The following is a 255,223-nucleotide window of genomic DNA, read 5'->3' as shown; positions in this document are numbered from 1 at the left end:
ACTGTAGCGTAATTGTCAGTTCAGTTTCTACACCAAAGTTAAAAAAAATTTCCAGCAGAATAATACACAAATTAATAAATGAACAAATTCCCAAGACAATACCTTACGTCCTTCCTCTCCAGCAGCTCAGCATAGTCTGCGTCTTTTCCTGACAGTTCACAAATGAGGGGAAGGTTGAAATAGGGAATGGGACATGAAATGGGGGGTGGGGTGAAGAGTAGGGTCGGTGACATCATCAATACTACATCGCCACATCTACCATCCACGGAGAGGAGGTGGGGGGACCACATCTACATCTACATTAATACTATGCAAGCCACCCAACGGTGTGTGGCGGAGGGCACTTGACGTGCCACTGTCACTACCTCCCTTTTCTGTTCCAGTTGCGCATGGTTCACGGGAAGAACGACTGTCTGAAAGCCTCCGTGCGCGCTCGAATCTCTCTAATTTTACATTCGTGATCTCCTCGCGAGGTATAAGTAGGGGGAAGCAATATATTCGATACCTCATCCAGAAACGCAACCTCTCGAAACCTGGACAGCAAGCTACACCGCGATGCAGAGCGCCTCTCTTGCAGAGTCTGCCACTTGAGTTTGCTAAACATCTCCGTAACGCTATCACGGTTACCAAATAACCCTGTGACGAAACGCGCCGCTCTTCTTCGGATCTTCTCTATCTACTCCGTCAACCCGATCTGGTACGGATCCCACACTGATGAGCAATACTCAAGTATAGGTCGAACGAATGTTTTGTAAGCCGCCTCCTTTGTTGATGGACTACATTTTCTAAGGACTCTCCCAAAGAATCTCAACCTGGTACCCGCCTTACCAACAATTAATTTTATATGATCATTCCACTTCAAATCGTTCCGCACGCATACTCCCAGATATTTTAAAGAAGTAACTGCTACCAGTGTTTGTTCCGCTATCATATAATCATACAATAAAGGGTCCTTTTTTCTATGTATTCCCAATACATTACATTTGTCTATGTTAAGGGTCAGTTGCCACTCCCTGCACCAAGTGCCTATCCGCTGCAGATCTTCCTACATTTCGCTACAATTTTCTAATGCTGCAACTTCTCTGTATACTACAGCATCATCCGCGAAAAGCCACACCCCATGAAAGCCTCCATCTTGAATAAATTTGATAACAATGCAGACTGACTGCACTTCGGCTTTATTCTCCAAGTTGCACAGACACAGGATACCAGTCGCCCTGAAGAGCTGTACTGAAATAAGCAATAGAAAAAATGTTGAACGTATCGAGAATGAATAGACCTTAGTATTTCCGGGATTGTGTGAATGATATTTCTGCGAAAGTTGGCTGGTATGTCTCCAGTCTCATAAATTCTGTGTGAAAACTTGAATAGTTTTTGGTTTTTCTTTCACTATGATTTTAGAATTACCGAAGGAATTTTATCAACGCCTTATTTGACTGCATGTCTTCAAAATCTCTGGATTCCCTACATCTTTCAAACATATTCCAATTTCTTCTTCTGTACGTCAGCAGATAGTTCCTCCCCGCGTTTAATAGTCGCTATCATTATCCCAGTAGCCAGGACGTTCAGATATTGTAGTCAAAACACTACTCATAGACTCCAAAAGCATACAGATAATCATTTCTCCTTCGTTAAATGTGTGAATGGAATCTGGCAACATTGTTCTCCGCCATGTAGTGTCCGGTGAGTTGCAAATTAAATTTGTAGATGTAGATGCATAATAATTTATTGATGCAAAAAGTGGTTCAGAAAGGCGAAGATGCCGCGAAATTATGAGAAGTGTAACTGGAAATTAATCGTTTATACCAGAAATAATGGTACACAGAAAGAAAGTGAAGGAAGACAGAACAGTGAACTTCACTGACAGCATGCAGATAAATGAAATGTTAGGTTAAAGGGAGACTTAGAATTCGGCGAAAATCGTCAGCGTAAACCAAAATTATCCTGAATGTCGTTACAACTGAAACATGTTCGGATGGTTTGCTCTTCAAACAAAGGAAAATAATAAGCGATAAATTAGCCTAACAATAAGAAACGTACGTTCTGAGGGAACAACAAAAGGTCTCAAACAGCTGTCAGCACCAATCATACAATGAAGGCTTTCACGACCGGATGTTTCAGCTGCCGAGAATTTGTCCGGGTTGTATGGCCGTGGTCCATGGAACTCTTCTATCAGTCAGTACGGCGTTCTCATGAACCAGTCTCTTCATGTCATTCTGACAGCTTTTGAGAGCCTCCCATTAGCAGCGGACAGCACGTCTCGTACATATTCAATCACAATACATTAGCTTGGTAGTTCTGCTCGTGTCTGTGCTGACTGTCGACAATGAAAGCGTATATTGCGTGAGCACACGCCTTTTGTCGTTTATTCGCTCAGGCGTTGTGCTTCCTACACTCTCAGCTAATATCGAGCATCGTGAAGGTTTTCGCCTGATGCTAAACAACATTACGCCAATTCATTCAGATCGTTGTGTTAGACTACGTTTCCTTGAGAATGCTTTATCAAGTACTCAACAAGTAGGTCCTAACGTGGCAAAACTGTTGGAGATAAAAGTAATGTCAAGAGTACCTCAAAGGAATATTGTGCGCAGTTTGTGTTCACGATATATATAAATGAGCTGAAGGATAATGTTGGAAGATCTTGGACTCGCAGCTTCGTAGATGTCATAGACATTGTAGTAACAGTATTGAACCAGAAAACTGTTACAACTGATGTTTTATTGCTGTAGATTGTACAGAAGCAATAGCACTAATTTAGCTGTATGGCCATCTTTACGCTCTCTGCAGGCATATAGCTTTTGTTAACAGTTCTAAAATTAAAACTAATAACAATTTTATTTGATTCTTTGTTGGTAGTTACATCTATAGTGGATCGTGGCGCTGTTCCTGTCTTACAATCTTATTTCTGCCTAACGGTCTTCAATTGTAGCCTAATTTTTTAACAAAGCGTATTTGCCTGCAGATAGCACGAAGAGGGTCATGTAGTTGAAATAGGCCTATTGGAGTTGTATATCCAAATCAATAAAACGTGAATTATAGCAGCATTCTGGTTCAATACTGTCATTGTAATGTTGGAAATTCCGGTAGACTGTCAGTAGATGATACTTTTGTATTTATATATAAGAAACTCACGAAGCCAGAAAATTGCGAATAAACACAGGAAAACCTGCATAGAATACGCACTTGGGACAAGGACTACGGTTGTTCATTAAATAGAAAAATCTGAAGTACTGCGGGTAAATAGGTGAAGAAACATTATTTTCCCTAGTATAGTTTTCGCAGTATATTATTGGAAACAGAAACAACCATAAAACATAGTCCATTAACCGCCTGGAGCAATAGACTCTGTGATGACTATGCCAAACTATCTGTAGGAAACTGCAGACTTATTTGCATCAGGCAAATGTCCGCCCCCGGTAGCTGAGTGGTCAACGCGAGAGAATGTCGATCCTAAGGGCCCGGGTTCGCTTCCCTGCTGGGTCGGAGATTTTCTCTGCTCAGTGATGTTGTGTTGTCCTAACCATCATAATTTCATCCCCATCGACGCGCAAGTCGCCGATGTGGCGTCAGATCGAAAGACTTGCACCCGGTGAAAGGTCTACCCAACGGGAGGCCCATTTCACACGACATTTAGTAGACGAATGTCACCGAAATGTAACGTACCTTCGAAACAAGTAGTACTGGGAGTCCTTAATCGACAGATTCGACGATACTGTTCTTTAGTCTGCCACCCTTAACAGTTACTGTTCATAGGGGAGATGAAAGGTCCCAACATGACATCCAAGTTTCGTCAGGGGTTCATTTAGTAATAGCGAGAAAGCCACGGACAATTTCAGTGGCAGACACAACAAGAGCAGCGTTACACATCACATTATTTTTAAAATTCCGAGAAGGCATGTTCCAAGAATAGTCAACAACATCATTACATTCATCTCGCCAAACGACAGCGACGAGAAAAATGAGCTCTCTCTGCGCACCAGGCAAGGGAGTAAATCATACAAGTTTGAGTAGGCTGTTTGGGTTTTCTTATTGGTAACGCCACGTAGCGCTCTGTATGAAAATCACTGGCTGTGCTGTGTGCAGTCTGAAGCTAGTTTGCTTTGTTGTCTGCCATTGTATTGTTGGGCAGCTGGATGTTAACAGCGCGTAGCGTTGCGCAGTTGGAGGTGAGCCTCCGGCAGTGGTGGATGTGGGGAGAGAGATGGCGGAGTTTTGAAATTTGTAAGACTGGATGTCATGAACTGCTATATATATTATCACTTTTGAACACTTTTAAGGTAAATACATTGTTTGTTCTCTATTAAAATCTTTCATTTGTTAACTATACCTATCAGTAGTTAGTGCCTTCAGTAGTTTGAATCTTTTATTTAGTTGGCAGTAGTGGTGCTCGCTGTATTGCAGTAGTTCGAGTAAACAAGATTTTTGTGAGGTAAGTGATTTGTGAAACGTATAGGTTAATGTTAGTCAGGGCCATTCTTTTGAATGGATTTTTGAAAGTCAGATTGCGTTGCGCTAAAAATATTGTGTGTCAGTTTAAGCACAGTCATGTATAATTTTTCTAAGGGGACGATTCACAAGTAGCTGATTATTTTTTTAACAACAATATCGGCTGAAACGGCTATGTTCTATTATGGGTTAGGATTACTCTACAAACGTCGTTTTCCGTCAGGCTTATGTCTTACGACTAATTTGATGCGGTCCACCACGATTTGCTCTCCTGTGTGAAGCGCTTAATTCAGCGTAGCAGTTGAAAAGCCTCCTCACGTTTTGGGAAAGTATGCTGAATGTCCAAACAAAATTTTTAACCAAATATTATCCTAACTTTCAGTCAGTTCTCAAGAATGATTCCCTGGTAACGCAGTCTCACTCGGAAATTTTAATGACGACGTCAGTATTTTCTCTAGCGCAGTGGGGAAAGTTGTTGAAATGTTTCAGAATTAAGCAGAGTAATAAATTTTAATCAGGAACACTACCGCTTAATTGAAAAGATGTGTAATGATTATCTTCTAGACGAAACTCGTGCAAGACAATGTATTTGGCACCTGTGCGATCTGAAATTAAGCAGCCGGCCGAAATGGTCGTGTGGTTCTAGGCGCTGCAGTGTGGAACCGCGAGGCCGCTACGGTCACAGGTTCGAATCCTGCCTCGGGCATGGACGTGTGTGCTGTCCTTAGGTTAGTTAGGTTTAACTAGTTCTAAGTTCTAGGGGACGAATGACCTCAGATGTTAAGTCCCATAGTGCTCAGAGCCATTTGAACCATTTTTTGAATTTAAGCATCCAGGACAAGATCTTTCAGTTACTAACAATGACGAAGAGACGTCGCTACCCTAAATTGCGCGGATCGACGAAATACACCACGTCGACTTCCCTGGCAGCTCTAAATGTTACAGCAGACAACAGGAGAAAACTTGTCGAAGCACCACCCAAGTACATGAAACAGCTTGTTGAAATCGAAGATCTCTATGATCCATCGACGAGCTAGTACTCGGGTATAGCCACAACAACAAAGCCGACCAGAGTGTCCTTCTGTTGCCACCACGTTCATTCAAACTGTAATTTTCGCGGTGGGCAGCTGATGGTCCCCGCAGTCCAAAGTCCCTGGATTCCGCGAGACATCCCATGCGTGGCTACGCACACAATAAAAGCTGCACAAGCCATGCTGTTCAGCCTGTCAAAGTCACAATATTTTGAAAGGAAACAGAAACCTAGCAGATAGGCGCGCTTGTGAAAGACGTAGCCCAGGCGTTTCAGCCTACACCTAACATCTTCGATTATTTGTTAGATATATTTCAACCTCTGTCTTCCTCTACAGGGTTTGCCTTTTACAGCTCTCTCCAGTAGGCTACCACGGAAATTATACTATGATGTCTTAACGTGTGGCCTATGAGATATGGCTCTAAGCACTATGCGACTTAACATCTGAGGTCATCAGTCCCGTAGACTTAGGACTACTTAAACCTACCTAAGGACATCACACACATCCACGCCTGAGGCAGGATTCGAACCTGCGACCGTAGCAGGAGCGCGGTCCTGGACTGAAGCACCTAGAACCGCTTGGTATGAGATATGATCATACCTGTTCATCTAGTCTATCCGTCTCTAATGGCCTCACTGCCGACGGTACGTTGAACATTTTGAAACGTTCCCTTAGAAAAATTAATGTATTACTGTGCTGATAAACCTCTTACATTATTTGATTTTCAAACAGCTGAGCAGAACTGAACGTACTCAGACATTTCGCTCTTTACCTATTCTGATCAACACTAAACTGACAGCCAATATTTTTAGCGCAACGAAATCTGACTTTCCATAATACCTACAAGAGAATGGCCCTGACTAACATTAACCTATATGCTTCACAAATCACTTACTTCACAAAAATCTTTGTTACTCGAACTACTGCAATACAGCGACCGCCACTACTGCCAGCTGAGTAAAAGATTCAAACTACTGAAGGCACTAAGTACTGATAGGCATAGTTAGCGAATGAAAGATTTTGATAGAGAACAAACAATGTATTTAACTTAATAGTGTTCAAAAGTCATTATATATATATATATATCAGTCCATGATACCCAATATTACAAATTTACTCTTTCTGATGGACACACGTCCAGATTGTCCGCTCTCAAAATTCCGCCATCTCTCTCCCCACATCCACCACTGCTGGCGTCTCACCTCCAACTGCGGAACGCTAAGCGCTGTTAACATTCAACTGCCCAACACTACAAGAGCGAATATTACAACAACGCTAACCAGCCACAGACTGCACACAGCACATCCAGCGATTTTCACACAGATCGCTACGTGGCGTTACCAATATAAAAACCTAAACAGCCTACTTGCCACTTATCTTCTATCCTTCCTTTTCTTCTAGTTTAGGCCGACGCGATTCAGCCCACGACCAACGTCCTCGATTATTTGCTAGATATATTTCAAATTCTCTCTTCCCCTATCGCCCTTGCACTCTACGGCTCCCTCTAGTACCATGCAAATTATTCCATGATGTCTTAACGTTTGGCCTGTTAGATATGATCAAAGCCGTTCTTCCAGTCTATCCGTCTGTAATAACCTTGCTGCCGACGCAACGTTAAATACTAATTTTCCTTCCGTCGTTTTCTTCTGGTTTAGTATAGTCTTACACATATTTCTTAGCCCACCGATTCTGAGGAGAGCATCTACTACCAGTCTATTTAATTTTCAGTATCCTGCAAGCTTCATCTACACTGAAGAGACAAAGAAACCTGCCTAATAACGTGTACAGCCTCCGCAAGCACGCAGAAGTGACGCAAAACGACGTGGCATGGACTCGACTAGTATCTGAAGTAGTGCTGGAGGAAACTGACACCATGAATCCTGCAGGGTTGTCGTTGGAGATCTTTTCAAAACAGCACGTTGCATTCATGTCTGCGGCGTTTGGTGGCCAGCGGAAGTGTTTAAACTCAGAAGAGTGTTCCTGGAGCTACTCTGTAAAAATTGTGGACGTGTGGGTTGTCGCATTGTCCTGCTGGACTTGCCCAAATCCGTTGAAATGCACAATGAACGTTAATGGATGCAGGTAATCAAACAGGATGCATACGTTCGTGCCACCTATCAAAGTCGTATCTAGGTGTGTCAGGGGTCCCATATTACTTCAACTGCACATGCTCCACACCATTACAGAGACTCCACCAGCTTTAACAGTTCCCTGCCGCCATGCAGGGTCAATGGATTCATGAGGTTGTGTCCATACCCGCACACGTCCATCCAATCGATACAATCTGAAACGAGATTCGTCCTACCAGGCAACATGTTTCCATTCATCAACAGTCCAACGTCGCTGTTGACGATCTCGGGCGAGGCGTAAAGATATCTGTCGTATAGTCATCAAGGGTATATGAGTGGTCCTTCGGTTCCGAAGCTCAGATTGATGATGTTTCTTTGAATGGTTCGCGCGCTGACACTTGTTGATGGCCCAGAATTGACACCTGAAGCAATTTACGAGAGGGTTGCAGCTCTGTCACGCTGAACGATTCTCTTCAGTCGTCGTTGGTCCTGTTCTTGCAGGATCTTTTCCGGCCGCAGCGGTGTCAGAGATCTGATGTTTTACTGCATTCCTGATATCACGATACTCTCGTGAAATGTTCGTATGGAAAAATTCACACTTGATCGCTACCTCGGAGATGCAGTACCCCATCGCTCGTGTGCCGACTATAACATCAAGTTCAAACTCACTTAAATCTTGATAACCTGCCATTAGAGCAGCATTAACCAAACTAACAACTGCACCAGACACTTGTTGGCTTATATAGGCGTTGCCGACCGCAGCGCTGTATTCTGCAGTTTACATATCTCAATATTTGATACGCATGCCTATACCAGGTTCTTTGGCGCTTCAGTGTAAAAAACAACAAGTGGAGGGTAGTCAGGGCGGGTTTTAAGGCCCAAGCAACGCAAGCAGCCGCTTGAGGCGCCAAGCTGCTAGAGGCGCCAGAAGTGGCCAAGTGCAACGCTTATATTTGGGGCATATCTAAATAAGTAGTGAAGAAGGGAAAGTATACGATAACAGAAGCAAGAAGTTGCAAACATTTTCATCTGATGCCATTTCAACGAGCGGCGTGTTATTCGAAATGGTTGCTGTCACCAGTAATCACACTCATGTCATATTACAAGTGATAACGCTACCGTTGAGTTACGACAGAGGATTATTACACACCGACGGAAAAAATCGCATCATCGAAAAATAATAAATGAAGAGTAATGAAAGTTCAGGAATACATTCGTCTAGGTAACACATTATGTAAGTGATTAATATTGTATGGTCACAGGTTAATGTAAGCGCGAAATAAGCCATTTCAAACGCGGAATGCTGGAACATTAAAAACAAATGTAACAGCCACAATTTTGCTTGAAAGCATGCAATCGGGCAGGTGTCGGGTGTTAGTTTGTGGGACTGAGTTCCACGCCTGTTGCACTTGATCGGTCAATACGGAGACGGTTAATGCTGATTGTGGATGACGCTGGAGATGTCGTCCGATGATGTCCCATATGTGCTCGACTGGAGACAGATCTGGTGATCTACTAGGCTAAGATATGTTGACACGCGGTAGGACGTTATCCTTTCGGAAAACGCCACCTGGAATGCTGTTCATGAACGGCAGTACAACGTGTCAAATCACCCAACGGACGTATAAATTTGCAGCGTGGAATAACCACGAGAATGCTCCTACTTTCATAAGACGTGCACCCCAGACCGTGACTGCTGGTGAAGGTCCAGTTTGTCCAGCACGCAGACAGGTGAGTTACAGGCCCTCAACTGACCTACTTCTAAACAACACGCAGCCATCACTGACACCAAGGAAGAGTGAGCTTCCATAGCAAAAGGCAACAGACATCCACCGTGCCCTCCGGTGAGCTCACACTTGACGCCACTGAAGTCGCAAAAGGCTACGGTTTATGGACAATGGAATGCATGCCACAGGGTGTCTGGCTCGGAGCTGACCTTCAAGTAACCGATTTGTAACAGTGATGCGAACTGCTGCTCAAGTTGCTGACGCAGATGCAGTACAATGTGCCAGAGCTGTACGCTGAACACTTTGGTCTCCGCTCTCGGCAGTGCTACGAGGACGTCGGGAACCTTGTCATTTTGCGGCCGTACATTCTTGCTACTATCGGCGCCAGCACTAATGTGCAGCGGCTACATTCCAGCCTAGTTTCTCTGCAGTACTACAGAAACAATATCCAGCTTCCATTAGTCCTATTATGCGAGCTCTTTCAAACCCACTGAGGCTTTGACAATGACGTTTTTGTCACCTTAAAGGCATTCTTGATTAACATCAACTCACCACTTCCAGTCTCAAAGGTAACTAACGCTCACGGCTCTTACGGGGTGCATTTAAGCTAAATCTGCTCCAGAGCCGACAAGGACAGCCAGAAAATGTCGTAGTAACACTTCATTCCGGACAGCAGTGTTCATTTGCTCTCCTAGAGAGCTTTTGTTCCACGCCTACACAATGTTTTCTATCCCACTGACCAACGCTACTGTGAAATTCCTCTGTATTTTCACTGGCTTCATATAGATGAACCAACTGACGATAACAAATCTCAAAAAACCATGTTAATGCTACAACGTTTTTTTAAGTCGCCTTCTACAAGTAGTAAAAAATCTTGTAATGTTGCTATATAGGTAATGACCTCACTACAGTTACAACTGTCTGTAAAAACCCTAAACATTGCCGGCACAGGGAAGAATTTACACACATCAAAAAAAAAAAATTGCATCATCTCGGTTCTGAGAGTTCCGGGACCTGTACAGAAAATTGGAATAGAGATCAACATAAACATCATCCCCGCCCATTTTATTGCACAAAAAACCACACATTGCATGCTGCACCACCATACAGCGAGACCTTCAGATGTAGCCACCCAGATTGCTGTACACACCGATACCTCTAATACCCAGTAGCACGTCCTCTTGTATTGATGCATGCCTGTGTTTGTCATGGCATACTATCTACAAGTTCATCAAGTCACTGCTGGTATAGATTGTCCCACTCCTCAACGGCGGTTCGGCGTAGATCCCTCAGAGTGATTGGTGGGTCACGACGTCCATAAACAGCCTTTTCAATCTATTCCGGGATGTTCGATAGGATTCATGTCTGGAGAACATGCTAGAACATGCTGGCCTCTCAAGTCGAGCGATGTCGTTATCTTGAAGGAAGACATTCGCAAGATGTGCACAATGAGGCGCGATTTGTCGTCCATGAAGACGAATTCCTCGCCAATATGCTGCCGATATGGTTGCACTATCGGTGGTAGGATGGGATTCACGTATCGTACAGCCTTCAGGCGCCTTCCATGACCACCTGCGGCCTACGTCGGCCACCCAAAACAGCAGGGAACCTGTACCTAGCTGCACTCGCTGGACAATTTGTCTAAGGCGTTCTGCCTGACCGCCTTGCCTCCAAACACGTCTACGATGATTGTCTGGCTGAAGGCACATGCGACACTAATCCAGGAAAAGAAGGTGATGCCAGTCCTGAACGGTGCATTCGGCATGTCGTTTGGCCCATCTGTATCGCGCTGCATGGCGTCGTGGTTGCAAAGATGGACCTCGCCATGGACGTCGGGAGTGAAGCTGCGCATCGTGGAGCCTATTGCGCACAGTTTAAGTCGCAACAACGTCCTGTGGCTGCACGAAAAGCATTATTCAACGTGGTGGCGTTGCTGTCAGGGTTCCTTCGAGCCACAATCCGTAGGCAGCGGTCATCCATTGCAGTAGTAGCCCTTGGGTGTCCTGATCGAAGCATGTCATCGACAGTTCCTGCTTCTCTGTATCTCCTCCATGTCCGAACAACATCGATTTGGTTCACTCCGAGACGCCTGGACAAGTCCCTTGTAGAGAGCCCTTCGTCGCAAAAGTAACAATGCGGACGCGATCTAACCACAGTATTGACCGTAGTGGAATGACTGGAACTGATCGGCTGTCGGACCCCCTCCGTCTAATAGGCGCTGCTCATGCATGATTGTTTACGTCTTTGGGCGGGTTTAGTGACATCTATGAACAGTCAAAAGGACTGTGTCTGTGATACAATTTTCACAGTCAACGTCAGTGTTTAGGAGTTCTGGGAACCGGGGTGATGCAAAACTTTTTTTATGTATGTGTTTTATTTACTTCTTAGCAAACTTAGTTTCTTGTTTCTAAATAACTAAATTTTAATTTTTAGATTAATTATTTATCATTAGAATCAGCTGATGGGTCTGTAATCAAAGAAGCAATGATCTTAAAAAAATAACGAGTTCAGTAAACTCTCTACTACTATTTGCTCACATCATCGTGAACCTGGGGCTTTCTAGCTCTGGATCGGCAGAAATAGGTCAGCTTCGGTCTCCTAATATCTTGTGTCTGCATGCTGCCATCATTGGTTTTCGAACAGTACAGTAGTTGTGAGTATAATAGATATTACGATGTGATTATCGTGTCGCGCCGTGCCTAGCCGGTAAGCACATCATTAATGCGTGACGAAAGCACGCTTGTTTCCCTCGTGCCTCCTGTCTCACCGCGGCTGGCCATGTACTGGCAATATGTGGGTATGGATGATTCCTCCGCTCCCTGCACCACCACCGTCAGAATCTGTTCAGGGCATCGTGGGCAAAGTGTATCTGAAAAAACGAGGGCGTGGTCGTGGACCTCTAATGATACGCACTTGTGTGGAAAAATGTTATCGATTCGGTACTGTTTGCAATAAAACTACTTCGTCACACAAGTGAATGAAATAAAAATCGCACTGTTGGCAAAGAGATCCCGAGGGGGTTGGTTCAGCCGCCTAGTCGGAAAGGCTTTCTGTCAGAGTCTGCAGTCAGCCATTTCCTCGTGGTTTGCGATAGTTGTGAATGTATCTAAGTGTATGTGCTGTAGTTTTTTACCCGTGTGGCCAATATACACCGCCGAAAAAAAATTTAACACTCCCTAGGACAAGATCTTTCTTCTGACAAGTGATGTGACGCGTAGTTCATCACCGTAGAAGCATGGCAGTAGCGCGGTGATAACATGCACTTTACCCTGCAGAAGCATCAAATGTGGCAGCGAGTTAGAACTGATAGCACTCCACAGCATGAAATGTGGCGTGGCACCTGTGGATCGTAGTCAAATGCACTCCGGAAAGGTCCGTTCAAAAGTTCTACTCAGTACACATGTACGCCCAACACTCGCATACTGATAGAATCTACTCTTATCACTGACGATGACAGAAGCCCATTCGGTTTTCCACTAGAGTTTTTCACGACAGCAGAGTAGCCGTGGTTGGCGGTGTCACGGTGCTTGCGGTAGCCAGAGGCATACGTAATCTTAAGCTTGCTGTTCCCAATGCTCCCTGGTGATACAGCTGGTACAACATGTACCCGGAATTGTTCTCTGGATTATGTTCGATCTACCACCGCTGCTCGGACGATGCGTCGATCTTGCATTGCGTGTATACTACGCTGACGTCCAGAACCTTGTGTACGGCTGTGAGAATGTTAAACAGATCATTGCGGAAAGCAGCGACACGACACCGATACACTGCGTCCATAATGAGCAACAATCCGACGATACGTCAATCCAGCTTCCTGCAAGCCAGTAATGCGACCTCTTTCGAATGACTGAAGCTATTCAAAAGGAGCACGTACTCGTCGGCGCGGCACGGTTGTGCTATAGAATAGCTGTTGCAAAGACTCTTCACCTCTAAACAACACAGTTACTGGTTGGAGAGAGGGTGCCCAGGCAGGCTGATCACCTATACCAGTGACAAAGAAATCACTAACGCTACAACACCTCCATATGCACATATGGTGCCATTGAACACAGTCCTTGAGGGAGTTTCATATTTCTTCGGCGGCGTAAAATTTGCTATGGTCGACAACAGTGATTTTGTGTACTCCGTTCTTAGTCTACTTACTTTTGGCTAACTTTTTGTATCACTTTCCTAAACATAGGTTAATACACAAGTTGATGGAATAAACTGAGGGAATAATTTATAATATTACTTGAAAATACAGCTCTTCGGTTGCACAGGTAAAAATTTCCAACTTTACCTAGGTTTCAACTGCTCTAAGGCAGCCTTCATCAGAATTTTAAAAAAAATTTACGTGTTGATTTGTGCATTTATTCGTTGAGCTGTTCTGATTCTTGTCATTTTATGCGTTACTTCTGATGAAGGCTGCCTTAGAGCAGTTGAAACCTAGGTACAGTTGGAAATTTTTACCTGTGCAACCGAAGAGCTGTATTTTCAAGTAATATTATAAATTTCGTCTACGGTTGCTGCATTATCGGCCATGTTCAAAATTGCTGATGGAATAAAATTAAAAATCAATTTATGAAACATAATAAAATTTTCAGACTATGCTCCTTTCGAAACTTCCTGACAGATTAAAACTGTGTGCCGGACCGAGACTCGAACTCGGAACCTTTGCCTTTCGCGGACATGTGCTCTACCAACTGAGCTACCCATGCAACGAGTCACGACCCATCATCACAGCTTCAGTTCTGCCAGTACCTCGTCTCCTACCTTCCAAACTTCACAGAAGCTCTTCTGCGAACCTTTCCTTTCTTCCAGGAGCGCTAGTTCTGCAGGTTCGCAGAAGACCTTCTGTGAAGTTTGGAATGTAGGAGACGAGGTACTGGCAGAATTGAAGCTCTGAGGAGGAGACGTCAGTCGTGCTTGGGTAGCTCAGTTGGTAGAGCACTTCCCCGCGAAAGACAAAGATATCGAGTTCGAGTCTCGGTCCGGCACACAGTTTTAATCAGTCAGGATGTTTTATATCAGCACACACTCCGCTGCAGAGTGAAAATCTCATTCTGTAAATATGCTCCTTTCGTTTACTTCCTTTCGGAAAAACAAGCTTTCATATCCAGGCACATATCACCGCAATAATGAAAAGATGGCAAGGAATAAAAGCGCAAATAAGTTCGTAAACGCTCGTAAAAATTGAGACTAAATTGGTTTGATTTACTTCCTTTGGGAAAATAACGTTTTTCAGAAGGAGAAGATTTGTCTTCAGATCCACACCATCACATGTATCAGAATATCTCTACGATTACAAGTAAAAATCAAGTAGTAAGAACTTTTATAAGGTTAGTAGACGCGGACAAGTGAGTGTGACAGTTTTACTACTTTTTACATTTGATGAAGGTTTCTCGGGTCTCCAGCCGGGCGGTAGCGTTGATGTCTCGCGACGTTTCGGGAAGTAACATACTACCCATCTTCACCAGAAGATTGGTAGTATGAAACTTCCCGAAACTTTGCGAGATATCACGCTACCACCCAGCTGGAGACCCGAGAAACCTTCATCAATAGTTTGCACCGGGAAAACGTACAGTCACATATACTTTTTACATGTTGATTTGTGCATTTATTCTTTGAGCTGTTCTGATACTTGTCATTTTACGTGTTGAAGACGCAAGCTCATCATGTTGACACGCGCCAGTTATAATGTCGCCAGATATTACCGTGATTGAGGGTATAAAATAGCTTGACTTGAATTCTTCTCTTACAACATTTCTTTTTATTAAAATGGGACAACTACTCTTCGAGGGTGCTGTCACGAAACGGGGAGAAATAACTTTCACAGGTCATTGAATTAGGATCGGACTAGAAGTGCCTAGCTGGTCACTGCCGGTGGTGCTAAAAGGAAAACTGACGACAGAAGAATGAACGTAAATTGCCTCGGGAACGGAAAGCTGATGCCTGAGCCCGCAGTACGCCGTAACTACACGCCAAACAACTCACGGAAATTAGCTCGTGTGCTACACTAGACCTCTAATAACGCCCCGCATAAAGCTGAGGTGGCTCAGGCTCACACAATAAACCCGACGCTTGCTACCTGCGGTCCTGTCCGGTAATAACGCAACTCGGTCGGCAGTTTATAGAGGGAGGACCGGACGCGGTCCTGTGACGGGTTACGCAAGTGCAATCAAAGACGAGCGGCCGCCGTGCGCCGCGCGTCCGCGTATTACGTTTCGCGGGCAGCGGCCGACCGGCTGGCGGGCCCCGGGCGAAACCTCCCCACCGCCGCGTCCAGCGCGCGGGAGCAGAGACGGCGGCAGCGGCCAACGCCCACCGTGCTACCTGGAGAGAGCCGCCACCGCCGGCCACCGGGCACCGCTCGCCAGACTCCGCCGGCCGCAGTATCGCCGCACGCTCCACGCCGAACACCAGCCGCGCCATGCCTCCGGACTCCAAGGTGAGTCACCACGTGTTTACCAGCTCCCTGAGCTCCCGCGGACCCTCCAAGGCCAGCCGCTGCGGAGCGCACGGCAGAGGGCACTCACCATCGGACCACGTATTATTCTTACATGCCATTCAATTCGCTTATGCAGTGCCGAAATAATGTTTAAATGACTCTCTCATTCTGTAATTAGCCTACACCTGTCTTCCTTGTCCGTACGGAAGGCATACTTGAGAGGAGCTGGTATATTCATTCACTTCATACTGGCCCTTGAAGCTATGAAACTAGGCTCAAACCGTCTACCAGTTCATCATTTGCATAACGCTCTGCAGTGGCTCAAACAAAATTTTGCTGGTTCGTGCCATTCTTCTTTCTATTTCTTCAAAACACTTTGTCGGACTTACTTAAAATTGCCACGAAAACGGGATGTCGTCCTACTTACTTGTCTTCGCATAGGCCACAGCCATCTGATACATGGCTTCTTGCTCCGGCGATAGGATTGGTTCAAATGGCTCTGAGCACTATGGGACTTAATTTCTGAGGTCATCAGTCCACTAGCACTTAGAACTACTTAAAACTAACTAAGCTAACGACATCACACACATCCATGCAGGATTCGAACCTGCGACCGTAGCGGTAGCGCGGTTCTAGACTGAAGCGCCTAGAACCGCTCGGCCACTCCGGCCGGCTCCAGCGATAGGACCCTCCAATGTATGGTGCTTGCACAGTACAGATAGCTCTGCGCGCATTTTACTAGACTGCGTTTTATTTTCGGACCAGAGTTTAGCGGCAGGTTTGTTCGGATCTTCATGATTTTGAGATCGGTACAACTTGTTTCCAAAAAATTTAGGCAGACGTTCTTAAATTAGTGACAAAGTGACCGGTTCGCCAATGTTTTTCGTTTATTTTCTTTTTTTGAAAATATTCAGCCAGTACATATCCTTAGGAGTTTGTTTCAGTTGCTCAATCCCTGCCGTAGCATGTTTCACTATTTCCTCTTTGTTTTAAGGCGTGTGATACTGAGTGATTTTGTGGGTCATCGCGAAATTGAGGTGGGGGCGAGGTTTGTTGGTTGACTCGGGAGAGAGGACCAAAAAGCTAGGTCATCGGTCCCTTCGGATTAGGAAAGGATGGGGAAGGAGATCGGCTGTGTCCTTTCAAGGGAACAAGCGGAGCATTTTCCTGAAGCGATCAAGGGAAACCCAAATCAGGATGGTCGGACTCGGATCTGAAACGTCGTCCTCCCGAATGTGAGTCCAGTGTGTTAACCACTATGCCAAGTAGGAGTGCGTGACTCACTGAGTCGGTATGACAACGTCTTTAGCCTTTTCACCCGCATTCGTTTCCTTTAATATTTGTAAGGACGGTGATAACCTCGACGTTGAGCGCCCAAAAAATAATAACAGAAACATATTTGGTACGGGTCCCAAACACTTGAACAGTCTTTTCCGATGGAAAGCTCAAGTGTTTTGTATGTTGCCTGATTTGCAGACTGCCTGCACTTTTCCAACGTCATGAGTAGAGACTTCAGAAAGTACGTTACACATTCCGTTCTAAGCTAAGACTACTGCGCAACAAAGTCTATGCGTTGTCACAAGAGAGTACCTGTTCCGGTTTTTTCCTGGAAAGACTGTTCTGTTGCGTTACGCCGGCCGGTTCTAGGCGCTACAATCTAGAACCGCGCGACCGCTGCGGTTGCAGGTTCGACTCCTGCCTCGCGCATAGATGTGTGTGATATCCTTAGGTTAGTTAGGTTTAAGTAGTTCTAAGTTCTAGGGGACTGATGACCGCAGCAGTTAAGTCCCATAGTGCTCAGAGCCATTTTTTTGTTGCGGTACGAATAACAGGAGCATCAAAAAAAAAATGGCTCTGAGCACTATGGGACTCAACTGCTGTGGTCATCAGTCCCCTAGAACTTAGAACTACTTAAACCTAACTAACCTAAGGACATCACGCACATCCATGCCCGAGGCAGGATTCGAACCTGCGACCGTAGCAGTCCCACGGTTCCGGACTGCGCGCCTAGAACCGCGAGACCACCGCGGCCGGCAACAGGAGCATCACACTGAGGGAGTGTGACGGGGCGAGAACTGGAAATGTACTCCGTAGTCGAAGTATGCGATTATTGAGGGCGGAACCTCTAAAATTCATAAAGATTCGCCTTGATATTCTGGCGGTATGCAGACCAAACGCTGTATCACGTGAAACGGGACCGACAATTTGAACGAGGGCACAAAGACATGTGTGAACGTGATCAACAAGGAAGGATGAACTTGCACTACGCCGATTTCCTTCTTAACCCCATCATTCCTTCGTGACCAAGAAGTGCATTCCTGACATCGAAGAACTAAACAGTTGGGGGAACAGTCTGAGTGATGTTTACAGATATTTGATGACTGTCTTGAAAAATAGAGTCGTATATTTGTCTCGCTTTAAAATGAAGTGAAACATACAATAATGTTACTTGGCCTGTCGCAATAATAAGTAACTTGCTTTCTGAAGTCTCCTCGTGTCAATGAACGGACTAGTTACCTTTTCAGTGTGTGATTTCGTATTCTCACGAGTTGTTACACCTAGGTTTATTTATAAGTTGACTGATTCCAGTTTTGATTGACGGATATTATGCTCATAGGATACTACGTATCTACGTTTTCCGAAGTCCACTAGTTTACATGGCTCAATATTTAAAGAAGTTGACATGTTTTCGACCACTTCGAAATATTATGAAAATCTGAATGGGTATTTGTGCAGCTTTTTCAGACTGTGAATGTACTGCTGACCTCCGCAACAGACGCTACGATGTCTGTACTTCCATAGTCACTCCTGTAAGTACGTGCACCTCTATGGTCCACTAGTTGCCATGCAGTGTTGCGCTTCGTACTTATTAGCGGATTTCACACCTAATATGAAGTATCGTGATCCTTGTCTATAACCCAGAACTAATTTTGTTGTAACAGTCATTATGTGAGACGTATCTCGGAGAAAGTGATGTTTCGTGAGACGTGAAACAAACTGATACGTATTAGGAACGTTTAATTCCACCACAATGACGGAAATGAGATGTGTGCTCCTAAATATTGCGAATCACTAAGGTCAGGTAAAAAAAAAAGGCACTTGTATGTGAATTTTGGTTGTCGAATCGTGACGTGCTAATATTATCAGTAACCACTGATGACACAAGAAGTATATAGGTATACCAGTTTAAATACATCTATCCACTTGGAGGGAGAGGGAAAAAAAGTGGGAGACGTGCTGCTCTAACTATAATCTAGCGACGCAGTCCACACAAAGGTGATAAACACTAGTGAAGGTAGGCTTTCTCGGTAAATTTCACTTGCGAATTTTTCTCCAGATATCAGCCGAGTAAGCTGGTCAATGTGCAGCGACGCTTCACTATGTTTCTTACTTGCTATCTTCTGGCGACGATAGAAAAACCCTGCAAGATAATGTCAAGTAAGAAACATGCCTAAAGGTCACAGCACATCGGCCAATATACTCGACTGATATCTCGAGAAGAATTCATCGCTAATAAAGTGATTGCCATCAAATATAAATTGTAAATCTTTCTAAGAACTGTTCACTTCCTTTCAAAAAAATAATATTGGGTATACTTCAAGCGACAGTACTTCATCTTATCATCTGGACCTCAAGTTCCTCATAAGAAACTCACGACTAAATGAAGAGAGGTTATGGAATGAAAGCAACTATGGAGCTATCTCCTTGTCCCTTCGGGCACGAAAGAGAGCAACTATCAATGTCGGTATGAAGCCTTCACGCAGCGAATAATACATTGCCGAGTATATGTGTGGATGATTGTATAAATACACTCGCTGTAATTTGTACAGAAACTTATATTAACGAGGGAGGATACCAGAGTTTTGGATTTACGTACTTCGGACAATTCGTAAATCAGGTGACTAGTTCCCAATGAAGCAATCAACAGCTACAGCTGTTGATTACTCATTATCAGTAAGAAACTTTAGTACAGTAGTTCCCAGTTTCTTCAGGCACCATATTAGTGACATGGATAATCTAACAAGTGTTGGCGGTCGCTCCGGTCGGTGCCGTCGCTCCATATGATCTTTGTCTTGTTTTGACCGCTACGCGATTTTTCCATACGACCGACTGTAAACGTGATCTGGAAAATAATAGTAAATTACTGATCAGAATGTTGATACCAGTAGACTGTTATCTTTAACAGACAAAACTTTGCAATCCACTAAGATAGTTAACCACTGTCGGGCTTGGCTAGCATTTGGATGGGTGACCATCCGCGTCTGTCCAACGCTGTTAGCAAGTGGAGTTTACTCAGCCACGTGAGGAACTACTTGACTGAGAAGTAGCGAGCGCCTCCGGTCAAGAAAACTGACAACTGTCGGGAGAGCTGTGTGCTGATCACGTTCGCCTCCATATCCGCATACATCGATGCCTATCGGCGGAGAATGACACGGTGGTCGGTCGGTCCCGATGGGCATTTCGAGGCCTGTTCAGACGGAGTTCAGTTTTTAGTTTAATATCGATCAGGAACACTGTGGAACAACCAGCCTGAGCTTCACACGTTTTGGCCGACCGCTACTGACTTCCAGTTCCGACATGGGAACGAGTCGAAGATCCCAGGTGGATGCTGGAATGACTTTCTCAATTGCATCACGATTATTTCAACATTGACCACCTTCCTCTGAAAGAGTCTTGCGTGCACCTGCAGATGTAAGAAGACTGAGCTGTGAAAGTAATTATCCTACCATACTGTCAATACATAGAACCGCACGAATTTTCTCACACGAAATTCCATATCACAACCGTGGCGTGGAAGATTACAGGAATGAACGTGGAGCCGATCTATCTCGATATTAACCAAGCAAAGAGCTTAAAATAAGAGAGAAACAGTGTCGTAACAAAATCCCTGTTCTCTGTTACGTCTGCAAAGAAGCTTCCGTTAATTTACCATTGAAATAATCCTTCCAGCATTTCGTGAAAGCCAACAGAGGTAGTTCGTTTCTACTTCACCGTTTTTAGGCTTTGAACTATTACTTCAGTTTTATAGCTGGATAGAAACAATACTCCGAAAGCACTTTAGTCGGAACGGTACAGTATCCTGAACTACCTAAACTTAGCAAACAAAGGAGCTATACTGCATCAGTGAGGTCACACCATGGCTAAAGCATACTTGTAGCTCTTTGTTCATGTTTAATAATTATAAGTGAGGACACTACGGTCTCCCTGCTTCGGAGTGGAAGTGATAACGACATCGAAATCGAAGAATATTGGAAATGGAGGTACTCTGCACCTAACATTTATTCAGTGTACGTCTCTGGCGCTAAACGGTTGTTACGACTACTGATATTGGAAACTCTGATATGGAATTTTTATTGTTCGCTTTTCCAGACAACTGAACATCGTTCAGACTGCTAATGTCAGGGGAGAATTTCTGACACTAAAAAGACCATCTACTTAAACAGTGTGCTGTTTATGGCTACATAGCTGCAGGGGATTAGCCGAGCGTTCTAAACCGTTGCAGTCATGGACTGTGCTGCTGGTCCCGGCGGAGTTTCGAGTCCTCCCTCAGGCATGGGTGTGTGTGTTTGTCCTTAGGATAATTTAGGTTACGTGGTGTGTACGCTTAGGGACTGATGACCTTAGCAGTTAAGTCCTATAACATTTCACACACATTATAAATTTTTTTATGGCTACATAATTTATTTACTCATTTGGTGTACCATCTTTGTAACAGATGCTAACTGTATATGTACATAGAATTCTCATTAAAATGAAAGAAAGGCTGTCGGAGAAACTTTACCTGTTGAGGCACTAGCATTACCTAAGTTTTAGAAATGTTATTGGTTGCTGTTGTAAATTAATATCATTTTTATTCGTACTTTTGATTTTAACGGGTAACATAAAGAATATTTTCAATACAATATCACCTGTCTGCGTAGTAGTTGCAGAGAAGACTTGTTAAACAGACTGTGATTACTACTGACTAACCCTTTTAAGACCCATGTCTCCGTAATGAGACATTTCTATTAATGCAGCAAGAGGCACTTAAATCAGATCAAAAGAAAGTAAGAACATGCAGTTACGCCAAGAATTACAAATTAAATTTCACTCTTTTGTCGCATGTCTTTCGGCTATTGTGAATCCAGAAATATTCTTATACTGTTCTCGTACTTTTATCTCGTAGTATGTACAACAACGGTGCTACTCAGTAACCTGGTTCAGATGTTCCGGTATCACACTATTCTTTTTTTTCTACCTTTTTCCTGCAGCGCTCCTTTTCAGCGCCAGTCCAATATGATACGGTCATTTTGAAAGGGCATACTTCCAAAACCTAAATTTTTCAGGAACGAAGGGAAACTATCTGCGGGTGAGTGTGTAATATAGAAAGACGGGATATCGAATTATTAAACAACAGAATGAAATTAATTTTTTGCCATTACTGCAGTTGCTAAATTTTGCAGTCTCTATGAAAAAAAAAGAAGCCCAAATTATTGAAAGAGGTCCTTTTCATGAATAAATAATGATATGTATGGTCAAGTTGGGTTCTCATTGTTGTTCTAAGTTTTTTTCTTCTTTTTAAAAAAACATACTTTCAGTATTGCAGCGGTAGTCAAAGCTCATACAGGGAGGTTTCATTGATGACGATGGTAATCATGTAATGTCTTGCAATTTGATCCTCTTAATAGCCACTGGTCCAGTTAAAGTCTCTTCTAAATTAAAGACAACAGAAATTTCCGGAAATAAAAGATAGTATGTATGCTAGTGTAGGCCTCCCATGTACTCAGAGGCCACAAGATCTGACTGCAGCTTCCTTAAAAATGCATGAAGGAACATAACTAAACCCTGACTTCCTAGTTCTTTGGAACGTGTCTATCTTGTGATTCGCTCGACAGATCCCCCTTTCCTGTAGTAAGTTTTCCATCAATAAGAGAAGTTATAGATAACTTCAATTTTATTAGCTTAATGGAGGATTTTGGATTTTTCAACCGTATATACTCATCTGGTATATGAGCTCGTCTGGTTAGTCGTTTCACCTTGGAAAATTTTCTGTTACATTCGTTATGCGAATGGCCACGAACGGAAAAAAACTGTTCCATTTTATAACATTTGTTACACGCCTAAGATACACACATCCGAATGATACAATGATTCTTAGCTTCCCCAACGCAACAGTCGGAAAACAAACGTAGCTCTTTGGAATTTTCTGGCACATATTATTTTTTTATAACCAAAGAAGCATACTTCATTTGCTCCTTTTTTAAGAATCCCTTCATGGTATTTATGCATTACAGACTTTTTATTTGTCACATTATGGGTACAAAATACATTTACCCATAGCTGTCGAAGCTAAATACATTGTGTAGACAGTTTTGCTAGCCGTATGTTTTGCATGAAGTCGAAACAAATACCAAGCGGTGAATCACTATGTTTGCATTCTTCCCCAGTAATTTCCGTACTCTTGGAGGACATGCTGCTCGACGTATATATACAACAAACTCCGCAGCAGCTACTCCTCTAGCAGTATCGTTCTACACAGGGTTTTTCAGTTTTAATTCGACTTTTTCGCATTTCATGCAAGTGTCAGCTAGTGGTGGATGGAATGACAAACTGAAATGTACCCTGAAATATTTTGTATAGTATTTGTCTGGAATGCCAGTACTGGAATGTTTTGTTTAAAACAAGTCGTACAATGCCTGAGATGTGAACCTGGTATCCAAATATCTAAATACACATGAGGAGTGAATTGCACAAGAAATTAGGTGATCATCTGTGAGTTTCCTACTTGCAGGTGCCGGAGCACGGTTCTTATTAACAATCCCCCCCCATATCTTGTTGATTCGCCTTCTGAATCATTAATGACTGAAGTGTACTCTTTTCACTGCTAAACCAAAGAGAGAAACGGAAACTGTACGGCACACTTTACGTCGTTCAGTGTTTCATCGCACAAAATCTCACAGGAATACATCTGTGAGTATTTCATAGTAGGCTGATCACTCGTGGATGTTCCTCTTCCACAATACTGGTTTTGCAACAAGAAAATCAATTAAAAATAGGTCTTTTCATTTTTTCTGTTAAATTCTTGGAGCTTTTCAAAACAGTTGTGACAGGCACTAGAAGGAAGCAAAACGAATAAAACATTGCTTTGTCACCATATTTTTCACGTACAATATCACCAATAAAAGTAACACTATATTTTGATATAGCTATGAATGTAATATACTGACCTGCATTGCTCACCGGTTGTTATTTATGCAACATGTTTTCCTTTACGGTTCAAAATAAAAATAAAAATGGTTCAAATGATTCTGAGCACTATGGGACTTAACATCGGAGGTCATCAGTCCCCTAGAACCTAGAACTACTTAAACCTAACTAACCTAAGGACATCAGACACATCCATGTCCGAGGCAGAATTCGAACCTGCGACCGTAGCAGTCGCGCGTTTCCGGACTGAAGCGCCTACAATCGATCGGCTACCGCGGCCGGCTTCCTTTACGGGTAGCACACACATCACCTTTCACTCTTGCTTTTTTTATAGCATTCTATTACTAATTTCCTACTTTACATTGTCCTTCCTCTCTTTTCTTGGCACTTTCACTGCGCGCCAACTCAGTATCTGACGCCATTTCACATCTCACAACACACTTCCAAAAGTAACAACAGTTGAACTAGGAAAAGCGAACCTAACGCTTAGGTGCATTAAGTATTCGATAAATGGCATGCGAAGATGATCACCGTTGAAATCACTAAAGCCCTTTCAAAAATAACAGAGCTAGAACAAAGTCACAAAACCATGTTTACTATTTGTGGAATAAAACCCTTTTCACGCAGAAAGAAATATCTACATGTATAGAAACTGTTACTGTTCTTAACTCATTCTGTAACAATTTGGAGCAATAATAATAATAATAATAATAATAATAACGGCCATGTGTACCAACTTAACTGTGCATATAGACTTTTATCCATTCTGGGAATCGAGGATCACGACTATTTCTGTCTGTTATCGACATTGACATCGATACTGGCAGGATGTCGATCCTAGGGATTGCAAGACAATCGAAATGTTGTAACTTCGAGTTTGAAGTCGGACAACAAACGACAAAGGAAACATTTTTTTCGTATGATATAATAACAAATCAATAATTTTCTGACTCTTTTCATCTCTTTGTACTGTTAAAGCTTTCTACCTGCCAAATTTCTTGATTCTACGTCAAAGGGAAGTACCACACATGTTACGAGTGTCAAAATATGTTACATAAATTGCCGTATCTCCAGAATGCACTGACTTCAAAGCTTCACATTTTTACATCGTCTAGGGACCGTAGACCTTAATACGTGACATAAAAACGGTTTTTTACAGTCGTACAGACAGACGGATGGTCAAGAAAGCGGATCATATTAGGGTTCCGTCTACATCCATTTAGGAAGGGAATCCTAAGGAGTTTATTATTGCGGAATATACCACTAATCCGTCCACACTTCTGATAAGGATTTCCAATAGGCGTTCTTCTACTAGGTATTGCTCAAGTACTTCATTGATCCACTTCTTTTAAAAGCCCTGTAATTAACGTGTTGTCTGTATTTCATAGCGCGATGTGGTGGAGCGGTGAGAAATTTCATTGGTATTCGGCGGTTGGGCGCTTCAAATTCTCGTCCGTCCATGCGAATTTAGCTTGCCCGAAATTTCCCTAAACCCAGTTCCGTTGCTTTGAAAGGGCACTGCCGATTCCTTTTCCATCCTACCCTAATCCGAGCTTGTGATCCATTTCTAATGATCTAGTAGTCAACGAGACGTTAAACGACAATCTTCTTTCATCTCTCAATTTACCGCGGTAACCGCTCCACTTCTGTACAAAGGAAGACGAAAGCTACCTGGAACGTACTTTTTAATATGGAGTAAATATTTGACGGTAGATCGGGGGCACTTTCTTTTCTCGTTTCCCCGAGCCATTCCACTTCTGATATGGGCAATCAGTGGAGGATTTATTATTGAATTTAATTAGGACAGCAAATTGAGTAGAGGGAGGCTTCAGGCGACTCGAAAGTGAGATTCCCAGGACGGCCTAAGTGGATTCCCGGTTCGTGGAAGCGAGGCGCGTCCACGGCCGTGGTGAGCGCGCGGCCAAGGACAAGTCGGCTGCTGGAGCCAGCTGCTGCACGCTGCCATCGCCGCTGCCAGTGCCAGCCGGCTGGTCCGCGCGCAGACCAGTGCAGTAGGTCAGGCACGCTCGCCAAATACAGCGCGCGGCCGCTGCGCCGATCGCCGGCGCACAGCACGACGACCTCTGGGGCAGTTTAAAACCGTCTCTTCTAATTCTAACTGCAGTAAATGTCACTGTAAGGCCAGAATCTAGTTACGCAGTAACGTGGAACACTGACTCACAAATTTAGAAATTAGTATTCAGTGTTGCTCTGTCAGCCGCACCAAGCGGAATATACACACGGCAAAACGAGCTTTGCATCACCCCGGTTCCCAGAAATCATGAAGATAGACGTTGACTGGGGATATTGTATCACAGACACAGCCCCTTTGACTGTTCAGAGATGTCACTAAATCCGCTCCAAAATGTAAACAACCATAATTGAGCAGTGCGTATTAGACGGAGCTGCTCTGGCAACTAATCAGTTCCAGTTATTCCACCAGGAAGGAGGTACACGGCTCGTGTTGTCTGTAGTTTAACCATGCCTAGACGGTCAATACCGTGGTTCGATCGCGTCCGCATTGTTTCTTTGTGCCAGGAAGGGCTCTCAACAAGAGAAGTGTCTAGGCGTCTCCGAGTGAACCAAAGCGATGTTGTTCGGACGTGGAGGAGGTACAGAGAGACAGGAACTGTCGATGACATGCCTCGCACAGGGCACCCAAGGGCTTCTACTACAGGGGATGACCGCTAGGCTGGCCTCATTGCTTACAGAACCTTCCTTTCCGGTGATCTCTGCTCTGCCTGTAGCTGGGTCCATTATTCGTGGGCAGTCAGACAGCTACGATTGTAATTTAATTCTTAGTCGTTTCTATCTTCCTTCTCCAAGAAAGAAACGTCGTGTGCTCTATCTGTCTTTGAATGACTTTCTTCTCTCTCTCTCTCTCTCTCTCTCTCTCTCTCTCTCTCTCTCTCTGTGTGTGTGTGTGTGTGTGTGTGTGTATGTGTGTGTGTAAGTCCGTTCTTATTAGAATGAAAACAGTAGGGTATTGGTCAAGAAGGAAGCGAAAAAGCACGTAAAATAACTGTCAGTTTGGCTAGTGCGGCACACGGGCAACTGTCTTTCAGCGCGTGTATTCGATGCGAGTTTCACATTCCAATCTTAAAAGTTCTTGTTGTATTGAAAAGCTGCAAAAACAGATGTACTATTTCTATAAACGTTAACAGCACCAGGAACGAAACGATGAGAACTCCGTTACTATCGCAGTAAATTTATCGTCGTATTTGGACTGCCCCTTCAATTATTGAAACCCGCACTTTTTTCGTCGTTCAGTACTTTTATTTTCCACTTTCCTACACATGAAACCAGTATGCCTCAGAAACAGAAATTCATCTGCCAGCAACTCGCCACGACAGAAGATTTAAAATGTTAAAGAAATAGATCGTACAAAGAAACGGCAAAGAACTTAAATGGACTACACAGTAATTTATATTGAGTATTGTTGATATCGAAGACACGTCCTACATCGAGTGGAGGGATGTTTTTTCTCAGTCACTGTTTCTACACAGTTTCAACTTGTATATTACATGAGTTACCTGACACAATTAGGGTGCACCATCTTCATAGCTTCAGTTTTTATTGCTGGTACCACGAAGTCAGATGTTCGATTAGAAGCGTGAAACCACAACGTGCGGATACGCCAAACGAGATGCGAGCCACGGTGTAAGTAGTGCTATATAAACTCACTCGTACTCGCTGGTGCTACAGACGGTGTCAGGGGAGACAAAAATCTTAAGCAGTCGTATTATTTTAGCTCGTAGTCTTCTCGGAAAATTCTCACTCATTACACCTAGATAGTGAGAAATTCTTCAGTTACAGTTTCATGATGCCAACCACCGACAGTTCAGGGCTTATATTATTATAACTAACGAATAAATTTTAAATAAATATGTTTCTTAGCAAAGCCATACCTGTTCATATTGCACTGCAGCATGCGACTTCAGTATCCAGTTGTATTTACGACTCTTTGGTTCGCACTATGGAAACAACATTTCGAGATGTATCACTTCAAAAGATTGTAACAAGAAAACCAGCCCTCTCCCTACCCTCTTAAACAATTATTGATGGTCGCAACGAATGAACCACAGTAAATACAGCGCTTAAAAACACTTTATGCAGTTTTCCTAAATAGACTGAGAAGGAAGACAGGCCATTATGGTACCAAATTCCCCGCGCTACACACCGTGAACTGGGTTTCATAGTGAACTGGGTTTCATAGTCTAAATATGGATGCTAATGCACATGTGCGCGCTATGCTGACTATACGAAATTAAGGCAACGGTACCAGATTTACATACATGTACATCATTTATTGCAGAAAACCAACCAGAAGAGCAATGCAGTAACTAAGAAAGAAGTGTTGTTTCCTAACTTTCATATGTTGCTACTGTTCTTTTGTTACAGAAGAATAAATATTTCGTTCTAGCGAGGTAGGTTAGGTCTGTTACAGAAATTTAAGTCCGGAAATCTAGGAAAGTTCGTCAGTTGGCAAACATTTCAAGAGGGGTTGCATGCGAAATAATTCTGAAAGTGATCTCGTCTACTCTAGGTGCAAAACATCTAAAAATGTTGCTACGTATGGTTAAAGTCCGCTCCGCAATTTTTTTTCTTGTGCCGTTTATCGTCTTATTTCAAGTTTTGTCTAAAAAGCAAGCGAACTAAGGAAATCTCTTTAGCTACAGGTGATGTACTCTTCAAAAAAAATCAGCAAGACCGCGACATTCCTCCACATGTAAAAGTTTGTATCACCACGGTTAAATTAATCTCTTCTGCAGTTAAAATTAGAATTTCTATGAAGCACATCACATTTACGAAAATTTCTTATTCTTAAGTCGAAGGTAAGAATATTAGTGCTCACCTCTCGTCGAAGCTAAGGTCATTAGAGATGTAGCATAATCTTTGACTGGAGAAGGATGGGGAAGTGCAGCTGTTCCAAAGAAACCGTGTGAACGTTCGCTTTAATGTCTGTAGGAAACTCATGGACAGCATTAATATTAATGAACGATTGTTAAAACGGGTGTGACTTGTGGTGGAGTGTACACGTTGTTATAGTCCCTCCCCTCTCCTCTACGCCATTTTCCCCCGCTCCTACGAACACAAATATATGCACAGGAAAGAATCCTACTTCAACAGCAATAAATATGATCATATGAAGATAAGAAAATATAGACGTAATTTCCCGCATCACAAATGGAGAAATGTCAAATTTGGCCACAACAATAAAAATGAAATATTCCACACGATCTATTTGGTAACCTGACGTTTCTTTGTTAAAAAAGAAAGATTAGAGTTCAGCTTCTCGTCGACAACGAAGACCTAGTGATGGAACACAAGATCGGTTTAGGGAAGGATGGAGAAGGATATCGGCCGTGCCCTTTCAAAGAAAACATCACTTCATTTGCATGGAGCGATTTAGGGAAATAGAAGAAAACATGAAACAGGATTTTCGGACGAGGATTTGAACCCTCGTTGTTGAAGCAGAAAAATAAATATTTTGGATAACAGGTTAACAGTTACCTGGATGTAGGGTTGACACAACAATTATACCTATTAATTCAAATTTAGCCAGCACAGAAAATAGGATATGAATAACTCACTCTAAAATGTTTCGAAAATACATCCTGCTTCTAGCCTCGAAAAAATAAGAAAACATTGTACAAAGACTACTAAAGACATTAGAGCCAGGATAGAGTAAAATTAGCTAAATAACAGACAAGTAGCATGAAACTGCATTACATCTTCAGTTAACGGTGACCCGTGATCGCTTTCAGATCTGTGTCATCCATGTAAAGACGAACTTACCGACTTGCTGATTTAAGGGGAGTTGGAACGCCCTATCCCGACAATGTTAAAATTAGCAACTTGACTCCCCAGTATTTCAGGAACCACTGTAGCCACTGACATGAAACTTTTACAGGACATTAAACTGCTTGTTCTGAGTCTACTGAACTACACTAACTGTATTTCAGCCTCTGCTTTCGGAAATACAATTTTTTAATTACACGGTTAAAATTTTGTGTACTTTTTTCTACGTTATCATAAATAAGTTTAATTATACATAACATCATGTTCTTTTTTTAGTTCCGTAGACTTAGGATATGTATGTTATTACTCCCTTAAAATCTGAATACTCTACCCGAAGTGATTTCTGCGATTTAGGGAAAATGCAACAGAAAATGCAAAGATTCAAAAGACTGTAATTCACTTAATATATGCTTAATTTTTTTATTTTTAGTCACTCAGAAGCACCCTGCACCATATTCTATATCATTCTCTTGATCTTTTTCCAAGTTTTTTTCTTCTTTTCCTCTTTCTCGATCCCTTAATGGGCAACTGTGATGCATACTGTGCTTTATCAATGCGAACCTTGTCCATCCGTACCCAAGTTCTCTGATGCAATTTGCTCCAGGATTAATTCCCATATGCTGTAGCACTTTCACCCTACCAATGTTTCCATCATTAAAACCAATAACAGCATCGCTGACCCCCCACTTTAATGTCTTCATTCCAACAGAAACATTTTTTGGTAAGCGAATCCATTTAAGATCATTAAATGACTCATTGGAATTTTGAGTCTGAGCATGCAGACATTTCTTCAGTAATTCAGGATCTGCCACGTCTCTGTACATACGTTTTATGATATCCACGACTGCTACTGGGATGGAATATTTATGGCTGTATGATCTGTTTGAGTACTGGGCATTGCGGTAATTGCACCATGAATCAGGTCCAGGAGGATAAAGGTGGTGTACTGGTTTTTCGTCAGTCTGTGGAGGAAGGTAGCCCGTATTGCCTGCTTATTTTTTCAACAAATTCTCAGTATTATTTTTAATGGCCATCCCATAATACTGCTGAGTTCATCAATCATTTTGTCTGTCAGACTGCCTCGTATGGTTTTACCATCACAAAGTTTCTTGCCTCTCAAACTTTGTTTCAACTTCCTAAACCTGGTTTCCATCCTCTTCTGGACATGACCAACACGTTCCAGTTTTGTGATAATCTTCTCACCATAAGGCTGAGCGGATTCTACAATGTTATATTCTTTTGATTCTCCATCACCTAAGAACTTAGTGTAACACAGTCCCCCTTCGTTCACTGATCGACTAAAAATTTGAATAGCTACAGAGGCCTCAATACCACTACTTGTTCCTTCATAATTTCTGTCACAGATATGCCCTTCTTCGTTCCCTGATTTACACTTACAACAATGTTTGCTTAAAATCTGGAAATCTATTAACTTTCCAGTATCTACACTGGTCACCATAGCAACAGAATTCTTAGAACTGCTACCGCGCTTCTGACAAGTGCTATCAAAAGCTACTAGTATGTCAGTCATACCATCATTTACTTCAACAGCTTAGTTTGCAGCACCCCTCATTGACTCACATGCAACTGATTCCATAGCAGCTCCAATAAATTCTGCATACTTGTGCTGCAGTGTGTCCTTTGCCAATAGCTTTCAATCCGTAAAACCACCTAATATTTGCTACAAAATAATTATCTTTACAGTTACCAGAATTTGAAAATGAATGGGTATATTTACAACTGGCACAATTAATGATAAGTTTCCTGGATAGTCCATTTGATACCTCACTGTCTGCATGTAAACTAACTGGCCCTCAACATATTTTACAACACACACATTCACCTAATACCCTGTAAATCTATCAGAATGCAACATAACCTACCATTTAAATCACTTTCGTTTTGAGGAAACTGTGTATCACATTTATTTCAATCTTCGAAGCACTAAGGGATGTTTCTCTAAATACTGACGAGTTTGCCCGTATTTCATTGTCTTGAACTTCAGACGCCACATGTTGAACACAATGTTCCCCTTTATTTGAAAATCCATTACCATGATACTCACATTTCTTAAAAACACTTTGTTTTGCCGTCATACTTTACTTTTTAAGAGATTTACCAATCTATTCACAATTTTTCCTCGGAAAAAACGTTAGTACTACGATAACCAACGGGTGTTTATACTATGACACGATACGATACTGTTTTTAACAGCGGTACTAATACAAACGCGTAATTTAATCTTTATAACAAGCAATCCACAGCCTCATATATAACAAATTACCGATTTTATTAAATCTTGAAGTAATGCACGTAAAAATTTTAACATTTTCAACCCATGTAGATCATATTTTTTAAAAATAAAATAAAATACTCGTGTGAGTTTATAAGTGGTATATATATCATATTATTCGGAAAATTGCAAATTTTATAATGAGATAAAAATACGAAAATGCGCAAAAAAAAACTTTTTCCGTTGTAACTCCCCTTAATCCTAGTTTTACTTACTATCAATGACATGTTGGCATAGCTAAAACAAAAATACATTGCAATGGTGAAAAAACATAACAAAAAGATTATGTCTACTTATGTGTGGCTTCCGTGGTACATATTCCTGAACATTGAAACAGTTGTGTGTGGATCGTGATATCACTGGCGTATAACCCATTCCTTAAAAAAACTTTATCAGCAGTATTATCACTTGCCTGTTTCCACACATCATAAAAACTCACAATATGTCCTCCAATTTCAGAAAAGACAAATACAGCAATTTCAAAAATACTGCTGCGCAGAAACATTGGAACGTAAGTATTGTGCAAATAACGCAAGTATGTTTCCATGAGTTTTTGGATAGGTGATAAACACGGAACGCTGGACGCATGGGAAGATTTACATTCAATACACATAAAATAAACACAGTTAATGCTGGTAAATTATTTAATGAAGAAGTGGACAGTGGCATTAGTGTGTACAATTTGTTATACGATATAGTACTGGCCAAAACTATAAAAAACTCTCATAAACATACTTGCAGATAAAAATTCTTGATGACTTACGTGCACTTTACTTTGGTGGAGAACGGTCAGTATTCACCGGTGTACCTTGTCTGGCTCTTGACGTTCATTGTTCATTTCCTGTTGTTTGAGTAATGAACGTCAAGAGGAAAATAGTCCAGCCACTGAGCACTGACTCTCAACAAAATTAAAATGGCCCATATGTCGAAACGTATTTGTGTCGGAACATTCGTTATGGCATTATTTTTCTAGTTTTGGTCAGCGCTACTTCCTGTAAGAGCACGCGACTTCTTTTAACACTCTGTATAACATTGAGCATTAAGTCAGTAATGTCAATATAAAAGGAAAGGCCATCGAAATTTCGAGATGTTCGCCTTCACTGATTTGACATCAACGACCACGGTGTTCGCAATAAACGCCGAACGCCTCTTGAGTACAAATGTGTCGGTACTTGAAGTTTCACGTTACACAGAGTCGGATAAAAGAAGAGAAAGAAAATAGAGCAGTCGCTTGTGCAGACGAAAGCATTAGACATTTTACTGAGGCTCGCCGACGTGTAACTGCCTGCGCTGTGCGGAATCTGTTTGCAGCTGTTGCCGCGCTATTAGGTCGCAACGCCGTTCCCCTCCGCGAGTGTTTACGTCAGTCAGCTTATCCGGCGCAGTAAAGGGAGTCGTTTACAGCGCAGTTTGGAAGCAAACGCCGACACTAGGCAGTCGCGAGCGGCAATCCTGCAGCCGACAGCCCTTCGCGCTGCGTTCGCACTCGAGCGTGAGCTCTCTTTGCGTTCCCTCGCGTGGCCGACTCTGGGCGTAATGTGTATCCGCCGCGGGAGAAAGGGTGCAGAAGTGTGTCAGGGATAGGGTCGCTCCGGAACTTTCACACCCCGCCTTTCGAACGTCCAGCGATTGCCGTCACGGCTTTAGCTGTGGAGTATGGGTGAATCTGGTTTTCGGTGCCGCTATAATCTCAACAGTCTCTGACATCCAGCAACGGTCTATTTCCTTCCCTAAATTTCTTTAGAGTACTGGGTATCGAGTGTTTAATGTAAAGGATCTTCAGTGCCTGAAAAAAAAAAGACGGACTCAAAAGACACGGACGTATGCCAGCGTAACTTCGTATACGTACGCACCATCGGCTTGTATGGAAAGTATCATAATTACAGTTCTATGCGATGAGTGGTCACGAGACTGCTTTAGTGTTGTTTGTGTTTGGTACTGTTACCAAGCCACTTAACTGAGTCGCCAGCGTGTCTGACTGCCATGCAGTAGGCCCCGGTTCGATTCCCGACTGCGTCAGAGATTTTCTCCGCCGGGTGCTAGGAGTTGTGTTGCCCTCATGATCCCCGCCCTGTGTGACGTCAACTGGACAGACTTGCAACTCGGCGGCCGAACGTCCCCCGGTGCAGCCTCCTGGTCATCAATGCTGTTGTGTACATGGTTCCGCGTAGTCAGCGCGTACACAACTTTCCCACTAGAGTGCGCCCCGCTAAGCACAGCAGGCGCGGCGATCGTCCATCTCCGCACTACGAGATGGCGCTCCCATAAAGACGGACCAAATTATGCTTCCGCAGATCCGCGTATTAATATGTAACGCAGCCAATGAGATTGCTGTGACGTAGAACCTTGTCTCCTCGCGGATCACACTCGCGCAGTGATACCTGAACGCGCGAGGCATTATAACGAGTGTACAGCCCTCCGATTAGGCAGTCTGCATTAGTCTGTAGTCCAGTTTCAGTCTACGCCTAATAAGATTAACATATTCCTGTACATAGCCATGAAGAGAAATGTATAGACACTTTGTCAAGTATCAGAGATATGTGAGAATAAGATTAACGTACCAAGACCAAAGGAACTTCACATTGTCTATTGTAAATAGCATCCGGAACCAAGTTAATTTATTTTTATACTTGTTATTATTTTATTAAATGTGTGTGAAAATTAATCAATTTCTGTTTAAAGTTGGTTACCGTCAATCTGCTACTCTAAGCGTGCAAGTGGCATTTCTATCGTCTGACCTAGCGGCAGAAAATAAGACTACGAGATATATTGCTGACACTCGGCTACTTCGCTAGAGCTATAAGTCAAATAATCTGATGGTGTGTGTACCGAAGGTCTTACAGTACGCACACCACAAATGCCATACGATCATTTCATTTCAGGACGTGAACAGCGCTGTTGAGTGGTCACTGTGAAGGAGGCGGAGATTCCGCGTAATCGTATGAGACAGCTTTATTAGCACCTGTCAGCGAAACGCGGATTTCGGCAAATGTTGAGCGTCGAGAGCACGTATAGGTTTGGTTGATTAATGTTCTTAGCGCTCGTACTAACGGAGATAATGAAGCAAGATTTTTTTACTTTTTTTTTTTTTTTTTTGAACCGCATACTTCCTATTAATGCATTCGATAGCTCTTGAAACACAGTTATAATCATAGAGCGTTTGTTAATGTTGACGCTGAAACCTGTCGTAAAAAATGTCGAGAAATGTCCTAGAATTTGAGAGCACGGTAGCCGGAATCGGTATTAGCGATGCGGACACCGCCAACCAAGCGTCTTGGACCAGGCTGTCTATTTCTATACCGTAAGGTAGGCCTGCGCTGCGAGAATAAAGTTTTATTTCCCACCTTGAGCAAACTAACGATCTAGATGCACGTTTACCCACGAAAGTCGCATATGGAAGTACGACATAGGCTCGAATCTAGCGTATTACAATCGGCTTAGGAAAGCTCTTTATCATTTGTGTATCCTTCCAGATTTATATGAGCTGAAACAGAAAAATCGACTGTTCATTCTCCATAAATAAAGATGACTTATACGCTGCAAAAAGCTAGTACTGTATTAAGTATCTAAATGCGAGAAGGTAGATCTGACCTCTCTTTTTCCCTACGTGGATGTGTGCTTCTTAGAGGTAAAATACATGCTGTCGGGCAACTGTCTCCCTCTACACTGCTCAACATTATACCATATGGGATACATTCGTTAAACTGAAACCACTTGTACATCGCAAAGCAAATGTTCTCCTTAGCGAAACGTTCGTTTCATGCTGAGCGTAAGAACTTAATGACAGTGTTACCAGCGGCGTGTACTGTCGACTTATTTGACATAGCATTTGATGTGGTAACCACCCAAATCACATAAGATAGTTTTTGCATAAAAAACTTTATTCCTATTTAAGCATGTGTTCAAACCTTTGACCATGGATTGAAAGGCACATTTGCAATTGCTGTTCGAAATAACGATGAACAGACTTAATTACAGTGGACGATATGGTAGAGCAAGGCGCCTGGCGTAGTTGAAGCTTCGTCATACATTGCATCTTTGAGTGCCCCCTAAGAAAGAAATCAAGAGGAGTCAAATCGAGGCATATGACAACAGAGTTTCGTCCTCTCAGTCACTATGCGACGAGTGAGCTGGACAGCCGTCACCTTACAGCCACAAACATTGTCGAATATCCAATGGTACCTCTCCTAGAAAAACCGGCAGTGTGTTCATCAGAAAGTGTGCGTACGAACGTCCATTTAGAACACCGGCGATAAAGTAAGGCCCCACATTGTAATTTCCTATGATGCCGCACCATACGTTTACGCTACACGTACGACATTCGAAATTACGGTCGTTGAGTGCGTTATGTAGTAGGAGAGGATAGGGATGGTAATTTCGATTTCGGCCACCTAGGTCTCAAATTCTATGATATTTCTCGGATTTATTTACGTTTTTACGACAGTTTTCAACGTCAGCATTAACAAACGCTGTATCACTGTAATTGTCTTCTCGTGAGCTGTCGAATGCAGTTATAAAAAGTATACTGTTCCATTTAATAAAAGGGTACTTACTTCAATATCTCTGTTGAAACGAGTGCTAAAAACATAAACCAAATAAAGACATACGTGACCCTCGACGCTCTAATATTTGCCGACAACCGCGTTTCGATATTAATATGTAACCGTTCACGAAATAAAAGGGGTTTTACGTCTTACGTGACACACCTATGTAAGGGATTGGGTTTTGTTCATTACCTTGTGATTATTTATCGTGTTACTCTTCATAACTCGTTCTCATAGATACAGATATGACACTTCCATGGCAAGAAATTTCGTCCCTATTGCACTGAATCGCTTCTTAAGCAAGATTTAAAGATTTTTATTTGACAGTAAATTCATGTAAATAAATTGGCAAAAATAACGACTTCTAACTAGAAATAGTAACTTCTAATTTGAATGTGCAACTAACACAGTACAAATGAAAAATATACTTTGGTTCAAAAATGGTTGAAATGGCTCTGAGCACTATGGGACTCAACTTCTCAGGTCATTAGTCCCCTACAACTTAGAACTAGTTAAACCTAACTAACCTAAGGACATCACACACATCCATGCCCGAGGCAGGATTCAAACCTGTGACCGTAGTGGTCACGCGGTTCCAGACTGCAGCGCCTAGAACCGCATGGCCACTTCGGCCGGCTGAAAAGTATCCTTCTTATGAGTTCTAATAAAGGCCGCTGTATCTCGCATATAGTTTGCTCGTGCTAATATCACATACAGCCTCGTACTTTAGTCATTTCTTGTATTTGTCTTACTATACGCGTGCTATTAATATCTTTTAAAATACATATTTATGTAACTTAGAAATCAAATAGAATTATGTGTAAAGCAGAGTGCTTGGAAATAGCAGAATCATGATCAAACGAATTTTATGGTGCGCTAGTAAATCAGTTGATTTTGTAATCCAAATAGATCTAGAAATTATATTTCTTTACAACACTCCTAAAAGATTAATATACTCAAGCCTACCTGATAAAATCGTAAATATTATGCTGCAAGCGGTATGTACTTAATACTGCACAGTTTTAAGTGCTTGCACTAATTTTCGAATAAACTAGAGATTCATCTTGTTGCCACTTCTTAGATGTTGAATAATACAAATCCAGTCCACCTGTTCTACAATGTAATGTTGCACTGTGGATTTTTCGTCAAAAATTTATGAATTTCTTCATTGCGTTGAAGTTGTAATCAATGCAGCTCATATATTTTTTTTTTTTTTGAAAGTTATTGTCGTCTCCTTATTTATACTTTTCCTTCATTCATCACTACTTACCGAAAGGACTATTTTCTCTAGGAAAAACCGCTCTCACAAATAATATACTAGTGGGAGGTAACCTGATAGCAGTATTCTAATATGAAAAAAATTTCAAATACCGCTACAGGACCCAAAATTTCTCTCTCTATCTCTTTCTCTGTCTCTCTCTCTCTCTCTCTCTCTCTCTCTCTCTCTCTCTCTCTCTCACACACACACACACACATGCTCTCCACAGCATGATTATAGCACTCATGTAAAGAAACTTTAATATGTGTATACACATATGTTAAATGTTTTTGCTATGTCTCATAATGAGACATTACCGCGAAATATGCCTCTAAATAAACAATTTTGTAGTAAAAAAAAATGTGACTGATGATTATGTTTGAAAACTTTTCCACCTTTTTGAAACAGTCACGTTCTGTTAATGACCAATAGGTCTGCAAACTATCTGATATGATATCCCAAAGATGCAGAGTAGCATGAAGTGAAATCTCTAACAAAATCATTATTATAAGACGTACATTTTGTCATTCTTTCCATCATCCAAGAGTGTTAACTATATTTTACACTTTCCTTGAAGAGCAAGTATAATATAGTTATGGTCATGATACTGTACCAGTTGCCTACAACGTGTCAAGCGAAGTCTCTTTAATCACCAAACTGTGCACGAGATCACCTCATCTGAAAATGAAAGAAGAAAATGCTCCTTCCATGGGTCAACGAAGATAAAAATAAAACCGCTATAGAAGTTTGACAATGCCTACACGCCACTGCGGCCGTGACTCTCACAAACAGGCTGGGCAAATGCCTGACAGATTTGGGAGACAGCGCCGCGTCCAACACCGAAATCACCTGTCAGCCGTCAGCCAAAAGCGCCCGGAAATGGGCCCAGTTTCAAAGGGGAGTGGCGGCCATTAGCGGTGAATCCTTCTCTTTTAAAGCTCCGGAACGCAGGTAGAGGTCCAAAATATTGACAGGCAAGGGTTCGGCCGACGAACAGCGTCGCTACAAAGAGACTCGAGCCTATCGGAGATCTCCTTTGTCTGACGCTTTGAAGGCTGCCTGGTATGTATTATCACTCGAGAGAGAAAAAAGAAAGCGTTCATTGTGTTTATTGTGTCACGGCTTAATGCGGCTTCTGCATGTAACTCACGTTATCACTGCGCAAGCTACCATGAAATACAAGTTCGGCGTGACGCGAATGCAGCCCAGTTAAAGCTACATAACTGTAAAAGCTCCCCTACGTCCTTTTTCGAGGTTCTTGACCGTCTTGGCCCATATTCGTCTCAAGTAAGTTCTTCAAAGCTACGTCGAATGTAACTAAGTAATCCACTGTCCTCACACAAGTTATTAGTAACAAGAGGCATTATGCCAAGATCCTGTTTACATGGTACATTTACAACTATCTATACCAGATCAGGTAGCACATGACTGTTACCCGTTTCTGAAGATATATCAGATGTTTCTCAGGGCAACGCAGGACTTCACTGACTTGGGGCAATCGTATTCGCGTTGAGTGGGGTCCAAATTTACTAATGTAGGTTTCCCGTGGCATTCCTACGTCACATAAGGCTAGAGCAGGGATGGTTCTTTCCACAATTTTTACCAGCCCAGCCTGTGCTATTTCTCTGATTATGATAAACTCGATGTCGCCGGGAAAATACATCAAGGATTTCCTAACTTTCCTTTCGTTTCTCCACAACTCAAACGATTTTTTGTGTGGTAACACTGTGAACATAGTTTACATATGCGGTAATTCTTTGTGGAGAAAAATGCCACGTTGCATAAGAAGTAGTCTGAAAACTAAAGATCCTGAAAATATGAACGATTGAGTGATTTGCATACTGGCTGGACCACACGTCGCCATACAAACCAGCATGCCTAGTAAATTAATCTTGTGTTAAACGACTTCTTCATTCCAAGGTTACCAACCAGATGTTATTATTTCCACACAGTGAGTCACAACCTATCAATGACCACAATGATTCAAATAAGAGGATCACTTTCTACACAAATGTTGAAGAATACAGAACTTATTTCAGAATGTATCTTTCCATCTCTAGCGGAACTTCCTTGTAGATTAAGCATGTGTGCTGAATCAGGACTAAAACACGGAACCTTGCCTTTTCCGGTAAATGTTCTTACCTACTGAGAAATGCAGGTAAGATACAAGTATCGAGTCTCGGTCCGGCAAACAGTTTCAGTCTTCCGGAAAGACACAGAGTTTTTTAAAATCTGTAGAGGTACGAAAAAACGACACTGTGCACATTTAAAAGTAGTGTGATAGTTGTAAATAGATAAATGCGCTGTACGGCAAAAATAATAGTGAAGAAAAAGAGCCGGCCGGAGTGGCCGTGCGGTTCTAGGCGCTCCAGTCTGGAGCCGAGCGACAGTTACGGTCGCAGGTTCGAATCCTGCCTCGGGCATGGATGTGTGTGATGTCTTTAGGTTAGTTAGGTTTAATTAGTTCTAAGTTCTAGGCGACTGATGTCCTCAGTGCTCAGTCATTTGAACCATTTTTTTGAAGAAAAAGAAAACGGGTTGTTCTATGTTAACTGCATTCTCTGTTTACATTTATGGGTCTAACAGCTCCTAGTCTGATGAGTATTGGAAACACCTTGGTGCGGGAACAGCCCGAGAAGAAGAAGAAAATAAATTTAAAAATAAAATATGGTCGAAAGACTGAGCAGTTTAACAAATCTGAGGTCCCAATTTTTGTTCAAATTTGTAAATGTTTGAGTTATATTCACTTGAGTAAACGAGAAGGCAGAAGATTCTCTGATAACGCAAAAAAATATTCTAAGCAGAGTAGTAATGAGACTCTCTTAACGTCCTGTAGCTGTACAGCAAAAAATCACTTTCCGTGAAACATTTCAGCTGTTTCTAAACGAACGAAAAAAAATCAACATTAATGTGAAGTATATAGCTACTAGATACGATCGGCTATTAATATCTGACGGGGATGAAGAATGCAGCTATGCTGCCTCGTTTGGGCGGATTACGGTTCAGAATTTCCCTTTAGGCACGGGTTTTTGTTTTACATGCGCCTTTCCTGTGGTTCAGTGTGTGTTCAAATAGAGAGAACTGATAATAACGAGACATGCCTAAACAATGACAAAACAAAAAGAAAAGAAAATGAAAATTGATGCATACGTTTTATAACGTGACCTTTTCTTTTTTTAGATTAAACCTAGTTTTATGACAACATTCGTACTGACAGCATAAAACGGCTGAAACTGACGACGATATTCACGCCGATGCGCATTAAGAAAACACAACTGTATTCAAATGTCGTAACACTTCGTAAGCATACATTTCTCAAACAATTTAATAGTTTCGAAGGAGAGCAATGCCGGAGCACACATTTTTTGAACATTCCTACTGGTCGACTTACAGTCAAAAGTGATATAAAAGTTAACGTTTTTCTAACACACCACTGTGATGAAAGCTACTTGGAACAGTGGTTGAATTGTTGTCCCAATCTCTATAACGATGGGACCATAAATACGGATGGACATGAATGAATATAAGAAAATGGTTATAAATTCGCCTTAACGTGACCAAACTACGTAACACAGTAAAACAGCAATGACAACCTACATTTCAAGTTAAGAGTTTATGATTACGCTTTTCAGTGTTCTAAACTCAGTATGAAGCATCTTCTAATTAGACCATCCAGTATATTGTTCGCGCACTGGTTGTTATCGTGATGGTTTGGCATTATACCAGCCAAAGCACGAAACAGTAAAATGGAAGAGTTGTTTGCGTGAGCTAAAATATTTAGTATTGAAATACAAGGTGCTAAATTCTTACGATAAACTGAGACTGATTTCTGTTTATTGCAGTTTTTACAGTATTAGTCTGCAACTTCATGAACCGTAATGATCTATTACACTTTTCAAAGAATGCTCACATAATTCAGTTAGTTTCTGGGTCTTTTGCGATGGAAACCCGCTGTATGAATAAATACTTAGCATGTTATGGATCGTTACTTTATTCAGACCTTCGTGACGCTATGCTGGGAGTTTCTACCAAATACGAGAACACTGTAAACTCCTCTCCTTTCCTCCAAATGTGCCTGTGATCTAATTTCGAAGCAATCGGATTTTTCGAAGGGAGACAGCTTACAAAAAGGTCACGCCGGAAAAATGGCAAAGCAATGTGCATATGTCCACAAAGTGCCTGCAGCTAACTGTTGCACAAAGTTTCCAACCTCTGATGACAAGGATCCACTGTTGTCTCAAAAAAAAAAAAAAAAAAAAAAAAAAAAAAAAAAAAAAAAAAAAAAAAAAAAAAAGTCGGTACAGTACAATCTCTTCATGTTTCTGCAGAATAAATTGAAAGTGGTGTATATGTCTAACAGGAAAAACACAGTCTTCTGCAGTTCACATGTCTATCATAGTTACGAACTACATCTACATGTTCATCTACGTATATACTCCCCAATCCATCGAATGGTATATAGTGGAGCATACTAGCTATCACTGCTGGTCGTTACCTTGTCTACTCCCGGGGCCTTGCATCGACTTAGGTCTTTCAGTGCTCTGTCAATCTCTTCGCACAGTATCATACCTCCTATTTCATCTTCATCTACATCCTCTTCCATTTCCATAATATTGTCCTCAAGAACATCGCCGTTAGATAGACCCTCTATATACTCCTTCCACCTCTCTGCTTTCCCTTCTTTGCTTAGAACTGGGTTTCCATCTGAGCTCTTGATATTCATGCAAGTGGTTCTCTTTTCTCCAAAGGTCTCTTTAATTTTCCTGTAGGCAGTATCTATCTTACCTCTAGTGATATGCCCCTCCACATCCTTATATTTGTCCTCTAGTCATCCCTGCTTAGCCATTTTGCACTTCCTGTAGATCTCATTTTTGAGACATACAATCATTATTCCAAGAAGAATCCAGCTGTATTAGGGGAAAATGGGGGTCCAACCATTCCGAAGTAAGTACAGGTGTTCACATTATCTTACCTATCTCCTGTATATCATCACTACCTCCTCTGGCTTCGACTCTTGAGGATGTATGGACTGCTGCCTTCACACACATTCAGACACCTCATTGAAAGTGCCTCCGTCAGAGTTCAAACCGTCATGAAGGTGAACTTTACACTTTTTTTGTGGTCATCAGTCTACTGACTGGTTTGATGCAGCCCGCCACGAATTCCTTTCCTGTGCTAACCTCTTCCTCTCAGAGTAACACTTGCAACCTATGTCCTCAATTATTTGCTTGACGTATTCCAATCTCTGTCTTCCTCTACAGTTTTTGCCCTCTACAGCTCCCTCTAGTACCATGGAAGTCATTCCCTCATGTCTTAGCAGATGTCCTATCATCCTGTCCCTTCTCCTTATCAGTGTTTTCCACATATTCCTTTCCCCTCCGATTCTGCGTAGAACCTCCTTATTCCTTACCTTATCAGTCCACCTAATTTTCAACATTCGTCTATAGCACCACATCTCAAAAGCTTCGATTCTCTTCTGTTCCGGTTTTCCCACAGTCCATACAATGCTGTACTCCAGACGTACGTCCTCAGAAATTTCTTCCTCAAATTAAGACCGGTATTTGATATTAGTAGACTTCTCTTGGCCAGAAATGCCTTTTTTGCCATAGCGAGTCTGCTTTTGATGTCCTCCTTGCTCCGTCCGCCATTGGTTATTTTACTGCCTAGGTAGCAGAATTCCTTAACTACATTGACTTCGTGACCATCAATCCTGATGTTAAGTTTCTCGCTGTTCTCATTTCTACTACTTCTCATTACCTTCGTCTTTCTCCTATTTACTCTCAAACCATACTGTGTACTCATTAGACTGTTCATTCCGTTCAGCAGATCAATTAATTCTTCTTCACTTTCATTCAAAATAGCAATGTCATCAGCGAATCGTATCATTGATATCCTGAACCTTTCTTTTATTTCCATCATTGCTTCCTCGATGTACAGATTGAAGAATAGGGGCGAAAGGCTACAGCCTTGTCTTACACACTTCTTAATACGAGCACCTTGTTCTTGACCGTCCACTCTTATTATTCCCTCTTGGTTATTGTACATATTGTATATGAACCGTCTCTCCCTATAGCTTACCCCTACTTTTTTCAGAATCTCGAACAGCTTGCACCAATTTATATTGTCGAATGCTTTTTCCAGGTCGACAAATCCTATGAACGTGTCTTGATTTTTCTTTAGCCTTGCTTCCATTATTAGCCGTAACGTCAGAATTGCCTCTCTCGTATCTTTACTTTTCCTAAAGCCAAACTGATCGTCACTTAGCGCATTCTCAATTTTCTTTTCCATTCTTCTGTATATTATTCTTGTAAGCAGCTTCGATGCATGAGCTGTTAAGCTGGTTGTGCGATAATTCTCGCTCTTGTCAGCTCTTGCCGTCTTCGGAATTGTGTGGATGATGCTTTTCCGAAAGTCAGATGATATGTCGCCAGACTCATATATTCTACAAACCATATCCTCATACACTTTCTCTATCTGTTCATCTTCAGCTTGCGACTTCGGCATGTATAACTGAACTATCGTTGTCAGTGTTGGTCTACTGTCGATTCGGATTAGAACAACCCGGTCACTGAACTGTTCACAGTAACACACCCTCTGCCCTACCTTCCTATTCATAACGAATCCTACACCTGTTATACCATTTTAAGCTGCTGCTGATATTACCCGATAATCATCTGACCAGAAATCCTTGTCTTCCTTCCACTTCACTTCACTGACCTCTACTATATCTAGACTGAGCCTTTCCATTTCCCTTTCCAGATTTTCTAGTTTCCCTACCACGTTCAAGCTTCTGACATTCCTCGCCCCGACTTGTAGAACATTATCCTTTCGTTGATTATTCAATCTTTTTCTCATGGTAGCGTCCCCCTTGGCAGTCCCCTCCTGGAGATCCGAATGGGGGCTATTCCGGAATCTTTTGCCAATGGAGAGATCATCATGACACTTCTTCAACTAAAGGCCACATGTCCTGTGGATACACGTTACGTGTCTTTAATGCAATGGTTGCCATTGCCTTCTGCATCCTCATGTCATTGATCATTGCTGATTCTTCCACCTTTAGGGGCAATTTCCAACCCCTAAGAAAAGAGAGTGCCCTGAACCTCTATCCGCTCCTCCGCCCTCCTTGACAAGGCCGTTGGCAGAATGAGGCTGACTTCTTATGCCAGAAGCCTTCGGCCGCCAATGCTGATTATTTCTCAAAATTTAGGCAGTGGCGGGGATCGAACCCGTGACCAAAGTCGTTTTGATTATGAATCAAAGACGCTACCCCTAGACCATGGGTCAACAGGTCCGTACGATCTCTAATTTCTAGTATCGTATCTTCGCCACCCTCAGGCGAAGTGTAAGTTGACAGCAGTAGAATCGTTCTGCAGTCACCTGCAACTTCCTATTCTATAAATTTCCTCAATAGTGCTTCGCGGAAAGAAATTCGCCTTCCTTCCTGGATTCCGAAGCATCTTTGTAACACTCGCGTCTTCACCGAACTTACAGGTAACAAATCAAGCAGCACGCCTCTGAATCGCTTCGATGTCTCCCGTTAATCCGACCTGATGGGGATCCCAAACAATCAAACATTACTCAAGAATGGGTAGCACAAGAGTTCTACACACGGTCTCCTTTGCAGATCAGCTACACTTTGCAAAATTCTCCCAATAAACCGAAGTCGAATCGTCTTCCGTACCACCATCCTTACGTGATCGTTGCGTTTCATATTGCTTTGCAACGTTACGCCCAGCTATATAATCGATGTGAGTGTGCCAATCAACATACCTGTATTACTGTATTCGAATATTAAAGGACTGTTTCTTCCTACTCATCTGCATTATCTTACACGTTCCTACAGTTAGAGGAAGCTGCCGTTCATCTCATGAAATTTCTATCTGTCATCCTCTGTCCTTCTACAGTCACTCAACGACGATTCCTCCCAGTATATTAAAGCGTCATCAGTAAACAGTAGCAACTCACCCTATCCGTCACATCAGTTAAGCATACAGGGTGAATCACTTAAAACGTGCACCGCAAATATTGCGAAAATGGAAAGTACTATTTATGTGTTGTTTTTACAGAATCCATTGGTAGTCTGGGGCTCGTATTGTTAGCCAATCAACAGATTGTAATAATACGTAGAGAGTGCATTTTTGTGCAAACATTCATTGTTAATGGAACAATGCCTACTGGCATTAGCAAACTAAAAGTTGGGAAGTGGCATTTGTTGCATCTAGTGCGAGCCTTTTACGAAATATCGTATTTTGAAAAGTTCCCACATAGACACCATACACTAGTTAGGTGGATTGTGACGAGTGACGAGACAACTGACCATCACAGGCTGAGCTCAAAATGATCACCGACAGCGGCAATAGACGCCTTCAGTCTGGTAGGGAACGAATGCTGCACACTTGCTTGAATTTCGGCGAAGATGTCTCAGCAGGCTTCAGTAATACGTCGTTGCACATCATCGGGTGTATTTGCCATATCCTTGTAGACAGCGACTTTCAGCTCTTCCCACAGGAGAAAGTCTAGAGGCGTCAAATACAGGGAACGAGCCGGCCAAGGTACAGGTCTTTTGCATCTAATCCAGCGACTTGGAAACAATTCGTGAAGACATGCTGCAGTACTTCGTTCACTGTGGACTGGAAAGGCATCATCTTGGTACCACATGTTCCTCCTAGTTTCCAGAGGAAAGCCTTCTAGCATCAGTGGAAGACAGTCTGTTAAGAGTCATCGATACTTGCGCTCGTTCAGTGTTCCGTATATAAAAAAACGGGTGTATGAAACGATGCTTCATTACGCCACACCATAGGTTTACAGTCCAAGGACGCTGATGTCTATCTGACGAAGCCGAAGAGGACTGTCAACTGACCAGTATCGCATGTTTTGGCGGTTTACCTGTCTATGATTGGGTAATGTGGCTTCATCACTAAACAAGGTACCTTATGTATCTGGAGTATCTTCTGTTAATGTCCTTGTGTAGATATTAATACGATTCTCATAATCATATACATGCAGCTCTTGGAGGAGAGGGATGTGGTAGAGATGAAACCTATGTCGATGGAGACTTGCCTGGCTCGTGCTACTTGATCCTGCGATTGTGAGGACTCTAATGTACGGAGGTACTGCAAACAGCAGCAAGGATAATGGTTTCCGCCTTTTCTGTTGTCACTTGTTTCCTTCTGTTACGCTGTGTAGGTGTTACAGAATCACTCTTACGAAACTGGTTGAAGATGTTGTTAAAAATAATTCGCGAGATTGAGATATCATGACGCATCTTGTTCAGGCAGTAATGAAGTGCATTCTTCCTACACCCTCCATACACTGTGAACATGTCAGGCTTTTCTGCACTGGTAAATCCAATCGTCCACTCACGACCTACTGCTTGGACTGTCACGCACTAACTCACTACCAAGTCGCAATGCACACAAGGAAAAAACAAGCACACTGTAAGCAAACATGACATCATCGTAGCTAACAATTACGCAGGCTGAATGGCACAAACAAGGGCCGGTGTGGAAACTTTTCAAGATACGATATCTCGTAAATGACTCGCACTGGAATCCTGCCGCAAACCCCACTGGAATTCTAATTTAGCACACTTTGTGTGTCGTAAACTTGAAAGTTCTGAATCTGTATATTTATGGTGTAAGAGTGGCGGTTCCTTGAGTAATGATTGTAATGTTCAAGGAGATATTATGTTTTATTATTGTAATGTTTGAGACTAATAAATATATTGTGAATAGGCATTGTTCCATTTACAAAAGTGTATTTTTGCAAGAAAAACACTCCCTAAATATTATTACAACCCGTTTATTGGTTAACAATACGAGCCCTTGACTACCACTCTATTCTGCGAAAACCGCGTGTCAAAAGCGCTTTCCATTTCCGCAATATATACGGTAAAAGTGTTATGTGATTCGCCCAGTATGTAGTGAACAAGAGCGGTCAAATCAAGCGTCTGTAGGCACTGTGTCCGATCAACAATTGCCTTCAAGGACAATGCACTTGGTTCTCTTATTTAAGAAATCTTTGAGCCAATCACATATTTGGGAACCTATTCCGTATGCAGCGGGCCAACGTGTGAAACGTGTGCCAAAAATCTATTGATACGGAACTTGCCTTTGCGCTTAATCCACGGCTTGCAGGATACCGCGAGGGAAAAGGGCAAGCTGAGTTTCGCAAGGGGGATGCTTTCTAAATCCGAGGTGATTTGTGGGCAGAAGCTTTCCTGTCACAAGGAAATTTATTATATTCGAATTTAGAACACATTCAAGAATCCTACAGCATACCGATGTTAAAGATATGCGTCTGTAATTTTGCAGGTCCGTTCTTTTACCCTCCTCATACGCGGGTGTCAGTTGCGCTTTCTTCCATTTGCGCTGGTCTTTTCGTTGGGAGAGAGATTCGCGATAAATGCAAGCTACGTAAGAGGTCAATACCGTAGAGTACTCTGTTACAGAGAGTCGAACTGGAATTCCATTGGCGACCTGAGTGGCCGAGCGGTTCTAGGTGCTACAGTCTGGGACCGCGCGACCGCTACGATCGCAGGTTCGAATCCTGCCTCGTCCATGGATGTGTGTGATATCCTTAGTTTAGTTAGGTATAAGTAGTCCTAGGGGACTGATGACATCAGCAGTTAAGTCCCATAGTGCTCAGAGCCATTTGAACAATGTTTTGGAATTCCCTTCAGGCCTGGCTACATATTTGTTTTCAGCTCTCTCAGTTACTTCTCTACACTTGGGATGCTTGTTACTATGTCCATACGGGAATCAGTACGACAGTGTGTTTTTACGATCCTTCTGCGTGAATAATTTCTTAAACGCCAGATTTAAAACTTTGGCTTTCCTTTTACTGTCTTCTACTGCCGCACTGAGCTAGTCAGCGAGTGACTAAAAAGAAGTCTTTGACTCGCTTATCGGTTTAACGTAGTACCGGAATTTTTTTCGTTGGCGGCAAGAGCTTTAGCTAAGTTATGACGGCGGTAGTCGTAGGCTTCGCGCATTCATTTTTTATACACTCATGATTGTCTACTAAAACTTTTACCTGGTGGCAATTCTTTTTATTTTTTATTTATTTATTTTTTTTTGCCTAGAGTGCAGAAGTTATTCGAACAGTGTCATTAGATATTTTCAGCTCTTAATCCACTTACTTGAACATACTCCTCTAGAGCGTGATTATAGTCAGTTCAATCTTTGCCAAAATGGCTCTGAGCTCTATGCGACTTAACATCTGTGGTCATCAGTCGCCTAGAACTTAGAACTAATTAAACCTAACTAACCTAAGGACATCACACACATCCATGCCCGAGGCAGGATTCGAACCTGCGACCGTAGCAGTCTCGCGGTTTCGGACTGAGCGCCTAGAACCGCGAGACCACCGCGGCCGGCAATCTTTGCCCATAATTCTTCTATGTCCATCGTACTGCAAATAAATGATGTCCATTCATCGTCTAAGTAAAATGATAACAACTGCGTATTTGCTCTTTCGAGCACAAATACTATTCTAGTCTTGTTGAGACATTTATTATCTTCAGTAATCATAGTCGTTACGATGAGTTCATGGTCACCAGTCTCTGTCTCTATACTGTTACTGCCGACTACATCAATCCCGTTAGAATCTCCAACATCCACTATGAACTTGTTTTACCTTTGTTTAGGTTTTCGTCTCTTGATATTATCGCCCTGCCAGTTTTGTTCGTCACAGAAAATAGTGTTTTAGTGCCTCTCTAAAGTTTTTTAATATATCGTAGTAGAAATTCTTATCTTTGATGTTCTATCTTGTTACGTCTATGCAGTTCACAAATCAGCTACGTTAACAACATAGAAGAACATATCTGCGTGAGCAAAATTTTTCTTTCCCGCAGATTAAACACGCCGGTCTGTCACAGGGTGACTGGACTGTAAGCAAAATAAATATTCTAGAACCACACAAAATTTTTGTCTCGTTTGTGGTTAATGGAACGATTCGTGAAGCGGCGACAGAATATTTTAGTATCGTATTCGAATTAAAATAATTAAAAGAGGGTAATTTATAAAAACAGAGAAATTAATTCCGCACGTATCAGAGGCACAAATGAAATTCTGTTTCATAGCCCTTGGCGGAACACTGCATTAAGCGATGTTTTTAGACTGGCCCTTTTTTTTGCCCAAACGAGTTCCATTTACATGAAACTTCTGTTGCTTTTTTAGTAATCCACTCAGCAGAAGTTTGTACTTACTGCGTGCTACAGTGGTTGTCAAAACCACATGAGTTTCGCCATTTATTGTTTGTGTTACACATTGATTCCACTGCAGATTTTATAGAGGTGCAAAATGTAATCGACACACTTAGCAGTGTTCATTCTCCGAAAGTGAATTTGCTACGTACTCCTCACGTACCAGTGCCAAGCAGCGTTTACCATCCTGTTTCATCCTCATGATGGAAGCGAGGAGCATGATTAAAATTAAAGATCGGAGGGGACTGTATATCTAACAAGGAGACAGCACGACCGTGGGGTCGGGGATTTGTCCGAAATTTTGTGTGGTGAAAGAGGACCCCTAACACCTCACGTGGTTAAAATATTAGGACGCTCTACCCGAAAATCCAGAGAAAAATCGATCCAAAGTTTCTTAGGTGCTGTATAAGTATAAAATGTTAGTCCATTCCCGAGGCGACGGTTAGCGCTCGGACAGTTACGCCAAAGGTCTCAGGTTCGATTCCTCCTTCTGCACCTTTTTTTTCTTCTGTTGCTTGCAAAACTGCAGCGCATTGTTACAGGAGAATTGTGAAATTAATTCCCGGATAGATTGTATAAAAATTCATTCTATAATTCACCATCAAGTATCGTCACCCATATTCCGAGACATGATTCAATATACCTGGTTTGCCCCAAAATTATCAGAAACCCAAAACATTTTCGTAAATGTTAATGGGGCATGTTTTTGTACAGATGTATTGCAAACGCCCTGTGATTGTAAATAATCCACTTTTATATGTTGCGCAAATTGTCGCAAAAATTATTGCTTTGTTTGTTTTTACGATAATTACCACTGCGGTTCTTGTTTATAATTATTATATGTATAAAAATTGAATGTTTCCCAATCTACTTTATTATTCTGATTAAAAACCCAATGTTTTCTCCTCATATACTTTACAATGAGAAATGGAAAACCCACCGCCATGAATTGTGTTATTCGGCATAAAGAAAATAATTTTTATTCAATAATGTAACTAATTTGTTAAAGATAATGTAGGTTTGGGAAATTTTCTGAATAATTGGTGGAATAGCAAAAGAAAATGAAACAGAAGAAAAAAAAAGTGCCAGAGGAGGAATCGAACCCGAGACATCTGGCGTAACAGTCCGAGCCCTAAATATCTGGGACAGACGGCGGCTCGGCAGTTGACTAACATTTTATACTCATATGGCACCTAAGAAACTTTGGATCGATTTTCCGAGTAGTGCATGCTAATACTTTAACCACGTTACGTGTTAGAGGTCCTCTTTCACCACACAAAATTTCGGACAAAGCCCCGGCCCCACGGTTGTGCCGTCTCCTTATAAGTAAGAGTCGACTACAGATTCAATTCAACAGATACGGAGTATCGCACACTACAACTGCCTAAAGTGTAGGAAAGCCGTCCTTATCCATGACCACTCAACCGCCGTCAACAATTCTCGGTGGGGGCCCAGACGTGTTCGACTGGATAGAGGAAGCGCCACACGAGAAACTTCAAATCCCAGGTGTACTAAAACAATACTGGAGATAATGAACGGCACTATGTCTTCCTGGAAATTTACGTCACCTTAGGACTAAACAAACGCACGCACTTAATCGAACTGTATCGCTTGTCGCTGAGGAATATGTTATGCAAACGTGCCGTGTATCCACTGGCTTGTCTTAAATCGAGCACCTCTACTATCCCAATTCTCTTACCTGACCGTGGCTAAATAATCAGGTTGTGTTCCTGCTGCCTCAGTCTTCATCACAGTGACGACCAACCAAGCATGATTAAGATCGAGGACAGGAGGTGGCCGTGTAACTCTTATCATATAATAGTCGATTAAGACACAAAAACATCTATATATAAACATCTGTCAGAAACTTTCGTTATCCATTCTCGACATCAAAACATTAGGAAAAGTTTATATCACCTGGGTCCAAAAATCATTCGTTTGGAAGGTATGAAAGGATTTAGTAGTCATGGCTCACAAATGAAACTTTCACTAAACACATTAACACATGCGAAAGCATTTATTAATCATGGCACGAAAATGAGAGATTTACATTTACAAAAACTGCTCGAAGTGACCTCCCCCTGCATTCCATTCTTTGCCGTACGTTGTGGAAAACTTCTGTGTTCCAAGGTTGGTCCAGCTCACGCTGGATACAATCCCACAAAACGTCATTGGGTACAGGAGTTAAATACCAAGGACTTTAAATGTACCCAAAGGAAAAAAAAATCCATTGGTTTCAAATCTGGAAATCGAGCGGACAATGCAGTGAATAAGCCACATTCGTTGGATGACGCCTAGATGTACAAAACTAAAGTGAAGCAAGTGACTCGCAAGCCTGAGAAACTGTAGATAATTTTATCACATACAACAGCTCGCTCGAACAAAGATCCATACCCATAGACTGGAAAGTTGCAGAGGTCACACCAATATTCAAGAAAAGCAATAGGAGGAATCCACTAAATTACCGGCCCATATAATTAACGTCGATATGCAGCAGGATTTTGTAACATAGACTGCGTTCGGACATTACGAATTATCTCGAAGAGAACGGTCTGTTGACACACAGTCAACACGAATTTAGAAAACATCATTCTTGTGAACTAGCTCTTTATTGACTCGAAGTGTTGAGTGCTGTTGACAAGACATTTCAAGCTCATTTAGAATTTCTAGATTTCCAGAGGCTCTTGACATCACTGCTCATAATCAGATTGTAATAAAATTGTGCGCTAATGGAAAATCGTCTCGGTTATGTGACTGGGTTTTTGATTTCCTGTCAGGGAGGTCACAGTTCGTAGTAATAGACGAAAAGTCTTTGAATAAAACTGAAGAGATTTCTGATGTTCCCCAGCGTAGCATTATAAGCCGTTACTGTTCCTTACATCAACGATTTAGGAGATAATCTGAGTAGCTGTCTTAGGTTGTTTGCGGATGATGCTGTCCTTTATCGTCTAGTAAAGCCACCAGAAGATGAAAACAAATTGCAAACATATTTAGAAAAGATACCTATATGGTCCGCAAAATTGACAGTCGACCCGAAATAATGAAAAATGTGAGTTCATCCACGTGAGTGCTAAAAGGAATCCGTTGGATTTCGATTACACGACAAATCAATCAAATCCAGGGGCCGTAAATTCAACTAAATACTTAGGAATTACAGTTACGAACAACTTAAATTGGGAAGAACATGTAGAAAATGTTGTGGGAAAGGCGAACCAGAGACTGCGTTTTATTGGCAGAACGCTTAGAAGATGCAACATATCTATTAAAGAGACCGCCTACACTATGCTTGTCCGTCCTCTTCTGGAGTACTGCAGCGCGGTGTGGGATTATTACCAGATAGGATTAACGTAGTACTTCGAGAAAGTGCAAAGAAGAGCAGAACATTTTGTATATCGAGAAATAGGGGAGAGAGTATCACTGACACGATAAAGAATTATGTGGAGTGGACATAATTAAAACAAAAGCGTTTTTCATTGCGGTGGAATCATCTCACGAAATTTCAGTCGCTAACTTTTTCCTCTGGCTGCGGAAATATTTTGTTTCCGCAGACTTACCCAGAGAGAAACGATCATCATAATAAAATAAGGAAAATCAGAGCTCGCTGTTCGAGACTGGATTTTCCCCTGCCAGGCACTCAAGTGTGATTAATAGAGTATCTATGTAGTAGTAGAAGTAGGTGTAGAAGAGTTTGCGAAACAAGTAGGAGTCAGTGAGATGATCATTTATAATCCGGCCCAGACGTTGAAGCTGAACCCCTGTTGATGTCTGTCTTGTCACACTTAATGAGGGACTTCATAAGACCAGACACGACTGTTAAGATAGACCAAGGTCCCACCAATGGTGAAACCAGCCTCATCAGTAAATGAGGTATACGCTAAAACTGCAGAATTATAGCACACTGCTCTAAGAAGCGTTGACGAAAAATTATTCTTGGCTGAAAGTCTGTCTCATTTAATCCTTGCACTTGCTGAGTCCGCATTCCTATATGATAGGCAGTACATTTAACGCATATTCGTCATTTCAGACACTGAATACATCTTTAGTTCTTTGGGGCCCGATGTGCATGTAATATCGCTGACCCACTGTCATCCAAGCTATCAGAAAAGTAGCATATATGGAAAACAAGTAATATGTGACATATATCTTCAGTGTACACCTGGGAGAAAGTAATAATTCTAAAACAGCAGGACATGACAGCAATGATGTTACATGTAACAGCACCTGACAATGGAAATTTGGCGAAAGGAGCTCATTATGAATGACATAAAATATAAAAAATTACATAGCAGTGTAGCTCGCTGTTATTCATAATAAACTGAATATATCGTTGTGATGTTTTGTGATGGAGTTACTGTAAAACAGGAGAAACGTGTCAGACAAAAAAAAACAAATGCAACGACCACCTGTAGGCAAGAAAGTCCGTAAAAATGGACACTGGGAGGAAATTACACGACCAGGAGGCACTTCAGGGAATTCCTTCCGCATCTTCCTAACGAGAGATTTCAGGACCCACGTGTATACGAAATTTTGTAATGTTTCGATGTCAAGATTGAACCCCTAAAGTTCCCGACAGATATTTCACACTCTTAGACACAATTATACACTTACATACAGTTACAAGAACGTCCACACGCTTAACAAATAAAAAATCTCTTAAATCGTTGGGAGAAGTTCTGTTACTGTAGAAAACCACAGGTTCAAAGACCAGCAGACAGCACTGAGCCAATGAGGAAACACCACATGCAAGAAATCATGGATCATAGAAATCAAACGTAAAAAACTGAGAGCGCTCGCGAGAGATTCTGCCTATTTATTTATTTACCAATGCATATAAATAAAAGCGTAAATGTTCATTTGTTCAAAACCTTAAAACTCTGAAAGTTCTTCACCGATTGCTTCGAAATTTTGACACAAAAATAAGCGCGTGTTTTTATATACTTATAAATAGCTAGGTAATATATAAATGGGAAACGTCACTATCAAAAATCCTCGAAAAGTTCTTGATCGATTTGCTTTCTTATTTTATCCATTTTGGTTGGAGAATACCACAACTTTTTTCGTAAATTTCATTGTAGATCATAGTGCAACCAGCCACAAGTTTTCTTGAAATGATTTTATTATACCATTAATAGTTCGGGAATGAGTCCATTGTCATATTATAGGGTAGATTTCTTGCAAGTTTTACATTTGTGTCTTCCTGAAAAGCCCTTCTTTAAACAGGTTTGATTTTCTTTTACAAGCGACACTGATCAATACAGAGTTCAGTTTAGATCATTAGTAATGATCCATTACACAAAAATACATAGGTAACAAGTATAGAACTATAGCTACACAAACACATCGGAACATGCTGGACCATGAGAAGCAGATCTAGGTGGCAAAATGTGGGAACGATGACTTCGATGAATTGTACCGCATGTCTGCTCTGCTGCTGTATGGCGAAATTCTCGTGATCGCGAAGCGAACAAAACGGCAAACGAGAATAAGAGACATTGCTAAGCTCGGTTCTAGGTAATGACCGTTCAGCAGAACGATAGAAGGGCCGGTGAAAGCCTATAGCCAATACTCCGTCGCGCATGACGCGGCAGCTGCTGCTCGTTGCACAAAGATCTCACAGAATGGGGAACTGCGGCGGCTGCCAGGCCTTTTAAAAGCTGACCGACGCCACACTCTGGTATAGCTACGACTTCAATAGATAGTGCCGTTTTCAACTGGATGAGCGTGCGAGCGACTAGAGCTCGTCTGCTGGGACACAGAAACTGGCCACTTCCTTTTTGCCGCAGAGGTTCTCCAGTCCGCTGCAGTCTCATCTGAAACGGCAGGTTTTACTGTATTCCTAGGTGCCTCACGAACAAGAAACTGCTCCTTCCGAACCTGACCGTTTCAAACGGTCGCCGCGAATCTGAACATATTATCAACTACTCTCAAAATAACGGCAGCCGAAATCTATTTCCGAATTTCTGTTCCTCCTCACGCCACGAATTATTACTAGGGGGTGTTCAAAAAGTGTTTGTTAGCCGCGCGTGCCGTAGGCCGCAGTGAATATACCGAAATGAAACTCACTGAAATACAAGTTATTAATTTATTGAATATTCATTTTTTTCTTACAAATTTTTACATTAAATGATGAAAGTGTCCCCTCAGTTGTTGAATACACAATTGAATTCGCCTAATCATGTTTCCAAACACATGCTGTAACATTTCTTCTGTAACAGACGCAGTGAAAGTGGACAGTGCAGTTTTCAATTCAACGTTGGATTTTAGACGGTTTTTATTGACAGTTACTTTCGCTACACCCTAGAAGAAAAAGTGGTCTTAGGTCAGGCGATCGTGGAGGCCAAAGTCCCTGTGAAATTATGCGATCACCAAAAACATCAGCAAGTAGTGACATTGAAACGCGAGCAGTATTCGCGGTTGCACCATTTTGTTGAAAATAACCGTTCAGTATTTCACTTCACACAAGTTCTCCCACTGCAGTATCGTTGGACGTTTGTTGTTTCTTTGAAAAATATGGGACCCAAAATACGACGTCTACAAATTGCAATCTGCAGTCTCGTAACGTTCGTTCTCCTCAGAGCCTACACTGACGGACAATTCCAACCTTGAAGTTGTACGCAGGACTAGGACTCAACTCAAAATGCAAAGTCGTACCAGTCCAGTGTCCAGAGTCGCTGAGTGCAGCGTGGTTGGTGCGACTCTCTGTCTGCTGGCACATCAAGGAGAACAGCAAAAGCGGTTGCTGTACCGATGTTTCGTCGCCGGTGTCCGTGTGGATACTTGTCTTCCTGCAAACAAGTTCACGTAGTGGCTTTAAGATACATGACGTGGCTGTACGATCCTCCACAGATTTGTAAACTACACTCATGTTCAGAAAAAGCACACCACCTTGCACCACTAGAAATAGGACGCCAATATTTACAGCACATGTTTACTACGTTCTGCGGAAGTGATAATCATTTGAATCTTGTCGGACCGTGGATTCAAGGTCGACATCGATATCGTGAAGCAACACCAGCTACCAGAAAAATGTGCCTGTGGATCTCGTTGTCGCAGTAAACCGAAGGTAGAATCATTGTGACTTGAGCAAGCGTGCTTCGCAGACGTGTGCGCGAATCGTACGGTGAAATCAGTGAGACTGAAAGAGGGGGCATTATTGGCAAGAGAGAATGTTATGCATCCATGCGGGAAATTGCTGCTCGTGTGGGACGAAGTGTTTCGGTAGGTGTATGCACCTCTGGTTCCCACGTACATTTGTTGATGATGTATGGATCCGAGACACTATGATCTCCCCATCGTTTCCACCATCGCACAAACAAGTAGACGTAACAAGGTTGGATATTAAAAACACTTTATTGCGTCTCAGTACACAGCACAATATCTCGCCAACTGCGAGTACTACGCTAAACAATCATTAATGAGGTGCCTACGAGCGGTAGCCCTCTGAGACGTCCGACGAATGAGGTGCCTAACAGCGGTAGCCATATGAGACGTCCGACATGTGACATCCGGCAGCGGCGGAATCTCGAACCAGTTTCAATAGCTCCCAGCACTGCGGCTGGGGCAACAGTGGAACAAGAAAAAAAAAAAGAAATGGTTACCTGCCGGCGGAAACTCGGCTCGCACAATGGTGGCCAGGCTACCCTTAGATTTCCAACATTTCACACGGGGGGCAGACCAACTGGACAGCATCACTGTCCAGCTTCAGACTGCCGTCAGATGGCCATTGTGAGCCCAAACACTAGGGCAACGGGTGTATGCAGAATAGTTCACGGAATGCCTTAGAACACGGCAAGATGGGCCAGGTAGCACCACCCAGACAACCCCCCGCGATATTAACGAACGTGCAGAAACATGCTAGACGGCAATGGTGTATGGAACGACGTCAATGGGGACAGGAATGGAATCAGAAAGTGTTTTCGGACGAATTCAGGTTGTGTTTGTTTGAAAATGATGGTCGCATTTTGGTTCGACGCAGACGGGAGAAGCGGCATCACAGTGACTGCATTCAGATGACATGCAGCGCCAGTTCGAGGCCTTATCGTGTGGGGTGCTATTGGGCACAACCACAATTGACAGTTGGTGCGTGTCTAGAACACTATGACTAGTGTGATCTACCTGAATGACGCTCTGCGACCTAGAGCCATACCATTTCTGCACAACACCCAGAAGCTATTTTTCAGCAAGATAATGTGTGACCACATGTTGCTACACGTACACGTGTCTTCTTGGTGTCGCAGGATGTAAGAGTTTTGCCCTGGCCCGCCAGATCACCAGGCTTACCGCCAATGCAAAATATGTGCGATATGATGAAACGACAGATGCAGTGCTGTAACACAATACCAACTAACACAGTTGAACATTGGAACCAGGTGTATCCAGCATGGATGGCTCTACCATAGGACGCCATTCGCGCATCGATGCTGTCACGCATGGAACAAGTTATCAGGGCCCATGGCGAACACTGTGCATACTAGGCAACAGGACACATGCTGAACCGAGGTGACTGAAATGCTAATAATTTATCCAGAACATACTAATGCACATGTCATGTGAATATGAACGTCCTATCTCTAGTCATTCTAGGTGTTCTGCTGTTTTGAACATGAGTGTATAAGCCTGTCCTCTCGAGCGCTAGTCTTGTGGGGCACTGAGATCCTGTACGGCGTTTGAGTGTGTCCCTACTTCACCCATCCACCCCGTACTCACATGACTGTCACTGAATCCCAACCAACACAAGCAGACATGTAGTGGAACGATAAATCGCAACAATAGACTACTATCCTGTCTCTGTCGAACTATAGCGCGGGGTTGCAGATATTTCTCGTCTCCACAAAAGCCATAACATGGCCGTCTCAACAACAACTAGCAAATCAAATTCTGAGCAACAGACCTGCTGTGTACTGTTTCCTTATAAACAAAATGTAGATGGCGTTACATCTATCAACTTCGTGCGGTTGCGCTGAAATACTAATCATTTGAATACCAAAGCATATTGTACTCTTAATGTCAGTTGATGTTTGTTGCATGCTGCGTTCGTGACTTTGCAGCTCTAGTAGCCACGAGTGTGCTTATTTTTAACAAACAGTTTGATGAAACATTTTTAATGTTACCGAGGCTGTGGTTCGAGATGCACAGTCTTGAGTTCCTTTCGCCAATTGTGCAGGAGTCCGTAGGATGTCAGTACACGTTAAATTGTTGCAAACATCATATATTGTTGAACGAGAGGATTTACACGTGGAGGGAAAGTCACGGATTGCCTCGCCAAAGAGGTGACTCTACCTGATGTCCTAGTCATTGGGGTTATGAATACAGGGCTGGCGTTTCGTTTCTGTCTTTAGTACTAGTGGCTGCTGCTCTTGAGAGTTGGCAAACCTTCAATATCTGAGTGATACGTTGAAGAAACTTTATCCGTAAAATACAGACCAACACACACAACGTGAAAATTCAAAAAAGAAAGTAACAAAGCAAGGTTTTTCGAGAAGTGATACTTAGTGCTGGTTCAAAAGTTAATATGGGTAGGTAGAAGTTATATAGTGATATTTAAATAGAAATAACTTATTTCAGTGGAGAGTTGATGTCTGTTACTGTTTTCAACAGAATTCTTAAAAATTGTATTGTGTCAAACACGTAGTGACTAGATACACCCGCAAGTGAGAGTGGAACCGCTTCTATTTCACAACAGTTCCTATCTTGCAAACTACATTCAGGTACAAAAAATCACCACAGTATACACAGGCTTACACTGAAATTTAAAAATCTTTATTATCAAATAAGTGGGACTTTAAAGAACTTTTGACACAGACTGACATGATAAACAAGTTCGTAATCTAAATGTGAGCATTCGTACATTGTGGTGATTTTTATGTGCCTTAAGATGGTCTGAAAGACCCACATTGGTGATCGAAAAAGGCAAAAACCTGCCAACTGTTAATGTATCTATCATAATGAGTTCCGTGCATTACTATCACCTATGGATCGCCACTCAGCAAAATACCCGTAGACGTGAACAGTATTGAAACTGTAAGTGGCGACCTTTCCTGTAGATCCGCTACCACATGAACATCGTACAGAAAAACATAAGGACGAGCTAGATAAAGTAACATACACTGAAGCGCCAAAGTAACTGATATACGCATGCATATTCAAATATAGAATATGCAAACAGGCAGATTATGGCGCTGATGTCGGCAACGCTTATATAAGACAACAAGTATCTGGTCCAGTTGTTATATTGGTTACTGCTGCTACAATAGCAGGTTATCAAGATTTAAGTGAGTCTGGAAGCGGTGTTAAAGTCGGCGCACGAGCGATGGGACACAGCATCTCTGAAGTAGCGTTGAAGTGGGGATTTACCAGTACGACCATTTCACGGGTCTACAGTGAATATCAGGAATCTGGTGAAACATCACATGTGCGACATAGCTGCGGCCGGAAAAAGCTCCTGCAAGAACGGGACCAACGACGACTGAAGAGAATCGTTCAGCGTGATGGAAGTGCAACCCTTCCGCAAACTGCTGCAGATTCCAGCGCTGGGCCATCAACAAGTGTCAGCGTGCGAACCATTCAACGGAACATCATCGATACGAGCTTTCGAAGGCCCACTCGTGTACTCTTGATGGTCGCACGACACAAAGTTTTACGTCTTGATTGGGCCCGTCAACACGACATTGGACTGTTGATAGCTGGAAACACATTGCCCTGTTGGATGAGTCTCGTTTCAAATTGTATAGATCGGATGGACGTGAACGAGTATGCAAACAACATCGTGAATCCACGGACCCTGCATGTCAGCAGGGGACTGCTCAAGCTGCTGGAGACTCTGTATTGCTGTTGGGCTTGTGGTGTTGGAGTGATATGTGACCCGTGATACATCTAGATACGCCTCTCCGACCACATGTATCCATTCGTGTCCATTGTGCATTGCATCGGACTTGGGCAATTCCAGCAGAACAATGCGACACCCCACACGTCCTGAATTGCTACAGTGTGGTTTCAGGCACACTCTTTTGAGTTTACATACTTCCGCTGGCCACCAAACTCCCCATACATGAGCATTATTGAGCATATCTGGGACGCCTTGTAACGTGCTATTCAAAAGAGAGCTCCATCCCCTTGTCCTCTTACGAATTTATGGACAGCCCTGCAGGATTTATGGTGTCAGTTCCCTCCAGCACTACATTAGACATTAATTGAGTCATGTTGCGGCACTTCTGCCTGCTCGCGAGTGCCCTACGCGGTATTAGCCAGGTGTACCAGCTTCTTTGGCTCTTCAGTGTGTTATCTAATCAGTAGAAATGAACAAAAGTGCGAGAACATATCGCCAGAGGTCTCCCAGGTGTGTACAGAAAGTTTGACATCACCGACTTGAGATCAACGGAACTACAGGGTCAAATGGGTCTGGCACCGCAATATTGGGAAAGTGAAGGAACGGGGAAACACTGTGCGTGTCAGTCAGCGAGAACGTACGGTCTCTGCAGTTGTGTTCTTCATTACACAGCCTGGAGACAACATTTGAGGAACAGTCATCACGAAACTGGAAGAAGCACAAAGAGTGACGAGGCTAACGAATGAGTTTGGTATTGCCCTCAGCACTGTTTCACGTACAACGATAGCGCACCGAAGCAAAAGCGCTGCTGCCAGAAGGAGAGAAGGTGGTCGAACACGTTCAATTACAGCAGCAGATCGTCCGCAGCTCGTGGTCGTGCAGTAGCGTTCTCGCTTCCCATGCACGGGTTCCAGGGTTCGATTCCCGGCGGGGTCAGGTATTTTCTGTGCCTCGTGATGACTGGGTGTTGTGTGCTGTCCTTAGGTCAGTTAGGTTTAGGTAGTTCTAAGTTCTAGGGGACTGATGACCATAGATGTTAAGTCCCATAGTGCTCAGAGCCATTTCGACCATTTTTTTACAGCAGCAGATCACCGCTACATTGTGTAATAGGGAAGGAGAAACCTACAGCGGTTGCAATTGCAACCCCTTTTAACAGGACTGCAAAGTAGGCAATCTCAAGCTCGACATCGACACTGCGAATGCAGTGGTATGGTCTGTCTGCCCGGCGGTCAGAGCGTTGTGTTCGGGTCACACCCGCGCATCAGCGGCACTGTCAGCGATGGACTGGTGCAATTAGGAATGGGATCGCGTGCATTTCTCGGATGCTGAGTTACTCAGACATTCTATTCCTTCAGCATGTGTGTCTTTACAGTGTCGCATTCGGCCATGATATCATTTTCATGGGCGACTGACAGAGACTTCTGAGAGTTGAAGACGGTCGTAACGCGTAATAGGCAGACATCCATCCAGACACAGGAATTCCAAACTGCATCAGGATCCACTGTAAGTACTATGACAGTTAGGCGGGAGGTAAGAAAACTTGGATTTCAAGATTGAGCGGTTGTTCATAAGCCACTCATTACGGCGGTAAATGCCAAACGACGACTCTCTTGGTTTAAGGGGCGTAAACATTGGACGATTGAACAGTGGGAAAACGTTGTGTGGAGTGACGAATCATGGTACACAATTTGGCAATCCGATGGCAGGGTGTGGGTTTGGCGAATGCCCGGTGAACGTCATCTGCCAACAGTAAAATTCGGAGGCGGTGGTGTTATGGTGTGTTCGTGTTTTTCATAGAGGAGGGTTACACTCCTTGTTGTTTTGCGTGACACTATCACAGCTAATGTTTTAAGCACCTTCTTGCTTCCCACTGCTGAAGAGCAATTCGGGGAAGGCTATTGCATCTTTCAACATGATCGAACACCTGTTCATAACGCAGGGGCTGCGGCTGATTGGTTAGACGATAATAACTAGCATGTAAAAGACTGGCCCACACAGAGTCCTGGCCAGAATCCTACAGAACTCTTTTGGGATGTTATGGAACCCCGACTTCGTGCCAGGCCTCACCGACCGACATCGATACCTCTCCCCAGTGCAGCACCGTGAATAATGAGCTGCCATTTCCAAAGAAACCTTCCAGCACCTGACTGAACGTATGCCTGTGAGAGTGGAAGCTGTCATCAAGGCTACGGGTATGCCAACACCATATTGAATTCCAGCATTACCGATGGAGGGCGCCACGAACTTGTAAGTCATTTTCAACCAGGTGTCCGGATACCTTTGATCTCATAGTGTATTAACGTGATAGGTGACTGCCTCTTTTCAGGTAGTATCAAAGTAGTCCTATGGCTTAAAGGAACGGTCGCACGCGGAACTATTTTTCGTCATTCACCGATGACGACAGTGAAGCGAAACAGTTTCGCCGTAACCTGGCGCCCCGGCTGCCCGGAGAGAAAGTTGTCCAGTAGGTGTCCGTTCCTCATCCCAGGATCACCTGCCGGAAGCCGGAGTGGCCGACACCTGCACCCAGCTTCACTACACACCCACTTTGCACCACTGCCTACATTATACAGCCACGGTAGTAGTGAAAGAGGTGCAAAACCCGTGAGTGAAATGTGCAAGAGTTTTGCCGAGAGAGTAACAATATAACGAGTTCGAGTCTCGGTCCGGCACACAGTTTTAATCTGCCAGTAAGTTTCAATATCCACAACTGTTACTACAGTTAGACTCATACTGTGCTGGCTGTCGATACAGAACCGTGACAAATCCGCACATTGTATCAATGCCGTTGTTGTGGTACAATGTGCAATCTATGCACATACCAAACTCGTTAGCAACGACCTGTCAGGTACATATACAATTGAGCCATAACATTATCACCAATGCCACGTGCAAGTAGCAGTAGCAGTAGGAGTAGATTAGTGCTTAACGTCCCCTCGTCAGTGAGGTCATTAGCGACGGAGCACAAGCTCAGATTAGGGAAGGATGGGGGAGGAAACCGGCGGTGCCCTTTCGAAGGAACCATCCTGGCATTTGCCTGAAACGATTTAAAAATATAATTAGAGGCATCATTTAATACCGTCTAATTCCGCCCCTGGACTTAATAGCCACCCGGATTCCGTTAGGAAGTAAGTCAAGATGAGTGCAGATACGTCGGCACTCACCGAGGATTTGAACGTTCCATTCCACCAAACAGCGGAGATGCTGATTTCTGCGTTTTACCATCTGTATGTTCAGCAAGCAGTAAAGGAAAGAAAAGAAAAATTTGCAATAGGAATTAAAATCCATGGAGAAGAAATAAAAACTCTGAGGTTTACCGATGACACTGTAATTCTGTTAGAGGCAGCGAAGGACTTGGAAGAGCAGTTGAACGGAATGGATAGTGTCTTGAAAGGAGGATATAAGATGATCAACAAAAGCAATCGACTCAAATCAGGTGATTCTGAGGGAATTAGATTAGGAAACGAAACACTTAAAGCAGTAGATGAGTTTTGCTGTTTGGGGAGCAAAATAACTGATGATGAACAGAGAAGATATAAAATGTAGACCTGCAACGGCAAGGAAAGCGTTTCTGAAGAAGAGAAATTTGTTAACATCAAGTATGGATTTAAGTGTCAGGAAGTCCTTTCTGAAAGTATTAGTTTGGAGAATAGCCATGCATGGAAGTGAAACATAAACGATAAATAGTTTAGACAAGAAGAGAACAGAAGTTTTAGAAATGTGACGCTACAGAAAAATGTTGAAAATTAGATGGGTAGATCACATGACTTATGAGGAGGTACTGAATAGAACTGGGGAGAAGTGGAATTTGTGGCACAACTTGACTCATAATAAGGGATCGGTTGGTAGGACGCATTCTGAGACATCAACGAATAAGCGCACCGCGGAAGGTAAACACCATAGAGGGAGACCAAGAGATGAATACACCGAACAGATTCAGAACGATGCAAGTTTGAGTAGGATAGAGTAGCATGGAGAGCTGAATCAAACCAGTATCCGTACTGAAGACCACAGCAACAACCCGCTGTTCCACCACGTCTCATAGATTATCTATAGCTTCTCAAGTCAGGTTAGTTTGCCGGCGTGTACAGTAAACCGGTAATATATTCTTCCATCCCGATGAACTTTGGTGTTGTCGTCTTGAAGTAAAGCAGTATCAATGGCATTTTGCACCATGACCGGCTCCAAATGTTCACTGCATGCAGTTTCCGTCGCAATGTCCTCTATCTAACAGTTTGCGATGTACCTTCTTCCAGTGCCTGCTAAATTCCTGTCGGGTTTGGAAATGATATTGATCCATAATTTCCGCGCAGTCATTTGGTGCCACGTACCTCCAGAAACGTATGGAAGAATTCTTAAATGTATGTCACGCAAAGCCGTCGCTGGGTTGTCCTCCAAACGTGGACCAAGAGGTGGTCATGTTTCTGCTCATCAGGGTAAATTCAAGGACACATTCAGGGTAAAGTTTACACCATTCACAGCGATGACGCATACGAATACACACGCTGAGGGAAACAACCTCTTTTGGCATTTGTAGAACATATCATGACGAAAATGACATCGTAAAAGAGTAGGGGAGACCGATGTAAGTTAACGAGTGAGGTATAACCACCGATTAATTAGGCAATGTTCATACTTCTAGATAGCACCATCGTACAGATACAACTCACGTTTCTCACGATGAGAAACTAAAAACCCCACATCGAAACTTCTGCCGCCAGTTCAGTTTTTTATTGGTAATTGTTGTATATCTAGTTAACGCGTTATAATCTTCAAGACATTCTTCATAAGACCTTGTGCAATAACTTGTAAGATATTTGGTTATTCTTTGATCGATTCTTATGTTGACCTTGTCTTTAGTGAACATCACTTTTCAACGGCGAAAACTACATATCGCTTTCTTGTTACGGCCAGTGCTTGCCGAAACTGAAAATACTCTTGAACATAAACTCTTGAAGAATCTTCCGATGAACTTCAGCCAGAGTAAAATGAAGGACCAGGACATAAGAAATGTTGCTTCTATTAAGTGAAAACGTTGCTGAAGTATTTCGGATTTTAATCCATAGCCTAAAGAGACGCAGTACAAGTTTTTTAATAATCTCACGTCTATAATCTGTGTTGGAGATTTAGTTTAGATTAGTTTCAGTTTTCGTTCCAGAGCCTCAAAAACTGAGATGATTCTCTTGTGCATGGAACAAGTCAGAAAGTATCACATAAAATATATAAAACATTTGAATATAATACTCAGTCCCCTGATCATTCGTCAGAAGATTGTCAAAGTATGTGAATACGTTACAGTAAACTGGAGCAGCTAATATTTACAGTATTAATACACTGTCAGAATGGAACATAGTTATGCACTTTTAATAAGTTCAGCATACACGAAACACCTGATCAAGTGTTGGCAAAACTGAAATGTAACAGACATTGTTACTTAAGCTGGCCTAATAATACTTGTTAAGATATTCATCTACAGAGTAGAATGTCGCTGAATATCGTCTATCACATACATCTACATCTACATGACTACTCTGCAATTCACATTTAAGTGCTTGGCAGAGGGTTCATCAAACCACAATCATACTATCTCTCTACTATTCCACTCCCGAACAGCGAGCGGGAAAAACGAACACCTAAACCTTTCTGTTGGAGCTCTGATTTCTCTTATTTTATTTTGATGGTCATTCCTACCTATGTAGGTTGGGCTCAACAAAATATTTTCGCATTCGGAAGAGAAAGTTGGTGACTGAAATTTCGTAAAAAGGTCTCGCCGCGACGAAAAACGTCTTTGCTGTAATGACTACCATCCCAATTAGCGTATCATGTCTGCCATACTCTCTCCCCTATTACATGATAATACAAAACGAGCTGCCCTTTTTTGCACCCTTTCGAGGTCCTCCGTCAATCCCACGTGGTAAGAATCCCACACCGCGCAGCAATATTCTAACAGACGACGAACGAATGTAGTGTAAGCTGTATCTTTAGTGGACTTGTTGCTTCTTCTAAGTGTCCTGCCAATGAAATGCAACCTTTCGCTCGCCTTCCCCAAAATATTATCTATGCGGTCTTTCCAACTGAAGTTGTTCGTAATTTTAACACCCAGGTACTTCGTTGAATTGACAGCCTTGAGAATTGTACTATTTATCGAGTAATCGAATTCCAACGGATTTCTTTTGGAACTCATGTGGATCACCTCACACTTTTCGTTATTTAGCGTCAACTGCTACCTGCTACACCATACAGCAATCTTTTCTAAATCGCTTTGCAACTGATACTGGTCTTCGGATGATCTTACTCGACGGTAAATTACAGCATCATCTGCCATCAACCTAAGACAACTGATCACATTGTCACCCAGGTCATTTATATAGATCAGGAACAGCAGAGGTCCCAGGACGCTTCCCCGGGGAACACCTGATATCACTTCAGTTTTACTCGATGATTTGCCGTCTATTACTACGAACTGCGACCTTCCTGACAGGAAATCACGAATCCAGTCGCACAACTGAGACGATACCCCATAGGCCCGCAGCTTGATTAGAAGTCGCTTGTGAGGAACGGCGTCAAAAGCTTGCCGGAAATCTAGAAATACGGAATCAACTTGAGATCCCCTGTCGATAGCGGCCATTACTTCGTGCGAATAAAGAGCTAGCTGCGTTGCACAAGAGCGATGTTTTCTGAAGCCATGCTGATTACATGTCAATAGATCGTTCCCTTCGAGGTGATTCATAATGTTTGAATACAGTACATGCTCCAAAACCCTACTGCAAACCGACGTCAGTGATATAGGTCTGTAGTTAAATGGATTACTCCTACTACCCTTCTTAAACACTGGTGCGACCTGCGCAATTTTCCAATCTGTAGGTACAGATGTATCGGTGAGCGAGCGGTTGTATATGAGTGCTAAGTAGGGAGCTACAGTATCAGCGTAATCTGAAAGGAACCTAATCGGTATACAATCTGGACCTGAAGACTTGCCCGTATCAAGCGATTTGAGTTGCTTCGCAACCCCTAAGGTATCTACTTCTAAGAAACTCATGCTAGCAGATGTTCGTGTTTCAAATTCTGGAATATTCCATTCGTCTTCCCTGGTGAAGGAATTTCGGAAAACTGCGTTCAATAACTCCGCTTTAGCGGCACAGTCGTCGGTAACAGTACCATCGGCACTGCGGAGCGAATCAATTTTTGTGCGGGCAGCAGATTGCAGATGATGATATCCGACGCATACTTTCCATCCTGTTTCTTCTCTCATTTCTTTTCATGCGTTATATGCCTTCACTTTAGGTTCAAGGATATGGTCAAATGTACGAAGTCGAGCATTGGCAGGTGTCCAAGATTTGTGAGGAAGTCCACGAAGCCGTTTATTGGATGCCTTAGTGCAATGTAATCCAATGAAACTTCACTATAGCTATACAGCGTAGCGACTAAATCAGTTTCTGCATTATGTTCAGAAGATGAACGTTGCTGTCCCTCTGCATTACTAGAGCGTTGAGAGTACTTGCATAAAAAATTTATGGTCTCTTAATAAAGCGCACTTCAGTTAAAACGGGAAACTAATTCGCTCTAGAGACATTAAAATGCGCTTGATGTGCCGTAACGAATAATAAGCTGAGTTAACAGTGGCGCTGTTGAAATAAGATGAAGTTCAAAATACATTCAAACACATGACATAAATAAAATCATAACAAAAAACGTTATAAAAATAATTACTTTAATTTAAGAGCATTTATTTGGTAAGCAATTTGTACCTCTGCCTGACTTTTCACTAAACCTCCAGAAGTGAAGTGCCTCGCTTTAGTTAGTGAGTCCGTAGACGGGCGTAGAGGATGGCATAAGACGCGTGCAGTACGACTGGTCGTGCTTTTCCATCCACGACATTCAGAAATGAAGACAAACCATCCTTGGGTTATTTAAGTGGGTCGTCACGTACCACGTACTATTTTCCTCCAAACTGTTCTGCCACAAAGCTCTTGTAGCTGATGTCCCTCTCAAAAGCAGTTTCAGAACAATCGGAATCTCTGCAAAGTGTAATTCTGTATCTTTTATTTCCTGACTGATGAAATCGTGAATAATGTTATTTGATGCCCTTGTGTTTATTTTCGAAAACACCGTTTTCTGACAATGTAACAACGCATCACTTTGAGCTAAAAAAAAAAGAGGGCATGGTGTTACGACAAAACTAGATCGAAAGCCATGCTACTGGCGACTGTGGTGCTCGCTCAAGATCATGTACTTACAATCGTGTAACATCGTATTTGTTCGTACAACTTCGTTTGCTTAAACATTGTTCATCTGTTTATTGAAATGATTGCTTTCTTGCGTCGTAATATTGTTATAAGAAAGTGTTTATTACCAGTAAGCTTCTTCTAATATCTGTAGTGGATAAGTGACTCTCGTTAGTAAATATTTACTACACTAAATTACTTGCTGCGGTATCGTGCGCTGGTGTAACTGTCTCACAGCTAGCCTCCTTCAGCACCACACCCTACCGTCTACTAGCGACGCAGACGGTCCAGCCGTTACTTAAGCTTGCGTGGGAACCGTATCTCACTCCCTGCTATTCGTTCTTCAGAGCTGCCTGAACTTACTGAATGCTGCTGATATCTGCATATTCGATAGGGAACGTAAATCTGGAAAATTATGAAATAAAGTGTGTTTTCAAAATAAAGGGGTACAAGTTGTCTACCTTTTTGCAGTTAATGTCAGCTAAAGTATGCTTAAAGATTTAAAAATACGCTTCTTTTTTTTTGACGATTCAGTGTACAGGTCAACAAAAGGGTATCAAAGCTTCTTTTGTGTGACTCATGTATCAATGAAGGCAGTTATTACTGTTGTCAACATGTGCTTTAAATTCAGTATTGCTCATAATAAATATTGACTTACTGCAACACTGTATTCCATAAGAATATTCTGTTGTAAAGCTTCCCTAGAAGCTTCTGCAGTTTAACTCTCCGGCAGGTCACGTATAGTGGACAGGTCACGTAAATGAACACATTAACGCAAATATTTTTCGAAGCGGTTCCCGTCCTGCTCATTTTAAAACGCTTCTGAAAATTCGTCAAAGCACAGGCTCACATAAATCGTAAGATCCTGAGGCTCCTCTGCTACTAGTAAATAACGTCTAGGAAGTCGAAATCCAAACGCCGACCACAGACGAGGTGGATGCTGTTCACAACTGTTCGTATGTCTATGCTCGCTCCATTTAAGTTCCCCAACAGCTCGCCCTACTTTCACGAGTATGGAAGGTAAAATGAAAACAAAAATTCTCTCTCTCTCCCCCCCCCCCCCCCCCCAACTCTCTCTTTCTCTCTCTCTCTCTCACTCATACACACACACACACACACACACACACACACACACACACACACACACACAAACACACACACATAAAAACACACAATTTTTTTATTAAAATTTAAAACTCGGGATGTTCCCTTTGGTGGTAAAGCAAATGCTAGTACTTTTAAACTGCGAACCTCTCTGCCGCAGTAAGAGTTCGTCTGGTAACTGGATGAAAAGAATCACAACTATATAATAGGTCAGGGACTTACCGCAAGCAATACGTTGGAACAGGTGTTGAACATCATATGGCCTTTGTCAGTTGTGTTCTTACGTAATTGGTCAATAATACATATACACTCCTGGAAATTGAAATAAGAACACCGTGAATTCATTGTCGCAGGAAGGGGAAACTTTATTGACACATTCCTGGGGTCAGATACATCACATGATCACACTGACAGAACCACAGGCACATAGACACAGGCAACAGAGCATGCACAATGTCGGCTCTAGTACAGTGTATATCCACCTTTCGCAGCAATGCAGGCTGCTATTCTCCCATGGAGAGGATCGTAGAGATGCTGGATGTAGTCCTGTGGAACGGCTTGCCATGCCATTTCCACCTGGCGCCTCAGTTGGACCAGAGTTCGTGCTGGACGTGCAGACCGCGTGAGACGACGCTTCATCCAGTCCCAAACATGCTCAATGGGGGACAGATCCGGAGATCTTGCTGGCCAGGATAGTTGACTTACACCTTCTAGAACACGTTGGGTGGCACAGGATACATGCGGACGTGCATTGTCCTGTTGGAACAGCAAGTTCCCTTGCCCGTCTAGGAATGATAGAACGATGGGTTCGATGACGGTTTGGATGTACCGTGCACTATTCAGTGTCCCCTCGACGATCATCAGAGGTGTACGGCCAGTGTAGGAGATCGCTCCCCACACGATGATACCGGGTGTTGGTCCTGTGTGCCCCGGTCGTATGCAGTCCTGATTGTGGCGCTCACCTACACGGCGCCAAACACGCATACGACCATCATTGGCACCAAGGCAGAAGCGACTCTCATTGCTGAAGACGACTCGTCTCCATTCGTCCCTCCATTCACGCCTGTCGCGACACCACTCGAGGCGGGCTACACGATGTTGGGGCGTGAGTGGAAGACGGCCTAACAGTGTGCGGGACCGTAGCCCAGCTTAATGGAGACGGTTGCGAATGGTCCTCGCCGATACCCCAGGAGCAACAGTGTCCCTAATTTGCTGGGAAGTGGCGGTGCGGTCCCCTACGGCACTGCGTAGGATCCTACGGTCTTGGCGTGCATCCGTGCGTCGCTCCGGTCCGATCCCAGGTCGACGGGCACATGCACCTTCCGCCGACCACTGGCGACAACATCGATGTACTGTGGAGACCTCACGCCCCACGTGTTGAGCAATTCGGCGGTACGTCCACCCGGCCTCCCGCATGCCCACTATACGCCCTCGCTCAAAGTCCGTCAACTGCACATACGGTTCACGTCCACGCTGTCGCGGCATGCTACCAGTGTTAAAGACTGCGATGGAGCTCCGTATGCCACGGCAAACTGGCTGACACTGACGGCGGCGGTGCACAAATGCTGCGCAGCTAGCGCCATTCGACGGCCAACACCGCGGTTCCTGTTGTGTCCGCTGTGCCGTGCGTGTGATCATTGCTTGTACAGCCCTCTCGCAGTGTCCGGAGCAAGTATGGTGGGTCTGACACACCGGTGTCAATGTGTTCTTTTTTCCATTTCCAGGAGTGTAATACTTTTAATCATATTGAAGTACATAAATTTACGATGTAAACAATTATATTTCGAACGTAAGAGAAACATTTTTCTTGTAAAAACTATATTATAAGTAAATGTAACAACCGGTGTGTTGCAGCAACAAAACAAGTTACGCAAGTGGATACATGGCACTGTGAGCCACAAGGCAAAACTGTGATTTTTTTATGCTACCTTCGCTATCCTTGTCTTTCTAATATTTTGGCACCATTTTTACCGTAGGATCACGCGATCCTTTCTCCTTCGTCCTGCTGTCAGCCTCGTGACGTTTAATCCATCTGCATTCGTACAAACTGAATAACCGGAAACAAATGGAACTTCGCAAAAGTCATGCGATGCCAGAATTTCTCCAGTTCTCTTCTGAAACACATTACCTGCATTTGTCTGATAAATTTAACAGCTTTCCGCTCTTTGTCCTGGTTCGTTTTTGCGTGAAAGCAGTAGGTAAAACAAATTTCTTTGCTTGCTTTCGTGCACGATAAATCTGTTTCTCTTTAGCGATATGTTACATTGCTATTATATATATATATATAATTATTACTTTTGTAATATTCTAGTATCCACTAATCTCACTTTTACTACGTATTCTGAGAATGATGCGTATTTGCAATGTTTTTCGCCAAATGTAACATACATTTCAGAATTAAATCCAGTCGTCAGTTAATGTCACACCAATCAGAACGGAAGCATGAGATTCATGAGGAAAGGACACAACAAAATAAGTTTATGTACGATGTAGAGGAAGAAAGACGTAAGTATACTAGAGATAACTTAAATATGAGTAGTTACGAAACGAATGAAGAGGAAACAGCGACAATAGTTGGTGCGTGATGGGTGTAGTGAAATTTAATACTACCAATACCGCTGCGCTTTCGAATAATTACAGTGGGAAATGTTGAGGTTGGATGGCCGTAGAATAAGCTTACCTAGAAGTGACCTGTGTACGTATTTATTATATGCCAATTAACCTGCTGGCAACACTTAGGGGAGATGGTCCAAATACGGGGTACCACTGCCTTTAAAGGGTATACTGCCAATGTTGTTGAACATTTCAAACGAGGTATACCTTAAAGGAATTCTAAAACTTGTAAGCTTTCCAACAGTGAGGTTAAGACAAGCAGGGTAGAAGTAAAGGTTGCATGAAATAGCTTAATCAGAAAGTTCTGCAATTTCGTCGTTTAGCTTTGTAGGATCCAAATATGGGCTACTTCGAAACTGCTATGAAACAGCTATAAAAAGAAACCAAATGTGTCAGGAATCAACGTTACTTTTAAGACGGTGTTACCAGCAGTGGTAAAGCTAAATATACACACATAATATAACATGAATTTAGATCAATATAAGTATTTATGGTTCAAAATACAGAAAATCACAAAACAATATTTTATGAGACAAAAGGGTCTATTTGCCACATGACTGTATACTCACATATTATACTCAAAACACTTGACCCAATGATGTCCTATTAAGTCCTCAGGAAAGAGATCGCAAAAATGTAACTTGCATACTCATTATCTGGGTATTCTAATAGAGGTATTTCCAGGTCACTGCCATCAGACACAGCATAATCGTCTTCCGAATCTGAGGATTTTTGTCTCACTTTTAAATGTCTTCCCTTGTGTTTGCCAATGGAGGTTTGGTTTTCTCTTCACAATCCCCACTGCATCCTCTTACCCTCCCTGACAACAGACAGTTCCAAAGAAACAAACAATTCTTGACGCTGTGGTGTTCCGGTAACGACACACAAAAGTGAGGGCTTACGACCACGATTTGTTGCCAATTTTCTGATCTCGAAAGGGCTCACTTGATCTGACATTCCTGAAGGAGCCCAAGAAGTAGCGGGAGTGGAAGTCGAACGGTATGCTAAAACAATTACGTTAGGTTCGATCTCGGCGGTTGTTGTAGGACTGCACGTCTTCTCTGCTTTGGTTTCGGAAACTAAAAAATCAATATCAGAAAAAATGCCTTTGCTCAGAATCTGTTCACTGCAATCTCCTAGTCTGGACTTTGAGATATGCATTTTCAAGCAGCTCCATTGTCATATGGTTCGACAGGACAATGGGAGTATCGAATCTCTGTTTAACTTGCTCTTTACAATAAGCTGTCAGTGGGACCGTGTATATCTTATCTAGAGGCTGAACTTTATGGGTGGATTGACGAAGAAGAAAGATGATCGACGCATGGTTTGTTCTAGAAATGTAATGATACCAATGCTCCATATGTGGGTAGAATATCCATCTAAAATCAATAGAACTGATGACATTTCTTTAGTGCCGACTTCTGCAATGACTTGAGCAAGCTAACTCTAACTTGATTGCTTTGTACGAACTAGATGGCTGAGACCTGCCTATAGAAACCGGGGGAGACCCTTTCATTACGACGTGGGTCACGTTCATTCGTGAAAAAACGACCATAGGAGGAGAAAACTGCCCAGCTCTATTCATACAGGCAATAACTATCACTACAGAACCTCTCTCCGCGAAAGTCAGAGCTGCTCTTTGATTATTACCCTTTCTCCCTATGAGATATGGGATTCTGCTGCCGAAAACTGAAAGCCCTGTTCCGTCCACGTTGAATGGTCTTTCTACAATGAATTTGTGTATTTGGCACGCTTCTTACAAAAGATTAAGGAAGACTTGGTCATTTGCCTTCACGAAGCCTAGTGCCGTTGCAAACCGTGTTCCATAAGGTTTGTGGAATGATAAACAATCTTTGTGTCGAATAAAAAAAAAAAAACTCTGCAGGCTCTTCCAGCGTCATTTGGCTTTGAATGAGTTTGCAGAACATTTCTAACGGGGAGTAAAAATCCAAATAAGGTTTTCTCTTTAGTGTAGTACGAACCACTGCAGCTGGAGTTATTTCATGTTTTTTACTTAAGGTGTGGAGCATCGAGCAAGGTACATTATACGTTTTTGGTGCTTTCAGGGTCCCCACTCTCTCAGCTTTCTCCATCCCTAGCACGTTCTTTTATTCTTTCCAGCATACTCTGGCTTTTCTCTAGTTCTCCTGAAACAACGGATGTCATAACTCCACCGTTTTGCATAATGTGTACGACAATAAGGTGAAAATATGAACTGGCCCATATTTAGACCCGCATGTGTAGAGCATGTTTCGACTACCTGCGTAACAACTCTTAGAGTGGTAGTAGCTCACTATCAAGTGACGCATGGGGTAGCCGTGCGGTCTTAGGCGCGGCTGCCCCCATCGGAGTTTCGAGTTCTCCCTCGGGCATGGCTGCGTGTGTTGTCCTTAGCGTAAATTAGTTTAAGTTACGTTAAGTAATGTGTAAGCTTAGGGACCATTGACCTCAGTAGTTTGGTCCCATAGAACTTAACACAAATTTCCAATTACTGCAAAGTTACGTTATGTAATAAATAACAGATGCCAAACGAACTGCGGAATATGCGTAACAAGACGCTCTTAGCAACAGTCAATAGTAAATAAAATAAAATGAAATGAACATAACCACAAAATGTTTCAAGGCACTGGAAATAGCAAAATGACGCATTCTGTATTACTGCATTCAAATCCTTCGCCTGCAAGCGATCAGCTGCTCATTTCGCTCGTTGCAAACTTCTCTAACAATTTAACACTGTCGCCCACTGCCGCCACTAGGCTGCAGACCTGTATGTCCTTAGACAACAACTACCACAGTCCTCGTTCGGCTCACCTGAAGATGGCTGGCAGTGGTCCAGCCGAAATATAGTGCAGTAAAGTTTACGACGACCGGCTGCAAGCCCGAAATCTTTTTGAACAACTAGCCAATATTTAGACCCTACTTACTATTTGGACCATTTTCTGCAGTAGTTGATGAGTTCGATATCTGTGACAATCAGCAGACAATATCTTTTGAAGAGCCAGAATATTTTAAAGTCCAAAATAATCTCAAGGGCAGATATGAATATAGCCCTTTCCAGAATGAGATTTTCACTCTGCAGCGGAGTGTGCGCTGATATGAAACTTTCTGGCAGATTAAAACTGTGTGCCGGACCGAGACTCGGACTCGGGATCTGTGCCTTTCGCGGGCGAGTACTCTACCAACTGAGCTACCCAATCACGAGTCACGGCCGTCCTCACAGCTTTGCTTCCTCCAGTACCTCGCCTCCTACCTTCCAAACTTTACAGAAGCCCTCCTGCGAACCTTGCAGAACTAACACTCCTGAAGGAAAGGATATTGCGGAGACATGGCTTAGCCACAGCCTGGGGGGTGTTTCCAGAATGAGATTTTCACTCTGTAGCGGAGTTTGGAAGGTAGGAGGCGAGGTACTGGCGGAAGTGAAGCTGTGAGGACGGGGCCTGAGTCGTGCTTGGGTAGCTCAGTTGGATTGTCGGCACGGTAGCTGAGCGTTTTCGGTCAGAGGGTTTAGCTGCCCTCTGTAATAAAAAAAAAATTAAGAGAAACTGAGTTAATCGATCAACAACGAACTTAAACTGATGTCTTACGACGTCCGCCCCGAACAGATGCAACGAACAAAAGCGAAAAACATGAGATTGAAAATAAAAGGTTGGTAGAGCAGTTGCCCGAGAAAGACAAAGGTCCCGAGTTCGAGTCTCGGTCCAGCACACAGTTTTTATCAGCCAGGAAGTTTCATAGCCCTTTCCAACTGGACACTTGTATCTAAATAGCAATGAAATGGAATTAACTGAAAATTTTAGCCTGTTGACTCTGAATTATAATATAAACAAAAGGAACACATTTCGGAGAACCTGCGCTATCATTGTGTGTTGGTTGGAAGCAAGCCTCTGTTCTATGTGAAACATAACCGTAGGTGCACGATCGTGTGGTTTATGGTGGAAATGAATAATGTACATTAACCCTCCACGTGCCCTGTACCCTGATGCGACAGCGTGTCTTACGTGTCTCAGTTATATGGACACCCGAAACATTGATCGGGTCACGTCCATGGACAAGCCAGACCAACGGACGCCTCCTAACGAGGGATAGGAACTTCGTCGGTGGTTGCAAGGTCAACAGCCTCACTGATTGATCTTGCCTTGCAACATTAGCCAACATTGACTTTGTATGTTAGTGCAACGGCTGAAATCAAAGGTAAACTACAGCTCTCCCTATTTGGGAGAGGACAGATCACTGAAAGATCTGAGTAGAAATAAGGCGCCTGGAGTAAATGACATTCATCTAGAATTATTAAGATCACCACAGTGCAGTTGCTAGGGATTTTAGGATATATGAGACAAGCAAAGTACTGCCAGACTTCAAGATGTGCATAATAACTCGATTACCAAAGATGATAGCACCGGACAAGTGTGAATTTTACGAAACACTCCCTTAAATACCTTGTATTAGTAAAATATTGAAAGAGATTGTGTACTGGATGAAGAAACGACTCATACATCCACAATGAAGGGAGATCATTTTAAATTCTGGAGAAATGCAGGAGTTCTCTTCGACTTATCACGTTAGATACGTTGAACAAACAGTTATAGAATTGCTGTGTTCAGAAAAAATTGACTGCAATATGCTCTCTGGAATTCTTAAGTTATCAGGGATGAAATACAGGGAGCGAAAGGTTATCTCATCTTGTAGGACGTGAAAAGGAGGCCACAATTCAGAAGGGAGTGTGACTATTCAGTCCATACATGTAGCAAACAATAAAGAAAACTAAAGCGGAATTTGGAAATGGAGTTAGTGTTCAGGGAGAAGAAATAATAACTTCCAGACGAACAACTTCGAAGACTAATTGAATGGAGTGAAGATTATCTTGAAAGGGATGATAAGACGAACATCAACAATGTAAAACAAGGATAGTACTGTGTAGTCGAATTATTCAGTTTGAGGATACTAGATTAGCAAATGATAAGCAGGTAGATGAGCTCTACGAAGTGAGCAACAAGGTAACTGACAACGGAAGAAGCAAATAGGATATAAAATACAGTCCGCCAATAGTAAGTGAAGCATTCGTGAAAAAACAGAAATGTATTAACACAGAAAACGCACTTGGATGAAGAATATTTTCTGAAGGTATTTGTTTAAACTAAAGTGAGACGTTGTCAATAATCTCTACAAGTAAGAAGGGGATAGAATCTCCTGAAAAGATGTTTTGATGTTTTACACAAGAAAACTGAGGATAAGGCAACTAATGAAGAAGTAATGAAATGAATTTGGATGAAATGAGCTGTATATGACAACTTATTTAAAAGAAGAAAAAGAAGTATAGATTGATCGTACAGATCCTGCGGCATCGAGGAATAATTAATTTGGTAATAAGGTATATTCCGGGGTGGGATGTTAAAATTATAGAGGGGAACGATGGCTTGAGTACAATAAGTAATTTCAAATTCATGTCGTATGCAATAATTACCCAGAGATAAAGAGGCTTTCACAGGGTATATTAGTGTGGAGAGCTGCATCAAACCAGTCTTCGACCTGAAGACGACAAATTAATAACAAATACGGTGTATTGCACTGGAATGAAGAGGATGGACGTAAACTACAGGAATGGAGAACTGCTGATGACGTAACAACTAAAGAAATCAAGTAGTCTTCCAGGGTGTATCGTATCAGATGAACACCGAATCATTTAAGTGATAAGGTTTTTATAAATCACGAAGTATGTTGAACATTTTCTTCCAGCTTGGATCGACAGTAATGATACTTTTGAAAGAACTAATATTTTCTTCATAGGCTGCTGACTGCTTGGAACAACGAGACCACTTGGACCAGTTTGTCATTACCATATGTCTCCACATGTACCAGCATACAAGCACACCACAATGACTGACTACACATCGTGTCAGAGATATAGATGCAGACACGTAAATAGTCACATTTGTAGAGTAAATTATATACAATATTTACGGACAGTGTTTCTGCAATAAATGGGACTGCTGAGTGTGACCCTTTTAATACACGTGAAAACAGAGAAATCCTAATGTACCCATCGAAATACGAATTTCAGTCAGTTTTCGTATTTCTGAACTGCATCAATTCATCGACTTCCAGTAGTCAACTGACTACAAACTTGCTTTAAAAAAAAACATCTTTGAAATCATTGGTGAAATATTCTGAAATTTTCGATAATACTTCTTACTTCGTTACCAGCAGCAATTTCTAGGCCACGGAAAGTAGCACCAAGGCACAAGAAGGGCTTTTTTTTCATTTTAGCGTATCTGGGAATCCTTCATTTTCTCTGTGAACGTTATAATCTCGCTACTTGGGTGCCACTGTCAATATTTCCCTTGCGCCCCTTGATTTCCCTTGCCTTCATGTCTCCAACATCGCTCTGAATACCAGTTCGTGAATACGCTTCTAGCTCTGCATCTGCGCTACAAGAGTGGTCTGAAAGATCCCTGTCATTGAGTTGTACAGAATCGTTCTATTTCCTTGTCACAAAATTTCACGATATCCAAGTGTGCAAAAAATTAAATTTTTTAATGAAATGAGCCATCTGAGATGTACAAAATTCCAGTTGTTGATTAAATACATGAGGAATAACTGACTTACAAAGTCCAAATATGATCAGAAAACAATATTAAACGTATTTTAACTGAAAATCGAAACTTACCTACACAGTACAACAAAACTTCTATCCCATTATCTGTGTGTCCATATATCGATAGCAATGTAAGGAAAAGACGTCCTCCCTATTACCTTGGCTCAATATTTTCATCTTTCAAAATTCAGTTTAAGCTTCTAACTTGCGAATTTCATTAACAAACGGAAATTGCAAGAGAAATTATATAGCAGCACGGCGACGTTTTGCTACACACTGCACAGCACGATACACATTACACTAATGCGCTGCTGCATCATACTAGACAAAGCGCCCCACGTAGCTGGCGGCAACTAGGTTGCTGACGCCTACCACAAACGCGACGAAATGAAATCACTGTGTTTCTACCCCATAATCGATGAAACATGATGGTGTCTGCTACCGAAAGCCACACTGAGGTGTTGATTAGTAAGTCACAGTTCGCGGGAAGTACTTAACATTATTGTAAGACAAACTTACGTTCCGTTGAGAAAGGCGAGTGAGCTGCGCCAATTTCACGCCCAGACAGCGCTAAACTGTTTCCTCTTGTCCTGTAATGTGTTAGCTTTCCTTTACCTCTTATGGCCCAAAGACCTGTCCACTCATTTGATTACTGATATATCTGGAAAATAAAGTTTCTCTTTGTACTCTTTGTCAAATGTAAATTAAAATTTGGGTCATAAGGTGTACATGAAGCTACACACACTGAACGACACCTCTAGAATCTTCGTACATCCATATTTGAACTGGATGAGGGTGGGACACAGCTGGTATAACTTTTATTAAGAATGAAATTCCTCCAGCCGTACTTAAGATTTTATACTTACTACGCTACTAGTTTCGACGTTGCGTCAACGACATCTTCAGGCCCTTGCACTTTGATGAAATCAGTTGTGTGTGGCTCCGTCTAGAAGTCTGCCTTGAGACCAACACGTGCTCCACATGGATAGCGGCTAGTTACTGCCTGAAGATGGCGTTGACCCAACGTCGAAACTAGCAGCGTATTAGATATAAAATCTTTCCAGGCGGGAAAGAGCGCCTGGTCCCCGGCACGGATCCGCCAGGTGGATTTGTGTCGAGGTCCGGTGAACCGGCCAATCTGTGGATGGTATTTAGGCGGTTTTCTATCTCCCTCTGCGAATGCGAGCTGGTTCCGCTTAATCCGCCTCAGTTACACTAAGCCGCGATTGTGCGCAAACAAGTTCTCCACGTACGCGTACATCACCATTACTCTATCACGCAAACATACGAGTTACACTCGTCTGGTGTGAGACGTTCCCTGTGGGGTCCTCCGGGGGCCGAACCCCACAATAACCCTGGGTTCGGTGTGAGGCAGCGGAGGGGTGAAGTGCGCTGCGGGAGTTCAAAAATGGTTCAAATGGCTCTGAGCACTATGGGACTTAACTTCTGAGGTCATCAGTCACCTAGAACTTAGAACCACTTAAACCTAACTAGCCTAAGGACATCACACACATCCATGTCCGAGGCAGGATTCGAACAGCGACGGTAGCGGTCGGGCGGCTCCAGACTGTAGCGCCTAGAACCGCTCGGCCACTTCGCCCGGCGACTGCGGGAGTCGTCGTGGGATTGCAGACCACTGCGTCTGCGGCGGGGACGGAGCCTCTCCGTCGTTTCTAGGTCCCCGGTTCACATACAATACAATACAAATACAAAATCTTAAGTACAGCTGGAGGAATTTCATTTTTAATATAAATATAAAAAAACACCTCTACGAGGAATCTAATCATCACCCAAGAGAGAAAAGAAGTGTCATAAAAATCTTGGTAGACTAGTATAATGAAATTTGCGAGACCACTTACTTACAAGATGTGCTGAATAACATACGGTCAGCTTTCAAAAAAATGTACACTCCAGTAAGGTGGATCGAGCACTCCATCCAAGGGGGGAAAAAGCCAAGGTTAATGTCGAACAATGGCCGCCATCTGAGAAAGTTTTGCTGCAATTTATTAACAGGGTTACGGATCGCACTGGGACATGTTTGGTGAAGTGCTGAAACGATCTCTAAACACCCCCAAAAATAAAATATTGCTTAAGAACGGCAAATGATGAACGGCATCCAGTAGCGACACCTGAGGTCGGCCTATACTAAATTCCCTTTAGGTGTGGACTGCAAAGTAACTGTTAACACCCTTGTAGACGAGTACAAAAGGAACTTACGTCTGGAACATACTGACAAATCGGCCGTAGCTGAACATGTCTTCCGAGATGGAAAAGACGAAATGAACCTCAGTGAGCTGAACGTTTTAGCGTAGATAACATATTATGATGTGGCACTTATAGATGCCGTAGTAATTTAAAGATTGAAACTATTTCAATAGAAAACAAGAATGTGTTAAGTTAGATAAAATATGGATATCGTCCTTACGCCAAGAGACGGACGCTCAAATACTTGTAATTGAGAACTATGGCACCAGTCGCAGATAATCACACAGACGAAAGGTGGTGCCCTCTATACAGCTACATAAATTCTTGGGCTCCTCGACCCTAAGATGCAATTCAGTTGCCTTTTTACGTTAGAAGATATCTCCTAAATTCGGAGCCGAAGTATCGGGGAATAATTTTTAATGGTAGCACAGTTTGTCAGCCTGGAGCCTTTAACTGCAGTAAAGCCGTAAAAGCCTCCTGTGAATGATTCCGAACTGATATATCTGTCTGTTTGGTGAGGAAGAAAGACAGTTTGCAGAGCTCTTTCTTTCTGCGAAAAGCAACAACTCGTTTCTGCCCCTGCTGGGGCATCACGATTCTTATTTTTGGATGTTTACAGCTTTTGTTAACAGAAAGCTCTTTTGTCGTGTAGAATGTTTATTACCACGTCTTCCTTGAATCTTGCTTCTTCACCTGTTATTAACAGCAGATGATTAATTTCCATGAAAAAGTGATTATATGCACTTAACCTAGTGGATTTGTTTCGATATGTTCCTTTCATTACTATAGTACATAGTGCTAATTTTATTCGTAATTGGTAAATTTGGTAAATTTCCCTTAAAATGAACACTGAATTGTAAGTAAATTTTCCAACACAATATGACGCTTTTGAAAAGTGTTAGGGACAGTTATATGTTTTTATGCTCTTTTCCGACCTTTTGACATTTTATTTCATGTCGTATCACATTCGATGAAACATATGATGCGCACGAAAGATAAAGCAACATTTTCATAAGCTTTGGATATGGCTCAGTTTTCGCAGATTGTGGCTTCAGAACCACCTCATCCTGTGCTTTGTTCATGAAAGTCCTCTTCTTCTTTTAATCTCTTTTTTCAGAAGATAATTTGTATGATTTGTTGCAAAAGTGCTGTATCTGAAGGCGCCTTCCTTTCCTAACGCCCCAATGTGTATTGTATTGCTAGCCGTGGGCAGAAATGCGCCATTTCTGTAGGCTGTCTTTGACTGGTTGTCTTCCGCATGTGGTTCAATCATTCACTATTGTCATATTTTCTTCAGAGTTACAGGTGATTGTCCATGCATGTGTACCAGCCCTTCTTCTCGCACTTAAAATTAAGCTGGAAATAATTGTTTCCCAATTTCGCTGTTTTTTTTCTTTATTACCCGTAATTACCTACTGATCATTTTCACATCGGTAGCTGCTTAAATATTTGGTGTACTATAACTTCCATCGAAAACTCCTATCGTTTATATTCGGCCTTGTTTCTTCTGAGTGGTCCCACGGGGCAGCAGGCAGTTCCTATATTTTAATAAGCATGTACTACTTGATTTAACAACGTCCACTATCTCAGAAAATGGATACACCGGTTAACTTGTACTGGAATACCATAAAGGACAATACTTTGTTTCGGGTACATGTATTATGAGGTAACATAATCTTCGTGGTGAAATTACTTTATATGTTGATCTTTTTCAGACATAGCAGTGTAAAAAAAATTTTTTTTGCAGCAATTCCATAATTGGAAAATGTGAGTGATGAATTTTAAATTTATAGTACTGCTTCTTTTTTTATTGCTCATGATAATAGCGTATTTTGTGTCTGTATTTTTGGTCTATATTTCAGGTACGTTTAACATGCAAGTATAGCTTCTCTCGTCCTTTATCTACTCTCTAAACCTACGCTATCGTACTGTATGATTCGACATAACATCCAATACTCGTATTTCAAATAGGTATTCTCTTAAGCTCCATCCTTACACCATAAGCTGCATAGCTTAGTTCATGTGTAATAGGTCATTCACAACAAATGTGACACCATTTGTGTTTCCCGTTCACATTAAACACCGTTCACTAGAAGCACGACAGATGGGGGGCTACTACCGAAACATTCCTTGAGGAACGATTCGTGAACACCAGCTGCAGTTCTCGGTAGCAGCGGAATTCAATACTTGTGTTGAGTTCCGTTTATTTCATTAATTATATCTGCGTCCGTTCCAGCTCCCCATTTAATTACTGTTCCACTAACTTCACAAGAACTTTGCTAATGACCCAGAAGACGATATCGATGCAACTGAAGTTGCCGTTCTCGCCAGCACACACCGGGCACGCAGACGTAAATTCATTTGGAATAAAGGACTGCGCATTAGCGGAGTAGGTTGTCCTCTTTACACAATTTCCTTCCTTCCCGAGGCAAAATGAATTGCTCAGTAAATTATGCTACAATCTTATTTTTAACCAATCTAATATCAGTTAATTCACTTTAAACATGAAACGTTTCTCGGAAATTTGTCTGTGCCTTCGCAGTGATAGTGCACATGGAGATATCAAACATTCTCTGTTGTTCTAGAAACATCATATGTGATACCTGAAACATGTGTCTGACGAAGTGTATGTTGCAGCTAAAGTATTATAGTTAGCGAGATAAGATAGGCATGTACCTTGTGACGGCGGTTTCACTGGCAAGACTTCTAGATGCGATCTTTCTTCTTTAAAAATCATTTTTCCTTGTGCAATTCATTTTTAAATTAAATTATGCCATGAAAACTTAAGACGATAAGCGAGATTTTAATGCAAAAAGGTACACAAACAAACGAACAGCTGTTCACTGGGAAACTTCGGAATTCGTATCACAAATAAAAGATGACATACTTTAACAAAATTTGTTGAGAGCATTTTTTCTCTTAATTTGTCGTTATAGAAGAAATCAAATAATAAATCGACTTAACTACGACCAAATGGCACTACGAGTAGAAATGAGGTTGACTACATTTATCAAACAACAAAGAAATTGTGCAGGACGTGAAGGTTGTGAACCAGTTTCGAGTTGCCAGTGACTGAAGAGAATCGTTCAATGTGACACAAGTGCAACTTTTCCGCAGATTGCTGCAGATTTCAATGCTAGGCTATCAACAAGTGTCAGCGTGCGAACCATTGAACGAAACATCATCGATATTGGCTTTCGGAGCCGAAGGTTCACTCGTGTATCCTTGATGACTGCACGACACAAAACTTTACGCCTCACCTGGGCCCGACAACACCGACATTGGACTGTTGATGACTGAGAAGATGTTGCCTGGTCAGACGAGTTTCGTTTCAAATTGTATCTAGTGGATGGATGTGTACGGGTATGGAGATAACCTCATGAATCCTTGGACCCTGCATTTAAGCAGGGGACTGTTCAAGCTAGTGGAGACTCTGTAATGGTGTGGGGCGTGTGCAGTTGAAATGATATTTGTCCTTGATAAGTCTGGATACGACTCTGACAGGTGACACATACGTAACCATCGTGTATGATCACATGCATCCATTCAAGTCCATTGTGTATTCCGACGGACTGGACAACTCCAGCAGGACAATGCGACAACCCACACGTTCAGAATTGCTACAGAGTGGCTCAAGGAACACTCTTTCGAGTTTAAACACTTCCACAGGCCACCAAACTCCCCAGACATGAACATCATTGAACATATGTGGGATGCCTTGCAACGTGCTGTTCAGAAGGGATCACCACCCCGTCATACTCTTACGGACTTACGGACAGTCCTGCACAATCATGGTGTCAGTTCACTCCAGCACTATTTCAGACATTATTCAAGTCCATGCCACGTCGTGTTGCGGCACTTCTGCGTGCTTGCGGGGGTCCTACAAGATATCAGGCAGGCGTACCAGTTTGTTTGGCTCCTCAGGCTATACGTTTCGACAGACAATCATGGAAAAGCCGTCGAAATATGAACTTTGCAAGTCTGTAACTGCCCACGGTGTGTCTTTAAATGAAGATTTAATATCATATTTAATGTTGTTATATGTTTACTTACCTGTTTTCAAATGACCTCAACATAATCTTACAAGCAGATAAAAGTAAAACGAAACATTGCGGTTGCTAGACTGAAACACTCTATGGTATCGTTCGCTAATCGCGGCGCCACACGAAAGTCAGCAGCGCACATCGATACCACAGACCTTAGTGTGGTCTCGCTGAAATCCGCAACGACGAATTACAGAGGCTAAAAAAGACACCCTTCTCTCTCGGCACTGCAGCGCACTCACACGGAGGTCAGTATAGAGCCGAACATCGAAGCAGTTTGGCCCCAATTCGAGACCTCATCTGAAAAATGGTTCAAAAGGCTCTGAGCACTATGGGACTTAACATCTATGGTCATCAGTCCCCTAGAACTTACAACTACTTAAACCTAACTAACCTAAGGACATCACACAACACCCAGCCATCACGAGGCAGAGAAAATCCCTGACCCCGCCGGGAATCGAACTCGGGAACCTAGACGTGGGAAGCGAGAACGCTACCGCACGACCACGAGATGCAGGCTGACTTCATTTGAAGCAGCCAGTGTTATCGAGTAGGACTCAAGAGTTATTACAATCTTTGATGAAGATGCAAATACTGAACATTGTTCTTTAAGAGAACAATTTGGTAATTAGTGCATCAAGTGTTGCTTTAATTGTCTATTAAAGTTGTAAATTATCAAAACTTCTGTCGCAAAGGACTCTATCAAGCTTTTTATCATTCATATAATGAAGTGAACTAAAATTTCATAGTTGAAATCAGCCATCTCCTAGAACAGTCAAAGAACCCGCAGTTATGGCCGGACGATTGTAGCTTTTGTGTGGTCATAAAACACTGCGTAAGAACCTGTCGAATACAGGCTGGAATGGAACAATGGGGACACATTGCCGTGCTGTGTCGCAGATAACCTAGTCTGCCGCGCAGCGGAGGACAGCTTGCTTTCAGCAAGTGAGCTATGGCGCCTGGAGTGTACTAGGGGAACGCACGACACGGCGAGGGTTGACATAGCGGGCGCGCAGAACAATGGCCGCGCTTACGCCCGTTTGACGATGGGCGGTCTTGTGGCGTGCTGACAAATTAACTCGTCGTGACACGCCAGCCAGCTGGTGCACGGCGTCAATCACTCGTCACTGCCGCCGACAGCGCAGCGCTGACGTCAGAACGTTCTTTAATGCATGCGCTCGGCTACGTGGCGCAAGGAGATCAAGTATCAGAAGCACTGAAGAAAAATTAAATCTGAACGCTTCTCAATGCGTGCCGTAGAAACACTGTAACTGGATTGCGGCGCTCAAAGATTGAAAACATGTCTACTACCTTACTTCCAACAGTTAAGAAATGGGCAGCAGAAATTGAACGTGGCCGTCCTGTGACTGTAAATTGTCAATGCAAAGGATGTACCAAAACTTCAAGCGCGCAAGAAAAATTCGAAAATTGTTCTCTACTCTACGGAATGAGTCACGACTGTTTATGGTTCAAATGGCTCTGAGCACTATGGGACTTAACATCTGTGGTCATCAGTCCCCTAGAACTTAGAACTACTTAAACCTAACTAACCTAAGGAAATCACACACATCCATACCCGAGGCAGGATTCGAATTTGCGACCGTAGCAGTCGCGCGGCTCCGGACTGAGCGCCTAACCGCGAGTCCACCGTGGCCGGCACAACTGTTTATGAATCAAGTAGGTAACCTCAAACAATATAAGTAAAAAAAATAAAACCAAAAAAACGATGCATTTTAGATCAAGAAGATTGCCTTTGTGAATGACGGACGTCGTATTGGTTCAGTGTTGACATACGTAGTTCCGACTTAGGCCATCATCAGTCTATAATAGTCCGCTGATGACCTTGTAAGACTGACATTTCATTTTTAATATGTCGCTTTAGCACGCAGCTAAGTAGAAATCGTTCAACCAATTCGATTCCTTCATCCAAGCTGGCTATGGCCAGTGTTTTCTGAGATAGGAAAGGAATTTGCCTGTGTAATATTTGGGTCAACTGCCGGATGTTTGTGTCGCTCTGGCACAATATTTCGGCAAATGTAGCTCGTTGCCTTCTTCAGATCCTACCTGAGACTGCCGTATTGGAGGATCTTGTCTGCAAATACGAAGTCTACATCTACATCCATACTCCGCAAGCCACCTGACGGTGTATGGCGGAGGGTAGCTTGAGTACCTCTATCGGTTCTCCCTTCTATTCCAGTCTCGTATTGTTCGCGGAAAGAAGGATTGTCGGTATGTTTCCGTGTGGGCTCTAATCTCTCTTATTTTATCCTCATGGTCTCTTCGCGAGATATACGTAGGAGGGAGAAATATACTGCTTGACTCCTCGGTGAAGGTATGTTCTCGAAACTTTAACAAAAGCCCGTACCGAGCTACTGAGCGTCTCTCCTGCAGAGTCTTCCACTGGAGTATATCTAACATCTCCATAACGCTTTCGCGATTACTAAATGATCCTGTAACGAAGCGCGCTGCTGTCCGTTGGATCTTCTCTATCTCTTCTGTCAACCCTATCTGATACGGATCCCACACTGCTGAGCAGTATTCAAGCAGTGGTCGAACAAACGTACTGTAACCTACTTCCTTTGTTTTCGGATTGCATTTCCTTAGGATTCTTCCAATGGATCTCAGTCTGGCACCTGCTTTAACAACGATCAACTTTATATGATCATTCCATTTTAAATCACTCCTAATGCGTACTCCCAGATAATTTATAGAATTAACTGCTTCCAGTTGCTGACCTGTTATTTTGTAGCTAAATGATAAGGAGTCTATCTTTCTATGTATTCGCAGCAAATTACACTTGTCTACATTGAGATTCAATTGCCATTCGCTGCACCATGCGTCTATTCGCTGCAGGTCCTCCTGCATTTAAGTACAATTTTTCATTGTTGCAACCTCTCGATATACCACAGCATCATCTGCAAAAAGCCTCAGTGACCTCCCGATGTCATCCACAAGGTCATTTATGTATACTGTGAATAGCAACGGTCCTATGACACTCTCCTGCGGCACACCTGAAATCACTCTTACTTCGGAAGACTTCTCTCCATTGAGAACTCTTCAATCCAATAACACAACTGGTCTGATAGTCCATATGCACTTACTTTGTTCATTAAACGACTCTGGGGAACTGTATCGAACGCCTTGTGGAAGTCAAGAAACACGGCATCTACCTGTGAACCCGTGTCTATGGCCCTCTGAGTCTCGTTGACGAACAGCGCGAGCTGGGTTTTCACACGACCGTCTTTTTCCGAAACCCATGTTGATTCCTACAGGTAGCACCTGAAGATGGCAATGAGTTCCGTGGCCGAAATATTGTGCCAGAGCGACTCAAACATCCGGCAGGAGACCCGATTATTCCACATGTCAAGATCTCGCCGGGAAAGCCTGAAGAGTTACATCAGGAATTTTCCTGCTCAGTTACCTTCCAATGTGTACAACTGAGAAACACATCTGGTAGGCCAACTAGATCGAAAAATACCAGAAAGAGGACTGGATTGGAAGAGAAACTTCTTTCACTCTTTAAAACTAAACTCCGCCAGAACAGACCACGAAGGCCCAACGGTAACGACCCACAGGCGTCACTGGGTGCGGATATTGAGGGGCATGATGTCAGCACACCGCTCTCCCGGACGTTTGTTAGTTTACGAGACAGGAGCCGCTACTTCTCAATCAAGTAGCTCTTCAGTTTACCTCACCAGGGGTGAGTGAAACCTGCTTGCCAGCAGCGCTCGGCAGACCGGATGGTAACCCATCCAAGTGCTAGCCCAGCCCCACAGCACTTAACTACGGTGATCCGACGTGAACCGATGTTACCACTGCGGCAAGTCCGTAGGCTTTTTCTCTCTTTAGGACAGTGCAACTACCCACCTGCTTCTGTAATCGGAAAACTAATCGATCTTAAGTGCCAAGGGATAGATCCACTTGCTCACCAGATTTGCAAGATTATCATCTTCCGTCTATTCTACCGTTTTAGAAAGAATTAAACCTTAAGATAGTAATGAGCCTGTTGCATCCGCAGACGGCCATTTAGCGTGTCTTTCAGATTAGAGGTTCGGATATCGGATTTACACAGTGTAAAACGTTGGACGATGTGCCTGGACCTACAGACTTTCCTGCCAGTATCTGACAAGCTATTAGACACTCGTAAAACAAATCCGTAAACTGCACAAGGGCAGAAACGAACATGTGCACTCTAGCTGAAATTACGGAACTCCTTACGGGATTGTGTAATCGAGGGCCACTGTGTGGTTATTAGTTGTGTTGGATGTTATCTATATGATTTAAGGAAACGCTATCTCATTGTGAACATTACTTGTGAATAACGAACGCCGTAACTCAGCAAAATGTTGCCGGGCTCCCTGCTACGCCGTTACGGAGTGCATCCTCTCCCCCAACAATTTCGCCAGATCGCAGCGGACAAACTGTGGACTAATTGGGCAGGAACCTAACAAGATTTATTACTCTGACATATCACGCGGATCATTTGCAAACACAACAAATTGTTACAATCTAGCATGGCCACCACGTTGCCAATCTAAAAAACAACTATGCAAATTATCTAAAGGAGCTCAGAAAACCAGTCCTAATATAAATAAATTGATTACAGTTTTAAACGGTGTCAACTGCAGAAAGCCTGAACCTGAAAGAGAATTTCGTCGAAAACAAGAGTATTATTGACCTAACAACAGAGTCTCACTTCGAGGCAGGAACATCTTCTCGTTGCCCTAGTATGTGGTCGATGCACAGTTTGTCCGGACATGTTTCTGTCAGTTACTAAAGAGTCAAGTGTTTGATCGTGAGTATGCACAGCGTTTTCGAACATCAGTTTAATGAGACGTGACCTTAAAACACTGTCATGAAATATCTATAACACAGTGAAATTGCTGTTGCAAAGCAATGTGGGGCAAGCTCACTCAGTTCGGGTTCCACTTAAATGTAGGATTGCGGGGGCGATAATGACCCCACAAATTTGAGGTAAATTCTCATTTAAAGGTTACTTAGATTTATAAAAAGTGTTTAATGATACTAGTCGTAATACACTCTGTGGAACTCCTAACCAGTCAGGGATGAAGCACAGGACAGATAATCTACAACTTGTACGTAAATCAGGCTCCAGTACTAATCGCCGGGAAGGTGGTAGATGCGGCTGACGTGAGACGAGTCTGTAGCGTAACCTTTATGTTATTAAACCTGTACCCTGACTTAGGTGAAATTGGTCAAATGGATTACATTTCAGGGAGAACAATTAAATCTTTTAAGTTTGTCGATGACGTTGCAATTCTCTCAGGGACAGTAGATGAGTTGGAAGGTGAGCTGAAGGGAATGAACTTTGAAGAGAGTGTATAAGATGAATACAAATAAAATGAGGGAAACGAGTGAAGTCAAATTATGCTGAGGGAATCAGATAAGGAAATGAGAGCATGAAAGTAGTAGATAAGTTTTACTATTTGGCCAGTGAGATCATTGGCGATGGAAGATGTGCAGGGAATATAAGTTATCGATTGACAGGGTCAAGAAAAGCTTTCCTGAAAAATAGATGTTGTTAATCAGTAAACACACGTTCAGTATATCTGATGTAATTCATAAACGTGATGTGTCTTTACATCAAATTTAAGCAGGCGTAGTTCCGGGTCTGGTCATATTTTGCTACTACCTTTCCCCGCCCCTACTCCAGGCATACGATCTTAATAGCAATAAAATATATCTAAGTTTTCCTGCAATAATAACAATATTAATATTTTTAGATGAATGCTTAGTGCATTGTTTAACATAACTGCCAAGAAACTGCAATTCGAAAATTACGTAATCTGTGTAGCATTCGGTCGAAAAACTGATACCCACATATGGCATGCATTTGTTTTAAGAACTATGATGTCACAAACCTTCAGAAATATGACAACGTCTTAACTTATAACACACAAAACCAGAGTGTGAATTAACTTTTACTAGTATTTCACGAAGTTCTACAATAGTGAACACAGGTGCGCTGTCTATGACTAAGCAAATGTGCGAATGGGAGAAATACTGTTACTTGCAGTAGTTCCTTTCTTGTCGTAGTGTAGAGTCTTTCCCTTTCTGTCATGCACAGTGATCTCTATACTATGTGCATGTTGAACTTCAGCTGTCTGGTTGTATCAGCCATAAATCCTCATATTTCGGTTCTTGTCAAACTACGACATGGCTGCTAAGAAATGCCACTAGAACACGAAAATAAAATACTTTTCGATTCTGCTCCCACATCAGCCTAAAAAATCACCTGTTGACACAAAGTTCAGATCAAGAAAACAGTCAGTAATTCTTTGTCCCGTACAGACAGATGGAAATTTATTTGCCGAACTACAAAATGGCGGAGATGGAATGCATTGACTTAAGGTAGTCGTCTGCTTTCACATTCTTTAGTTTCTCTAGCTCAAATATCACCCCAACTGTCACACTCCAACATAACCTAAACCTCATACTAAGCTATTGATCATTCTGTCACCACAATCAGGTTTTCTGCTTCCATATTCGTTGGATTCCCTTGGATTCCCAGCTTAGAACCAAAAGCCGGTTATCACAGCAAGAAAAAAATAATAAATGTGTGTGAAATCTTATCGGACTTAACTGCATCAATCCCTAAGCTTACGCACTACTTAACCTAAATTATCCTAAGGACAAACACACACACCCATGGCCGAGGGAGGACTCGAACCTCCGCCAGTACCAGCCACACAGTCCATGACTGCAGCGCCTGAGACCTCTCGGCTAATCCCACGCGGCTATCACAGCAAGAGCCCGAGGCTCCGCAAAACGGTGTTTCCGTAGAAGAGTCACTCTGCACAGGTGTTCCAACCCCGGCAGCGGGTGCATTCCCGCGCGGCTATCACAGCAAGAGCCCGAGGCTCCGCAAAACGGTCTTTCCGTAGAAGAGTCACTCTGTACAGGTGTTCCAACCCCGGCAGCGGGTGCAGACAAATGGAAAACCTTTGAGATTCAACGTCCGTCAAGTGAAAATTGAATTGGTTAAGCATGTCCCGTCTTGCTTGGTTATAGGAGGATGCAGGGTGATCATTATGTACGACGGACAGCTCCGTACGTGCGCTGACTGTGGCTAGGATGGGCTCGTCCGCCAAAACTGCCTCCAGCACCGGGTTGTAAAGACACTATTCAACGAAGCCGTCTCCATTGCAGCATCCACAGTTCTTCCTGTCACCTATGCCGCGGTCAAAACACCAACTGCCGACCTTCCGCATGACGCACTCGACCCGTCACAGGTGATGACTACTGCAGTGGACACTAATCCGACAGTTGTTACGTCACTGCAACCAGAGGCACTGTCGGACACCTGTCTCGTACAGCTGACTGCGACAGGGCATAAATCTGAAGCCTAGCGTTGCAGCGATTTCTGTCTTGCTTCCATCTGGATAGGAGGCGATGGACAACCGCTCCCATTCCGACACAGAACAGCACGTACATAAACAAAAGGCCCTACGGAAGCGCCACTGCCCTCGGACGGTTATCTTCAAAGAGTGTGGCCACAAGATTGTGACATGTTCATGACGCAAAGTCCTCAAATACGCAGATGTCGGAGGATAACGTTCCGGGACCTCTCCCCAGGACAGCTCGTAGTGACGCGGAGGCGCCCCCCCCCCCCTCCCCCTCCCCTCCGGAAGCGTCATGGGTGATGTCCCTCCTGCTGTGCCAACTCCACCTACGTTCTCAGCGGACGACCAGTCACGGGACACCACATCTGTACTGACGAGCTCCTGGGTCGATGGAAGTGTCGGGACAGCTGCGACGCATTACCTGAAAACGCGATGAATGCTGAGGCTGGTCCACCCCTGATGGCCGCCGCCGCATCGGACGCCACCTTCTCGGCGGACGTGGTGACCCAACGATACCGACTGGCGACTCTCAACATCAAGAACGTCTGTGCGCACCATAAACTTACGAAGTTACAAGATACCTTGAATGCGACGGACACAGACACTGCCAGTGGCGTGGCATTCCTTCTCTGTATTGGCCTAATCGTCGAAGACGTCTCTTTCCTCCCTGACGTGAGAGGCACCCGCTGACTCTGCGTGGCGTCAGAACCGTTAATATCTATGCGCCCTCCGGATCCGGACGAAGCCGTGAACGGTCCACTTTCTTTGGTTCAATGTCTCTGAGCACTATGGGACTTAACATCTGAGGTCACCAATCCCCTAGGACTTAGAACTACTTAAACTTAACTAACCTAAGGACATCACAGACATCCATGCCCAAGGCAGGATTCGAACCTGCGACCGTAGCGGTCTCGCGGTTCCAGACTGAATTACCTAGAACTGCTCGACCACTTCGGCCGGCACACTTTCTTAGCAGATGCGGTCGGTCGCGCCCATCTTTATGGGACGCCAGGATGCCCTAATCCTTGGTGGGGATTTTAACTCCACGCAGATGCCACACTACGTTCTGTGGCCGGCGCTCTCTATCCTCATAACCAACCTTCGTCTAGTGGCAACGTGGGAGTATGTACGCGGCGACAGGGCAGGTTTCGCACTCGGTGCCAGCCACTCCAGCCGTGTAGACAGTGTCTCTCTCACGCACCATTGTTCGGGACACGCAGGCCACTGAAATGCGGGCTGTTGTTTTCTCCACCCACGCAGCCTATATATGCACAGTCACCTTGCGCCGCCAGATGGTATGGAATGGACCCCTGGAAATTGAACATGTCGCACCTACATTCGTCTAAATGCCGATAGCTAGTGGGGGCAACGTGGGCGTCTTGTGCTGGTTGGCGAGGGGCTTACCAGACGGCACACTCGTGGTGGTTGCCATATGCACCAAAGGAGGGCATTCTTAGGAAGGCATTGATTGGTCACGGCAGGCAATCGCGCAATGCCGCACTCTCCTGCCCGTCAGCACGAAATGAACCGCGCAAAAGCGCGGATCACAGCACTCACGAGTCAGCACCTCAAATGGACGATTGTTCGTGCGCGCATCGTGGAGAGAATGGACCACGAAGGGCTATCAGTATATTACATCTTCTTGGAACGCAGGCGTCGGTAAGGGGCGCGAATTCATTCTGTAACTTCATCTGACAGTCGCTGTGTCACAGCACGACGTGCGATCTGAAATGCTCTCTACGCTCACAATAGTCAGCAGTCCACGGACCACTATCATCCCCCAGACGCGACTGAGGAAATCTCTCGTCTTATGTATGGCACACCACTGCGGGACGCGCAGATGCCATTATTTGCGGACGTGACTGAGGAGGACTTAACCGGCCAGCGCGTGTAACAAGTGGCCAGGCCCTGACGGCCTCCCGTTAGACTTTAACTGGACCTAACGCCAATTACTGATGCCTGCCTGGACAGGCGAATGCAACGACTTGATGTCCCCTGAAGTAGAGCTTCCTGGTGTCTTCCTCAATAGACTGCTCGTTTCTGTCCATGAAACAAACTGTGGAACCTCTGTCAGTGACAATCGCCCCCTATCACTCCTGAACTGTGATACTAAGATTTTTAACCGGCTTTTGGCAGCACGTCTCGGGAGGGTCGCCCGACACGTGGTGTCCCGCGATCAGGCCTCTTTAGGAGGCGATCACAGCATCCGGACTGTCTTAAGTCGATACCGTGACATAATCGCGGATCCTGTACAATGATCGTCTTACGCCACCCATACTGGTACAACGATCGGCGCGGCAAGGATATCCCAGTTTCTGCAAACCTGTACACTCAGATCAGGGAACCGTTACTTTGCTGACTCAGCCAAAGTCTCATCAGGATGACTCTTCTCAGACACACTTTTTGTTGCACGGCCTATACGGACGACCTGTTCCTCATGCGCAAAGGCAATGATGTTCAGGCAACGCTGGGGTCGTACGACGCTGCTTCGGGCAGCGTCCTTAATGATAAAAAATCTCGGGTGTGCCTATGGTGAATGCGTCGTTCCCCTGGGGATCTGCGATGTGTTATGATGTCTGGGTCTTGGTTTTACAACCGACTTGCGACGATCAGCGGCCCTTAAAAGTTGACGCTTATTAAGTAGGATCCGAGCACAGCTCTGTGACCGTCGATTCCGAACCCTGCACATGCTGCAACGGACCCGTTTTGCTAATGTTTATATCGCGTCCCGAATCCCGCACGAGACCCAGACATTCCGCATACCGCCGTCAATAGCCAGACGCATGTTGGCTGCATTGGGTTCCTTTGTGAGTCAATGATTGTTACTTAAAGTCAGCTTTGTGCCCGTCACCTTCCCGAAGGACAAAGGAAGTTTCAGTCTCCGTCACGTCCACCATCGAGCAACAGCTCTCTTTGTAAGTATGCATGTCAAGATGTGACGACGCACTTCGCCATGCCTCACAGCCCTACTGACGATGGCACCTCGTTGCCCCAGAGCTGCTGACAGACGTCACTGCGTCCTTTATCTACGTGAGCTATTTCTTCCTTGAATATAGCTACATTAGTACCATGCTTCTCCCTCCACGTCTACCGATGGCCAAAACATCGTATGCCTCGATGCAATCGCGATTTTTGCCGAATGTGATCCAATCCAGTGGAATGCCATGTCGTGAGGGGCAGTGCACGCCCCTACACCTGCGTCGAACGTCCAAGCCACCAAACTTGATGGATAATGGAAGCAGGTCTGCCACTCGCATCTCCACCGAATCGGCGCCATCACCACTATGTGCCACGTGTGGCGTGCAAGACGACGATGGCCACCGACTTGAATGTGTTTGGCTTTTGGTCTGCAAGATGCTGGAGCTCATGACACGCACGATTCCTGACAGCGTCGCCCCACAAATGATTCTCTTCCTTGACATAGACTATTTTCCGCGTGCAAAGACCTACTCAGTGAACTGGATTAGCTGTCCGCCGTGACCGCGCGGTTCTAGGCGCTTCAGTCCGGAACAGCATACCTGCTACAGTCGCAGTTCGAATCCTGCCTCGGGCGTGGATGTGTGTGATGTCCTTAGGTTAGTTAGGTTGAAGTCCAGGGGACTGATGACCTTAGATGTTAAGTCCCATAGTGCTTAGAGCCATTTGCACCATTTGAATTGGATTAGCTGATTGTTTCGTGTTGGCATCAAATCAGCCCTCGATTTCTGGCAATACCTTAGCGATCGAAATTGTGCTGTTGTGAAGAACACAAAGTACCAACAATATTTCTCGAACTCTCTGCGGAGCGCTTTGCACAGTCCCCCTCCCAACTGGACATCCATGCAAAGAGTAGTTGACGTATGACCCTTCTCCCATTTTACAGATACCATCCCCTCAATGGTTATTCAAACGCACTTCCGAGAAGACATGCATCGATGATATACTGATGTAACACCACCACACGGGGTTTTCTTCCCCGCTGTTGTTGAAGTCTGTGGAAGTCTTTGTGAGGAGGTGGGAGTGCGACAGAGATGGATTAATTCCTGATAAAGAAGACACTCAATAAATCGAAAATGTAAATATTATTTAAAAAGACACCTCCCTTATATCCTCCTATCCCGTTATTATTATTATTATTATTATTATTATTATTATTATTATTTTATGCGACGGAGGGGGGACGAGCAGGTCGGGTGGGAGATCTTGATGGGGAATAGCGCCTGAAGTGGTGGAGCTTTTCTTTTGGGGCTTCTTCTTCAAAATTTACGGTAAAAGTGGCGGTGGCTTTAGCTTCTCTTTTTTTGTAATTTTAGGCAAATTCAGAAATGCGAGAAGAAAAGGACACGAAAAAATAGAAAAAAAGTGGTAACATTGGACAGTAAGCCAAACGAGCCGAGTTCAAAATTCCATCGTGCCGTTCATTTTTAATATTTTTTTCTCATTATGAACTGTCCGTCCGGTCACTGAAATGTTTGTTCTCTTTCTGTAGTCTTGGCAGTTGTCATACTATACATTGGTTATAGAATATGAGTCACTTGGTAAGAATAGTTACCATCGCAATTGAACGTGATGAATAGTTCGTGCAGGCGAGGTACCACAAAGACGTCTCGTAGAAATAAAAACAACAAATAAACGCGTGTGAACTATGTTACAACAAAGGAATTCAACAATCAAGACTTGCAAAACTGAACGCAACTTCAAAAACATTTAAAGCGTATGTTTTGATAGGGCACAGAGAAACTGTGTTATTGTGAAACTTTTGCGTTCATTTGTTGCAGCTTACAGACAAACTATTATGTTTTCCTCTATTCCTTGGGAGTGATCACTTTCGAGTTCTCCCTCGGGCATGGGTGTATGTGTTTGTGCTTAGGATGATTAGGTTAAGTAGTGTGTAAGCTTAGGAACTGATGACCTTAGCAGTTAAGTCCCATAAGACTTCACACACATTTGAACATTTTGAACTTTCACGTTCATACGAGCACGTGAATATAGCAAGGAGGTATATCTCACTCATATACCAGGTGTAAAAAGTAGGTGTGTCGATAATAGAGCCTTATCCTACGACACACGTACTGTCACTAATACCGTGTTTCTCGGCGACGTATTCGCCTTGTCATCAAACGTTTGCGGTTCCCATTCGAAAGCCACCTCCTTTCGGCTGCTAATATAGTAGTTGTGCAGGGTCAATCGTCATTATAGGCCCCTAAGGTCCCTACATTACCTACCTTACGCCTCTCTGTTGCAAACGGACATTACACCACGACACATACACAAATTTAAATACAGCGAACAGAGGAGAAAAGAAATTGTCGCGAGGGTGGTTTAAACACGGCTCGCCCGTCTTGCAGTCAACTACCTTACTTCCTTAGCCAAGACGCCGTCGTATTTCGCTTTGACCTATATTGCACATCTTGCCCTTAGACAGTTCACTGTTTGTATTTCGCTTTTTTTTCAGTTCAGTACGCCTTCTTCTTGTTTTCATGGTTGATCTGTGTTCAGTTTCTGACGGGCTGTCCACTGGGCTCTCCTACCACTAAATCTGAGGAGGTTGCGATGGGGAGTTTTCCTTGTGAGCAACACACCTGCACAAAGATTCATCAGATTTCTACTGGAGTTTTAATTTCGCGACAGATCCGGTGTTGAAAAAACAACGGTCCTCGTATTGTCGCATACTTTCAAATGGTTCAAATGGCTCTGAGCACTACGAGACTTAACTTCTGAGGTCATCAGTCCCATAGAACTTATAACTACGTAAACATAACTTACCTAAAGACATCACACACATCCATGCCCGAGGCAGGATTCGAGCCTGCGACCGTAGTGGCCGCGCGGTTCCAGACTGTAGCGCCTAGAACCACTCGGTCACTCCGGCCGGCGCATACTTTCACTTGTGTCAGTTTTCGTTATTAATTATGATACACTCTGTGTATGAAAAGACTTGCGCGGCGTAAACTAGTATGGAAAGCTGCATCAGACCTGTCTTGCGACTGATGAGTTCAACGACGCAGGTGGACAGCTGCTGATGGAAGTGCCATGCAGCGGCTTTCTACCGGCGAGGGCCCACTCTGCGGAGGACCGAGTTGCATTGGAGTGCGGGCCGGCCTCTGGCGGTCCGCTATCGCAGCGCTCGCCGCCTGGTCGCTGCTCCGGTTTCACTCTCGGCGCCGGCAGCTGTGAGAGCGGTCGTTAGATGGGGCCGGCAGCTGGCTGGTCCACTCCGCGGTCCGACTGGGCACCGGGCGTCCCCAGGCCTTTGTGTTACGTCGCAGTGGCGAACCGCTTTCCTCGCCCGCGGCCGCCAAAGAAACTGCGAGTCGTCACGGGCCCGCTGCCATTCCTCAGTAATGGGAAAGTGATCCAGATGGACCACCTATACTTTACGGCGACGTGTGCGTAACGGAGACGTGTAATATCTCATTACGAACGGCGCCGCTTTCACGGTGCACTCTTCTCTCTCTCACTCTGAAACTGCGTACGTAGCTGTGTGACAGAGGAGTAAAGCAGCGGAAGAGAGAAAGGTGACAGTTTCATGTCTCGTCGATAGCGAAGTCATTAGACACGTACCACTTCCTCAGCAGTGTAGGCTATTTAGCAAGGCGAAAAGAGAAGCAAGAGTCGTACCTGTCACAGTTGCCTAGAGGATCGACAGTGCAAGGAAAGCGTTTTGTTACACTGCGCACAATGAGCCCTTTCTTCGTGGCGCGTGAGAGTTCTGTCTTTAGCGTACCTGGTGAGTGCGGACCACTGTAAAAGATATGTAGTGTCATTCATAAGTACCCCTGGGGTTTCAGAAGGCGACTACACGAAAACTACAACACATACAGAAAATAGACGCGTATCAGTGTGTAGACCATCTCCCCACGTTTTGAACGCACATTATTGATGCTCAGCACGGGATCAGTTTGTTACGAGGTAAACGTCAGTATGTTGCAGAAATCGCCGACACGAATTTCTCTAGTACCTACTTGGAAATCTGTTCACTGGGTTGCCTATATGCAGTTAATTCGACGCGACGGCGTGGAGCAGATTATTTGACTACATATGTTGCCACCCCCGGCCCAGTCTAATCCCTCCATAGCGTGTATTAGAATCGAAACATGGAGGGACGATCTATCCATTGATGCACGTGCTTTTTCTGAATGTCTTGTTTTCGAGCAGTCGTCGTCTGAAACCCTAGAGAATATCCCAGGGTGTCCCACGAGATATTTTCAGTATTCAGGGTTACGATACGACCATTCGAAGCAAAAATGTCTAGCAGACGTGGGCTGTAAAATGAACACCGTAAGAGCTATGAGAACTCGTTCAACAGAAGAAATTTCTCAGAGCTCTTAAGGTATTCACTTCAGAGTCCGTGTTTATTGGAGTTTTTTCTTGTTTTAGTCCGTACTTCTACCTCTCAAAATACGGAAAGCAAAGAACTTGCAGAAGAAGAGATTCGTATCACAGCATTGAAGACGCAGAAGCGCTGATAGCTCTTAAGGTATGCATTTTAGATGCCAAAATTGCTATATTTTCTTGCTTCGAATGATGTTACGTATCACGTCCCAGAATACTCACCATTTCTCCTGGGACACCTTGTATAGTGAGATGTTACGTCGTGTAATGATCGAACCAGGAAGAGATACCCGTTGCTGAAAAAAAGCCTTCCTTCTCCTTTCAAATAGGCCAAAGTTCGCTGTTGTTGTATTCACCAATCGAACTTGGCGTCAAACCTACGAATGTGACAGGAAGAGAACCCCCTGACGCCCACATATAGTTGCTCTTATGAGGTGGTTTGCTAGCACGTAGGAGCTATAGAACGCCGAATACGGTTAGTCAAGAGCTGTGACAAAAATAGACGGCAACACAGATTCACAACGGTTTAAAATGTTTTATTGATAGAAGTTTTCCAATGTTTAAATGGAGATGAAGATTGTGAGTGGCAGTATAGTTCAATGTTCATTTTCACTAATCTGTCTTTAAACATTGGTATAAATCCAGTACACAATGGCCAACACCACCTGTGTACTGTCCTGCTTAACTCTTCATGGCGAAGACTGCAGACGGGTCTTGGGACATTTGCTTAGACACTCTCCTGACACTAACAAATGTCCGACTACTTGTCTTGACGCGGTAGTATGCCGTACTGAGTGGAGCAGTCTATCTGCTTACACTGACGTCTGCAGGTGGATGTCCACTTTGGAGCTGGTATTTGTGTGACCTAAGGTAGATGCATACCATACGCCTTGTGTACACCCTCTCTGGACTCCAACTGTAACTATGTTTCGTCTGTCTCGTAGGCAGCTTGGCGCCTATACCTCACCATCGAAACAACTGTCACAGTGAGTTCTTTGATACGCTATATTCGTATTTCGTGTAAATCTGTGAAAAATATAACACTTTGAGGATCCAAAGCTGTTTTCGTTCTATCCAGAGTCAAACGCGTTATCCGCTGCGCCACGGAAATCAGCAATAACATTTGTGATAGTCAATAAGCTAGATATACGTTACGGAGTCACTTGCAAAAGTCCTACAATTCCTTAGCTTTGAGCGGGTTAAATGATGTTGCAGGAGCAGGAGAAAAAATGTCCATCCTTGCACATATCGCCTCTCTAAAGGGATGGAGCATAAGCCCATCAACTTTCGAAAGGTTTACGCTATCAGCGTTCCTTTCTACTGATACTTAAAAGTTGCAAAATTTGTTTTCCACCACTGAATAGCTAAACTGTTTGCGAAAAAAACACGTAAATGCTTAGCAACTTCGGCTAACACTCGTATTATACATGTGAAGCTTAGTCGTACTCCTAGTCTGTGACGTCACCATTGCCTCAGCCAATAACAGAGCGTTTTAGATAATGTGAGCCAATCGTACGTGAAAATGACAGATATTTTGAAGACTTTTGACCGTAAATGGTATCTGAGTGTTTTAATCATTCAGAGTAACAATAACCTGAACAATGTTTTTAGCCGGCCGCTGGTGGCCGAGCGGTTCTAGGCGCTTCAGTCTGGAACTGCGCGCGACCGCTACGGTCGCAGGTTCGAATCCTGCCTCGGGCATGGATGTGTGTGATGTCCTTAGGTTAGTTAGGTTTAAGTAGTTCTAAGTTCTAGGGGACTGATGACCTCAGATGTTAAGTCCCATAGTGCTCAGAGCCATTTGAAACAATGTTTTTAACACAAGAAAGTAGCCTATTCTGGAGAATACGGTATTCATTACACGATGTAACGTGTATAAGCGCAGGTTTTTTATATGTTGTATCTTAATATGTAAACATATCAGTGAGATCATAGTTTCTTCTCTGCGTCGAACAAAATGTTCAAATGTGTGTGAAATCTTATGGGACTTAACTGCTAAGGTCAACAGTCCCTAAGCTTACACACTACTTAACCTAAATTATCCTAAGGACGAACACACACACCCATACCCGAGGGAGGACTCGAAGCTCCGCCAGGACCAGCGCACAGTCCATGACTGCAGCGTCAGAGACCGCTCGGCTAATCCCGCGCGGCTGCGTCGAACAGTCTTCCCGCAAGCACGTCACATAATCTACTACCTGATGTTTTCTGCAAGGTCGTAAATGCACCACGAAGTGCACTAATCTGTCAGTATAGACTAACCATATTGCGTGCACACTAATGGGCAAACTCGTTCATCCTTGAGAACTAGTTCACTGGTGATCGCTCTTTTTTGGGAACCGTTCATTTTTACTCGTGCACCGTTCATTTGTGCTTGGTATACGGTTCTTATGAAAAATTGAAAATTAGAGGCACAGGTGACTGAAGATGGAAGGCTCCAAGAGGGGGCACTTGAAGTAAGCTGATATGCTGTTTTGTAACCTGAAAAGATGTATGTATTAAATACAATGTAATTCTTATGTAATTAATATAATTATTAAATACATGTTTTACCGGTCGTTAACGCTGAATAGAATACGAAATGGACCTCTGAATTCAATTCCAGAGTTCAGGAAACGTTTGAAACAGATCTAGAACCGTCGCGCGCACGAACGAAACGAACAACTCTGTACTAAACTATCTGGGCGCAGTCGGCAGTGAAACAGCGACGAGTGGCCACGCGAAGATGGACGACTCCGGTCGAGGGAAACCGAGATCGACGTGAGCGGGACCGAGGCTAGGACGTTTCTCGTTCCCGGGAACTATAAGTAGAAAACCACGACCGAAGTGAACTATGAAAGATCGCTCCTTAAAATTCGTTCATCGCTCGTTCCGTTCATCTTGATGAACCGTTCCTTTGGACCAGTTAGTTCGCGAACGACCCATCTCTAGTGCACACATCCACAGCTCGACACCTGACCTGCTGCCCAGGAGAAAATAAGCATTGCCATATTTACTTGTAGGTACTACCCAACCTAAAAACATACTAATCGTCGTGGATATAATTATTAGTCTGCATATCAGGTAAATGCTGAAACAGTGTTGTTAAGTACATCGTTCTCAGTCACGAACAGAAATACCTGCATTTATAGCAGTTATACCCCTTATGTAAGGGGCGATCAAAAAGTTTCCTTTTGAGGGCGATGTTGCAGCGTGTATGCAGCGCAGGTTCAGAAGTTACGCCAAGTCAAGTGGGAGATACTTCAGCACCCGCTCTGCAGTCCTGATCTCTTCCCATGCCATTATCACGACTTGGATATTTGCAAAAGGTCTTGAAACGCTGACGTTTCCTTTCGGATGAGGATGTGCAGCAGACAGATACGGCCCTCTCCAAGCTGCAGGACACGTTGTTTTACCAAAGGGATATTTTCAACCTGGTGCGGCGGTGGAATGATTGCCTCGATGCTCACGGCGATTATGCCTGATTGGCATAGCGATTATGAGCTTTACGGCCTTCGAACGGAAACTTTTTGATCGTCCCTTACACTTTCGTCTCTTTAAACACTTTTAAAACGTCCTTTTCTCAGAAGGGGAATTAAGCTAATCAAATACCCGCTGTTAATGTCGGAATAAAAATGAAATAGTATTCTTTAGCTTGACATTGCTGCAGTCCTACAATATGGGTTACTGATACGTTGCTGGGAGTCACAAAGAGAAAGTGACAGGTCTGCTGTTACTGGCAGAGTTTGTGTACTGTTGGTGAGAGCAGTGTGGGCAAGTTGCAGAGTTCGCATGTTGGGCAGGTAAGTTCCAGAGTTCGTGTGAGCTTCACATGCTATCACTCGATGTGACTTTCCGAAGAGGTTTGGAATTTAATTCAGGACAATGGCGCAAAAGTTTAACCATCTTACCGTCACTACTTCTCCTCTGCCCCTTGCAGGCCAAATACTGATGATGAAAGTTTCTTCCGCCACCAGGATTCGAGTGAGCTACATCCAAGGCGATCGTCCACCTCGGTTAGAAAAACGGACATTTAGTAATGAAATATCCGTGCACTTACTTATGGAATCATCTCGACATTTGCCTCAAAGTGATGTGGTTCATCTATCTTTTATTTACTAGTTTCATAACCATCTACACCATGTTTTGCTACTTTTTCTGAACTTTTCTGAGCTATGTCTGTTGAAGAATATTCTTCCATCAGTTCCCATATGTCGTGACTCATCATAAAAAAATCACCTCGGCTGCTTCTTGTTTGCTCATTCCCATACACGTTTCAGTCTTGTTATGAAACCCAGAATGGACTTCTCTTTAGTTTGCTGTAAGGATTAAGTACAAAGGCTTGCTGTAAACAGGTGCCTCCGATTCTTTTATGTGAAAACTCTTAATGCTTTTTAAATAAAAAAAGTTAACGTTCTGCATCTTTATTCTTTATGTCTACATATTTATTTCTCAGCATAATCACCCTGGCGATGAACACATTCCTCCTTGTCTTTCCTGACGCAAACACAACATCACCTCTGATTGCACCGCTACTATCAAAGTGAAGTCCTCGAAAGTGTACTTTATGTTTTGGAAACGGATGAAAATCAGATGAGATCAGGTCGGAACTGTATAGAGGATGTTCGATGACAGTGGATCCGTAGCGTTGAATTGTTGCAGATGACGCAGCGCTCGTGTTTGATCTGGCGTTTTAAGCAGAAGGAGACGTTTCATCTGTGGATGTACTCTTCGCATTCGGAACTCGATTATAGCACGCAGTGGTTCACCCAAGGTGTAGTTATTTACTTTACGCTCCGCTTTTCAACATGCTACAACATGGTGACCTCTGGCGGCAGAGGTCTGGAAATCTGTTGACACGGAGAATAAAGAAGTAGAATGTTAATAAATTCTGTTTTATTTTCAAAGATTTAAGAGTTTTCACATAAGAAGTTCGGACGCATTACTTTTCAGCACTCCATCATAATAACGGACAAACAGCTACGTAAGGTGTCTAATGATCACCAGTTCCACTGACGGTTCTTACTGAACATATACCTCAACGGCGCACTTGGTTGCTCGTATTGCTAAAGAAGGCACACACCACACGTGCAACCAGCTGCAATAAATCTACACCTATATCTACACATATTTCATAAGCCACTGTACGGTGCATGGGGTCGGATACCACAAACCACTAACAGTCATTACCCTTCCTGTTCCATCCGCAGATAGAGCGAGGGTAAAACGACCGTCTATAAACTCCTTACGAGCCATATCTCATCTTCGTCGCCCTTAAGCAGAATATACGTTGGCGGCAATAGAATCGTTCTGCAGTCAGCTACAAATGTGGGCCCTCTAAATTTCCTCAATAGAGTCTCGCGAAAGGAGCGTCGTCTTCCCTCTTTGAGCTCACGAAGCACTTCCGTAGGTAGGGAATTAGACAGTATAAGACAAACAATGGGAATGAAACAAAGATGTGTTTAACGTGTGACTAGGACAACTTTTTCTCTCCGAAGAAAAAGGAAAAAAAAAGGTTCAAATGGCTCTGAGCACTATCGGACTTAACATCTGAGGTCATCAGTCCCTTAGAACTTAGAACTACTTAAACCTAACTAACCCAAGGACATCACACACATCCATGCCCAAGGCAGGATTCGAGCCTGCGACGGTAGTGGCCGCGCGGATCCAGACTGAAGCGCCTAGAACCGCTCGGCCACACGTCTCTCCGTAATCTCCGGTCAACTAGTTACGTTTACATATTCAAACAGTTTTCTCGCTATCTCTGAACCATACATTTCGTTTCTCTTTCTCTAATTCATTACATTACTATGACAATGTCGTAGCAGGCTGCACCAACTCTAAAATTTTTAGTGTTGTAGGAGGACAGTCCGGCCTCATAGCTGAGTGGCCAACAGGATGCAGGCTTGATTCACGGTACTGTCGGGGACTTTTCTTTGGTGAAGGACCCAGGTTTGATTCACAGTACTGCCGAGGACTGTTCTTTGGTGGGAGGGCTGGTACGGGGTGCACTGGGCCTTGTGATACCGAATGAGAGGCAGCTTCATTGAGAACTAGCGGTTCCGCGGTCTGATGTGTTGACAAAACGGCCGGAAGCGTGGTGTGGTGACCACATGCCGGTCGGTAGACATCCGTTGGGCCTTCACGGCCTGGGCGAGAGCTGGTTTATAAGGGAACAATACACGATTTCTGGTGTACAATATCTAAAAGTTTAAGTACACTGATACGAGTTGCCGTGTATTGTTTCCTCTATGTTGTTAAAAAGCTTACATATCACTACCATGTAGACGTACTTGTTTGGACAACCAATGGTACTGTCCTTCATCGATCACAAGCTGTTTTCGAATTCCCTTTTAAAAAATGTATCATTTGATGCTGGTAGACGACATCATGCTCAACTATCGCTGCTCCAATTTCTTCGATTTACATTTTACGTGAGCGATGTACGATATAGTGGAACATCAGACAGAGTGCTGCTATAATACACTGAAGCGCCGAAGAAACTGGTATGCGCAATCGCATCCAAATACAGAGATACGTAAACAGGCAGAACACGGCGCTGTGGTCGGCAACGCCTGTATCTGGTGCAGAGGTTGGATCCGTTACTGCTGCTACAATAGCAGGATATCAAGATTTAAGTGAGTTCGAACGTGGCGTTATAGTCGGCGCACGAGCCATGGGACACAGCATCTCCGAGGTAGCGATGAAACGGGGATTTTCCCATAAGACCATTTCGTGACTGTACCGTGAATATCAGAAATCCCGTAAAACATCAAATCTCCATCATCGCTGCATCCGGAAAGAATGGGAGCAACGAGTACTGAAGAGAATCGTTCAATGTGACAGAAGTGTAACGCTTCCGCAAATCGCTGCAGATTTCAATGCTCAACAAGTGACAGCGTGCGAACCATTCAACGACACATCATCCATACTGCATTGTGCATTCGGAGCCGAAAGCCCACTTGTGTACCCTTGCTGACTGCACGACACAAAACTTTACGCATCGCCTGGACCCGTCAACACCGACACTCGACTGTTGATGACTGGCAACATGTTGCCTGACCGGAAGAGTTCGTTTCAAACTGTATCGAGTGGATGGACGTGTACGGGTATGGAGAAAACCTGATTAATCTATGGACATATAACGTCAGCAAGGGACTGTTCAAGTTCGTGGAGGCTCTATAATGCTATGGGGCGTGTGTAGTTGGAGTGATATGGGACCCTTGATAGTCTAGATACGACTCTGACAGGTGACACGGACGGAAGAATCATGTATCATCACCTGCATCCATTCATTTCCATTGTGCATTCCAACGAACTTGGGCAATTCCATCATTACAATTCGGCACCTCACACGTCCATAATTGCTACACAGTGGCTCCATGAACACTCTTCTTCCGCTGGCCACCAAACTCCCCAGACATGAACATCGTTGAGCTTTACTGGGATGCCTGGCAACATCCTATTCAGGAGATATCTCCCCCCCCCCCCCCCCACTCTCCTAGGTAGTCTTACGGATTTGTGGAAAGTCCTGCAGGATTTATGTTATCAGTTCCTTCGAGCACTACTTCAGATATAAGTGTTGCGGTACTACTGCCTGATCGAGGACTGTACACGATATTAGGCTGGTGTACCAGTTTCTTTGCCTCTTCAGTCTATAGAGCCATGGCTCACCGCTAAAATAAATTCCTCTTGGTTGGTTTGCAGGCACCTGACACAATAAGAAAAGTATAGTGGAGAAATAATGAATGGGAATACTTGATAGTGACTGCGGTCCAAAATTAGTAAATCCGTTAACGCATATGGCTTTGATGGATAGTAATGGCCCCGCGCATAGGAACGAACATCTCGGAAAAGGCGAGGCTGGTCGGCTGCTCACGAGCTAGTGTCATGGGCATCTATGGGAAATGGTTCACGGACGGTGAGACGGCGAGCAGGCTAAGAGGTGCTGGAAGTCCACGCCTCAACGCGGGAAGTGGAGGTGGGAGGCTTGCCCGCTCTATAAAGCAGGATAGGTGGCCACTTGTGGCAGATCTGTCGAAAGGCTAAGATGCTAATGTAGGCGCACGTGTTTCGCAGCCCGCCATCCGTCACATATCGTTGAACATGGGGTTCCGCTGGAGACGACAGCCGGCCGCGGTGGCCGTGCGGTTCTGGCGCTGCAGTCCGGAACCGCAGGGTTGCTACGGTCGCAGGTTCGAATCCTGCCTCGGGCATGGGTGTGTGTGATGTCCTTAGGTTAGTTAGGTTTAAGTAGTTCTAAGTTCTAGGGGACTTATGGCCTAAGATGTTGAGTCCCATAGTGCTCAGAGACATTTGAACCATTTGGAGACGACAGCTGTGGTTCCCCAGTTGGACTCAACCACATCGCCAGTTACGATTGCACTGGGCAAAGGATCATGTAGATTCGATCGTGTGTCAATGGAAACGTGTCGCCTTATCGGATGAATCGCGTTTCTTGTTACACCAGGTCGATGGCCGTCATCTAGGCAAACGGCCAGGTGTGCGGAATATTGTGGTTCAAATGGCTCTGAGCACTATGGGACTCAACTTCTGAGGTCATCAGTCCCCTAGAACTTAGAACTACTTAAACCTAAGTAACCTAAGGACATCACACACATCCATGCCCGAGGCAGGACTCGAATCTGCGATCGCAGCGGTCGCGCGGTTCCAGACTGTAATGCCTAGAACCGGAATATTATGGTATGGGGGACATTCAGCTGGGCTCCCACAGAACCTGTGGTAGTAAAAGACGCCACCATGATAGCTGTGGACCTTGTAAACGATACTGAGTGCCGCCTGCAGATTTTCACGCTTGATGTCGTCCACGACGACGATGGCATCTTTCAGCGATATAGTGGTTTCATAGTGAACTCACGTTGATGTCTTGGCCACCAAATTCGCCTGATCTGAACCTCATGGAGTTCATCTGAGGCGATTTTGAGCACCTGCATCACTCCAACAAACCGGTCGGTAAATTACGGGAATTACGACATCTTTGAGAAGACATCTGGAGCTACGTAGTTCCAGAAACGTACCAAGGACTCGTCAAGCCATGGCTTACACAACTGCTCCCGTACTAAATTCCAAAGGTAGACTAACACTGTAACAGTAATTGACAATACTGTTTTGGCTCCCCAAGGGACCGATATCTTGCTCTCCAACTACTGCCCCGTATCCTGTAGATGCGTATAGCCACATTCACATTACAAAGCTTGTTGCAGGAACCACGCAAGAGACCGAGATAAGGAACCAATAAAGGGGTCAAACTATGAATGCACTATTTGTAATTCTTGGACAAGTGCATATTAGTGCTCCCAAATTACTGTAGGCTTTATACGTGCAAACAATATTTGTATTCTGCGCCACGCAAGCTTCATTTGATTGTTTACTTGTCGAGATATGATGCAGTACAGATCTTAGAATAAATACATCAGGTAAGGGACACTACGAAACATATAAGTAGGAAAGCAGTTAAGTAAGGATTTAAATGGCATTTATGGAAAAACGAGAGAAAAAGACACCCGATAGAAGAGTATAGCATTCAGAAACGTTGATGGAAAGACGGACCTGAAGAAATATCTTGACCTACTTGGAAATTAAAGAGACATAACAAACTGAAATAGTAAGAAGAATTAAGTATCAGACCGTAATATGTCATGGGCAGAACAGTTTTGTATGAAGCAGATGTTTTCGGCGTAAAATAGGACCTTTCCTTCGGTAATCACTGCACTAATGGAAAAGAAAACACACACACACACACACACACACACACGACTGTAAGAAGCAGCAAACGAATGCAACGAGAGAATAATGCGAATACGTTCCTTCAGACTATTGAAATTTGCTATGAGATCAATAGCCGAAATGAGTTATATGTATAACAACTTTGATCGATTGGAATTTTTCACACAAATTCTTCACTACTCGCTTTCTTCTTTGAATAATCCCTTCGGCCACATCAATTTCTTAACAATCTTAAATCATTTCGTTAGCACCACAACCGCTTACCCACAGTCCAATTGTAGTACATCACGTTGATCTGCCGTTCATCAGTGAAGAAGGACCACCTCATCGCTTTCAATGCACGACACATAATAGGATGGCCTCTCTCTCTCCCTGTCTTTCTCTCTCTCTCTCTCTATCTCTCTCTTTCTTTCTGTCTTTCTCTCCTCCCCCCCCCCCCCACTCCTCCCCCACCGGAGAAAGTTCCGTGTGACCTGAGCTCTTCCGCAAGAGACCAACTAAGACAACGGCCCAAGCGACCTCCCTCTTCTCTCCAGACTTAATCTCGGCCGCTCACTCCTATACAACAAGGTGGACCCTCGAGGTCACCCGCAGGAAATTAGGCCTCTGAAAGTATCGGTTTTCCACGAATGAAACCCGTAAAAAATATTCCGGTAACGGTAAGAACTTACAGGGTTTCTCGGCCACAGTTGTTCCAGTTGGTGGTAGGACGACTGCCGTGTACTTTCACCTGTACCTTTCTATGACATAAACCTGTACATGGATTCATTTCCTGTTACAAAGACGGAAAAGTTATTATTGTTGAGTTACGTATCTGAGGAACAGTACCTGCCACTCCGATATGACTCACACCCGCAACATAATGTCAGCTTAGTACAATTTTCGCTTATTACTTTTATATTTTATGAAAACAATCGAAAGAAAGAGAGTTACTTTAAATCTGATATGTGGAAAGGAGCTCGTAACATTTTAATTTGAGACTGTCATGTTTGCAATGAGGAAGAAGTAACAGTGGGCTCAGATATCTGTCTTGCTGCCAGCTATTTGAAATCAGTCATATGATAGGCTTGCCAGAAGTGGAGAGGTTAACATGTGAGACACGCTTTTATTCTTGACCAAAAATGCATGGGAATTCTTGCGTTACTAAGGAGCTGCACTCTAAGAAAGAAAGACGCACCACGAAGGAACTGTCCGAATGGGACGGAAATCGTTGTATGTTACGTAAATGTGTAAACAATTTCAGAAAAATTGTATGATTTCTTCAAGAGCATGAGCTTCACAAATTGAGCATTTCAATAATGCTTTGGTCCACCTCTGGCCCTTATGCAAGCAGTTATTTGGCTTGGCATTAATTGACACAGTTATTGGATGCCCTCTAGAGGGATATCGTACCAGATTCTGTCCAATTGGTGCGTTAGATCGTTAAAATCCAGGGATGGTTGGAGGGTCTTGCCCATAATGTTCCGAATGTTCTGAACTGGTGAGAGATTCAGTGATTTATTGGCCAAGGCAGAGTTTGGCAAGGATGAAGACAATCAGTAAAAACTCTTGCCGTGTGAGGGCGGGCATTATCTTTCTGTAATAAGCCAACTGTAGCTTGCCATGAAGGGCAACAAAACGGGGCGTAGAACATCGTCGACGGACGGCTGTGTAGTAAAGATACTGCGAAATACAACCAAAGGGGTCTTGCTATGAAATGAAATGTTACCCCAGGCCATTACGCCTGGCTGTCAGTCCGTTTTGCGGGCGGCAGGTTGGTATCCCACCGCCGTCCGGGGCTTTTCCAGACACAACTTCTCTTGTTATCGGGGCTCACTTAGAGGCGGGTCATATCACTGAAGACAATTCTATGCTAGTCAATGAGATTCCAAATCGAATGTTCCCAACACGACAACAAAAGGGCTTGTTGCTGTACAGAGGTCAAAAGCGCAAGGGGCGCCGTAAGCTCAGCTCCAGTTCTGTGAGCCGCCTATTAATGGTCCTTGTGGACGGTTCGATGACAATGTTGAATCCGGGGCCCCGAGGGCCTCTCTGACGATTGATGTGTCCTCTTGTTCTGTTCTCACTCTCGGTCGACCACTCTGTGTTCGGCCGTGGTTAATCCATTCCTACCAAGATGGTCGAGTAGTGGCACAGCTCTTATTCAAATGTCGAGCGATTCCTCAATTACTCCAACCGGCTTCTTTGAGGACAACTACTCGTTCTGTCTCAGATACTGACATCTGCGTATATTGTTCACGCACCTGTCTGCGAGGCATAGTTACTGTCCAACTGAGAACAAAGGAGAAGTCCGCAGCTCGTGGTCTCGCGGTCGCATTTTCGTTTCCCTAGCACGGCGTCCAGGGTTCGATTCCCGGCGGCGTCAGGGATTTTCACCTGCCTCGAGATGACTGGGTGTCTGTGTTGTCCTCATCATTTCATCATCATGATGAAAGTGGCGGGGTTGGGCTGAACAAAGATTCAGAATTTGTACGGGCGCTGATAACCGCGCAGCTGAACGCCCCACAAATCAAACATATCATCATCACAACTGAGTACAAGGAATTGAATTCGCAATGACTTTGTGCCCTGTTATCGACACGTCCCCTGTTTACTACATTTTCCAGCTGTGGAGAGAAAATGCGCTGCAGCGTGACACATTCATCAAACGGCCGCCAAAGTTCACAGTTTTGTATTTTCCGTCGATCCCCGTATGAATATCAAACAATTTGCATAATTCCTTCGTGGCGCGTCTTTTTCTGTTTCTTCTTCTTCTTCTTATTCGAGTGTATTTCTCCTCGGGTATTACTTTCACTCTGTCGCCTAATGAACAAAACACTATCTTACGGAATATCACCAGCTTTGTTACCGGTTTGGAGATTTCATACCAAACAAACGCAGAATGACAATCTTAACAGAGAGAAATATACAGACGGCAAAGTAACTTCCACAGTACCAACCATCACTTTTCATAATCTGTATAAATGACACAGTGGTTGACGTAGGAAGCTCCACAAGAATGTTCGCAGATGATGCCATGCTTAAATAGAAGTTGCAAAGCTGGTAAGGAAATTCTTTAGAGAATCGAGACTTGGTGCAGAGATTGGCGTTTAATCCTAAACATAAAGCAATGACACGCATCGCTCCCAAACACCCATTAATCTACGACCACATGATTTGCCCCACAACCTCTGGTGATAGTCACATTCATTAATGATTTGAGAGCATGTTTACGGAGCGATTTAAAGTGGAACGACCATAGAGATTCACTGGAAGAGACCTCGGGAAGCATAGTCCATCTACGGGGGAGCTAGCTTATAGAATCTTTGTTCGACCGATACTTTAATATTCATATTCCACGCCAGTTCGGGACCCGTACCAGATAGGATTGGTGGAGGAAACAGAAAAGAACTAAAGAAGTGCAGTTCATTTCATCACAGCTTCATTCACTGAACGCGAATGGATCACGGACATGTTCAGCCATACTTTACAGGAGAGGCGCTTTGAATAATGGTACCGTTTACTGTTAAAGTCTCCAAGAATTTACATTCCTAGAAAAGTCAACGTGCGAATATTTCGCGAAAAGGCTGTGAAAGTAAAATGACAGATACTGAAGCTCACGCGGTGACTTACCAACTATCTTTCTTCCCATGCACGATTCACGACTGAATGGGTAGAGGGGGATATGTAGATATTCTCTATTTTCACTTTAAATAGCTGACAGTTGCGATCAACCCAGCGGCAGTGAAAGAGGAGTTTACTCCAAGGTGCTCTTCGGTGCTGCTGGAAACTGTCTGAAGTCAGACAATAAGGATGTGCAGAATTGTGATATTACCAACAGGGTGAGATAGTAGTGGTCATTTTCAATGTATGACCTATCTGAGTTCGTACGTCTATATTACTTTGTTTCTCCCACACCCCAAAAGGTTGCCGCTCGGATTTTCTGCGTGACCTGCACATGAGGTCTGCTGTGTTTATTGCTTTTTGATTGGAGAGCAAAAACATGTCCATAGTAACATGGTAATTAGCTACCAGTAAGCCGGCCTGTGTGGCCGAGCGGTTCTAGGCGCTTCACTCTGGGGGTACAAAATAAAGAAAAAATTTACAGTGACTGATTCATGATGTATAGGTAGTAACTCACCGTAATGTGACTTGCGAAGTACAAATGCAGGAAAAGAATTTAGATGTAAGGCAACACTTACTTTTTAAATGCACATTGAAGAAAGGGGCATTTTTGCTTTTACAGGAGGCAAAGTATGCAATGTTACTGGCTGTCCCCTTCTAAATGCCTACAGATGTGAAGGTTTGAAAAAATTATTTTTGTCGGATTTAAAACGGAGGCTTGAAGCTGCCACAATCAAAAGCAGACTCTCTCTGAGGACAGTATACATTGTGAACCCGAACTTCATGAACAAAATTTTGAAAATTGTTGAGGGATATTGTTTGAGTCGAAAGAAGGTGATCGGTGTTGTTCAGTACAAAGTAACAATGTATGAAGACAAGTTTCCTTTAACATAATTTGTTTCAAGTTAGTAACATAGACAACAACCACTGCTACAAGTAAACATTTAATGATTATGTCATCCACTCACGTGGTTTCACGCAATTCCAGTAGTGCAGATAATATTATGGTTATTAAATATGAGTAGTTTCTGTATTTGTAAGATTTTGGGAAGGTGTTTAATGTTTGTTGACAGTTGTTCATTCAGCCCTCAAAAAATATTAAAACTGTCCTGATTTCAGATGGTAACGACGTATGTCCTAATATTTTACCCTAAAATCAAGTTAATAATGCATCACGGTGTATCACATTTCGCCCAGCTCATGTAGCAGAACATTTATATAATGTACATCATTGTCACTCTGTAATGATTAATGTACGCCCCAGTTTCTCGATTTTCACATTTACTGAAAATATTCATATCATGGGGAATATTTATGTAAAATATAGACAGCAACATTATTTCTCTCTCATTGCTTTTATTTCCTGACATTATCCCTAAAACAAGGGAACCATTTTATCAATTTAGAATGCTTGCATCTAGACTGCGAAACTCTAATTTTTGTGTTAATGTCTCTGTGGAAATTTGACACATGTATATCAGTCAACGCATAAATGGTAAAATTACAAGTGATATATCAAATACTGTTTCACGAAATTAGTACAAATGAACGAACCTACACTGAAATTAATATTCTTCTGTATTGACCAAAAAACGCAAATCTTTTACATATTCTCATTAATGGCAGGGAAACGGAGACACCAGGGCGATACGATAAGTATCACATAAAAATTAAAGTATAAGCTTCATTAACGAGCAGCCAAATTCCATGAACTGACCAGTACGGTTCCCATACTTGTTCACAGACTCTGCTGTTCTTCGCTATCTGTTTGGTGACAGCAGTCGCCAAACCTCCACCTGGATACGTGAAAAAGCCGGACCAAGATGAGGTAAGTGACTCTCATCTGAGCCGCGAACGCTTTCAGAACGACTATATATGATAAGATCCTAGCAGTGAGGAAAATGTTAATAAATTTATTTTAGTGGTTCATTTCATGTGCTGGAGAAGTGTGTTGATCACATGTGACATTGCGATTTCAGATGTACTCCCCTCAACATGGATCAGAACAGTACCTTACTGATTAAATGATCCTGTAACAAATCAGTTATCTGCTGATTGTCATGTCATTCACTTCTGGCACGTTACTCATTCTGATAATTGACTTTATTTGCAGGCGGGCAAGTTTATGGTTCAAACCCATGAGCAAGTGATGGTTGGTTTGTTGAATTCTGGCGAAATATAGCCTTGAAGTGTCCCAGCTTCTACAACATTCGTCGAAAGAAAGATTCCTAACTATGATTACGAAGTCAATGTGTCAAAATTTGGGCTAGATGCGATTCTTATTGCATTCTGATCTACATCTACATCTACATCCATACTCCGCAAGCCACCTGACGGTGTGTGGCGGAGGGTAGCTTGAGTACCTCTATCGGTTCTCCCTTCTATTCCAGTCTCAAATTGTTCGTGGAAAGAAGGATTGTCGGTATGCTTCTGTGTGGGCTCTAATCTCGCTGATTTTATCCTCATGGTCTCTTCTCGAGATAAACGTAGGAGGGCGCAATATACTGCTTGACTCTTCGGTGAAGGTATGACCTCGAAACCTTAACAAAAACCCGTACCGAGTTACTGAGCGTCTCTCCTGCAGAGTCTTCCACTGGAGTATATCTAACATCTCCATAACGCTTTCGCGATTACTAAATGATCCTGTAACGAAGCGCGCTGCTGTCCGTTGGATCTTCTCTCTCTCTTCTGTCAACCCTATCTGATACGGATCTCACACTGCTGAGCAGTATTCAAGCAGTGGGCGAACAAACGTACTGTAACCTACTTCCTTTGTTTTCGGATTGCATTTCCTTAGGATTCTTCCAATGAATCTCAGTCTGGCATCTGCTTTACTGACGATCAACTTTATATGATCATTCCATTTTAAATCACTCCTAATACCTACTCCCAGATAATTTATAGAACTAACTGCTTCCAGTTGCTGACCTGTTATTTTGTAGCTAAATTATAAGGGGTCTATCTTTCTATGTATTCGCAGCAAATTACACTTGTCTACATTGAGATTCAATTGCCATTCGCTGCACCATGCGTCTATTCGCTGCAGGTCCTCCTGCATTTCAGTGCAATTTTTGATTGTTGCAACCTCTCGATATACCACAGCATCATCTGCAAAAAGCCTCAGTGACCTCCCGATGTCATCCACAAGGTCATTTATGTATATTGTGAATAGCAACGGTCCTATGACACTCTCCTGCGGCGCACCTCATCTTCTCTGTCTATCTGGTCTTTGCTAATTGGTCCATTCCAAATTGTCCTTTGATTCACTGCGACCTCTTTTTTTCTCAGGGTGCTTTACTGGTTTATGTGTTATTGTTCAGAGTGAAACTCAGTCATTTTTTGCAGTTTGTTTTTGACGTTAGCGTTTTCCAAGGCACAAGGAGAACTTGTTATGAACAACAAATCTTTCAGGTCAGGGCACCTCAATCTTTCTCGTCCGCGATCCATTTTGCACAGCCACAATTTTCGCTACTGTTGTAAATTAATTAACGTTAAGAGTGTATACAAACATTCAGTGTTCTGGTTTCTAAGAGCTGTTTCCAACACGAACAGCACCCTAATGATTCTCTTTGCTGAAACCCTGTCCCAGTGTATTTTTTCGTGCCAACAATGTTTGAGGAAAAACGTTTAACCTAGGTAAATATGTCGTCAAAGAACAAAGTTAAAACAGTAGTTTAAAACGCCATGAGGGATGCGAACAAAAAGAAGAAGGTAAACTGAAAAAGTATACAATTCATTAAATTATCAATTACAATTTGAATACAACAAAGGATATTTTACTGAATGGCGGAAAACATGAAATTATTTTTAATGCGATGGATGTGACTGCTTATTGAAACGCAACGGCAAAAGTGCTGTCACTGTAAAACCAACAGCACTCAAATTCTGCTTAACAGAAAGCCGAAAGCTGCTCAAGTTTTCGGTAGAGAATTTAAGATTGTGATTCGAATCACACGACATGTTCGCAAATTTTTGCCAAGTTTTTAGCAGTAGATGTTCACATGTTCCGTTCCAATGGCAAAATGATTCCAGTTTAATGTAACTGATTATTCTTTAGAGTGGTAGAAATTATTTATGAAAAATATGGTGCTAACAGATCAAATGATCAATTATGTCGTATTTAACTTGACCAAAATTTAAGTTATTATCAGCAATAAAGAAAGTCGCCTGCGCCTGAAACTACACTCCTGGAAATTGAAATAAGAACACCGTGAATTCATTGTCCCAGGAAGGGGAAACTTTATTGACACATTCCTGGGGTCAGATACATCACATGATCACACTGACAGAACCACAGGCACATAGACACAGGCAACAGAGCATGCACAATGTCGGCACTAGTGTATATCCACCTTTCGCAGCAATGCAGGCTGCTATTCTCCCATGGAGACGATCGTAGAGATGCTGGATGTAGTCCTGTGGAACGGCTTGCCATGCCATTTCCACCTGGCGCCTCAGTTGGACCAGCGTTCGTGCTGGACGTGCAGACCGCGTGAGACGACGCTTCATCCAGTCCCAAACATGCTCAATGGGGGACAGATCCGGAGATCTTGCTGGCCAGGGTAGTTGACTTACACCTTCTAGAGGACGTTGGGTGGCACGGGATACATGCGGACGTGCATTGTCCTGTTGGAACAGCAAGTTCCCTTGCCGGTCTAGGAATGGTAGAACGATGGGTTCGATGACGGTTTGGATGTACCGTGCAATATTCAGTGTCCCCTCGACGATCACCAGAGGTGTACGGCCAGTGTAGGAGATCGCTCCCCGCACCATGATGCCGGGTGTTGGCCCTGTGTGCCTCGGTCGTATGCAGTCCTGATTGTGGCGCTCACCTGCACGGCGCCAAACACGCATACGACCATCATTGGCACCAAGGCAGAAGCGACTCTCATCGCTGAAGACGACACGTCTCCATTCGTCCCTCCATTCACGCCTGTCGCGACACCACTGGAGGCGGGCTGCACGATGTTGGCGCGTGAGCGGAAGACGGCCTAACAGTGTGCGGGACCGTAGCCCAGCTTCATGGAGACGGTTGCGAATGGTCCTCGCCGATACCCCAGGAGCAAGAGTGTCCCTAATTTGCTGGGAAGTGGCGGTGTGGTCCCCTACGGCAGTGCGTAGGATCCTACGGTCTTGGCGTGCATCCGTGCGTCGCTGCGGTCCGGTCCCAGGTCGACGGGCACTTGCACCTTCCGCCGACCACTGGCGACAACATCGATGTACTGTGGAGACCTCACGCCCCACGTGATAAGCAATTCGGCGGTACGTCCACCCGGCCTCCCGCATGCCCACTATACGCCCTCGCTCAAAGTCCGTCAACTGCACATACGGTTCACGTCCACGCTGTCGCGGCATGCTACCAGTGTTAAAGACTGCGATGGAGCTCCGTATGCCACGGCAAACTGGCTGACACTGACGGCGGCGGTGCACAAATGCTGCGCAGCTAGCGCCATTCGACGGCCAACACCGCGGTTCCTGGTGTGTCCGCTGTGCCGTGCGTGTGATCATTGCTTGTACAGCCCTCTTGCAGTGTCCGGAGCAAGTATGGTGGGTCTGACTTACCAGTGTCAATGTGTTCTTTTTTCCATTTCCAGGAGTGTATTTATAAAGGGCTGTTTGGCGTCTTTTGCTTCAAAATGTTTAAATTTCCAAGTATTGTCAGTGTAAAGTAACTCGTATTCTGCAGTGGAGAGCTTCAGGACTCACACAAAAACATAGACACAGCAAAAATCTAATTCGTTACCATTCCTAATACGGTGTAGGAAACACGTTGGCAAGTTCCATTCCTCTCTGTACGGTTTACAAGGAAACCTTATACCTTTCTTCCTGCAAAATAATGACAAGCTATGGTAACGACTATGGGGATGGATAACGATCATGCACCCGTCTTTCAAAGGAAGACCACCAAAGCTGAACAACGATGAGATCTGGGGAGATGTGGGAATTTATCCTCGTGCTCACAAAAACACTCCTAGACCATGCGTGCTGTGTAAATAAGCGCCCTGTCGGCTTGGAAAACAGCATCACCAATGGGGAACAACCTTTGTACCATGGGATGGACCTGATCAGCCAAAGTGGTCACATAATCCCTGGCAGTAATGGCATCTTGCAGAGTACCCAAGGAGCCCACAAACAAGATTCATCTGATCAAATGACAATCTTACATTCCCAAATGTTCCACGTTTTATGGTTTCACCACGTTTCCTTGTTATGGGCATTTGCATCACTGAAGAGTGATTTTGGACTTCCAGCTTGCCTTGCAGTTCCCTGCTTATGGAGCTCCCTTAGTGGTATTTAGGCGCTGACAGGTTTCGCAAGTTCGACATTCAGTTCTGCAGTGACATTTGCAGTTGTCATCTTCCTTCTCTTAGTCACAAAAAATGTCTCTGAGCTCTACGGGACTCAACTTCTCAGGTCATCAGTCCCCTAGAACTTAGAACTAATTAAACCTAACTAACCTAAGGACATCACACACATCCATGCCCAAGGCAGGATTCGAACCTGCGATCGTAGCGGTCGGGCGGTTCCAGACTGTAGCGCCTAGAAGCGCTCGGCCACTCTGGCCGGCTGTCTTCGTCACAGTTCCCTTCAGTGACCGTCTGTTACGACCATTCAACACAGACTTTCGTCTCATTTGTTACTTAGAGGATGATGTCTGTCTAATTTCCCTGTGTGCGATATAAATCTTTCACATGATGTCTCTTGAAACACCAAACATCTTGATAACGGAAGCACCTACGATACGAGTACCAACAATTTTCTCTCCTCCGAATTCACTTAGCTACGACGTATCCACTCAAAACTACACAGAACACTGTTCCGAACACGGCTGACACTTACTACCTGTTGACGACATTTCACAAGTTCCGTTCGTAGTCAGATGCAACATTGCAGCCTTCAGGGTTGACTAGCATCAGCGTTTATGTTCAAGCATCCACGTCTCGTGGTGTTTTCATAGTTTTGTCCAGCTCCTGTATATATAGCTCTTAGGTCTCTCAAATACACTGAACAGCCAGTGAAACTGGTACACCTGCCTATTATCCTGTAGGGCAACCGCGGGCACGCAGAAGCGCCGCAACCCGACGTGACGTGGACTAGAACTGAAGCAGTGTTAGATGGAAATGACAGCATGAATCCTGCAGGCCGGCCATGGTGGCCGAGCGTTTGTAGACGCTACAGTCTGGAACCGCGCGACCGCTACGGTCACAGGTTCGAATCCTGCCTTGGGCATGGATGAGTGTGATCTCCTTAGGTTAGTTAGGTTTAAGTAGTTCTCCGTTCTAGGGGACTGACGACCTGAGAAGTTAAGTCCCATAGTGCTCAGAGCCATTTAAACCATTTTTGAATCCTGCAAGGCTGTCCATAAATCCGTAAGAGTACGAGTGGGTGAAGATCTTTTCTGAAAAGCAAGTTGCAAGGCATCCCAGATATGCTCAATAATGTTCATGTCTGCGTAGTTTGGCGAACAGAGGAAATTTGTAAAGAGTGTTCCTGGAGCTACTCTGTAGCAATTCTGGACCTGTGAGGTGTCGGATTGTCCTGCTGGAGTTTCCCAAGTCCGTCGGAATGGACCATGGGCATGAATGGATACAGGTGATCAGACAGGTGCTTACGTACGTGTCACCTCCCAGAGTCGTGTCTAGAAGTATCAGGGTCCTATATCCCTCCAACTTCACACACCCCACACCATTACAGAGCCTCCACCAGCCTGAACAGTCCCCTGCTGACATGCAGGGTCCATGGATTCATGACGCTGTCTCCATACCCGTACACGTTCTTCAGTCTTCGTTGGTCACGTTCTCGCAAGTTCTTTTTCCGGACCCAGAGATGCCGAAGATTTGATGTTTTACCGGATTCGTGATATTCACGGTACACTCGTAAAACGGTCGTACGGGTAAATCCGCACTTAATCGCTACCTCCGATATGCTGGTCCATCGGTCGTGCGCCGACTACAACGCCACATTCAAAACTCACTTAAATCTTGATAACACGCCATCGTAACAGCAATTACCGTCCACAGCGCCGTATTCTGCCTGTATATCTCTGTATTTGAATACGCATGCCTGTACCAGTTGCTTTGGCGCTTCTGTGTACTCGTATATCTCGCAGATTGCAACTTAGGCAGAATTTGTGCTGTTGAAGAAATGGATACACTTCTGATTATTATGAATGAAAAATAGTATTATTCCATTTCATACCCCTAACGCCCGTTTCAGAGCTCACCCGCTTTCCAGCTGTCGAACTTAAGTATGCAGTAAAAATGTGCTAAATATCAGTCCAATGTCATTTCATAAGTCTGCGAAGAGACGAGTTTCGCGAAAGGAAATTTTAATTAGATTGGTAACTTCAATTGCATTTTGTGATACAGCACTTATATTTGCAGGAATTTTCTTAAGTACTAGATGTCCTTAAAGACTCATGCAATGAATGAAATTATTCTTAGTAGAACCACTGCTTGCAGATTTAACTTTAACCTGTGACCCAGCTTTTCTTTCCGGAATTGTATTGCATCATTGGTACACACGCCAATACATTTTTTCCAATCCCATTTCACTGATAAATCCTCTCATTTTTAATGAATCCCCGCTCGACCAAATGGTGCCCGATGGCCAGAAAACAGTAAGTTTTCGAATACAGTACAGTATAACAATACTTGCCACAGGACTGCACTATAGTCCGAGAAAACATATCGTGCTTTACTTCGTATAGTACCCTACCTCTAAGACTGTGGGTACTTCCAGAGCTGCCGACCGGTGTGGCCGAGCGGTTCTAGGCGCTTCAGTCTGGAACCGCGCGACCGCTACGGTCGCAGGTTCGAATCCTGCCTCAGGCATTGATGTGTGTGATGTCCTTAGGTTAGTTAGGTTTAAGTAGTTCTAAGTTCTAGGGGACTGATGGCCTTAGATGTTAAGTCCCAGAGTGCTCAGAGCCATTTGAACCAACTTCCGCAGCTTCTGTACCTGTGCTCGTGCTATGCTGTATAGCGGTATCTGCGCATGTACTCACACCTATCGCTGTTGCGTCACCGGAAAGAGCGGCAGAGCAGTTAGCGTGCAGCAGGGATCAGGGATCGGGTGTCTCAGAGATTGCCTCTGGTCACAGCGTGGGATGGTGGTGGGCGGAGAGGGGTAGGGGTGGCGGTGTGGTTTACAGACGCAACGGGGGACGTGGGTGCCGGTCCGCAGCTGAGGCGATACCTGATTGCAGCTACCGACACCCGACACGACGAAACCTGCCACCGCCACCGAGTTGGCCGCCTGTAAACAATCCATCAGCGCTGACAACTAGTACGTCCAATTTTCCTCTTGTCCGTCATTTTTTTTAACTCTCCCGGTTCTCTTAACGATCGCCTGTTTTTCCTGTATATTTCGTTAGTGTTCACTGTTACGAATACTAATCCCCCAAAGTCCAGTCGATAGTTCAAATTTCCTGACCACCAGATCTCGAAAATATTTTATTTGCTAATAGATAGTATTTTCGACATAGACACTTTTTTTTCTGATCGCACATTACGGAAATAAGACGGCTTTGATCACAATAATGCTATGAGTGGAGAAAGAATTATATAGCCTGTGCATCTCGAGAGGATGTTTACTTGTTTCTCCATATGTACGGGGAAGCGGCGGGCGCTCTCGCCTCGTGACAACCTGCAGTTATGATATAAGCAACACACGTATGTAAAAAGAACTCACGAAAGCGAATTACAGAGACGTTCATGTTTAAACACACTATATACATTAATTATTTCTCAACTGACTCACCCAACACAACCACATTTCGCTACCCTTCGAAAGAGCCAGTTCCAATAGATCGCGGTAAGTTGGTCCCAATAGAAAGCTGAGGAATTCAATAAAAAATGTTCCAATTTGTTTAGTATACTTTCCACTATCGTATTACGTACAACTAACTTCATTAAGGAATCAATAAACTGAGAAGCAATAATCCCTCAAAGTCCAATCGATAGTTCATTTTCTGAATCGGCTCGGCGTTTTGTTCTTGAATTTACAGCAAAAATGAGTCTTATTACATTATTTTGCAATCCAGAAACTTTTTCTGGGTCTGTGGAGTTACGCAAAAGAACGATACCGTATGACACAATAGAGCAAAAAAAGCAGTCAACAAATTCTTCTTTATATTCATATCACCACCGTCACTCACAAAAAAAACAAGAAAAAAACGATGTAGTTGTGCAGTTGAAATTTATTGCGACTATATCTCGCTTAAACCTCCCGGAAAATCATGGCTAGATGTTAAAACCATGAACAAATGTTGATTGCTTTAGCTGAAGGAGGCCTGATAATTAATAGGAAAAGCAGCATAGTGAAAGCATTATCGTAGCCAAGAGAGAGACAAAACCAACGTCAATAACCCTTACGGTAGTACAAATTTGTATATCGATTAGCTCAGCAGGTGATGAGGAGACTGAATGAATGTGTGATGAGATAAAAGAAATTATTCCGATCGCTACAGGAGACGAGAATTTACTAGTAATGGGGATCTAGTGTTCGCTAATACAAAAAGGATCAGAAGGAATAAAGGTAGGAAAACATTTACTGGGGGAAGGGAATGAAGAGGAAGCTGCCTGGTATAATTCAGCACAGGTCACAATTTAACCATTTCTAATAGTTACTAATCATGAAAGAAGGTTGTATCAGTGAAAAAGGCAGGTAGAGTAGATAGTTTTAAGATTAATTACATAACATTATGACAGATATTTCTAAACCAGATTTCAAACTGCGAACCATTTCGAGGGGCAGATGTAACCTTTGACCATACTTCACTCGTTATGAACTGCAGATTAGAATTGGAGAAAGTGCATGAAGGTAGGAATTTAATGAGATCTGATAAATTGAAACAATCAGTAGTTGTGAAAAGTTCCAAAGGGAGCAAAAGGAGAAAATATAAAACCATAGCAAATATATCAAGCAAAAGGGAATTAAAAAATGATACTGACAGAGAAAGTACAAAGCGGCTATACAGGAGAAATGTAAACATGTAGGAGCCTTACATGGCTAGTAGAAGGCATGAAGAGTGGGAACAAGGCTTCAGCACAGTACGGAAGTGCAGATGGATGTAAACTGCAGTATCTGCGCAAAGATGAAGAAGCTAGTACGGAATAGGCTAGCATGGAGAGCTGCAACAAACCAGTCTTTGTACTGAACATACAGCAACAGCAACATACATTCACCATATTCAGAGCATTCGTAGCACGTGTCCCATAATCGTAGAGGAGACAGCCAGCACTGGTCAAACTAGAAAAAAATTCCAGTAAACACCGGAAGGGTATAATTAAAGTTCCCTATTTAACACGTTATAATACGGAAGCTAATTATCGTGCAAGGACCAAACTTCGTAGCATTAATGCCAAGGACACGGGGAAGAGAAGTAATGCAGAATCAATTCAGTTGAAATACTTTCAATGTATTGCTACGGTACATCATACCATTACATATCGGTACCATTACTGTTCCTAAAGGGGTTCAATGTGGCGCCTATCAGTGTCCTGAAGAGTCTGAAAGCTCAGGATTGCGTTCCACACTGCAGAACGAAGCATGCCTGTAGGTATGCGGGCTACCTCCTTTGATATGCTGCGATTCAGATCAGTGTAAGTGTGGATGTTCCCCTGGTAAACCCTGTCCTTCCAGTAGCCCAACAACCAGAAATCACAGGAAGTGAGACCATGTGATCGGTTGATAATTCGATCGTTTCCAAATGTGTTTCGGAGAAACAGGTGAACTTCACGAGCGATGTGCGCCATAGCCCCATCTTGCATGAAAACTGTTGAATTCAATACGTCTGTCACCTCCAGGGCGGGTATGACATACTGGGGAAGCATATGGCAATAAGGCTGGCCAGTCACACTGCACTTCTTTGGTCCTTGAGCACCAACTTGTTAAAAAAACGGGGCAATGATAAACGTAGCCGTGAAGCCACACCGTACGGTGACACGTTCACCATACACAGGAACTTCATGTACAGTGACTGGAGTTCAGCCGGCCGCGGTGGTCTCGCGGTTCTAGGCGCGCAGTCCGGAACCGTGCGACTGCTACGGTCGCAGGTTCGAATCCTGCCTCGGGCATGGATGTGTGTGATGTCCTTACGTTAGTTAGGTTTAAGTAGTTCTAAGTTCTAGGGGACTGATGACCACAGCAGTTGAGTCCCATAGTGCTCAGAGCCATTTGAACCATTTTGAACTGGAGTTCAAGATCCTAACACTCGGCATTTCTGTGTGTTCACTTCACCAGTCAAAGAAAACTGAGCTTCGTCTGTCCATAGAATGATCCAGGGCGAGCCCTCGTCAACTTAAACCCTTGTGAGAAAGTGGAGAGCGAAGTCAACGCGTCGTTATGCGTCCTGTGGTGCAAGCTGCTGTGCGAACTGGATCTTGTACGGAAACCATTTGAGAATGGTTCGAAGCACCTTCCGTACAGTGGACCACGAGATATACAACTATCGTGACATAACACGCACACTGCCTGACAATAGGGAACCGCGCGCAGCGTCGTCAGTATCGATTTCATGAACCACCTGTGATGCGACCGCCCATCAGCCTCTGCCCGGAGCGACGACCAGTTCTCCAGTTGATTCGAACTTCTTCATCATTATCTGCACAGCATGTGGAGCAAGAGGACTCTCCAGTAATCCTTTCAGTCGGCAATATTATCAAAGAACAGCTGCAGCATTACTGTTGTTTTGATAATAGAGCTTCTGCTCCTTTTGTTCAAGCTCACGTCGACACGCGAACAACTGCACTACCACTGTTCAGATACGTGAGACTATGAACCACGATGACCGATCACGGCATCTGGTGGCCACAGTTGGAACTGGACGGTGGCGCTGCGACTGATGGAAATCATGCACCCCCTACTAAATGCTACCAATTTTGGTACTCATACGGTAATTACTTTCCGTGTGATAACGTGTTAGATAGGGAAAGATTAATTACAACCACGCAGTACATCTTCGAAAATGAAAACGTGTTAAGATATGGGCCTTTTTACTTGTCTTGAGAACAGTCAGTACTGAGTGCTTTAGGTTATCATGCTGTTTGTGTTAATTGTTCATTTCTTATTGGTTGTGTTTCTCTCCGTAGTTAGTCCTCTGACCGTGACCCTGTTAATAGAGACAGCACTTACAACTGTCTCCTACTTTAGCTTTCCCGTATATATCGTTTGCAGTCGCAACAACATCAGTGATTTCGTGGCATATGAACACTGAAATGGTGTTCTTTAGATTTCTAATATGGTATTCTGCTACGGTTTAAGGGGCTGCGCAAATCGACAGGCATGTGTCACACACTCTGAAAGATAGGAAAAAAGTTGAGGAGGCTGTTCCAGCCGTACTACTTGCCTGTAATTGATTCTATGTATTTAAAAATCCTCAACATTTCGCGACCCTGTCAGCAACTGTATAAATACTAATTTTAATTTTAATAATCAAGAGCCTCAGTTGCATCGTTTACCTAGGATTTACCTAGGTTTCAGTCAGAATAACCCAACCTTCTTCAGAATAACAGTAACTACCGTTTGTCCATAGTGGACATAGTTTTAGCTCGATGATGTCCACTATGGGCAGACGGTAGTTACCGTCATTCTGAAGAAGGTTGGGTTATCCCGACTGAAACCTAGGTAAATTCTAGGTAAACGGTGCAACTGAGGCTGTAGATGATTAACGTTAAAATCAAGATAATATGTATTCTGCAGCTAAGCTAATATGAAGAATTAACTGAAAAATTAAACCATTTTGTGAACGCAGTGAGTATTCCGAAAGATTTGTCACAGAAAACACGACTTTTAATCGTCGTGGTGTAAATTCCGACTTTCGAAAGCACTCGGATTGAAAAGACAATGTTTTGAGAAGAAACCCGACACACAAAACAGTCAAATTACAGATGAGTACGAATCCATACAGTTTAAGCGGAGAAGTGCAACAAGCGATGGCTAGTAAAATTACGGTCGTCAATCGAAGACAGAAATGACCTATTTTGAAAAGTATAATTACTGTTTAAATGAAGACGTAGAATAAACTACAAATTTTTCACTTTCTAGTAAGCAGTCACAAAATTTTTCTGTTGTAAACCTCTCTTTTTACACTGTTTAAGTTTTTGTCTTTGGTGTAGCAATGAAAAGAAACTTATTAAATCATCGACGAGTAATAACGGGTACTGTTTGAAACTGAGGACTGATTTTGGAATAACTACTTTAATCATTCAAGCGCCATTTAGAAATAAATTAATCAAACAGAGCTTGTATCTAGTACTCAACAGAATGACACTTAATCTCAATGAAGCATTCGGAACAGGAACCCGTTCTAAGGCGAATTCACCACATAATTCACTGCCAACAAAACATATAAGACAGATTATTGGATAGATGATATGGATTTAGGGACTATCCCATGCATTGCAATACTAAACCACTACCTTGTCTAGAAGCGGTTCATTGAAGAGGTGGTCCGTCGTTATCGTCGGCTGAACCAGGTGCGTACTTCCAGTACTTAAATGGCTGACACATAGCTTTTCCTTAGCCGAGCTGTCTAGGGCGCTGCAGTCACGGACTGTGAGCCTGGTCCCGGCGGAGGTTCGAGTCCACCCTTGGGCATGGGTGAGTGTGTTTGTCCTTAGGATAATTTAGGTTAAGCAGTGTGTAAGCTTAGGGACTGATGACCTTAGCAGTTAAGTCCCACAAGAATTCGCACACACACACACACACACACACACACACACACACATAGCTTTTCCGAGTATCTGCATTACGTCATGTAGCCCATCTTGCCCTTTTTGTCCTTCAAGACGTCGAAACATTCATTATGAGAGGCCTTCTTCACAATTTCAAACACATATTGTGCTTCTCTCTCCCGACACGCTGTTAGGCTCGACGTTTCCTGTATCACTTCGCGGATGTACCAGACTCGACCTTCTCATGTGCTCTCTACCTTTTCCTGTCAGGTTCTACTGCCTCCGTACAGCAGAGGGACTCCTCTTCATCTTCTACTTCTCTATACTAAGGTTTCTGCTTGTAAATGGACCAGTAATACACTGATGAGCAAAACATTATAACCACTCTCGCCGCGAGGTTTTATGCTCCTTGGTGTCACTGAGAGCACGTGACGCGGTAAGAGAAGTATATGGACGGAGAGGAGGGCAATGGAAAATCATTTTAGCGACGGTAGGTGGAGCAAGTGCCAAAATCCGCCGACTTAAGCGGCTCTGACAAAGCCAGATTGTTGTGGCCCAGTGCCAGAGAACGAGCATCTCAGAACAGGCGAAGCTGAACGGCTGTTCGCATGCTACTGTCGTATGCATCAATGGAAAAAAAATGTTGAAACCACGAGTAGGTGACAAGAAGTTGGACGTCCATACCTCATCACAGAACATAGGGATCAGAGACTTGCCCACTCTCTAAAGTAGGACAGGCGGGGATGTGATGACAGCGTACAGTGCTGGCGAAGGCATAAGTGTTTGAAGCACTCCGTTCATCTCACGGTGTTGAACATGGTGTTATGCAGCAGAGGACCCCTACGTGTTCTGCTGTTGATCCAGCATCACTGTCAATTATGATTACTGTGCGTACGGCTTCATCGAGATGGGACCGCGGATCAATGGAATCGTGCCCTCTGGTCGGATGAATCCCGTTTATTGTTAAACCAGTTCGATGGTCGTGTTCCAGGTGGACGGCTGCTCGAAACACGCAACGCGCCACGGACGCAGGCTGGTGGGAGCAGAATTATCTTATGGAGGACATTCATCTGGGCTTCCATGGAATATGCCATAGTAATCGAAGGTACAGCCGTCGACTACGTGAACGTTATTAGGGACCAGCTGTAAACCCTCATGCTTCATATATTCCCCAACAGCGATGGCATCTTCCGGGAGGATAATTGTGCATGTCACAGCGCCAGAATCTTGCTGCAGTAGTTCGAGGAGCGTGATATCGAACTCGAGTTGATGTCTTGGCGATCAAACTTGGCTTATTTCAACCCGATGAAAACCAAAAGGGACGCTGTCGGGCACCAGCTCCGCGCCCACGAACCAATCACCCGCAAACTACGAGAAGTGTGTGACCTTGCGTAAGCATCTGGAATCCTATCAAGCACTTGTCGAATCCACGGCGTGCAGAATCACTGCTGAATTGCGTTCCAGAGGTCGACTAACACGCTTTTAAGTACACTACTGGCCATCAAAATTTCTACACCACGAAGATGACGTGCTACACACGCGAAATTTAACCGACAGGAGGAAGATTCTGTGATATGCAAATGATTAGCTTTTCAGAGCATTTACACAAGGTTGGCGCCGGTGGCGACACCTACAACGTGGTGACACGAGGAAAGTTTCAACCGATTTCTCATACACAATCAGTAGTTGACCGGCGTTGCCTGGTGAAACGTTGTTGTGATGCCTCGTGCAAGGAGGAGAAATGCGTACCATCACGTTTCAGGGTTCAGGAGGGTAATACGAAACGTCGTGCTGGATCCCAACGGCTTCGTATCACTAGCAGTCTAGATGGTAGGCATCTTATCCGCATGACTGTAACGGATCGTGCAGCCACATCTCGATCCCTGACTCAACAGATGGGAACGTTTGCAAAACAACAACCATCTGCACGAACAGTTCGACGACGTTTGCGGCAGCATGGACTATCAGCTCTGACACCATGGGTGCGGTTGCCCTTGACGCAGCATCACAGACAGGACCGCCTACGATGGTGTACTCAGCGGTGAACCTGGGTGTACGAATGTCAAAACGTCATTTTTTCGAATGAATTCAGGTTCTGTTTACAGCATCATGATCGTAGCATCCGTGTTTGGTGACATCGCGGTGAACACACATTGGAAGCCGGCCGGAGTGGCCGTGCCGTTCTAGGCGCTACAGTCGGGAACCGAGCGACAGTTATGGTCGCAGGTTCCAATGTTGCCTCGGGCATGGATGTGTGTTATGTCCTTAGGTTAGTTAGGTTTAATTAGTCCTAAGTTCTAGGCCACTGATGACCTCAGAAGTTAAGTAGCATAGTGCTCAGAGCCATTTGAACACATTGGAAGCGCGTATTCATCGCCATACTTGCGTATCACCTGGAGTGATGGTATGGGATGCCATTGGTTACACGTCTCAGTCACTTCTTATTCGCATTGACGGCACTTGAACAGTGGACTTTACATTTCAGATATGTTACGACCCGTGTCTCTACCATTCATTCGATCCCTGTGAAACCCTACATTTCAGCAGGATAATTCACGACCGCATGCTAGATACAGAAAATGTTCGGCTGCTGCCCAGGCCAGCCCACTATCCAGATCTCTCACCAACTGAAAACGTCTGGTCAATGGTGGCCGAGCAACTGGCTCGTCATAATACGCCAGTCACTAGTCTTGATGAACTGTGGTATCGTGTTGAAGCTGCATGGGCAGCTGTACATGTACACGCCATCCAAGCTCTGTTTGACTCAATGTCCAGGTGTATCAAGGCCGGTGTTACGGCCAGATGTGGTTGTTCCGGGTACTGATTTCTCGGGATCTATGCATTCAAATTGCGTGAAAATGTCATCTCATGTCAGTTCTAGTATAATACATTCATCCAGTGAGTACCCGTTTATCATCTGCATTTCTTCTTCGTGTAGCAGTTTTAATGGCCAGCAGTGTAGATTGCCTTAACGTTTTGGCTCAATGGTGTATCCCTATTTACAACACATTTCACAGCAACCATAAATAAATTCGAGAAGCTAGTGAATAGAAAAATTCGCTGTCAAAATAGCACAAATCGGTGACCTGTAAACAGTTAGTGAGTTAACAGATACAAGAATTTGTTGTTAACGACGTTTGAAGACAGCAGTTACTGATATTGTTCGGCTTTCCACTGCGCAGCTGTGAGTCGGTAGAATGCGTCATGGGGTGGAATGGCTCTTCGACCAGCTGAAACGACTCGATGCGGGCCTATGACGGCCTGGCCCGCCCCCACTACGTCGGAAAGTCTTCGTGTTTCTTTGGAGAGACGCCGTCCTCCAGAGAGCCCTGAAAAACCGCCACCGCGCCAGCGTTATCGGCCGTCGCTTTACTTTTACGAGACAAAGCTCTCAGACACCGCAAAGAGAAGCTTCTCGGCCCGATCCGCAAGCAGCCCGCCAGCATCGCTCTTGTGCAAAAGTTACTAGGAACGTTTTGCGTCGTGGGACTACAGACGAAAGAGGCACAGCTTGCTTTTGTGTACAGTTAAACCCGAAAGTGACAGTAGTGTAGTCAAAGAGATCGAGTCTCTTCCTTACAAATTTTGTCGGATGTATTCGTGTTAGAAATAAAACGTCGCTACGGCAGAGAGAAAACCGGTTGTCGATTCACTGGGTCAGCGGAAGAAAGTACCACGCCACAACAGCGTCTTTTGAGTTTTTGCGTGTTACATATTTGGTTAAATTCTAAGACAAGAGTATGTTTACTATAGGCCAGAGCAATTTATACAGTTTATACCGCTGTCTAGCGGCACGCACGGAACTATTTATTACCGGCACATGTTGATCTCGCAAAACACGACAGATTACATGTCCAGAATATTTCTTCCCATACTAAGGGTTAGCACTTTCTTCCGCCGCCTCCTTAAACTTTGTCGTTACGCATTTGATCCAGGGCTGTCACTAACGCACTGTTCTGAAAGGGAAGTAACTAGAGAAGATTGTTCTCAAAGATTTATCGTATTTGGGTGATTGGGAGAAATGCTGTGACGTAGATATAGCTTCAAGGATATGGGCCGCTCGCAGTAACATTCACGAACGTACATTAGTGGAAAAAGTAGTTAACTGACTGTACCAATCAAAAATTTTTGTTGACAGAATTTTACTTGGAATAGCTAAAAAGAAAGAAACAAATGTTACTAGCAAAAACTGATTTCCATTATATTGCATATTAAGCCTTCTTCTCGTTTCATGTCCGCCCCCTGGTAACTGAGTGGTTGCCAGCGTGCTCTACAGAGGGTTAGCCGCCCTCTATAATAAAGAAAACTGAGTTAATAGATCAACAACAAACTTAAAAGGGTGTCTTACGACGTCCTCCCCGATCATATACAACGAAAGAAAACGAACAAAATGAAAAAAAATAATGTGGTCAGCGTGATAGCGATAGAATGTCAATCCTAAGGGCCCGGGTTTGATTCCCGGCTGGGTCGGAGATTTTTCTCCCCTCAGGGACTGGGTGTTGTGTTGTCCTAATCACCATCATTTCATCCCCATCAACGTGCAAGTCGCTGAAGTGGCGTCAAATCGAAAGGCTTGCACCAGGCAAGCGGTCTACCCAACGGGAGGCCCTCGTCACACGATATTATTATTATTTCTCGTTCCATTCTCATTGCAGTGCGCGAAGGAAATGCAAACCCTTCATGAGACACTAAGAATCTGGATAACATGTAAGTGGTACTGACGGACAATAAAACCATGTTACAGAGACGCTGCATCGCTGGTATCTCATCGAGACGTCTTACACCACGTTTTAACTGAACAGTAGGAAGAAATATTACTGTCTACGACTAGGTCATTAGAGACAGAGCACAAGATTGGATTTTGGAACAATAGAGAAGAAAGTCGGCCGTGTCCTTTGAACTGTTCTCCTTTTTACTTCTATCGATTCAGTGAAATCACGGAGAACCTAAATCTAGATGGATGGACAGCGCTTTAAGCCACTTTAGGCCCTTATGCGAGTCCAGTGTTCTTCTGCTCCGACACCTCGCTTGGTGTGGTAACTGAAGGACGGCAGGTCTTAATAAAGTCGGCATGCGTTCACATTAAAATCTCATAGATTAATGTAGCTAATCTACTCCTTTCCGAAAGTATGGCACGTAATTCATTACCCACTGTATGCAATCCTCAAAATGAACACGAACGTTCTACCTGACCTGAGGACAATGCACGCCCGTTCTATTTAGATTTTCCCGATCGGACATCGGTTGTCGTATTTGAATGGTTCTCGTCTCATTTGACAGGTGACGTTTGGAGTGATGACACATTATCTGCGAATCCACTAATGCTGGCATCTCATGGGTTATGCATGGGGATCGTATCAACCTATAGCGCATCATAACAACCTGAAGATGATACAATGACGCGTGGAAACTGGTAGCGACAAAAGAAAATAAAATCATAAGGAGGGCTGCACATGTTTTTATTTTTTGTCACGATATTAACGGCCGTCGCCTCAGAGACGTCCTGCTAAAAGTAAGGACATACAAAAGTAACTCAGGATGGCCGGGCGCGGGTTTGAACCGTCGTCCTCTCGAATGCCAGTCCAATGTGCTGACCAATGCGCCACCTCTCAACTGGCAAAATTCGGAAGCCTCCTATCAAATAGCATTATATGCTTCGCACCCTCTCGTGAACATTTACTGGTGAAAACGATCGATCTGTGTAGGTGTCAGCTGTGTGAACCAAGCGCATTGCGGTGACATAAATAATATTAACGATATACGTCTGTTCAGTGTAAGTCGTTTCTTCATGATGCTGCTTGGGAGGAATGAAACTGTGACTATAGCGTACAGTTTCAACCACGAGTCGAGGGAAAGGCTTCTTCTCGTGGGTAGAAGATAGAAACAATGGCGGGTAGGAGAACTCACGTACGTCTCCTGGCTAATCCTTAAAAAGTCTTTGTTTCTATATCTTGTTTTTGCTCATTTTTGCACCCTCTCTGTGCCTGCGCCCCTGGAGCGGCCTGTCTCGCCAGCCCCTCTGTAAGGCCCTGTCAAGTACACTGTTTCCGAGTAAAATAACCACGTTAAATGGATTTAGAGACTGCTTTGCTTTTACTCTGCTGTACTGCCGAAACGTTAAAATATGCTGCATCGCAGTGATACTCCAGCGAAGCACTTACGGCTATCCTGATCCGCTCGTTTGAAAATTTAAAACGCAGGAAGGAAGTGTGGCAACATTTCCAGCGCTCGCACAGTCCTCTCGCCGGTGTTATTCGCCGCGGCAGACAATCCCCGCGATGATTACGCTTCGAAACCTGTTGTCGAGTGACTATAGCCGCCACTCTGAAAATGCGCCTGGGGATTATTAATACCGCGATACCGAATACATTACGGTTTTTTTTGCTGTTTTACGTAGTTTTTTCGTTCGGTGTTGTTCCCAGAGCAGCTACAACGCTTCCCGTACGCGCGAGGCTGCGCTCGCTTGACGCAAATCCGCCGCGACTGGAGTGCCCATAACGCAAATGTTGGCGTTACGGCAGGCCAGCGGCGCGCGAGGGCTCGTAAATGTTTGCGCGGGCCGGCACAGATTCCGGACAGCGGGTTTAATCGAATTACACGCGATACGTGGAAGCGGCGCGCGGAGACCCATTACGCATCGCTGGAGCGCATTCCAGCAGTCAGCCAATAAGAGCGCTCAATTTGTGGACAATACTGTGCGCAGGGGCCCGGCAGCCGCCCTCGGGACGGGCCGCGCACTTTCGACACCTCGCGCCCACCTACACCTCTGTCCCGACTTTTATAACCTGCGATACGCATGAATTGCATAGGCCAAGGCAGAAAAGAGCTTTCGAAATGATGTCGGTGTATTACATGTAATGCAAAGACAAGTATGTAACAGGCATCACGTACCCTCATAAGTAACACTGAACAATTAATATAAAAATGCTTTTAAGTGATTCTAAATACATGCAGGTCGGACCACAACTGGTCCGAGCACGGGGCTCACAACCCGAACCACACGCCACTGTTAACCACTGATGAAGCACTGGGTCCCTTACTTTGATTGCACATAATTCATTAAGGTCAATGCACACATTTATTTAAATTAACATACATTAAGTTACATTTGAATCTGTCTGACATCAAACAGAAATAAAAAACAAATTCAATATCAAGAGATTTAGTGAGTGAAGCGCGAGTTAAGACAATAACAAGATAAACTAAACAATTCTCTGTAATTCAAAAGAAAGAGAAAAACAAAATTGAAGCAATACACCCCACTGACAAATATCCAAAAAACCTTACAATACTACTCAAAAGGTTACACTGAAGTGGGGCGAAGTCATTCACCCGACAGAACACTTCAAAATGCGTCAATAACACAGCTGCGTGCCCCAGAAAACTGCAAGACATTAAATACACTTCATTTGACGAATAACAAATACTCATTAACATTACGCCACTCCTGTTTGAACTGCATTGTCCCAAAGAAACAGGCGCTTACTCTGAAAGAACATTTTTATATGTTTAAAATACAGCCTTAAGGAATTCCAAAAATGTCCAATCCCTTTCTCGGCGGAGGCTGAGCCAGAAACACAGAATGCCACAAAAACACAGTTTTGCTGTAAAATCTTGCAGGAGACCCGGATGCAGTAACAGACAAGGGGTCGGCACCAACATATAACACAAGCTAAGAGTCAGGCTGGGAGCACATCCTACGAGAACTTTTTCACACTATGCTTACCTCAAACTGTAGGCATTCCGGCCGAATATCCGCTTGCGGTGGCTGCCATAAGGACAAAGCAACCAACAGGCCCATCCCGTGCTTCTCATACAGGAACCGCAATTTGTACAAACATCTAGGCCAACACCAACTCTGGACTCCCCTGTCACAGTTTATATGAAATGCCTTTCAGGGAACCAGTAACCGCTGCAGGAGTTTCACGAATAGCAAACAGCACCAGCGTAACAGACATCACACGTGTGCTTACGCCCGAGCCACACTCCGCCAGTCTCACCGGCCACCCCAAACCGACTGCCTCTCGCCATCCCGCGCGCCCCAGCCGAAAACCAAAGATGCTTATGGCCGGGGACGAGCCAAAGATAACAAGCCGATCGCTGATGATCGACCAGCGATCTGCCTCAACAACTCCACCGACAAACTCTGAGAACTGGTAGTGTGAACCAAAATAAAAAAGATACGACAGCTAACATGGGCTTTAAAATGAATATCTTAATAGCTGTGACGACTTGTTCAGCGCTGATACTTTGATACACCTCTCTTCCACTGTTCCGCTGCCAGTTCTTTGCTTACCAAATTCTGAGACAGCGTAGTACGGTAAAAAAGAAAAAAAAAAAGATAAAAAAGATATTTAGTAAACAAGTTAGTCTTTGTTATGAGTCACCAGATACGCTTTCGAAAATCATCTTGATTATTTCTATGAAATTTTGGATTATCTCAGAGAAAACGTAAATGGTTGCCCAAACACGTGAGAGTGATGGAGAAACAAGGTCTCAGAGCCACTGGAATAGCTGTTTGTTGGGAGACTAAACTCTATTCGATACTTTGAGAAGAAACGGAAATGGTAGTATATGCCAATGATATCCGGCCGCAGTGGCCGAGCGGTTCTAGGCGCTTCAATCCGGAAACGCGCGACTGCTACGGTCGCAGGTTCAAATCCTGCCTCGGGCATGGATGTGTGTGATGTCCTTAGGTTAGTTAGGTTTAAGTAATTCTAAGTTCTAGGGAGCCGATGACCTCAGATGTTAAGTAGCATAGTGCTCACAGCGATTTGAACCATTTTTTATGCCAATGATACACAAGTAATTACTATCAAATAAACAAGACTTTTCATGAATGTATTGTTTCTGGATAATCCCTTCAGTTGTTTTATTAATGATACTTAAATCATATGATTCTGATATTATATATCATGTCCTTCAGACGTGCTTGCGGCAGTGCTGCTCCAACGATTCATTGAAATAGCGCAAAAACAGTATCCATAACGCCACCACATTGAAGTTCAGTTGTGTTGTAGGAAACACAAAATACGGCAGTTCTTGTGAGCACCCATACGAACGCCATGCTTAGTACTATTCCCTAATAGATACATGATTCAAATATTACGAAAAATACTGCCATAGACCACTAATATCTCTGTTATGTTTACATTCTGTAATAAGCACACGGTAGTCCGTTGGTTTAGTTTATAACAGCAGATTAGAATTTACAGTTCCATGTAATGCCTCGACCGTGAATAACTTACAGTGTAAGACAAAAAAAGAAACATAAAAATAAAAACAGAAAACAACGACCGAGGTATAACCAATACCTGATAGCCATTTGGGAGAAAACCATTGTGGATTTAGAAACGGCAGATCTTGCTCAGAACAGATTTTCAGCCTAAAGTCCATATTTCGTCACAGACTTACAAACACCAAAGATATAGTTGTAACATATACAGATTTTGAAAAGGCATTTCACTCATTTGATAGGGAAACACTAGATAAAGTGATCAGAGAATTTGGCACCAAATCTAAATTAGCAAACCTTATTCGTGAAACGCTCACAGACACAAAATCAAAAGTAAAGTTTCCGGGTGAAATATCGAAGGCATTCAACATAAAAACCGGTGTAAGGCGTGGTGATGGCCTGTCTCCACTACTCTTTAACCACGTACTAGAGAAAATAGTAAGAGAATGTCTACAAAAACTAAAAGAACAGAAGCTATCACCAATCAGACCGGGAACTAAAAACAAAATTATTGAAATTCACTGCATATGCGGATGATTTTGCACTCTTTCTGAAAACCTAAGAAATGCTGGAATAACAATCAATCTCTTAGAAGAAACAGCCAACAAAGCAGGTTTCAGAATATCTGTAGAAAAAAAGTTATGACAAAAATAAAAAAAAATGCTCCGGGGTCCCTAGCAACAGATATTGGCCAGATAAAGAGGGTAAATAAATTTAAATACTTAGGAGAAATTATCCAAGAAAATGGCTTAGAAAAATTCGCTGTAGAAAAAAGAGTATATAAAATAGTGAGAGCTTATGAAATAACTTGTTATGTCTATAACAAAAGGTGTCTGTCGAAAAATTTGAAGATACAGTACTATTACACAGTAGCAAAACCAGAATGTCTTTATGCAAGTGAATGTTCAGTACTGAACCACAAATTACAAAAACTTGAAGTCCCAGAAAGACAAATCATTTGAAAAATACTTGGGCCACCAAAAAATACAGACATATTAAAATTAAGAAGCAATGAAGAAGTTTATCGCAACATATAAAACATAAATGAAACACTACGAAAGAGGCGACTGCTATTTTTTGGACACTTATACAGAATGAACAGCAACAGTTTAACCAAACAGATTTTTAAATATCTTTGGGACAAAACACAACAATAGCCAGACTTCGAAAAGTTAGGAAAGATTTGGACACAAACAACATACGTGAGGAAGATGCAACAGAAAGCGAGAGTTTCAAGAGGAAAGTGTTAAAAATGGAAGGATTCCAAGGTAAGGGGACAGAAGAAGACGGGGTCAAAAGGGTCCAATGAGAGAAAAAGTTTACATAGTGAAAAAATGAAAGAATACTGGAGGAAAAAGAAAGAACAACAAAGAAGGAAGCATTGAAATTGGTGCGTGGTCCTTAGATGAACCAAACGAAGAAAGGAAGAAGGAGAAAGAAGAAGGAATTATCAGAATGGGACGAGAGTCGTTAGGTGTGGTGTAAATGTAGAAACAAACAAATGATTACAACTTCAGTAAAACATGATGATTTAGTCAGGAGAAAGAGGTTCACAAATTGAGCAAGCCGGTAACACGTTGGTCTACGTGTGGCCCTCATGCAAGCAGTTACATGGTTTGTCATTGGTTGATATTGTTGTTGAATGCCCTCCTGAGGGATATTTTGCCAAATTCTGATCAGTTGGTCAAACTCCCGAGCTGGTAGGGGTCTGCTCGTAATACTCCAAGCTTTCTCAGTTCGGGAGAGATTCGGGGACCTTGCAGAAATGGAAACACTCGCCATCTGTTGTCGGGCATTATCTTCCTGATATATAAGCCCAGGTTGGCTTGCCATGAAGTACAACAAAATGGGGCTTAGAATAGCGACGTACCTCTGCGCTGTAAGGATTTCGCGGATGGCGACCAAAGGGGTCCTGCCATGGAGAGAAATGGCACCCTAGACCATCACTTTTAGTTGTCAGGCCGTATGGAGAGCGACAGTTAGACTGGTACCCCACCACTGTCCGGGGCGTCCCCAGACACTTCTTCGGCCTGGAAACTCACTGAATGGAGTAGAATTGTCTTTAGTGATGAGTTCAGCTTTGAAATGAGCCCCAACCACCAGCGAAGGTTTGTCTGGAGACGGCCCAGACAGCAGTGGGATACCGTCCATTCGCGGTACCCTTAGACCACAGTGGTACGTCGACGATATTCTACGCCCCGTTTTGTTGCCCTTCATGCCAAGCCATCCTGGGCTTACATTTCAGCAAGATACTGCCCGCCCGCACACGGCGAGAGTTTTCCAGCTTGCCTTCGTAGTTGACAAACCTTACCTTCGCCAGCGAGGTCGCCGGATCTCTCCTCAATTGAGAAAATCTACAGCATTAGATAGGGGTTATGACGATGTAACGTGCCAGTTGGATAGAATTTGGAATGATATGCTCCAGAAGGACATCCAACAATTATATCAATCAGTGCGAAGCGGAGTAAGTGCTTGCATAAGGACCAGAGGTGGACCAACACGTTACTGACTTGCCCAATTTGAGTAGCTCTTTCTATCTTTTCAGTGTCAAATTTTTCCGAAATTCTAATGATTTGTCTCTACACGTACAGCACATATACCGATTGCCGCCTCATTCGAATAATTCCTGCGTGATGCGTCGCTTTTTTTTGTGGTAAAGTGAATTATTCAAGGGTAAGTCAGGTTTTTAAATTTCACTAAATCAAATCTGAGGAAAAAATTGGGAAGCAAGATTAAGTTTTATCATTGAGTCTACGAGAAAGTCATTAGGATGACGAATAAAATCTGCTGTGTCCTTTCCGGAAGAACCTCAGCCTATTAAAGCAACCATTGAAAAGTTAAAACGGGAATTAGAAACACCGTCCGAATGCAAGTCCACATCTTACCAATGCGCCATGTCGTTCGGTAAAGCAATACCGATCTCAGATTGTTAAAGTGGATGTAGGTAACCATTCTTCTCTCGAAGAGTCCGCAGTGGAATATGCACTGGGCAAAACGATTTTGGTGCACAGTACCTCCTCAAATGTTCAAATGTGTGTGAATTCCTAAGGGACCAAACTGCTGAGGTCATCGGTCCCTAGATTTACACCCTACTGAAACTAACTTATGCTTAGAGCAACTCATACACTCAACCCGAGGGAGGACTCGAACCTACATCCACATCTACATTTATACTCCGCAAGCCACCCAACGGTGTGTGGCGGAGGGCACTTTACGTGACACTGTCATTGCCTCCCTTTCCTGTTCCAATCGCGAATGGTTCGCGGGAAGAACGACTGCCGGAAAGCCACCGTGCGCGCTCGAATCTCTCTAATTTTACATTCGTGATCGCCTCGGGAGGTATAAGTAAGGGGAAGCAATATATTCGATACCTCATCCAGAAACGCACCCTCTCGAAACCTGGACAGCAAGCTACACCGCGATGCTGAGCGCCCCTCTTGCAGAGTCCGCCACTTGAGTCCGCTAAACATCTCCGCAACGCTATCACGCTTACGAAATAACCCTGTGACGAAACGCGCCGCTCTTCTTAGGAGTTTCTCTACCTCCTCTGTCAACCCAATCTGGTACGGATCCCACACTGATGAGCAATACTTAAGTATAAGTCGAACGAGTGTTTTGTAAGCCACCTCTTATGTTGATGGAGCACATTTTCTAAGGACTCTCCCAGTTAATCTCAGTCTGGTACCCGCCTTACCAACAATTAATTTTATATGATCATTCCACTTCAAATCGTTCTGCACGCATACTCCCAGATATTTTACAGAAGTAACTGCTACCAGTGTTTGCTGTGCTATCATATAATCATACAATAAAGGATCCTTCTTTCTATGTGTTCGCAATACATTACATTTGTCTATGTTATGGGTCAGTTGCCACTCCCTGCCCCAAGTGCCTATCCGCTGCAGATCTTCCTGCATTTCGCCGCCATTTTCTAATGCTGCAACTTGTCTGTATACTCCAGCGTCATCCGCGAAAAGCCTCACGGAACTTCCGACTATCTACCAGGTCATTTATATATGTTGTGAAAAGCAATGGTCCCATAACACTCCCCTGTTGCACGCCTGAGGTTACCTTAAACTTCTCCGGCGGGAGGGGCAGCGCAGTCCGTGACATGGCGCCCCAAACCGCGCGGCCTCTCCACGTGGCACAGTACCTCCTCCGCAATAGACTACGCAGTATCTTGCTCAAAACAAAAATAAACAAAAACATAAACAACTCAAATCCTATTAGCTCTGGTACTACGAACTGTTATTTCCTTTGCTCTTCCCCGAAGCCATCGATATAAGCCACATGAGGATGGACTCGACCTTGTCCGTGCAGAACTGCGCAGGAAGCGCCAGCAGCAACCTGGCAGTAGCGCGCGGCTGGCGGCTGGCGGCTGGCGCTCGATTTCTCGGACGCTGCTCCGCTAAGCTGAGCCGAATGTGGGGCGGTCGTCCGCTGCAAGGTCACTCCCCTGCCCCTCTCTCCAGCTCTGCGCATCCGGCATTCTTCCGCTCGCCACGCCCCGCCCCTCTCACTGCCGCTCCCAGCGGCTGTGTTGCCCCAGCGAACCTTTCTGCACGCTAGGCTGGCCCTACACTTCGCAAAGCAATTGCGACCACCCACTAGTATTATGACCACCTGCTACAGCCGACACACCGTTTGCAGCGTGTTGTGACCACCACTAAGTGTGACTTGTGCACACTAACCTCTTCAAAAATACTTTTTTTATAATGCATGAAGATCCGTTCGCCGTGATTAAAAGAGAGCAAGAACACATGTATGTCTAAGAACATGTGTTGGCCGGGATCAAACGGAGCAAGAAACGAAAGAAAAAAACTTATGAAACAAAACCAAAATATTTCTATCGTGAAACAGACAATAAACCCTTTACAACAATTAAGACAATCTGTTCTAAAGTGCATGTCTGCAAGTTCGTGAAATCCGAAACATGCTTCAATTTTGATAGTCTTGTCTTCCTCGGTTGCGTGTAATGTAACGGTACATAGATAATTTTTACTTTTCGACCGTCTAACTACAACTGAATGAAACATAATTTTCGTGCCATACGCGTTTCGCCTTTATTCTCTGCAAGGCATCTTCAGTGGCCTGGAATATCTTTTTACTACTTAGTTTTCATTTTGGGACAACGGTAATAGGTTATAAACAGTTCTGGAGGTTGGTTTTTCGATGACTTAGAAATATTTTAAATTCTACATGCAGGTAGAGTAGACGACTTTCTACGTATTATGTTTCTGTTCCATTTTGGATGCTGTCCCTCTTCTTATAATTGCCACTTGGGGTTTTTGTTTTCCAAATTTCGCAGCACTAGGAACTGAACACTTAGTTCGATGCAATATTTTGGTTTGTGTTGCCTACTGTCGGACATTATTGCTACAGATCGAATGTTACTGCCAAATCTCTAGCGTAATTTTTGAGATATCTGTGATCTGTTTGCGTGTTTGTGTGTGTGTGTGTGTGTGTGTGAGAGAGAGAGAGAGAGAGAGAGAGAGAGAGACCAGAAGGCGAAAGGAGATGAGTATTTTTTTTTTTGTGGTTGCATATGCGAGTGGGCTGATTTCCATATCATTTCTTTTCTTTTATTAAGTAGTAGGGAGCCTGTGCTGATGTGATAAACGAACAAACACACATCAGCCTGTGCTGATGTGATAAACGATCAAACACACATCAGTACAGTCTCCCTACTACAGTTAATAGAAGAAAAGAAATGATAAGATAAAAATCATCCCTCTCGCACATGCAGCCACAAAAAAGAAAACCTTCTGGCTCTCTCTCTCTCTCTCTCTCTCTCTCTCTCTCTCTGTGTGTGTGTGTGTGTGTGTGTGTGTGTGTGTGTCTACCCCCTCTCCCTTCCCCCCTAGGCCTTCTGGTCACACACACAAAAAGAAAAAGAACAAAGGTCACCAAAACAAATACTATTTCACACACACACACACACACACACACCACACATGCATACAGATCACAGATATCTCAAAAATTACTATCGGAAATTGGTAACAACATTCCAGCTTTGGCAATAACATCCGACAGTCGGCAACACAAACCAAAACACTACATCAAAACAAGTATTCAGTTCCTAGTGCTGTGGAAAACAAGAACCCCAAGTGGCAATTATAAGAAGAGGAATAGCACCAAAAATGGAACAGAAACATAACACGCAGAAAATCGTCCACGCAACCTGTATGTATAATTTAAAATACTACTACGTCATAGAATAACCAACTCACAGAACTGTTTATAACCTATAGGTACATTGCCCCAAAATGTAAACTAAATGGTAAAAATATGCGCACATTCCAGTCCACTGAAGATGCCTTTTAGAGAATAAGGGCGATACACGTATGGCACAAAAATTATGTTTCATTCAGTTGTAGTTAGACGATCCAAAAGTAAACATTATCAATACACCGTAATCGAAACATGCTGCTGTGAAACATTCATTAGAACGAATTTAGCATGTTAGGATGCTATAAATGTCGAACAAAAATATGCAAACACTGCGAGAAATGCATGACTGAACATAAATGCAGATGGTAGCCAAAGCCTGCAGGTTGCGCTATTGTACTTGATAACGAACCGCACCTGTCCGTTCTTCCGTAACCAAAGTCACCGAAGTGTTCGGTGCCCCAAGAGGCGCCGTATCGAAGATTTATACCGCGTACGAGGACTGTTGTGTTGATTCATCGTGGCAGGCGGGCATTCGAGATGAGTGTGACGAAAAATAAAGAGAACAACAGCTGCTAAAATCACTGCACAGCTCAGTGTCGCAGTCGCAAACCGTGCCAACACCAAAAGGGAGCTCCATAAGCAGGAAATTGCAGGTCCAGATGGAACTGCAAACACAGACTTCAGTAATGGAAATGTCCGTAACAGGGAAACGTGGTGCCGAAGCCAAGAAAACCTTGATTATGGAAGAAAGTTATATAGTCGGATGACTCTTGTTGAAAACTGTTTCCAACTTATGACCGAGTTTATGTCCCAAGAGTGAATTATTGCGAGGATTCTGTGATGATCTGGGCAGTCACATCGTGAATTTCCATGGGCCCTATGCTTAGTCTCGACGGCTGCGTTACTACCAAAGATTAGGTGACCATTTTGGCTAATCAAGTCTACTCAAATTCTGTCATTAGTAGCCCTAATGGTAAAATATCGCCTAATGTAGTAACGTGAGTCATAATTATGAAAACCATTTGTGACACAGAATGATGGAGAGGGTTTTCTGGAGAACGAAAGGGGTATGTGATGACTTTCTATAGGTCGTTCGTTTTTTCAGCGGGCTACTTGAATTCTTTTGAGCCGACTACGCCCTGTATACTCTTCTGCCCTTTCGTTCAAAATCCAACTATAATAACTATAATAACTGAGCCTGGAATTCAATGCACAGTTAAATCTTAAAATATGCATCCACTCGTGTACAATCAAATGACCAAACATGCACAATTAAAGGAAAAACATAGAATATTAAGTTTCCAGCTTTTGCTGTGATGCATTTTATCTTATTTCAAACGTGTGTACCACAACCAGTTTTTCGAAATTTCTCACCAACTTGTGGTAGCTCTGCGTGTTGAGCTGCTGAGTTACGGTAAATCCGTAGATTCGGGAGGAATGGTTGGAATCCTTCCACCGACAAGCTTGACAATGGTCTTCTGTGGTTTCTTTTCCCGGTCTCGATCTGGGCAAATGCTTTCTTCCGTGACAGAATTCATTTCCCATAAAGAAGCAGTCTCTCTCCTTAAATGAAAGGAGCTGCACCATAGTCAGACCAAACGCCTCTTTGGTGACTCCCTACACTAAAAGACACACGAGAAGTAACTAATAATCCAAATTCTCCTTATTTTGGCTCACGCGTTTATCTGACAGGACATTCTTTAATGCAAAAAATGATGTTTCTGCATTGCAAGAAATGACAGATGCACCCTTAAATGAGGAAATTTGGGGAAGTATAAGGCTGAATAATTCAAGACTCTCTTCATTTTGCCACCAGAAATAGTTCTAGATTCTCTGTCGAACAAAACAGTGTCAGATCTCTTAATCCAATAATACTGTCGGTAATAATGACGGTGTCCCATGTAATTCACGCTCATTCATTCCTGATCACTTCAAACTGAAAGCCTTGGATGGTGAAGGGAGAATGGAGCGTGACTGCTTCGTGCTGGTTTGCCAAAATACAACTCACAACTAACGACATTATATCTCTCTTTGGTGAGAACTCCGAGTTCATAGTCGAATAAAATGGTTTAACTTTCTTTTTGGAAATCCCATATTTTATGGATAGAAACTCAAAAAATGAACTATTATGCACTATAGGTAGAAAAAGGTGATTAATATGGAGGATTTAAGACACATAAAATAAAAAAATAAAAATAAACAATTTTTACTTCCTGTAAGGTCAAAATATGCCAACATGCACGGAAAAAATACGGTTATATTTTACTGTTAGGTCATGAAATGAAAAACACCACAGTTTGAGAAGTGTACATACACAAAAATATCAATTTTCACGGAGATCCTGGTTTTAATAATAACTATAACGAAAGTTTTATTGCAGGTTACGCTGTAAATACGTTAATTTTTTATTTTTATTTTCGGTCGTCTGACTCACGAATTTTGAGTACTAATTTTGCAATTCTAATAAATAAACGAGAAAAATCAACGGTTGACTCGATAGCGAAAACTACAGAAGGAAGAGTGATTTCGCATAATATTTCAAAAATTGTTAACGTTAGCTAAATAAGTGTTTGAATCTGTTAACAAGGTACCTAGACAGGTATAGAAACAAACTGAGTCAACCGTCCACACGATCTCTCATGAGATGTATTATAGAAGAGCAGTACTTTTGCCCACAGCCGGCCGCGATGGTCTCGCGGTTCTAAGAGTGCAGTCCGGAACCGTGCGACTGCTACGGTCGCAGGTTCGAATCCTGCCTCGGGTATGGATGTGTGTGCTGTCCTTAGGTTAGTTCGGTTGAAGTAGTTCTAAGTTCTAGGGGACTGGTGACCACAGCAGTTGAGTCCCATAGTGCTCAGAGCCATTTGAACCTTTTCTTTTTTTTTTTTTTTTTTTTTTTTGCCCACAATAGATGGCCTCATCGAAAATCTGGAGAAGAAATTTTATCAAAAGACGTTTTTTTTTTATCTTCTGTCGAAATAATGTTGCCCGTTAACTGCCATACGGAGAATTTCGAAAATCTGTCCCAACTGAAAGTTTACTTTAAGAATAGCGTATCTCAAACCGAGCTTGAAGCAGAGTGCACATTATGGTGTTAGAAATGATGTTACCAAGAAAAATCCCACGTCCCTGCTAAACTTATGTTGGTTTCTGATTCTTGTGACAAGAACTTCTATCCAAACATACGATATCTTTCACGTGTGCAGTCGTACTACCAGTATCAACATGTCATTTCCCGCAGCGAAGCGAGAGAAAACTTACTTGCAGAACAGAACTTGCAATGAAAGGTTGACCGGACTAGCCTTAATGTCAATACACTATGCTCTTCCTTTTACAGCAGACGATGTCTTAAATGTTATGGTGTGAGAGTGGAGACTAAGACTTTTACTACAGTTACGAAATAAAGTTCTGAGGTATTTATCATTGTATAAAAACAAACTGGATTTTATTTAAGACAATTAGTGGCCAATTGCAAATACAGCAAACATATTTTAAATAATTAATTATCTAGGAAGTCCATCGTTCATATTGTAAATAGGCTGTTTAGGTTTTTTTATTGGTAACGCCAAATAGCGCTCTGTATGAAAATCACTGGCTGTGCCTTGTGCAGTCTGTGGCTGGTTGGCATTGTTGTAATACTCGCCATTGTAGTGTTGGGCAGCGGCAGCTGGATGCTAACAGCGCGTAGCGTTGAGCAGTTGGAGGTGAGCCGCCAGCAGTGGTGGACGTGGGGAGAGAGATGGCGGAGTTTTCAAATTTGTAAGAATTGATGTCATGAACTCATATATATATTATGACTATTAAGGTAAATACATTGTTTATTCTCTATTAAAATCTTTCATTTGCTAACTGTGCCTATCAGTAGTTAGTGCCTTCAGTAGTTTGAATCTTTCATTTAGTTGGCAGTAGTGGCGCTCGCTGTATTGCAGTAGTTCGAGTAACGAAGATTTTTGGTGAGGTAAGTGATTTGTGAAAGGTATAGGTTAATGTTAGACAGGGCCATTCTTTTGTAGAGATTATTGAAAGTCAGATTGCGTTGCGCTAAAAAATATTGTATGTCAGCTTAAGCACAGTCTTGTACAATTTTTCTAAGGGGTGTCAGTTTAAGAACAGTCATGTATAAATTGTTCTAAGGGGACGTTTCATAATATATAAGAAATGATCGTTTCGTTGATAGAGAAATCTAACGTTCAATGATTTCATATAACATGTATAGTGTAAAGAAATAGTGTTTTAATTTCTTTGTAAAACATTAACATACTCTAGTCTGCCTGCTTAGCTGGGTAGTAACGAGCTCGCCTCTCATGCATGCGGGCCCGTGTTCGATACCCGGCCGGGTTGGAGATTTTCTCCGCCCGGGGACTGGGTGTCGTGTAGTCCTCACCGTAATTTCATCTTCATCACCGGCGCGCAAGTGGCCCCATGAGGCGTAGATTGAAATAAGACTTGCCCTTGGCGGCCGTACTGCCCCGGGCGGGGCCTCCCGGCGAACGATGCCATACGCTCATTTCATTTTTCATTAAAATACGCTTTATGACAAAAGGAACGACGCAGCGCGAAGGAATAATCCGACTGGGGCGGAATAGACGTAATGTGTATGAATAGACAGATTATAACTTCAGAAAAATTAGATGATTTATTCAAGAGAAACAGCTTTAGAAGTTGCGCAAGGCAGTGTACGCGTTGCTCCACCTCCGGTCATTAAACAAGCAGTTATTCGTCGCGGCATTTATTGATAAAGTTGTGGGATGTCTTCCTGAAGCATATGGTGCCTAATTATGTCCAATTGGCGCGTTAGATCGTCATAATACCGTACTGGTTGGTGGGGCTTGTCCATGGTACCCCGAAAGTTCTCAATTGGAGACAAAACCGGTTAACTTTCTGGCCAATATAGAGTTTGACAAGCACGAGGACAAACAGTAGAAACTCTCGGCATGGGCATCTTGCTGAAATGTAATCCCAGTATGGCTCGTCACAAAGAGCAACAAAACGGGTCGTGAATATCGTCGACGTACCTCTGTGCCGTAAGGGTGCCGCGGATGACAACCAAAGGGCTCTTGCTATGGAAAGAAGTGACACGCCGGACCATCACTCCTGGATGTCGGGCTGTATAGCGTGAAATAGCCAGGCCGGTATCCCACCGCTGTCCGGGGCGTCTCCAGACACTTCTTAGGCCTGGAATCCCATTGATTGCAGTTGTGTTCAGTGAAAAGACCCGCTTCGAATTGTTCCCCCATGACCAGCAAAGACGAGCCGCGAAACTTCAGACAGCGGTGGAGTAGCAATCTGTTTGTCACCCACCATAAGGCCCCACAATCAGGAGTGATGATCTGAGGTGGCATTTCTTTTCATAGCAGGCGTTCAAATGTGTGTGAAATCTTATGGGAATTAACTGCTAAGGTCAGCAGTCCCTAATCTTACACACTGCTTAACCTAAATCATGCTAAGAACAAACACACACACCCATGCCCGAGGGAGGATTCGAACCTACGCCGGGACCAGCCGCACAGTCCATAACTGCAGCGCCGAAGACCGCTCGGCTAATCCCGCGCGATATTCGTAGCAGGAACCCTCTGGTTGTCATCCACGGTACAGCAGTACCTCGATGGCATTCCAAGCCCCGTTTTGTAATTAACACGTAAATAAATTTGTTTTCAGAATAAATTAAAAATTTGTGCTTTATTAAGGTCCTCTTTAATAAATCAGATCCTCTCTTCGACAAAATCCTGCCAACGTGCTCGCGGCGGGGAAGGGGGGCGGGTCGAAGTCGACGGTTGCTGTTTATTATCTGAGGAGGCGGAGTCACTTCTACAGTGTTTACAACTGGTGATCGGTATTTTGCCATGTCCTATTCTGCGCTTTTTTTGGGGGTGGCAGTTCGCTTATTTTGGTTTATGCTATTCCCATAGCCGTTGTCTTCGCAATTGTTATTTATGCGTGGGTCTTCATTCCCGCCGGCCGTTGTGGCCAAGCGGTTCTAGGCGCTTCAGTCTGGAACCGCGCGACCGCTACTGTCGCAGGTTCGAATCCTGCCTCGGGCATGGATGTGTGTGATGTCCTTAGGTTAGTTAGGTTTAAGTAGTTCTAAGTTATAGGCGACTGATGACCTCAGAGTGCTCAGAGCCATTTGTATATTCCGTTCCTGTACAGTTGTTGTCAATTATCGTCGGGTCAGCGCCAATATTCCAGCCATTACGGTAACTTTTTGTCGGTGAGCCACGGTACCCTAAACTGTTATTTCTCTACTGGAAACGGTTACTTCACGATTTCCGAATCCTCCAACCTCACGATATACCTGCGGCGGCGTATATGGATGCCCACCGCACCGTACTAGTTTCTGCTATTATTGCCGTTGTTGTTGTTGTTGTTGTTGTAGCTGATGTTATCGTGACCACAATTATAAAATCCTTCATTTTTCCGTGGACCCTACTGGTTTTATTATATTCATTTGAGTTTTGACTTCTCTCATAAATGAGATCAATCGAATTCATGACCGTGAGAAAGTATTCTTGGTCATAAGTTAGCACAGTTATCAGTTACTCACGAACGTTATTCGGCAGACCACTCACCAGTATTCTCAAAACATCGAGGCGTGATATCGGATTGCTTCAGTATCTCGTCTTGTTCAAGTGTCTTTCGAAATACCGGCACAGTCCGCCTTGTTTTACGTTTAGTGGCTGAGGGTCAAAAACTTACCTTCGCAGTCTCTCCTGAATTCTCTGCAACGACTGTTTCTCTAGGCAGGCCTGTTCAAGCTCTTCGTACATTCGACTGTGCTCTGCCTCTTCGGCTGCTCATGGTCTCACGTCACCTTGTATGAAATCAACAACGAACTGAATCTTTTCATTTCGGACCAGTGCAGAGATAAATCACTTCTAAATGTTCTCACAAAGACGGCGGAGTGTGTTGTCTTGGATTCTTGAGAGAAGACTGGGAACTGCCTATGTTTTATTAGACCCTCGTCTATGATGACTGACGGCAGGCCAGGCATTACGTCACCAGATTGCGACCTGCATATGGTAACACTGGAACTTACAATCAAACCTCTCTCCTTCACTTTTATCGTAATCTGACTTTGGCGAAATAATGTTCGCGTGACTACTGTTCGTTTATAACCTCTTGAACAGCATCCCAACATAAGTGCTTTGTTCCCGGAAGCACTTTTCAACTAGGGTAGAATCACTGTCAAAGGCGCCGGCCTCAGTTCTCTGATTTAATCTTTTTACATTCTCATAGATACATTCGCACTCGGTTTTACGTCTTACGTGAGTTTTTGTGCGTCATCCGGTAAATTTTGGCATGCAGACTTCATTTCAGATACGTGTGTTTGAATTGTTGTTACCACTTAAGCTAAGGCGTCGTGTAGGCTCTGTAAACTACCGTGCACAGTTGCAAATTCGTCGACCTGGCGTCCACTTAAAAAAAGTGATAGTCACATCTCTCTCATCTAACAGCATCTCGGCTGCAGCGCATCGCTTCCTTTCTTATCTTACGTAAATCTCTTTGGAAACATGTAGCAAGTGCCGTTATTCTGTGGAACGTTATGAAAAGTACAAGAGCTATGTCCAGCATAATGGGGAAATGTACTGTAGACGAGATGGAACAGATTGAAAGTCGTCAAATGTGCCGAATTTTTTCTATATTAACCATTACTATTGACTGCGTCAAACTTCGATAACTATATTCACTGTGACAACAGGATCCAACTGTGTTGTTACCTCTAATAGTACACACTGTGTACATCAGTTATTGTATTGATATGACTGTTAGAATTCAAGGACAATGATTCAAGTATTGTATTAAATGTTCATTTCCCACGAGTGAATTTATGTTTCACTTCAGTGTTACGTTACTGCACTCGAACAGTCTCACCATTTATCTGCACGTAAATTATAATGAGACTCGATCTGACCATAAACCTTAGCTTATTGAACATCTAAGTGCAAGTAAAGTATCTGAACTGCTGTAAACTACATCACTGACAGTAGCCTGCTTTCGAAAGCCATTTTGAAGCCAGGCTCGTCGGTTGCGCAGCTACCGACGGCAGATATGTACAGGTAAATAAGTTTATGTTTCATACTCTGTTCTCAGTGTGCAATGTACGCCAAATGATAGATTAAAGTCATACGTTATTGCGTCAAAAAGCCTTCTGAGAGAAATGTTTCCCTTCGTTTTACTCTACTACCGCCACAAGTAACATTTGTATTCCGCCTATTGGAGATTTTCGGCTTCACTCATTCGTGAACATCGCCGAACGGCAGAGCAATTGGGCTGCGACAACGGGACCGCACCGCTGGCGGTTGCCTTCCTTTCCTACGACGGAACGACAGTCTTACAAAACTGCCCCGTGAGAGAAAAATTGAGAAAGACGAAGGAAAGAGCGTCTGGGCAAGTGTGCAGCGCAAATAGTGAGATAATGGACTTCCCGGAATTTCCTCAGTTAAGTTTCCTGCGAACCAATAAGTTTCAACCCCGTACCTCGTTAAATATGCAGAACAAAAGACGAAAAATTCTTAATGAGTTCTGTATCCGATTTATAAACGAAATGCGACAAAATTTGAGACTTTTATAACTGCTAAGTGCTGAACTGGAGCGTAATGGGACAAATTTAAAAATAATTCTACATTACAGAGAGACGCACATTACTCGTTTCGACACAACGGAAATCGGGGCATCGAAAATGAGGAAACTTCGAGTGGTGCTTTGACAGTAGTATTTCAGGTAACTTAATATCGCAAGTAGTTCTGGAGTTTTTATAGGCTCTAAAACGATTATTGCAATTTAAATAGCAATCATTCTTTCTCGTCATTCTTTCAGCTTTGTGCATTGCTGAATATCGTAGAAAACGAAACTTTTTGTTTCATTTAGTATTTTTCTTACCGTATTTAGCGCAATAATTAACAGTGCGGTGTTAGTGCTTTCGATAAAGAGTCGAAGTTGTCATATTCATGGCGCTGGGGGGGGGGGGGGGGGGGGCGAGGGGAAGGCTGTGGGGGAGGGGGTGGGTTAGTGGGAGGAAGGAGATTTTGCTAGAGAAATTTACTAGTGTTTTATATGGTTTTCCAAAAATGCATTATCCATTGCTATCGAAACAATATGCCAAGACCTCCATGAGAACTTGTTATGATTTGACGAATGTGGTACATCTAAATTAAGAATGCTTTCTTCTACAAAATATTCATATATTTTTCGTAGGTAGACTACAATCACACCACATGTCATTGGCGTAGAAGTCTACATAACATATGTGTTCCTTAGTATTGAAGTCACTTGTGTTAATTATCTGAAATTTTATGTTCATGTAACTAAACAGTATTCAAAATGACCACGTTAGGAAATGAAGCTAATAAAAATTTACAGTGCATATTTTTATTCATAAGCCACACCAAGGGGGTGGAGAGATAGGCCACCTCCAAGGGTAGATGGCTCATTCTAAACGCAAAAAGAATAGAAAAAAAGAAGCCAATAACAAAAAACAAAAAACAAAGACGGTTTAACAATTGCCTGGGGAAGGGTACGTGAGTCCTCCTATCACTTACGTTCCTATTTTGTGCCTACGACAGTAAACGCACGCTGTTGACGCAGTGTCACTTCTTAGAAGTAGCACCATACAGAAACGACTGTTATAACCGAATACTAAATAGACGTCTATCACTAACATGGTTTATGTAGCAACAGTGCGCTGTCGGCTCATATTCAACTCATATTCAACCCTGGAGTTAGTGTTTTTGATTCGCTATGGTATTGTAGCATCCCAAATGTCGGCCACCCATAGCAGAAGTTAATGGTCTAGTTGGAATATGAGGTCAATTTTTTTCTGATTTCTGCCGTCTGAGGACAGGAGCGAGACGCGCCGGTGGAGAAAACAAGCAAAACGGCAAGACCTGAAATAGCTTTACTCGGTCGAATGCTTTTCATATTTAAAAAAAAAAAATGTTTCAAATGGCTCTGATCACTATGGGACTTAACATCTGAGGTCATCAGTCCCCTAGAACTTAGAACTACTTAAACCTAACTAACCTAAGGACATCACACACATCCATGCCCGAGGCAGGATTCGAACCTGCGACCGTGCAGCAGCGCGGTTCCGGACTGAAGCGCCTAGAACCGCTCGGCCACGCTTCTCATATTCAGTAATAGCTATTTATGTTGAAAAAATTTTTCCTCGGTGGTTTTTGTGTTAGCGGTGCCATGGTGGACAAATTGTCTGTCCACTAACTTGTATTTCTGGAGTCCAATTTGAGCATAACTAATGAATGATTCTGCAAAGACCCCTACTCACCTTTGAATTATCTCAGCACACAGCAACAACAGGTATACAGTTAACTTTGGTATACGTGTATCACCTAACTATATTGCTGTGCCTATGTCGTATGTCACAACCAATGTGAGAGACAAAGTAGAATGTGCTGATCAGTCGATAATAAATCTGACTGAAGAAATCAGAGCAGACTACTTAAGGTCTTTGGCATGTTAGTTTAGTGCACAGTTAAAGCACTTTCAGTGCAAGACATTACCCCTAATATTCTAATTTGGAAATAAGCATCTGAAAATTTGGAAGGTTGTGGTAATGTCTTATGTGACCAAACTGCTGAGGCCATCGGCCCCTAAGCTTACACACTACTTCATCTAACTTAAACGAAGTTACGCTAAGGGCAACACACACACCCATGCCCGAGGGAGGACTCGAACTTCCGACGGGGGAATCCGCACGGATCGTGACTAACAAACACCAAGTCCAAAGTAAAATTCAGAGGAGAACTATCTGAGCCGTTTACGATTAAAACAGTGTTAAGACAAGAAGATGGTCTATCACCACTGCTCTTTAACTGTGCTCTTCAATACTTTATGAGAAAATGATACAAAGAGAATCCTAAAAACATAACAGTTGGAACCAAGAAAGATGATATTAGCCTAAATTGTTTAGTATTCGCAGATGACTTGGCATTACAAGCTAATAATGTACAAGAAGGCAGAAATCAAATAATGAGCCTGCAAAATATAGCGCAAAAAGTATGACTTCAGGTAGCTTTCGAAAAGACCGAGATGATGGAACAGATCAGCTAGTAATTGACCGCATAACAGTAGACAACAGAAAAATTAAAACAGTGAATCAATTTAAATATCTTACAGAAATTATAACACCCAACTGCTTGACAAGAAAGAACCAATAAAAGGATAAAAGCTTAAAACCTAAAATGGTCTACATACAATAAGAAATGTCTATCAATTCAAACAAAATTAAAACACTAAAAGATGATGGTCCAGCCAGAGGTAACATACGCGAGCGAGACTCTTTTTAAAGTTACTCAGAGAAACAGAGTCGACAAAATACTAAAGGTAGAGAGAAGAATAGCTAGAACATGCATAAATCAAAAATGCCAGAAGGAAGGACAATGGCGGATAGAGCCGAATGAAGTAGTGTACAGGGAACTGGAGCCCATCACAGATACTATACGTGAAAAGAGGATTCCTTTCTCCGGCCGCATAATGAGGACGCCAGAAACCAGATTAGCAAGAAAAATCGTGCAGTAACTGTGGAATCTGAAGCAGCAAGTAGGATGGATCAAGGAAACTAAAGAGGATATGGGAGAACTAGCTATAGGACCTAACCCTGGATGATCTGCAAAACAACAAGAAAAATCTCAAGAAACAGAATGACAAAAAAACAAGATTTAAACCAAAAGTAGACAAACGACACACAATGAAAAGGGTATTTACAGATGAGGAAAGACAGGAAAGATCAGAACGAATGAAAAGATACTGGACAGTTAAGAAAGAACGAAACATGCGCTTACTGAAGAAGAGGGCCAGGAAATGATTGACTAAATTGGTCCAATGAGGCCATAAAAGCAAACAATAATCATTCAAAATTATTCTGTCAAGACTTCTACGAAATTATTTCCAAGGAAAATGATGTTGTAAATGAAGATTATCATTTCTTAGGTTCAGACTGTTGTTATTTGGTTATAAGTCTCTTCATCAACACGTATTCATCTGGAAGTACAAGCGTAGGCTTCCTATTCTGTTCACGTTTGTCTTTGTTGTTTCCAGGCCTTCTCTAGTTGTGAGGAGCTGTAGACAGTTATTTACTTAAATCCCGTCTTGAAAAGCCACGAACTTAACCAGCTAGAAAATAGGAAATACACGATAATACTTTTCAAATTCCGTGTATTACACGCTAGAGCACCCGACGAATGTACCAATGGGTAAAACTGAATCAGTCCACAGTGAGACACAGCAAAACAAAGCACCAAACAGTGAGGAGCTTGGACAGGCTCTACCCACATGAACTTGCGCACATTACCTTGTGCGCAATCAGACGCATACGCTCCGTTGACTCTTCGTGCAACGGCCGTATGCACGAACTGCGCACAGAGAGTTGCAAAGATGTAAACGCGCTTGCTACACATACAGTCACGACACTCCCTCTAATGTTTGTGCTCCAAAGGGTCACTGAATACGATATCTAATGAATGTAAAGAATATCGTTTGTATTGGTTTGTAGAATGGCTTTTATAGAAGTGCAGTAAATTGCAGCAACTACAGAAAGAAGGCATCATATTAGTTTTGTCATTCTTTTGGTTTCCTAAAGATCGTGACAGGCGTGAAACATCACGTTACGAGATTGTATCGTTACCATCCTCCTGTAACCTACGTACGTTTAACGAGGATTAACGTCTGTTTTTAAGGGAAAGAAAACGTTACTAAAATAACAGTAGTGGAGGAGACCCTCCACGGGGCGGTGTATTTCTACATAACATGGAATTTAACACTACACTTTGAACCGAACCAGTTTATGAAGAGTAAAACAAAAACAATCAAAGACTCGTGTGGAATACAGTAACTACATTACTTAAAGTAGCAAATAAGACACCGCAGCTGCCGCTGAAGAGAAAACTGATATACGGGCTTAAAACAAAATTCAAAAGCCGTAAAACTGTTTCCCGTGTCGGAAAAAAATACAGTTCTACAACTGTTGTTACATCAGAGCTAGAAAAAGAGCACCAAACGTCGGAATATTCAATACAGGCGCCTTCTGAGTATGAAGTAACCAGTTTAAATATAATTATTCGCTAGTTCGAAAAGTGGGTGAACCGTAAGAACGGGAGACTGATGAAGATTTCGTTCCACATTATTACGTGACGAGGCAAGTGACTATCATAATAAGGATAACACAGAAACAAATGCCAAGAAATCAAGTGAAGAATTACGAGCTTTATTTTTTTCAAAGATTCGTGTACTTAGAAAAGGGTCATTTTGTCCGTTGATTTATTAGGATTGTATTTGAAGTATTTCTGTTACTAGCTTGTTTCTCTCTCTACAGTTGTTCTCGCCCTTTTCTTGCTGTTCGATACGCAGTCACTAAAACCCATTTATATAATAAGTACGCTTACGTTAGCTATAACGAAGTGATGTATTATTACGAAGTTTGAACCTTAAATTTGAAGAACTCGCCCAATAATAAGGCGAAACATGTATTTACGGGAAGGGCGTCCTAATGACCGCCAGCAAGAACATAACATCAGACGGTGTGTCGATAATTTTTACACCTGTAAGTGCTTGTATATACTTCTTATGCGTGAAGTACTTATGTCATACCGGTACCATTCATCGATTTTTGCTCTGTTTACAATTATTTTGTGATCACTCATGTTCCTTGGTATTTTACTATCGCCCGGGACATAAAACCATACTGATTCGTTAATTATGCACAAAAATAAATAAAAACAAACGTAGTTCTTAGGGACTACGTACGACATATTTGCCTCCGCTAGACGCACTATGATGTATCGCTCAGACTGTCAGATCGTAACAGCTTTCACAGTTGTAAGCGTTGCGCCTGCGGTAGTTCTTTGAAACAAAAAAGAGACGGCGCTAGTTGCAGTTTTGTTATTAGTAACAAATGACTATTACTGATTATTAATTTCCCTCGATGTTAACAGAAGTGTCTGCACTCAGCACACGTGTAAACGTAGCAGTAATTACAGATTACAATTGTCCTACTTCACTGCTAAGAACACTGGTTGCACTGCAATGTGCGTTTCTGCTCTTACCTCTATTTGGAGACACCACACACGCGTAGGTCATCTAGCGTCTTGAACCTGAGTCCTGAATTGTTCACGTCGCCCGTTCCGAAGATTCGACATCATGTTACATGTAACATTATACCGCACCATAATACATGGAAGCTCCTTTATTCCAGTCATAAATAAGTACTTATTTTAAAGATATTGCAATATAGAGGTGAATCACAGGGTATTTATTTCGAATCCTTAGCAGATGTAGCGTATGAGGAGGAGTCGGAAAATCAGTGGAGATCTTAGCGTTTTCTTCAATAATAAAGAGTCCCCTCATATTTCTGATAGACCCCGCGGGGCTCGTAGCACTGACGAACTGCGACGACACTATTTAACAAAATGAAAAGATAGTACTATCCTTGCTTTAATATGTGAAGGTAAGATTTATTTTTTTATTTATTAAAGCCTAAAAATTCTTGTTTTGGAATTGTTATCTGTGAAACATAATTAGCACTATCCAAGACATTAAAACAATCCATCGTCATCGAATCTTATGATCTCTTTTCACATATCAAGGAAACATTTTCAGTAAATGGGAAGAGCAGGAAGCGCTTCTTGATTTTTACCATAGCTCGAATTACCGTCATGAAGAACTAAAATTTGCCCGTAGGCGCTGACTTCAGCATACTGTCCCTAAATTTTTTTATTGTATAATACTCTAAATGTACAATGTATCGTATTAAAGAAATGCAGAACTCTGGCTGTGACAAAGCTTCGTAACACTGCATAATTCTGTGACAAAACAGTGAAAGATCGCGGCACTCCCTTTCGTGCGAGGATGTAAAACAAATGATCTTTGGTGAATCTTTTTGCGGATGTAAATCAAATAGCAGCTTCGACGATATTGAGGGTGGAAGTTATAGGGAAGCACAGGAGACCATAGTGGAACACAACATGTAAATAGAATTATTCTGACGATATGCAGTACATAAAGTGAGTTTTAATAAAAGAGTGTTACGTCAAATGTATTCTTCAAATTATGTGGAATCTTTAGTCAATGACCTATTTTTTCCAGTGCTTTGAAATCGTAATCATCCGCAAATAATCCTAAACATTGCACTTACTTGGAATAGAAAACTGCTAATGGTTAATTTCCCCCAAAAGGTAGGCAGCGAAGTGCGGGGATAATGTAGCCAGAACCAGTTTGTCAAAAAAGTTCGTAGCGAAGCGCACAGATCGTATTGGAACAGAACATAACAGAACAACTTCCTTTCACATGAAACCACAGATGCTGTTGCAGTCGCGCGGCGTGGCCGCCCGGTCTCGGGCGCCATGCCACGGATTGCGCGGCCCCTCCCGCCGGAGGTTCGGGTCCTACCACTCGCATGACTGCGTGTGTTGTTCTTAGCATAAGTTAGTTCAATTAGTGTGTAAGTCTAGGGACCAATGATCTCAGCAGTGTGGTCCCTTAGGAATTCAAACATATTTTCAACATAATGAGATTTTCACTCTGCATTGGGGTGTGCGCTGATATGAAACTTCCTGGCAGATTAAAACTGTGTGCCCGACCGAGACTCGAACTCGGAACCTTTGCCATTCGCAGGCAAGTGCTCTACCAACTTAGCTACCCAAGCACGACTCACGCCCCGTCCTCACAGCTTTATTTCTGCCAGTACCTCGTCTCCTATCTTCCAAACTTTACAGAAGCTCTCCTGCAGGTTCGCATTTTTTGTACTTACTATTATTAAGTGATTTAACTTGCTTCGTTACTCCGACGATATCTACTTCTACGTTACTCATGTTGGCACCTGTTCTTGATTCCATTACTGGAATATGTACTTCGTTTTCTCTTGTGACGGAATTTCGGAAGGCTGTGTTTAGTAACTCTGCTTTGGTAACACTGCCTTCCATTGAATCTCCATTGCTACCTCTCAGAGATGGCATTGATTGTGTCTTACCACTAACATATTTGACAAACGACCAGATCCTCTTTGGGTTTTTTGCCAGGTTTCGAGACAAAGTTTCGTTGTGGAAACTATTCTAAACATCCCGCATTGAAGCCCAAGTTCTGTAAAAGATGGCCAATCTTGAAGATTTTGCGTCGTTTAAATTTGGCACGTTTTCTTCGTTGTTTCTCCGACAGTGTTCTCACCCATCTTGTGCACCAAGAAGGATCAGCTCCGTCGTTCGTTAATTTATTGGGTATAAATCTCTCAGCTGCTGCCGATAACATTTCTTTGAATTCAAACCACATCTGGTCTACACTTACACCGTTAATTTGGAAGGAGTAGAGATTGTCTCTCAGGAAGGCGTCAAGTGAATTTTTATCTGCTTTTATGAATAGGTATATTATTCGTTTATTTTTGGAGGATTTTAGGGTTACAGATTCGACTTCACTACGACAACCCTGTGTTCACTAATACCCGTGTCCGTTTTGATGCCCGTTATTAATTCAGAATTATTTGTTGCTAAGAGGTCAAGTGCGTTTTCACAACCGTTAATAATTCGCGTAGGCTCATGAACTAACTGTCGGAAATAATTTTCAGAGAATGCGTTTATTACAATTTCGGATGATGTTTTATGCGTTCCCCCGGGTTTAAAGGTGTCTTTTCACCAACATATGGAGGGCAAATTAAAGTCACTACGAACTATTAATGGTATGAGTCGGGTACGTGTTTGATATGAAACTCAAGTTTTCTTTGAACCTTTCAGCAACTGTATCATCTGAATTGGAGCGTCGGTAAAAGGATCCAATTAGATTTTATTCCGGATGACAAGAATGCCCTCTGCCCATTCTCAAAGGAATTACCTGCTTCAATTTATTGGCAAGATATACTAGTTGCAATAGGCTACGAGATACTGAGATATTGCAGAAAGACTTGGCAGAAATGTAGCCACTGTACATAACTGCTGCCGGATGTGGTCGCAAGAATATATGGGCGGAAGAAAGCTTCATTACGCGAACAACTGCAATACAGCGAGCGTCAATACTGCCATCTAAATAAAGATTCTAACTACTGAAGCCACTAGGTACTAATAAGCATGTGGTTAGCAAAGGAAAGATTTTGTTTCAAATCAAACAATGTATTTTTTACCTTAATAATGTGGCATCCAGTTCAAACACGAATGTAAATCGTCATTGACATCTAGTATATAATCGTGAATAATATTCGGTCCCCAGGTCGAACATGTACACATCATTAGCCTACGCTAAAATTTCAGACCTCTACCCCCCTACCCCCCCATCAATGCTAACTTCTCACATCTAACATCCTCACTGATGGCTTTTCACCTCCAACTGCCCAATACTTCCGTAACTGCTGGCGACTAACTTCCAACTGCCCAACACTACTGGCGATAGCTTCCAACGAGTCCAACCAGCCACAGAGTCTCTTACAAAGAATGCGCAGTCAGAGATCCAATGCAAAGCGCTACACAGAGCTACCAACACAGAAGCAGCCCACTTACACTGCATATGCGGCAGCAATTTGAACAGCAGTTGGCATCACAGTGACACACCAAATTGCTACAAATCGGTTACTTCAAGAACAGCTCCGAGCCAGACGCCTTGAAACGTGCTTTCTATTGTCCATAAACCACCGCAATCTGCGACTTCAGTGGTGTCAAGCGAGAGCTCACTGGGGGAGGGGGGGGGGGGGGGCAGTTTGGAGGTCTGTTGTATTTCCTAATGAAAGCTGGCCTGCCTCGGTGCCCGTAAAGGCCGTATGTTGGGTATTATAGAAGGACTGCAACTGAGGGCCTACAACCAACCAGTCCAAGTGCTAGACACACTGGACATATATCGTGAGTTATGGTCTGGGGTGTGACTTTGTATGACAGCAGGAGCACTCGCAGTGGTTATGCCACGCAACCTGACTGCTAATGTGTACGTCAGTCTGAAGATTCGACCTGTTGTGCTGCCATTCGTGAAATGCATTCCAGGGGGTGTTTTCCAACAGGATAACGCTCGCCCACACACGCTGTTGTCACCCAACAAGCTCTACAGAGTGTCGACATGTTGCTTTGGCCTGCCCGATCATCAGATCTGTCTTCGGTCAAGCACATATGGGGCATTATGGGACGACAACACGAGCGTCACCCGACAGCGATAACCGTTTCTTTATTGACCAACCATGTGCTATAGGCATTGAACTCCATCCCACAAACTGACATCCTGCACGTGTACATGTTTATATTGTTGCTCTCAACATTTTGGCGGTTACAGTGGTTATTAATGTACCAGCATTTCATATTTGCAATGGTGTATCTCGCCCTCATATTAGCCTGTGACGTACAGTGTTAGTCACTTAAATATGTTACCTAGACATATGCATTCGTGAAATTTCATTGCTGCACATTAATTATCTCTTAGTGTTGCGTTTTTTGTGCCACATCGGTGACAAACTGAAGCCACAACTCTAAAATCATTAACTGTTTGCTTTTTGCCAATTTCTTATTGAATTTGTTGTTTACTGCGACGATAAAGGTCAATTTGGTGAAAAATTTTAAAAATCAAATTCTGTTTACGTTGTTGGCACTCAGACGTTAGAAATATTTGCGAAACTTCAAAAAGGAAGCCGATCGGGATTAGCCGAGCGTTCTAGGTCGCTGCAGTCATGGACTGTGCGGCTGGTCCCGGCGGAGGTTCGAGTCCTCCCTCGGGCATGGGTGTGTGTGTTTGTCCGAGGGATAATTGAGGTTAAGTAATATGTAAGCTTAGGGACTGATGACCTTAGCAGTTAAGTCCCATAAGATTTCACACACATTTGAACATTTTTCAAAAAGTAAGCATCCAATATCTAGTGAGAAAGATGTATGAGACATCCGATATACCCTAAGACTTCAAGGAAAATTAATAATTCCAGTCCCAAAGAAAGCAACTGTCGACAGATGTGAAAATTACTGAACTATCAGTTTAATAAGCCACGGCTGCAAAATACTAACACGAATTCTTTACAAACGAATGGAAAAACTGGTAGAAGCCGACCTCGGGGAAAAAAATGTCTCTGAGCACTAAGGGATTTAACTTCTGATGTCAGCAGTCCCCTAGACCTTAGAACTACTTAAACCTAACTAACCTAAGGACATCACACTCATCCATGCCCGAGGCAGGATTCGAACCTGCAACCGTAGCGGTCACTCGGCTCCAGACTGTAGCGCCTTGAACCGCACGGCCACTCCGGCTGGCACCTCGATGAAGATCAGCTTGAATACCGTAGAAATACTGGAACACGTGAAGCAATACTGTCCATACGACTTATCTTAGAATATAGATTAAGGAAGGACAAACCTATATTTCTATCATTTGTAGACTTAGACAAAGCTTTTGACAATGTTGACTGGAATACTCTCTTTCAAATTCTGAGGGTGGCAGTGGTAAAATACAGGGAGCGAAAGGCTATTTACAATTTGTACAGAAACCAGTTGGCAGTTATAAGAGTCGAGGGGCATGAAAGGGAAGCAGTGGTTGGGAAGGGAGTAAGAGAGGGTTGTAGGCTCTCCAAGAGGATATTCAATCTGTAAAATGAGCAACCAGTAAAGGAAACAAAAAAAAAAAAAAATCGGAGAAGGAATTAAAATCCAGGGAGAAGAAATAAAAACTTTGACGTTTGCTGGCGACATTGTAATTATGTCAGAGACAGTAATGTACCTGGAAAAGCAGTAGAACGGAATGGACAGTGTCCTTAAAGGAGGATATAATAAGAACATCAACAAAAGCAAACGAGGATAATGGAATGTAGTCGAATTAAGTCGGGTGATGCTGAAGGAATTAGATTAAGATATGAGACGCTTAAAGTAGCAAAGGAGTTTTGCTATTTGGGAAGCAAAATAACTGATGATGGTCGAAGTAGAGAGGATGTAAAATGTAGACTGGCAATGGCAAGGAAAGTGTTTCTGAAGAAGAGAAACTTGCTAACATCAAATGGTTCAAATGGCTCTGAGCACTATGGGACTCAACTGCTGTGGTCATTAGTACCCTAGAACTTAGAACTACTTAAACCTAACTAACTTAAGGACATCAAACACATCCATGCCCGAGGCAGGATTCGAACCTGCGACCGTAGCAGTCGCACGGTTCCGGACTGCGCGCCTAGACCGCGAGACCACTGCGGCCGGCATTGCTAACATCGAGTATAGATTTCAGTGTCAGGAGGTCGTCTCTGAATGATTCGTGGACGGTACATAGTTTAGACAAGGAGAGAATAGAAGCTTTCGAAATGTGGTGCTACAGTAGAATGTTGAAGATTATATTGGTAGATCAAGTAACTAATGAGGAGGTATTGAATAAAATTGGAGAGAAGAGAATTTTGTGGCACAACTTGACTATAAGAAGGGATCGGCTGGTAGGGCATATTCTGAGGCATCAAGGGATCACCAATTTAGTATTGGAAGGGAGCGTGGAGAGTAAAAATCGTAGAGGGAGACCAAGAGATGGATACACTAAAGAGATTCAGAAGGATGTAGGTTGTAGCTTGCACAGGATAGAGTAGCATGGAGAGCTGCATCAAACCAGCCTCAGGACTGAAGACCACAACAACAACAACATCTGAAAATATTTTATATTTTAGGTCCTTCACTTCTACTGTCAATTCTGGGTCACGTAGTACCACAGCGCAGAGCAGAGTTACTAGAGCGGCTAGACACGGATGTTCCTGTGAGTGTACTTTTTGCCTGATGTCCTTCGCAGCAGCTGCAATGCAATAGAGCGAGAGGAGAAGAAACACCGGGCAAGAAGAAGAAAAGGAGCACACAGGAGGCTGACAGCCGAGTGCACTTAAGGCCGTCCGGTACACACCGGCAAAAGAAACCTCTGCATAAAGTGTACCAGGATGGACAGCCACGGGAAGGAAGCGAGCTGGCCGCCGAGATGGCTGCCAGACAACAATGGGAGCCAGCGGCGATTGTTGAGGAGAGTAGCGGCCGGCTTATCTCGGGCGGCTTTCCTCTGAAAAGGGGAGCGGTGCCGTGGGACCGGCAACCGTGGCCCAGCCAAACGCCGGAGGTCGCTTATTGCTGTGGCAGAGGAGGGGAGGAGCCAGCTTAAGTTAGCCTCTACCCGTCCCAGTTAATAACCGGCCATCGCGCTCTCGTTACGCCGGCCAGCTAACATCAGCGGAAGTCAACAACCGTGAGAAAAGAAAATAATAATTGCCTTTACCAGCACTGAGCCTGAAGTCGTCCGCTATGTATGGTACCTTTCACTGCTGGAGAACAATTACTTTCCGGAATATTGGCCTTACAAGGGAACCTCCCCATCGCCTCACACCCAGATTTAGTTATAAATTGGCACAGTGGATAGTCTTTGAGGAACTGAACACAGATCAAATCGAGAAAACAGGAACAAGTTGTGTGGAACTATGGAAAAAAATAAGCAATATATACGAACTGAGTAGTCCATGCGCAAGATAAGCAATATCAAGGAAAATGTGAGCTGAGGAGTGTCGTGGTCCCGTGGTTAGTAGCCGGCACGGTAACTCAGCGTATTCGGTCAGAGGTTTATACGTCCTCTGTAATAATAATAATAAACTGAGTTAATGGAACAACGACGAAATGAAATGGGTGTCTTGCCACGTCCACCCCGAGCAGATACAACGAACGAAAACGAACAAAATGAGTTTAACAAATAAAAACAAAGCAGCTGCCGAACAAGAGGTCCTTGGTTCAAGTCTTCCCTCGAGCGAAAAGTTTAATTTTTTATTTTCAAACAATTATTATCTGTCCGCCAGTCCGTCCGCTGCGAGGTAACTGCGCCGTAGTATGGGGACGCTACACCTAAACAACATACTCCTGTCGTGTGACGTCCATCCCGTCACCAGTGTCGTACAGAATATATCAGACGTGTTTTCCTGTGGAGGGGTAGGTTGAGTTATGACCTTGCGATCAAATGTTTTCGGTTCCCAATGGAGAGGCACGTCCTTTCATCTACTAATCGCACGGTTTTGCGGTGCGGCCGCAAAACACAGATACTGAACTTATTACAGTGAACAGAGACGTCAATGAACGAACGGACAGATTATAACTTTGCGAAAATGAAGAAAGTGGACTGTTTACTCCGGGGAAGACTTGAACCCAGAACCTCTTGTGCCGCAACTGCTCATGCTAACCACGGGACCACGGCACTCCTAAGCTCAGACCGTCCTTGATGTTGCCTATCTTACGCATGGACTACTCAGTTTGTATATTTTGTTTATCTTTTTCATAGTTCCACCCAACTTCTTCCTGTTTTCTCGATTGATCTGTGTTCAGTTTTTCAAGGCCTATCCACTGTGCCAATTTATAACTAAATCTGAGGGGGATGCGATGGGGAGGTTCCTTGGTTAGTAAAGCTCTTCCGGTATGCTGTTATTTACGCTATCTGATCAAAACTATCCAAGCACTCAGTAGTAGACATTATTATAGTGTGTGTGTGTAAAGTTCACCTTCATGACGGTTTGAACTCTGACGGAGGCACTTTCAATGAGGTGTCTGAATGTGTGTGAAGGCAGCAGTCCATACATCCTCAAGATTCGAAACCAGAGGAGGTAGTGATGATATACAGGAGAACACCTGTACTTACTTCAAAATGGTTGGACCCCATTTTCCCCTAATACAGCTGCGATTCTTCTTGGAATAATGATTGTATGTAAAAAATGAGATCTACAGGAAGTGCAAAATGGCTAAGCAGGGATGACTAGAGGACAAATATAAGGATGTAGAGGGGCATATCACTAGAGGTAAGATAGATACTGCCTACAGGAAAATTAAAGAGACCTTTGGAGAAAAGAGAACCACTTGCATGAATATCAAGAGCTCAGATGGAAACCCAGTTCTAAGCAAAGAAGGGAAAGAAGTAAGGTGGAAGGAGTATATAGAGGGTCTATACAAGGGCGATGTTCTTGAGGACAATATTATGGAAATGGAAGATGATGTAGATGGAGATAAATGGGAGATATGATACTGTGCGAAGAGATTGACAGAGAACTGAAAGACCTAAGTCGATACAAGGCCCCGGAAGTAGACAACATTTCATTAGAACTACTGACAGCCTCGGGAGAGCCAGGCGTAACAAAACTCTACCATCTGGTGAGCACGATGTATGGGACAGGCGAAATACCCTCAGGCTTCAAGAAGAATATAATAATCCCAATCCCAAAGAAAGCAGGTGTTGACAGATGTGATCATTATCGAACTATCAGTTTAATAAGCCACGACTTCAAAATACTAATAGAAATTCTTTACCGGTGAATTGAAAAACTGGTAGATGCCGACCTCGGTGAAGATCAGTTTGGATTCCGTAGATATGCTGGACACGTGAGGCAATACTGACCCTATGTCAAATCTTAGAAAATAGATTAAGGAAAGGCCAACCTACGATTCTCGCATTTGTAGACTTAGAGATAGCTCTTGACAATGTTGACTGGAATACTCTCTTTCAAATTCTGAAGGTGGCAGAGGTAAAATACAGGAAGCGAAAAGCTATTTAGAGTTTGTATAGAAACCAGATGGCAGTTATATAAGTCGAGCGGCATGAAAGGAAAGAAGTGGTTGAGAAGGGGGTGAGACAGGGTTGTAGCCTCTCCCCGATGTTATTCAATCTGTATATTGAGCAAGCAGTAAAGGAAACAAAAGAAAAATTCGGAGTAGGTATTAAAATCCATGGAGAAGAAATAAAACGTTTGAGGTTGACCGATGACATCGTAATTCTGTCAGAGGCAGCAAAGGACCTGGAAGAGCACCTAAACGGAATGGACAGTGTCTTAAACGGAGGATATTAGATGAAAATCAACAAAAGCAAAACGAGGATAATGGACTATAGTCGAATTAAATCGGGTGATGCTGGGGAATTAAATTAGGAAATTAAACACTTAAAGTAGTAAAGGAGTTTTGCTATTTGGGGAGCGAAATAACTGATGATGGTCGAACTAGAGCGGATATAAAATGCAGACTGGGAATGGCAAGGAAAGCGTTTTTGAAGAAGAAAAACTTGTTAACATCGAGTATAAGTTTAAGTGACAGGAAGTCGTCTCTGAAAGTATTTGTATGGAGTAGTGCCATGTATGGAAGTGAAACGTGGACGATCAGAAGTTTAGTCAAGAAGACAATAGAAGCTTTCGAAATGTGGTGCTACAGTAGAATGTTGAAGATTATATGGGTAGATCAAGTAACTAATGAGGAGGTATTGAATAAAAATGGAGAGAAGAGAAATTTGTGGCACAACTTGAGTAGAAGAAGGAATCGTTTGGTGGGGCATATTCTGAGGCATCAAGGGATCACCAATTTGGTATTGGAGGTCAGTGTGGAGGGTACAAATCGTAGAGGGAGACCAAAACATGAATACACTGAACAAATTCAGAGGGATGTAGGTTGCAGTAGGTACTGGGAGATGAAGAAGCTTGCACAGGATAGAGTAGCATGGAGAGCTGCTCCAATACCGCCCACAAGGGTTCGATAATGCTCTAGTCCTGAGACTGCGCTCGCCAGTAAAAATGCTGCACTTCAGTTGCATGCTACTCATACCACGATTGTACTGTCCTGGCTGTGAGAATAGCTGCATTATCGTCCTGAAAATGGGATTATTGTTGGGGAAGAATATTGGAATCATGGGATGCATCTGATCACCTAAAATGTTTACATAATCGTTGGCTGTAACACGGCCTTTGAGAATAATGATGGGACCAGCATAATAGCGTGATATACACCCACACCATCACACTTCTACCTCCATGCTTAACTGTTGGAATCAAGCAATCAGTTCTGTAGGTTACTTTTGGCGTTCTCCAGACGTAAACCAGGTCCGGCGCTGGAAATAAAGAAAATGTTGACTCGACGGGCCATATGACCAGTTTCCACTGATCACCCATCCAGGATTTATGCTCCTGACACTATGTTATACTTTTCTTTGCGTTGTTCGTCTTCAGTGATGTTTTCGGTTATGGAGTTCTCGGCGGACAGTGTCGACATATAGGGGGTCTCGAAAATGCCGCCGTAGTTTTGTGTTGTTTTGACACAATTTGTGTTGGCGTACGACGATATCTGTCATTTAATTTTGGTTTGCGCCCAATATTGCGTTTACGCGATGATGTTTTTACATCTTTCGTGTAGGCTGTCATGACCTTTGAAACAGTTGCTCTTGAAACATTCAATAAGTTGGATTTCTTAGTTACTGATGCTCCAACTAATCGGGCCCTCACGTTCTGCCCTCTTTCGATGCTGGTACATTAATAATCGATGTTACCACCAAATTGTTGAATGCAAGCGTGCAGACGATTGCAGGTGCCATATGTCAGTTCGTGGGATGGAGTTCCACGCCTGTTCCACTTGGTCCATCAATACAGAGACGGTTAATGCTTTTTGTAGATGAGAATGGTGTTGTCGTCCGATAATGTCCCATAATTTCTCGGATGGAGACAGATCTGGTGATCGAGCAGCCGAAGGCAACATGTCGACACTCTGTCGAGCATGTTGGGGTACAACAACGGTATGTGAGCGAGCGTTAGCGTGTTGGAAACACCACTTGGAATGCTGTTCACTTCACGAATGACAACATATCGAATCACCAGACTGACCTACAATTATGCAGTCAAGATGAGTGGAATAACCATGAGAGCGCTCTTGCTGTCATACGATTTATCGCCCCAGACCATTACTCCAGGTGTAGGTTCGATGTGTTTAGTTTGAAGACAGGTTGGGGACAGGTCTTCAACTGGCCTTCTTCTAACCAGCACATGGCCATCACTGCCGACATGGCAGTTAATAACCTTCCCACTATATTTGTTTCTGTCTGAAATTTGACCCTACTTTACCTCCCTCTCTATAAAATCTACTTATTGCCAAAACTATGTACCCATAAACTGTTATCCAATTTAAAACCATTTGCTAACTTTTGACCAAACGGAACCTAATCTGAACCGAACTGTAGCTGATCTGAAAGAAACTCGTTTTTATATTAAATGCATAACAGAAGTAAAACATTTATCTGGCCCTAATCAAAATTTCCACTTACCTCTCGTCTTGACAATACTGTTAGCGATTTCTCGAAAACACAACAGGAAGCAGCAAGCAGGCAGCGGCTAAGCTAGATTTCTATTTCTAAATAAAATTTCCAAACTACATTGGAACTGTAAAATGTGACAATCCGTAATGATAAACAGTGTGTTGGGGAGAGTAACTATTGATATGAAATGATATTTCAAGACAACAATTTTTAGAGTGAAGTGTACATGCGAAAAGACAGAGCTAACTTCGCGTGATCTTCGTGCATAACATATGTCTGAACATTACTATGTTTAACAAAGTGGACAATGATTTAAAGAGGATACAATGTTACCAGACTACTTCTGTGAGAACCAAACAGCTTAATCGTTTGATATTGCATGACTCAGGGAAGTGGGATGGTCTTAGTCTCAGCTAGCTGAGAATAATCATTCTGACAAACTAGCTGCGCAGTGCTGCAGTTTTAACTCAAGCTTCTTCTCTTCAGATTATTTAAACTTTATGTACTCTTCGCTTTCTAATATATACGTCTATTTATCCTTGCTGTCCTCCACAGTCAGTCTTTCTTCATCTAACAGATACAATCACAAGTCAACACAGTGCTACAGAATACGTCCATCACCTACCACACTTCAGCTAAGAATGTATCACACAGCTCAGAGGCAAAGACTGTGCCACGACAAGACTAAAAATTGTTTAACCGTAACGTAATTTGCTCTCTCTCTATGACGTGGACATCGATAACACAAAAACCAAAATGACGTAACCATCATACACGTTTCAAAATAAAAATTTTTCTTCGTTCCAGCTATTAAGTTTGGCAAATTTTTTACATCTAAGACCTCGATTGTATCCACATCAGTTTTAAACCACATAGTATGACTGATTTCTACGTAACAACGAAACATATACTTGTTCTGTAGTCGAGCCGGTGGAAGATGATCCCTGACAGATCGCAGCCCTGTTGCCAGCTTTCGACTGCAAGCCGCTATCGGCTACTGGCCAAAATAGGCGCAGCCTATAGAGCTGAGACAACAGTGAGACGTTGCCATAGAGACTTTTACAAAATCGCATTACGTTATTGGTTGAGGTAGGCGCGAGAAGCTGCCGCGCCTAGCCAGCACGGCCTCTACAGAATCGGTTCTGACCCAACACGCTGCGGCCGTCAGGGATGAACTCAAGCCGACTCGACTGCAGGCAATTCTTAAGAACTTTCAAGCGGCATATACATAAAAAACTAATTTTCATCGCCAGTGTGTAGTTATTTAAAATAAAATCTTTTTTGTCATTTTGGTCAACTTCACTCCATTTGACATTACTTCACTGCGCACGTATTTCTTTATATTTAACACTTCAACTAGCGATGTTCTTATATTAAGGATTTTTTGTAGACAAGTTTCGGAGTCAGATGTCAGGAACATTAACAAAAAAATCCGATTCAATTTTTATACACGGTGATTCAAAAAGAATACCACAACTTTAAAAATGTGTATTTAATGAAAGAAGCATAATATAACCTTCTGTTATACATCATTACAAAGAGTATTTAAAAAGTTTTTTTTTCACTCAAAAACAAGTTCAGAGATGTTCAATATGGCCCCCGCCAGACACTCGAGCAATATCAGCCCGATACTCCAACTCGTTCCACACTCTCTGTAGCTTATCAGGCGTGACAGTTTGGATAGCTGCTGTTATTTCTCGTTTCAAATCATCAATGGTGGCTGGGAGAGGTGGCCGAAACACCATGTACTTAACATACCCCCATATGAAAAAATCGCAGGGGGTAAGATCAGGGCTTCTTGGAGGCCAGTGGTGAAGTGCTCTGTCACGGGCTGCCTGGCGGGCGATCCATCGCCTCGGGTAGTTGACACTCAGGTAGTTACAGACAGATAATTGCCAATGTGGTGGCGCTCCATCCTGCTGAAATATGAATTGTTGTGCTTCTTGTTCGAGCTGAGGGAACAGCCAATTCTCTAACATCTCCAGATACTGTAGTCCAGTTACAGTAGCACCTTCGAAGAAAAAGGGACCAAAAACTTTATTGGCAGAAATGGCACAGAAAACGTTCACCTTAGGCGAGTCACGTTCATACTGAGTTGATCCCGCGGATTCTCAGTGCCCCATATACAGACATTGTTACGGTTGACTTTCCCGTTATTGTGGAAAGTTGCTTCATCACTAAACACAATCTTTGAAACGAAAGATTCATCTGTTTCCATTTGAGCAAGGATAAAACCACAGAAATCGATTCTTTTAATCTTATCAGCTGCAGACAGTGCTTGAACCAATTTCAGACGATAAGGTTTCATAACTAACCTTTTTCGTAGGACTCTCCATACAGTTGATTGTGGAATTTGCAGGTGTCTGCTAGCTCTGCGAGTCGATTTTCCTGGGCTGCGAACAAATGCTTGCTGGATGCGTGCTACATTTTCATCACTCGTTCTCGGCCGTCCAGAACTTTTCCCTTTGCACAAACACCCATTTTCTGTAAACTGTTTATACCGACGTTTAATACACCACCTATCAGGAGGTTTAACACCATACTTCGTTCGAAATGCACGCTGAACAACTGTCGTCGATTCACTTCTGCCGTACTCAATAACACAAAAAGCTTTCTGTTGAGCGGTCGCCATCTTAGCATCAACTGACGCTGACGCCTAGTCAACAGCGCCTCAAGCGAACAAATGTACAACTAAACGAAACTTTATAGCTCTCTTAATTCGCCGACAGATAGTGCTTAGCTCTGCCTTTTGTCGTTGCAGAGTTTTAAATTCCTAAAGTTGTGGTATTCTTTTTGAATCACCCTGTATAATATTTCTGTATTACCAACCAAAAGTTGGTACCTTTGATGAACAGAACCGTTCTTTTTAGCATTTGCACCAGTGTTCCAATTTAGTTGACAGTATACTATAAAAAGTATGTCCACACCTCGTGGGCTAGTGGCCAGCTTCGCTTCCCCTAGATTGTCTGTTTCCTGGTTCGATTCTCTGCCGCGTCGGAGATGTTCTTTGCTCGGAGGCTGGCTGAACAACGCCTATAGGCTCTGTCAGTCAATAATACCGAACGATATTTCATATGAAGACATTATTTAACGACTGAAAATTTAAGTCCTTTTATGTCTCCCTTACCTTTAGATTGTCCGCCCCTGGTAGCTGAGTGGTCAGCGCGATAGAATGTCATACCTAACGGCCCGGGTTCGATTCCTGGCTGGGTCGGTGATTTTCTCCGCTCGGGGACTGGGCGTTGTGTTGTCGTTATCATCATCATTTCATCCCCATCGACAAGCAAGTCACCGAAGCGGCGTCCACTCGAAAGACTTGCACCAGGCGACCAGTCTACCCGACGGGAGGCCCTCGCCACACGGCATTTACATTACCTTTAGATTCTTGTCTTGAAACTGGAACTTACAACACTTCCTATCTCTCAGTAAAGATTGTCAGCTTTGTTCAAGAGCTGTCCGAATTTTTTATGATCATTTCACAACTTGGCTAACTCGGCACCTTTGCCATCGATTTTTATTGGATCTCATGGCTTGTTATACAAGTCAACTGAATATCTGAGTTAGGTATAAATGGAATAAAGCAGAATCAATTTTCTGAAATATGTCAAATGTCCGGACCACACTACAATTTTGAATGATACAGCAGAACTGTTACCCTCATACGAAATAGTTTTGAATTACTTTACTCTCTTCTTTAGCAGAAATAAGGAACATCCGAAGCAGTAAGGTAATATAAGCCCAGATTCGTAAGTTATGTTCTTTTGAGTTTCGGTGACACTTACAGATCGCTATGTTGAAGTTAGACGAGAAACGAAGTACGGGAGTCTTCGTCCGACCCGTTCACATAGCTGCAGTTCTACATACACTCTAATCACTGGCAACACCAGAACCTTACCCGTTTCCGAAACTGAGGTCGCTAACGCAGGCCTGAGCAGTGGATCTCAGCTCGGAAGTGAAGTGACGACACGTGTCGACACCGGTGATGGTGACCTCTCCGTTGAATGGAACATTAAGCTCGGTGGACCTCTTGCTGCTATTCGGGAGGAGTGCGCTTTGTGCCGGCACCTGGCTTCAGCCTTTCCCGTCTCTCGTCATGATCATCCTACGACAAGAATGTGAAAATGGAAGTCAGTGTATGGCATCGTTGGCCAAGTGCAAGAGTTATTTCAGTCGACGCCACATTGGGCCACGTGCGTGCCAGTGATGGGATGAAATGTAATATTGCTCCATACACGTGTCCACTACACTTACATGCACTTCACAAACACACATATGACACGATTCTCACGTATCCTCAGGGACGCGCAGAGGAAGGACACTCTATCCGAAGGCGGCTGAACTCAACCTTTGGGATACCCTATAATGTCATACTACATTCATTATAACATTCGTACGTCGGAACTTGCTTCATCTCTGTTACTCTCGTTTTCTTCCTCGACTAAGAGAATGAAGGAAATTGCTGAAAAAACCAAATTATTGCACAACATGACACATCAAGTTGAGCGAGAACTTCCTTTGTCTGGAGAAATACAGGAGCCATCCACTTATTTTACAGGTTTAGTTATGCCAAGACCCGTTTTGGGATTTAACTGGGGCTGTTGATAAAATATGATCGATAATTTTTGCAGAATATATTTCGATATACATCGGCGATATTTTTTTCGTCACATTGATATCGAAATGGCAGTATCAGGGTGCCGATAATTTTATTTTAAATTATATTTTTTAGCCGTTTTTGGTAAATATTTGAAATTGTTCGTTTGAAGGAGTTGTATAATATAAATTTGCTTTCACTGTGTGAAGGAGTCTTACAAATTTTTGAGCTTTGGTCACGTACAGTTTTTCTCTCTGACTGTGTTAAACAGGTACACTACATTTTGAGTGGGAGCATGGAGTGCTAAAGATAATGTTGCATTGTGTTCAGCGATGAATCACGGTTATGCACCAACCCGGATGACTATCATCGGCGAATAAGGGAGCTACGTGGACAGGCCTCGCATTCTTCCATTGTTTTGGGGATGCACAGCATGTTAATTCTGGAGTCATGTTGTGAGGAACCGTCTAATACACTACTGCACATTAAAATTGCAACACCAAGAAGAAATGCAGACGATAAACTGGTATTCATTGGACAAATATATTATACCAGAACTGACATGTCATTACATTTTTACGCAATTTGGGAGCGTAGATCCTGAGAAATCAGTACCCAGAACAACCGCCTCTGGCCATAATAACGGCCTTGATACGCCTGGGCATTGAGTCAAAGATAAACTTGGATGGCGTGTACAGGTACAGCTGCCCATGCAGCTTCAACACGATACCACAATTCATCAAGAGAAGTGCCTGGCATATTCTGACCAGCCAGCTGCTCGGCCACCATTGACCAGACGTTTTCAATTGGTGAGAGATCTGGAGAATGTGCTGGCCAGGGCAGCAGTCGAACATTTCCTGTATCCAGAAAGGCCCGAACAGGACTTCGTAGGGATCGAATGAAGGGTAGAGCCACGGGTCGCAACTCATCTGAAACGTAACGGTTACTGTTCAAAGTGCCGTCAATGTGAACAAGAGATGACCGAGACGTGTAACCAGTGGCACACCATACCATCACGCCGAGTGAAACACCAGTATAGCGATGACGAATACATGTGCATTCATCGCGATGTCACCAAACACGGATGCGACCAGTATGATGCTCTAAACAGAACCTGGATTCGTCCGAAAACATGACGTTTTCCCATTAGTGCACCCAGGTTCGTCGTTGAGTGCACCATCGCTGGCGCTCCTGTCCGTGATGCAGCGTCAAAGGTAACCGCAGCCATGGTATCCGAATAATAGTCCATGCTGCTGGAAACGTCGTTGAACTGTTCTCTTGGAAACCCCATCTGTTGCCTCAGGGATCGAGACGTGGCTGCACTATCCGTTACAGCCGTGCGGATAAGATGCCTGTCATCTCGATTGCTAGTGATACGAGGCCGTTGGGATCCAGCACGGTGTTCCGTATTACCCTCCTGAACCCACCGATTCCATATTCTACTAACAGTCATTGAATCTCGACCAACGCGGGCAGCAATGTCGCGATACGATAAACCGCAATCGCGATTGGCTACAATCCGACTTTTATCAAAGTCAGAAACGTGATGGTACGCATTTCTCCTCCTTACACGAGGCATCACAACAATGTTTCACCAGGCAACGCCGGTCAACTGCTGTTTGTGAATGAGAAATTTGTTGGAAACTTTCCTCATGTCGGCACGTTGTAGGTGTCGCCACCGGCGTCAACCTTGTGTGAATGCTCTGAAAAGCTAATCATTTGCGCATCACAGCATCTTCCTGTCGGTTAAATTTCGCGTCTGTAGCACTTCATCTTCGTGGTGTAGCCATTTTAGTGGCCAGTAGTGTATAAGTGGCACATACAAAGTCAGAATGCGCTGTGGTGCGGCGGTGTGAATGGAATAACAAGATATCCGATGTGGAGAAATAGCACACGAGAAGCGTTAAAAATTAATTTTTACCGCAACTAGTGTGCTGTTTTCTCTCATCGGCATTCTTCAAAAACAGTAGCTGATAATGATGAACAAAAATCTAGAACATTGGTTTCGGCGGTGATGCGGACGTGTGAAGGGAAATGTTGAAATAATCGGCGCTCGGTGCTACCAAGAGGAACTGCAAGGCTTAACTTCACCATGCAATTTTGACACTGCATTTTCTGGGTCACTTGCGCTTGCAGCAATGAAAAATAGGGGAAGTTGACATGAAGTGTTCCGCACAAATATTTTACGTGACAAAACCCAACGACGGACCCATTGGCCACCTTTTATTGTGACACTTGCATGCTCTTACCAATGGTAGCAAGCAGAGCGTGAACATGCATCGTTTTCATTTGAATGCTTGCCCTAAGCGGGATAACGAGGCTTCCAGCTTGTTGATGTACAGTATATCTAATAACAAATCTATACTTAAATATGCAGTTCGAAAAAAGTCGCCCGGCCGTTGTGGCCGAGCGGTTCTAGGCACTTCAGTCCGGAACCGCGCTGCTACTGCGGTCGCAGGTTCGAATCCTGCGTCGGGCATGGATGTGTGTGATGTCCTTAGGTTAGTTAGGTTTAAATCGTTCTAAGTCTAGGGGACTGATGGCCTCAGATGTTAAGTCCCATAGTTCTCGGAGCCATTCGAACCATTTGAAAAACGACGGTATATTTTCAATGTTCCCCCGATATTTTTATACGCCGGCACGTCAATAATTTTACGTATATCCTTTTTTTTCGATATATTGAGGGTTGACAATGAAGTTTTTATATATCGATATATCGGTTTCCAGATATTTTTAAAAATATCAGAAGCCCTAGAATTGACCCATATTCTGTCAAAGTAATAAGTTTTCGTCAATAAAACGTTTTTATCGACTGCATTTTGTACGCCGCAGCTCCCCTGTGCAAAATAAAAGAATCATTTAGCTACAACGAAAAATTAATGTTGCTACTTGGTAGGTAAAATAGCAGATGATAGCTGAAGTATCAAGTATACTGAAAGAGGAATTTTCATGAGCAAACAGGCCTTAAAAAACCGTAATTTACTAACAAAAAACTTCCACGATATAGAAACAAAACAGAAATCCCTCAAAACATTGAGCATTTTGATCTAGAGTTGTGAAGTACGAACGAATATACGTATTATGGCAACTGGAGACGGGTGAAAATCCGAAACGAGTTCTGGAGGAAATAAAGCTACAGAAGAAGTGGCAGGTTGTTGTCTTCCATAAAGTAATTAAATCTAAAGCAACGGAAGAAACCATAGAAATTAATAAGTACTGTCTGTATGATTTATCTTCTCTGATGCTGTGAACGGAGACAGGATGGGCAGGTACGAGGTAGGGAGGAGAGCGAGTTTCCTGTGGAGGTTGACGTCAGTAACGGAGGCACCGCAGACAGATACGAGGGTGTACAGAAGAAAGGCCCAGTGGGCGCAGAAGGCGGCAAGCACTTCCGCTGCCGGGCCCCGCAAAGCCGGTCTTATTTATCTGGATCGTGAAGCGAGGAGCGTGCCGGCTAGGAGACCACTCTGGCGGAAGGAAGCCCGGGGCTTACTGGCGCCCACAGGATTACGCGGGTAAGAATCAGATCTGGGCCGGCGGAATGTTTGCCCGGGACTAAGTGGATACCACGGCCGGCGGGGAGCGGCTACCGTGACGGCCGGCGGCGTTTACTGGGCCTTCTTCTAACAGCGGGCTCTGCCCGATGGCGTACCAGAGACAACCGTACTTGCCGCCCTATTTACCGAACGTGACGTGCGCCCTAGTACGAGATTGTGACAGCTGTGCAATGCGACGCTTGTGTGGAGATGGGATGTGTTGACATTGCTCTGTAGCCCACGACACGTCAGGCAGTTTTCTGCTTTCACATTCGTTGCTTACGCCAACTTGTAACTGAAGTGTAACATTCCAATCTAACCTAGACCTCGGGACATCGGTCAGTCGTATGCCATTTGTTCTTAGAATCGGGAATCATCGTAAAATAAATGAGTCGGATTCCGTTGCTGCATGGTTTAAAGGAGGAGTTTGCAAAAAATGAATTTTCTTATGAAATGTGCGATAGTCACTCATGTCTCTACTATTAAAACTCTTCAGACCTGCAACGCTACCACGACAGCGCACAACTGCAGCTGTGACCCAACCATTATTTATTTCATTAACAGTACAGAGTAACCCACCGCCTTGAAATGTAAGGTGGGTCGTAATCTTCTGAATCTAATAGCAAAGACTTCTCATTGTTACAGTCTTATTGGTATACCGTTGTTTATGCTTTTTAAATAATATGAAGAACTTAATTTATGAAGATTTCTCAGAGGTTCCAGCGAATTGAATGCTTAACAATTGTTAAAACGGTACCATATAATTTGTTACTAACTACGATGAGAATATAATTTACACAGTTCAAAAGTCAAAGACAAATAAAAAAAATAAAATAAAATGTGACACAATGAGCGTGGTTCAGAATAATTTGTAATATACAGAGGGAAGTGATTGCTGTATTTGGATGAGTAATACAGTCTAAGTAGCATGTTGGTTGTAAACGGCCTATTTCTATCTCGGTACAACCTCGAGCTATTCTCATCTGAAATGGTTTGCGGCCATTACCAGGTTTAAGAGTATCCTTCAGCGTGAGTGCCTCGGGGCAGCTGTGTGAGCTGCAGCGCGTGATCTGCGCATGCGCAATGCTGCAGTGATGACATTTGTTTAACTTGCGCGACTTTATTCTGTATCTGGTCCGGGAGGAAGCTGATACTACTGAAGGCGGGCGCAGGACTATGTAAGTAATGAATCTGAAAAGACGGCGTCAGTCGGCGTGGAGCAGCGACTGCAGCAGCATTCGATGGCGAACGGAGAGGCCACGCTGTAGGAGGACATTTAGGCGCCCTCCGCTGGCGGTCCATAAAGCCATTGACAACATAGAAGTTATTGCGGGTAGCAACGTCGGAACGTTAGTGATTCAGCATGGCCCATCGGTGCTTTGAGTGGTGTTTTAAATTTTACACTTACCTCAACATGGTTATGGCTGCGTCACTGCTACAGTCGTACGGCATCGTGGTGATAATGCGAAAGCCATTACAGGTCTGGAGAATTTTTAATACACTCCTGGAAATGGAAAAAAGAACACATTGACACCGGTGTGTCAGACCCACCATACTTACTCCGGACACTGCGAGGGGGCTGTGCAAGCAATGAGCACACGCACGGCACAGCGGACACACCAGGAACCGCGGTGTTGGCCGTCGAGTGGCACTAGCTGCGCAGCATTTGTGCACCGCCGCCGTCAGTGTCAGCCAGTTTGCCATGGAATACGGAGCTTCATCGCAGTCTTTAACACTGGTAGCATGCCGCGACAGCGTGGACGTGAACCGTATGTGCAGTTGACGGACTTTGAGCGAGGGCGTATAGTGGGCATGCGGGAGGCCGAGTGGACGTACCGCCGAATTGCTCAACACGTGGGGCGTGAGGTCTGCACAGTACATCGATGTTGTCGCCAGTGGTCGGCGGAAGGTGCTCGTGCCCGTCGACCTGGGACCAGACCGCAGCGACGCACGGATGCACGCCAAGACCGTAGGATCTTACACAGTGCCGTAGGGGACCGCACCGCCACTTCCCAGCAAATTAGGGACACTGTTGCTCCTGGGGTATCGGCGAGGACCATTCGCAACCGTCTCCATGAAGCTGGGCTACGGTCCCGCACACCGTTAGGCCGTCTTCCGCTCACGCCCCAACATCGTGCAGCCCGCCTCCAGTGGTGTCGCGACAGGCGTGAATGGAGGGACGAATGGAGACGTGTCGTCTTCAGCGATGAGAGTCGCTTCTGCCTTTGTGCCAACGATGGTCGTATGCGTGGTTGGCGCCGTGCAGGTGAGCGCCACAATCAGGACTGCATATGACCGAGGCACACAGGGCCAACACCCGGCATCATGGTGTGGGGAGCGATCTCCTACACTGGCCGTACACCTCTGTTGATCGTCGAGCGGACACTGAATAGTGCACGGTACATCCAAACCGTCATCGAACCCATCGTTCTACCATTCCTAGACCGGCAAGGGAACTTGCTGTTCCAACAGGACAATGCACGTCCGCATGTATCCCGTGCCACCCAACGTGCTCTAGAAGGTGTAAGTCAACTACCCTGGCCAGCATGATCTCCGGATCTGTCCCCCATTGAGCATGTTTGGGACTGGATGAAGCGTCGTCTCACGCGGTCTGCACGTCCAGCACGAACGCTGGTCCAGCTGAGGCGCCAGGTGGAAATGGCATGGCAAGCCGTTCCACAGGACTACATCCAGCATCTCTACGATCGTCTCCATGGGAGAATAGCAGCCTGCATTTCTGCGAAAGGTGGATATACACTGTACTAGTGCCGACATTGTGCATGCTCTGTTGCCTGTGTCTATGTGCCTGTGGTTCTGTCAGTGTGATCATGTGATGTATCTGACCCCAGGAGTGTGTCAATAAAGTTTCCCCTTCCTGGGACAATGAATTCACGGTGTTCTTATTTCAATTTCCAGGAGTGTAGTTTGCTTAGTAGCTTAATAGTTTGCTCGCTAACATTTCAACCGGGACATCGGTCAGTGGTATTTCGCGACTACGACGGCATTTGTTGTTAGAACCTGAAAGGTTTACAGACGATGAAGTTTATAAAGAAACGAAAGTTTCTGCTGGTGTTACCACTACAAGGTTTTTGGTTTCACATTTGTTCGTTTCGCCAGCTTACAAACTACTGCCTTCCAATCTATCCCAGATCTCGAGCTAAGTTACAGACAGATCTCTCACCATAACCAGCTTTTTTGTTTCCACATTGGAAGCTTCACCAAATCACATTCAAGCTGCCACATTCCAGACTAACCTACTACTCGAGCTAACATACAGATCAATCTGTCACCAAAACCAGGTTTTTTTACTTTCACGTTCGCAGGCTCAGGAAGCTCACAATTAAACTATCACCTTCCAACCTACCCTAGACCTCGGGAAATCCCACAGATCAATCTCTCACCACAAAAAGAGTTTTTGTTTTCATATTCGATAGCTTCGCCAACAAACAAATAAGCTGTGAGCTTCGAACCTAACCTAGACCTCCGGCTACGCTACAGATCACTGTGTCATCACAAGGCATTTCTTTGCTTTCATGTTCATTGGCATTCGGAAACTGACAACGAAACTACTTGCGGAAAGCCGCCTATCGCGGCAAGAGCCCCACGCTCTGCAGCAATATGTCCCCACAGAAGTGTCACCCTGCACAAGTATTCCAACCTAGCATAGTACTGTGCACGTAAGAAGGTGTGCTGTGGGGCGACACGCAGTCACAAGGTGCAGTGCACGAGATGGCGTTCCAGCCAGCAGTGCCTTTTTGCAGCGTTCGCTACCGGGTGTGCGTAGATCTCTTAGCTTCGATTTCTAGCGATAGTCCTCCGAAAGTCTATACTGTTCTAGGTAGAGTCGGAAGTACAAACAGTGGCTCAGTGTGGCGTTTCCCCAGCGTTGTCAGTTACCAGTGTAGGCTGGAGAGTGCCATATGGTGCACACTGGAGCGCTGCAAGGTATTCTCAGTCTCTCTCTCGTCTCGCAGTCACCATCACCAACCAACCTTCTTACTTGCATGGCACTTCTGGACAACCAGTGAAGCATTCGTTTGTCGGTCACCCACGCGCTAGCTCCTAAATAATTCTTCATTCATCACGTAGCCTAGATCCTCTCCTTTTCTTAGAGCTTCGCGTGATCAAATCTTTCTCCAGTATTACCCAGCCACACCAACAAACACCTGATCCACTTATTATCTACGTGTGAATCCTGCCGCACTCCCTATCCCTCTTTCTGTTTTTCTCAGCTCTTCCGTCCAACCTTCCTTTTTTTTAAAAATAATCAAACTAGGGAGGTACTTACACTATACAATACTTGCTGTTGTAAGGGGAAGTCAGATGAAAAGCGACACATAGAAAAAAGTAAGTAAACTGTTTATTATTCGAAAAGCAATCATTATAACTGTTAGCACCCTTGTCCCACTGCGGGACATGTTTGTGGTTGCCTGTGGAACCTTGATTGGACCTAAGCGTGCACCTCTTCGTTCGAAGCAAATCGACAGCTACAGAAGTCTTTTTTCACGATTGCAAAAATGTGGATATCGCGCGAGGAGAGATCGTCACAATTAACGCACAGCGGCATGAGGACACTTAGCAAAAACCGAAGCGCGTCATCTAGTCAAAACGCCCAAGAATGTTGACTGGCAGTATCATTATGGCGCAAGGTCATGCCCGTCCACATGTTGCCAAAGTTGTTTCGAGTACTCTGCAGAAGGTTCACTGGAAAGCCCTTAAATATCCTCCATACAGCTCCGATCCCTCCCCATGCGATTTGCATATTTTTAGAGCCCTGAAGAAAGATATTCGTGGCTGTCGATTTGCTTAGGGCGAAGAGGTACTCTCATGGTTCCATAGGCAACCACAAACATTTCTCCATGGAGTCATTGACCGACTTGCCTCACAGTAGGATAAATGTATTAACTGCAACGGCGATTACTTTTGAAATAATAAAGAGTTTACTTTTTTCCGTGTATGTCGTTTTCATTTGATTACCCCTTATTGTAAAGTATTTATGTGATGCTATTCTGAGCCCAAGGTCCTTAGTGCCCTGTATTATTTTCTTGCCTAACACAAATGGTGGATGAGGGTAATAAGACATAGACAACTGATAGGTGATTCATACGATAACCATAATAGGTGGATGCAAATCAGACTTGCAAGTATTAAGAATTAATTTATTGTATGATCTCCCTGTTTAGCGTTAGACCCACGTCGTCATAACTAGAAACATACCAACTCAAGAAAAAGTGCACACAGCACAGATGTATATCAGGGAATTTAACAAACACCAATAAAAATTATAACTCTTAGAAAACACTTGCAGACCTCAATCCGGAGTGTAGACGACTTGCTGTCTCAGCCTGAAGAATTAAGTACCAACCGGAAAGATGCACTCTCTTCCAAAGTGGCTAGAGGCGCCCGCATTGCTTCAACAGTGATCATCAGACGTTAACGGATTAGTCTTTAAGCTCACGACTTGTCGATGCACGCAGATTCCTCCCTCCCTTCATCAATGCGGACCTCATAATTCCCAAGTGAATGTACACCTTTGGCGAAAAGTATTGTGCACCCTAGGTAACTTTGAATGTTGTGAAAAATAAGAAAATAAAATAAATAGAAACAATTTGTTCGAGTATGTAATTTTTATTAGTAATACAAAATCAGTATTTTGTGGGCCCACTTTTACTCTTATTACAGCAGATATTCTTTTTGGTAGAGAATACACCAGCTCTTTACATAGTTCGATAGTTACGGCATTCCACTCAAGTCGTAGGTGGTCTTTTAATTCTTCTTTTGACTTAATTGTATGCCGCAGTTCAAAAAACCCTGTAAATGGTCTAAGAGGTTCAGGTCCGGTGACTGGGCAGGCCAGTCGAGAACCTCGATTTTATTTTCCCGAACCCAATTCAATTGTGAGGGGAGATTTCTGGTAGTTTGCTTTATGGTGCTAGAAATAAAGACGTCCATATATGTAACGCCAAAACGGTTTGTAAAAGAGGGCAGTAAATCAGATTCTAGGTCGTCTATGTACTTCGTAGAATCCATGCGACCTTCACATACAGCCATTTGTCCCATTCCAGCAGCGCTCATACAGCTCCAGATCATGACGCTCCTTAAGCCGTGTTCTACAGTAGGTACCACTCACTGTTGGTTACATTCCTCGTCCGTCCGGTAACGGACATAGGTCACACTCGGTATACCAAACATCTGAAATGTGAATAGATATTTTAGAGAATTCTTTCATAAGTTTTTAAATTTATATATTTTGTTTTCTACCCAAATTGGTATGTATTGTTAGGGCATCAAGTTGAGAAACCTATCAGAATGTTTACTTCATCAGACCACGCGATATTTGACCAGTTTCGTTCGGCAAACGTTTGGTGTTTTAGAGCCCAGTTATACCGTGCCTTTCTATTCTTGTCAAAGAGCCATAAATTCCTCCTAGCTTTACAGTCGTTTAGAATAGTTTCTTGAAGTCGTCTGCGAGTGGTGCAAGCAGTTATTTAGAGGATGTACATTTGTAGAATTAACATTAACTCCACATAACATCTTCGTAAATTGTCCTGGAAACCAGCAAGCTATGAAACATTAGTTAAGGAGCAATGAAGCTGGCCGTTCCATGTGCTAACGAGGTTATCACTGTGCCGCAACCAAATAGCCAGCAGAAAAATCTTCTCCTCGTTTCAGCTTATTTCACCATTCACTGGCCACGTACTTAATTTTACTTGCATTTTATTCCTACGTTCTCTCTTTCTATTTTTCGGTCTCTTTTCATGTTTCTGAGGACAACTTTCAATAGATCAGTAATGGAGTGACGAATACAGAATGAATAGCATTTGCACGTTAATTTATGGAGTCTTTACTTTGGCTGCGGCGGGTTGGGGGTGGGACCTATCGTTATAATATGTAGCTCAGAATTCTGGTTTTCAAAAGTTATTTCCGATTGCTAGCAGAAGATTCTTAACTTGAGAAGACCCTGTGTTGCTGAGGAACCATGCTTGTTGGTGAGATTACTGTCGATATAAAATACTTTTGCTGTAATTACTTTCGCAGTTACAGCATTTGGTGGTCACCATATATCACATACACTATAACAAACATCACCAAATTCTTATATCTGGGAAAATTTTAAGTACACACGAAAATAAACTAAGTAGAAGAAAAAGACACTTGACGTTCTGAAAAGTTCAGCGTCTCTCAGAGGAAGCGTTCAGTGGCACTTGATAGTAAAGTGCCCAAGTTTAGATTTCCCCACGCGAGTAGGCCACGGTAGCACAGATATCCAGAGGAAATGTGCCTAGTCTCTATCATCTGTAGTCGAGTACTACTAGCAGATTCGAAGTCCCTCGACTGAACGTCTTGACGAGACGGCGAACTCTGTAGAGTCCTGCTGAACAGAGCGACGTCGTAAACAGAGACATGGAGCAGCTGTGGTTAGAAGGCGGTAGCTCGCCATTGCGTGGCTGACTGGTGAAGACCAGCTTGATGTGGCTTCCCGACTGATTAGCGCCTGCCCTGCGGGCCGTTATATCATTATCCCTGTAGTTTCCCAGGTTGCCAACCTCCATGGTCATGGTAGGGCCGCTTCTGGCGGAGTCAAATCAAATGGTTCAAACGGCTCTGGGCACTATGGAACTTACAGGATGTTTCAAAAATGACCGGTATATTTGAAACGGCAATAAAAACTAAACGAGCAGCGATAGAAATACACCGTTTGTTGCAATATGCTTGGGACAACAGTACATTTTCAGGCGGACAAACTTTCGAAATTACAGTAGTTAGAGTTTTCAACAACAGATGGCGCTGCAAGTAATGTGAAAGATATAGAAGACAACGCAGTCTGTGGGTGCGCCATTCTGTACGTCGTCTTTCTGCTGTAAGCGTGTGCTGTTCACAACGTGCAAGTGTGCTGTGGACAACATGGTTTATTCCTTAGAACAGAGGATTTTTCTGGTGTTGGAATTCCACCGCCTAGAACACAGTGTTGCTGCAACAAGATGAAGTTTTCAACAGAGGTTTAATGTATCCAAAGGACCGAAAAGCGATACAATAAAGGATCTGTTTGAAAAATTTCAACGGACTGGGAACGTGGCGGATGAACGTGCTGGAAAGGTAGGGCGACCGCGTACGGCAACCACAGAGGGCAATGCGCAGCTAGTGCAGCAGGTGATCCAACAGCGGCCTCGGGTTTCCGTCCGCCGTGTTGCAGCTGCGGTCCAAATGACGCCGACGTCCACGTATCGTCTCATGCGCCAGAGTTTACACCTCTATCCATACAAAATTCAAACGCGGCAACCCCTCAGCGCCGCTACCATTGCTGCACGAGAGACATTCGCTGACGATATAGTGCACAGGATTGATGACGGCGATATGCATGTGGGCAGCATTTGGTTTACTGACGAAGCTTATTTTTACCTGGACGGCTTCGTCAATAAACAGAACTGGCGCATATGGGGAACCGAAAAGCCTCATGTTGCAGTCCCATCGTCCCTGCATCCTCAAAAAGTACTGGTCTGGGCCGCCATTTCTTCCAAAGGAATCATTGGCCCATTTTTCAGATCCGAAACGATTACTGCATCACGCTATCTGGACATTCTTCGTGAATTTGTGGCGGTACAAACTGCCTTAGACGACACTGCGAACACCTCGTGGTTTATGCAAGATGGTGCCCGGCCACATCGCACGGCCGACGTCTTTAATTTCCTGAATGAATATTTCGATGATCGTGTGATTGCTTTGGGCTATCCGAAACATACAGGAGGCGGCGTGGATTGGCCTCCCTATTCGCCAGACATGAACCCTTGTGACTTCTTTCTGTGGGGACACTTGAAAGACCAGGTGTACCGCCAGAATCCAGAAACAATTGAACAGGTGAAGCAGTACATCTCATCTGCATGTGAAGCCATTCCGCCAGAGACGTTGTCAAAGGTTTCGGGTAATTTCATTCAGAGACTACGCCATATTATTTCTACGCATGGTGGATATGTGGAAAATATCGTACTATAGAGTTTCCCAGACCGCAGCGCCATCTATTGTTGAGAATTGTAACTACTGTAATTTCGAAAGTTTGTCTGCCTGAAAATGTACTGTTGTACCAAGCATATTGCAACAAACGGTGTATTTCTATCGCTGCTCGTTTAGTTTATATTGCCGTTTCAAATATACCGGTCATTTTTGAAACACCCTGTAACATCTATGGTCATCAGTCCCATAGAACTTAGAACTACTTAAACCTAACTAACCTAAGGACATCACACAACACCCAGTCATCACGAGGCAGAGAAAATCCCTGACCCCGCCGGGAATGGAACCCGGGAACCCGGTCGCGGGAAGCGAGAACTCTACCACACGACCAGGAGCTGCGCACGCGGAGTCAATAAATCTGCGGTGTACATGGTCTCTGCTACCTATGCATCTTCGTGGCAAGGACATTAGAACTTCGTCATATTAAAAATAAATAAATAAATAAAATAAAAGTGTCGCGTTCGTCCGTAGTCCAAAATCGTAACGCAGATAAATTCTCGAGGGAGTGCTGACATCAGATCTTGTCGGACTACTAATGGTCTTGTGAGGCTCCCCATCTTGTCGATGTGGAAACAATCGTAGGAATAATACGGGATGTGACGTTGATATTCCTTGACGTTCCGTTCCGTCCCCGGCCGGTGTGAATCTCGCCAATTGAAACAAATGGTATCCTTTTGATGTGACGTTCCATCACAGTAGCTCATGTCCCGGTTGATTCGATCTTGAGTCGATCCTAGTGGTAGCAAAAATCGCCGGCATCAAACGGGACGAGGTGGGACGGTAATAAGATATTAAACTTGTAATTCTTAGGATGGCGGTTTAAATCCCCTTTCTGTCTTCAAGATTTAGTTTTCCCTGATTTCCTCAAAATCGCACAACGCAAGAAAGGGCCCTGATCTTCCCAATCACAGCTTTTGTTCTGTCACTAATGACTCATCGTCGACGGGACGGTAAAGCCTAATATTTCTTCTGTTTTTTGTATAGCCTCTTTGTAAAAACAGTTATGAGTATGGTAATATCAGTATACATTTTATCTTTGTGTTTAATATCTGTACTGACAGTTACGCAAAAATAAAATAAATTAAAGTAAAATAAAAAATGAAAAATTTGAGAGTGGACCCTGACATTGTCAGATTGGACACAGGGGTCATAGCGTCATTTATTGACTAAAAATTTTAATTTAAAACACGTTTACTGCCTAGATCGCAGTTCGCATTATACAGTTAATACACGATGACTAGATTCGCTTTGCGAACAACTGATAAGAGATGGTTCAAATCGTAAAACTGAGTTAATACACACTGAAAGATATCATCACTACCAACAGTCACGCAATTATATGCATGCAAGTATATGGTCACTGTAATATCTGCTATACTATTGCAAGTAATGGGCATTTGATGCAATTTTTACTTACGCAACTGATCATCTTCCTTCTTTATTACCTGCATCTTGCGAAATTATGGTTCACAACCTGGCTCGTTCTCGATGATCCCTGTTAACAGCATACTGTTCAAGTCTTGTTGGCTCACAATGCGAATGCATGACTCTTGGTAATGACTGTGTTTTTCAATGCACATTCAATTTGTTTTTTCCGATTTGAAAGATCTGAAGAAGTTTTTGTACGCTATCGATCTAGCCATGAGGGGTTGTTTGGGGGAGGAGACCAAACAGCGAGGTCATCGGTCTTATCGAATTAGGGAAGTAATTCGGCCGCGCACTTTCAAAGGAACCATCCCTCCATTTACCTCGCGTGATTTAGGAAAATCACGGAGAACCTAAATTAGGATGCTCGGTTGCGGGTTTGAACGTCGTCCTCCCGAATGCGAGTCCAGTGTGCTAACCACTGCGCCACCTCGCTCGGTCTAGTCATCAGGTTATAATTGTGTAGTGTAGACTGCGGTCTAGGCAGTAAAAGTTTTTTTATATTAAAAATTTTCGTTCAAGAGTTTTGGTTCATATTCAACAATATTATGATCTTTTCGTATTCAACTGAAGAGTGCAAATGAAAAACTTTTTAAGTATGAAATCTAACATTTGTCGGGAGAATCAAAAAACCATATATGCCTTTTTTAGATAACTTGTATCCAAAACTCTGAGTAGAATTATACTGCTCACCTCAACACTGCAAGAAATAATGAGACAAACTATAAAATAAATTATTTATTAAGAACATTACAAGCGCCATACCAGAAAACTGACTAGTTGTATAAGTGCCGCTAAGAAAGTTTTTGTTTCAGGTGTCGTTGACACGGAGACACTACGTTTTATTTCAGAGAAAACAAGTACAGCAATATGACAGCATTGCTTTATCTACTAGCGCTGTAGACAACAAAAGTAATTTCTCATATATTTTAAAGTTTTGTAAGAGAATAACAAAACAAATTAAATTGTAGAAATAACTCTCAGTACAGACTTCGGTTTCTCAGATGGCTCCATACTTGAGATCAGATGTTACAAAGTTTCACCTAGAACTCACTATGCTTCTGAGGAAAAAATGGCAACGACGCCAACAAGTTTTTCTGTTTTGCAACTGAGGGAAGAGCTATTTGGCACAAATAACGTGTGTCATCTATTAATGAATGTTTAACGCAATTTCCCCATGATATCACACTTGGAACAAGCCAAAGGACATACAACAAATTACCGAGAACAGAACAGCGTTGGAAAACCTTTTTGTGCATAACTGGTGCTTAGAAAATTTGGTGTTTCCGCTCTTCAGCTGTCAGTTTTATACACTCTAATAAGAAATAAAAGAATAAAAAAGAAGACGAATCACGAATAAGTTTTCCGTGTTGGCCGGAAATAGGTAGATGTGGTGTACACGTTCAGGCAAACATATCAGTGCACCTTCAAAACAAAAAATGGCTGATTTACTTAAGAGAGAAGACTTCACATATTGAGCAAGTCCATAACGTGCTGGGCCACGTCTGATCCTATTGAAAGCAGTTATTCGGCTTGGTAATGATAGACATACTTGTTGGACGTTCTTCTGAGGGACCTTTCCAAGTGGCGTCGCCAGAATCCTGAGTGGTTGGAGAACCCTGCCCATAATGGTCCGAACGTTCTCTTCTCAACTGGGGAGTGATCTGGCGATCTTTCTGGCCAAGGTAATGTTTGGCATGGACGAAGACAAGCAGTAGTGAAACTCTCTTCATGTGTGGGTGGACATTATCTTGCTGAAATGTAAGCTTAGACGGCATGCAATGAACAGCAAAAAAGAAATGGGGCGTAGAATATCATCGACATACCACTGTGCTGAAAAGGTGTCACGGATGAATACCAATGAGGTCCTGCTATGAAAAGAAATGGCACCCCAGAATATCACACGCGACTGATGAGCCGTATGGGGGGAGGGGGGGGGGGGAGCCAGGTTGGTATCCCACTGCCGCTTGGGGGGTCTCCAAGCATATCTTCGGTCTGGAATACCGTTGGCTGGAGTAGAAGTGTCTTCGAACTGGGCACCGATGATCAACGTAGACGTGTCTGGAGACGTCCCGGATACCTGTGGGATACCAACCTGACTCTCGCCCGCCATAGAGCCCGAAAGCTAGGAGTCAGGCTGGTACTTCAACACTGTCCAGGGTGTCTTCAGAAATTTTATTGATTGAAGTAGAATTGTCTCCAGTGATGAGTCCCGCTTCAAAAATGGCTGTGACCACTATAGGACTTAACATCTGTGGTCATCAGTCCCCTAGAACTTAGAACTAATTAACTAATCTAAGGACATCACACTCATCCATGCCCGAAGCAGGATGCGAACCTGTGACCGTAGCAGTCGCGCGGTTCCGGACTGAGCGCCTGAACCGCTAGACCATCGCGGCCGGCAGTCCCGCTTCGAACTGAGTCCCGATGACCAACGAAGACATGTCCGGATACGAACCCGACTGTCGCCCGCCATAAGGACCGAAAGCCATGAGTGATGGTCTGAGGTGCCATTTCATTTCATAGTAGGATCTCTTTGGTTGACATCTGTGGCACTCTTACAGCACAGCAGTATGTCAACGATATTATACAGCCTTTTTTTGTTGCCAATCATGGCAAGCCATCCTGGGCTTACATTTCAGTGGGATGATGTCTGCCCGCACACGATGAAATTTCTACAGCTTGGCTTCGTGCTTGCCAAAGCCTGCCTTGGCCTGCAAAGTCGCCACATCTCTCCCCAATTGAGAACGTTCTGAGCATTATGGGCGGAACGCTCTAACCATCTCTGGATTTTGGAGGTATAACCCGTCAGCTGGACAGAATTTGCACGATATCCGCGAGGACGACACCCAATAACTCTAGCAATGAATGCGAACCGATTAACTGATAGCTTAAGTGACTGAGGTGGACCACAGCGTTATTGAATAGTGGTGTGGCGATTGCACACTCTAACTTTGTATACCAGTGACACAACCAGTTTGTAGTTGCAACACCTCTTTATTGATTACGCATACACACGTATTCATCACCAGTAATAATCAATTAACAACATTTGCATATCAAGGCCCTATCCACAAATGATTCAAATGGCTCTGAGCACTATTGGACTCAACTGCTGTGGTCATCAGTCCCCTAGAACTTAGAACTACTTAAACCTAACTAACCTAAGGACATCACACACATCCATGCCCGGGGCAGGATTCGAACCTGCGACCGTAGCAGTCGCACGGTTCCGGACTGCGCGCCTAGAACCGCGAGACCACCGCGGCCGGCTCCCTATCCACAATTAGTAGTTACAATATTAACCGTCACACTTGTGACAATGGCTCCTTTACGTGCCGGTAACAACAACCAAAATAATAGATGAAATAGATAATCAAATGTTTACAATGTCGGCTATTGCATTTCTCACTCGGTTTCACTCTTACTGAAAAGGTAAAATTAATTTGATGCTATCTGACCTGAAGGGTACTATTAATTGTTCTGTTTACACTTCGCATTCTACTACACTCAACGTCCGGAAGATTCTAGACTTTATGCAAGCTTAAGGCAAAACGTCAATGTGATGAACATGTGATGGACGCAAGCAAACGTTAATGTATTACGATTTAACAAACACACGATCCAAGAGGTGGACTTATACTCAACTCTGGGCAGTAGGAAATCTTCTGCCTAAAACAAGCCTGTAGTTGAATGGAATAGAGAAATCGCGCTTTAACGGGTCTGGACGGCCCTGAGTTCAAATCCTGAGATTTCCGTCACACTGCAAGCTTGCGGTGCGGGGTTTGCTCGCGTAGACCACTATACACGCTTCTGAAAACAGGAAAATATGAGCAGCGGACACATTGTAGTATAAACAAGTTACACAAATATATATGTAGAAAAGCAATACCTTAATATAAACATATTGCAAGTTAACCAATGAACAGAATTAAGGAGCTTAGTTTACTCTGAGCCAAAATAAAATAAAATCTTGATACTACGTGAAAAGATGTGCCAGTCCACACCCAATGACTTAAGGTCCACCTTACAATATAATCTGTCTTTGCTGGATGGCTGACACCACATAAATCAAACGTGCAATATCTAACGTAACAATCAACCTTCATATAGGTATTTGAAATTGCAATAGAAAGTTAATGTCACTTTAATAGGTCGCTAATGCAATAAGCACGGCCCCTATGGCCACAGACCAAAATACACACGGGCTCTATCCGACCATAAAACACAATGTGACCTATATTTATCATGGCCACATGCCTTCCATACACACAAGAAATTACTAGGAAACTATAACTCCCACTAATTCGTAAAACCAGAAAATTCTAAATCTTAAATTAAATTAACAAATGATGTACAAGTGAACCATCTACCTTCACCGTGTCACTAAGCACCAAATGCAAACTCATAAATGCGAGTCGCTATTTCTAGCCACTTTAGTAACATAATTTCATGGCCGTTCCAGAACATAACTCGCCTCGCCACAACTGCGGTGAATGTTTTGCTGGCCACTATGACGAGCAACTGCAACAGTCAACAGTCCTTAAGCACACTTTAATATTCACTATATATAGAAGGAGAAACACGCCACGAAAGCTTGGCGATTAGTTTTTTCTTCTTCATGTGAGAGTCACACGCCATCCATCCACATAGCTCTCGTGGTATTAGAAAATCCCGGTCACCAGTGGCCAACCGTGTCGATACAACTTTAATACTTTCCGGCAGCGGCCCATGCTTCTTCGTTGCTCCAACTCTACTGGTCCTCACGGCATACGGCCGTGCCACGTGACATGGTGTCGCCAACTCCCCACAACGACGACATCGAAAGCACGTCACGTCACAGACTGACTCGGTTCATGCGCGGACCCACTCTACTCGACTTGGACACGCGCGCCACCATTAATAGACTGTCTCAAAGACGCAAAGAGATCAAGGCACATGGACAACGATCAAAGATGGAAGCATGAATCGATATCGCATGGCGCCAGAAACCCACCGGCTTAGTCAGCTCAATCTGTAAAGTTCTTTCACTTGAATAAATATTCCAGTTTTTCTGAAATTGTAAACAACTGTTCATCTGTAGATGTATATCTACAAATTTCCGTCCAATTTGGATAATTCCTTCGTGAGATTTTTTTTGTCGTAGAGTGTACATTTGTGTTGCGTGTTGAATACACGTTGCATTTATTCCATTTCCTTTCCTCAGTGTCGTAATGCAGTAGTTACAGATGTCTTACGGTACACAACTTCGTTTAAGAAGCTATTTTACGGCACAGTTCCTTCGAAAGGGCGTGTCGATTTCCTTTGCCATCCTTTCCACAGTCAGAACTCGTGCTCCATCCCTAATGATCTCGCCATCGACGGGACGTTAAATCTACCCTTCGTTCCTTCAGGGGGCAGGAAGTGGAGCTTAGCACCACACAGAGACTGCCTTTCCTCCGCCTAATGACGGAGCAGCCTCCGGACGTCGGATCGTTATACGCCTCCGGCGGCGGCAAGAGGACGGAGACGCGTCACCTGGCGGAGCTCCACTGGCGCAGGCCCTCCGCCTCCACCTCCCTCCCTCTAACCCTTCCTCCCACTCACCCTCTAGTCCTTCCTGCGGCCCCGGCCTGGGAGGCTGCCAGCGCCGCCGGCATTGTCGATACTGTGACCGTCTGCTGGTGGAAGAGTTACCGCGGCCAGCCGGAAGCGCCGGCGAGAAGGACAGGAAGGCGCGCCGACACCCTGCCGGCCAGACATAGCGACTGGCATACACAGCGCACATAGGGGACGCGTCGGTCGGGACGTCAGCGGTCGTATACACTGACGTGGAAAAGGCACATGGTGTGAATTACGTAACTTACAAGTTGACACTTAGCAATCGAACCCGCCGATTCCACGTGTAAGAGATTCGTCTAAAATTTTAAGTTCCCCAGTCAAGTGTAAACGAACTTTTTAATGTTTTCGTAGCAGGGAAAGTACACTACTGGCCATTAAAATTGCTACACCACGAAGATGACGTGCTACAGACGCGACATTTAACCGACGGGAAGAAGATGCTGTGATATCCAAAGGATTACCTTTACAGAGCCATCACACAAGGTCGGCGCCGGTGGCGACACCTACAACGTGCTGACATGAGGAAAGTTTCCAACCGATTTCTCATACACAGACAGCAGTTGGCCGGCGTTGCCTGGAGAAACGTTGTTGTGATGCCTCGTGTAAGAAGGAGAAACTCGTACCCTCACGCTTCTGACTTTGGTAAAGGTCGGATTGTAGCCTGTCGCGATTGCGGTTTACGTATCGCGACATTGCTGCTGGCGTTGGTCGAGATCCAATGACTGTTAGCAGAATATGGAATCGGTAGGTTCAGGAGGGTAATACGGAACGCTGTGATGGATCCCAAAGGCCTCGTATCACTAGCAGTCTAGATGACATGCATCTTATCCGCATTGGCTGAAACGGATCGTGCAGCCACGTTTCGATCCCTGAGTCAACAGATGGGGACGTTTGCAAAACAACAACCATCTGCACGAACAGTTCGACGACGTTTGCAGCAGCGTGGACTGTCAGCTCGCAGACCTTGGCTGCGGTTACCCTTGACGCTGCATCACAGACAGGAGCGCCTGCGATGGTGCACTTAACGACAAACTTGGGTGCACTAATGGTAAAACGTCATTTTTCTGATGAATTCAGGTTTTGTTTAAGCATAATGATGGTCGCATCCGTGTTTGGCGACATCGCAGTGAACGCACATTGGAAGCGTGTATTCGTTATCGCCATACTGGCGTATCACCCGGCGTGATGGTATGGTGTGCCATTGGTTACACGTATCGGTCACCTCTTGTTTGCAATGATGGCACTTTGAACATTGGACGTTACATTTCAGATGCGTTACGGCCTGTGGCTCTACCCTTCATTTGATTCCTGCGGAACCCTACATTTCAGCAGGATAATGCACGACCGCATGCTGCAGGTCCTGAACGGGCATTTCTGGATACAGAAAATGTTCGACTGCTGCCCTGGCCGCACATTGTCCAGATCTCTCACCAATTGAAAACGTCTGGTCAATGGTGGCCGAGCAACTGGCTCGTCACAATACGTCAGTCACTACTCTTGATGAACTGTGATATCATGTTGAAGCTGCATGGACAGCTGAACCTGTACACGCCATCCGAGCTCTGTTTGACTCAATGCCCAGGCGTATCAAGGCCGTTATTACGGCCAGAGGTGGTTGTTCTGGGTACTGATTTCTCAGATTGTGTGAAAATGTAATCACATGTCAGTTCTAGTATAATATATTTGTCCAATGGATATCCGTTTATCACCTACATTTCTTCTTGGTGTAGCAATTTTAATGGCCAGCAGTGTATTTCTATTTTAACTACGAAAATAGCAATCATTGTCTAATATAACAGCTATATCAGCTTTTAAAAATACACAGAGCAAAAAATGTTTTGTATCTTCTCGGGTCCGAGAGTTCCAGAACCTGTACTGAAAATTGGAATAAAGATCAACATACACATAATTTCCGCCCTTTTTATTGCTCATGAACACCACACCCTCATAGGTGGTGGTCCAGACTGGTGTACACACTGGTACCTCTAACACTCAGTAGCACGTCCTCCTACATTAAAGCATGCCTGTATTCGTCGTGGCATACTATCGACAAGTTCATCAAGGCACTGTTGGTCCAGATTGTCCCACTCCTCAACGTCTGTTCGAAGTAGATCCATCAGAGTTGTTGCTGGGTCATGTCGTCCATAAAGAACCCTTTTATTCTATCCCAGGCATGTTCGATAAGGTTTATGTCTGGAGAACATGCTGGCCACTCTAGTCGAGCGAAGTGGTTATCCTGAAGGACGTTATTCACAAGATGTGTACGATGCTGCCGCAAATTGTGGTCCATGAAGAGGAATGCCTCGCCAATATACTGCCGATATCGTTGCACTGTCGGTCGGAGGATGGCATTCAGGTATCGTACAGTCGTTAGGGCGCCTTCGATGACCGCCAGATGCGTACGTCGGCCCCACATAATGCCATTCCAAAACAGCAGGGAACCTCCACTTTGCTGCACTCGCTGGACAGTGTGTCTAAGGCGTTCAGCCTGACCGGCTTACCTCCATACACCTCTCTGAAGATTGTCTGGTTGAAGGCGTGTGCGACACTCATCCGTGAAGAGCACGTGATGCCAATCCTGAGCAATCCATTCGCCATGTTGTCGGGCCCATCTGTACCGTGCTGCATGGTGTCGTGGTTGCAAAGATGGACCTCGCCATGGACGTCGGGGGTGAAGTTGCGAATCATGCAGCCAATTGCGCACAATTTGAGTCGTAACACGACTGCATGGAAAACAATATTCAACATGGTGGCGTTGCTGTCTTCCAAGCAATAATCCGTAGGTAGCGGTCATCCACTGCAGTAGTAGCCCTTCGGCGGCGTGAGCGAGTCATGTCATCGACAGTTCCTGTCTCTCTGTATCTCTACCATGTCCGAATAACTTCGCTTTGGTTCATTCCGAGACCCCTGGACACTTCCCTTGTTGAGAGCCCTTCCTGGCACAAAGTAACAATGCGGACGTGATCGAACCGCGGTATTGTCCGTCTGGGCTTGGTTCAACTCTAAACATACATGGTGGTGTCTGATTGTTCTATATCGTGTCTCCCTACCACTTCGCGCAACGACGCTCTGAGCGTGTTTTTTTAGGGAATTGACTAGTTTGAACCTGGGACCTGTTGCTGGTAAGGAGACGCCAGACCACACATGACATGTAGAATTCAGAAGAGTTCAGTGAGACTTGCGATGATATAACCAAATACTTTATGATTTCAGCGTCAGTTCCACTGCACTCCCTGTAAAAGAATCTTAATACTAACTAAATTTAGTGGTAGGGGTTTAAGGCTTTCCTATTTTTAGTTAGCTGGTAAAATAACGCCGAAAAAGCAGTTAAGTTTACCATTGGAAATTTTATTCAACTCACAAAACATTGTTTATAAATTGCACTATTGATAAAAGGAAGTGTTTTAATACAGGATGGTAAAAACCAACTGCGTTCAACAAAAATGTGAACGAATATTCCCTGCGTGTGTTTCCAGTTCTACAATGGATCGAAGGATGACCTATGCCATATCACATCTATAATCTAGGTTTAATTTAAGTTTCACAAAAGAGAAAACTATGAAAATGATCTACAGTGACCTTCAATTATCTTTAATTACTTATTTAACTTGTCGTAAATTACAGTGGCTGATGTGGCTTCTCAATAACTACATAAAAGAAAAATCATCGCGTTTCAGATCTGTTCTTCAAGTGGCAAATGTGAACACCATGAGCTTTAATTTACTATCGACACTAGTATTACGCAAAAAGGGGGTGTAACAGATGAGACTTCTGCAGTTCTGAGTGAAGCCTTATGCGCTCCAAAATGCGGCATCACGTGCGTTCATTACCTTGTTGGTGTTTAGGCAGCTTCAGGGGGCAGAGGCCGGCGCACAGCTCCGCTCACCTCGCCATCTCGGAAGCAACTCTCGTCCCCTAACGTCTCCTTACTACAATTTACCCAAGTTGGTTCAAAAAAAAAAAACTATCTGGCTGTGTTTTCATCTGACCAATCAGGGTCTCAATGTTAAACTTAAGCTCCGCTTATCCAATGAGAAACGTTACACTTTTCGTTGTGGGGCAATGTTTTTAAAGTTTGCAAAGTAACAGAGACGAGAAAAAGTCTCACGCTAAAACTTGCGGCTGGTAGTGGCCCTTTTTGTGTTATTGTAAGATCTAAACTGTTTTTCTGGAGGGCTCTAGGGCTCTAGCTTTTAACATGAGCTGATGGGTGGTCCTTGACGTAACAGAGACGCGAAACAGTCTCACGCTAAAACGTGCGGGTAGTAGTCTTAGAGGTAGGCTGGCGACGTGGATGTCCAGTCCGTCCCTAATCGTAGGGCCTTCTAGCTTAACACGGTTCTGCTCTTGACTTCTGTTCTCGTTTCTCCCCTCGGAACTGCGTCGGTCTCACGGTGGGAAGGCATGACATGCATTTAGGCATTCTTGTGTTAGTCTGTGGTATTCCATTTGCTCACTTGTTACTCGTATTACTTTGGTTAATTTAATGTCACGATTTATTTGGAGCTATGTGACATACTACTGGATTTGCTCATCATGTCAGGGTTTTCATGGAAGGTGTTGGATTTGCCTGACACCTTACACAACTACAGACCACACGAGCCGTGTACTTCCTTGCTGGTGGAATGATTGGAACTGATTGGCTGTTGGGTGGTTGTTTACATCTTTGGGTGGGTTTAGTGACATCTCTGAACAGCCAAAGGGACTGTGTCTGTGATACAATATCCACAGTCAATACTTATCCTCAGGAGTTCTGGGAACGGGTTTGGTGGAAAACTTTTTTAATGTATGTATTTAATACGGATCAGAATAATACACTCCAGAGAAGACAGAGCATCTTGGAGTACTTGACACAGGACGCTTTTGTCACAGGGCATATGAATTAGAATGTTCTGTAGAAATGATTAGCACTTGAACCATGTCGGCATGGAGGTCAAAGGTCAACATCGATATCGCGACGCTACACGCGATGGTAAAATGTGACTAGGCTTCCCGTTGTCGCCATAAGCCGAACGTAATGGATATGTGTGACTTGAGCAGACATGATGGATGCCTCACAAACATATCCACGAACAGTACCATCAAAGTGAGTTCAAAAGAGGGCGCATTATTGGCACTAGAGAATATGATGCATCCATCAGAGACATTGCGGTTCCTGTGATTCGGCAGTGCAACGGGTGTGTGCCGAATGGTTCACGGAAGGCCTTAGAACTCGACGAGACTGGTCACGTAACATCACCGAGCCGCACTCCAAGAAGATCTTCACATCATCCGAATGGCATTGAAGCACAGATCTGCCTCCCCCTGCCGGCCGGAGTGGCCGTACGGTTCTAGGGCATCACACACATCCATGCCCGAGGCATGATTCGAACCTGCGACCGTAACAGTAGCGCGGTTCTGGAATGAAGCGCCTAGAACCGCTCGGCCACAACGGCTGGCAGCTGGAACAAATACTTTGAATTGACCCTGGAGTGCACATATTTTTTTCCCCTGGAGTGTATATTTTCAAAACACCAGAAACTGCAATTTTTAAATATTGACAGTTAATTGTAGGAAATGGTGAGTAATGCAGATTTTTTGTCACCTTGGGATTTAGCATACTAAACTCCACAGAAATATGCCATTTTCCTGTTAAAAAATTGCTGACCTATGGAAAAGTTTATTTAAAAATTTGGTACCATAAAACAACTAGCTGCTTTTGAAGTTGGAAACTTGAAACTCTTCTTGTCTTCGATCCTAGAATCCGCACTCACACAGATCGCAAAGAACGGCGTGAGAGACGTAGAACCACGTACTGCCACGCAGACTGTCTCGGAACCCTTTATTGGCGGTCTCGACTTAATTCTCCGCTCTGTTACGTATACTTCGGCCTATTCACGACTCATTTAGGAGGATTAGGGACGACCGGTGCATCCTCTCCAAAGAAGCAGAAACTTCCTTCTACTGCATACCGGAAACAGAGCTTGGGATTCACAATAGATGCAGGACAGGCACACACGATCGGGCATAAACTTGCAGGACACATGAACTAAGCTCAAGCATTAATCAAGCTGTTATATGAGTTCGTGAACATATTCGAATGCAAAGTGGCATTATAATACTTTGATGACCTTACCTTAGGAAAAATTAGTTGGCAAGGTGTTCATTTTCTTTAACGATTAGGACGAGTAGAAATGTCTTATTGTAAAAAACATGTTAGGTCGACTTTTATCTTTACAACTTATCTTCCCTTAGCAGGTGGAGACAGCTTATGATGATCTGAATCTATACTAATGGCTTATAGCGACTGGTTCGTCCCCATGTGACTATATAGAATATAAAGCCAAGATAAATCAAATTATAAAAGTCTACCATAGTTTACTCATTATTTCGACACTGATGTGTCCTAAATTGTCCTCAGAAGGGCGAGAGAATAAAAGGAACAAAGGAAGACAAACGAAAGAAAAAATAGACATAAAGGAAGTGCGTGAGCTTGAAACGCAAATAAAATACAGCAAGTGGCCAGTAGAAGATGAAATGAGCGAGAAGGGGAAGGCGATTTCCTGGTTCCGGGAGACTGTTTGCTTGCTACAGAACTAACCTCGTTAGCAGATGGAATTGCCAACTTGGTTGCTATGTTGCGAGGCACTCTCTCATCAAGTTAAAAGCTATGCGTAACGTCAACAGCTTCCCCAGTTTCCTCCAGCCAGTAACGCCCTAAATCGCTGGCACAGTTTCTTGCACCAACGCTGAAACATTACGCGTACAGTCTTTACAGTCTGCGTCTGAAACTGGAATTCACACTTCATTACTGCTTTGTGAAATTAGAAAGTGCAGACGTAACTGAAACATTGCTTACAACGGAGACTTATCTCTGCAAGGACCCCCGTGACAACTCTGTCAGACAGAAGCGGCGCTGAAACAAGAAACTGACATCATATGAATGAACAGAAAGGTTATGGTCTCTGTCTGACCACACTCAGGAGATTATTTTGAGACTTTTATTGAACTACTTCAGGAAACTGGAGGGTCTATTTCTCGCAAAACGACACGTCCGATTTCTATACGAATCTTAATCCAATTGAACCAGTAAAGAAAAAAATTAAACAATTAATTCATCTCAAGCAAACTATTTCAAGAATTAAATCCTTTGAATAAAATCCAGCTTCAATCACCACACCCTCGGTGCATTTCTGTTTCCTGACACCGTACTGCAGGGGTCTCATACCTACTAACTGCCTTTGACACCTCAGACGGCGGCACAGAAGCTTTTTCTGTACTCTGGCTAGAGCATTTATCAAAGAAATCGGCCTGTAAGGTTTCGGTTCTCTTGGATATTTGTCTTCCCCTTTTATAAATATAATGATATTGGACATTTTCCGGATGCTGAACACCCTAACCTCCAAAAGGCATTCGTTTAATTATACTGACACAGTGTGGTCCACTAGCTGATGCAATCCTCCTGAAAGGATTCTGTCATGTCCTCGTTCTTTCTTATTCTTAACTTGATTATTGCCAGTCTCGCAGCCTCCTGCACAAATGGAATCACAACACTGTTTTATTCACATGCTGCTATAGTAATTCAGGGCGAAGACGCTGATGATACACTGTGTCTTCAATCGTTGTATCATCAGGCAACAAAGTTCTGAGTAGGTACTCCACTGATGTCTACCCGTCTGGCGTTATCTTGCTTTCGTGTCCTCTCAGGGTTGATAATACAGTCCGAGTTCGAGCCTTGTGTTGGAAGTTCGTACGAAAAAACATAAACATCTGCTACCATTTGGTCCTTAATGTACCTCTCTCATTTTACTACTCTTGTCTGGTGTAATAGTTCTCTGTAATGTTGTCGAGTGTTCGATGGAAACTCAACCTTCTTTGTCGTTTCCCCTAATTTCCTTAAGGATCTCTGGTAGTATCTCCTCGCCCGTCACTCTCTACTTCTTAAGGACTCTAGGGCGGAACGCCAGGGAATTTCAAATCCTTTTGACTTCTTAACAAATGCTGGCATCGCCTTATTTTGTGCTCTCTGCAACGGTCGCAACAATTCGTCCGCCCTTGCGTTAACATCAGATTCCCTTCCTTGCACTGGCTATGTCTTGAATTCTGACTTCAAAAGTTCCCAGTTCGCTTCGCGTGGATTGTATAGTCGCTCGGGCTGGATGTTAGCGTCTAAGGCATTATCTGCGATTGTGAGTGAGACTATGATCACAGACCTTCCAGTTGGTCACTGGCTTCCGAATTTGCAAGGGTGATGTCTATATAACTTTTTGCCGCATCTGCGCTATTTTGGAAAGTAAGTGAGCTGAGATACCTGTTTATAACATGAAGGTCAAGTTCATATATAGCGTCCTGAAGGCAGAGTCCTCTTTGATCCGTTGCTCTGCTATATCACAACGGTGAGTTCGCGTTTGCGTCGATTACCAAAATGTGTCTGTTGTGTCGTCCCAGTATTTCTGCAGTTTTCAAGTATATATGTGGTTGTATCTGCTGACTATATAGAAAATTTTGATTAGTTATGTACAATTTTCTAAGGCTGTAATTATTTCTGTTGCCACCTCGTGTTCGTGACAGAGTTGATGCAGCATTGTCACTGTTATGCCTTTTTCTGGCACCACGCTCGCTGCCATTGGATGATGACCCGATGTTATGATCTGTGCTGTAACTGGCTTGTGGAGTAATGCCCCGTTCTTGGAATATGGTTCCTTTATACAAAGAACGCGTAAGTCAAACTCCTCTAACACTTTTTCCCGAGTTCACAATGTATATACCGCATTTATCTGCCCGATTTTCATCATTTGTCTCTGTTCCATTGCTGTTGAAGTGCCACTTGATTGTAAGTGAATGCTGTGGGAACCTAGTGATCACATAACTATGAGGCCAGTCCAACATGTACAGGGTGAGTCACCTAACGTTATCGCTGGATATATTTCGTAAACCACATCAAATACTGACGAACCGATTCCACAGACCGAACATGAGGAGAGGGGCTAGTGTAATTGTTTAATACAAACCATACAAAAATGAACGGAAGTATGTTTTTTAACACAAACCTACATTTTTTTTAAATGCAACCACGTTAGTTTTGTTAGCACATCTGAACACATGAACAAATACGTAATCAGTGCCGTTTGTTGCATTGTAAAATGTTAATTACATACGGAGATATTGTAACCTAAAGTTGACGCTTGAAACCTCCGACATTCAGTTGCGTGTTATAACAAACACGGGCCACGGTCGGCGAGCAGCATCTGCAGGGACATGTTTACGATGACGACCGTGTTTACGAGTGTGGCTGTAGTGCACTGTTGTGGTTTGGTCTAGCTGTCGCAGTGTCCGCATGTAGCGCTTGCTGCTATTGTTATTCTGCATTCGTCTCCGCACGCGGAACAACTGTAGTACACCGTGTTACCAGACGTCTGTGATAGTGTAGTGTTGTAGGAAGTGTGACCATCGTGTATTCGAACTCTGAAAAGGCGGAGATGATACTCATCTATGGCGAGTGTCGACGAAATGCAGCTGAAGCCTGCAGGGTGTATGTAGAACGGTACCCGGACAGAGAGAATTCAACGTGCCGCACATTGCAAAACATCTACCGCCAACTGTGTGCAACAGGTATGGTCGTAGCACGCAAACGGGTCCGTAACAGGCCCGTCACAGGAGAATCGGGTGCAGTTGGTGTGTTAGCTGCTGTTGCCATGAACCCACACATGAGTACACGGGACACTGCGAGAGCCGGTGGACTGAGTCAAAGTAGTGTCATGCACATACTGCATCGTCACCGCTTTCACCCGTTTAATGTGTCGCTACATCAGCAATTACACGGTGATGACTTTAATCATCGAGTGGAATTCTGTCAATGGGCATTAACAGAGAATGCGTTGCAGTTTACCGATGGAGCGGCTTTCACAAAACAGGGGACAGTGAATCTACGGAAAATGCATTACTGGTCCGTGGACAATCCTCGCTGGCTCAGACAGGTAGAGCGACAGCGACCGTGGACTGTAAATGTATGGTGCGGAATCATTGGCGATCACCTCATTGGTCCTCACTGCATTGCAGGGACTCAAACAGCTGCAACATACATCGCGTTTCTACAGAATGATCTGACAACGTTGCTCGAAAATGTCCCACTGGAAACGCGTCGACGTATGTGGTATCAGCATGATGGTGCACCTGCACATTCCGCAATTAACACTAGGCTGGCCCTTCACAGGATGTTCGACGGGCGTTACATAGGACGTGGAGGACGCATAAATTGGCCAGCCCGTTCTCCTGATCTTACACCTCTGGACTTCTTTCTGTGAGGTACGTTAAAGGAGAATGTGTACCGTGATGTGCCTACAGCCCCAGAGGATATGAAACAGCGTATTGTGGCAGCCTGCGGCGACATTACACCAGATGTACTGCGGCGTGTACGACATTCATTACGCCAGAGATTGCAATTGTGTGCAGCAAATGATGGCCACCACGTTGAACATCTATTGGCCTGATATGTCGGGACACACACTATTCCACTCCGTAATTGAAAACGGAAAAAAACGTGTGTACGTGTACCTCACCCCTCGTGGTAATGTACATGTGCGTCAGTAAAAAAGACCAATAAAAAGTTGCATGTGGACGTAATGTGCTGTTCCAGTCTCTTCTGTACCTAAGGTCCATCACCGGTCCCTTTGGATCCCTACGTAATTCGGTGCTCTCCGATACACACGATCGAACAGCGGAGGAGTGGTACTCAAGCGTCAACTTAAGGTTACAGTATCTCCGGATGTAAGTAACATTTTACGATGCAACAAACGGCATTGATTACGTTTTTGTTTATATGTTCAGATGTGCTGACAAAACTAACGGGGTTCCTATTTTAAAAAAAACGTAGGTTTGTGTTAAAGGAAACATACTTCCGTGAATTTTTTTATGGTTTGTATTAACCAATTACACTAGCCCCTCTCGTCACGTTCGGTCTGTGGAACCGATTCGTCAGTATTTGATGTGGTTTACGAAATATATCCAGCGGTAATGTTAGGTGACTCACCCTGTATATAATTCGTCAGTGTGTCATCATTAATTGCCTGCACAGCTGCTCAATACAAATGTCTTCTGACCCTTCTTAAAAACGAGGTCAATTAGAGATTTCCTTTGTGTTTGTAGGCAAGTTGTTGACACTGCCCTGAACATGGATGGACAACTTCCTCCATGACTGGACAGTATATGGTACAGCCTTTTGGATGAATGTGCCTAAGCAGGTGTTTGTTGCTATAGTTAACACACGAATATCCTCCCATTTAGATAGTTTCGTTGCATGTTCACATATATCGTAAACAGATCGCAGGTCTGTCCGTAAAATTCTTCCATGTCAAATCCATCACTGTATCATTTTCGTTACTCCCGCTGTCGACTCTGGTTTCTATGATCTGTATATTTTCGTAACTTTTCTCTATTAGCTCTTGCGTGCTATCACATTCCGCAACTATAACGCGTTGGGTGCCGCCACACCTTTATTTGTTGCGTTTTCAACATTTTCTGAATCTGACAGTACCGCACTTCTTAGGCTTTTTAATGACCATCTCGTAATCGTCCTTGTCTGTATGGCCAGTCACGTTTTCTGTTTGTTTCGCTATGTCTCTTATGATTCTGCCCTTCATATTGGACCACAACAGTTTGGCTCTTTCTGCATCTCGCTTTGTTTTCGATGAATGTTTCCATTTCTTACAAAGATGGCAAGTAATTTTATAATGCGTTTGCTCAGTGGGTTCTGGTTAATAGTTTTCCCTCCTAGACATTTTTTCATCTTCTTGGATCGGCTACTTGATATCTGCTGCGTTTGTATTTGCTCTGTGATTTCCTGTGATGCTCGCCAGCGAATTACACAGTGGTTCAGAATCCACATGAGGTTGTTTGAATTTTCCGCTCCAAGAACATCTGCAACGTCGCATAGTCTTCACCACGTTGGCCGAATGATTTCTTCCTTTTCGCACATGGAATGCACACTGGAGCTTGCTTGCTATTTTAACAGCTCTCTTTTAGACGGCCACAGTCTCCACAGTGGGAGCATGTCGGTTTATTTTCCTTACAGTACTCTGCAATGTGCCCATCGTCGTGGGAGTTAGCATTCCGTAACTGCAACGTGCTGCAGGGGAAAAACACACTTGCAAGATACCAGCCCCCGAAATTAACCCCGTGCGAAAAATTTGGGCCATAAATCTGACAGAACATAATTATGACGTTTTCAATGTACAGCTTTTAAACATCACATGTGCCGCTTATTTACCACCAGCTTCGGTCCACTACAGTCACTTAATGCCCGAGCGCGAACTACTGTACAGCGAAGTGAGTAAAATATTTGTGAATTACTGTTTTGACATTAGTAATAAACACTCCTGGAAATTGAAATAAGAACACCGTGAATTCATTGTCCCAGGAAGGGGAAACTTTATTGACACATTCCTGGGGTCAAATACATCACATGATCACACTGACAGAACTACAGGCACATAGACACAGGCAACAGAGCATGCACAATGTCGGCACTAGTACAGTGTATATCCACCTTTCGCAGCAATGCAGGCTGCTATTCTCCCATGGAGACGATCGTAGAGATGCTGGATGTAGTCCTGTGGAACGGCTTGCCATGCAATTTCCACCTGGCGCCTCAGTTGGACCAGCGTTCGTGCTGGACGTGCAGACCGCGTGAGACGACGCTTCATCCAGTCCCAAACATGCTCAATGGGGGACAGATCTGGAGATCTTGCTGGCCAGGGTAGTTGACCTACACCTTCTAGAGCACGTTGGATGGCACGGGATACATGCGGACGTGCATTGTCCCGTTGGAACAGCAAGTTCCCTTTCCGGTCTAGGAATGGTAGAACAATGGGTTCGATGACGGTTTGGATGTACCGTGCACTATTCAGTGACCCCTCGACGATCACCAGAGGTGTACGGCCAGTGTAGGAGATCGCTCCCCACACCATGATGCCGGGTGTTGGCCCTGTGTGCCTCGGCCGTATGCAGTCCTGATTGTGGCGCTCACCTGCATGGCGCCAAACACGCATACGACCATCATTGGCACCAAGGCAGAAGCGACTCTCATCGCTGAGGACGACACGTCTCCATTCGTCCCTCCATTCACGCCTGTCGCGACACCACTGAAGGCGGGCTGCACGATGTTGGGGCGTGAGTGGAAGACGGCCTAACGGTGTGCGGGACCGTAGCCCAGCTTCATGGAGACGGTTGCGAATGGTCCTCGCTGATACCCCAGGAGCAACAGTGTCCCTAATTTGCTGGGAAGTGGCGGTGCGGTCCCCTACGGCACTGCGTAGGATCCTACGGTCTTGGCGTGCATCCGTGCGTCGCTGCGGTCCGGTCCCAGGTCGACGGGCACGTGCATCTTCCGCCGACCACTGGCGACAACATCGATGTACTGTGGAGACCTCACGCCCCACGTGTTGAGCAATTCGGCGGTACGTCCACCCGGCCTCCCGCATGCCCACTATACGCCCTCGCTCAAAGTCCGTCAACTGCACATACGGTTCACGTCCACGCTGTCGCGGCATGCTACCAGTGTTAAAGACTGCGATGGAGCTCCGTATGCCACGGCAGACTGGCTGACACTGACGGCGGCGATGCACAAATGCTGCGCAGCTAGCGCCATTCGACGGCCAACACCGCGGTTCCTGTTGTGTCCGCTGTGCCGTGCGTGTGCTCATTGCTTGTACAGCCCTCTCGCAGTGTCCGGAACAAGTATGGTGGGTCTGACACACCGGTGTCAATGTGTTCTTTTTTCCATTTCCAGGTGTGTATTTTGTTCATAGTGTCAAGGTGAGCAACGTCTAAACTATGATTGGTACCAGACATTCCTTTGCTTTGAATAATGTTACGGTGCGATTCACAAACGCAGTGAAAATGAATGAAATGAATTAGTGTGTCATTCAAAAAGGAGCATAGCGCTATTTAATTACTGACGTTGGTGTTATCCGTTATTTCCTTCGTTTTTTTTAATTGCTTGCGCTGTTGGACTGAAGTACAGTTGTAGGAGATAATCAGTTCATCAGTGTGAATGGCACCATTGAAATGCAAATAGAAAATCGTTAACTTCATTTCACAATAATTCAGTATTTGTTTACATTTATTCATTTTGATTGTAGTCCTATATACATGTACAGAATATCAATACGAGAAAATTGATAAAATAATATTTCACTTATGTGTGCGTGATGTTGCCTCTGGTTGTCACTACGCAGTACAAAACTTCGCGGTCACGGCAGCAGTGGAGGGTAGCTATTAACAAACAAGTGGTGCGGACGAAAGTTAAACATCTATTCTGAGACGTACATACATAGCTGTGAACTATCAGAGAAGTGGCTCAAATTTTAGCGGCGGTGTCGATTGCTGGTGCTAATATCTTGCAAGTGTACTTCTTTCTCCTTAACATACATCCACCTGCTTAGTTGAGTGATAACGTGCTTGCCTCCCATACAGAGGGCCCTGGTTCGTTTCCGGACCTGATTGGAGGTATTCTCCGCTCGTGGACTGGTATTGTGTTGTTCTCATCCTTATTTCATCCTGATCACCGTTGCTCAAGCCGTCCAATGTGGCGTCGACTGAAATAAGACGCACTCGACGACCGAACTTTCCCGGATGAGGCCTTCCGGCCAGCAATGCCACACGATGGAGTGGAGTATTTTGAAAAGCCAGTTACTCGGCCACCATTGACCAGACGTTTTCAATTGGTGAGAGATCTGGAAAATGTGCTGGCCAGGGCAGCAGTCGAATATTTTCTGTATCCAGAAAGCCTGTACATGTGGTCGTGCATTATCCTGCTGAAATGTAGGGTTTCGTAGGGATCGTAACACATCTGAAATGTAAAGTCCACTGTTCAAAGTGCCGTCAATGCGAACAAGAGGTGACCGAGACGTGTAACCAATGGCGATGACGAATACACGCTTCCCGTGTGCGGTCACCGCGATGTCGCCAAACACAGATGCGACCATCATGTTGCTGTCGTTTAACCATTCGTGCAGCCAGGTTCGCCGTTGAGTACACCATCGCATGGGCTCCTGTCTGTGATGCAGCGTCAAGGCTAACCGGAGCAATGGTCTCCGAACTGATAGCCCGTGCTGCTGCAAACGTCGTCGAACTGTTCGTGCAGATGGTTGTTGTCTTGCAAACGTCCCCATCTGTTGACTCAGGGATCTAAACGTGGCTGCACGATCCGTTACAGCCATGCGGATAAGATCCCTGTCATCTCGACTGCTAGTGATATGAGGCCTTTGGGATCCAGCACGGCGTTCCGTATTACCCTCCCAAACCCACCGACTCCATATTCTGCTAACAGTCATTGGATCTCGACCAACGCGAGCAGCAATGTCGCGATACAACAAACCGCAATCGCGATAGACTACAATCCGACCTTCATCACAGTCTGAAACGTGATGGTACTCATTTCTCCTCCTTACCCGAGGCATCACAACAACGTTTCACCAGGTAACGTCGGTCAACTGCTGTTTGTGTATAAGAAATCGGTTGGAAACTTTCCTCATGTCAGCACGTTTTAGGTGTCGCCACCGGCGCCAACCCTGGGTGAATGCTCTGAAAAGCTAATCATTTGCATATCATGGCATTTTCCTCCTGTCGCTTAAATTTCGCGTGTGTAGCACGTCATCTTCGTGGTGTAGCAATTTTAATGGCCAGTAGCGTATTTTGAATGACAACGGTTTTCCTACACCGTACTAAGCGTGGCCGTGTGTTGCGTTCCTCGTGTTTCTAAATTTGTGCATGCCATGTAGGTTTAGATGTACATACATTAGTGATGTTGCTGCACAACAGTGTGTCAGCGACCACAATTACGGAGCCCGATACCGTTTTTGGAGTTACAGGTATACCATAAAAGTTCTTCAATGTAGGCGAGACAGGTTGAATAACCCGTGCTGCTTTTCGTCGAAATCCGCGCAAAGCAGATTCGGGCTCATCATGTCAAGTGCCAATACAGGGGATTTCCCGGGGGGGGGGGGGGGGGGCGATCTCGCTTTCTCGTGGCAATGTGCCTTTGCCGTCCGCCAACAGCGCAAAAACCCAGATACCTGGTGTGGAGTCAGCGAATGCCAAGGCCAGTAACGAGCCAGGTCACCTTGCTGGCTCCCTGCACTGGCCGCAGGTATCAACAAATGTTCGAAACGACACCACCATCTGAGGAGCAGTCCCTTTCTGCGAGCGTCTTCTGTCGATAACCTGCGTTACGTCTAGTCACGCCCAATGATAACGCAAGGAAAGCTGAATCGTATGATATCATAGATTGGAAATATTGACTCTGTGGAGTGTCATATTCACACTGTGGTCGCTGTGTTGATTGGAAACATACGTACTGACACAAGAATATCGCCCTGTAAAGAAATAAATACTTTCTCAAGAGTTATTCTGAGCTTCTTCGACGTAAGATTAAGATATCAATATTTACCAGGGTAAAGGTTAATTTCCTCAATGAATTTTGTGTTAATAGTAAGTAATGTGCACTTTTCACGTCTTTCGTCTTCACGGTTTGATATGAGTGCTCTGAAATCGTTATTGTTAATATATAATCTAACTTATTTGGTGTAGTATGCTGCTGATCTTGGAGATAAGAATAACAACTGAACGATATTTATGTCTGTGTTGTTAGAAATAATGTCTAGTCGTATCTATTAAGTACTCCTCAGTACTCGTTCCTTAGTACTCGCACTGCAATAAATTCTCTACGTAACATGATTCACAAGCAATGAAATACCCTAAAATTAAAAATTGTCCGGTACGTCAAGAGGAAAAGAAGAATGAAATACGGTACTGTTTTACTTACGTCAGATGTAGAGCAAATTAATGAAACCGTACTACAATTACGCTGACAAGGAAAGATCACCAAGCTGATCTCGTATTTTAAGGAAATGAAATGGGACTTAACTTCTGGGGTCATCATTCCCCTAGAACTTGTTGTTGTTGTAGTCTTCAGTCCCGAGACTGGTTTGATGCAGCTCTCCATGTTACTCTATCCTGTGCAAGCTTCTCCATCTCCCAGTACCTACTGCAACCTACATCCTTCTGAATCTGCTTAGTATATTCATCTCTTGGTCTCCCTCTACGATTTTTACCCTCCACACTACCCTCCAACACTGAATTGGTGATTCCTTGATGCCGCAGAACATGTCCTACCAACCGATCCCTTCTTCTGGTCACGTTGTGCCACAAACTTCTATTCTCCCCAATCCTATTCAATACTTCCTCATTAGTTATGTGATCTACCCATCTAATCTTCAGCATTCTTCTGTAACACCACATTTCGAAAGCTTCTATTCTCTTCTTGTCCAAGCTATTTATCGTCCATGTTTCACTTCCATACATGGCTACACTCCATACAAATACTTTCAGAAATGACTTCCTGACACTTAAATCTATACTCGATGTTAACAAATTTCACTTCTGCAGAAACGCTTTCCTTCCCACTACCACTCTACATTTTATATACTCATCATCAGTTATTTTGCTCCCTAAATAGCAAAACTCCTTTACTACTTTAAGTGTCTCCTTTCCTAATCTAATTCCCTCAGCAACAATCGATATAATTCGACTACATTCCATTATCCTCGTTTTGCTTTAGTTGATGTTCATTTATATAGTCCTTTCAAGACACTGTCCATTCCATTCAACTGCTCTTCCAAGTCCCTTGCTGTCTCTGACAGAATTACAATGTCATCGGTGAACCTCAAAGTCTTTATTTCTTCTCCATGGATTTTAATACCTACTCCGAATTTTTCTTTTGTTTCCTTTACTGCTTGCTCAATATACGGATTGAATAACATCGGGGAGAGGCTACAGCCCTGTCTCACTCCCTTCCCAACCACTGCTTCCCTTTCATGCCCCTCGACTCTTATAACTGCCATCTGGTTTCTGTACAAATTATAAATAGCCTTTCGCTCTCTGTATTTTACCCCTGCCACCTTTAGAATTTGAAGGAGAGTTTTCCAGTCAACATTGTCAAAAGCTTTCTCTAAGTATACAAATGCTAGAAACGTAGGTTTGCCTTTCGTCTAAGATAAGTCGTAAGGTCAGTATTGCCTCACGTGTTCCAGTATTTCTACGGAATCCAAACTGATCTTCCCCGAGGTCGGCTTCTACTAGTTTTTCCATTCGTATGTAAAGAATTCGTGTTAGTATTTTGCAGCTGTGGATTATTAAACTGATTGTCCGGTAATTTTCACATCTGTCAATACCTGCTTTCTTTGGGATTGGAATTATTATATTCTTCTTGAAGTCTGAGGGTATTTCGCCTGTTTCATACATCTTGCTCACCAGATGGTAGAGTTTTGTCATGACTGGCTCTCCCAAGGCCGTCAGTAGTTCCAATGGAATGTTTTCTACTCCGGGGGCCTTGTTTCGACTCAGGTCTTTCAGTGCTCTCACGCTGTATCGTATCTCCCATTTCATCTTCATCTACATCCTCTTCCATTTCCATAATATTGTCCTCAAATACATCGCCCTTGTATAGACCCTCTATATACTCCTTCCACCTTTCTGCCTTCCTTTCTTTGCTTAGAACTGGGTTTCCATCTTAGCTCTTGATGTTCATACAAGTGGTTCTCTTATCTCCCAAGGTCTCTTTAATTTTCCTGTAGGCAGTATCTATCTTACCCCTTGTGAGATAAGCCTCTACATCCTTGCATTTGTCCTCGAGCCATGCCTGCTTAGCCATTTTGCAGTTCCTGTCGATCTCGTTTTTGAGACGTTTGTATTCCTTTTTGCTTGCTTCATTTATTGCATTTTTATATTTTCTCCTTTCATCAATTAAATTCAATATTTCTTCTGTTACCCAAGGATTTCTACTAGCCCTCGTCTTTTTACCTACTTGATCCTCTGCTGCCTTCACTACTTTATCCCTCAAAGCTACCCATTCTTCTTCCACTGTATTTCTTTCCCCCATTCCTGACAATTGTTCCCTTATGCTCTCCCTGAAACTCTGTACAACCTCTGGTTCTTTCAATTTATCCAGGTCTCATCTTCTTAAAATCCCACCTCTTTGCAGTTTCTTCAGTTTTAATCTACAGGTCATAACGAATAGATTGTGGTCAGAGTCCACATCTGCCCCTGGAAATGTCTTACAATTTAAAACCTGGTTCCTAAACCTCTGTCTCACCATTATATAATCTATCTGATACCTTTTAGTATCTCCAGGGTTCTTCCATGTATACAACCTTCTTTCATGATTCTTAAACCAAGTGTTAGATATGATTAAGTTGTGCTCTGGGCATAATTCTACCAGGCGGTTTCCTCTTTCATTTCTTAGCCCCAATCCATATCCACCTACTACGTTTCCTTCTCTCCCTTTTCCTACACTCGAATTCCAGTCACTCATGAATATTAAATTTTCATCTCCCTTCACTATCTGAATAATTTCTTTTATTTCATCATACATTTCTTCAATTTCTTCGTCATCTGCAGAGCTAGTTGGCATATAAACTTGTAATATTGTAGTAGGTGTGGGCTTCGTATCTATCTTGGCCACAATATTACGTTCACTATGCTGTTTGTAGTAGCTTACCCGCATTCCTATTTTCATATTCATTATTAAACCTACTCCTGCATTACCCCTATTTGATTTTGTGTTTATAATCCTGTAGTCACCTGACCAGAGGTCTTGTTCCTCCTGCCACCGAACTTCACTAATTCCCACTATATCTAACTTTAACCTGTCCATTTCCATTTTTAAATTTTCTAACCTACCTGTCCGATTAAGGGATCTAACATTCCACGCTCCGATCCGTAGAACGCCAGTTTTCTTTCTCCTGATAACGACATCCTCTTGAGTAGTCCCCGCCCGGAGATACGAATGGGGCACTATTTTACCTCCGGAATATTTTACCCAAGAGGACGCCATCATCATTTAATCATACAGTAAAGGTGCATGCCCTCGGGAAAAATTACAGCCGTAGTTTCCCCTTGCTATCAGCCGTTCGCAGTACCAGCACAGCAAGGCCGTTTTGAAAATTGTTACAAGGCCAGATCAGTCAATCATCCAGACTGTTGCCATTGCAACTACTGAAAAGGCTGCTGCCCCTCTTCTGGAACCACACGTTTGTCTGGCCTCTCAACAGATACCCCTCCGTTGTGGTACGGCTATCTGTATCGCTGAGGCACGCAAGCCTCCCCACCAACGGCAAGGTCCTTGGTTCATGGGGGGGGGGGGGGGGGCTAGAACTTAGAACTACTTAAACCTAACTAACCTAAGGACAACGCACACATCCCTGCCCGAGGCTGGATTCGAGACTGCGACCGTTCCAGATTGTAGCGCCTAGAACCGCTCAGCCACTGGGACCGGCGCTACCTTGGATATGAAAGAATGTACCGTATGAGCACCAACAATTTTCACGCTTTCGAATTCATTTAGCTCCGACATAACGCTCTCAGAAATACAGAGCACGATTCTAACTACGACTGATGCTTACAACGTACTGAGGATATTGCACACGTGCCACACATGGTCAGATACAACAGCGCAACCTGCAGCATATGCATTTATAATGAAGATGCATTGATGGCAGTGTTTCCATATTTTTTGTTCAAACCCTTTACACCCAAACTCTGCCAAACACTGTGAAGTGCTTGGCAGAGTGTAGTATCTAATACCCCGCATGTTACGGTATCTTCCAGTTCCATTTGCGTATGCAACGCTGGAAGAATTACTACGTAAACCTCACTGTAATTAATAATCAATCTAATCTCTGTTAGCGGTCACTACGGCACTGTAGGATATTACTCACATGACACTGGTTCTTGAAAAAATTTCAGAAAGCTTCGTGTTCATTCGCCTGCCACTTCAGGTTTTTCAGCGTTTCCGTGACATCCTCGTATGAGTCAAACCTGTGACTATTCGTGCTGCCATTCTCCGTCTACATTTACTATCCCCAGCTTCGTCATATTTTGCACGGGTCCCATACACTTGAGTAACATTCCCGGATGGCTCGCACAAGTGTTTCGTATACATTCAATTTCCTACGTTTGTGATATAGATACAGGTCCCATACACTTGAACAGCATTCTGTCGAACAGGTGTTTCGTAAGCAGTCTCCTTACTAGACTGATTGTAATTTCCAGTAGCCTGCTAATGAACCGAAGTGTACCACACAAATTACCTACGACTGAGGCTATGTGGACATTCTATTTCATGTCCCTACCAATTGTTATACCGGTTAAGCGGTTTTATCTGTGACTGACTGGTACGTTAGCCATTCGTTACTACATTTAGGGATATGCACATGTTTCCTTTTCTAAACATTCATCGCAAGTTCTCTGCCTTTTCACTATTCGTCAAGAACTGACTGAGTAATTGTGCTGCTTCTTCGCAAGGTATTTCATTATACCCACGTACATCATCTGAAAAAATCTAAGGTTACTAATGTTGTCTCCTAGGTCACTGATGTAAATGTAAATGTCATGTGGCATTGTTGAGAAGCCTACCGCATAGGGTGGGTTTAGTCGCCTGTCAGAAAGGATGTTCTTTCTCTGCGCACATTGGCCCCTTTACTTGCGGACATGTCAGATGTTGTATGTGTATTTGTTGAGTATAAGTGAGTGTAAAGATTACGTGTACAGTGTAATGTTATCTCAGGCTATTAATATACGGCTCGAACAGAAAGGGTCCCAATACACATGGATGTGGCGCATCTTAAGTTACTTCTACATCTGTTGATTACTCTCCAAGTAAAACAACGTGCTTCGCCCTCCTAACAAAGATATTCTCAGTCCACTCACAAATTTGGTTTGCTACCGCAAGAAATCGTACCTTCGTTAACAAGCGTTGATGTGCGACTGCGACATAAAATCAGGCGAGGCAAGCCGAATGGGGAATTTATGTTTCTGGATAGAGTTCTGGAAGTGTGCAATGCGTAGGTAAAATCAGTCGCATGTGACATACTAATTAGACCTACTGTAGCGTGTACAATGATTGTAACGCGTGCCATATAAAGAATTAAGTGTAGGCTCTTAGCTGCTCGTTACATACCGCACAGTAACGTAGTAAGGGAGATGGTAGGGAAACTTAAATAGGAATCTGATGAAGATAGGTGACATTGTTCTCTTGCCTAAACTTAAAGAACTAGTGTCAGTAAAAGTCTGCGACATTCTATGACTTCCATCAACCAGTTCCCTTCTACTCAACGCCATAAGTTTAGCCTCTTCAGCGCCATAGTAATAAACACACTAACATGAAAACGAAATATGGATTTTTTTGCCTCAGAGACACAATAAACGAGATATAATGTTAAAAATTTCTCATTGTGGCCAGAAGAACCTAACAGGGAGTATCGCGTATGATAGCTTAGCGTCTTCCTTTATCCAGTTGTTATACACATGCACATCAATTACAAATGTGCGTGATATTTGCTGAAGCAAGTTGTTAAAACAAAGGAACACTTTACACGACAAACATCGAACAAATGTCTGGGAGTTGCATTCTTAGAGTCGGCACTTTTATCTGTTTTTTGACTAATTTTCAGGCAAAAACTTTCCGATCTTTTCTTGCAGCTACATGAGGTATTAGTGCCACTGTCCTGTGTTTTGATGCTTCTGCAGCTTCCATTTCAATACTCTCTTTGTCTGAATAGCTCTCAGCTGGGGAACCAAATTCCGGGGTGTAGAAGACGTTCTGGCCCGTCCTCTCTGAACCGGTGGTATTTCATAACATCTTTGGTTATGTAGCCCACTGCTGACATATCTTCACCTGCTGTCAATTCGAGATTTGGGTGCCAACCACAGTGCATTACGAGGAATGAATTACTTTTCGGTACTTTCAGCCCACATACTTGATGTTTCTAACGGTAGCGTGTGCGTTTGTGCTGGACTTTGAGTTGGATCTTTCGAATCCTGATGGTGGATGAAATTTTCACCACTTAAACGCCAAAGGGACGGAGGTACATGCTCCGTATTTCCTGCAGACACATTTATGCTGCCGTACGGATAACAGGCACATCGCAAAGTGCGATTATGAAGTAGTCATAATGGTACGTCAAGTATAATTCCAAACGGACGCAACTTATAACCTCCAAATATTGCACGGTAGGTTCCTGAATAGAGCGCTTCCTACCGAAAAGATGTGTCAGGGTCAACAAGCACGGTGGACGTCAGCAAATAACGTCAGCGCTCGCTTTCCAGAGCGCAACTGGAGGCAGCTTACTACTTCCCGTCTTGTGAAGATGTCTCGTAACCGTCTCGACGGCTGGCCTCTTCTCAGTGCCATCAAAAATGAAATTGTGGAAAATTAGGATGTTATTTGATTTTTAATTTCTGTTTACAAAACCTTAAAATTATGAAAATATATTCCAAGAGCCCGTCTACTACCATTATTCATGGCAAAGTTTCCGGATGCTACTTATTACTAGAGCACCGAAGAAGTCAAAATGAAAAGCTCCTACAGACCGGGCGGTTCTAGGCGCTTCAGTCTGGAACCGCGCAACCGCTACGGTCGCAGGTTCGAATCCTGCCTCGGGCATGGATGTGTGTGACGTCCTTAGGTTAATTAGGTATGAGTAGTTCTAAGTTCTAGGGAACTGATGACCTCGGATGTTAAGTCCCATAGTTCTCAGAGCCAGACCCAAAAAGGTCCACGCGGTCTTAGAATCCACACGAGAATACCACAATCTCCCTCGAGGCAATTGTAATAAATAATTCAGTCTTAACGCGGGATCACCCTTTACACGCGGATTCATGTACTGCCTTTATCGAAAACGATCACAGACGCGTAATGAGCTGTCTTAACAGTTTGGCGCCCGCCGTTCAGGTCGCGCCTATGATTGGTCCGTAGTTTTCACGTGTGAATATCATATTTAACTAAAATTTGTATTTAATTTTTACGTATGGTTTCAAAATTTTGAAATTAGTGTTAACAAGCTAGCAGTGCAAGCAACGTCCGGTTTATGTAAGTGATAACAGCTGTGCTCCTTCACGCCTAGCGGGTGAATCCCTGAATCCCTGCTGTCTGTATAGGTTCCAGCACGACACGCCTCTCACTCATCCCACAGCCCTCACGCTCTGGGACTACCTGCTGCGTGACGTGACACGTACGCTTCTCACTACCTTACAGCGACATGAATATTTCTGTACTGAATTTTAAAAGGAGTGTTAAAAATGCAAAGAAATGTAGGGGGATGATGAGGCATAAACGCTACACGACGAAAATGGCCATTGGACTAGAATCAACGTTGTGTATAAAATTCTAAACACTCTCCAGAGTGTGTCATTAAGTGAATGCAGTTGCCACTGATGATGGTGATTCACCCCTCGGCTGGGGACGTTAAGCTCGCAGGCACTCAGTACAAGGTTTCACCGTCTCCCTTTTCCCATAATCATACAAAGCAAACAAGAGAGCGCACTATACTCACAGGTTTTTCAGCCACCCACAGCAGCACAACTGCTTCTTGATGTTGCAGTTCTTTTCCAGTCAGTATGTTTCTCAACGTAGTCACCCTGGCGACGATCACATTTCTGCCAACGAGAGAGCAGTTTGTTGAAACCGTCACAGTAGAATGTTTGACGGAGCCACAGCCTCACATCTGCTTGAAATTCTTCATGGTTATCAAAAAGAAGTCCTCGAAGATGCTTTTTAAGTTTTGGAAACTGATCAAAATCGGATCGGGCCAAGTCGGGACTGTATGGTGGATGATCGATGACACTGAACGAAAGGCGTCAGATTTTTGCAAATATAACAGCGCTCGTGTGTGGTCTGGCATTGTCGTGCTGAAGCAGACAGTGCTCCATGTGTGGACGAAGTCTCCGAATTCTAAACTCGATTACAGCATGCAGTTTCTCACGCAACGGGGTAGTTAAGTTACACACAGTCGTGTCTCAAACTGTGGGAGAGGGTTCCAAATATGTAGACATGAAGAATCAAGATGTAGAATGGTAATGACGTTATGTTTTATTTAAAAAGCTTTAAGAGTTTTCACGTACATATTTCAGAGACATTACTTTTCATCACATCTGAACAGCAGCATTTGGACATTCAAGGATGTGAGACGTCACTTTATTAGCGCGTTTAATTGCAGCGTCACAGTAGGTAAGCACATCGTGAAACAGGTGCGACAAATTTTCTGTGAAAATCGTGGCTCGCAGCGCGTGCGGGGGAATAAAGTCACGCGGACGGAGTTACTGGAGTAACTCAGGCGGCAAACCGACCGTGCACACTTTCAGTGCCGCGGCCGGGCTTTCAGCTACATCAATCGCCGGGTGCGCTCGCTCCCGGCTGCCGAATTCGATACAGCTCATTACGGCGGGCTGCTCTCCCACGCCGACTGGTTTACGCTGACGGGCCGTGTTTACGAGCCGGTGGGCTGTCGCTTCCGACACGCCACGAGCGCTTCGCAGATGGAATAGTTACCGGGCGTGTTGAGCGTAATAATGAAACTGTCCATACGAAGCCGTCACCGTAAAAAGCGTTCAGAGCGCGAGATATTTTGGACTAGGACTTTTCGTTAGGATAAACAGCTACACTCACAAAAGGGAAGGCCTCAGATACGCGCAACCGATTCGGCTCGTATTTGGCAAGTTGCTTGCGTACAATCTGAAATGAAAGACTCTAAGATATTTTGCTGTATCCCTCCCTCTTTCAGGAAAACCACCTCTAAATTTTATGACGCGCTGTCGATTCACAATTGACTGGATCAATAGATAATGGAAAAATTGAACATTTTTCATCATACACTCAGGTGACGAAAGTCATGGGACATCCATATGCACATGTTCAGATGGCGGTAGTGGCTGGTACACAAAGTGTAAAAGAGCAGTACAGTGGCGGTGCTGTTTTTGCGACGTGATTCTGCTCGCACAACGGGAGTTGACAGACTTTTAATACGAAGTGGTCGTTGAGGCGATACGGTTGGGACTTTCCATTTCGGAACTCGTTAGCGAATTCAGTATTCCGACATGCACAGTGTCAAGAGTGTTCCGATAATTCTAGGGCTTACCTCTCACCACGGGCAACGCAGTGTCCGACGGCCTCCACTTAACGACCGAGAACATTGACATCCGCGTAGAGTTGTCATTGCTACCAGACAAGCAACGCAGCATGAATTAACCGCAGAAATCAATGTGGGATGTACGACGAACGTATCCGTTAGGGCGTTGCGGCGAAATTTGGCGTTAATGGGCTATGGTAGGAGACTGCATCGCCTGCAGTGCGACCATATCGATCGGAGCTTAAGCGACTGGAGAACCGTGGCCTGGTCAGATGAATTCCGATTTCAAATGGTAAGAGCTGATGTTAGGGTTCGAGCGTCGCGCAGACCCCACGAAGCGATGGACCCAAGTTGTGGCTCAAATGGCTCTGAGCACTATGGGACTTAACGTCTGAGGTCATCAGCCCCCTAGAACGTAGAACTACTTAAACCTAATTAACCTAAGGACATCACACACATCCATGACCGAGGCAGGATTCTAACCTGCGACCGTAGCGTTCAAGCGGTTCCAGACTGTAGGATGAGATGGACAGAGAGATGAGGCAGAGGAGATTTTCTGAGGGGGAACGACAGCATGCACAGGGATAGCGGAGTAAATGGATAGAGAGAGAGACGGGAGAAGCAGATGGACAGAGACTGGAGGCGGATCAGATGCACAGAGAGGTGGGAGGACGAGATGGACAGAGAGGGAGCGAGGAGGAAATGGACAGAGAGGGTGGGGAGGAGGAGATAGACTACTAGAAGACTGGTATAAGTGCTCACCTGGGCAACGCCAGGTGCTGAGCAAACTGTTTTCGTAAAAAGAAGCTTAAAACCTTAATTCCTAACTAATCGTTTAAGGAATTTATTTGTCTACCTTGTAGCTTTTCTTACCTTATTGATTCTGCTATTCCTACAATTTAGGATATGGAAAAAAGACAAATAGAAAGCTGCAGAAAAAAGCGTTTGGTAATTCAACACAGCTCCTCTGCTCTCCACGTATGACGACAAAAAATTCTCGCTTTGCAATTATCTATCGGTTCCATCAATTATAAGGGCATAGTACGTCATGAAATTTAGGGGTGGTTTCATTACAATGGGAAGATATTTAGCTAGAATATCTTAGAATCCTTCGTTTTAGGTTGTACACAAGTGACCTGCCAAATATGAGCCGCATCTGTTGGCCTTTTCCATGGCCTTCCCCTTGTCGGTAATAGACAACACAAAAAATCGGACTGTTTCAAGTGGAAGAGTGTGCCTATTTTCATGATGAGGTACTCTGTTACTGACCCTTGGAGTTACTAATATAAAATGTAACAAGGCACAGACTATAGTGGTTGTAGGACCACCACGATCTGGTTTCCTGGACGACATTGCGCTTTAGGTAAGGCTTCGATGCAAACGATATGTTTGTGTAATTGATTACCGATGTCCATCTTGGAGCCATTGGAAAAGGAATCTTTTAGCAGTCCTCACCAATATAATTAATCCGTATGATGACGGATACTTAATGTCTTAGCCAATAAAATTTTGGAGGCGGCAAACTCCAGACTGTTTTATGAACAAGCTGTTACCTGTACTCTCTGCCTGATCACTGACAATAAAAATACAAAATTAAATTGGAGACTATAGGTTTTCCGCAGCGTTCAGTGCTTGACATTAAAATTGCAGGAGCGTGAAAGTGGCTTGCAACAAATGTCAAATTGGCACGAAGTGTACTGCATGGAAATGCAAGTGATTAGCGTTATTGTGCAACCACGTAGTCTAGGTAAGAGTAACGCCATTTACATTTTGTATGCTGGGTGTTTCACAATTCCTTTCACATGATTGTGCAGGCCTGCAGTGGAGAATTGGCAGATGCAGTTTTGAGGAGGAACCTATGTCCGGTAGTGTACCGTTTGGATACAAAATAAGTTTGAAGTTCTAACCACTTTCGATTCTCCCGCTTCGCGATACGGTATGTAATTATACCATGAATTGGTACTTCCGCAATAGGAGAGTCGACTGTGGTGCTCCACAGAAGCGCAACGGGGTTTGTAACAGTGCACTCGAATGCGTGTGTAGCAGATTCACCGCGTGAAACAAACAGCAGCTTGGCCACACGTAGCAGTTCTTGTACGGTAGAGGTGAGAGCTCATTGTCTCCGCTGCGTGCATATCGTCAAGTGTGACATTTGAAAGTGATCCTGTCTTCAAACTAATTTTACATTCAAACGGTTCATTTCCGAACATATGTTGAACACCATCCCAAAGGAGCAGTTTCATGATGTTTTAATATGGTTGTATGAACGTACTCTGTGTTGTACTCAAGTGGGGTAGGCTGTGAACAATATCTTTAGCACTATAAGCACCATGTTAAGGTTTTCCCATTTTTTTAACCCACTCGCGAAACTTCATTTCGCATCCTCAGTACCTTAAGGTACTAGTTCTGCTAATTCTTCACATCTGCATGTACAGTGTGTTTCGAAGTCTTTGTATCAAATGTCTGGGGTGATGGTTCAAATGGCTCTACGTACCATGGGACTTAACATCTGAGGTCATCAGTCCCCTAGACTTAGAACTAATTGATCCTAACTAACCTAAGGACATCACACACATCCATGCCCGAGGCAGCATTCGAACCTGCGACCGCAGCAGCAGCGAGGTTCCGGACTGAAGCGCCTAGAACCTCTCGGCCACGTCTGGGGTGATAGATGACCTCATGGGTAAGAACTTCAGAGAAAAATGTTTTCCGACGCGTCCCGACGACGTTAAGCGTTCCTCGGTATTCACCGACATTGGGACGACGAAGTTTCGCCGAACTAGCAGGGTCTACTAACCAAGTGTCCAACATATTCGTAAAGTTATTTTCAACAAGGAGTGCTTAAGAATGAGTGTCTCTAAGTGGAGAAACATATTTTACAGGCAAACCAGGGAGTTTAATTTTGTTGGTGTTACGCTCTTCTGTAGGGAGCAGATGACTAGATGATAGGCAACGCGCAAGACACACACACGTTGCATATGCTCTAACCTCTGTCACCTCTCATGGGAAAAACCAATACAAGAGGGTACCCAGTGTCACCAGGGAATATCAGTGAACATTTTTTGTCAAACAAAAGTTGTTCCCAATGATGTGATCTATCATCCTCAGATCTTTGTTGCATAGACTTTGAAACACCTTGTACATATAATGTATAACATTTTTAAACTACCTACTTCAAAACAATTATTTGTTTATATGAACTACAGGAAGGTGTACGCATCCGAAAGAACTGACACCACACATCAGGTAATTGATTCACATCGATGGGTGAGCAGATGCATATTTACTTTCGACCTTCAGCGGGAATCTAAAATTAGCGAGCAAAGAGGACATGGACGCGGCCTGTGGATAGGTGGAGCTGCGTCTGGGTGCGAGTCGGTCAGGTAGCCTGCCAAGACAGGCGGCGAAAATGCGATAAACACTGTGTTTGGGCGTCGCAGTGGTTAATGCGACTGCCTAGTAAGCAGGAGAGCCCGGGTTCCAGTCGCAGTCGGACACACATTTTTCACGTCGCCTCTGATTCCTCATGAAGTCCCGATGCAGCTGATATTATTAGTTCTCCCTCTTTATCCGCCCTCTCCACCTTTAATTTACATAAAATTGTATGCTTCACACCAAGGGACCTTCTTTAAGCTTACAGTGTTAATTCGTGTGTATCGGTTACATACAGGTAGAATGTGTTGCCATAAGTATTTCGCTATCCAATGTTCCTTATACATATTTATGCAGATGACCTGAAGGTGGTCGCTAAACCAAAAGTACGAGGGCTGTACATTTTTTTCCAACCTCCTATCGGTCGCGAATTGGGAACCATAGTGAAAATCAATAATGATGTGTTGCAGTATTTTACCACACCTTTCAGGTAGTTATCTACCTAGTCGCCATTCTGACTTCAGTGATTGTTATTACGTCATAGAAGGGAGCTGCTTGTTATTTTTGAAAATTCCTTGCGCTCGACTGCAGCTAGTTGTCTGTTGTCATCATAGGCACCGATTCATGTGGTGGACCACACGAAAGTCAGAGGAAGCCAAGTCCTAGCTGTATGATGGGAGATCAAACATTTCCCAACGAAAACACTGCAAGTGGGTCTTGGTCGCAGCAGCAGCGTCCGTCATGAAGAATGCACCGTGATAATTACGTTATTTGGGGTTGCATAAAATGGGGAGAAACCGCTCAGCAGGCACTACACATTTATGGGAGACTCTATTTTCCTAGGGGTCTTTACTTCTGACACCACTTGTAATAAGATGACCGGAGCGGGTGATGTGGTTGGGGTTGTAGGACGTGGCTGGGTAGAAAAAGGTGGCTGTTTTTAGCAATCTGCCTCTTTATTGTTGGTCCTTCCAAAACATTTTCTGGTAGCTGAGCCCCACCGCTCGTGTCGTGGTGGAGATGTGCTGATGCGCGCAGCCGGGGAGCACAGGTAATAGGAGGTTAGCAGCACGAGGCCCGCTCTAGCTCGCCTCGTGCAGATGCTGCGGCTCGTGACGACGCCGGGAGTCGCCGGTGCAGCAGCGGCCAGCGCCCTCCGCCGGCCGGTCCTCGGCGACAGCGTCACTGATGACGACGACGTAACAGCGACTGAAAGCCCAATCGTCGAACCGATGCCGACGCCCACCTCTGATGCCCTTAAATAGTGCAGACCACTGCTGAATCCACCGGTTACGAGGCGCCGTGTTTATTACAATGTTCTCGATGAGTTAGCTAACGCAACCGCGCCACACGCGGCCCGCGCCTGCGTAATTCTGCTAATACTGCGTTCTGGCTGTTGATGGCTGCCGCGCACGTACACACATACCGACGCTCGTTGCAAAACTGTCACCTGCATAACGCGCCAGCCAGCCTTCGTCCGCCGACTGCCATGAGGCTGGAGCATCGCCCACTGGAACACACTAAATCACAATTTCGCACCATATTTGCTAAAAATAACCCCTTGTCCTCTACATCACTGTCTCTGAGAACTGACAAGTGCGACGTGATGCGATAGACGGTCATACTAGAGATGCCGCACAACACATCTGCGCCAATTTTTACTGGATTTTCACTGTGGTTCTGATTTCACGACCGATTGGAGGTCGAAAAACAATATCTAGTTATCTGGAAATAAATATGTGCCACGTGTTCACTTTTGTGTCCCCCCTACCCTCCATCTCTACACCCTTTGTCTCCTTTCCCAAGGTGGCTTCCATCAACTCCCCCTCCTGGATGATGCCCTCTCTCCCTCCAATTATCCCTTCTATCAACTCTGATCCTCACTCCCCCTTCTTTCCTCTGTCCTTTTCCCGGGCTGCATTCCCCCCCCTCCCCATTCCATCCTCTTTCTTCCCCATGTACCCTCTCTCTGCCCACCTTCTCTCTACCGAGTCCTTTTGCATTTCCCTCCTATGCCTTTTCCATTCCCTCTCGCGTCTGCTCTGTCCCTCTCCCCCCTTATGAGTCCTCACCCTCGTTTGGTTCTCCCCACCCTTTTCGTTTTTTCCTCTACTCCCCCCTTGTTTTCCCCCTCATCTGTCAAAGTCCGCCCCCCCCCCCCCCCCACACCCACCCATGTGCCCTTGGCTAGGGAGTGTCATCTTTGTGCCGACATTTTCGTGCAGTGTTTTACAGTGAGTGTTCAATGTTGTGAGTCTTTTGGGAAATGTTGAAAACAGACATCATACTGTCGCTGGGTGCGATTTTTTATCTCTTGCCAACAGAAACCAGACTGTCGCCATGTTTCTTAATTGTGTGTCTACTATGTTAATTGTCTGATTCCTGTATATTTTATTAGCATTGCCAACCCGTTTGCTTTATGTTTTAAATTTCCACAATTTTCCGCCGTTTTACAATGTAAGTCACTGTTTTGTCGCCTGCTTTTATTGTTTATTTTCCTCTTACGTTTTTAAAAAGTCGGTAGGCTGTAGAGCAGCATACTAAGCTGCTGCCAGCCCACCCCCTTCGGAGGGAATCGAAATTCAATAATGGAAAAAAATTATGCGTTACAACAACTTTCGATATTACCACGACGTCGATATTAGATTGGAATCTTGTAGTTCTTCTTACTGTAGAGTTCGTGGTGACTGGACATACTTGTAATTACCTCTGACGCTGCAGCCTACACGGTTGCTAGACTGCATACACTCTGAAGTGCACGTGTGGTGTGTCGTGCTGTTCCAGCACCCGCCGCGCTACGAGTTCGGCTACGAGGTGCGCGACGAGCAGGGCGCGCGCCAGGGCCACGAGGAGGCTCGCGACGGCGAGCACGCGGCCGGCCGCTACTTCGTCGCGCTGCCCGACGGCAGCACGCAGACCGTCAGCTACACCGCCGACGACTGGGGCTTCCACCCGCTCGTCTCCTACTCGCGTTCCTCACAGACCTCCGCCAGCAGCGCCCGCATCGCGCTGGGCGAGGAGGCCGTCGCCGCGCTGCACGGCAAGGTGGGTACATCCGCCCAGCACCTTGTCTGTAAACTCACTGTGTGGACTATAGGCCTACTACGTGGACCGAAACTCACTCTCCGTAAGGGCAGTATTCCTTGATTTTCACTCATTTGAGTCATTACACGGCAGAAGATACCTTGCATCCTCACATAACAGAACCAGAGTGATGTTCCTCAGGTTTCTGTTCTAGGGCCAATTCTAGACATAATTTCAACAGTCCTTACATTTCTTTTCATAAGTGCATGTATTTGCATTTTTCTTATCTAATTTTAGTTCATATATTGTTTATTTTACAGGGCTCACTTCAAAAGAAATGCACCCTTTTTTTTACATCCATCTTTTATTCTATATGTTTGGAAGTATTACAGTATATAGGTACATGCTTTAGGAACAATATTTTCATTTCTCCACATAGTTTCCATCCCTCTCAACTGCCTTACGTCATATTGGAACCAGCGTCTGTCTACGGGCACGGTAAAATTCTGGACCAACCTGTTGGAGCCACTGTTTGGCGGCGTGCACAAGGGAGTCATCATCTTCAAACCTTGTTCCACGAAGAGAGTCTTTCAGTTTCCCAAAGAGATGATAGTCACATGGAGCCAGATCAGGACTGTAAGGCGAGTGTTTCAGTGTTGTCCATCCGAGTTTTGTGATTGCTTCAATGGTTTTTTTGACTGTTATGTGGCTGTGCATTGTTGTGCAACAGCAAAACACCCTGCTTTTGCCGATGTGGTCGAACACGACTCATTGGACCTTGAAGTTTCTTCAGTGTCGTCACATATGCATCAGAATTTATGGTGGTTCCACTTGGCATGATGCCCACAAGCAAGAGTGCTTCGGAATCTAAAAACACTGTAGCCATAACTTTTCCAGCAGAAGGTGTGGTTTTGAATTTTTTTTTTTTTTTTTTTTTTTTTTACTTGGGTGAATTTCCATGATGCCACTCCATTGATTGCCTCTTTGGCTCTCGGTGAAAAATGGTGGAGCCATGTTTCACCACCTGTCACAATTCTTCCAAGAAATTCATCGCCATTATCCTCGTACTGTTCCAAAAGTTCGCTGCATGTGTGAGAGTTTTACAGTGTGTCGATACATCCTTCCCCCTTATTTCCAAACTTAGTTCAACGTGTTCCCGTGAGTGGCGCCGTCACAGCATGTCTTCAAGATGGCTGCTACACTCGACGTTCGTCAGAAGCAACGTGCTGTTTTAGAATTCCTGTGCTGTGAAAACGAGACAGTAGGAAACATCCACAACTGGTTGAGAAACGTGTATGGAGATGCTGCTGTCGATCGCAGTACAGTTAGTCGGTGAGCAAGCACGTTATGCGATGAAAGCGGGCACGGCAATATTGAGGATTGTCCTTTCAGCGGCAGGCCTCGTACTGCACACACTCCAGACAATGTGCAGAGAGTTAACGAATTGGTGACTGCTGACAGACGCATCACAGTGAACGAATTGTCATGCTACGTTGGGATAGGGGAAGGAAATGTGTGCAGAATACTGAAAGTGCTGGCGTTAAAAACGGTTTGTGCCAGGTGAGTTCCCAGGATGTTGACAATGGCTCACAAAGAAACTCTTGTAGAGCCACAGTCATTTGTTTTGTATTCATATAGTTAGTGGAATAAACTACTAACAAGTTATCTACGTCTACATATTACTCCGAAATCCACCTAACGGTGCGTGGCGAAGGTATTGCTGGTACCACTAACTGATCGTTTCTGGTCACACACTATCGCACAACCTCAAATGTCGCTTACCGTAGATTACAGATACGTGTGGCTCATGAGGTGCTGCTCGACCACTGCACCCTTTCCTTTTAACTTTCTATGCACAGCCATGTTGTCAGCTGAACTGCTGGTGGCACTCGGAACTCACTAACGATTCCTTCCGCTGGTTTCATGCTTTTTCTTGCACCCACCCCCACAGTGCTCGATGGTTTCTGTCCGTCACTACAAGGGGGATACTTCTTCATTGTTAAGTTTTGGTTGTTTCCTCACATTTACACCTTACAGTCACACCATCAACAGTCACCAATAGCTTAAATGGATCCGTTACTCAAATGACATCCCATGAGTAGTCCATGTTCGAGGACTCTGAACTTTCCTGACTGACCCACTATGCTGTTACTGCTTCTCTACAGACAGTACAACACTCCCCATCTCCTTTTATATTGGCAGGTTCGCTTCGCGCGACATATAGTCGGAAATTCCTCATTACATAACGCTGTCCGGATAGCTGTCATTGTGTAGTGTAAGACGCCATGCGATATACTCAAGTGGGAGAAAGAACCTAGCTTTCGATTTTCAGTGTCAGAGACGTTGGAGAGTAATCTTGCCGAAAACAAGGCAGTATTTACATTTGCACAAAATACTGGACGCGATGCTCCTGAGACAACGTTCATGTGTCTTCAACACTGATGATTTAGTGGCTGGCTGATTTGGGAGAGGGGACCAAACAGTGAGGTCAACAGTCCAATCGGATTAGGGAAGAGTGGGGAAAGAAGTTGGTCGTGCCCTTTCAAAGGAACGATCCCGGCATCTGCCTGAAGCGATTTCGGGAAAACATGGAATACCTAAATCAGGATGGCCGCACGAGGATTGAACCGTCGTCCTCCGACCGAGAGATCACTGTGCTAACCACTGCGCCACCTCGCTTGGTACCAATTTGATGGTTAAACTTCCTTGCTTACTTGACGTCATTGTGGCAGAATATTCCGCTATTTGTAGAGTTCTGTGACAGCGTGTTTTTGCGCGTCTGACTGCTTTCTGTAACCCATAAGTTAATGTAATCTACTACCCTCTTTGCTAAATCGTTTATACCAAATTCCACGCCTTTAATAGCATCATTTGCGGTACTGTTACCTCGTTATTATTTGACCTAATGCCACACATGTTTTGTCCTTTCCAACGCGGCAGAAAATGTATAGAGTTCAACTAAATCTTAGCATTTTTAATTGTTAAAAATCACTTGCTTATGTCCAAAAAATGTACAGTATTGTCCGCCACAACGTATCGAAACCCACTACTCGATCCATTTGCAGGTTATGGATATGTAAAGAACTCTGAGGCAACCCCGCCCGTACCATTAGTTTGCAACACGACATCGTGTTCAAAATGTGTTCCCTATTTCTTGACACTTCTGAACAATCTGTTCCATAGATCCTGGAATGAAATCAATCATTGACCTAATTCTGATTTTCCCGTAACTCCATAATGTGACAATTTATTCAAAAACATTCTATAATTCTTGCAATTAAAAGCACTTTTTGAAGTAATAACACTACCTACCGCCCTCAGCTTATCATTTAGACCTGCAAATCTCACATGCAAGAAACAATAACTTAAGTGTTCTATCGATGTTTCTTTCCTGGAACCAAAGTGCATGCCTGGCAACAATTATGTGTACTGAAATGTGTTAGCACTCTCTTACACCCTGAACTCATAAATATTCAAAACACTACTAGGAAGTTTCCTGACCTGTAATTATCTCTACATTATCTCCTTTTCCCTCTGTCTAAAACCATTTTACCATCAATTATTTCAGTTTCTCTGGAAACTGACCCCGCATGAAAAACATGTTTCACGGAGGATTTAACACAGAAATAATGAAATCTTCTTGAATCTACTTGATATTTCTTACCTAGATAACATATCACTTTATTGGCTGGAGCGATTTTGTTATCTTACTATACAGCCACAATCATACACAACTTATTACCACTTGAAAATAATTTTTTTGTTTGAGAATTGCATTTTTTCGTACAATGTAATTGGAATTTACAAATGAAAGAACTTTTTTTAAAATTCATGGTCTCTTTCTCTGTGTCATACATTCTACATGGTGTTTCCGTGATGATGCCACAAACTACCAGGCATGCTGGAGAAAAGTAAATGTATCAATTTCAAGTAAGTGACCCTCGCCAAGAAACGATCGAGGTGAAAGTTATAAGCAGAAATAGTTCTGGTACTTCCGACAATGGAATATATATGTAAGGGTGCTGTTGTTGCTAATATAGTAGGGTAGGAAACTTCCAGACATAGTAGTATTGGAGCAAAGAAAGAAAAAATATCTAGTAAATATAAGCTTCAAAATCCGTTCCATAAGAAATTATGAGCACTTGCTTATCTTCGCTACTGTGAAACACATCTCTACTGCTGAACAAGTGCCCGTAGCTCTTAAGATATACGTTTTAGAGGTCATATTTGTTGGACATATTTTTCTCGTTTTGTTTCATACTACCTCCTCCAAAATTATGGAAAACAAAGAGCTTGCAGTAGAAGCGATGTGTTCCACAGTATCGAAGACAAACGTCTGCTCATATATATGATTTACAGATCCCATTTTTGCTTGACATTATTGTGTTGCTTTTATCCATACTACGGCCTCTGAAAGTTGCCTAGCCTACAATTTTAGCGCCAACTGTATTGGTACTTGTATTTTACTGTCAGAGGTATCAGGAAGATTTCCGCTGGTAACTTTTGACACGGATGATTTATGACCATGGTGCCAGAACCCAAATAGATACGTATACTCTTCTCCATCGTTCCCGAAAATTTGTAACAGCATCACAGAATCATTTTCCGTACATTTAGTTAGTCGAATTAATTAACCCATATTTTTTCCTGCTATAGACGACATGGTAAATTATGGCAACGTCCACTAACGATAATTATCGTCTCTTCTGCCCGCAGCAAGTTGGGAAGAAACTGAAACTTCCGAGTTCCAAAGCAGCTGTCCAGCCGCAGGCGACAGTAGGAGCCACTGTGGTGCAACCAGTCGTCCCAGTTTCTCCAGCAGTGACCGTAGTTACTCCCTCTCCCGTGGCGCAGGCGACGCCAGTATCAGCCGTGGTGTTGCCCGCCAACCAACAGCAGGAGCAAGTGGTGGCTGTCACTGCCGGAGGGTCCGCAGCGTCGACCTACCAGCAGCAGAACGGCGTCTATCAGCAGCAGGGCGCTGCCTACCAACAGGCCGGGGCTGGAGTCTCCTCAGCCTTCCAGAGGCAGGGCGCCGCCATCACTGTACCTGTAGCGGCCCAGATCAACGCGCTGGCCCAGGAAGGCTCGTCTGGAGCCGAATCCGTTCAAGTAGCAGGCCTCCAGCAGCAGCAGTACTTAGTCGCACCAGCTGCCCAGCAAGTACTTGTTTCCACAGCAGACCAAGCGTCGCAGGCGGTCGTCTCAGAAAGCATCACAGGAAGGCGGCCCAGTTATGTACCAGGAATACAGCGAGTCAGAACGCAGCCGACGTTATACCAGTCTGTAGCCTCTGGTGCCGGAGGTTCCCAGCAGCAAGCCTACACTGGGATATCGAATGCAGGACTGAACTCATATTCTTACCAAGATGCGGCCGTGCAGGGCGTCAGTGTGAAATCCAGTGGTGCATCAGGCTACCAGTCTGCTGCCACAGGAGGAACGACAGTACTCACAACAACACCGTCACCTCTGTTGATACAGACCACACCTGGTCCATATGCGCAAACAGAAAATTCACTAGTTACCACCACTGGAGTACCAATTTTATCTGCTCAGCAAGAGCAGCAGGGATCAGGTGTTGACACAGTGTCGACACTCGTTGTCCCTTCACAGCCGCCGCAGTTCGCTCAAGTTGTCGCTGCGCAAGCGCAGGAAGTAGCTGGAGTACAAAGTGTAGGCTATCAAGCAGTGAACAATTACCAGGCTACAGCTGGTGGGGTTGAATATAATTCAGTGAACAGTCTCCCTACGCCTCAGGCTTTAATTTCACCTTACGATAATAGAGGTGGCGCTCAGATTTCATCTTACGTTGCTGACGCAAATGCGGCGTTGTTATATGGCTCAAAGAAACCGGTCCGATTGCCAAACGTGGGAAGTACCCTATCGACTGCTCAAGCCTCAGCTTATAAAGAGGGCAGCAACCAAGTTGTCGAATACAACGCTGTAACACCCGCAAGCGTCAGAACGTCCTTGAGACCCATTGTCGTGGCTGACTTCCAAGAGAGCCAGCAGAACATCGCCACAGTCACACCGTCTCCATTAGGTGTTTCATATTCGAGCACACCATCTACCCCAATAGTGGTGCCCGATTTCAGCTCTTCCGCAGCAGGTTCAGCGTCTTCTGGCTCGTACTCTGGTTATTCAGAGCAAGAAACTCATGTCAGTACCCAACGGCCCATAATTGTCGAGTCCAGCACCACTTCAGGCTTATATACCGCCAGTCCAACTGCAAGTTCTTTGGACGTCGTGACCATCACACCGAGGCCCGAAGTGCTGTCAGTTCCTTCTGCCCTGGGATCGTCGAGTCAGAAGCTCAGTAAATATGCAGTACAGGGGCGCTTATCGTCTTCTCAGTCAAGATTTGGAGCTAAACTTAGAAGACCTTACTACTCAACAACGCCAGCTCCCCCACAGGTGACGGAGAAAGTTGAGGAGGAATCCTCGAATGTGGTAATATCTCAGAATTCAATACCAGCAGAGTACAATTATGACCAAAATGAAGGATTTCGCCTTCAAACATCTCTGCCTACCATTTCTTCCACGCCTGCTCCAGTAATTTACAGTGAACAGTCAAGCGAGGAGGAATCTAACGTCCAAATAAATGTTAACCAAGTTGACAACGGAGTGCAGGTACAACAGGATCAGCAACAGCTCCTCTTGGAAGCGGTCAATGGACTGCAGTACGATATTGGCAAGTTACAGGAGCAAGCCGTTATTAAGACGAGAGAAGAGGAGGAACTCCTTCGGCAAGAGAAACTGAGAGCGCAACACCAGGTACAGCTGATTAAGCAAGCTCTGGCCGAAACTGACGCCAAGTTGAAGGAACAGTCGTTGAAAGAGGAGCAGTTGCGAGCGCAGATACAGGCCGAGAAACAGGCCATCCAGAGTCAGCAGTCGTTGTCTTATAGCGTGGGGTCAGTCGCTCAGGGGCAGTACCAACCAGTGGTGAACCGCATACCGAGGCCAGAGTTGGTCGCCGAGACTGTAGTGCAGTCTTCCTACAACACGCAAGCCGGTGGCGCCACAGTAGAGAATTTCCCTCCTGTCAAGTACGTTATACAGAGCAACGCAGAAGAACAACTGCAGCCGATCGACGCCTACCAGACTGGTAAAGTCCTCCAGCCGAGCCTGAGAGTGACGCCACTCCAGCCGGCGCTCGTGAACCCCATCGGGCCCGGCGGGCTGTACCTGGTGTACGGAGGGAGGGTCCAACCGGTGGGCAGGCTGCCCGTGTTGTACGGCCAGCAGAGCTACGTGGACGCGAACCTGCTCAAGGCGCAGCAGCAGCAGCAGACCTCTCTCAACTTCTTGGCCGACCTGCAGAAACAGGTGCAGGCCCAATACCGGCAGGGGCTTGTGGTCGACGCCGGCGCGTCGCTGCCCGCGGTGAAGCAGCAGCTGACCTCGGGGCTGGTGGAGGCCCGGGTCCGCCAGCACGAGGCCGGCTCCAGCCCCATCCGGCAGCTGCTGGAAGGCGAGAAGGAGAGCGCGGACAAGCACTCGGCCGAGGACGACCGGCCGCGCATCACCATCGAGCAGACCAAGTACGTCGAGGTGCAGAGGCCGCTGCCGCTGCCGCAGCCGACGGCACTCCCCGTGCCTTACCCTTTGCCGCATCCAATACAGGTTAGTATTGCCCAAATAGCCCCTTGCCGAGCCCAAAGTCCGTAAAAAAAGGCAGGCGATATGAACAACACATTAATGTCAGGAAATATCTTTCTTCTTAACAAGTAAGATACTGAACATTAATTTCGCCGTCATCTCTAGAGCTATTTGATACACATTGTTAGGCGCAAACTTGAGAGGCACCCACATGCCTTGCTCATACTGTGGCATCAAGCAGTCAGGCCTGCAAGATAAGTGTTCTGCCAAGCGAGTGGACTCATTCTTATTTATCGAGTAACATGAACTCTAGTACTCACAATTAAGTTACAAATTGTTCTCCCGTTTGAATATTGCGCAACGGAAACGGATAACGCACATCTGACTATTAGTAATTTACACAACTCTGACTGTTCACTAGGCACTGGCAATACCACATTTTCTTTCTTACCCAACAGCTTTGATCAACACGTGGCCATCGCACTGAATACGAATGGCGCACACGTTATAAATTCTGGATATCATGACAACATACTATTCGAAGGAAGGCCACCAATCTTTTTCTTTTCACTAACTTTTTTATTCCGATAAATTCTGTAACCTAAACACACCATTACGTTTTCTGCAACAATTGCACATGAGAAACTCCGCCCAGTAGGCATGGCTTTACATTGGTGATTCTCTATCTTATGGTCTCGTAATTATCTAACACTACAGTGCACTTCCTGGATAGGATGGTGGATCTTTTGCTATATCTCACACTTCGACTCTCACACCCATCATCACGAAAATTTCCTCCAGACCGAGCGGTACAAAAAGGAACATGCATAACCCACTGCCTCTGAACCTATCTTGCTACTCTCCCATGCAAACCATACATTCTTAAATTACATGAAATACACCACACTGGCAACATGGAATACAACACAAGGAATGGTCACAACGTTATAATTACATCACTTTCAGCTTTCCCACTTCAATTAGTAGCTCTCATCTCGTGGTCGTGCGGTAGCGTTCTCACTTCCGACGCCCGGGTTCCCGGGTTCGATTCCCGGCCGGGTCAGGGATTTTCTCTGCCTCGTGATAGCTGGGTGCTGTGTGCTGTCCTTAGGTTAATTAGGTTTAAGTAGTTCTAAGTTCTCGGGGACTGATGACCATAGATGTTAAGTCCCATAGTGCTCAGAGCCATTCAATTAGTATTCATCCCAGTTTCACACGACACCGCCCCGCTTCGTAACTTTTCTTTCCTACTATGAAATCTGGAGGATATACACACGTCTTCCTGTGCAATGCAAGCCAAGTGGCGTTGCTGGATAGACGGCGGACTCACCTTGCTTCACTCTCAGAGTATTTTAGTTTGAATCAAGCGTCACACGGAAACATAACCCACAAAGTAATATTAAGAACATATTCATCACACACACGAGTCCTCAACTGATTCCATGGACGACAACTTCTCCTTATCCTTTGTCTCATACACAGGTTGAGACTCACACAGTACTCATCACTGCACACGCCATTTCTTAAATATTTCCAACTTATAGTGCACACGCCAGTAATTCAGCTTAACTTACGCACTCGGAAGTATTTCAACTTATTGCTACACGTGGTTTCATTGTGACCGTTGGTCACTTCTGAAGATTACTATGATCCCCTTAATATTACCTGCTTGACATTTCATTCTCCCCACAAAAGTTCCTCAAATAGAGAAGTTATTATTCCAAACTACTCTTAAGTATTCCACATACATACCATTCTCTCCACTCCTCTGTCTTTATGGAGCACACCTAAGACAGGTCTTACCAACACAAGATCCAGCGACCGAATGCTGAAACATGGCCGTTCTTCAGGTCATCTCGCACCTCTGTCGAAGTGGGGGAGCACCTTGCTACCGTATTGGTCAGCCACATTTCAGGCGCTCAAAGCTGAGGTAAATTTCATCTCTTTGGGTCCACCAAAGCTGACCAAAGGACCGTCTCAAAGATTATCATATATTGCACATTCACTATCTGCGGTTAGCAGACGACCATACATTCATTCATTTCACATATCTCACCAAATTCGATACAGGGATTTATTTTGTGGGAGTGCACATGTGATCAATTAAATAAGTAAATTAACCTTCTTTCCTACACTGGTATCCGGCTTTGGTGTATTAAGTGAAATTGAGTTATTATTACAAAATTATGTTGTTCTGACAAGAATAACGAAGAATGTTGTACCTATTTTCAATGTCGGGCGGTACTGTACCCTTTCACACTAACTGTACGGCCTGATGTTAAGAAGAATTCCACTGACAACTGATGAAACTCTAGTTTCAGTGATACATACACCACCTGAAACTTTCTGGCAGATTAAAACTGCGTGCCCGACCGAGACTCGAACTCGGGACCTTTGCCTTTCGCGGGCAAGTGCTCTACCACCTGAGCTACCGAAGCACGACTCACGCCCGGTACTCACAGCTTTACTTCTGCCAGTATCTCGTCTCCTACAATCTACAAAATATACTCACAGCGTTAAAAGGTCATAGGTCTATCCATCGCTCCCAATAAACATGTATTATTCAGTGAATTTTATTTACATTACATTCGCGAAAGAACGGTGACAAAGACGTGAAATATTAATTACGTTAAAACAGTTGGTGGGTGGATCATGCAGCTATAGACCCTTCTTTTAAGTTTTACCTGCATCTACAAGAGGCGTCCTCCCAATACAATATTTTTTCTTCAGATTCTTGTATTGTGAGTACGCCTCTTTCAGATGCTGGTAAATCTTAAAACAAGGTTCTGTGACTACATGATCCACCCCTAAGCAATAATAACGAAATTTATGGATCACATCTTCCTCACATTTCGTTCGCTAACGTAATGTAGATAATATTCACAGAATTATATACATTTACTAAGAGTGATGGGTACACTTAAGGCCGTTTAGCGTATTGAGTATATTTCATATATTACCTTTATTCATTTTAGTAATCGACAAATTTGCGATAGTGTATGGTCTTGTTTAACATGTAGGTTGCACCTGCTGATGTGGTTGTAGGCTACGAAACTGGTTGTGCATCGCTAAAACAAAAATTTTACAAGCTGTCAGCCGACTGCTTCTTGACATCATGTCCTTCAAATAATGCAGATGACGGAATAAAAAATACTTAATATCCGTGGAGATTACCCTTCAGCCCTTCAATCATTATCATGGAGCTAAATCCACACTCCCCTGGAACTGGATTACATTTTAGGGAAGAGAAAGATGTCACAATTGAATAGAATAACCAGTAACCTTTGCAGTTCCTTTAGTATATACTAGAATTAACATGATTACTTGTGGTTAATTTGAAGGAAAGGCATCGATTATGAAGGAAAGCAACCAAACCATATGGAAAAGTGTATGACTAATCATCAATATGGCAACTGAAAACTTTTTCCTAATAAATACTGAGAGCAAATTCACATTATTATTATATTAGTTAGTCGATGATATTCCGTCAGAAGGGCTGATAGCCTCGGGAGAACCAGCCATGACAAAACTCTTCCATCTGGTGTGCAGAATGTATGAGACAGGCAAAATACCTTCAGACTTAAGAAGAATATAATGAATTCAATCCCAAAGAAAGCACGTGTTAAGATCAACGACTTATCAGTCTAATAAGTCACCGCTGCAAAATAGTAACACCAGTTCTTTACAGACGTATTGGAAAAATGTTAGAAGCCTACCTCAGAGAAGATCAGTTTGAGTTCCGTCGAAACGTTGGAACACGCGAAGCAATACTGAACCTACGACTTATCTTATAAGATAGGTTAAGAAAAGACAAATCTACGCTTCTAACATTTGTAGACTTAGAGACAGCTTTTGACAATGTTGACTAGAATACTCTCTTTCAAATTCGGGAGGTGGCACGGTTAAAATATAGGGAGCGAAAGGCTACTTAAAATTTGTACAGAAACCAAATGGCAGTTATGAGAGTCGAAGAGCACGAAGGAGAAGCAGTGATTGAGAAGGTAGTGAGACAGGGCTGTAGCCTATTTCCGATGTTATTCCGCCTGTATGCTAAGCAAGCAGTAAACGAAATAAAAGAGAAATTTGGAGTAGGAATCAAAATCCATGAAGAATAAATAAAAACTTTGAGGTTTGTTGACGACATTGTAATTCTGTCAATCAAAGGACTTGTGAGAACAGTTGAAGCGAATGGACAGTGTCTTGAAAGGAGGATATAAGTTGAACACCGACAAAAGTAAAACGAGGGTAATGGAATATAGACGAATTAAATCAGGTGAGGCTAGGGAAATCAGATTAGGAAATAAGGCACTTAACGTAGTGGATGAATTTTGCTGTCTGGGAAGCAAAACAATTGATGATGATCGAAGTAGAAAGGATATAAAATATAGACTGGCTACGTCGAGGAAAGCGTTTCTGAAGAAGAGAAACTTCTTAACGTCTAGTATGGATTTAAGTGTCAGGAAGTCCTTTCTGAAATTATTTTTATGGAGTATAGCTATGTATGGTAGTGAAACACGCTCGATAAATCCTTTTGCGAGAAGAAAATATAAGTTTTAGAAACGTGGTGCTACATAATAATACTGAAGATTAGATGGGTAGATGACGTAACTAATGAGAAAGTACTGAACAGAGTTAGGGAGAAGTGGAATTTGTGCGTGTGAAATATTATGGGACTTAACTGCTTAGGTCATCAGTCCCTAAGCTTACACACCACTTAACCTAAATTATCCTAAGGACAAACACACACACCCATGCGTGAGGGAGGACTCGAACCTCCGCCGGGACCAGCCGCACAGCCCATGACTGCAGCGCCATAGACTGCTCGGCTAATCAAGCGCGGCTGGAATTTGTGGCACAACTTGACTAGAAGAAAGGATCGGTTTGTAGGACACGTTCTGACATCTTAGTCTTGGTGGAAAGCGTGACCAAGAGATCAGTACACTAATCAGATTCAGAAGGATGTAGGTTGTAGTAGTTACTCGGAGATGAAGAAGTTTGCATAGGTTAGAATAGCATGGAGATTTGCATCAAAGCAGTCTCTGGAATGAAGACCACAACAACAACAGCCGAATCTACCGTTGATTAAAATTTCTATTAATGTAATTCCGATCACGGAATTACTTAATTCAGTTGGCAGTCCTACAACGGACAGTTTATTACTAAAATATACTGGTCTTAAGCAGACTTAAGTGCACGTAACGATTAGTAATACATGAAATGATGATTTCGATCATTACTTGCCATGAATAAATTTTCATATTCAAGAAGGCACAAAATATTTATTTACGTCAAAATTAGTACACAAAACTTTGGAATTCATTACGTGGACTGCAGATCGGCGAAGAGAGTAACGTACTGAATAAAAACTGACAAAAACAAGGGGCAGGACGGTAAGAAATCAGGAAATAGCTTCCGTTTTTCAGGAGCGACGTGTAGAGGATAAAAACTGTAGATGATGACGGAGATTGCAGTGCATCCAACAAATAACTAAGGACACAGGGTGCCAGCAAGTGCTACTCTGAGATGAAGAGGTTGGCTCAAGAGAGGAATTCGTGTCGAACCTCATCGAATGAGGCAGAATACTGATGATTAAGAAAAAAAAAGCTGAACACTCTACAATAATGATCTGTTGCAGTATTTGATGGACAAACTTTTCCAACTACTTAATATTCACTCTTAATCTTATTTCACTTACATATCATTGATTTCAAAGCTACATTGGAATACAACAGCCAAGTAAACACATAAATTATCAGCAGCACATAAAAGTAATTACTACAGTTAAATAAAAAGTAAAATTTCCTATGACGTGCCGTTTCACTGGTTTCGAGTCTCTTAAATATAGAGATCAGAAGTTAGTTGTTATTGTTGTAGCTAAAAGTGTATTTAATGACTTTAATTAATTAGTAACTGTACGAATTTTAACTCGAGTAAAATTTAATTGTGCTTGACGGCAAAGTTATTCTTTTACATTAATAAAATTTTTCATTCATAACATGACACTAGGAACATGGGTGAATAGGACATGGGTCCTGTTCCAGGTAAGAATGTCGAATATGACATTGAAATTAAAATTCCCAGGAAGGTTATCTTCTCTAAAACACTCAAAACTGTTTTAAAAGCCTAAGAGTCTGACGTGTTTGATCTAACATTTATTGATGCTGCAGGTTCGAAGTAAAAGGACGGCGACAACAATTATAACGTCTCGTCTCTACATGCAGTACCCTTCCTTATTTATTCTGAAACCTCATTACAAGTCTTCAGTGTACTGTAGAAGTTGCAGCCTGCAGTGTCTCTTGGAGCGACAAGAAATTGCTGCACAGATTTTCGCTACGCCAGAGCCACTCACATTAGTATCCTTCCTTATTCTTCCTATGGCTCGCTTTTATCAGAGATCGTTAGCACTCCAAAGAGTTTCTTTTAATCGCTCAGACATTTTCAGTGATTGTATGTGATATACAGTGCCTAACATTGCCAGTGTGTTCTCTATAGAAATGTTACAAAATTGTAAGTGTTTTAGATAATATTCATTCATACTAATTCATTTCTCATGTTTAGATTATGAAGATTACATAGCACTGAAACTGGCCATAAAATAAAAAAAGAATCACTTTCGTGAAAGGGCATTAAATTAAATATATCATAGTGTTATAGTGTTACAGACTATGCTGCAATGTCACAAATCGAGAAGTGTTTTACGATGAGAAGAGTTTATCAGACATGGAAAGAGGTCAAAGACGTACATCTCTCTTCATTTACGTACAGTACACGCCACAAAACACACACACACACACACACACACACACACACACACATACATGCACACAAACACACACATAAACACACACATACGAAACAAGAACAAGATCAACGAAAAACTGAACTGCATACGGACACCACAATAAATGCAAATGAGGACACAAAAACGCACAGCAGCAGTTGTAAACACCACTGATCGTAAATACACAGTGTAATTATGCGTTTTTTAAAATGCGCTAGTGAAAATACGGGATACATGTGTGAAATATCACACGAATGCTAAGACCATGATATCGTGCACAGTATAGAGAAACCAAACACAATTTTATGGTGGCACGAATGTGAAAAGGGTTCGAGCAAAACTTTATATCGAACGAGAAAGTCTTAAAATCTTCGCGTTAAGTTTTGATCCTGAAAACAACCAAAGAACTGTAATGTACAAATACATTCAGAACTATTTCATCGTGTATCTAATGATATGAATGCAATAAGAAACAAGATATCTATAATACGTCACAGAGAATATTTCGAAAATAAAGGAAGCGAATAGCTAGTCGACGCTAAGAGTGTTGCATTTCTAATTTAACTTCTCATCGAGAAGCATTCAATAAGTTTAGTTTCTAGTCAAAAATGTCCAATGATGATGTGCTGAGAGCCACTGACAATATGACTTGATTGAAAGTGCCGACATTATGAAGTTTCATTTCTTGTTTCAGGTGCCGCTTCAGCAACTGTTGCCGCTTCCACCGTTGACACACTTGCCGTACAGGGAGTACCAGACGCTGTTTCCGACCAGGGCAGGCGCACCTAAGGCCATCAACTTCGGCCTTGCGGAGTTGTACCACGGACACGCAGACTTTAGGGGAGAGAGGTGAGAAAGCGAGATGAAGAACTAAAGTAGTCGTCTGAGCCTTCTTCTTTGAAATATTGCATTACGTGGAGGATAATTTTAATGTGACAGAATACTTTCAGAAAATTAATTTATTGTCCTTCGAAACCACAAAATACACTACCGGAAAAAAATGGTTGAAATGGCTCTGAGCACTATGGGACTTAACTGCTGAGGTCATCAGTCCCTAGAACTTAGAATTACTTAAATCTAACTAAGCTAAGGACATGACACACATCCATGCCGGAGGCAGGATTCGAACCTGCGACCGTAGCGGTCGCGCGGTTCCAGACTGAAGCGCCTAGAACCGTTCGGCCACTCAGGCCGGCACTATGCCGGAAAAAAACATAGTATACGCTTTCACTCAAGATTTATTGTTGCAACACTGCATATGGAATAGATATGACTGCATTTACAGATCAGTAGCACAAGCTGTTCTGAGGTACCAGTTATCGACCAATGCTGAAACATCCATATTAGTACGTGATGTAGCCTCCATTGGAGGCTTATAAAGGTGCTGACTCTGGCATACAGTTTGTCGTGTAGGTAGCGAATACTGTCCTAGGACACGTTATGCCACGCCTGCTCGAAGTTGTTCTAGTAGATCTGTAAGAGATTTTGGTTGACGAATCACACGAATCACTTCTCGTTCCATCACCTCCAGAACGTGCTCAGTTGGATACAATTCCCGAGATCGTGCTGATCAGGGACGTTGCACCGCGTCTTTCCAAAGCACGTTGAGTTTCACGGGCAATGTGTGGGCGAGTATTATCCTGATGGAACAATACATCTCTGACCTGAAAGAGATTTTCACTCTGCAGCGGAGTGTGCGCTGATATGAAACTTCCGGGCGGATTAAAAGTGTGTGCCGGGCCGAGACTCGAACTCGGGACCTTTGCCTTTCGCGGGCAAGTGCTCCACCAACTGTGCTGCCCAGGCACGACTCACGCCCCGTCCTCACAGCTTTACTTCTACCAGTACCTCGTCTCCTACCTTCCAAACTTTACAGAACCTCTCCTGCGAAGCTTGCAGAATTAGCACACCTGAAAGAAAGGATATTGCGGAGACATGTCTTAGCCACGGCCTGGGAGATGTTTCGAGAGTGAGATTTTCACTCTGCAGCGGTATGTGCACTGATATGAAACTTCCTGCAAGGTTCGCATGAGAGCTTCTGCAATGTTTGGAAGGTAGGAGACGAGGTACTGGCAGCGTTACAGCTGTGAGGACGGGGCGTGAGTCGAGCTTGGGTAGCTCAGTTGGTAGAGCCCTTGCCCACAAAGGCAAATGTCCCGAGTTCGAGTCTCGGCCCTGCACACTGTTTTAATCTGCCAGGAACTTTGATCTCTGACCTGTTGCAAGAAAATGAAATTTGTACGCAGCTCATGGTCTTGCGGTAGCGTTCTCGCTTCCCGCGCCAGGGTTCCCGGGTTAGATTCCCGGCGGGGTCAGGGATTTTCTCTGCCTCGTGATGACTGGGTGTTGTGTGCTGTCCTTAGGTTACTTAGGTTTAAGTAGTTCTAAGTCCTAGGGGATTCATGACCATAGATGTTAAGTCTTATAGTGCTCAGAGCCATTTTTTTTTTTTTTTTTTTTTTTGCAAGAACGTTGAAAGAATGGATCTAACAAACATTTTGCATTGCCTCGACCTCAACATCCTTTCCAGAAACCCCATAGGTGGACGAAAGGTGTAGCTTATCACACCCCACACCATAATTCCTAGGGTAGGCCAGTGTCTTTGGACGAATGCACTCCACGAAACAGCACTCATCAAGTCTACGCCTCGCACGCAAATTACCATTACTTTCTTGCCGCAGAATCTGTTTTCGTCGCTGAACACTGCAGCTCGCCATTCAGTCTTCCAAGTGATACTCTGACGGCAGCTAGACGAGCCGTGAACATCGATGCTCTAGCGTGACGGGCTAGAGGGGTTCGTGCCCAAGTGCCACTGCTAATAGCCGGTTCGCAACAGTTGACACGTCTGCGCTCACAGCCCCTCTCGTCTGTGCTGTGGTAGCTGTAGGATCTGCCACTGCTGCCCTTACAATACGACCATCCTAGCAAGCGTGTGAGAGGCGTGGACGTCCAGAAGTCTCATCTACAGATGTGAGAATGTTCACGTGATTATGATCGTTGCACAACTTACGCAGCACGTCCAACTTGTTTGGCAGTTCTCCGAAAGGACCATTCCACCAGTTCGTTCACAATTTGAACCCTTTCAAGCTCACTCAGGTGGCTGTAGAAAGCACGAATGCATCTACGCGACAAGGGTACCTGCTTACTTCACACTCTGCACCACACTAAGTCTTCCACCTTTGATATCCCATATTAAAGGGCAGACATAGATGACTCCCTGGTAGCTATGCCAATACGCCATTTTTGGCGAACGAGGTTGAAACCGTTACCAGTACGTTTACTATTCCCCAGGTGTCATATACCGTCATCGTATCAAAATCGATGTCGTCATTCCAGATTTACTATTTTTTCCGGCAGTGTAATTACAAAAACGTGAACTATCCGTTACGGAAGTGGTTGAAATATCAGATGCACTGTATTGATATTGCAACGCCGCAATAAATGGTTTTAAAAATACTTCCAATCTTTTTTCTAAAAGTATTGTAAGGCGACTGTTCGCAGTAACACTACTAAGTATCCATTACGTTAAAAGAGTGAAACGCTGGCTCCGGCGTTTCAGTTGCTCAAACCTATCTGAACCCTTCACTATATACACTATGTGATCAAAAGTATCCGGCGACACCCAAATACATACATTTTTCATAGTAGATCCATTGTACTGCCACTGCCCGGTACTCCATATCAGCGACCTCATTATACTCAGTCCGACATTGTCTGTTTACTGATAGAGACCGCCGACAGTTGAAGAGGGTTGTCGTGTGTAATAGTGACATCTATCCAGAGCATAACGCAGGAATTCCAAACTGCATCAGGATCCACTGCAAGTACTAGAACAGTTAGGCGGGAGGTGAAAAAAACTTGGATTTAATGGTCGGGCGGCTGCTCATAAACCACACATCACGCCAGTAAATGCAAAATGACGTCTCGCTTGGAGTAGGGAGCGTAAACATCGGACCATTGAACAGTGGACAAACGTTATGTGAAGTGACGAATCACGGTACACAATATGGCGATCCGATGGCAAGGCGTGGGTATGGCGAATGCCCGGTAAACGTAATCTGCCAGCGTGTATGGTGCCAACGGTGAAATTCGGAGGCGGTGGTGTTATGGTGTGGCCGTGGCTTTCATGGAGGGAGCTTGCACCCCTTGTTTTTTTGCGTGCCACTATCACAGCTCAGGCCTACAGTGATGTTTTAAGCACCCTCTTGCTCCCCACTGTTGAAGAGCAATTCAGGGATGGCGACTGCATCTTTCAACATGATCGAGCCCGTGGCGGAGTGGTTACACGACAGTAACATCCCTGTACTGAACTGGCTTGCACATAGTTCTCACCTGAATCCTTTGGGATGTTTTGGAACGCCAGACCTCATCCACCTTCCAGCATCTGACGGAAAATATGCTTGAGACAGTGGAAACTGTCATCAAGGCTAAAGGTGGGCCATTACCGATGGAGGATGTCACGAACTTGTGAGTCATTTCAGCCAGGTGTCCAGATACTTTTGATATCATAGTGCATACAGTATACAGAGATAAGTGCATTCATACTCTACTGTCTGCCGTCGAAACCATACGTTGCAGCGCTTAATATATGAGTAGTTTTACACATATAGGATGGATATAACTAGAGTCGGGACTAAAAGCAAACCTGGTATTTAAGTCATCAGCATAATTTCGATATCCCATGCCGAATGCGAGCTCTACTTCCGGTTTGCATCACTAACCCATGCTCTAAATCTGACGTCTAGGGATCTGCAGGGAGACAGCTTGATGTAGCAAGAATTCCAACCGAAGACACTACCAGAATACAACATACCAATAATGCCAGAGATTACCACTATTTTTCATTGCGTCGCGTCTGAAGAAACATAAAATTATGCCGTTTCGGGATGGATGAGGCAGTCAGTGTAACACTTAAACCAACGTTCTCAGTTATTTGTTGGATGTATCTGAGTCAGTGCCTTGCCTAGAGTTTACAACCTTTTTGAGTTCCCTGCAGCGCCATGAAGCAATTTCCTGATGTCTCAACACATGTTCTGTCATCCTGTCCCCCATTATAGCCAGTGTTCTCCATATATTCCTCTCCTCATTGATTCTGGAGAGAACTCATTCCCTCATTAAATTACTTAATTTTGGTTGTCTACAGGGTGGTCCATTGATCATGACAGGGCCAAATATCTAACGAAATAAGCGTCAAATGAAAAAAAATACAAAGAGCGAAACTTGTCTAGCTTGAAGGGGGAAACCAAATGGGGCTGTGGTTGGCCCGCTAGATGGCGCTGCCATATGTCAAACGGATGTTTTAGTTGGGCCACTTTTTTCGCTTTGTGATAGATGGCGCTTTAATAGTCACAAACATATGGCTCACAATTTTAGACGAACATTTGGTAACAGGTAGGTTTTTTAAAAATTAAAATACGGAACGTAGGTAGGTTTGAACATTTTATTTCGGTTGTTTCAATATGAAACATGTAGCTTTGTGAACTTATCATTTCTGAGAACACATGCTGTTACCGCGTGATTACCTGTAAATACCACGTTAATGCAATAAATGCTAAAAATGATATCCGTCAACCTCAATGTATTTGGCAATACGTGTAACGACATTCCTCTCAACAGCGAGTAGTTCGCCTTCCGTAATGTTCGCACATGCATTGACAATGCGCTGACGCATGTTGTAAGGCGTTGTCGGTGGATCACGATAGCAAATATCCTTCAGCTTTCCCTACAAAAGAAATCCGGGGACATCAGATCCGGTGAACGAGCGGGCTGTGGCATGGTGCTTCGACGACCAATCCACCTATAATGAAATATGCTATTCAATACCGCTTCAACCGCATGCGAGCTATGTGCCGGACATCCATCATGATGGAAGTACATCGCCATTCTGTCATACAGTGAAACATCTTGTACTAACATCGGTAGAACATTACGTAAGAAATCAACACACATTACACCATTTAGATGGCCATCGATAAAATGAGGGCCACTACTGGCGGCTCACCTCCGACTGCGCAACGCTACGCGCTGTTAACAGCCAACTGCCCAACGCTACAATGGCGAGTATTACAACAATGCCAACCAGCTACAGACTGCACACAGCCCAGCCAGTGATTTTCATACAGAGCGGTACATGGCATTACCAATAAAAAACGTAAACAGCCCACTTACACCCTGCGCACCGATTTCTTCGGACTTCGCAGAAATGACTGCCTTACAACTTCCACCCTGTCTGCTGAGGTTCTTGGTCGACCAGACCTCGGAAGGTCAGCAACCGATCTTGTGTTCTTGAACTTCTCCTACCCGGCTTCAATGGTCTTGACATCAGGTGGATTACTTCCATATGTTGTCTGGAAGTGTCTCTGAGCTGTGGTTGGTGATCGTGTCTCATGGTACCACAGGGCACACTGTGCCTCCTCCTGATAGGTTAACATGGCGTCTTAGGCACTGCACCACATCCACTACTTACGTATTGCGAACCTTAAACAGGAAAAGATAGTTATAAGCAATTCGACACGTTTCATATTTGTATATAGCCTGAGTTATCAATTTATGTAATCAGGGAGAGTCTTTTCTGACACCCTGTATGTCTGAACTAGGCACGCAGAGCGCTATTGTTTGCTTCCCGCAGGTACGGCGTGCCGCGGCAGCGCCTGCGGCCCGCTCCCAGCTACTATTCGGCGCGCGGTCCCGCCCCCGGCCAGAAGACCGGCCGCAGGAGGCCAGCGGCCTACCAGCGCGGCCAGCTGCGCAAGCTGTGCATCGAGTACGGCGGCTTCAAGCCGCCCATCGTGCCCTCGCAGCAGATCGACGACGACGACGCTCTCGACGTGGCCGCGTCGTCCGCCGCCGCCGCCGCAGCCGCCTCCGGCGCCAAGGAGTGACCTGGAGGCCTCTGCAGCTGAGGGGCGGCGCCGTCCGCCGCGTCAGACCGACTGACCAATCGCGAAAACCGTCACCGCCGTGGCCGCGAGTCGCGCAGTGTTTCGGTTGCAGCATGAGAGACACACTACATACCGCTGGTTCACACTAGCCAGTTCATTAAATCCAGTCACCTGTGACTCAGTGGCCAAATGCTCCCCAACACAATTTATTTATCACAATGTCTCGGCAAAATTATTTGTTTACCTTTCGATTCAGAAATTATCATGCGTGTGTTCCCCTCCGTTAAACGGGATGGGCAAAATATAGCTGGGCTGGAAATATTTCATGTACCATACGATAGGCAGCCCAACTTACTTATATCATCCACTCACTTATATCATCCGACTTGGGCTGCCTACCTTAGGTGCATAAAATGTTTTCTGTTCCAGTTTTTCTTTCCCCGCTCCACCTGTATTGAAGTGCCATCCTGTCTGGTGATATTTACTTGTCAAATGCCCCAGTGTAAGATAACCTTTATGATATCTTTGATTATTATATAGTTTTGACTTTGCCCTACTGACCGTTACCTATAACTGCAAATCTTCGTTATCACTAAAATTCATTTCTTTTCGTTGGGATGACTAAACAGGAAAATGGTTATTAATTGCTCCAAACAGCTTACTCTATACTCATCACACGCAATGAATATAAGGATAGTAAATATAAAGGGTGGTCAGAAAATGTGTGAAATGGTTGTAGGGATATTACAGGGCAGGTTGTACTGAGACATAAATGTTAAGAAAGAAATTCGATACGTTGCGCCGTTTCTGAGTTATTTAGCATTGAAGGTAGCCGTAAATTCAAGTTTCAGCTAACGAGACAAAACACTTGTTAGGCAACACCGATCCTGGCAGGCCGATTGAATGCGAGCGCGCGACGCCCCGATTGGCTAAATTCTATGCTAAATAACTCGGAAACGGAGCAACGTATCGAATTTCTTTCTCAACATTTATGTCTCAGTACAACCTGCCCTGTAATATCCCTACAAGCATTTTCTGACTACCCTGTATAAATCACGTGCCAGGTGAGGATGTAGTCTCTTCACACACTGTACAAGTGGAGACTCGAATACGAACTGCTTATTTCAATAGTGGTACAAGTCCATTACCTCCACTTTTCTGTCTATAGTGCTTCTGACATTGACGGTCCAAACAAACAGAAAGAAAGGTTCATCTCTAGCAACAAGCCATATGCTTGAATATTTCTAGTATCTCAACTGCAGATTTTTCAGCGCTCATTTAACTTCAGGACTCTGTATCTCAGAATGAAGAAAAATGGTCTTGTGCCACTATTGAAATAAGCCCTTCATATGTACCCTTACACCAACTCACCGAATGACCAGACTTGGTCAGGTAGGAGCACTTTCTAAGTTTTCTAAGTCCACCAGTAACTCCTCTTCATTCAGCGCTTCCCTAACAGTTATCTCTCTCGCATTTATGGATCGGCAATCACGGATTGTTGTAATGAAGACATGCCATTTTCTGTGTGTGTTGCTCAGCGTAAATATCTCACTACATTCTAAACTGCTTAGTAGCAAAGTCAATGAGAAGGGTACTGGAATGAATTACTGGCCACTGGATTAAATTACTAGATTAATGTGAACCAGCCTATTGTACCAGCTCCCCTTTATAAAGAGTTTCTCATAGGAAATCGGGTTGTTGGAGCAATAATTTGCAACCAACAGGCGGTATGAAGAATTTTTTTTACCACAGTGGTATTTAATTATCAGCAAGGCATAATCACAACATTTTCTAACCTCTTTAGATACATCGTTCTCAACTAAATTACAGCATTTCAGACCAGGTAAAAGTTCCTTTTAGTTATGCATATTTATCGACATTTCTGGGTGCTGTGACATATTCCAAGTCTTTTTCATAACACATTAACTTCATTTAATATTAAAAAGACGTTTTTTCTATTGCATCATACTACATAAATTGGTCTTGAGAATTAAATGTCATTCAGTCAGTTACACCATTTCTGAAACATATAACTTGACTGTGGTCTGTGTAGGAGACTGTAGCAAACACTTATTTAGAAAATTATGTCGCTTTTGATTTCATTCTCATTCGGGGATCGTCTTTATGCTGGCACGAATTTAACATCTTCTGAATATTTAGTGTTTCTATTCCTTATCTATTATATTATCTGGGAAGTAACAGTCATCACCCTCAGAGCAATGATTTCACTAAAATTAAACATTCCTAATTGGAACAATTTCGTCTTCAGTAAATCATTTTTATTCATCAGCGGCTGTGAAAGCCTTGCCTGCAACAGCATCAGATGACAAGACAGTGCTCTGCAAAGTTCTTCAAAACCCACAAATGCATGTCTGAAGCTGACTTATGAAATTCGAAACCAAACACAACCATAAAATGTACTTTTTCTGGGATGTGAAGAATGGTTGTGATGAATATTTAGAAACTCCTTTTACTTAAATGAATTATCGTTCATCTATCATGGTTTGAAGTACTGATATCTGCCATTAATAGACGGGAATAAAACGAACATCAATGAAACACTTTCATTGAAAGTATGGTGTTCCGTGCATTCTGTAGCAATATCTGCTTGATGTGTCATTTCTCTGTTTTTCCCTGTGATGTCTGTAACTTACTATCCCAAATTCTGAAAAACGAGTCAACCATTGTTTTCACAACTCCTAGTCTTCTTGTTTGTATAGTAGTAAGATTCAATTTGCAATCGGGGAACCCTTCATCACATATTACATAATCTTTTCATTTATCATGATTTTAAATATTTTTCATCATGTGTAGCGTAAGCATAGGCAGCGTATGTTAAGTCTGGACGGTGCACATAATGTAGGAGGACCTTCAGATGTGTAGGTGGGGACAGTATATTTAAGGTTGAGAGGTGATACTTGTACCTGTAACTACCTGTAAATAAGTTATTTTTACTCTGTCATAGTATTAATACTTCACTGGAATTTGTACAACAATATAAACTAATCATTTTTACTTTTTTTACTCACTTAATCGTTTTTTAATTCTGTTAACAAAACAGAACTCATGTGTATAGAGAAGTTGTACTATTTTTATAATAAAGATCTGACGTTTTTCGTATGTATGTTGTGTTTTATTTTCACAAGATATCTGTATACATTCCTCACTTAGGAAGTTTGAAAACACATCTTTGTGAACAACATACTACACATTTATGAAAACTCAACATCGCACCAGTTCTGAAGAAAAAAATATATATCATCACACAGGAAATTGACTGTGTATTAGCACGCAAGACAGCAGGTACGTTATGTACATTTATTTATGACTCTCTTTTCGCGAGAAAAGTGAGGAAAAACAGCGGGAGCCTGCTCTTGAATCCACTTTATTCGAGTTAAACTTCTCTTAAGTGTTTATCCAATTACGAAACTTTTTTACGTGCTGGGTGCGACAACAGTATCATACAAAGTCGACAACAATAAAAAAAAAGTATATTCACAATGGGGTTGGTGCGAGTAAACACATTAATTTGCCAACTAAGTGTCGAGATTTATTTCCCACTGCTGCAAGAGACCATTAAGTTGATAAACGCTCTCTGTTAAGGAGGAAGAACAGTGTGTCTCCTAATACATTGACTGTTATGAGTAACCCACTCTATGCACTGCCTGTCTTATTCACTGAGGTGTTTTATCGTCGACACTCTTTATTGCAATACTTTTTTAACGACTACAGCGATCTTATCTTTCTTTCTATAGATAGAAATTTAGTATTGGCAGCTGTAACGCAGCAGGATTTGGAAACTGTTTCTAATTAAGATCGATGCTGTTTCTACGCACTACAGACGTCATAATAACAATGTCCAGCATAGAACGTACTGAAATTGTTTTCTTGTTATCTGAAGAAAATGTTGTTTAGATTTTTCAAGGAATTTACCAGACGACTAAGTATGTGACTCGTTTTCTGTTTGTGTTACAAATGACGATAGCATAATTGCATATTTTCATTTTCGTCTAAGCTGACTTGTTTTCGGCCTCGAAATGATATGTAGTATTAAGCCTAGCGAAAATATTAGCTTTCCATGGGAGAAAACATACCAATTAAACATCAAGAAGGAAAGAGTGAGGCAGCGTCAACCTTTGAATTGGACCGAGAAGTGCGGTTACAATACAAAATGTTTGTGCCCGGCACACAAACGTACTCTCTCTCACAAACGTATCTGCTAAAACCGCTGCTATAAAATATTACATATCTGAATATAAACAACTAAAAACAAAAAACAATTTCAGTTAATGAAATAATTTATAAAATAATGATTTCTTTTATAGAGCACTGAACTCTAGAACACTATTTGACTATACTATGGTTAAAAAAAAGTATCTTAAATTCGGTACAAACGACGAGTAACTCTTGCATTTATATGCAAGGTACATCTATAAAAACATCATCAGATACTCAACTCCAATGCACTTCATTTTTAGAATTTTCCACTCTATTTAAAATCCTTTTATACTCTGAAACAGAAAGAAAATGATTACTAAGAAGGTATTTTTATAGAAAATCGAAACAGCTTTGAAACAAAGTGCCCCTTTAGCATACACTTTAAAGAACTTGAAGAATGAGTTAATGATACATTAGTAATTAAACATGTCTTTCTGAGTGTGTTGTTTCCTTAGAGATTGCCTCCGAGAAGCCTCTCTGTCTTTCTTAGATGTCAGTACGCTAACTCTAATTGTCGTGATGCAAGGAACTTAATCGCTGATTTGTACAAGTCTAAAGAAAGGGAACAAAGGGACTAATGAAGACTTATGCTATTGCCAGTAAATTCAAACAGTATAGATATCCTGACAAACTATAGGATATTATTATTATCATTATTATTTACTACCTGTGCCTGGCATGTGTTGAAATGCTTCTTTTTCTTTCTTAGTACGTACAGTCATACAAAAGAGACACATTTACACACACAAAATTAATAAAAGACAATGGTTTTTTAGCGTTAAATTAAATTTGAAAAGTTTATTCAATGGCTTTAGGATATATTGCATTTTTGTCCTTATATACTCTGTAAACCCAAACAAATTTTCGGCTGTGCTACTCTTGATGCAAATCAGAGACACATTGCACCCCGTACTTTTACTCCAAATCAAATAATTACAGGTACTCAGTACCAATGTATTGTCTTCGAATGTTTCTACATGTCACCCTTTCTTGTACACACCACCACGTGCAGAAGTGGTAGGGGTAAGTTACTCCCACAGTACTTTTACACAAATGAGTCATACACCAATTTTTTTTTAAGTTTCTCGAGGTGTTTCTGAGTTATGCTTTTATGAAACTCTTCTTCAGCCTTAGTGGTACTACCTTAGTGGTACTATGGTTATCTTACTGCCACGGTAAATACCAAGTAACATGTGTGCTAATTCTGGTAGAAGTTCATGCAGGCGTTACTGACATACACTCTTATATCACTATCTTTGTACCTCCACCCCCTAGCCACACGTCTGGGGTGAAATGTCATAGTGACTGTAACCTATAAGTCTAGCGATCACGAAAATTGTTAATTTGATACTAATGTAGGTTGCTGTGTAATATTTTTACATGACACGTCTTTGAGCCCTGTTCCCACCTGTATATTATTCTACAATATTTTTGTCTAAGGATTGACTGAAATCGCTCGAGACGATACTGAGCTTTCATGTCACCCACTTTTTTATCCCTATCCTTACGGCTGGTAGGTAGTTCTTCCCATCACAGATAGCTTCGCAGTCGCACACGCAAGTCGCAAATGTTTCATTGTTATGGGATGAATGATGCAGGAACGCAAGACAAAAAAAAATTCACTTTTATATACGAAATCTATAACAGTAAACACTGCAAATGAGATTAGTTTGCTCCATTTCGTATTTTATCACCAGTGAGACACTTCTGTTATTCTTCAAAAGAAATGCCAAACACTTGTATGGTCCTTTAATAGTACTACCGGTTTCACAATGTTAGAGCTACGCCTTCACTTACATCTGAATAAAGAAGACCAGCATATGAAGGATTCAGAAATTACAAACATTTTTAGAAATGACAAGAATTTAGGGAGAAGAAAATATAAAGTGATACATAATATGTGGCTAACAAAAGCAATTGCAAATTTAGTGGTCAACTTATTTATTTTCAGATGATTTACATGGAAAAAGTGAGCATATTGGATATCCCATCATTGACAGTAAGGTGCTTTGACATTCTTCTTCGAAATAGTGATGACAGTCAAAATTTGGCACACGTGGAATGAAGAAGAAGAGCATAAAATCAAGTGGAAAGAACTTGTTCTTTCAGAAAGTTGAGGTGAGAATACGAAGATATGGCATAACAGCTGTTATTATACTTTATTAATATCATGTGTAGAGGTTCGTGTCAAGTGAGAGTAAAAGACACTAGGCCGAACAAGATATTATTTGAAGCGTGCTCGCACGCAACTCACTGCGAACTAAGAGAGCTTTGGTTCTATGTCAACTATTGTGAAAGTATGGAGCCTTTCTTTTGATCTTAATGAGTATGGAAGAATGTATTACGGCTTAAGAGAGAAGGCATTTTTGTGAGACAGCCATCTTTAACTGAAACGCATTTTCTGATTTAGTGCGAGATTAATAAGCCAATGAACCAATTTCTAAGCATCATAAACAAGATGTGTATTGTGTAAATTATTCTCCATCTCATGGTTTCCGTTTTCAAATATATGTGCATGCCTACGAACATTTCTTTCGATTGTGGAAGCTCGAACCTCGACTAGTACAGCCGCGAGGAGTGGTCGCGCGTTTAGAGGCGGCCCTTCCGCCGGAGGTTCGAGTCCTCCCCCGGACATGGGTGTGAGTGATGTCCTTAGCGTTAAGTCTAGGGACCGATGACCTCAGCGGTTTGATCCCTTTGGAGTTCACACATTTAGAATAGTACAGCTTACAGTCAGCGTGCAGCAGCAGATCTCTAGTCTACCATGCACAATCCCCTGAACATAAACGTCATCTAGTCTCATCTGTTTGGTTATTTATTCATTTCAAAGACCTAGACTCTTTTCTTAAAGAGACTGAATGCTGAAGAACTAATTCCTTGTATCAGTAATAGTAATAATAATACTAATAATAATAATAAAATCAAAGCAGTAATTAAATGTATAATAATAATAATAATAATAATAATAAAAGTAATTCATAGATGTTACCTTTTGTCTCTGAAAAGAAATTTTCAGCACAGATCTCCAATAACTGGGTTCTGGGTGAAATAATGATTCCTCTCATAACTCGTTCCATCTCAGTAAAATTATAACAATTAACCTTTCACGTGAGAGTTACACATGATATGCTAACAGCCAGCCATGCTGTGAGAAATGCAAAACTCAGGTATGCCCATACATCAACCGACAATAGAAAGAGACCAGCTGCCTCATGGAAAATTTATGTGGCACTGAAACAGACCATCTGCCCCGTGGAAAATGTTGTGTGGTCCTGGTGTAGGAAAATTAAAGGCTGTAGCTGATCCAAATGCCCCTGCTGAGGAACTGGACCAGTACTTCACATTATCTACAACCATAACTGAACCACAAACGAAACAGAGACTCAAAGGCTACTTCAGGGGGTAAACTACTGTACCGACGAATAATTCTTTCTGTTCATACACCATACGCGCATGGAACAGCAAGAGGTAGATTATCCTATTACTTAATTTACATCCCACTTCACATTACACGAATGTGTGAATGATTGCTAGGGTATTTGTGATGAACCTGCA

General features: G+C 43.6%; 1 protein-coding gene across 1 annotated transcript; it reads left to right on the top strand.

Moving 5' to 3' along the window:
* Positions 1-15,601: 15,601 nt before the first annotated feature.
* Positions 15,602-250,570, top strand: LOC126272667 (uncharacterized). Its single transcript, XM_049975680.1, has 6 exons — positions 15,602-15,700; positions 115,348-115,431; positions 225,947-226,207; positions 230,903-233,812; positions 241,264-241,418; positions 247,198-250,570. The coding sequence occupies exons 1-6, from the start codon at positions 15,683-15,685 to the stop codon at positions 247,448-247,450; spliced, it is 3,681 nt and encodes a 1,226-aa protein (XP_049831637.1). The 5' UTR covers positions 15,602-15,682; the 3' UTR covers positions 247,451-250,570.
* Positions 250,571-255,223: the final 4,653 nt, after the last annotated feature.

Source organism: Schistocerca gregaria, chromosome 5 (genome assembly GCF_023897955.1).
Source record: "Schistocerca gregaria isolate iqSchGreg1 chromosome 5, iqSchGreg1.2, whole genome shotgun sequence".
Taxonomy (NCBI): Eukaryota; Metazoa; Arthropoda; class Insecta; order Orthoptera; family Acrididae; genus Schistocerca; species Schistocerca gregaria.
This window is presented reverse-complemented; position numbering and strand designations above follow the sequence as displayed.

Bases quoted from the DNA above. Each gene is read 5' to 3' on its own strand.
- LOC126272667 (XM_049975680.1), top strand. The intron at 115,432-225,946 runs GTAAGTGACTCT...GTGCTGTTCCAG, and splicing joins AAAAGCCGGACCAAGATGAG to CACCCGCCGCGCTACGAGTT. The intron at 241,419-247,197 runs GTGAGAAAGCGA...TGCTTCCCGCAG, and splicing joins GCAGACTTTAGGGGAGAGAG to GTACGGCGTGCCGCGGCAGC.